The following is a 259640-nucleotide window of genomic DNA, read 5'->3' as shown; positions in this document are numbered from 1 at the left end:
TATAAAGTAGGGCTGCAACTAACAATTACTTTAAAGTTTTAATCTGTCGTTTCTTTCCCGATTTAACCGATTTTAGTTGTTTGGGCTTTAAAACGTCAGAAAATTTCCCGAAGCTCAACGTGACGTCATTTTGTCCTCGACTCAAAAGATGTTCAGTAGAGGATTTAAAAAAAGATATTCACATTTTAAAAAGCTTTAATCAGAGAATCTTGACTTAAACTGAGTACTTTGATTGTTTATCAAAATAGATGGCAATTCATTGAATAGTTGAAAATCAGAATAATCTTTGCAGCTCTTATATCAAGTAATGATGAAAGGTTTGGTTTGTGATGAAATTTATGTAAATTGTCATTGCATGTGGGCCTCACCACACGTGATTATCTGGCACGAATGACATACAATGAAACTTGAAGGGCACTCAGAGCGTAGATGAAAGGGAAAAATTATTCCCGTATCCGCCTTGTGATTCTGAGCCACCTGAAACGTAAGTGGTTTCTTTCTTGGCCCGTGTGCCACCCTTTCACCTAGTTTCACGACAATCAGGCCAGTTCAGCTGACAAAAACATAAAAAGACAAATGTCTTAAAATATGAATACCCATTTTTCTATTTTTAATTGTCAGATTAATAGAATAGTAAAGGGCAAGTAAAACAAATACATTTCCAGTTGTTGTATATGGAAAAAGAGCACTGTAAAATGTTTCACTTGTTCCACAGTGTTCCCCTTTCTTCATTTGTTGTGACGACTTCTAGTTGTATTGACACTTATGCTGCGTCCCAATTTAGGAGCTGCATCTAAAAGGACAACATTTAAACACTCACGCTGTAAAAGTGGTCGATAAGGCTCCTCCAGATTTGGCCTGAGAAATGTTGCTTTCTCAGAGATCACAGCCAGACATCACGGTCAGTAGTTTAGTGGTGCATTCAGGCTCTCTTTGGGAAATATTGCATTACGATGTCGTTATACAGAAGGTCAACAGTCACTGGTAAATTAATCAAATGAACAGGACCAACGGAAAAGAGGTGTGTAGAAAAAAAGGTGTAAATAATGGAAGATGGTGGTGTCCTCGTCTTCAGTTTGGATGTGTTGTAAATCACCGAGTGTTGAAGAGAAATAAACGTTGTGTTTGCCAGTGGACCTTCACGGGTTGTGTGAAGTGAAATGTCACAGTTATACTGTTTACTTAGAATGTTTCTCACCAGTATTAACCACTCTGCTGGCTTTTCTAGGTGATAAACTGTAATGTTCTTTACTTTACCAGTTAACCAGGAGTGCCTGAATGCACCGTTAGTCTTGGTGTCTGTGAAGCCAAAGCTAAAAGCTAATATTAGGACTATTACTAATAGTCCAGGTGGAGTCTTAAAGCATCATTCTGCCTATTTGTTTACTTTTTCAGTCTCATGTTAACCTCAATTTGAGGATTACTATATGATTGTCTTTATTCTTACCATAATATGTCTTCGTCTCATAAAGTTTCAATGTGTAATTTATCACAGATATTGTGTGATTAACTTATTTGAGGTAACGGTCCCCAAAAAACAGTGTTAACGCCATCTTGGATCACTGTTGCTCTCTGTGTGTGATACCGTTTTCTTTCTTTTAATATCACAATTTCAATGTATAGTCTCTCTGCAGCTCCTTAAACATGCTGATTTAAAAAGCAAAAAAAAGCAGTCCAAACTGGTTTACTACTGTAACAGAAAGCCACATACTTGTGTTTTAAACTATGTACATACTAAGTGACTGTGGTGATTCTGGGAACATGCTTAAACTAGAGTTTTTAAAAGCCATCCAAAGGTCACAAACGATGCTTTTACAGATCTGTTTCTCTTCTTACATACATTAAAACACCTGCGTGTTCTTGTTTTTAATGTAACCATGATGTTTGAAGTGCTATACCGATGATTCAACTTATAGGTTTTGGTTGCCCATTTGTGTGTGTGCGCGTGTGTGTGTGTTTGTATATATATATATATATATGTTTTGGTCGCCCACCGAATTTATTGTGTGTACATACCTATAAATATAAAATGTGATAACTGGTGTTCATACTCCGTAGGGAATGGTAACCATTCCACAGCCTCTTCTGCAAAAGTTCTGTTGTGCTTTACTTTCCTTATGCTGCAGTGTCCGATGCTGCCGTGCTGTATTGTTTATTTTATATATATATATATATATATATCATTTTTTATATATATATATATATATATATATATATATATATATATATATATATATATATTTATATAGATATATATTTATATATAGATATATATTTATATACATATATATATTTATATAGATATATATTTATATAGATATATATATCATTATATATATATATCATATATATATCATTATATATATATATATATATATATCATATATATATCATATATATATATCATATATATATAATTATTTTAAAAGTGACAGTTTTCAGTTTTACTTTGCATTTCATACCTCTCATTTGTGTTAGACTCATACTCCTGTTAAAGCTGTTTTTGGTTTTACTACATTTTTTATGTGTATTATCGTATGTCATGCTTTTATAATAACGATTGTGTAACTCTTTTTCTTTTTTTTATTAAAACATGGTAACATAATTTGTATGGCATATTCCCTTTTGTTCAACACAATGCATTACATAGTACAAATACTCTTTAGTAAGTATAAGTACAAAAGTATTAGCATCAAACTTTACTTAAAGTATCAAAAGTAAAAGTACTCAGTTATTACAGTATGCAGTTATTAGCCCATTTAATAATATATTACTGAATTATTAATGCATTAATATGTTCATCACTTTAATGTTGCAGCTGGTTGAGCTAATTTGAATTACTTTATATAATTGTAATTGCATCTATACATTAGTACAGAATATTCTGATGTCTGTAACCAGACCAGCAGAAACTAAAGGCCCTGTCACACATATCTGTATGACAGAAACGTATGCTGGTGTACATGAAATATCAGCAATAGGTTGATATAAATTAAGGGTAAGTTGTGATCGTTTGAAGGACGCAGACGTTACGCCGAACACGCCAGACATACACAGTTCCGTATGGCAGAAACATGCCGGCGTATATGAAAATTAGCTCAAAATTTGTCAGAGTCCAAATACGTCCAACTTTTCCACAGCGGTGTTGTAGCTGACGCATACATAACGAATTATTACACGTATGTCAAACATTGATAGCTTATGTTGTGGAACTTTTCCTGCTTTACTCTGGAGAGATGTATATAAAGTCAAATAAATGGTGATAGAGACAGGGTTGTCTTTGTACATTTATTTGAGATCTCAAAGACACCAGTTCTACAGAGCACAGTGTAGTCTGCAGGAGGGCGCAGATTGAAAGAGTGACTAGGTAATAAACACAACAGGGGACAGGGCCAAACGACACACCCATATTAACATGAAATGGCTGTTGGCCCTGGTTTGATCCAAACGACACACCCATATTAACATGAAATGGCAGTTGGCTTGCTTGACAAAGGGAACTTGTACATTACTTAAACAGTAGACATTTAAATTGCTATTACACTTATCACGTACTTATACAAAACGTATCAGAGCGTCTGGACAACGGAGCTGGAAAAGTGCCATTTGGTTCACGTCATGCTGATGCTGGAGAACGGCTAGAATGCTGAACGCTAGCTGTACTGTAGAAACACGTTTAATAAGTTACTCCGTCGTCAGGCATCATCTTAACATAGGGTAGGAATTATCCACTCGTTATCAATAAATAGGCTGTAGGGTTCACCGTCAACCGACGTAGCCTATATCTAACGTACCTCTAACGTAGTCACGTAGGTATTCACGTAGGTATTTACATACTGTATTTACGTAGGTAAGTATTCACGTAAGTATTGTAATAGCAATTTAAATGTCTACTGTTTAAATAATGTCCAAATAACGTTACAAGTGATGATCTGCCTATTTCTCACTCTATGCATGATTGCACAACTTTACAAGTTCCCTTATCAAGCCAGGGTCAACTGCCGTTTCATCTTATAATGGGGGTGGCATTGTAAGACAGGACACAGACAGTCCTCTCATCAAATTAACATCCTGATTAACTGATTAACTTACTGAGAAAGAATGTTGAGTGTGTCACTTCCTTTAGTGTTTATATAACTGTTAGAAAAGAAACGAAGTTGCTCCGAGAAGCAAATGTCTCTGCATCTACATATATACCCAAAGATCAAAGGATTGAGTTCAAAGGACTGGGTTCTTCAGATTAGAGGGAATGACCTTACAAACATCAGAAGGAACTAATCTAACAGAGAGATCGTCTTTGGTTTATTGCTAGTTTACAGTAAATAACAGATGTGCTGATCATTCACCTGTTGACTGCTGTTTTATTGTTCTATAGCTCATCAGCCGTTTGTCCTTTGTCCCCTGCTGTGTTGATTACTTAGTCACTAGAGTCCAGGGACCAAGTGTGTATAAAACCTCTGTGTATTCTCTTTCTCTTTGCACTCTCCTGCAGACTACACTGTGTTCTGTATGACTTGTGTCTTTGAGGCCTCAAATAAATGTTCAAAGACAACTCTGTCTCTATCACCATTTATTTGACTTTATATACATCTCTCCAGAGTAAAGCAGGAAAACTTCCACAACAGTATTCTGTATTCACGTATGTCTTAACGTAACGTAACTTATGTGTAACGTCTGCATATCTTATGAAGCACACGTCGGGTACGTCCGGTAATTTTGAACATGCTCTAAACATCAGCGTTCAACAACGCACCCCAGCGTAACACAGTGAGCTCTTAACGAATACTACTTATGCCTTCCCTTATATCAACGTACACCAGCGTATTGATATCGGTATCGATATTTTGTATACGTCATATTTTTGTATATCTTATGCATTCCTTGGGCATTCGTCTGATACATTTTGTATTAGTAAGTGATGCGATATCAATAGGCTAGACATGCGTATCTGTATACGTTCACTTTTCCGATCTGATGGAAAGTTGGACGTATTTGGACTCATTTCTGTCATACGGATATGTGTGACAGGGCCTTAAAGGAACAATATTAAGCTACAAACTGCTCAAGTTTACGACCACAACCCCCTTTATGACTGTCACACATCCCTGAGCAGAGATTAGCAGCCGACTCACAGACACGGACCCAACGCCAAATAGAGAAACTGGTGTTGAACGCAAAATAAAATGTACTTTAATTAATATGTTTTGCTGAGCTAATATGTTTTTTTAATAGGAAGTTGGGATTTAACACGACGGCATCTATTTTGTTGTGTACAACTGCTGCATCCCTGCCATGCTGGATCCCCGCTGCACAGCGGCGCTGAAGGCCGGCATCTCATCTGTCCATCAGAACCAGCAGGTGAAACAAAACATCTTCATGTGTTTTCAGGAGTTGATGTTCACTTAATGATGAGATGCTTGATGCTATAACTAATGAGATTAGGAATTAAATTAACATTGATTAGGTTAAGACCCAAAACAAAGATCTCCTTTATATTTGAAATTAACATTTGAATCGCTTCACAATCTTCCCTGGTGCCTCTTAAACTCTCAACTGTTGAACGGTGCATTAATCTGTTAAAGTTCAGTTTAATTTAATTAATAGTTTAGTTTTGTTGATGTTAGTTCAATAAACATTTTATTTATAAAGAACTTGATCCTTTGATTTGTGTGTGTATGAACTAGCAGGTCCGTGTACACCGGGCCACGACTTCAAGTTATGAGACTACATTAATTACAAAAAATACAAATACAAAAATTATTACTATCAATGTTTCCTTTGATGGGTGGTTCTCCAAGGTGTTAAAGTACGTTACTCAATATAAAAGTTGAGTCCCATCACTTCATCTTTTGTTTACGATGCATCATTTTGAGTTATTAGTAATAATTGTATATTTTAGTATTACTTATAAAATCTGCTACAAGCAATTCACGCTACATAATGTTACTTTACCTGTAATATATCATAATGTATGAGTTGATTAATATCTTAAATCTTTACCTGTAAAGTAACTAAAGAGTAAAAGTACAATTGTCAACTATTTTGGTAATAAATCAATAGCCTAAAAGTTGTCAAGCAAAAATGAGAAATATTCTCTGCTTCTAATCTCATATTAGAGTTTGCTGCTTCTCTGTTTGGTATCATTGTGACGTGATTATATAGTTTTTGGACTGTTCGTACAGACTTAGATAAAACATATTTTTTTAATGGTGGTAATTCAAAAAATGAATCACCTTCCGGTAAGAAATGAACAAATATAGAAGTTAGAGCTTTGTTGTTATTTAATGAAGAGTCAGATGTGTTCAACAGAATCAATCGTTTTCAGCTGAAAGGACAGAAAGTGTCTGAGTGAACAGAAACACAAGTCATTCATACAGTAGAATTGAACGGGCAGGATCAGGTTAAACACACTTCTGTCTACCACATGGGAACAAAAGGCACAGAGACATCACACGTGTTAATTACAACCCTTAACATCCGTCAGCTAATCACCTGACAATATGGTCAAAGTGGCGCCTTACTGTCTGTCAAATGGCTCAAGAACTCTTTTGTCCCCCTGGTCATAAGACTGTACAACTCCTCTCGGGGATGGCAGGGGGATTCAAACCAAAAACAGTGATCAATGTTGCAGTGTATTTTTGTATTTATAACAGCCTGTATTTTTTACTTTTGTATTTATATCAGCCTTTATGTCTTATTTTTATTTTTACTTACGTTTTAAATGCTAGCAGAAACAGGGACATCAGACATGTGTATGTATATATAACTGTGAGATAACACAGTGTTAGTGACTGTGAGGCCAAATGTCAAATAAAACAAGAAGACTATGATACATTTCCACAACACACAACTTTTTCCCAACAGCCTCATGCTGAACTTCAGTGGATGTTTTGAGTTACAACCAGACGGGATTGAACAGATTATGAATGGTCCATGTATTATTGCAGCAGCTGGTCAACATGTATTTTTGTTACCGGAAACAGCAGCACACAGTTTTCTGGGAATTTGCTTCCGGTCATATTTCTCCCCCTGATGAGTATGATTGGGAATATGGAGTGAAATTTGATGATGTCTGTCACAGAGTCAAACATCTGAGGAGAAAAATGACGAGAGCTTCAGTAAATATAATGAAGAGAAAGCTTGTTGAACTCTCTTTTTGAATTGTGTCCACTCACATCGTTTGATCGTTGTCCTGTCCCCAGGGCGTACTTGCTGGTGCTCTCCATAAACCGGATTTTTACATTGTAAACCTTCTTCTCGTGATACACGGCCAACACCAACGGCTCGCTGTCGGTGTTGATGGAGCAGTCTCGTACCAAAAAGGCCCCGTCCTAATGTGAGTAACAAAAGAAGTTTAGCTTCAGATGTATTCAGTATTGTATTCATGTCATATTAGAGGAAATGCAATACCTTGTTCACCAGGTGTAAGGCGTGCTCAGCATCTGCTACGAGTACAAGCCCCAACGTACCAGTCTTCTTCACAGCTGGTCTGCCCAATATCAGAGGTGGTGGAAGAAGTATTTAGGTATTTAACTCAAGTAAAGCAGCAATAATACAGGGAAAAAAATCATAGATATACAATATTTTATCATTTTATTTCTATTGTAAAAATACTAAAGTAAAAGTCCTGCATTTAAAATCTTACCCAATCTTAAAAAAAGAATCAAAATATACTTAAAGCACAATAAGTAAAAAAAAAACTAATTTTGCAGAATGGCCCATTTCACAATCATATATATTATATTATTGTATTAGAATTAGTTGCTCATTAACATGTACATCTCTTCTAAAAAGGAAGAAGTACTCAGATCTTTTACTTAAGTAAAAGTAGCAATAATACAGTAAAACAAGATACTTTCTTACAAGTAAAAGTCCTGCATGGAAAAACTTACTTAGCAAAAATACAAAAGCATAAGCATCAAAATATTCTTAAGTAAAAATATCACTTTAATGTTGCGGCTGCTAAAGATGAGGCAACTTTGAATTACTTCATATACTGCCACGTAACTTAAATATAAAATAATATATCATCATTTTTTATTAATAATCTTAATCTATAAACCTCTCTGGGAACCATCACCTTATCGTGGTGGAGAGGTTTGTGTGTCCCTATGAACCTGAGAGCTGTGTTGTCTGGAGCCTAGTGCTCCTGGTAGGGTCTCCCAAGGCAAATTGGTCTCAGGTGAGGGGCCAGACTAAGAATGGTTCAAAAACGACTTCATGAAAGAAAGGGAAAGGAAAGGAGAGACCCTGCCCGGAGGAAGCCCGGGGCCCCCGTCTGGAGCCAGGCCCAGAGGGAGGGCCCGACAGCCTGGTGGCCAGGTTTGCCACGGAGCCCGGTCGGGCACAGCCCGAAGAAGCTACGTGGTGCCTCCCATCCATCCATCCTGTGGGCCCACCACTCATGGGAAAAACCCCTGGGGTCGGGTGCGCTGTCACACGGGTGGCAGTGATGGTCAGGGACCTCGACGGACCAGACCCGGGCAGCAGAGGCTGGCTCTGGGGACGTGGAACGTCACCTCTCTGTGGGGGAAGGAGCCAGAACTAGTGCGGGAGGTGGATCGCTACCAGTTGGATCTGGTGGGGCTTACCTCCACGCACAGTCTTGGCTCTGGAACCGTACTCCTGGATAGGGGTTCGACTCTATTCTTTCACTAGCCCCCGGCTGAGCGCCGCTACGTTGGAGTTTATCCCGGTGGACGAGAGGGTCGCCTCCCTACGCCTTCGGGTTATGGGGGGGAAAACTCTGACTGTTGTTTGTGCCTATGCCCCAAACCGCAGTTCTGAGTATTCGGCCTTCTTGGAGGCCCTGAATGGAGCCCTGCAGGGGGCTCCAGTAGGGGACTCCGTAGTCTTGCTGGGAGACTTCAACGCACACGTGGGAAACGATGGAGACACCTGGAGAGGCGTGATTGGGAGGAAGGGCCTCCCTGATCTAAACCCGAACGGTCGTTTGTTGTTGGACTTCTGTGCTAGTCATGGAATGGCCATAACAAACACCATGTTCGAACATAAGGATGCTCATAAGTGCACGTGGTACCAGAGCACCCTAGGCCAAAGGTCAATGATCGATTTCGTAATCGTATCAGCTGATCTGAGGCCGCATGTTTTGGACACTCGGGTGAAGAGAGGGGCGGAGCTGTCGACTGATCACCATCTGGTGGTGAGCTGGATCAAGGGGTGGGGGAAGACTCTGGACAGACCTGGTAAACCCAAACGGGTAGTGCGGGTGAACTGGGAACGTCTGGAGGAAGCCCCTGTCCTGGGGATCTTTAACTCACACCTCCGGCGGAGCTTTTCAGCTATCCCTGTGGAGGTTGGGGGCATTGAACCTGAGTGGGCGATGTTTAAAACCTCTATTGCTGAAGCTGCGGTGATGAGCTGTGGTCTCAAGGTCTTAGGTGCCTCAAGGGGCGGTAACCCTCGAACACCGTGGTGGACCCCGGTGGTCAGGGAAGCCGTTCGACTGAAGAAGGAGTCCTTCCGGGTTATGTTATCCGGGAGGACTCCGGAAACAGTTGCAGGGTATCGAAGGACTAGAAGGGCGGTAGCTTCTGCCGTGTCAGAGGCAAAGCAGCGGGTGTGGGAGAAGTTCGGAGAAGCTATGGAGAAGGACTTTCGGTCGGCACCAAGGTGCTTCTGGAAAACCATCCGGCACCTCAGGAGGGGGAAGCGAGGAACCATCCAAGCTGTGTACAGCAAGGGTGGGACCCTGCTGACTTCAACTGAGAAGGTTATCGGCCGCTGGAAGGAGCACAAAATGTACTTACGTACAGTACTTGAGTACATGTACTCAGTTACTTTCCACCTCTGAATATTGACTCTACACCTATAGACTTTTTAATTCCTTTATTAAGTAGCAGCGAGTATACCTGTTCACGCTTTTCCATTGGAGCAAATTCATGTTGGTCAAGGTCTTCTTTAGTTTGAGGCCACTCATGGTGAAGACGTTTTGATGGCACCCTTTCTGTAAGTAGACATTAATGTGGACTCATTTCATCAATAACTGTATAATGATACTGATGAACTATAACGTAACTTACCTAGACTTAGTTGTGACCTAAACAAAAGAAGAAGGAATGAATCAAACATGAGAGAATTTGACAAAATTGTCCTGAAAAGCCTGAGAAATTAAAGTCACACCTTGTTTCTATATCATTTTCCAAATTCAGAGAATGTCTTTGATTGGTTTGAAGGGATGGACCTCCTTCAGCACCACGTAGACCTGAAACATATTCAATGTTATTACAATAGTAAAGATGTTTTAAAAAAAAAAGTGTTACATTTACACCTTTGTAGCTCTTACCTTTGGTGTGTGAAGTGAATTCTGCCTATTAAAAGTATTAAATAGACAATTAGACTTAAAAAACAATATTGTAAGATAGTTAAGGCGTCCTTTCTAGTCTGGTTACAAGTTTAGTTTTTTTAGAATAAAATATAATGTACAAAATTATAATGAAAAAGTGCAATTGATTTTAAATAAATAATAACTATCATTTATTTTGCATGAAGTAAAAAAATACTTAAAGACATAGTGTAGGAAATTCAATGATTATTGAAGTCGATAAATAAATAGCAAAGTCAAAAGAAAATCTGACACATTATTCCTTGGCTGTGATAATGCTGCAAGTTTGACAACTTACTTTTTTAGCCGCTCTCTTCCCTCTGAAATGAAAAAGGGGCATTCTTTAATAATAACATCACAATATGCATCAAAGAAAACCTCAAGCCTATTTTATTTAATAAGCATGGTACCGTTTAATATAGATCCAAATACAGAGCAGAGAGTTTATAGCTCACTTTCAACTCTTGTCACTAGTTGGGCTTTGACATGTGCAGTGTAGGAAATACAATAAAATACACATCACACATTACCACAATACATCAATGCATCTTGATAATTAACAATACAATTTACAAAATATTTAACCCTAACCCTAACCCCTAACCCTAGTGTCGTGGATATTTATCGCTCACAACATTGTGGTATGAAACAGAGAGGAATCAATAAAGCACAGACACAGATATAGTTGATTAATTATTATTTCGTTGTACAACAAACAATAATAATGAGAACACTACCTGCTTCCAAGCACAACCGCGTAGTGTCCCCACTCACAAAGAGTATCTACCCCTTATACTTGAGTTCTTAATGAACACACACACCTTGTCTCCCCAGCATACATTGAAGCACATATGATCATGACACCAAAATAATCTAAAACAGATGTGAAGGTCATTTCCTCATGATCATTAAAGGGTTCCCTTAACTTCATTAGAGCATGGAGTCCATGTCAGTCATGTCAAATTATGCACATATGGCATGGGTCATACTCAGGGCTACATAGGTCATACATTGCAAACTTAATAAATAAGACATTGTTCATTAGATTATCTTAACACTAGGGTTACATATTTAGTTAGGGTTTACTCTGGTTTGCTTTTATCCAGCACTTAACCTTTGCTGTAAAGGTGTTTCAGAGTTGACAGTATATGTGGACAAAGCTGATTGTCCAAATGTTTTGATGGTATTTTACAGGTTGTCACCTTTCTGTGATTCCTTTTCTAACCAGCAGATGGTGTTAACACCACACTGTTCAAACTATAAAACTAAGAGGATACAGAGAAACAAGTTACAAAAAGGGTCAAACTCAACATCAGCTGACGGTCTGTCTGTCCTGCTACAACAGTAAGACAGCAGTACTCACTCTCTGCTGCAGGGCTCGTGTAGAGTCAGCCCGGGCAAGTGATTCACTAACTCCGAGGTCAACGCTGGAGGAGGCGGAGAGCATCTGAGAAGTGCACAGACTTTAGTTGTGAGTCCATTCCTAATTTTAACCCAACAGTGAATAACTTGAATAGTAGTAGGAGAAACATTACCTGTGTGAGCGCTGTGATATCAGAAAGAGAGAAAAGTCATCACTTATTTTATGAGTTGCAATCAACATGATTTATTGAGACAAAAAAAAGAAGGTGTTTACCTGTTCTACTGGCTGCACAGGTGCAGACCTCTTATCTGTAAGAGCAACATGTCAATATAATATGACATATAATATGTGGGATGCTTCTGAGGTCTGAGGCTGGTGAAAGTAAAGTTAAATCTTCAAAGTTGTTTTTACCTATTCTGGTCTTTCTCCTGCCGGGCTTCAGGTCTCTATTTATAGCAGGCCCTGTGACTAAAAATCACAAAAGTACAATTTTGATGTTATGATATCTCAAGAGGGAAATTTGACACTTTTTATAAAACAATGTTGGTGATTTTAATTTTAAATACTAAATAAAAAAGGTGTTAAAAAGCATTACGTGTGATTTACAAGAGCTATTGCTAACTTCACTGCCTGCCTCTTGTAGTGTACACGTTAGATCTATTTCTTTGAAAACAGCCGACGTAGGTTTAATGGACTGAACCATGCCGTCCAAAAAATAAATCTCTGCAGAGGTAGTTTTGTGTCTTTGAGTTAGAATTAGAATCCTTTCATATTGCAGAGAGCCATTAAAGTTAATGTTGAATCTTAAATAATGCAGGTTAAGTGACTGTGTGTACATTTTGCTGAGTAGCAAAGTCCTTTGGCCAAGTAAAAAGAAAAAAGTTGACGTCAGCTAACATTAGCCGCCATGATCGACTGGTACCAGGTCAAGTAAGACTTCCCCACGATAATGCAAAATAAGGGGAGGGAGAGTTTTGTCACGTTACCTGAGGTAAGTGGGGTTTTTCTTGGTAGGCTGTTGGAGTTACCCTGATGGAGTGGAGAGCACATGAAGTATAAGCAGACATTTGCATCAGCACAGTTGTAATGCAGCATTCATTTAAAGAAAAGAGAAAGCTTACACTGGAGAGTGATGACGGGCTATGGGCAAATGAAGACCATGGAAGATCCCTGTCTTGAAAGCAAAAGAAGTTGTGATGCCCCCACTTTGATCGGCGACAGTAATGATCGTATTTTCAGTAGCTCCCGTGTTAGTCGACAGTTTAAACACAACATGAGTTTATCATTGTTGTAACCAGTCCCAGCAGCACACTGCAGCAGCAGCAGCAGCAGACTGTATTGATTACAGAGGGAGAACACTCCAAGTGTGAACAAATTTAAAAGGCACATTCAGTATAAAGTTGTAGACGTGCAGCTGTGAGGCTCCTGGCTGTGGGCCACAACCATGCAGGGAGTCTATTCACACTACATGCTTCCCTGTCTCCCCCTTCGGCTCCTAGATAATTGTAATCTCCCGCAGTCTGACTCAGCCAACAGATGGCTCTGGAGACCCACTGGTAGATCATGATCACTCAGCATGAGCCCCCCCTCTCTCAGATACGCACTGCTTTCATACTCACAACAGTTTGCGGTGGAGCTGTTTTATTTTGCACTTCATTCAGCTTCAATTTAATTATGTTCACCAGAGCTTTTCTGTGTAGGGAAAGTGAAACAAACTCACTCCCATTGTGCCAACTGCAATGCAAGTTCTTCTTTAAAAGTTAAACTTTGAGGTTTTTGGATGTAAGTTTTTGAACAATTCATGGATTTTATGTGCTTTATTTTTATGCATTCAAGGCAGACGTGTCATGCCCCGTCAGATTATTTAATGTTATGTCATGTATTTATGTTATAGTTTAGTTAATGTTCAGTGTTTAATGTCTCTCAGGTCACGTTATGTTTAGTTACCGTCACTCTTGTCTAGTGTCGTCTTGCACTTCCTGTTTTGTTTTGAAACTCACCTTTCCCTCTCGTTCCAGGTCACTGAACTTCCTGCCTTTGTGTGTTTTCCCGCTTCTGTGATCGTCTGCCCCGCCCCTTATTCTTGTCACCTGTGTGCCCTTACCTCATGTATAAATAGTCCTATCTCCCCTTGTCTTGTGCCAGTTTGACTTGTAAACTTAATCAAGTGCACCTCGTTACCTTGAATTATTGGAGAAAACTTTGTTTTTCCGCACATGCCTTAACGGTAAACAAAGAATCCAACAATGGAGAAAAGTATTGATGAAGTGAAGTGAAGAGGGGTCGTGTTTGCCAACAGCGAAACTGTATAAAAACATTAATTTTCAGGGTTTATGCAAAATTGCACGTGTTTGGGAAGTAGTGAGTATATGACTTGGATTACACTGATATAGTTTTTGTTAAACGCAGCCCCCCCATTCACATCAAATCATTAAGACTTTTGAAATCTTAGTTTCACCGTTGATACATGCATGCATTTCTAGAATAGTGAGTAATTGATATACAAATGATCAGTTTGTGGTTGAACTATTCCTTTAAAAGGTCAAATTCACTCCTACAGACGGACACAATGAAATATCAGCCCACTGAGCGACCAACTCTGCGGTTTTTGTGTTTTACTGCTGTTCACTCAGCTTTCGATAAACAAGGTTTACAAAACAGAAACAAAACTTAAACTAGACATTTGTGAGGACTAAATGAAACTTAACCAATGCTGAAATCAAAGTAACCTTAACCGGAACTGAAAACACAACATCAAATAAGAGCTGTGTGAATGCGAATGAAAAGTCTTTGTTTTCTTCTCTACCTGCATAGTCTTGCTCATCATCTATGGGCTTTGCAGGAAGTATGCGGATATGCAGCACTTCCTCCTGGTCATCCACCACGTCGTACTCAGACTCCACAACACTGTTAGAGTCACAGGATCTTTGTTTTCTGTTCCTGCCTGTCCTTTTGCGATCCTGTGCAGAGACAATTGCAGATACTGAGAGTACAATAGACAAATTTCATCTTCATGTTTTAACACTGAGCGCTTAGAAATTGTGTGAATGTGTCACTAAGGTTTAGGACAATCTCTTTCTGCAAATATACTAATGAAATCAGTGAATGTGCAAATCACCTCATTACATCAACCATCATAATTAATATAATTATTCTGAGTAGAGAGCTATTGTTGGATCCTTTCATACAACCTTGATAAGCACAGGAAGCTACACTGAGGTGTTGCGACATCACCTGCTGCTTGTCTCTGAGGGATTTCCAGGTTTTACACTTTACTCTCACAAAGACACTAACACGCACACATTTATAGCCAGTCACATAAAAAAAGTCACACAGTATTAAAGTGTTACATAGTAACTATTAAGTATTAATGGAACATGACACAAAGTGCATTGTGACTGTGTATTTTGGTGCTCATGCGGCAAAGCTGAAAAGATGTGTGAGACAAGGATGAATATATTATCAGTGGGAGCATCAATCCTCAAAGCAGCTTCTCTCATTCAATTTGCTGTTAAAGCATTGTGCTTCACAACAGAGGTGGCTCTTTTGTAATGAAGAGGAGAGAAGAGTCCAAATTGGATTTTTCCTGAGAGGAAATTGATGTTTTTGTCCAGCAGGTGCAGTGTTACCACGAATATGTCGCCAAAGGCAGAACACGTCTCTCTTTGGACGCCCAAGGTTTCTTTTTTTTCATGCTTAATGATGAAGCGTAGGAGTTTATTTTAAAAGACAATGACTCATACAATAAGCATATGTTTGGTGGAAATGTCTTTTCTAAATAAAGCACACGCTCAGGGTCTTATATTGCAAGAGGCGGTTGGAGAAGATTGACTCACGCTGAACAATGAACAATGCAACTTAAAAACTGTCACTAAATGGCTGAAAACGTTATAATAAATAAGTCCATTAAAGTGTAATTAAAAGTAAACATTCTCTATTCTTTCAAGTGTGTGAGGTGAATTTATTATTATCTAATATCATAATGTTTAAATTCCAGAAAAGGTAATTTAAAACTTGCTGTCAGGGCCTCTTTCTAACATCAGCATGTTACATCGTCGAATATTCTATTTTAAAAAACATTCCCCAGTATATTGAGCACATTTTAGCTGAAAATATCGAACTCATTTCTCTATTTAGAGGCTGCAGATGGAGCAGGCACACGTGCAGTCTTCTGATGGCTACAGGGATCTAATCAACCAAAAGGGAAAGCTGTCATCATCCTGCAAGCAGATGACAGTTATCAGGAGGGAACCTTCTTCTTCTTCTTTTATCCCAGTGCAGACTCTGCTTTTGCATTTGTGACTTTACATTTCTGATTGGCATGATCCTTGTTAAGGACAGAGAGAGTGAAAGTGCATCACTTGAAAGGAGTTCATGTGATTTTTGGAAAGTCGAAGCTAGAGAGCCTAAAGCCAGAGAAGTGAATTTTATATATTGCATTTCTGAAAAGCATCATGAGACGATGTATATAAAGTACATAATAAAACGCATCTAAAGGTGAAACAATAGTGCAGCTCACACAGTCTGTTACAGTGTGTGTGTGTGTTAAGAGTGTTTCATTAATGCTATTTCACACTCTTTAGTAAATATGCACATATATAACCACAATAAGGCATTTATGTGGACTAAAACAACTACTTTAATGTAATGAATATGATTACATGTCTCCTTATTTTATTGATGTATTCAAATGTCATTCAAATATTATAAATCTAATGAGCTTTCTTGAATTTGAGATGGTTATTGCATAAATCGGACTAAATAAACTAAAATATTAGTTCATAATTTGACCTCAAAAGGAATATTAATGCAACCAAATCCAAATCCTGGTTTGCTCTGTGTTGTTTTTGCGGTGCACTAACAATGGCAGAGCAGAATCTCGCTCTTTCCTCATTTCTGTGCTAAAATGTAATTACAGGAGGGCGCTGCAAGCTCCCGAAGCTCCCCCTGGGGACGTTCATGTATAACCATCGGGGGAACGCTGTGGATACGGGTCGGGCGCCATAACTCACCATTATCACAGCAGACTCATGGCTGTTCCCTCCCTCTCTCTGCAGCTAACGAGGGGCTGCAACAATAATGAAAAACATCATTAGTTTGGTGCTCAGCTAAAGAATGTGGCCTTCCAACACAATTTGTCCTCAGACTTTTCTTCCGTCAACAGTTACACACGCAGAAGAACGAGGTCCTACTAAACAAAGCTGCTCGTGGCCCCTCACTGTTCTCACGGATGTATGAATAAAAAAGAAGATATATTAGATCAATCTTTACAACTTCCCACTAAACCTGCAGGATTAGTCAGTCGTTCTGATGTAATGTGATTAAATTACATATTGTTATGACATTATAATGTCTTTATTTTAAGTAGAACTGCTTCTCAGTGAAATCTGAATTTAAATAAAGATTATGATAAAAAAACAAAATCCTTATGTATTAATATTAAGGAATATATATATATATATATATATTCCTTAATATTATATACATAAGGATATATATATATATATATATATATATATTCCTTAATATTATAGGAATATATATATATATATATATATATATATATATATATATATATATATATATATACACAGTATATATGAAGCTTTTACTTTCACAACTTTGGATAAAATGTTTTAATTAAACTAATAATAATAACAATAATAATAAAAAGAAGAAGAAGAAGAAGAAGAAGAAGAAGAAGAAGAAGAAGAAGAAGAAGAAGAAGAAGAAGAAGAAGAAGAAGAAGAAGAAGAAGAAGAAGAAGAAAGAAAGAAAGAAAGAATATTACAGAGTTCCTCTTTCAAAGTAAAAGCTTTAAACAGTAAAACACATCATTGTTCAGTCCGGTACAGTCAGAGGTTTTGTAACTACAGTCTTATTGGTAGCTTAAAGTTGCTAATGTTAGCTAATGTTTGGAGGGATACAGCTGTCTCACTGACTGACACTATCTCGTAGCCCTCACTTGTGGTCAGAGTGGCTGCCCTTCAGCAAGAGTTACACAGTTTTGCTTTAACAAAGCAGAGCACCCAATTAATATAATTTGTTTTGCTTTGCCAGAAGATAAAAGTCGGGTGTCATCCGCATAGTGTAGACAAAACGATGCCGTGTAAAGATACAAAGTTATCATTCGTCTGAAGGAGTTTTATAAAGTAATAACCTACAACAATAGCAACAGTATCAAATGCACTGAATTTAAGCAGGTGTAGCTCATTATAAATGTCCCAGTATTCTTCTCAGTGCTGGTTTTACCACTTTCTCTTCACATTACTTATCTGAAAATAAATGGCGAAAAGAGGACCGACACTGATACGTGGGTATTTGTAACATGTGTTCTATTTATGAGTTTCTTTAAGACATATTATCCATTTTAAAATCATGTTTCCGGGGTAGAAAAACAAACAAGATCCGGACCAATCAATCACTCTTTGATTGACAGGTTTTTATCTTTGAATCCTTTTGGCTGTGAAGGAAAACAAAACAGGAAGCAGGAAGGACACCTACCCAAAATAGAAGGCCCAGCCCAGGGATTGAGAAAACGCCAGGAGACATTACAGGCGACCAACTCACAGTCCCACAAGGGAGAATCAAACTCAGTATTGGATTTGGCAGTGTGGGGCTGTCTGTCTGCTTTGAAGAGCTTACTGGGCCATGAGAAGTGGCGTTGGATGAGATGTATGGAGAGGAAGGAGATTAGATACATGGAGCTAGCATCTGAGGTTGAGCAGTTAGTCTGGAGAATAAACTTCTGCCCCATGGAAATTGGGTGCAGAGGATTTGTGGCGACTCAAACCACCAGGCTACTTAAGGATTTGTGACCCGGCTTTGCTACGGGCATCAAGAAAGTGCTGTGAACTGCAGACAGCGAGAAAGAGTTCAGTCTGAGGACAGAAACAATATCATCAGGGATCAAACCAAGACATGCTGGAGATTGTTTGTCATAAAATGTTACTCACTGACGTAGATATTTATGTGTTAGATTCGTCCTCTGCTAGTTTGTTTTGTGGCAGTAAAGTATTTATACAGTTCTTTTTAAAGCCAGTACAGATGTGTTTGATATGTGTGCATCTATTCAAGTTCTAACACTAATTAATGATAATAAATGTGTTTCTTGTGATGTTTTTCTTTTGTAGATTTGGTGTGAAGTATACAATGTTATTTATAATGCTGTTTCAAAATGTCTTCCTTGGCCCATGCTACACCCTGTCACCAAGTTTCATGAAAATCGGGTGAAGAGTTTTTCCGTAATCCTGCTGACAAACAGACAAACAAAGCAACAAACAAAGCAACAAACAAAGCGAATACATAACCTACTCGTCGGAGGTAATGAGTTGACTGTACATCGCAGTTCATGTATCGCTCTTAATCTAAAATCTAAGAGCAACTGGAGACTTGTTTTTGAGTTTTAATCAAAGCAGGATTCTCAAGATTCTCCTCTTTCAAAGCTCGTCTCTTCTTTATATTACCATACTTGTCATTTTCATCTATTTTTACAACAGAACCAACTTTTCACAGCTTTTTTAAAAGAATTTTACAAACTCACAAATAAAGCAGTTACTTTACCGTTTCAGAAGTCTTGTACAACAACACCTGCCTCAGTCGGTGTCCGGCAACATCGCCCACTTTGGTAACAATGTATGTGGTCACAGAAATAGTCTGCAGTTTTTATTTCCCCTCACACAGACACACAGAAAACACCTAGGCTGCTTCAACTCTGACTGTCGGAGTTAAGCAGCCCACTGCAGAAACAACTTCCTGTGTGGTGAATAACTGGCCTATAACCTGAGGTCTTCACTGCTGTTAAGACACTAAAGGGTTTGTTAGCGGTGAGATTTTTCTTCTTCTACAGCTGTTCTCTGATTTCAAACTTTTTGTGGAAACCTTGTGATATAAGCATTTGTTTCTATATTTCTGTATCAACCTATTAATATGTATGAAAAGACTTTGAGGGTTTGATCAAGAGCCTCAGCTTTGACGTTTCCTATGTAAGCTTCTGTCATGCAGCGTTGACAACTTTGAGATCATTTTCAACAAAGAGCAAAACTTTAAATGTGCAAGCTCCTGTAAAAATGCACCTGAAAAAAACCAGGCCCAGAAAGTTTGTTTAATAAATCTGTGTCAAATGAATCTGCCATTGCTGGATGTATTTCTCTTAATTTGAGCAGGAACATGGTGACATTTCAACATCTGCTCTGCCGAGTACAAAAGGAAGCCGGCTGACATTTACTCTTTTCATCGGATCATCATCTGGCTTCATTTTTTTTTTTACATCAAACAAGAAGGTGAACCCAAATTACAATTTGTGACAATGTATTCAAGCTTAACCTTTCAAGGTGACATTTAGTCACTTTAGTGTAATATTTTCAGTTTAGAGCATAAACACTTAATGAAGACTACAGTCACTTAGGTTACACTTTAAATATAAACTTTGGTCACATCTTCGGCACTCAGATGGATCAATGTCCAGTTACAACATGGATTAATATCAGCAGGCTGGTTAACACTTAAACCAAAATTAAAGTGATGAGATTCAATAAACTCAAGGTATTAAAATTAGGCAAAAATCTGCTGAGTCATGCTGAGAATAATTTGAACAGAGCACACTGACGGTTAGAGGTGAGCATTACTCTTAGCCTTATCTAGTGCAGGAAATGACATCAGTAATATCCTGCTTTCTAATCATAAGTGAAGAGAATAACCTTTTGGGTCACTCAGGCCGAAGAACTGTAACGGAAGCAAAATGATATTTAATTGGGTTTTTGTGGGAACCCTAATGAAGTTCAATATTTTATCTTAACAATTAAATTACTTTAGAAATACAGAGAAATAAATACAAAATCTACAGTGTTATGAAATCAGTTTTACAGGATGATTTTGCATTATTTTAATACAGCTCTAAGATTAAATTAAAACTCAAATCTACGGAGCGTCTCGGTAGGCGAATGTTCACAGCGCATGACACACACCCGCAATGTTCGGGCTTCAATTCCGGCCTTGCGACCTTTGTTGCTCATCATACATCCCTCTCTCTCTCTCCCTTGTTTCCAATCGGCCTCTATGCTGTCATCTGTATAGTAAAAGTGGGGGAAAATAACCCCCACCCCAGAGAAAAAAACCTATAATCTATACATGTAATATATGTGGTGGAACTTTTTCACAAACTATAGATTGAAAGTGTGGTTATTCCTGCTGCCAGCTGAAAGGTTAGCGACTTCTCTGTGATCAGCACATAAACTCCAGAGCCTTGTTTTTAAACAGAGCTGTGCTATGACAGAGTATCTTCCTGTCTGCAGCGTTTTTGAGGCCTGGCCTCCTCCAAAAAGCGATGCGGCTGAGCACAGGCGCACAAGGTCAGCCTCTCTCCTGTGGTTTTCTTCTGCAATGGTATAGCCTGACTTCCTGTGAAAGATTACCATCTAGCCTCTCATATTCTCGCTGATGCTTATCTGTCGAGCCGCAAACGCAAACTCCCCCAACATCTCTACACCTCGGCCCCCAGCGACAGCCCCATCGGCCTGTCAATCTGGCAGTTCATCCTGTGTCCTCAAAACCCCCCACCCCCCCCCCCCTCGTCCTCCTCCCGGCAGCCAAAAAATGAGTCGACCTCCCCTCCTCTGTCCTGGACCTGTCACTAAGAAATAAGATCCAGAGTCCCAGCCTGGGGGGGCGAGGAACACAGAGGTTGAATATGGGTGAGGTGTGTGCATGGCAGGGTGTGTGAGACTGAAATTTCAGGATGTTTATAGGTTAATACAACCTTAAGTCCTTCATGCATCTCACTGAAGTTAAAGTCATGATGTTGAATTCCTGGCTCGACAGTAAAGATAAGTGCGATCCAGATAAACCACATCAAGTACGAGCTGCAGAGGTAGTCCGTATCAGGAAGCCATCCAATACACAGAAGAACCACAAAGTGATGGTAATTGTGAGCTGATAACTTTTACAAATTGACTTTTAAATACTTATGTAAAACCTTTTACTTTGTAAACGTCAGGGGGGCACCAACTTACCAACTATGGTTAGGGAGTGAATCATCTCTGTCTCAGCAGAAACTCATAACGTTTGTCTCAAACTCCGGGGGAACTTGTTGTGGGTTTGATAATAGCTTGTGTGTCCGTCAAAGTGTGTGGGTGCGTCCCTTACAGTCTATTGGATGGATTGGCCCAAAGGTTTGCACAAAAGTTCCCAGACATACAGAGATAATCAGCCTCAGCTGTGCTTTGTCTTTAATGCTAATTAGCCAATGCTAGCATGCTAATGCAAAACAAACTAAGACGGTAAACTTTACACCTGCTGAACATCAGCATGTCAGCATTGTCATTTTAAGTCGACAGCAGCTCTGTGAGGCCGTCTTGGGATCCGGTATCCAGTTCTTACATTACATGCAAACACAAAGTGCAGCTGAGGCTGATGGGAACGTCTCCTCAAAAACAAGTAGGCTCATAGTTAGGAAAGTTTAAGGACACGACTGACGGCTGAAATAAACCTCTTCTGCATGTCTGTTGGAGAAAAATAAATCATTTTATTAATATTTGTGCTTTAGGCTACAGTTGACCATTTGAAGCTCTAATAGCCTATTCAGGGTGTAATCGGAAAAATACAAAATGTATTAATAAAAATAGTTTCTTCTTGGTGAAGATGCAAATTCAACATTATCAATTAAACAAAAAGTGATTTCTAGTATTTCTAGCTTGTTGGTTTATATACGTAAATGCACCATTTAAAGACAGGAAATAGCCTCAACATCATTTCCTTTCGTCATTATTATCTTTACAACTCTCCACAACTTACACAGCGACTCCCACGTTCGCAGTAGCTCTTCTTGGCTCAGTTACAGACTGTATACTTGGGCACCGGAGAGCCCAGCAGTTGTCTTTTCTAATCTACAGTATATAAGAGAAAGATGAGATAGTGTCATACAGCCAGATAGATACGATCAGAGAGAGGGAGAGGGCAGGCAGTCTGGCCAGTCTGGCTATCTCTGGTGAGAGTGTGATTCAGCAGCGTGAATAATTAAAGCTGGGAGCAGCGATAGAAATCTGTAGACGCCAGGGTCGGATAATACTGGACGGATATCAGGGTCCTTTGGTGCGGGGAGGTGGCGGCTGAGACGACATTAGTCACTCTGCCTGTGCCCCGGGCAGCCGTCAGGGCATAGAGCTGAAGGTCAGGGGATGATGGATGGACAGAGACCGGCGGCGGTGGCTCACCGCTGAAGTTGACTAGAAAACGAGTGTCCTGTACATGAAATATTATCCTCATGGAGGAAGATACCTGATCTGATACTGCAGCAATGTGTCGTGGCTTTGTGAACTTTGTGAAGAGCCGTAGTCCATCAGCTTAAAATGAACAGGTTTGAGAGGAAGAGAACAATAGATTTTCTATGAGCAGAGGAAGCATATAGGTGAAGTTTAGTCACACAAGAACACTTTCAGATGGTCAAAAGTTTCCAAAAGGACTAATTTATCCATCCAGCGTTACATTTAAATTCGAAAGAAAACTTTAATATGCTTGTTTATGCGGAAAGTGTTTTACGCTGTAAAGTTTAATTGTAAATGCAAGTGTTTGGAAAGTAGCGAGCATTTGACAGGATACATGAGACTTGGATTCTACTGCATAGGTTGTGTGAGAGTTTGTAAATGGATGGTTTGATATAGTTTTGCTGTAAACACAGCCCCCATTCACTTCAAGATTTTTCTACATTTTCTTTATTCATTTAATGTGGAGGAATGCCAGAAAAAGAACATTTTCTTGAAGATTTCAAGGTAACACCGGTGAGAGTAATTGATATACAAATGGTCATTTTGTGGATGAAGTATGTCTTCAATCATAAAGTTATATATTATCATCACACCTTGAAGGATGAAAAGTATTCTCTTGAACTCAGTGGTCTGTGTTTGTGTGCTGCAGTTTCTTTCTCCCTCACATCGACATTGTTCTTTCTTTCTCTGAGCCAGAGACTCAGTCAGTCTTGAGTGTTCAGAGGAGGATGTGTTATATTTTGAGAACCATTCCTCTGCAATCAACCACAACTGCCTCCTCACTGACTGTTTTATTCATGGGTTTTAAAAAAAACTCAAATTCATATTATTTGTACGGCAAATGATGCAGCTCCAAATATAGACTGTGGGTAGTCACAGCATGCAAAAGTTGTCAGAAACAAGCTTCCGTATGAACCTAACCACAGAAGAGCAACCTCCTCCTCCCGGAGCATCAGTGTGATCGTAGCGTGGGTCTCTCTCCCAGTCCTCGCCCTACACTGATACGTTCATTATAATGGTACCAGTGTGTCGGCAGAGCCTCCATGACAGCGAGGAGCCTCATATTCAGGCCAACTCGCAGCCAGAACAATTCCTTGATTATTCCTTATTTATCCCAGTCATTCCCCTGCTGTGTTGTGTAGTCTCAGGAAGAGGTTTGTCTGAGCGAGAGGAGCCAGGCCTAATGAGCTGAGAGCTGATTGTTAGCAGGCTATGAGCTGCGCTTCACCCCACTCACATTCTAATCATCAGCAGCCCCGACACCTTATCTAAGCTAATAATGCCAGTGAAGGTAATGTGGAGGCGTTTACTGGCTTTATTACGTTGGTATAATCACCCGATGTGCATCCACTCAAAGACTCACAGGCTGGAGATTGGATAAAAAAATGAAGTAGCAAAAATGTGTTTTGCTTGCACCATTTACTATCCGGCAGATAATAACGTTTTGATTTATTCTCATCTTTATCTCTATTTATTGGTTTGTTTAGTTGTAGGCTGTATGTTTACCTTTTATTTACATTTTTTAATGTCACTGCTTTTAGGTTTTATTATATGTAAATCTCTTTGTAAACATTGTTTTTAGAAAAACGCTACACAAACAAAGTAATAATAATAATAATAATAATAATAATAATAATAATAATAATAATAATAATAATAATAATAATAATAATAATTAATAATTCATCTTCTATAGGCCTATATGAGAAGACAGAGTCCACAGTCATGCTAGCAGCTCTGTGAGGCTGGTGCTTTAAACTAACATGCTCACAATGACGATGCTAGCAGGCTGACGGTAAGCCAGTGTAATGTTTACCATGTTAGTTTAGTGTGTTAGCATGCTAACATTTGTAATTAAGCACTAAACAGAAACTACCGCTGAGATATTTGATCATACACTAAAGCAGGGGTGCCCAAAAGGTCGATAGGGTAGATCGCGCACTGTTAGAAATATATATATATTCCCCCAACGGAACCCCGCGCCCCCTGAAATTCAAGTTTTTTGTTTTTTTCTTGCCTTGCGCCTTCACATTTTCTCCTCCGCTCTGTCTCGCTCCCACACACCCACACACACGTGCGCACACACCTACAGTCAGAGACAGAGCGGAGGAAAGGAGAGGAGTGAACTACGCACCAGCACCCCGTTGCACGAACCCCAGACAGAACCCCCCCCCCCCCGTCGCAGCATTTTTTTAATACCTGGCCATTTTAAAAGTAGCTCATAAGCCAACAATCTGTGGGCAGCCCTGCACTAAAGTATAGGACATAAATATAAAGTAGTTGCATTAACAACAAGGACGACAAGTGTTCAACTTGAAAAAGCAATTCTAAATTTAAAAGGAAAAAAGACAGATCAAAGTGTTGATACAACTTTAATAACATCTGGTGTTCAGGGTTTATTTGTGAATTCATGTATTTATTGAGTTACTTGCAAAATATTTCAGCTGCCTGAAGGCTTCTCTTATGACATCCAGATATACAGCCATTTTTTATTTTATGTCATCACTCTCAAGGAAATTCTGAGATTATTAACGGTACTTTATGAACCATATTGTCAGCTGTAAGGTATGTTACAAAGATATTAGGAATCAACACAATGTCTAGCAGGTAGTTCATTTAGTTTTTCAGATTTAACATCAGAAATAGATTTAAAAAAAACGCAAAAACATCTTAAAATCACTTTGTGAACATTCTGTATTAAACATAAAAAAAAACTGCAATTTTTTTTTCCAAGAATCGTACCTCTTGCACTCATTTCCTATTAATATGGTGCATCCTGGCAAGCAGCCGTACAGCCTTAATCTATGCAGCCATCTGCCTGTGGTGAGAATCACAGATATCATCAGCTTGTGCTTTCTGCTCAAATGAAACTAGTAAACAAAGTATTCTTCACATTTCTATTACCTGGTATTTACAAAGCATCTGCATTTTATTGAATCGTGTTTATGAGCCATTAAACGAGACATTTGTCCGTTCTTCTGTTTTATATTGCATTTACAGTTGTCTGCTGGTATTTAATTATTAGCAGCACAATATCTTACTACATGAATTTTATTAGTTACCCACAATTATATGTTAGTACATTTTCAAGTATTTTGAATGCGACAAATAAAATGTACATAAGAACACGAGAGACTTTAGTTACAGCTTTGCTCCTTTAAGTTTGTAAGTAAAGTAAGAACAAAAGAAAAGAGTCTTCTGCTTTAACTATATTAGTTTTGTCATATTAAAGAATGTATTCAGCAGTAGCATTGATGATTAGGTCATTTTTAACCACATACTCAAAAAACAACACCAGGCATCCAACAACTGGATATTGTTTTATTAAAAACAAACCAACAAACAGGCGTTTCCTGTTTCATGTTTATCTCTCATGAAAGCTGAAATACTTTCATACACCCTCCATTTTGGGATCCATTGTGCTTAAATGATATGAAACATAGCAAAATGTAAAGTTGTCTGTGGCTCAAAAGGGAAAGTGGGTTGTCCACTTATATTCTTTACATCTTTTGGCTCCTCCATATCAAATGCCATATTTCCACTGCATGCACCGCTCCACTCAACTCCACTCAATCTTTTTTTAGTTTTGCAAAAGTTTTTTTGGTACCACCTCTGTCGAGCTTCCAAGCAAGTTGAGCTGATACTTGAAGGTGAGGTTAAAACACTGGAGACCCCTGATTGGTCAGAGAGAATCATCAACAGCGAGACATCCTGCACAAATCTACTGTCAATAGCGACTGCAGTTTTTGATTCACTCAACACAGATTAAAAACAATTGCCAGCCCCCTAAACTACACCGAACAATTGACCAAGTGCAGTGTAGCGCTAATGACACAGCAGTTTTATGTAGTTTCCCGTATCCGTCTACACTGAGGGGGAACTATCTGCAGTGGAAAACGGAAAAGAGAAAAACACCTGCTACTAAACGTGATTCGAGTCGAGCAGGGTGGTACCATGCAGTTAGTTAAAGTGCAAGAACTCAATGCACTCTTCGCTGGACTTTCACCAAGAGTCACTCAAATATTTATTGAAAGCAGGCACACACACACACACACACACACACACACACACACACACACACACACACACACACACACACACACACACTTTACAAAGTGGGAGCAAAGCATTTCTCTAGCAAATCCAAATGAGCAACAGTGGGACCAGGAATAATGGATGAGCAGCAGCATGGTCAAGTCTAATTACTGCAACCTCTCGACCATTGAATCTGGTCCTTACTTTCCGGGCCACCTCTGGTCCGGTCACATATGTAATAGCCTGTTGGGAGAGCAGGCATCAGTCTCCCCGTGCCGCTGTAGTTCAGCAGGCTCACAGTTCAGGTCCTCGCTCCGGCTGCGGCCTCCAGTAAATGTGGCTCTACATCACCCCGGACACAATCCATCCCCATTAACTTCAAACAGGTGCAGCCTATTTCATCCTCATTGCTTACAGTGTCTGAGCTAGACAGCCACTCCATTCATATAATCCATAGATCTCAATGTGTTATTCCCGGCTCACAAGGTTCAAGTGGTTTAAAGGACACGATGGGGCAGAGAATGGAAGTTAATTGACTGTGCGATGGCTGTAATGACTTGATCCCGGCCTGAGAGTGAAAAGCATCATGAGATTCTCTGCAGACATTGAGATCCACGGCTGCAATTATGGAATAATATTAACATTAATAACACTGCTGCTAACAGAGGATGTGCCGTCCATGCAAATAATGTAACGTGTGTCAATGCTCCCACATGAGGATATATAATACTGACAAATAAAATACCGTAAAACCTTCACACTCAGGTTATCACCGGGTCATGTTGAGGCTTTTTCAAACCCTATTCCTATAACATATACTGTATTACTTTTTTTTAATCCTTAATGTACAACATTCATCACAATCTAAGGCCACAATATGTACAATATATGACATCCTTCATCCTTAGACAATTGATTCAGATAAAGAAAAACTCCTTTAAAAGGAAAAAAGTAAGAAACCTCAGACAGACATGCAATAGATGTTGCATGTACAGAGTAGACAATCTACTCATACGGATAGATTAAATGATAATATATGGAAAATAAAGATGTAATGTTTTTGTACAGTTTGTTCAGAAGATGCATTATTTAACAGATAAGGCTGACATTATTCTACATTGTTGCAAATGGTCTAAATGCATACTTTCATTAAAGGCTAGAACAGCTGGGCAATGTAGTGTTTAGCATGAGTAACTTACTGCAGTCAGTAAAAAGTGCACTTCTTGGGGACTATTTCCAGCTGCAGGATATCACACATTCTTCACACTGTTGAGTGTTTACGGCAGCAGGCCGCTGTGGAAACAACTGCAGTGCCCATGTCTGTCGTTATAAAGAAACCTGTCACACAGTGCAACAGTGTGACTCACTGATGTGTTTTTATAGTTGTGGGAGCTCGATGGTACAGAGGAGTTAGATACATAGTCAGTCAGTCGGATCAATCCATTGTTAGTTAATTAAACAATATAGATTATCACCAGAATTTCCAGAATGTGTGTTTCTGAGAAGCTGAGAGCAACATCCTTTCCCCCTTTTTGTTCAAATAAAGATCATTTTCCAAGAACTGCAGTAACAGTATGAAAGAAGCTGTGTTTAATTATCAGACGTGCGGTTTTCTTTCGTAACATGTGGTAGAGGTTATTGCTGTGATCACATGCGTTCTCATCCTGCTCGTGTATCTACATGCTGCACGAAGTGAGACTGTTTGTTGGTTGTTGTAGTTCACAGAGGAAGTCTCAGAGGAAATGTGAAACCGTGCGTAGCGTAGATAACTTGAAACAAACTCAGCTGTGAAAGCTGAATGTGAGTATCTGAGTTATGGATCAGTATGTTTGGCTCCTATATTTTATAATATATAATAGGGGGGGTACAGGAAGGTGTCGTGTCAACTTCACTGACTCCCCTCATAGTAAATGAAATGTTTTCTTTTTCGCAGTCACCACTTGGTGGTGCCAGTAATCACACATCTTTAATTTAGCAGGTTTACTCAGTCAATGTATCCACCAACATTTTATTATTAGATTTTGAGGTGGGATTATCTGATTCTGTTATAAAGAAGGTACTGTGGGATAGTCAAGACAGGAACACATAACTGAAGGATGTTTTGTTTAATACACACTCGTTCAAGAAGACAGAATAAAGTGCACCAAGCCTACTGTTAAAGTCATCTTTAACGGACTCTGTTGTGCTTTAATTGCTGTCTCAGTGTGATAAGACAACAATGCTGGCCCCAGGTGAACCAGTAACCGAAAAATACATTTTTTATTAAGAGAGTTTTGTCCACAAATGTTCTGTAAATCGTCTTTGAAACGGAGCAGCTGTGAGACTCATTCACCTTTAAGTATAGAGACTTTGAACTTGTCTTCTGTGTCCAGATGAGGTTTTCCTTCCCCTGAGTAAAAAACACACACACAACACACACACACACACACACACACACGCGCACGATGACTGGCCTCAAAAGCAGAGAGTATTTGAGGAAGAGTTGGTATTTCAGGTCTAGTGCTTCTAAATTGGAAAGGTTGATGTGTCACAGTTATTTTGTTCACCGAAGCCTCTTGTGGTACAATTTACAAGCTGAGGATGGAAAAAAGCTGTGACTGAGCTGTCTGATAATATTATGGCAGCTAACCACACTCTGAGCATTTATCTATGCAAAGTATTTGGATTAGTTTTTTTTATGCCAGAGACATAAATCTACCTAGAAACAACCTTTCAGTGACACAAAGAGGTGGTCCACTCGGATGCGATCGCTTAATTTTACCCGTGACATTTGCTTTGACTGTGGTCGTATTTTGTTGCCAAAGTGTCTTTCAGTGAATGTACATGTGTGAAAGGTGTCCGTGTGTGTGTGAAAATAGGTGTGTGTGCCAGGATGAGGAGACATTGGTCGGCGGATGACGGATTCCAACATAAAGAGCAAAAATTGCATCGGCTCAGCGGCAGAGGAAAAGCACATCTCCCTCATCTCTCAACCATCCCCATGAGCAACACGCTCCACAACCGCCATTTACAGTAGCAGTTGTCATACACAGATGGTTTCATTATACTGGAGGTAGTAGGGTAGGCTGCCTATTTCGGTTACTTTGTTTTCTCCTTTGTACCTAAGAAGGTTAGGGAAAGGGGACGACATGCAGCAAAGGGCCTCGGGTGGGATTTAAACCCAATCAGCTGATTAAATGGGCGTTATCAGAGGCTCATACTTCAGACCAGGCAAACTGCACCTACTATGTTGTAAAAGTGAAAGTGAAACAACACGTAAAACTGAATGAAGCATAACGGTTTGAACACAAACAAAACAACTTCTTTAGATTTGGGAAAAGATTGTGGTTTGGGTTAAAATAACTGTGTTTGTAAAGTGAAGCTGTGAAAACAAAGTCAACAGATAACCACTGATGACATCCATTTAATTGGCTGATAACATTCGATCCCGGGCAGCTGCGGTTAGGACTCGGCCACAGTTGGAGCTCGCTCTACCCCATCACACACAGGATAACAAGACATACCAAAATATATGTGGGGCTGTGGCCTGTTATTGCCTTTATTTCGTTTATTGCATTTTATTATGGGTATATTTTTGGATTGCTGTGTTTTCAGTTTTATGCATTATATGTTTGCTTATTTAGTTTTGCATGTAATTATCATGATTTATATCATTGTGGGTTGCTTAGTGTGTGGAGTTTCTGTTGTGATTTTTTGACTTGGCCACAGTCATCAGCACAATGGAAAACACCTGTGTGGAGGTAATTAACGGGTGCGGCAACACAGTGACAAGATATAATTGCTGGCCAGAAAATGCAAGAGAAGGGAGCGACGGAGCGAGGCAAAGAGACACAGAGGGAGCGAAGCAGCTGGCTAACACAGCCGCAGAGCCAAATCTGATGGCAGTCCAAGGAACCGGGGGGAAGTTGTAGGCCTACTCACTCAGACAAGCTACACCTGGTCTGGACGGCTGGTGCAAGCTGTCCAGACAAAGTGTATATACAGACTAGTGAGTGCTCCCCACTGGCAGCTGTTCTCTTTTTCTTTCCAGAAAACGGGAGCAGCGCGGGTCAGCAGCGAAAAGGATGTCACTAACGGCTAGCCTACAGAGCTGGAACTGGACTAGAACGGGAGACTCACTGAATCTTTTTTATCGGCAACCAAACAGAGGAAAGTCTGCACTTGTAAGGCGTAGTCTACGACGTAGTTTTGCCTGCTGCCATTTGTTTTAAATCTGAGTTGAGTGAATTTTTTAAAAATATGATCGCTATTCATTGTAGTGCTGGATGTCCCGCTAGTGATGAATCTCTCAGATCAATCAGTGGTCTGCAGTGTTTTAATGTCAACTTTTAGTATCGCTCAACTCTCTTGGAACCTCGGCTAAGGTGGTACTAAAAATAGAAAACTAGATACCAGATACTACCCCTAGTGGAAAACCATAAAAGAGTGATCCGAGTTGAGTCGAAAAGAGCCGTACCATGCAGTTGGAACGATCCATATGGCCCGTATGAACCATAAGCGTATCACAAAATGTTAAACTATTTTCTTAATGTAAAATCTTGAAATATAAAAAAAAAAAAAAAAAAAATATCTATCTATAGAGAGAGAGAGAGAGAGAGTCTATCTATCTCGCTCATATTAAGCGGGAGATGTAAAAAGTCCAAAGTTTTCCAACCATCCACTTTGATTAATGAATGTCTCAAAGCTATTTTGGTCACATACAGTAGAGAGAAAATACAACTTTCTGTCACTGAGGATAGGTAATGCCTTGAGGGCTGCAAACAATGAAATCGATACCTTTAAGCCACCTTTTCCCAGAGGCACATACTTCAGTAGAGAGGAGGAGAAGAGGGAGGGGAAATGTATGGAAAAAACCTGAAAAGGAGCGTTAGTAGATGCTAAATGTACACCACAGATACAGTCTCTTAAAATAAATCTTTTACACATCTGAAGACAGAACTAAATACTTTGTATATTTATTTTGGTGAATGTTAAGAAGCTACAATTAAATTGATGTTTCTTGTTCTGAAAATAACAAATCATGAGAAACATTAACTTCCTGCACCTTTCATCTCTCCTAGGTTAATAATTCATGAGTTCCCCAACTATCCTTATTGGGACTGAAAGAAAAGTGCAGCAGTCATATAAAAAAACATTGTCAGTGCTACAATGGCTTCATCTACACATGACAAGCTAAGGAAGAACACGTTTTTGAAGCTGATTGCATAGTGAAGTTTTCCATGCAAAACTCTGTCCTACATATTTGAAACAGCTCTGAGCAAGGCGATGAAATTATTACATCAAACTGAGACATCTGTGTGCTCCTATTCTTATTTCTGCTTGTAGGCCTATTAGAGGAAAGAAACTTTAACGGAAATTTCAACATTTTGGAAAGTATACTTCTTGCTTTCAGCCAGAGAATCAGATGGGAAGATTGAAATAACTCTCATGTCAGTAGGCTACTCTAAACTAAATATGAAGCTAAAGCTAGCAGATGGTTAGCTTAGCTTAGCAAAATACCTGATCTGAGCTCACTGATTTATAAATGGGTATATAGACCAGCGTTATTATGTGTTTTGTTAGCTAATGCCGCTAGTTTACTATAGCTTTAGAATATTAACTGTGTTGGACGGGGAAGGCACCCAGATCGTATTCGGCTCATTAAAAAGGGCTTAATGCCTGGTTTCGTTAGAGGACTGTGCGGCTACTGACGGACTATTGCTAGAGATAGCATTAGCTTTAGCTGAAGGACACAAGTAAGATGTCAGAAAGGACATATTGTTTTGAGTTTAGTTTAAAGAAGACGACAGTGATTGGTCTTCCTGCCAGGATAATTAGCGAGCATTTCTTTTGGACGAGCCAAGCGAGGTATTTCCTCTTTATGTTAAGCTGAGCTAGCTAGCTGCTAGCGGTAGCTAAATATTTATTGTACAGACATGAGTGGCATATTGAATTTATCATCAAACACTCGGCAAGAAAGCAAATAGGCTATGCTAATTTTCCAAACGTTGTGTTATTGCTTTATAGCCTCAGTAATATCTCAGTCATGTGTAGGCCTACTGTACATGCAAATAAAGGTGGAGCACTACATGATGTAAAACCAAACCTTGCCTCTCCCCCCTCACTGTGAGACCTCACACATTTTCAGGGTCACAGGTGAAACCTTCCTCCAAGCTATGCGAGCACACCGGCATGTGTCACTGCCGCTGCAGTTGTAATATTTCTCAGACAAACAGCAGAAGGTTGTAGCAGCAAGTGTAAGAAACAGTGGAGCACCACTCAGAAAGAAAGAAACCACCAAACCAGCTCTGCCTCTGCCCTCCTAATCCCTCCACCCTTCTCTTTTCATCTCTCTCCATCACTGGAATTCCAAGTGGGTACGAATGTTTTCCTGGCCGCTTTTCTCAAAGCTGCGTATTAACAATTGCATCGTGCGGCAAATGGCATCTCCAAGGTAGGGGCCGACCTTCATTCCTCTGCAGAGGGCACGCCAGTAAATCCATTTCTCCAGAGATGCGGTTCACTGAATAACAAATCACAGGGGCAGACGTGGCTCTTTCTCTTCTGTTGAAGAAGCCTATTGCTAGAAGCTTCCTTCACAGAGACCTGCAACACCAGTAGTTTATTATGAAGAGATGGGAATGGACAAACACCGGGAATGTGCTGCCAAAGCTGTACCTCGAAACACTCTGTTTCCCTTCTCGTGTCCTGAAATCTCTGCTGATAATAGACTCTTTAAATTACACATATTACCATGTGAAAAAAAGTAATGAAGTCCCGCTGTTCACACATCAGCACAATATCGACGACACCCTCGACATCATCAGGGAAAATGCACAGCTCCATTTTGCACTGATATCTCACAGCTTCTGCACGTATTCCCGTATCTCATTTCCTATGTTCTCCTCCCTCGAACCAAATTAACTCCATGGAATATCAGCCACCTGTCAAAATCTGTTAAGGAGGCTCACATTTCCCGTAACACCTTATCTCCCTTCATGACCAGTGTAACGTTATTTACACCCTGCAAACAAAATGGCTCCGGCACTGTCGCTGCTGATAAGAAGCCTTTAGTCGTGGAACAAGGTGACAGCAGCAAGATTACAAGTTGGTGATTTACCTTATTCATTCCTGTGACCTAGAAAAGAAGACCAATTTCAGTGTACGTTGCAGCTCCACTGCTGACAGACCTGGTTTACTGTCTGTGGTGTTTTATTGAATCTTCCTCCCCAGAATTGTTCAAGCAACTTTCCTGTTATTTGAGAAAAGATTAGCTCGCAGATTGAAGGAGATCAAATTAGCAACATTTGAAGAAACCAATTTTTTAAAACATTACGGCTCTGTGATGACCTGTAAAGCAACATCCTTGGAGACTACGTTTTACTTAAGGGACATTCTGGTATTCTTCAACTGGCGTCTTATTGTCATAATGTAACATTTTGGGAACGCAAGTCTTGCAAAACAACTTGTATCTAGAGAAGCAACTAAGGCCTCCTAAAGCTTTCAATTACAAAGTTCAGTTCCACATGAATAATTGAAAATGCTCTTCTGTGAGTGTGACAAGTAAATACAGATAATAGTCCTCTGGATTAACTGTTGTTGTTTAGGGATCTACTTTAGGGGCAACCAAAATAGTTTTCTGTCTCTGCAGACACCGGGTTTGTGGCTGTAGGACACTGATACTTGAGAAGTGGAAGCAAATGAAAGAAGATGTGTTTATGTTATCTTATAATATAAAGATATTAAGGGGGGGGAAGTGAAATGCAATCTGAATTGGAGACATCTGTGGCATTGTGTTGGTTGATAAAACTGCACATTTTGGAGCCTTTTATTGTGACCTGCCCAAGAAACACCTGTGGCATATTAAGATGCTGATTAAACAGCATCGTTATAACACAGGTGTTTCTTGGGTGGGCCAGGTGCATGGAGGAGAAGTGCTCAGTAACATGGATTTTAACAAATTTGTTTCATTTGAGAAATAAGTCTTTTGTGTGCATAGAAAACGTCTTTAATTTCAACAAAAGTGTTGCGTTTATATTTGTGTTTGTTGTAGTTATTGATGGGCTCTTTAGAAGATTCAATGCATGTTTTCTGTCTTGGTTTTGGTTTTGGAAAGGCTAAAAATCAAAAAGACACCACCCTCCGAAACATCAGTCTTTATAGCCCCATGCAGAATCTTTGTACCGGGAAGGTATTCAGAAAGCGGTCAATTTAAAACGCATTTAAATGCACCTAAACAGACATGTTGGCCATTATAGGTTGATCCCTATGCATTTAGCTTTTTGCTACAAAATCTCATCCAGATGGCACATTTCTGTGTTTACTTCAGGTTGGACACAGAAACAAGAATTTGTCTTTTGACAGTCCTTTCCCTTAAAAAAAAGAAAACAGAATTTCCCTTTTAATAATACTGCACAGCTGAACCCATAATGCATCTACCTCATTGAACCTTATCAATCTTAGATTATGAGACTTCTTAGAGCGTTGTGTCTTCTGTGTTCAGGTTTCTCTGCACTGGTCACTTTCTGTGTGAAATCTAAATAGTTTTGGGAACTTGAGGAACAAAGAGAATGAAGGAGCATTGCGTCGAATGCTGAGCACACATGGGATACGAAGGTGCTAAGAGCATTCAGAATACGTGTAAGATCCCCCTCTTCTCGTCTCTCACACAAAGATGTAGTGCGCAGCCTGGCGCCGGATGCCCACAGCTACAACCTGATAAGTGCACCACACACACACACACACACACACTCACACACGCACACACACTCCCATGTAGGAGGCAGGTTACATACCCACGGATGGATGAATGGGCCTTATTAAATAAGTTGAGGTCCTGCATGGTGAAATGGAGCAGTGAGGAGGAGTTATATGCACTGCCTCCTCTGCAGTGTTGGTGGACCGCCAGCATCACCATAAGAAGTCAGTCAATAGGCTGACTCAACAGTGTGTGAAATTAAGAGGGAAATAGAAGTAGACAGACATTAAGCCTCACTCCCACTTCCCCTTCACCCTCTCAGACGCCAGACAGTGGTTAATGCACCCCCTGGAGCCCCCACACACTGCTATCACACACCAGCAGCACCACAGCGCCACTTCTTGTCGTCTGACGTCCTTAAAAAGAAGAAAAAAAAGCCACAGAAATACAACAGTGACCTCCTTCGACAGCATTAACGTAAACACAACGCTGAGTTTTCCGAACGTCTGTTTATGCGAGTTACAGGTTCAACTCAACATGATGGAAGTGTAAACATTTTTTACACGCAGCCACACGGCAAAGCGCTCCAATCTGCTTTTTGCAAGCTGTCTAGTGTTTTTCTATATATATGGAAATTGTGAAGACAAATAACTACAGAAAACAAATTATTGACATCTGAAAGAGAGGAAAAAAGCGGAGAAATATCACAACAATACATCATATTATGATTGAAATCCACATTGCTGAAACACCACTCACCAGACATCTATTGTCAGAAGTCTACTCAGAAGAAGTTTGGAATATAATTTTCTCACCAGCTCCTTGATATGTTAATGCAGGTCTTGTTTTTTGAGTTAGAAACAAAACCCTTTCTGCTGAGAGCCTCATTTTGACAAAGCAGGGAGGAGTCACATTTCCATACCAAATGTCTGGGTTAGAATGAAACTACTATTAAGGAAATTCTGAACAGCAGCCTAATGATAAAAAAAAAAAAGAGTCAGTTGCCAAGGTAATATGCAAAACAGTTTCATTGACTCCAAGTTGAACTCTGAGAACCACCTTCGAAATGAAGGCTGCAAAGTTCAACCAGATCCTTCTCACCGGAATAAACTTTTCTTACTTGTCTTTGCTTTTTTTGAAATTAATTATCCTATAAACTAAAAAGCTGAATATGTTTGATGTATTGCTCTCATGTGGTGCTACCAAATCATTTTCAAATAACCAGAGGTGGAAAGTGACTAAATACATTTACTCAAGTACTGCACTTGTGAGGTACTTCTACTTTACTTCACTGTTTCCATTTCATTCTACTTTATAGTTGTACTCCACTACATTTATATAACAACTATAGTTATTAGAGGTGTTTTCCAGATTAAGATTTTCCAAACAAAACATATCAGTTTACAGTATGAAATAAGGTGCGTTTAAAGAAAGTAGTTACAATGAACGTCACCATGACCAGCTATATTTATGTCAGGACAGGATGGAGGATGACATGGATAGGATTTATAAGAAGGTATACATTAAATTAAGTCCAAAAGGGACTCAAGAAATGTCCGTGAGGATGTCCGGTTTATATCTCTGTGTGTGGTTTACACCTTCAACATAAACAAAAAGCTTGTGTGATCATGGAGGTATTTCAGAATTCAGCCTTACATGTGTAAGAGATTTTTTGTACATTGAAACGAGGAGTAGAGCAGAAGAAATACGCTGTTGTTTGATTCATGTCTCTGGAGCACGCCATGCTCCTCAAGTGTGTTTTTGTTCTTTTCTTAACCTTTCCTGTTGCAATCTGATTCTTTCCTCTCTCTGAAGGTAGCTGGCTAAAGATGAATAAGAGCGGCTGAGGGCTAATAGGGAAGACAATGTCTGCAGCGCCTCTTCAGATGGTTATTGACCAAAGGGGAAGGAGCTGATAGAATCTCATTAACCTAATGGCAAACTGCACCGTGTTCCACAAACAGATCAATGTTCTCTCTCCCTCTTTTCTCCATTCACCTCTCTCGGGGGGACTTTTAATGCTCAGACTTGATCTTGCTGGGGAAGCGGGGAGCACCTGAAAACGTTGACAGATGTGTGAGAAAGTGTTCTGTGAGGCTCCTCAGGATTGTTGGCAAATGCTGTTTGATCTGCGAGAATGAAGGACGGCGAGCCAGGGTTTCAGCTGCTGTTGTATATTCCTGCTCTGACTTCAGAGGGAACGTAAGAAACAGAGATTCTGTGATGTGGATGATCCTGCACAGATGATGCATATGCTTCTCCTGCTTCGAGAGACATTTTGTATTCACGCTGTTGACGTGCTGCCTTTATGTTCTGTGACCGAGGTCAGCGGTTGAGAATATCTGATTAAATCCCTCTGGATGATTTACGATTCTGAGTTTTATAAGGACAACCATGTCGGGTCAAAATCCCAGACTTACAACAGGCACAACAAAGATGATGTCAGTGTTTCATGTCTGCTGGTGAGAAATGTGTCAGGCCTGAAGCTGAGAGCAACAGGAGTTTAGTGAGTCAGATACTCACTTGATAATATGATTATTATGATAATATTCTTATGTTTAGTATATAATTGAGTCTGGACCAAAGTGGCAGAACGACAGAATGAATATAGGATTCAAAAGCTTTATTGGCATTTGCACAAAAGCTACAGGTAGTTGTGCGGTAAGTCCCTCCAACAATGCAACATTCAGTATAGTTAAGACATAGTTATAGACAAGTTATAAAATAGTGCAAGAGAAATAATAGTGCAAGTAAAATGCAAGAATAAGTAGAATATATACACATTAAATATAATAGGATAAAAGCACACTGTACGATTTTATATACTGTACAGTGGAATGAAATACTTAATACTGTAATCATGTGGATATATGGAATAAACAGATGTATGTACTGCAAACATATGTAAGTAGTGACACTTGACAGAGATCAGGAGTTCAGCAGTCTGTGGGATAAAACTGTCCCTGAGTCTGGTGGTCTCGGCCCGGATGCTGCGGTACCGTCTACCACACGGCGGCAGACAGAACAGTTTGTTGCTGAGGTGGTCTTTAACGATCCTGCGTGCCTTCTTCCTGCACCGCTGGGCGTAGAGGTCGTCCATTGGATGGCAGCTCCGTCCTGATGTGCTGAGCAGTTTTCACCACCCTCTGTAGAGTCTTACGGTTAAGGGCGGTGCAATTGCCATACCAGGCATACCATATAACTGAAGGGCTCAAGTTTTTTGAACAGTGTCAACAATAAAGTTACATGTTTATTTAACTGTTCAAAAAGTTTCTTCAGGACCAAAGTATAAAACCAACAAAATGCCAGAAAAACAAAAACAAATTAATTCATGGCAGTGATTTCTCAGCTGTTCACAAAACAAATGAAAACTAAATCTGCTCCACAGAATGAGAAGAGACTTTAAATGGCCATGTTTCAATTAGTGAAAAGATTGCATTATTATTCTCCAGGTGAGACGCAATATATCAGCCGCGCAGGTCATTGGATTTCAAGACTCGCGGGTGAGGGGATTTGGTCTAACATGAAACAGCCAATTGATTTTCCTCTCTTTATTTGCAGAACTTGGCACAAGGCAGAAGGAAATTTCCCTCCCTGGGAACGCTGATTGAATGCAATTTTGTCTTTACGCAGCGAGCGCTCTTACCACCTGTTTTCTATTTTCTTTGGTTGACATTTGGGGATAGGAGATACGTTTGTGAAATGCTTGAGGAAAAAAAACAACAGAGGACTTTACTTTCTGTGATAAGTGTTACTGGACTGTTATGAAGAGATTATAAGGAGAAATGTTTGATGTGTGCTGAATGTCAAATCTAATCAGTTTTACATTTTGAAGCAACTTTTCTTTAAGTCAACCGTATTTCTGTAATTTCCCCCAAACTTCCAGAGGCATGTTTTCAAACTTGTGGATGGGGCGACGTTTGAGAAATGAGATTCACACAATAAGACTCACATTTAAAGCTCTGGATTGGCATTAGTTAACTGTACATTATAAATGGTTAGAATGTATATTCAGTGTAATAAATGAATGCCATTAGATATTCTGATGTGAAATAATAGGTGCTATTTCGATTTTGTCGTTTTGTGTCTCTGTGGACTTCTTGCGTATCTTTGTAAGCATTTATGTCATTTTGTGGTCATGTGTCTCTTAGTATGTGTTTTGTGAATCTTTGTAGGCATTTGCTTCACTATTTGATCATTTTGTGTGTCTTTATAGTTGTTTGCGTCATTTTGTGTTTTTCTGTGTCTCTTTGTAGTTGTTTTGCGTCATTTTAGAGTTGTTATGCATCATCATGTGGTTGAGTTTCCTCTCTGTGGTCATTTGATTGACTTTCCAATAAGAAATGTTAACAGTAATCTCATACAGAGCTCTGTTACTAACGTGCCAACTATCCATTATATTATATATTCTTACACTCGTAGGGGAACACCTCTGATCTCTTCTCTATCAACATCCCTTTAGAAGTACCCACAGTTTAATTAGAATATCATTAACATGTGTTTAGTTTTCCATTGACCTGGAACAGGAGTGCGTTCAGCGGCATCACAACACTGCCAGGGGACGAGCCAACACATGGTTTCAATACGCAGGAGCCCTACTCATTTTAATCAAGACAACACACACACACACACACACACACACACACACACACACACACACTATGTTATGTTGTAAAGTGATACTCCAGTGATCTTGCATGACGCTTAGCTTTAATTTGAACCATGTGCAGTATGTACACAGAGAACATTTGTTGCGTGTCTGGAGAAACCAGAGTTATTATGTTTTTTGCAAGAGAGATGATGTTTTCTTACAAGCAGTGCACTGCAATAAAACTTGAACGTTAGAATCGTCCAAATAAGCTCATCAGTGACGTCAAATGGGACTGTTTGAAAAAATACATTTCCAGTAACATAACACATTTAGAGCTATTCTAGGGTTTCACTCTTTGGGGAGTGTCTGGGTCTGGAGCCCAATGTTTGAAAATCCTACTTTCTATCAAAACCCATATAGTTCACGGCTGCCTATGGAAAGACAGACTCATGTATAATCTCCCACACATGTGTGCTTGCATCGACACTTGCAGATGTGCGCACGTGTGTGCACACACACGAACATGCAAATTCTCATGAGCACAGAAAAACACAAATCAAGTCATAAACCCAGCGTACATGTCAAACACGCTATCTGTGGGCCCAGTCATGCTTCACCCATGCAGAGGTGTCTGTTAGCAGTGGGAGTTATCATTGGCCATGGAGGCTTATTCCTCTGCCAGGGAGACCATGCCAGGAAATGACTGATAACAGAGCACAGCGATGACGGGCTCTCACAGCAGCAGCTCATGTAGACCCGGGCCGAGATGAAGGAATGATGGGAAATATGTGCACATACATCATGAAGTACAGGGCCTTTAGCCTTTTTCACTAATGACATGTATTACGTTCCATTAGCTCAGAAAGGGTAAATAGGAATTGAAGAAGCAGCTCACTCACAAGGTAAAACCACATTTATTTGATCTAATATCTTAAACATTATTTGTTGCAATGTCAAGCTGCAAAAGGAAAACGCAAATAGATATAATAAGCATGGAGGGAAATTGATTATTTGTGTGATCACCCATGAGAGAATCATAACTTTGAGTCATATACTGATGTATTTAATTTAGGTGATTCAATTTACTCACTGTAATGTCGTCATCTATACTGCCAAAATCACTTTCTGTTTGTGCAGGGAAAATACGAAGGGTCGAGGGACAAAGATTTTTAAGGGTTGAGAGTTTTCTTTTTTGAACAGAAATGCTCATGAGGTTACTCCCGAATGTTCTTAAATAGTTCAAGTACTATAGTTTGTTGGGTGGTGTCTCTTTCTTTGCCTTTCCAACTCCAGAAATACAAGTACAGAAGTGTAAGAAAGGGATTTGTGTGCTTATCTTACGTAAGCTGCATTCGTTAGCATGTTCGGCTAACTAGCTAACTAGCTAACTAGCTACTGTATTGAAGCCTAAACAACAAGGAGCAAAACATTACCTCAATACATTAGTGAGGTTACAGATTATGTAAAACTAAACAAATAAGAGCACTCTGTTCATGACAAGACATAGGCCTACAATGTGTTGTATTCCCTACAGTGTGGAAGCCAACCATAAATACTATCAGAGTTTAGGCTAACATTGCATTTGGGGAAGTTTACACTCCAGCAAACACAGCTAACGTTGCCCGAGAAAGTAACGTTTGAAAAACATATACAGGGCTGTCTCAGAAAATTAGAATATTGTGATAAAGTTCTTTATTTTCTGTAATGCAATTAAAAAAACAAAAATGTCATGCATTCTGGATTCATTACAAATCAACATGAAATATTGCAAGCCTTTTATTATTTTAATATTGCTGATTATGGCTTACAGCTTAAGAAAACTCAAAAATCCTATCTCAAAAAATTAGAATAGTTCCTCAGACCAAGTAAAAAAAAAAGATTTATAACAGCAAAACAAAATCAAACATTTGAAAATGTCCATTAATGCACTCAGTACTTGGTTGGGAATCCTTTTGCACGGATTACTGCATCAATGCGGCGTGGCATGGAGGCAATCAGCCTGTGGCATTGCTGAGGTGTTATGGATGCCCAGGATGCTTCAATAGCGGCCTTTAGCTCATTAGCATTGTTGGGTCTGGTGTCTTTCAGCTTCTTCTTCACAATACCCCACATATTCTCTATGGGGTTCAGGTCAGGGGAATTGGCAGGCCAATCGAGGACAGTAATGCCATGGTCAGTACACCAGTTACTGGTGGTTTTGGCACTGTGGGCAGGTGCCAGATCATGCTGGAAAATTAATTCCTCATCTCCATAGAGCTTTTCAGCAGACGGAAGCATGTAGTGCTCTAAAATCTCTTGGTACACAGCTGCATTTACTCTGGGCTTGATGAAACACAGTGGACCAACACCAGCAGCTGACATGGCTCCCCAAACCATCGCTGACTGTGGGAACTTCACACTGGATTTCAAGCAACTTGGATTTTGCTCCTCTCCAGCCTTTCTCCAGACTCTGGCGCCTTGACTTCCAAATGAAATACAAAACTTGCTTTCGTCTGAAAAGAGGACTTTGGACCACTCTGCAACTGTCCAGTGCTTCTTTTCCATAGCCCAAGTCAGACGCTTCTTCCGTTGTCTTGAGTTCAGAAGTGGCTTGACCATGGGAATACGGCTATTGTAGCCCATTTCCCGGACACGTCTGTGAACAGTGGCTTTTGATACCTGGACTCCAGCTTCAGTCCACTGTCTTTGAAGCTCCCCCAAATTCTGGAAGCGACTCTTCTTCACAATGCTGTTAAGGCTGCGGTCATCTCTCTTGGTTGTGCAGCGTTTCCTGCCACATTTCCCCCTTCCAACAGACTTTTTGTGGATGTGCTTTGAAACTGCACTCTGTGAACAGCTTGCTCTTTGAGACATTTCTTTTTGTGTCTTACCCTCCTGATGGAGGGTGTCAATGATGGTCCTCATGGACAGCAGTCAGATCAGCAGTCTTCCCCATACTTGTGATTTAGTTTACTGAACCAAGCTGAGTGTTTTTCAAGGCTCAGGAAACCCTTGCAGGTGTTTCCAGTTAATTAGACGATTCAAGTGATTCGTTGAACACCCTACTAGTATACTTTTTCATGATATTCTAATATTTAGAGATAGGATATTTGAGTTTTCTTAAGCTGTATGCCATAATCAGCAATATTAAAATAATAAAAGGCTTGCAATATTTCAGTTGATTTGTAATGAATCCAGAATGTATGACATTTTTGTTTTTTTAATTGCATTACAGAAAATAAAGAACTTTATCACAATATTCTAATTTTCTGAGACAGTCCTGTAGATGCTCATCCTGAACACCCTTTCTCTTGTAATGTTAAAAATGTGCAAAAAACAAGGCTAAACAGTCAAACAGGGTTAGCCTATGTTGGGCCTATCATGCTTGTAATTCTAGGACTAACTAGACTGTAACATAAGAACAATGCTTTTTCTTTATTTCTATATGAATTTCTACATGGATCATGGTGAGGATGTAACCTTTTTGCCTGGGTAGCTTGCCCTCATTATTTAGCCGTCATATCATGTATGAAGCAATTAAGTTCATATTTGAGACCTCTTTTACAATATTCTCATTTTAAAGTCAGCTTGAGATGGCATTTTTAACTAAATCTTGGAACTAACATTAGTTTAACTAGCTAGCTAGCTAGCTACAGATGTCATTTCAGCTGCTAAAATCAACAGTTTAGAAGTAAGAAGGTTGTTTTTGTCTCATATCACAGATTTATTGTAAACTGCCTTTGTGCTGTGCAAGAATGGAAAGCTAGCTACTACAGTCATAGTAACCGTAACAAAGCTGTTTTCTTTCCAAGTCAGGTTCTCTTTATAAAACAAGTCATATGGCAACAAAGTACGCTTGAGAGGGCATTTTCAACCAACTCATGGAGCTAAAGTTAGCTTAGTTAGCTAACCTAGCTCACTATAGTCGACAGAAAGGGCTGTTTGAAGGCACATCTTCCATTTTGAATGTGTTTAGCACACAGTAAATGGTATGGTGCCATCCTGGATGACTCGTTCATTACAGTTTTGTGCTGAAATGGTAATGATGTCCATTATCAGATAAACCTTTAGTCTGAGTCAAAAGCCTGTCGATGTTCTCATGAATACACCTCATGGTGAAAAGCAGCCAGGACCAAAGCTGCTCACAACCACCTGCAATTCAAACAAGGTCAGTTTGCCTTTTAGTGCTGAATTAAATGTACAGAAAGCAGCACTTTGATTAAATGATAGATTCTTCAAGTCACTTTTTTCTCGTTTAATCAAAGATGTTTGTCAAGGTTGCAGATAAGATGTATACCAACAGGTTTCTGAGGATCTTTTTATTTACCTGGTATGTCCTTGTTTCAAGGTTACCTGGTTCATAAAGAAGCAGCGTTATCTCAGGTTAGAGTGCACGTTGACACTGAATATAAACCTTCCTGCTAATTTCAATGTTTCGTCTTTTGTAGCTCTGGGTGACATCTAGAAGGGCATTCAGTACATGTAAATAAACCACATGCTGACCAGACATACTTCTACTTTTAAACTCTTCTAACCACCTGGATGATAAAACGATCATGAGAAAACTGACATTTCTTAATCATTATTAAATATGTCCTTGCTCTTTTTGTAAATTATTGATAACTTGTTTTAACTTGTAAAACATTGGAAAGGAAAATTCATATATACAAATATTACTGATAACGTACAAATTGAGCAAGCAAATACTTAATTTCGTACAGCGCAACGTTTTTTAATTTATCCAGATGGTCAGAAGAGTCCTTGAGGATTTTGGAAACACCTTCAGAACAGCTGTAACTGTGGGGGTTATTAAAATATCACCGGGTAATTGGGATGCCTAGCTCTGTGACTCAAATGAAAGGCTAACAAGTAAACACTTTGTGTGTGTGCGTGCATGCAATCTTATTCTGAGTTTGTATGCAAAACAAAGAGAGACAGGGTGGGTGCATGTGTTATTTCTACTGGGCTTCACACATTGAGTGGACGGAACAATCTATTCCAATTAAAGCGAGCTGCAGCCCTGGTGACTGCAGAAGGGGCTGTGCTCCATCGGATCACATCATCCTTAGAAAAAAACCCAGATTGGCTGATTGTGGTTTGAAGGGAAACAGAGCCCTTCAGGAACAACTAGTGTGGGCTGGCAGCAGGGAGAGAGGTGGGGGTGTCCGGCTGACTCCAAGTTAGTCCAGAAAGTTCCACAGCAAAGTGTTATCAGCGGGAGGAGGGCAAAGCCATTTATCCTGGTTGTAGCCCCGGTTTACTGCTGTTACTGCATGTGGGGCGCGGAGACACATTAATTATGTGGCTGAGATTAATTAGGTGATGTTAAGGGAAATCTGTGACTGTAAAACTTTAGAGGGCTGCACAGCTGACTAGACTAATGGGGTGTTCATGAACTCTTAATAGATGCAACTCTGATGTTGAGTGGTGTGTTAATAGAGCAGAGAGAGACAGCCAGAGAGCATGCCTCTCTTTGCTCTTGTTGTTTCCTTTGCTGGAAATAATTTCAGCAGAAAGGATTTGGAAAGCTTCATGTAGGAGCACCTGCACAAGCTTCAGCTAAAGCTATTTCCAAGTACGTCTTAATCCCGCCTTGGTCTTCAAGCTGCTATAATCAATATTTTTATATTAACAATGGATCAAATGACAATGTGTACGTGAAAGACACAGAGAATTTCCACCCGACTCTCTCAGAGCTTTTCAGCGTCTTTCACCTTTCAGTTTGGAAGTATTCAGATGTCTTACTTAAAATATATTCATGTAGAAATACTTAATTACAAATAAAAATCCTACATTCAAAATCCTGCTTAAAGGTCCAGTGTTTAGTATTTAGAAAATGTATTTACTTTCCAGCAATAGCGTTAAAGCTGTTTCCTCCTTGTTATTGAATAATGTATTCTCCTGTGAGTGAGTCTCTGTGGCGTTGAAGTGAAAACAGGTTTATCTGGAAATTGCATCAGTGCTTGTTTGACCCAGAGAAACGTGACATGAACGCTTCCTGTTGTATTCTTGATTTGTAGTAAAGAAAAGTGCCCTTCTGTGAGTCCCTCCAGATGTGACTGCTCAAAAGGGCTATCTGGAGACATGACACCTTCAGATCAACACTAAAAGCAGAACATGCAAGTTGTGTGTTATTGCTGCACATGTCAAAAAGCAGCCGTCTGATAATCTTACAGTAGATCAGCCTTCAAACACACCTTCTCTTTACTCCTTTCCTCTATGCCTGCAGCCAAACCTGTCCTGCTGCTAGCCATTGATAGTCTTACTCAACACTGTAACTGTACAAAACACGCGTTAACTGCAGGCAGATCAGGGAATAGTATTCCTGCTCTCTGAGAGCAAAAAGAATAAGAGAGACAGAAATAAAGAAATATTGCTTTGGTCTGCATTTAAGGGGCAATGAGGTTAACATCTTCCCAGTAAGCCCCTGAGTAAAGCTATGCCACTTTCAAAATATGAAACAGCTTCTGTAGGTTTTATGGAGCTTAATGTCTTTGAGACGGTGCTGCTGATGTTTTCAAAGTAGCAATAAGATTTGAATAAATAATCCCTCGCCCCTCTAACGAACTGAGTAAGAAGATTGCCACCTTGGGCATAAACAACTTCATATTTTGATTTCTCATGGTTAGGTTTGTGCTAGAATCTGAGTTTACCTTTCTCCTCACTCTCAAATGTAATATCTTAATTGATCATATTAAAAGTTACTGTAAATATGTGTAAAACTCCTGACAATTAAAGCAAAGGTTTAATGTTTGGAGGATGAGATGCAAAACCAGCTTTCCAACAGCACAACTATTTGTTTTAAAGACGCCACAGCTGACAGAGAGCGACCAAATAGTAAATTCAAGACAGTTTCGCTTATGTGCATTTGTGCATCTGACTGAAAGCACATATGTTCACAACATCCTGTCAGTAAATGTAGACGCGTTCATAACACAGTGTGATCCTGTAATCCACAGAGATGGGTGCATTGTGTACACACACTCATGCTCGTGTCTGATTGAGTGGAAATCTTTACTTGAGTCATCCTCTTTGCTTGTTAAGATCTGAAGACAAACTGCATCAGCAGACAGATACATAATGGATGAATAAAAATAGATGAAGAAGAAGAAAAACATCAGACATGCTAAAAATAAAATACATCTTTATTATGGTATTAATTCTTCACTTTTTGAAAAAACTATTTACAGTACACCGTAATGATCGGCAAATATATGATGTGCGCAGAGCTTTTATACATCTGACTCTTACATAAAGAAACATTTGAGTAACAAAGAGAACGGCTCGTGCCTGAAAGTGACTGAGGAAATCATAGCAGCAGGTAAAGGTCCTTCAGAGCTCTAAATGCAGTGAGACGTTAATAATGTCATATTATATGAAGCGAAACATGAAGGTATGACAATATTAAACTGCCTGGTAATTATCTTTATGTCACACATTAACTGGCACAGTCTAAAGTCTGAATGTCAATAGCAATGTCATTGTAAGACGTCAGCTTTGAGCTGAACAGTAGTGAGCGTTTCTAACAGTACAGAAAGACAGTAAAATGTTTGACAATGAAAAGAAATAAGACATGCACTAACAGAGCATGTCATGAACTGCAGTCTGCCCTGATATTTGGCTCTCGGTCATACTGTAACAAATGTACTAGTATAAAAAAATAGATTTAGTTCATTTACATTAGCTTTGTCTCTTTATCTACATTACAAGTGAGGAAAACAGACTAACCCCAAGTAACTCTACGCCAAACTACTGAGTCTCAGACGCTCATTTCCAGTTGAATGTTCGGCCCACCAGCTCAAAGAACTTCTTGTTGGGTTCGTGAAAGAACTGGTAGAGTTTCTGCAGGATGGCGGGCGCCACATGAGGGTGAGCTCGGCCTTTTGAATCATGTAAACACCGTTCTCGCCCGTGGTCTCTCAAACAGTAAAATCCTTTAGTTTTATTGAAGTAAAAATTTGAGGCATTTATCTGGGGTTCCAGCTTTAAGAATCTTTCCACCTTTTTCATCTCGGGGAACGGGTCCCTGATCAACTCATCCCCGTCCACCACGTGAATGCTCCCCAGTGGGAAGTATTGCAGCCAGTTCTGCATGTGCACATAGTACAGGCTGCGATTGAGAGCCTTGTATCCCAGGTTGATCTCGCCGTCCTTCACCAGAACCGACTCGATGGGCTGATAGCGCTTGTGCTTCTGGAGACGGTTGTAAAAGACCTGGGTGTAGTCCGACAGAACCCGCTCCGTGGGGTCTCTGAGGATGAGCAGCAGCTTGATGTCACGGTTCATGTGATGGATGCGTTTGGGGACTTTGCTGGAGGTGAAGTAGGCCGGCGTCTTCTCTACCGTCAGCTGGTCGGGGAAGGCGTAGGGCATCTGGCTGAGATACCAAGGCAAGCCTTTCTGAAAGTGACTCTCCCAGTCGAAGAAGTGCACCTCGTTCTGCGCCGCCGCCACTGTACTGTGCAGACTGAGCATCTCTATCAGCGCCCGAGTCCCCCCCTTCCTCACGCCAATAATTATAATCTGAGGAAGTTGTTGGAGGGTCCCGTTTGGGTGGCTGGTCGTCCCGTTGTCGGTGGGCGATGAGGTGGAAGGTGGAGGTGGTCCCTCGTCGGCCATGGGCCTGGAGGGGACGAGGGGAGACTGCATTGCAAAGAGCAGCAGCCCAAGGAGCACGGCTGCCATGAGGGAGGTCCTGACCCTGGAGGATTTCAGCCTGGCGAAAGCACCAAAACTGTATCCCTCATTGAAAGAGCAGCTGCCTGAGCACAATGGTCCAATTCAAAAGCAAAAAATCTGCCTCTTCTCTGCCAGCAGCAGTAACTGCAAGAGAAGAAAACAGCTGTGATTAGAAGATACCTGGTGAACATCTGGCAGAGCGACACAACACCTCTGGAAATAAAATACCTTCAAGAACACAATCCACATACAAACACCATGTCTGTCAGCTTTATGACTCAAAGGGAGCAACATAGTTTATGACTATTGAGGTGATTAAACTTGAAGTCAACCCATAAATAATCAAGGTTTTAATAAGATAAATGTTTTATCATCACAGTTTTAGTCTTTCTTTTATGTCCTTAAAACAAACATGCTTCAATGTCATTTATTCAACTCTAGCAATACAATATATTCAATTGATGGCTTAAAAACATCGATTACCTTGAAAAACGGTGTTTTATACGATGTATATTAAATAAAATGTAGATAAACTGAGTTTATGGAAGCTTTACAACTACTGTTTATAATCCATAAAGAAATGTTTTTAAATGTGATACAATACTGTACATGTGTATCTTAATAAATACGTGTTTAAGACTGAATCTGAGCTCGGACATACTGTATTTACAGGCTACAGGGAAGAAGCAGGTGTGGTGAATGTTGTAAATTAACAACTAACACAGTAGAAATGATACGTGTGCGCAGAGAATACCCGGATATTTTACGCCTGCTGTCATGTTTTTGTATTGTGTATTTATTAATATAACAGTCTTGGTGAGTCTACTTCTCGCATTGAACATTACATCCACGAAGTGCCGCCGATCTCTTACCTTTTCAACTATAATCCTCTGGACTCGACACAGATTTCATTTCGTGCCGCTTTGAGCCCTCTGTTCACGCCACCGATACTTCCAAAACAGCGGGGGTATGATCCAGCTGTGCACCGTCTCTCTGGTCTCTCCCGAGCGCACACAAGTCGCCTCCGACGCGGGGACACAACTTCACCGGAGCGTCTCCTCTGTGCTGTGCGTCCGAGCCAGACGGTCCTCCTGGTTTTTGACTGTCAGCTGTTGAAGCCTACGCCTACATTACGGGACCACTCCCCCCACCGTGACTCACGTTGTTGTAATGTTAAGGTATTTGACAGAGATAACGCTGCTGGCATGGGTGATATGAGGGGTGGAGCAGGTGATCCAGGTGTGACACTTCATGGGCACATGGGTAGACATTTAGCCAGAAAGAAAGTGGAGAATAAACCAACAATGTGTTGTTATTATGAGTTTACACAGGCAGAAAATAGCTCCAATCTTGTAGGGAGTTGTTTTGTGGCAATAGCTTAGATTGAAGAGTGTTTACCAAGAAGCTCAACATATTCAAATCAAGCAGTCTGACTTGATCTTTACAGAAATGTGTAGCCCATAGAGAGCCTGCGTTTTCTCAGGATTTGGATTGAAAAGGTCTTTTCAAGGGAGCCTCCAGGAGTCCTCCCTTCGCTCTTTGCTTTCAGGGGAAATCAATGAAGGAGACAGACCAGTTATTCATCCCTGGCATTCTTCTCCTCCTTTGTCCACAGTGCTAATGCATCTGTGGGCAGTCGCCCAGCGCAACTTGCACCACCTGTTGGACTGCATTTTTTTTGGAGGGAGATGTTCAAATCCTTCCAGCAACAACCGTGTCCCAAATATCGCTCCAATAGAGACTGAAGATTTACTGATGTTGAATACAAAGCACGTGTTTCGCAATTTCCACTGAGTCACATTTTGAAAGTACAGTCAGCGTGAGAAAGTTGGAGTGAGTTCACAGAGCCGATGAGTAAGTGGCACGTCACAAATGTCAAATAGCGGTTAGTGAGCTTCCTGTGACGCCCAACATAGGTTTCATAGTGTGCCAAAGTCTACGTGATATGTTCAAGTGAATACTGTTTTCATTTTTTATTTTGTGTTAGCTGTAATTGGGTGTAAAGTATTGCTTGCCTCCCATGCTGATATTAAGCCCTAAGCATGGAAGGCTTAAGGGCTTCGCAATTGAATATGGATGCAGCTGATTTTACCCATGTTTGCAAAAAAGATTCTGCTGTGTAGTTCATTTAAGCGAAGGCCATTACACACATTAAAGCGATGAGCTCTACGTGTACAAGCAGGAGTATTTGGTGCCACAGCGAAAGGTCATCCCCACTTCTTAAATACATCCTTTGCTGTAGAGGGAATGCAAACGCATGTGCTTTACTTATTCAGTGCACAAAGTATAAATGCTGATACGGCCAAGAGTTTCCCCCCACATTGATTTTTTGATGCAGTTTGGTAATCCTCACATTCTGCCCTCGTTTCTCCTGGAGAAATGTGAATTCAGCGGAGTCGTGGAGCCGGCTCGTATAATACAACCCCGCTTTGAGGATCATCAGAAGCGTCCGACCACATTAACATGACAATAGTACATATTCACAGATCATAAATACCCTCAGTGCCACCTCAGCGACTTCCATCACCCTCTGCTCTAAACAGGATGAAATAACAACAATAGCTCCTCTGTGTCACATCTACTGCATATTTCATCTTTTAAATTCCTTACTAAATACTTTAAAGCAGGTTTAAAGAAGTTATAGACACATTAAGTGTTTCACCCAAACAAGTGACTTTTACTTCTGATGTAAGTTAGACTAAATCTTGCAGTGTTGCTACATGATCAGCATGCTTGAAAACATTTTCTTTAACGCTTGTGCCAAACTGTGTACGGTATTAAAAACAGGTTTTATCTGGCAGTGGCAGGCTAAACATTCCACATGCCAAATGGGTACGTAGATTGTTATGGGTAAATAAATGATACGTCTGCTCTGTGCGTGTCATCGCTCTGATGTCTTGTGAAATCTGAAAATGCGTGTTTTACGTACGTTTTACTTACTTACACAACAGTATGTTTAATGCCACTACTCCTTGCAGAGGATACTGTAAACAGCTGTTAATCCCATGCACACTCTTATTAAGCATGTGTCTAACACATCCTTGTACAGAAACAGAGCCATGCACAGAGGACTTTGTGCGTCACATATTTCTATTAAGGAAAGTATCACTGATTATCTTTGTTATGGACACAGAGGTTGAGCTTTGACAATCCTGCAGGCTCTGTGACTGGTGTAACATTATGCTGTTTTCCCGCTTCATATTATTGTTTCCCCATCTACTTTCTTATTATTAGTTTTCCATACAACACGTAGCTACACCCTCAGGCTACAAATGGTAATGTTGTTTGGCTTTTATTCCCCAAATTATTATTCTTGAGTCTCACATTTGAATTTCCTGAAATGCTCATTCGGTTATTTTATATTTTATTCACGAAGGGAAAGTATATTTAATATATTATGCTTCTTTGTCATTCTAAACACCCGAGGAGGAACAACAGTTATTTTTCCACTCAATGGGTATTATTTTCTATCGCCGATATCCACATTTTAATTATAAGCAGTGGAATCATTGCCCGCCACACACCCACCCGTGTCACTCTGCAGGGCAACAAGCCCAAGTCTATAGCTTCGGCTGTTAAATCAAACACTTTACTTTTAAGTGGGTTCACTGTGTGGCTTATAAATGCAATTATTTGTGGTGGTTATAAAAGAAGATGGCATTAGATGCAAATAATGATAATATCTCAAAATGTAGCTGAGGACACGTCGCCACATATTGAAAAAATATCCTCAAATTAGACGGTCTTTGTTGAAGAAAGTTTCTTAAATAGATTTTTTTTACTTGTTTTCAATTATGACAGATACATGGTTTAAAAATAGTGTTTTTCTTTGTTTGTTTTTAGTGCAAAAGTTGGCAGGTGAAGTCAGCATCAGTGCCCAGAGCATAATGGCAGTTGAACACCGCAAACTGTCAAAAGCAATAGTGGAGAAAAACAACATCAGTAAAACAAAAAATGTGTTCCCCTTACTCTGACAGATTCGCCTAAAAGGAAAAAATGAAATCAAGTTTAATATTTATTTACACTTTAAAATGAAGTGTATTTACAATTCTTTGGTTTAATAACAACAACATCTCCTTGAAAACTGACAGCCCATCAACTGATAAAGATCATGTGACACTTGAAAAACCTGTAGTTGAGATTGTTTTTGTCCAAAAACTTGTCTCAAGGTCCATGTTGAAATTTCATGTTCAAGCCAACATGGAAGAAAAGCCACAAAAGTGTTACGGCTGAAATCACAACAGCTGAACTTCAATAAAGTTCCCAAAAAAAAGCCAGTAAGTGAACTTTGAGCCAGGATGGTTTTATCATAAATTGATAAAAGTGTGTATTGATTGTCTTCTCTGGAATTATAAACTGTATATGTATTTAACTTGGCTGTTGTGTAGCAGGAATATAAAACCAGACTTTCTTTGAATTAAAGCTTCAAAGAATTATCACATGGAAAACATCGTATATGTATCGTACAGCGATCCAGAATGATAAACATGGCAGCTGCCGTAAAACACAATGTGTTTCATTTTATACCAAGAATGTCAGTTTTAGAAGTGGATAATGAGATTCAGCATTTTGAAAAAGCTTGATTGATATTGTTATCATCAATACATTTGTGACCAGATTGATTCAACTCTCTGATCCCAGACTTGAATCTGCGATCTTTCGATATGCTCTCTGGGCTTTTTGAAGCCTGTAGGAAACAATGGCGTCGTGACTCTGCAGCTGCTCAGGACTTTGTTGGAAAATATCTTCAAAAGACTTTGGCAATAAATATATTGCAGATATGGTTAGTAGGAATGTTGTGTAATTAAATTTCCCACTAAAATGTATTTTTGTGGTTGCATATAATCAGAAAAAGCAATTAAGATCGTATCATCTGTTTTGGGAAAGCTGCCAAACTAGTTGCAACACGCACACAAACTATAATACAAACGTTTCTGAAATTAACGTTTCAACTAACGAAAGTAACAAGAAAAACATTTTAAAAAGTGAGCACATCTTATTCTCACCACGCTGTGTGACGTTTAATGAATTCAGTTGCCTGTTTATTAATGTATCAGTCTGTCCCAGTTACCCCTCAAATAAAACCTGCCTGTTTGCTGTGCTGGCTGGTGGAACGATCAAGTCAGCAGAAAGTCTTCACACCATCCGCTGCAGACTGAAAATCCATCTGTTTCGACAGCATCTTGGCCAATAATTAAAAAAATAAATTAAAAAAAATCTTATTTCTGCATGAAGCACTGTTTTTAAGCTAATGGTTGGGTTTGTATTCTCTGTTTGCTGCCCTTACATCAGTTTGTCTTATTTCAAGCTGTTGTTCTGCACTTAACATGATGTCACCTATTTGAAGCTAATGTAGGTGCAAGATTCTTATTGTTCTGAGTTGTAGTCGTTTTGGACAAAGGCTTTAGCTAAATGTAATGTAATGTGTATCACAATGTGTAAAAACCCAGCTCTTGTAAGATGAAGCCGGAGGGAGAAGGGGGGGGGGGCGCGGGGCGATGTTTGGGCTCGATCTTCATGCTCGGGCATGCACAGTGACGTAAAGTCATGGGAAAGCAACAATGGTGCTACATGGGAAGCGGGAGTGTTTCATAATGACTCATCAGGACACATACAGGCGACTGCAGCTAACATGCGGTGAACTCTTTTTGCACCTTTACAAGAAAAGTGTTACTGTCGACAGGGGGGACCTGATCGACATAAATATTGTCTAATAAACTATACATTTAGTTTATCTTTGACAAGCATTTTGAACAAACATAATCATATCTTTTCCCCCTCTTCCCTCCACCTGTCACCGCGCTTTGTTTTTAAATAAATTAGGGGATGGCATAAAAGCTTTCATACAAAGTTCTTAGAAGAGAACAGTCTCTTCACTCAGGTTTACTTTATTTATTGGATAACACAGTGCCTGCATTATTATTTCATCTCCTCAGGCAAATCATTACCAATTAAACAAATAAAACATGAAATGAGTTGAAACAAATAAAGAATACGTTTGTCGACATTTATGCACAACGGCAGAGTGGAAGCGCTTGTTCTGTAACAGTAAACATCATTATCAGTCAGGAGCTGAAGAGCTGAAGTGCTGAAGATGCTGCTTTTTCTGCAGGTGTACAGTTCTGCAGAACGACGAGGGATTACTATTTATAACCCGCTGTAAAGGCTAAAGGTAAGAGGAATCTCTGTATCGGTAATTACTGCAGAATTTGGCGTCTGTGCCAGGTGAAAATCCTTGAAAATGGCCTTCATTACGGGGAAGCTCGTAGACTGTGGCTAAGAAGTGAGGATAATGACAGTATGGGATTAACCTTCATACTCTCTTTACTACTCTTCCTCCAAGCCCTCCCTCCACAGCAGCCTCCAGCCAACCTCTTCTCTCCCTATCCCTCGCTTCTCAAAAGAGCCCCATCTTTCAGACATTGCGAAAGCTTTGCCAAAGGGGATTTTGATCTTCCTGTGATGCGGCACTGTGTGACAGGTCTCAGACACAGATATTTAGTTTCCCACTCAAAGAAGCCCAACACAGGAGATTATGGGGAAAAACTTCTGACACAGCTGCAGCTGAAATATTTTTACTACACTGCAAAACAGCCGCTATCTCCACATTAAAAAAGAGAGCTGGATTGCTTGGATGTGTTTGTCTGAGAATGTGAGTGGTGCTTGTGTGTTTGCCTTTTAAAAGAAATGTTTGTCATCTTTTGTTATTTTTTTTTTCGCCAGTACTTATGCTTCCCCTCTCTTCTCAAAGCGTGGCCATGATCTCTGAATCAGCCAGATTTTTCCATTTAAAAGTAAGTTTTCAAGCGTATGAAAAGAAGGATTAGTGGCTATTTGGTGTGAAAAATGTTTTTGAAAATCCATTTGAGTGCATTTGAAAAGTCTCCCCAATCACAAAGAAAGAAATTCAAATAGCAGGTCTGGTGATACTGGAAGCAGTAAAAGCATTTTCTTATTCATATCCAGCTCTGTTTATTGAGCATGGTATGTGTTCATTAAAATAAAACACCTTTGACCTGTGAGAATATGCTGTCGTAATTAAAGGTGTCAGCATGAATGTATTCTACCCACTGCTGCAAAATAACCTTGCAAGACAACATGGGAAATAATAATTTAAATCAAACTAAAACTGACAAGAGTGTAACACTAACAACATGTTGGGAAGGAACCTGAAACAATTTGTAGTCCACTCAAAAGCAAAGTAGATATTAATGATAAGTTAAAGATAGATATAAGGCCTTGTGTTAATGTGTTTACTGGTGTTTTAGTGTACACTGTAAATACCTGCAAACATGAGCTGACCTGTCAGGTTGAACTCAGAGCAGATGTTCAGTTGGCTGTAAAAACACATCTGAACATCAACAACATATGATTATAACATCTGAATGCTTTTTATGTCTCTCCCGAAAGTCTCGGTCAAGAGCAGTCACAACACGGTATCTGAAAACAATTAACACACGAGGTGGCTCCATCAAAATGTCAGATGGCAGCATGGTGAGCGCTCTGACTGCACATTTCTTTAGTGAAATATTTCTGAAATAAAGCCATTGTTACACAGGCGTTGGTTTTGGGGACATGTTCACCTCAACGATACAAATATTAACGTTATTTTGATAATAACGTGACTCAATGCAAAGATTAAATCATGGCTTATTTGTGAGTTGACTCAGCAGGGATAACTTTAAATGAGAAAAGTTGATTTACAGAAGAAGAACTATTTGAAAGCAACACAGAATGCTTTAGAGCCTCAACGCATCATATTCCATTATATTTGAAATTGTCACCTTGCGCCTGAATTTTGTGTTTCCTCTTACGTAAGTAAAGATATTTCAACCGTAAATTGATGCAGAAAAGGAAAATAAAATCAATAAAACTCTCCGGGGACACGGCCCCCGCTTAATATATTTCCCCCTTATGAAACTTCATAACAAGCTGTCAGCGTCTCCGTTCAACGACGGTCTTTGGACTCAGATGTTATTAGCTTCCTCTCATTTTTCTCCGGCCCTCCTCTGACACAGCGGTGAACAAAAAGCAAAAAGCAAAAAGCAAAAAGCAGATTTGATCAAATAAAAGACCAAACTACACATGGAAACACAAACAAGCTGCTATGCATACACTTTAATCAGAAAGAATGAAAACACTAAAGATAACATGTGTTATTTCCAAAGTTAACACCTGCTGGTTGTAACTATTGTTATCACAGCATATTGCCTTCCCTGACATTACATAGGGAAGACTCATCTGCTGTAGAGACACCAGCCTCTATTGAGGTGTGTTATGGTGGAAATACCAGATATGATGTGCAAAGCAGCCAGCGAAGAGACCGAAAAGCTGCAGGCAGAATGAAAAATAAATTAGCCGTGTGCTCTCCCAGCATCTCAGCTACTGATGTCAAGAGGTCATCTAAGGAGAAATACTAAATACTAATATCAAAATAACAATTATCCTGAAAGTGTGCAACTGAAATCTAGCTTTCTGTGGCCAAAAGATGATAAAATGTTGCGTTTATGGACAAGTGCGTCGATGAAACCGATGATTTGTGGGCAGCACTTTGAGAGATCGTGTTTCGAACAAACTATGCTCGCCAAAGAAAAGAGATTCAAAAAGAATTTAAAACTGAACGCAGATGCTGTGCCTACAATACTGCCGAGACCCCAGCCAGCACAAGCCAGCACGCCGACTCAAACACGTCCGCCGGTGCAGAGTCCTCCACCAAAGAGACTGACGAAATGCATTCTCCAGAAGGGAGAGAGCGAAAGGTAAGCCGTGCTACTTGTTTACTGTATTTATTATTACAAGCATAAAGCCATAATCGGTCTAGACCTACTGTATGTAACGAGTTTACACCAGGCCCTATGCCGATATCTGTGTGTTATTATTTGTAGTATTAATAACTTTAGCTCATTACACTTCATTAGCTTAATTAAGTATAGATTCAATGTTTATAACAGATTTCCCCATTTTATTCTGTAGTTTGAGTAAAAGCGTGAGTCTATTTAACTGTTAACTATCACCCTATTATTACATAGGTATTAAAACATTGGTGAATGAAGCCACTGACAGAACTGAGGATACCTGTATGATCAGCGACCATCTATTGGACGTCCACACTGGGGAGGAAGCTGTGTGTACACCAGTAAGTATACAGACTGTACGTCATCTGTACCTTACAGTTGTAGTACCAGTTAAATGACGTGTTAAACATACAATCACCACATGCATGTACATAATTCATATAACTGTTTAATTTGATATCATTGCTCTCTCAATCAATTCAACCACATCTTTTATTATGAATGTTATTAGATGTTTTCTTTACGCAGACATGTATAAACATGCAATACAGGTTCAAGCTGGTTTGAAAGATTTATTAGTAAAGTTGTGTTTTGTACATTTCAGACATGTCAGAAAGGAATTGCTGTGCAGACGGATCCCCCTCCACAGGACACACCACAAGTCCATGCAGGCGACCACGTGTCAGGTCAGCTGGACTGCAAGTTCCATTCCAGGTTGGCTGTTCCAAAGGTCAGCGTCATAATATATATATACACACACACATACATACATACATACATACATACATACATACATACATACATACATACATACAATGCTTGATTATAAAACATGTTTTTTGCAGAGTATGTTACTGAACTCTTGACCGAGACTCTACGCTTTGTGCCAAGACAATGTTGATGAGGAACCTTTCGAAGTCCCAGCTCCACTCAGCAGTCGGTGGAAGAACCAAACAAGAGAGATGCAGCTGTGCTGTATAGAAGCAGATTCAATCACTGAACTGACATTGTGTTTTGTTATTGACTCTAATAAAGTGCTGATGCTTGAATGACGTGTAGTTGTCAGATGGAAACGTAGCACAGATCTTTTGAATGGCACATGATGGCAGTCTGTGGTTCTTACCAAGTATTCCCCGGCAGAATCTCACCGGCGGTATGCCACATAGTGATAGATTCTGTAACATACAAGATAATACATGTCAATGGTAACCACGTCAACCTTATTTGCTTATTTATCTATTTATTCTGTAACTTTGCCAGAGTGACCATTCGACTTCCCAAAAATAAAAAATAAGTGTTCCGGCTACTATAGGCTATAGTGACCGTCTATATATATATATATATATATATATATATATATATATATATATATATATAGACCGTCTCACCTCAGTATACAGACTATACTTTATAAAACAGCGCTGTCCTCCGGTCTGTTTGTTAGCTCATAGCTAGTGCTTTATATACAGCCTCGTAATATATGACGTTTGACATCAGACACAACGATAGAACCTCAACCGCAGAAACTTCGAGAAAGAATCAAGTTATCAAGCTTTACAGACGTCGATGTGTCCAAGTAGAGAAGTAATTGAATATTTAGGGATCGAGCAATTTGCGGACAACTAGTCGGGTTCATAACAATTCAAGGAAACCAAGCTATCGACTCGATATAGGATAGCTTGCATAGATCGAGGATAATGTTACATTTTATTATGATGTATTTACTATATATTGAGAAGTTCTATGAACTATAGTCAAATGTATATACCTGTCTGTGTTCTGTTGTCGCACAGGATATCCGCCAAATCCAGAATCACCGTCACCATCATCCGCATGTTCGCTCCCATCTGTGTCTCCATCTTGAACACTGTGTCTCGAGCTGCTCTGTTTCCACCACGTTAAACTCGCCCGCATGATCTAAATCCACGACACCGGCATCCTCTTCAATAAACTCCTCTTCTTGAAGGTGCAACGAGTCTATTGACGACTCACTGTCACTCGATTCTGTGGAAATATCCGAGCCAGAGTCCGACATCGCCACGTCTGCCGCTTCTGTCGTGCTGTCTCTGTATTCAACTGGTGGACTGTTTTCTACTTGTGACGTCAGAACACGGCGTCGGGTGTTTCCGGTAGCGGCAATGTAAACATCGGTGGTCGACATACTAAGTCATGATTTATTAAATACTGCGATCATTGTGTCATAAATAACACATCATTTTACTTCACAAATAGCATTTACTATCATCAGCAGAATCACGTTTATCATTTCGTAGGCCCTTTAAAGTGATACATTATTATATTATATTATATTATATTATTATATTGTGTCTAATGAGTGGTTCTACTTTTGGTACTTTAAGTAGCCTATAATTGATAGCCTACATTTGTACTTTTACTTATGGTAAGTGCACATATGAACTCACTGTAGTATTGCTTACTTTATCTATAGGTTATACTGTTTACTGTTTTACAACCTGTTTACATCTCTGCATATGTACATACATTATTTAATTTAAATTCATTCATATATATGTTATATTTTATCCTTATATTTGAACTTGCACCATTGTATGTCTTGCTTCTTCCACCTTGTATAACAGTCCAGTCTCCCCTGGACAACAAAGCGGAGAAGGTGGGAAATTAGTGAGGCACACCGGGGCTTCATGAGCACGAGACCCCGCAGGCCGCATCTGTGAACACGCGCTGCTGCTGCTGCGTTATTGGCCGTCACTGTAAGGCGGTGTATTTAAACCACCAACTACAATTAATCAAGCTCACCTTACACCCTCTGAATGTTGCGTCTGGACGATCTCATGGAGGAAATAATCATGTTTTTTCCGCACTCATCTGTAGCGACGGCGGTTAGCCACATTAGCCGTTGACCTCAAACTGCACCTGAAAGTGGAGTGTTCCTGTCCCACTGAGGGAGCTTCAGGGACCGCTCCGACTCACCTGTCCAGCAAGATGCTCCTGAGAGGCTGCCAAGGCTTCACTTCATACAGGTAAGCATTTAGCCTTGACCTTGCATCACAAAATATGTCAAAATATGTCAAAATATGTCAGGTGGCTGGACATAAGTCTATATATGTCTTAAAATGCCCACAGTGATGCGTCATATTTAGGTCTATCAAATCTGAGTGCATGTAAGTTCATATTTCGTATGCATGTCGTATGGAACATGTAAACTATATGATCAAAGAGCTGGAATAGGTTGTTACTTGTAAAAATGTAATCATGCGTAATATTTTTTGCTTGACTAAATGCTATGATGTGCACCAAAGTGTATGTGAGAAGGCTATATGGTACATGCAACAATATAATGAAATACTTTTATTTATTTCTTCGATCTATTTTAGCCAAATAGCCCAGTCCTATTAATGGGAAACTCTGCATTAGTTTTGGCTTCATATACAGCTAACCATTGTAGACATTTTTCTACTCAAGGTAACATTTATGTGACAGCTTGCTTTATTATTCTCTAAATCATAATTACAAGTAAACTACTGAGCTTCTGTTCGACACCCCAGACTGCTGAACCACTTTATACATGTACTGGTAGTCAACGCTTGTCAAAGCTATAACATTTTTACAGAAAAACATTGTTTGCCTGAATTCTTGTGGCTTAAAAAAAGAAAGAATGACGTGTAAGGTATCTCTGCTGCATAGCTGACATGTCTTCGCCTGCTGCTGCATATCAGGTGGATTGCTGTTGTGTAACTCTCTCTTTCTCCGTCATTTGAATGATGATTTTCTGTCATTATGTCCTGTGCAGATATTTAATCAGTCCTTCTTTACATCTATCTATTTATTCATCCTTTCTTTTTATTTGAAGATCATTTCTGCTATTTAAGTCATTATTTGTTTAATTCTGTAGCTGCCACAGTTGACAAGTAACGTGTTGACAATTATGCTGACAAAGAATTAACACAGCGCTGCTGACCTGTATTGATCAGCAAGTCAAACATTCACACAATAAAAGAAGCAGTATTTTTGGCTTGCTTGCTTTTGTTAAAACTCCTACGCTTTATAGTAATGGTATCAAGCTGTTTCACACTGCTTTGTACTAACAGCTTGAGTCGGTTAATGAATGTATTCTCTTGCTGTTTGTTCTCACTCAGTAGCTCACTTGGTAGGAACTGCCAGAGTCGGAGGTTCAGTTCAATGTTGTGCAATTTGTGCTTAAATGCATCGATAAGCAGTGATGGAGGGAGTGGAGATGAGTGGACATGAGAACAACATGTGTCAAATGTCAGGAAAGGATGTCTACTAACCGTTTGCGTAACATGAGTAATAGAGCTTTCGGCTTCCAGCTCCAACACGTACGATGTTCGTATGATGCGTTTTGACTGACTCCACTTCCCTGGCAGCTCGCTGTCAGTTTGAAAAGATAATGCTTAAATGAAACAAAAACACGTTTTCTGTGCATGAAAGCACGATGGCAGACTGTGCAAAGATGAATTATAGCCTTGGATTGTCAAACATATCAGTCAGTGTGGCATTTTGATTTGAATGCTGAAAAGGATCCTGCGAACAGCTGAAGGTGAAGCTACTCTGAATAATTTATGACTTGACGTTCTATCACTTGATGTGATGAGACGTAGGTGGGTTGAAATGTTGGGTATAAGGAAATATGTAAAAAAAACAAAAAACTTGAGTTTTCTAACAAAAAATGCAAATAGAGACATTTTCAGTGCAGTGTGGATAATGTGACGAACAGTTTCTAAGAGCTTTACTGTACACTTTGAGGCGACAGGGCAGCAATAGCGTGTTAAATTGGTCAAGTCTTGAAGCAGATTGTGTGGCCACAGAGGTCAGCAGTCAGGAGTCCAGTGAGGCTACTTACAAAGGCCGGCTGTCATACAGAGGCGCGCTGAGGAGAGGGAGAAAATCAATGGCCGTAATTGCTCAATAACAGTGCGACGATGGAGGTGTGGGGAGAGGGGACGTGGGTCACAGCAGACACGGAGACAGTTTATTTGCTCAGTGTATACTGCAGTTTGCATTTCAGTACTTAGAGAAGTCGAGTACAACACAAAAACACCTCTCCATTAAACGATAGGTTCACAGTCTTAAACAGTAATCATGGACTTATTGAAACTGGTCCTGCGAGCTGTGATCACTCCTTAGTTTCCCGTGGTGGAAAGTACCTAACTACATTTTCTCAAGTACTGTATTTAACTAGAAATATGAGGTACTTGTGTTTGAATGTTTCCATTTTGTGCTACTTTTCTACTTCCAATTTAACTGCATTTAAGAGATTTTTTAAAATTTTCCTACATTTATTTTAAAACTATAGTTCCGAGCAGGCTTGGGTGAAGTGACGAGATTATCGGTGAACATAGTGTCGCAGAAGAACGAGGGAGAACGGGAGCTAATGTAGATAGAACGAGGTTCCATTGAGTTGTATTACGATGCGTTCAAGCTCTATTCAGTAAAAATGTGTATTGGGCAAAGGTAAATGATAACATTATCATGATGTGTTAGTTTTTTGTGTGAAACTTGAATAAATATGTGTCACAGTTAAAGGAAAGCTGTGTGTAAGCTGCATTAAATTCCCCTTTCTATATTATTTTTACATGAGTTTACATGTAAACGTGCTTTGGCCACCACATTACATCAAATATTCAGTCTCTCCCTGCAGCTGGATGGACGTGGTTTACTTTTCATTAAGTTGGAAGTTACTTTCACTTTGTTGTCACCACAGCTTGTGTTAATTTGTCACAGCCGTCTGTGCAACCAGTCACCCTGATTTACTTAGCAGCCAGAAGAACTGGTATCCTAGCAACAAAAGCAGATATTCTTACTTTGTTTGTTCTGTCACACTGTGTGTGTGTGTGTGCACGTGCATGTGCGCATATGGTGTGTGCTTACATAAGCGTGTTTTTGTGTGTGTGTGTGTGTGTGTGTGTGTGTGAGCTCTATAGAAACTTGCTGTTAGCATGCACACTGACGCCTCACTCCCGCCTGTAATGGCTCTGGATTTATTGGCATCTGGGAGAGAAAGCTGTTTACATAGTGCCCTGCACTGTTTCCAATGGCCATGATAATGCTGTCAGACAAGGCTCAGTGAGCCCATTCCTCTGTCACACCTCACTTGATAATGTTTACACTTTGAAATGTGCTCTGCAGTACTGCATGCCAATTCTGATCCAATCCCACAAGAAACATGCCCTCAGTGAGGTCATTGGTGAAAGAATGACTACTGACCTTTTTTACAGAAAATTACAACATTTCCAGTGCGGACGATTTTAAATCCACTGAGCAAGAATCTAATTTCCAACAACTGGATCTAATAAAGTGTAGAAGAACGGATGGAAGGCATCCAGCCGTCCCTCTGAGGGATGCTTTGTGCTTTTCATTGGCTCTAATTGAATTACTGATCTACCCCATGGAACCTCTTCTGATATCTCGGAGCTGCACTCAAGTTATACATGAACTTCCTAACGTGATTTATAGTGCGAGTAGTCGACCTCGTAGGACACATTGTAAAGAGATGCAGCTGAGGTATGTTTTTATTTAAGATGGGGAAGTTGACATGAAATGTTAGTTAAAACTTTAGGATATAATTAAACAGCGCTGTAGTGGTGACCCCCGAATAGTCGACTATTCGGCGCTTTGATCTCAGGAGCGGTGAAATCGTCACACTGGCAGGATGCGTGGTTCTAAAAACAAAGGATTATTCCATTTGCGCTATATGCTATGTGCTAATTTATGAACGATAAATCAAACACAGTAAGGGGAGGCACGTAGAAACCGTTGTTTCCAGCTTGGATTGATGGGTCAACAAAGCATGTGATTATAGGCAGCTGTTAGTTTATCTTGCACTATTCATGCCTTTTTTATTTTAGGGACATCAAGCATTGTTCAAACAAGGGGGAAGGAGTAGATGTGCTTTTAAGAATATGTAAATACTTTATTCCATTTGTTGTGGGTACAACATATTGGAGTATTTATATGTGCCCTGTCTGGACGGCATCTTTATCCACTTGTTACTTTAACCTAAAACATGACTTTTCTTCCATACCACATGCAGAAATACTCAGCTAGTGTAAGCATAGAACAGAAACTATTGTAAGTAAATGGCAACCAATGCGTAACGCTGCAAAACTGTGACATAAAACAAATTCTGTAGATCAAACTGCAGCTATTTCTTTGCGCCTAGTGAAATATTCGTAGGCTGCAACCAAGTAATAATGACTTTGATGAAAAATCAGTGCAACACAAAAAAACATAGATGAAAGATCATCAATCCTCAAACCTAGCGGCGTTCCTCTTTTAAGGAGGATTTTCAGATAAAGATGTTAACACAGCTGGAAAACAGCCAGCAGGCATCTTCATTCACTTGGACCAATCATGTGTTTCTATCCTCAGTGCCACCTTACCCCAACTCCCCACATTTGTTCATTATAATTGAAACTGTGTGAAGAAATGTGATTTCTGATAAGGGTAATCTTCACAGTGATTAAGCTCCTATCATCCCACAAATAGAGGGGATCACATGTTTGATGCCTGAGATAACAGGCTGTGTACAGAAGAAGCATTCCTGAAACACCAGCACACACACACACACACACACACACACACACATATAAACAGTCATGGTTATCTCACTTAAAATGTAGCAGGGCATACCGAGTAGGATTGCTAACATCTGTTCTTGTTAAATTGCAAATAAGTTTTATTGATCTGGTGCTAGGGGCCACATTTCTTTGCAATTTACTGCTGTGCGAGGAAAAGACGGAGGGCGTGGGCTTTTAAGGAGGATCACTAGTTCAGGTAGTTAATGCGCACGGTCTCTTTTTTTCCCCTTAAATCTACCTGGAGGGGTATGCGAAGGGAATTCAAATGAAAAAGGACTTCTCTGCCCCCTTTTTTATAGTCCAGACAGCAAGGTCTTTGTGTGATTTAAGGGACATTGTGCAAGGGCCAAATTGTCTGCAGATGGGTAGGGGGTCTGCAGCTTCATAACCTCACATCTTATGCGTATGGATTATCTGAGGTAAGAGCTTCATAAATTAAGCATGGGAGTTTTCTTATACCCTGACCTGGTAACCCCAACCTGGCTGGTGTAATGGGATAGCTTCAGGAGCTGGTGGTTCCAATTAATGTAGCCTGGCTTAGTGTTATCATTGCTCTCCTACTGGGCTCGTACCTGACTCCTAAACAGGACAAATGCATTCATTTGAGTTCAGTGTTTGGTTGGGGAGGACTGGTTTCTCATTCCTGTGTTGATTGTGTGTTATAAACATCCTTATGGGGATTATTAAATATTAATATAATACATATCCCTTTTTGTGTAAGGAAATAGTCACATTCAAACTACATTTATGGAAACATTGAAGTTTTTGAGCTGCAAGCCTCAGGCCAATGTGAAGGAGACCCAGTGTGGCTCTCAAGATGTGCTGTTAAATTCTGTGTTACGCTTCTGACCGAAGCACATCATACTTGGAATGTTGTTGAGACGTTTTCCCCCATTGTTCAACAAGTCCGCGTAGCGTCGGCTGTGAGCCGTCAGCTGTGAGCGATGTCTGCCCCTTTTTCCATAGAACGCCGCAGTGAAACCCTTTTTTAGATGTTAGGAAACCTCATCAAAAATCACATTGACATTTGTAACGACGCAAATAATTTAAAATCCAGCAATGGAACAAAGCCTTACTCAGCGGTAAGTTGTGTGATTCACTACACATTTCTAGATAATAGGGCCGTACACGAAGGAGTCTGCAATTCAGGCCAATGCTCGTTTTTCTCTAATATGAAAACATACTTCTCCATACAAAGAAATAAAAAGTGTATTTCCTGGTCATAGTTGAGTTATGACCTCCTGTAGCTTTCCTGCAAGGCTGCTGACAACAAGTCTATCATTCGGAAGAGCAGAGGAGACTGTAGCAGCGTTTGGTTCTCAAGTAGTTTCCTAACATTCAGGATATTCGGGAGCTCAGAGCATCGGAGCAGCAAACATACATCCTGCCGCTCTATCTCATGCTGCCCTCACTTTCCAACATCCCTCTCTGTTTCCATCAGATAGTTTTGTAGTCAGGTTTGTAAAAGTTTCCAACGATTTTAGCTTGTTTATCCAATATTTCTGTTTCCAACAGCCTTCAATGAACACCATTTCCCCTAAAGGGCCAGTGTGTCGTATTTACGAGGATCTATTAGTAGAATTGTTTTCATTCGTGTATATTCACATGAAAGTAAGAATAAATAAAAACAAAATGTCTCACTTGAGGATTGGATAAATGGATTTGGAATCGTGGATTTCAATCGTGGTTGTTTTTTTAATCGCACCCAAGATAAAGACGATTGTGGAGCAACATGGGCCTCATTCTGACAAACACTGAATCTTATCAGGGAGTTTAGGAGGCGAGCCAGAAAGCCCATGTTCCTTGAGTGAGCTTGGCACTGGCGATAAATCATTGCGCCCTTCTACCCAGTTGGAGTCTGAGCATGCCAGGAAACAGTTGTTTCCTTAAATTCTCCTCCGTCTGATGCAGAGAGAACAAACTCTCTGTTCTGCCAACAGATACACTTCTGAACACGGCACCAGGAGTTTATCGCAACGATTTTGTCGGAAATAAAAATATTTGCAGGAACGTGATGAAAAGGTTACTGTGAAAGGTTGGTACGCAGGCGAGAGAGAAAAAAACACAATAAATCTAAAAGCTCAGAGCAAACTTTTCACAGGTTATTGCTGTTTTTATAGCAATGTTTGCTTTATTGGAATGTTTCAAGGTTAATTCACAAGAGCTTGTTTACTTCCCCATACCATTTATATCGCACAAATACTTCCAATTTGATTGAAACGTTGAAAAGAAATACCTCACATATTCGGATAATGGCTTCATATGAAAGGACACGAGTTAAGAAACGCAACACAATCTTATCAAAACAGTAAAATAGAAAATAAAATGTAGATATTGGAGAACTGCTCAAGTGACAAACATCTCTGTAAGATCAAAGTGACAGAGTTAAAATGGTATCATACAGAAATTGCTACCACCGCCGAGATGTGATGGCTCTGGGCAAACACGCCGGATCAAAGAGTCATGGTCAGAGAAGTGAAGTCTGAATGCAGCAGCATAAACTGCTCAGGATGTCTCCACCTCCTCACACAGCTGAGGTCTTAAGTCTCATTATGGGAGACTCTAAAAAAAACTATAATAAGAGGGGAAATGTCCAGTTCCAACAACAACAAAGCTCTTCATGTTGTATGTTTGCGGTTATGACTGGTACATTATACTTGTGTAGCAGATGCTAACCTCTGTCTCCATTTTTGACGATGTTTAAAATTATTAATAGATGCTTACAAATTGTGTAGATTACATTACTGTAATTATTCCTGTAATATGCTTCCTGGAGAACACCACTTTTTAAGCCCCTGGAGGTTTGGCAATTCTCCTTTTACATTCCCTTACAAATTATATATTGAATAATGTTAGATATTATATCATATGTATTTTAGGCAGGGGTGTGGGATGCAATAAGATATCCTGGTATATCATTTTCTTTTCACATCAGTATAAATTGTGATGTAAATGTTCAAGAAAACCAGTTGATTAAGTTTTTAATAGATAAAATAACTAGCGATTTATTATTTTAAAAATGATTTTCTAACTTTATTGATTAATCGTTTGGTTTATAAAATGTCATAAAATAGTGGGAAAAAAAGTCACAATTTCAGAAAACCCAAAAATGTGCAGTTAACTATCACATATGACAAAGAAAAGCAGGACATCCTCACAATCAGGAAGGGGAAACTAGGGAATATTTTTACATTTTGGTTGCACAATTAATCATTTGAGTTCATCGACAATCAAAATAGTCTTTAAAAAAAGTATTTTACGGTCATTTGACTAATTGTTTAGCTCTGTAGATAACGACACAGCATTTGAATTCTGCTTTGGAGAAACCTGAATATGCTACATCGATCAAGTTTCTGATTGCTGCCTGCAGTCGGTAGCAGGTGTGTTCTCAATTAAATTTATGTACAACACAAAAACGGATGATAAACGATGTAATGATGGGCAATGAAAGTGAATCCGACACAAACGAGTGCTGTTGTGTTGCTCTAGTCATCCATTACTGGTTGCTCCGATGTACTGTAGAAACCAAATCCAGCAGAGCGGTCAATGCAACCGTGTGCAGCCTGAAGCCATTCATTCTCAACTGTTGAGGTACCAACACAGTGGCTGCCTGAGTGCTTGAAGAGACAAAGACACGCACCTCACAGACGACCCGAAGCTTAGTAATAGATAGAACTTATAAAGAGCTTCTCTCAAAGGACAAACAAAGCTTGTAACAATTTGCGACGGAGTTGCCATGCAAGGCTCTGCCCTGCCCATCAGGAGTGCAGACCACAGAGGAATGTTTGTCTCTTTCATGGCTCAAGGCCGACATTATGATGCAAAGCTTCATAACGCATGCATGCATTATGTATGTGGGGGGGAATTGGATTATGTCACATTCCTTTCTGTAGAAATTCAGATCTGTGAGCTGCAGAAGTTGTGATTACTGCACTACAGAGGAACGCACTGACCTGCCCTCAACCTCTCCTTGTCAGCAGTCAGTCAATTAAAAGAAAACAAAGCTGCATAAGTCTGTCTCCATGACAACCAGTGGCGGTAATACTTACCTGCTTGTTTGACTGATTATAAAAAAAAGGCTTATATCACAGTTGACCTTTATGTTTTCGATGTAGAAAGAGCCAAAGCCCCCACATTACGTGAAGCGTTCCCGGTGTAATGCAATGCTGTTATTGTTACGGAGAATCAAGATTACGTTTCTGTTCAGCACACAGGTGTAACAGTGTGACTCCGCGCTAATCATGTTATTTTTAACAAAGCGAGTAGCTGTGGGCTGTGACATCGCATGTGATTTGATTTGTGAGTTAAAGTGACGGAGCTTACCGGAAAATAAAGGTCAGTTTCCGTCGGGTGGGCCACACGCGCTTTGACAAAACGAAATGACATGCTAGCCAATTGCAATCAGCGTTGAGAAAGTAATCAGTGCTTGATTAGATGTAATGCTCCCCGTATTGATCCCCCCCCCCCCCCCCGTGCACCAGGAGGCCGCTTCTCTGAATGAGGAGCGTTCGATCACCCGGCGAGGTTAAACACAGACTGTGGATTGCCTTGGACAGCAGCAGTGACAGACAGGAATGAGATAACTGCTTGTGATTTCTTGGCTGAATCAACGTTGTCCCGCTTCTGCCAACGTGTTGCTGATATATCCGTTGGAAACGCTGTCAGCTATTTTTCTTTATTCGTGTCAAAATTGATTATTTTTTTCAAGTGCCTGGCAGACAACACTTTGACACCAAAGTCTCGCTGCTGCTATGATTTGACAAGACACCGCAGAATAAAGTCTGGCCGAGACAAATATATATTGCTGTTGTATTGTGATGCCCCTGGATAGAAGGATTTAGAGACAATAATTTACTGCAGCTACTCAGAAATACCACTGTTGTTTTTTTTTCTTTCTGGAAACTCGTCATCGTAATGGCAGGTGTGAAGTTCCAACGTGACAGCTGTGATACAGTGATCTTCATCATCACGTGGAAGGCTCTTTCCACTTGTTTGAAACTAACAAGTTGCTTATCCCAGCTATAAATCCACTTCTTTATTAACAAGTGACAAAATCTGTGAAAGCAGGGTGAGATAATATCGTACATCTGAGACGAAGGTGCCGTGCCTCATTATTTCAGCATATTGCCACATGCTTGAAGAAGATGGATCTGTTTAGGGAAGACGAGCAAATAATGACTTGTTCAGTATATGTTGTGGTGTAAAATCACTTCATTATTGCTCAGTTAATGCAGTGACTTTTGCAAAGTGACACCAGCAACAAACCACGGTTTTGATGAGCACAATGAGCACTATAAAAGATGCATTTAACTTAAATTCCTGAATGTATGCCTTTTAAGTCCTAAAGTGCATTGGAGTGTACAGATGTGCGAGATGGCAGGTAAACCTGAGAGCAACTCTCTCCACTTCTAAGCTGATTCTGTAAAAACTCCTGATCTTGCAATCCTCCGGACCTCGTTCAGACCTCATCAGCCCCGACACACACGGAGCATGACAACTGCTCTGCTTCAAACAGCTCATGTGTCTCCTATAAGGCCAGGCCCGGTCACCTCATCTGAGAGATTAGAGCAGGCTGCAGGGGCAGGATTGGTCTGGGGGAAAAATCCTCACTTTTCTCAGTTTGGGGTTGACTCAGCCAGTTTAAGAAAAAATAAAGGGAAAAACACCCTGTGATGGTCTTTGAGGGGTGTCCACTAGCAGATGGCGGCATCCAGTGGGGTGCCATTTGGTTTATTCCTATCTTTGGCCTGCATAGGTGGGTGGTGGTACAGATCTGTCTTTCTGCTTTCTCCTCTGGGGAATCTTTAGCTGGCTGGGGTTTGATGTGGCAGATCCCCAGCCAAATAATCACAGCCCAGACAGGGGGGAGAGGGGGGGGGGGGGCATGCTTCACCCCAGTATCCAGGGATTTGTGAAAAGTTGTCTCAAGGGAAGGTGGGGGTTTGACGCCTGGCGAGTATCATTTCATAGACAGATGATATGTGGAATAGGATCAAAAGGGAGGATTTTGGCAGATTGGTGATTTTCACAGTGGTGTGCGGCTGAGTGGCTCAGTTTCTCAGCCGGTCTCGGTTTTTGTCATCTTTTATTTTTTTTGTATCTCTTCTTCAAACTCTTAGTCTTTGTGATCTCTTTCTGAATCCACTCTATTCCCCCCTCTGAGTTATTGTTCCTTTACTCTCGCTCCCATTTTGTTCTGCGGCAGAGCCGGGGCTTTCAGGGTGGATGTGCCCGCTAAGGGCTTGTCCACGGGCATCACATCAGCTTTACTCAATTTTGCTGACGGCTCACTCTGAACTGTCAACAGTTGCTTTTCTTCTCATCCGCCAACACCGTCTGTAATTACTTTCATCATCACCCTCACTATTATTATTATTATTATTATTATTATTATTATTATTATCATCAACGCTATCACCATCATCTTCAATTATCAGCCCTGTTTTGACCGTTCAATCCGTCTTTTTTCTCCCAAAACGCTTGGCAAAGTGGCACAGTCATTTCCCCACAGTCACAGACTGATGCTGACTATAACTGCAGACAGAAGAATAGGACGGAGAAATGCATTTCCAGATCTCTAAGCACCACTCCTGAGCAAAACAACAACAAAATGGCTGGCTGTGTGCAAATTGCAGCTTTAGCATGTCTAGGCAAACACTTTAACTACTCCACATGCAGCACGAGCTGCACCTGTAGGAACTGTTTACAGCTTAAACCAGTAGTTGCGATAGCGAGAGGTGAAATGACTTGTGGGGATAAAATGGCATGTGATTTTGCTTAGTGCTGCACTATGCAATGGGTTCCAAAATAACAAATTAGCTATCTATTGTTGCCTCGGGTGTTTTTCTTGCTCATTTACAGCAAAACTTTTTCTATCGTTATATCCTCGATAGGCTTGAGGAGGAAACTGCAAGACATTAGAGGCTGATTTAAGACGCAGCCTCATCCAAAGCTGAACTGGTGCATAATTGCACAGTGGGGAGTGTTGTACACCAAAGAGAAGAGCTATCAGAGCCGCCCAGCAGAGACGGTACACTCTGTTACACACACTGTTACACACACGGTTCAGTATCTATGTAATGTTTTATTTTGCATGTGACTAATGTAGGATTTATGAAATAAACTGCGTCAAATGTGGCTCACAGGTATCCCCAGGTTGCAAGATGACTGCACTATAAAAAGAAAAAGGGTGTAATATAAAGTATTTTCTTATCAATTAATCTGCTGATTATCTTCTTGATTAATCGTTTGGGCTATAAAATGTAAAGAGATAATGAAAAATGTCCGTCCCATTTTGTGTTCTTTAAATAGTCTTTAAAAGAGTCGTGAGACGACTTTGGTGAGCTGTTATCCAGAAAATGATTTTGAGCTAAATGTACTTTTTTGTTTGTTTTGCAAGTTTTAGTTTGAAACATGAATTTGATTTGACAAACGATCCAAACTTAAGGTTCACTTCCATCAGCAGATGGCGTTTGCTCAGTTGTCATGGAGATCTGCACAAGAACTTCTCGTCCGTGTTGTCTTGAAGGTTAAAGTTACCGTGGAGTATTTGATGTTTTTGAGTGGGTCCCTTATTTTGTTTGTGCTATAAAATGGAAACTAGAAGACTGAAGGATTATTTAGTTCCATCGACTCCACAACAGATTGATGCTCTTAAGAGAGCCGTGTCACGTCTCATTCTCACAAACCTTCAAACTTTCACCCATATCATTTCAATGATTTAAAGCTTATGAACCTTCAGTATTTGGATGTGTCAGACACAGACAGGATTTAATCAACATTTATAATTATCTGGTCGAACTCTGTGTCGGAGATGGCTAATATTAAAGGACTCGGATCGGGATCCCGGCCAGAAAAACTTGATCTGGACATCCCTAAATCCAACTCGGGTTCATTTACTAGCTTTCAATCACAGCACACAGTCTTTATCAGCAAATGGAGAGACGCTCTTATATATATTTTTTATTAATTTTATCTAAATATTTGCATTATTACTATAATAATAGTGTATTTTACGATACACAGTTTTTAAAAATATATTCACAACTCACCTTTTACATTGAACAGGTGCTCTTTTATTAAATAAACCAAACGCTTATGTTATTTATGTGCACCTTTCAGTGTTTACTGCGTTGCTTTGCGCATTCACATTCTCTCCTCCGCTCTGTTTTGCAAAGGGTGGGGCTTCACTCCTGACACACACACACACACGTGCGCACACACCTATACACACACACACACACACGTGCGCACACACCTACACACACACACACACACACACACACGTGCGCACACACCTACACACACACACACACGTGCGCACACACCTACAGTCAGAGACAGAGCGGAGGAAAGGTCAGCACCCTCCCAAAGCAGTAAACCCAGAGGAAACACTGATGCACATTATATTATTCACATGTATGTATATATATATATAAATATATATATATAATATATATATATATATATATATATATATATATATATATATATATATATATATATATATATATATATATATATATATATATATATATATATATATATATATATATATTTCAGACATATTCTCTACCCCTAGAATTAATCACATACCTTTTTTTTTTTTTATAGGTATACAAGAAAAAGATGCAGGTGGATACCAGGAAGAGTAGCCTGAAACACTGAATGTATTTTACTCAAACTATTGTTTTCAGAGTAAGAACTCTGATGTATCCACTTGCCTACAAAGAATTACCATAACAATGTGTACATGTGAATGAACGAGATGAAATGCACGAGTTCCCTGAGCAAGATGTCTCCGTGTTAGAACGTATCATGTGTTGTTCAACAAAGACATCTAAAATCCCCAAACTCCCAGCGACAGCAGGGAAACTAACCGTAGAGCAACCAGGTAGCTTGGTCTTCTCTGCAGAGGTAGACATTTCCTCATTTAAAATAAAGGGATGATGGATCATTTGATACGGCCATGTTTTTAGATAGATGTGGTTGCGTGGTTACACAAACACAAGGAAGTAATTTTCCTCCCAGCGGGAGGCTCTTGCTGCAGAGAGACCAGCACTAACCATGTGAATAATACGTCTTCATTAGCTGACATTACCCGCGTTTTATATGGGAGCATGTCACGCTCATAAATGAATGGTGATCGCTTTAAATCAAGTTGTTTATGAATATTGAGGAGGTGTAATAATATATCTGTTTATTTCAGATGTTGATGTATAAAACGGCTCCTTTTTTATGCACAAGAGGACACGCTGTGTTTTTTTACGAGCTGCACCGCTTGTCTCTGTGATTAAAGATGTGTTGGACTATAAACTTTTACAGCTCAGGAATAATAGCCGGCTGTTTTGTTTTTTTTAGGAATATGACATCTCTCCAAAGGCATCTAAAAGAGTAAACTGGACCAGAGATAAACCTGTGATGAACAATGTCACGGCTCGAAGCTTTGTGATTGTTCACTGCATCCATCCAGCCATAAATCACACGGCACATAAAATCATCTTTTAATGTGAACTGCGAAGAGTTTACGACATGCTGTTTATTTGATAGGATATCAAAGACCACTTATTCATTAATTATTTTCATAGTAATTGCTGGTAATTGATGACTGACGCCTGTCGTGCTTCTTAATCCTCTGCATCTGACTGTACGGTGCTGGAAGGATCGTGGGTCACACAGACCTATGAACCACTAAGGCGCGTGCTGATGAAGGTTTGACCATCTTGTGTTGCTGTACTGAGTTGAAAATATTCCCCCGACATTGATGTTGGATCATTCAAGAGTTACAGCTTTTCTAATCACCAAGATTAAAGGAAACAAGTCCTTACAAATTGCATATAATCCTCAAATCCTCAGTACAAACAGTTTACAAAATAAACAATCCGTTCCCCCTCTGAGTTTAAACTAGATGTTTCTGTGCATGTACAATACAAATGTTTTCCACCCGCCAAAACTAAATATTCAGTTTCTGAATCTTTTGAACCTTTTTTTTGAAGCCTTTTGACCAGACATTTCCTCTCAACTAGAGAACTGTTATGACTGCAGAAAGAAACTCTGATTGCTCTCATTGTGGCGTCGAAAGCAAACACTTTAATCCATGACTGTTTAAATCTGCATGAGGGAATACAATGTCCCAAACATGAATTCAGCTGGCTTCAATATCATGTGCATGATTTCTCTTCAGTGTCGGAACACGAACGGGAACTTTGAACTGTTTGACTCATGCGTGAAGAATCTTACCTTGTGAACAGATGTGGACATATCACAACAGAGTTACTGATATCTACAGTGCAAGCAACACAGTGTGAAGTCTTTGCCTATAAACAAAAGTTCTGGCTGTAACATAGGCCTGAGCGAATAAACGATAGCAATATATAGACATATCATCAATAGCAATACGTTTATGAAACAATCTCTCCTCCACGTCCATGTTGGCTTAAATGTTGAGCTAGTTAGTTTCGCTACCACAGATCCCCCGGTGCTGTGATTGGCTTGTTTTCTTATTTCTGCCACTTGAGATTTAATACAATAAACAAACTCTCAAACTCTGCACACAGACCATGTCTTTAAAAATGATGTAGTGTTATGAAATGAATAACGGCAAGAAATGCATAATTTGACACTTCACACATAACCATGGTTCAGACTATTATGCTGGACAAACATAGGAATTAAAACTATTAACAGTAAACTTATGAGATGTTGTTCTCTTACAGAAGAGGCCTTTTTAGATTGAGAGTCTCGCCGGCTGATTTTTCTATTTGAGGTCCGATATTGATATTTGAGAGGGTTTAAAATGTTTCCGTGATTCTTCTCACCTCTTGCGTCCATGTTTGCCTAAATGTTGAGGTTAAAAGTCTTGACAGCAGATGATGATGAAGTCTAAAAATAGTTGAGAGCTCAGGAACAAGCGAGTAAGTCGACCTTTAATTTAGTTTTTTCAACCGCTGTCTTTTGTTGCTTCTTTAAGATTGTGTAGATCTTAGGGAAAGCAGCAGAAAACAAAAAGCCCCAATCCTTTTGGAAGAAGAATGTTTTTATCATTTCTTCCAGCACATTTCCATCACATAACAGCGTATAAATGGCAGAATGTGGCAAACCCTTTCCTTCCCGTTTCCCTCCATCCCGCCCAGCTTTTATCTCGTTACAATAAACACAAATGGGATCGTCACCAGCGTCGACACTAAACAATGTAGCTACAATAAAGCATCCATTTAAATTCCACCGCTGCAACGTGTTGTATTTAAAACTTCAAATGGTCGACTTGTGTTACGGACTAAACACAATGAAGACAATAAACGTGTCGCAGTTCCACAGGAAGAATATTGCATGACACATGCTCGTTTGTCTCCCTATAGAGACGCCACTAAACAGGTTGCAGACAAGCTGCAGTTCTTCTGCAGTGCATCGCCTGGGACGCTGCCATCTGTCTGTGCACACAAGCTTGTATCTCTTTGTTGGAAGACAAACTGCTGGAGCCGCTTTTATTTTGTAACCGAATATACCTTAACAATTAAGTTGGGAAGTAACATTACACAGAAACTTTACCGAACTTGCTTTGCCACTAAGTGTCACCTGCTGCAGAAATTACTCATCAGGAAGTCTTGAGATTACATTTCCAGACCCCAACTGTGATTCAGTGCACAAAAATATGGATTTAATCGGCCTTGATGCTGTGCTCAGCTAACTTCATTAAATGCACCTGGGACACCAAGTTAAATTGAACCTTTTTATTGTGTTTCTGCTAATAATCATGTTCCATATACTCAAGGTGCCCGACCAAACGGTAACTGTTCTATAAACCTGCAATTAAAACATCTACAACTGAAGCTTTTTTTTGTAAATTTAGAAATGTAGGTTTAAACTTGATCCATCGACAGAAATGTTATATCTTCTGATCTCTACTTTAACCAAAGAAGCATTTTACTCGCTTTTAAATGTTTTCAGGAAACGAGCATTTTATTTTAAAGTCCTATTTCTGTTCTTTTACAACGTGAGTGACTATTATCTACTGCGAGTGTGATATCAATAATGAAAAGCTGCAAAATCAAAATCCCAATAATTACCTGCAAGAAGCCGGTTCTATAAAAAGCCTGCTATCATCTTCACCTGTCATGAAGTCGGAGAGGCAAATGCGCCTTCGTTTATGACCAGTTTGGGCTTTTTATATCTGAATTTAGGCTTCACATGTTTCTTCCATTTCCCAAAGTCTGTGACCTTAAACATATTTATCTCATTTAAACACGTGACCTGTCAGAGAGGAAATAGGCTGCTCATGACACAAAGCTTTTTTTGTTAGGTTTGCATGATTGTTCACTGGATTAAGGCTGGACTAGATTAGTAGTATTGCATCGTTGATGGTAGACGCTGATTGTGCTTTCACCCGACGTGTAGATTAACACTTTGCTGTTGGGCTTCTGTTGCCTCTAAGTACCGTGCACACAGCACGCTATAAATGGCAGCTTCATTATATTTTGAACAGAAAACCAGAAAGCAACCAGAAAGCAACCAGCATCTGTACCATGTCAGTTGTTTTGTGGCTATTTGATAAAACGCAACTTTTATTATATGTAGGAAAATGCACCATATCGGCACACTATAATCTAATACAATAGGGCACAGGCTAGATACAGTATAAGATAAACATACAGGGCGCAGTTGATGCAAATTCCCAAACAAATTTGAATTTAATCAAATGACTAAAAAGCAGCTGATGCACGGAGAGTTCCTGAAGAGGCAGATCTTTGCTGTTCAAAGCATTCACTCACTCCCATTTAAAAAAAAAAAAAAAAAAAAAAAAAAATGTTTTTTTATATTGCATTTGTCATTGCAGGAAGAAGGTCTTGGTGTTTATTATGACAGCCTTGGCATTTTTGTAGCTGCATGTGTTTTTTATAGTCTTCTCATAATGTCAAATAAACTAAAAGCTTAGCTGCTTGGACTCACATTCCTGCTCACGGCTGGAAGATAGAAGTATGTCCTTTTCTTCTGCCCTCAAGTGAAATTCAGTTTCAAAGCTTTTACTTATGTATGCAATGCATTTTCATGTTCGAACAAAAACACTACAAACGCTCAGACGACAATACAAAATGCATGTTTTCTATATTGCGGCACAACAGAAATAATCTATTAGATGTCCAATACGATAAATTGATATGAAATTATGCAAAAAAGCATAAACTACATACATGAGACCATAAATAGACCCGACTTGATCAGCCTATAATCAGGTAATTTACATCTAAAACCACCTCGCAATATATTCATCATCATCTCCTCTGTGATCTTTTTATAGTAAACGGGTCAACCCAACAACACCTGCTGTAATTACGGTGTGTGGCTCCTTACCCATTAATGAAAGGCCACAGAGTGAGAGGTGGACATGAAGCGGATGGGGGAAAAACAAGGGGAAGAAGTTTTAAAGCAGCAGAAACACATCATCAGTGCTGCTCTATACCCACTAATGATTGGAAGAAAGATCACACAAACTCATTTCATCCGACATTTCAAAGATTGCTGAGCTTCTTGCGGCTGAAACGGGCATCTTGGTGTGATAATTCACCATTATTCAAAGGACTTTATTTGAAACTGTCATAATGCAACACCTTCTTTTTTTAATGGCAGCCTCATTTTCAAGTCTGTATGCCATTAACTGTCTTTCAGGGGAGAATGGAAACCCTTTTATACACGTTTGATCATTTACACCTTCCTGTACAGACTTCCATCAGTTAAAACTGAATCTGACGGTTCAAGTTGATGCTCCATCGCCTTTTTCACAGAAGCCATGTCACAGCTGTAAAATATTAAAATGAATGCTAGCTGAATTACATTTAGCTGCTTAAGAATCGGGGTCCTGGTATTGTGCATGCTGGCTCATTGTCACAATGTCAGAAGTGAAGTTTTGTTACCTTGTGCTAGTTCTGAAATAATGAAACAATTAATCCATCGACAGAATAAATGCTGCTCATAGTCCATTTAATCCTTTTTTTTTGTCTTTGTAATTATAGTTTATTTACTTTCCAAAGCTTAAAAACATAACACGATACAAGACAAACTATTACAAGTAATTCAAAGAAAAGGTCACAGAAGAAACGGCAAATATATAACACATATATAACAAATAATGTAGCACCTGCACCTTCATAATATAAAATGAAGGAATATTTAGTTCCTATTTATGTTTCTCTATTTATATACATTAAATATTCAGACCAAAATTCATAGAACTTCCTTTTGTAATTATGAGTTCTCAAAATGGGCAATAAATCCTTTTTTGTTAAACATTTCTCATATTTCCTTTTCACAAATACAGCAGTAAACATCATCCCGCTGCTCTTCGTATATGTACCATTAGTAGCTGGCAAAGGTTCTCTGATTGTTCCTCGAAAGTGTTATTTTCCCGTGCTGGCTCGAATCCACCAGAGGATGTTATAGAAGTGAACACCCATCCTGTGCATCGTTGCTTCCTCTCATTTGCCCCACATGAAACGTGTTTTTAAAAAGAAAAACATATTTTCGTACATTTTTCTCCCCCACACAGTCAAACACAACCTTGTTCCTCTCAAATGCTTCAATTCGGATGAAGGATTTGTTCTGATTATTTACTTTCATTTAAAAAAAACAGTTTTTTAACAAACATACACTGAGCGTCTGAATGAAAAGTGAAGGTCACAGACTGCACTCAGGCTGAGCTTTTGAAAAAGTGCGGACTGCATGAGTGATTCTCTTTTGTTTCAGATCTATTTGAGTGATTACATTATATCTTGCACAGTGTCCTTTGATGCGGGGTCAAGGTACCGCACAGACGAAGTAAAGTGGGCTCAGTGTATCAGGCATTTCACCACAGATGCATCTTGACTAATGGAAACACCTTTGGCACATTATTGTATTTCATATCACCATGGTGGCAGACTGTAAACCATTAAAAAGCAGTACCAGTGTTATTTATACTCTGAGCACTAAGAGCAAGCGCCGGGGTGGGAGAGAGTGTTTTTCAAGGTGTCCTTAATGGCCTCAACTCGACAGCAACTTCAAAGCCTGTGGAGGTAAGTTTAGCTGCTAATTGAATTAGTTTGCCTACACCTACGGCAGAAGAAAAAAAACAAGTCAATCTGTGTACAGTTATTGCTCGAGGGTGGGGAAAGGTGATGGAAAAACAAACGCAAAGTTGTCTCTGCACCGTTTCTTCAAAGCCAATATGTGGAGTCCCACCGATGAGGCCGTGTCAGAGGTCACTCAACACATTTCCTTTGGTAAAAGCCTGTATGATCGCAACACACTTGAATCACAAGTAAGATAGCTCCGACGGACAATGGGGAGCATTTCCTCACAGAGAAACTGCAGTAATGACCAAGCTTTCGATCGGCGGTGGTGGAGCGTCGATGAGCAGTCCCTCTCTCGTCTTATCTACCTATTGACCAAACTCGAGGTCGAACAGTATTCACGGTGTTGGGTTTTTATCTTCTTTGGAGAAACGGATGTGTTGTGCCAGCTCAAAGAATATATAAGTTAATTTAAAGCACATTTTTGCTATTTTCTGCCACCTTTTAGTTTCTACTGTCAGCTGTTTTGCTATTCTGGTGGATTAGACTTCTGCTCAGTGTTACAGCCTTTTATCATATTTAATAAATCTCATTAAACCATTTTTTAAGTCAGCCTTGAGTTTGTATGTTTTGACACTGTAGTGAATTTCCACTGTGAGGCCTCGCAGTACATTTCCACGATAACTTTACTTCTTCTTTATTTGTTCTCCGTGTGTGAAACTGTTGTTTTTTCATCTGTGAGAGAGTTTACTTGACCTTGCAGTATATTTCCCCTGTGAATATACTTGCGTCTTCATGTCTGAGAGTGCCTCCTATTTTTATATTTTGACTGTGAAGAAGGGTCGACCTCCCTGCCACCTGTTGAGATAGTGCCATGGGAAGAAGATTCACAGAACTAAGTGTGCCTAGCACTCCCACACTCCTTGTGGTCGGTAATCTCATCGTGTGTGTGTGTGTGTGTGTGTGTGTGTGTAAGTAAAATGTATTTTCTATTGTACCTGGCCGGACTCGGCTGCACTCGTTGCTGTGGGAACTCTGTCCATTTCATTTAAGTCTCTCTTTTCACACTTGATTAGTAAACCATCAAAGACCACTTGGTTGTAACTTCATTATTTACTCATCTCTCACGAGGAGATTCACGTTGAGTTTCCATCACACTCCGGTTGAACCTGTGTGATGATACGCTGGACATCACATGACCAGTGTTCTTCTTCTACTATCTACTAATCAGGTGCAAGAACACAGGAGAATTCAATCAAGCACAGTCTATACAGGCCCCATGCAGTACTGAGAAGAGGTTTATTCAGGCGTAATGAGTTTTTAAAATGTTAATATGAATATATTATTGAGCTTTTCCTGTCTGTCATTGATTAAGGATAATATCCATTTAAGGGAAATAAACAAAATTAGATGTTAATGCCGCTCCACAATAATAAAGTGAAACAATAGTAGAGTCGATGAGTGGATTGACAAAAAATCACAGTTTATCAAATATCAAGTCAACTCAGTTTGAGTTATAAAGCCAATATGACAATATTATGAAGATGGAATACGTTGATTCGCTGTTTTCTATCGTTTTAAACTGCTGACGACGTCACTTTGGGCTGGCGGACATTGTTTGTTATCCACAACAATTGTTCTTAATTGCAGCACTAATTCTAGTAAAAAGTTAACATAGCTGCCTTTTTAGTACCACGATGATATTTTACAAGGCAGATGTCTGATCTGCAGTGTCACACAGTAAATGTATTATCCACACTCGGTGGACCTCTAAAGAGCTTTTAGCGTGAAGAGATGAGTCGATGTTGCCGAATATTTAGAACTGCCAATTCACGCTCGAGCTGCCTTATCTGATCCAACTAAATTACTCTAAACTTGACAGATGTGGTGGCGAGTAAGTCTATTTAATAACTGTTATTCAATTGCAATTTATATCAAACCTGTTTTAACATTATCCAAAACCTCGTAGATGCAACAAAACCAGCAATGCTTTTTGAAAACACTTCCTGTAAATGCTGGTGATTTAACTGTGAGGAGTAACCTAATCTTTCAGAACTGAGATCATGTTATGCACTAATCCTCCCCCGAGGGCAAAGGAAGGAATTGAGGCACCTTTGCCAAAAAACGCAGCTCAATCAGATCCTCTGAGGAAATCCATATCACACTTCTACTTCTCTTCCGGAGAAGAGATGTAACACATTTTCATATTGCAGAATTTAAGCCTTTAAGATGTTTGTATTGACCTTGGATTTAGTGTGTGTGTGAGTGTGTGAGTGTGTGTGTGTGTGTGTGTGTGTACGTGTGTGTGTGTGTGTGTGTGTGTGTGTGTGTGTGTGTGTGTGTGTGTGTGTGTGTGTGTGTGTGTGTGTGTGTGTGTGTGTGTGTGTGTGTGTTTGGCATGCCTTTTTCAAATCTACATGTGATGTCAGTAAATGCTGCGTGATCTTTTTTGCCAGTAAGACTTGATGTCTCATTATAAATTCAAAGTACTGCAGAATATTGGTTGGTGGTGGTTTATTTTTTTTAATCAAATATCATATCAATCAACATATCGATATATAATCAAGTGAACAGTGGATTCTCACTTTTACAGCTTTTTCAATTCATATTAAAATGATGTTTACTGTGGACTAGGAGTATCAGCTGGAACAGCTGTGGAGTGTATGGGTGTGTTTGTTTAGTATGTCGGCATGTCTGTGTGGGTAAATGTCTGTCTGAAATGATGTGCTGCTTTCAACACGTTCCTTATCAGGGACACACACCCGCACACAACAGATCCAATGAGACTCTGAAAGCTGTTGGTTCTCCGATTACCACCCACTGCTCTCGTCACATGTCTGTTTCTTAACGCTGCTTTACAGTTTTTCAAGCAGCTATAAAGTTTGAGCCACAAACTGAACCAGAAAATCAGATTGATTAATAATTTTCAGCTAACGTACAGACCTGCCGATGAAATGATCTGGATGGATGAGATTTAAATAACTTCTGGCGCAGAACTCTTGAACTTGAATTATTCTCATTTCAGCCGATTTATTATTACCTATTGCCTCGGCAGCTAAGATTCTCTCTACAAAAATATCTCTAGTTTTCCTCTTTTGCTCTTCATTACTTAAAAAAAAAAAAAAAACTCTCCGAAAGTGGCACTAAAATGAAACTCCATCTCGTTTGCCATCCTTTTGTCTTCTTGGTTCCATTTTCAGCACACAAGTTCAATCGATGGTCAAAGTGTGCACAGCCTCATCTCATATTCACACAGTGTTCACATTCATAGTGGGAATGGGCTGTTTTCATGGGATTAACCCAAATCACACTTGTCATAAGAAGGGTAAAGAACGAGAACTGCTCATGTAAACAATAACCACTGGGGAATATATATTATTGGCATCATAGGTGTTGCCAGAGCATTGAGTGATTAATACACTGCTGCGTCTAATTAAAAATGTAACAGTGTTTTTGTTTCTTTACACAGAAGATGGAATATTCCCTGGATAGAAAAGGTGAAAATAAACACTTGTGCATCTTGCAAGTAGCTAATGTGTTTTTGCACAATGCTTTTCCAGACTGCGAAGAAAAACAACAGTTTCAGTCATTTCAGAAAATGTTTACTTTAAGTGACAAAGCCCTTTAGCAGCATTCATTTATTAACCCAGAGTAAACACTGACATGTGCACATAAATGTCTTATCAGCGTCGCTTGTATGCAATGACATTGACTTGGGTGAATTGACATCATTTAAATATCTCTCTATTGAGCTCAAAGCAGAACTATCTTTGCTCATCATCACATTGTACAGGCCACCAAAATATTCAGCACTATTTCTACAGGAATTCTCAGAGCTGATTTCACTCAGCATCACTAGATGTGAAAGAATAATCCTGCATGAGACCTAAATATTCACGTGAATAAGAAGAATGATCCCAAGACTATTGAACTTGAAAAATTACTAGACAGCTACGATCTAAAACAAAATATCAGTGAACCCACTCATCAGCATGGTAACACACTAGACTTAGTGATAACGACAAGGCTGGACATCGATAAGGTCTCAGTAATCGAATTACCAATATCTGACCATCACTGTGTGTTTTTTGATGCTAACCTACTCTTAACAAAGACCAAAAGAGACAGTGGTCAAAAGAAGAATACTAGATGACACCGCAGAGGAAACATTCTCTAACATCATGAGCTCATGTGAGCCATGCTCAGACTGCTCCCTAAATCTCATGGTTGAAAATCTAAACAACACCTTGTCATCTACCCTGGATATTGTTGCTCCATTAAAGGTCAAAAAGAAATCCACTGACAGAATCTCCCCATGGTTAAACAACAGCAATGTTACTCAGACTAAGAGGACGTGTAGAGCAGCTGAAAGAAGATGGAAGAAAACTAAGCTCACAGTTAACTATGATATCTACACATGGCTGCCTATGGTAAAGCAATGCAGCTGGCAAGTAAGGATTACTTTTCTAAGATTATCACAGAGAATGTTGGAAATTCTAGAATACTATTCTCGACTATTAACCAACTACTGAACACTGCCCCCACCCCTCCGCAGTCCTCTGCATCAAAGTGTGAAGAACTCTCATTGTTCCTCAATAAATAACTTCAATCAGAGCCAGCATCACTTATGATGCAGACACAGAGAACATCTGCAAACATTGTGATGTAACCATGGGAACATTCACCTGCATCACATTAACTGAGCTTCATAAAACTGTGATGGAATGTAACTCCTCCACCTCTTGTGTTGACCCGATACCTACAGCATTCTTTAAGCGGATCAGGCTTCAGAGCATGCCACAGTACCGAAACTGCTCTGACTAAAATAATTAGTGACCTCAGACTAAACTCTGATACAAACAAAGTCTCAATTCTTATCCTGCTTGACCTGAGCGCAGATATTCGACACGATCGACCATGACATCCTAATTATTCGTCCAGAAAAATTGGTTGGTCTTTCTGACTGTATTAAACTGGTTCAGAACATATATCAAAGGGAGAAAGTATTTTGTGAGGATTGGAGATCATGTGTCAGAGAAGCATGATGCCCACTTTGGAGTTCCACAAGGGAGCTGCCTCGGTCCATTACTGTTCTCCCTATACATGCTACCACTGGGGGACATCATTAGAGAACACAATGTGTGCTTCCATAGCTACGCGGATGACACACAACTGTACATCTCTGCTGAACCAAATGATGCTACAGCTATTAACTCCATCACCACCTGTCTGTCAGTAATAAATAAATGGATGAGCAATCATTTCTTAAAGTTAAATGAGAATAAAACTGAAGTCCTACTAGTAGGTCCTGTAACAAAAAGAGAGATGATGCTGAATAACATGGGGAAACTTACTCCTTTGATTAAACCTGAAGTCGCAAGTCTTGGTGTTATCATAGACTCAGATCTAAGCTTTAAATCCCACATAAACAAGGTGACAAAAACATGATTCTTCCACCTTAGAAATATAGCTAAAATCAGACAATTTATAAATCAAAAGGATGCTGAAAAACTAATCCATGCTTTTATCTCAAGCCGACTCGATTACTGTAATGCACTCTTTACCGGCCTCCCAAAAAAATCAACGGAGAGACTTCAGCTCATCCAAAACGCTGCAGCGAGGCTGCTGACTAGGACCAAGAGGAGAGACCACATCAGTCCAGTGTTAGCCGCTCTACACTGGCTTCCAGTAACTTTTAGAATTGACTTTAAGGTCCTCCTTCTTGTATACAAAGCCCTAAACGGAACCGCACCAAGTTACACTGCCAACTCTCTAATCAACTATGTGCCCCCAAGAACATTACGATCATCCACTACTGGCTTATTAAATGTTCCCAGAAACATCCAAAAGAAAATTGGGGATGCAGCCTTTTGCAATTATGCACCAAAGCTATGGAACACTTTACCTGCAGACATTAGAGAGGCAAGCTCGCTCAATATCTTCAACAGTAAACTAAAAACATATCTCTTCACTTTAGCCTTTTAATGGTGATATTTTATATCTCTTTACTTTAGCCTTTTAATGGTGATATTTTATATCTCTTCACTTTAGCCTTTTAATGGTGATATTTTATATCTCTTTACTTTAGCCTTTTAATAGTGATATTTTATATCTCTTTACTTTAGCCTTTTAATGGTGATATTTTATATCTCTTTACTTTAGCCTTTTAATAGTGATATTTTATATCTCTTTACTTTAGCCTTTTAATGGTGATATTTTATATCTCTTCACTTTAGCCTTTTAATGGTGATATTTTATATCTCTTTACTTTAGCCTTTTAATGGTGATATTTTATATCTCTTTACTTTAGCCTTTTAATAGTGATATTTTATATCTCTTTACTTTAGCCTTTTAATAGTGATATTTTATATCTCTTTACTTTAGTCTTTTAATGGTGATATTTCATATATTTTTATCTTAGCCTTTTAATGGTGAATTATTACTGGTTTAACATTGAATGTGTAAAGGTAACTAGGATACATTTTCAGAGTGTGTATTTTTGAAAAACTTGAGATCAAATAGACTGTGTTACCATGGGAACAAGAGGAAGTTTCTCTGATAAATGTGTTTACATGTTCTTTACACAGTTAGTGGAAAAGTGAAAGATTAAAGAATATATTGGAGAAAAACTGGCTTTAACCGATAGGTTTCATAAAACTTAACAAACAGGGTTTGTTTATGAAGCAGGCTTTAACCAAGATTTTGCCAAAAGAATCTGGACTCACAGAGACATCTGTGTTTTATACGTTGAAAGGTCAATAAAGAGGTTGACGCTGTAAACGTAAATAATGGGTAGCAAAGGGAGTAAACCAGTTGAAGGGCCACATTATTTTATACTATTTTAATGGTACTTCAGACTCATTTACATCAACACTGTGATTATTGTACTGTAAATGCTCTTATTCGGTCTAATCTTGTACTAATTGCTGTGAAGCACTATGGGCTGCAATTCTTGCATGAAAGGTGCTATACAAATAAAGCTTATTATTATTATTATTATTATTATTATTATTAATGTCTGTGCAGACCAGAGATAAAGTAGTTTTTAAAGTATGTGTGTTCAGTTCTTCATATTTGTGTAGCTTGTAACTGAATCTCAGTGGTTTGAAGATGTTTTACTGTTTCATGTTGGCTTTCAGCTGTATTATGAGGAATTTATATACATATATATATATATATTAATGAACAGAGCTTTTTATTAGCGTCTATTCTTCACACAAACAACAAATATTTGGATTTGGAGGTTTATTACCATGGCAACGTTTGAAGCTTTGAAGCACTTGGGTCTGCCCTACAATGTAGTTTTTTCTGTCTGTCGACTAATTGTTGCAGCTCTGGGGAGTAGAAAAGGTGACATAGCTGAAAGAAGATGTAAACTAACCATGACAAAGATGAAATCCTGCAAATCTTTCAGCAGGACTTCAAATCCTGTTAGTGCAGGTTCATAAAGACCGCTGCCGTCCCTATCATGTTGTCAGAATCACTCCATCATCAGGTGTGTGTGTGTGTGTGTGGAGGGGTGGGGTGGATGCTTTCTTAGTAGATACATTTGTGGAAATGACAGATTGTTGATAAGGTTCAGTTTAGAGTCGGAAACCCTCTCAGACTGTAATCTCGTCTGCTCCAGCCCACGTTTTTCACTGCTCCTCAACATACTTGCTGTAACGATTAGCTATAGGGAAGCTGAACACTCCACATGCCCTGTAGACTGATCCAAGTATCTGACTGCTTCTCACTTGATCTCTATCTGCCAGCGCTTTGATCTGAGCATCCTGGGATTGTGTAATCTGCTCATGTCAGGCAATAACAGTTGCTGTCAACTTTTAAGTCTTTCTCAGCTGAGTATTTTTAAATGTTTCCCTTGGATGAACTTTTGATGAGCATTACCCATGAGAATGAATTTTTGGAAAACAGTCCTGATCAGCTTTTTTTTAAAGGCGCCCTGGATAGTGCCTTTAATATAACTGTTAATAGAAAAACACTTACTTGGAGTAATTAAACACAATGTAGAGATTCTGGATGAAATCAGCACAGAGGATCTGTTCCTAGCAGAACTATAAATATGTTACAAGCCGACAAGTTGACAGTGAAAATAACTTCATCACTGTGGAAATACTCTTCAGCCCACCAACAGAACATTTATCTGACAGTCTTATCACAGCAAGTCAAATGTTATCTGACATGCTGTCTGCTCAAAAGTTGCCCCTAAATTTCTCCTGATGGTTTCACTTTCCTGCATGAACAAATGCAGTGTGACACATTTTGTGACCAGGTTTATTTGAGGGTTGGAAAATCTTAATAACTTTAGTTTTTGCATTCGTCAAAACTTTAGATTGATAATGAAACACTGTGTGTTTCAAGAGTTTACTGTTCATCAATGTGCTGGACAAATCATAAAGTTCTTTAAATTCCATCATCAGGAAATATTGGTGTAATTTTTAGTCACGCTACTGGTGTGGTTTTAGAGAAGGCAACGTCTGTCAGTCCATTTGCCATTTTGGTCCCCACTGAAATATCTCAACAGCCACTGTAATGCCATAACATTCAGTGGGAACATTTACAATCCCAAGTGGATAAATCTCAAATTAGATGAATATGTGGATCGTTTTCTAGTTTCTGCCACTTTGGATTTGTTCCAATAAACAAACTCACGTAATGTTAAACGGACTACAGCCCCGGATAACATCAGTGCCCCAGTAAACACAGATGGATCAGCCCCACGGGAAGATTATAAGACAGCAGTGTTTTTTGACTCTGAGTTTCAGCAGTTTGGTCGAATTTTGGTATTCTTTACCACTGACTGACATTACACAGGAGTAAATGCAATACACAATATAAAGAATACTTTAGAGGTGAAATACTGGTGCTTATGTCTTTAGAGAAGGTGGCTTTGAATTACACATTTAACCTTTTAATCCCTTAAACTTGATTGGACCGGATACCTGCAAGACTAATGACGTCCTATCAGTCTCAGCTGTATGTTGTGTTAGGTGCTAATTAGCATAATGTTAGCTTGTTAAAACGCTTAACTAAGAGGATGCACATGGTAAACAATATTTCTGTGAAACATCAGAATGGTGAGCCTTGTTATTGTGAGGGTGTTAGCATGCTAAAGTTAGCATTTAGCTCAAACCAGCGGTGTGGCTGTAAACTGGTGGCGTTGTCGTTTAAAGTAGTGAGGGAAGTTTTTACCATAGTGATTGTGTTCATTCTGTGAGATCATTTTCCACAATATGTGTAAACATTTCTTACGACTTCAGAGTCAATATCATACAGATTGACATCCAAATGATGAAAGTGAAAATAAAAAAAACATGTTGCATGATCCCATCTGTTTGGAAGAGATTGTTTGTTGCAGGGAACTGAAAGCAGCTGAAGGGAGCTGTAAATGAAAAGCGATGTCTCGCTCTGAGGAACACAGTTACACAGTAACAGTTACAGTTTTCATTGTTTCACTGACGAAGGTTACTCCAGTTCATCTGGTTAATCAATTATTTTATAATACTGTGAAACCTGTGTCATGCCAGTTCAGCAAATGTATATTATTGATTCACTCTAATAACTGGAACAGCATTGAGAGAAGCCTTCTCTGCAAATTATGCATTTACATAACAGATAAATAATATAGTGTATCATTGTAAATTGCAACGCTTTAATGACTTATCGATAATGTTTTGCATTCCAGCAAAATTTGACTTGGGCTGAGAAGAAATGATTAGACTTCAGGCGGATGATCGATACCATTTCACATCCATTACATCATTTTAATGAGCCAAGAATTTCTGAGAGCTCATTAAAGTGTTTTGGTTGTAGCTGTAGACTTTGTTCAGTTAGATGTTTCCTCTAAATCAGAGGTCTTCAACGTTTTTCGGGCCAAGGACCCCCAAACTGGTGTAGCGTGATGCAGGAATCCCCTACTGTATATATTGTACACAAGAGGCTTGAAGAGGTCTGTGCGACGGGGGAGGGACAGACACATTTCTTTTAGTTCACCCCTGTCCTTTCCTCCACTCTGTCTCTGACTGCAGGTGTGTGTCGCCGCCCTTCGCGAAGTACAGCGGCGGAGGGAATGAGAATGGCAAAGCAAAATGTCTTTTTTTGTAATAAAAAAAAAGATTGCTTTATCTACAAACAATTTTGCGACACCCCCCCCCCCCCCCTGCAGTACCTCCGCGGACCCCTTGTTGAAGACCTATGCTCTAAATTGTTGTTACTATACTATAGACATTTTTGTCTATAATGTTATTGAGTTTGCGTTCGAAGTAAATCTATTCGAGCTGCTCAATATATTGTTTTTTTATCGTCATTATGTCATCGCGATGTCAACTTGCGTGATAAACTCATCATGTAAGACTGCGATATTGCACTCAGTTACAGGTGCAGTTTACTTCTTCTACTCTATCAACTAACTCAAGAAGCCCCATCATTCTATTTTCATTGATTTTGTGTTCGATTCAGTATTACATTTCTTTAATAAAAGGATTGAGTATACTGAAAGCAGCAGAAAGGCAGCACTAAGTACACTAGTATCTGTTTATTTAAAGTAATGTCTTCATCTCGATATTCAACAAGATTATCGCATACATACAAATCTATCTTTTATGTCTTTTTTTGGATCATATCATTTCATGAAACCTAAACAACTCTTTAAAAAGCAAATCTTTTAAATATTCCATGGAGGAGACATGGTATTGACATGGTAATTATAAGGTAGAAAATTGCCTTCAATTCATGCAGCCTCGGTCTGATTCCAACATGATTTTTATTTCCAGCTGCTGGTTTCTCTTCCACCTCTTCCACTTTTAGCCCCATCTCAGTCGCTCGTGCTCAATAGTTATTGATTGTGAGTGTTTTTGAGCCATTTTGGTCGACTAAGCTTTGATTTATAGATTTGAAAAAGGTGTTTTGAAAGTGCTCGTTGCCTACATGTATTATTGAGATTGTGCTGAGGCTTTCCTACACTCACTCCCCCTTCACTCTGACCAATAACACATTTTAAAATACACATGCTTGTCTATGATTTATGTGGCACATGCACTTACATAAAACATGGCACATTAACATTGAGAGGACATCGTGTTGCTTATATAGTTGCTGTTGGGCCTGAATGAATCTGTTGGACCCAGCTGGACATGAACAGATGTACGTTTGGGATGCTGGGACTTTGGACCTGAGTGGCATGCACTATTTTTACTCGATCCGTGGCAAATCTTTTAGTTAAAATGCAGTTCGGCTTGCGAGTTCAGAGCTGTGTTTATACTGCATAACCTCAGGCAAAAGAAATCAGAACAAAACAAACTCGGGGGGGGGGGGGGGGAAGAAAATCCCCCCGTGGCTGTATACCTGAAACACAAAGCTATAAAGGATTTAATGAAAAATAGAAATAAAGAGCAAAGGCAGTCGGAATCCACCTGAAGTACACAAAGCTCATAGGCTGATTTCAAGCCCCTGGTAAATTTCCAATGACTCCATCAAATACTTACATGACCTTCCTGTGGACTTTGACCTGAACAACTCAGCCTGAATGTTTCAGGACACAAAACAACTTTAATAATTGCTTCAATGAGTCTTCTTCAGAGCTTCTCCAGAGAATGAAAAGACCAGGGGGGTGGATATGTTTCATCTTGTATCCTGGGATTATTGTATATGTTGTGTGACTATTCTGCAGGGATTACAAGCATGGGGAGGAAATTGGTTTTAACTCTGGGAAGAGAATTAGCGACGTATTCAATGTCAAATAAGGATTTGGCAACAGCGACGAGTGAAAGAAGTTTCATGCTGAATACTGAATACATGCTGCTGTGGAAATTAAATATTATTTACATCCATTACTGTTAATACATCGTACCCTAAGGAGATGTTAAATAACGTGTACTACATGTCTAATGCAAGAACAACTGCAGCTTTAAAGCCTCTTCAATAGAATATGTTTGATGTTTTTCCCCTAAAACATGTCACTAATTCTCATGCCAATTTCTCTCACAGCTGCTGTCAGTCATTTGCCACAACACATTAACAGCCTTCACTTCACAAGGCATCAAGGAAGAGGGCTTGCGTTAAACAGACGTAGGTCATGTAACGCATCGCCGTAGACAGTGAAGACTTCAGCTTGAGTTAGATTTTCACTCCTCTTCTTCTCTCAAGAGGTTACCAGAGTGAAGGTCAAACTGAGATCAAAGTACTTTGCAGAAAACAACTGTGCTGGATAACAACAGTTTTTCTTCATCATCCTCAGCTGCAAGAAACAAAACAAGTTAAAGCCCATCTCTTCACCTTCAAAATAAACTGCCAAAAGCCACTCAAATTCTGGTGTGCACTCTGAGGTGAAAGGTAATCTTCAGCTCCATCAACCAATCAGCAAAACAGAGAAACCTCCTCTTATCACCAGCAGTGGTGGGGGGTTGGGAGTGGGGTTCATAAATTGGTTTGAAGCGTCAATTGCACAGAATCTGTCTGCAAAACAGCTTAGTGAATCAATACGGCCCCAGCATTAGAGCAGGTGGAGTGGGTCAGATTGCTGTCTGCATATCTACACTATAGTGCTGAACCAGCATGCCGCTTAACTCGGCATGATGGGGCAACAGAAAGCTTCTCTTATCATTACAAGTAGGGCTGAGTGATATGACGATGTATACCAAGAGACCAAATATACTGTGATAACTATTCCTCTAATATCACTGGGTGTATAAAACCATTGTGGTCAATGAGCAAATACACAAGCAGAATTACTCTTTGGCATCAATGTGATGAAAATACATTTGATTTGATAAGTATTTAATTAGATTGATTAGTCAAATAGAGATAATCCGGTCTGGTTATTCCATCTATAAACAGTTTCTCAATTAACTTGCGCAAATTTGCCATCAGTCAACATTTTTGTTTGTTTAACCTTAAATCTACCCCAGATGTGAGATGTCAGACAGGCTACTGAAACCTTTATTCACCATCACTGTCCTCAGAACAAGCCGTCCATCCAGCAGCACAGCTATACTAGGGTGCTGACTAATGTCCGAAATACCATCAAAACTATTGATCTGTTCTGGAACGTGTGGCTACGTTGAAGAATACAGAAAGACACTTGAGTCCGACAGAACTCTATCTGCCTATAGTGAAAGTGGGACGTTCATAGTGTTTTATTAATTGGGATCCCCACAAAAAATATAATCAACAATGTTTATTACACTACATACAGAGATTATGATTCACCAAATACCCTCATCTTGTTGAGTCTCGGTGGACTGACACATTTGTAGAAACGGAAACATCTGTTTCCTGAAACCGAAGTTTAAAAGGCTCCAGAAATGTAAAAAAACAAAACGCCGGCGGTGTGAATGGCCCATTACCTGATTATAGACCCTAATGATATCTTCTTTATGATATATGAATGCCTCTCATATTCACTGTTTTGTTTTTAATGAAATGTTTTAGTGCTTCACAGTTGTGACTTAAACCAACATCGCACAACTTTCTGAGCTTTTCATCCCACCTCGTACCCTTTGGTTCAGTGTCAGGTGATTGTTAAAAGTTCCTACTGGGAAAACCTGCATAGTGGAAGTTTGTGACTCTTTCACTGTATCGCTAAATAGGAAACGGCAGCACAGTGTCAAAGTGATAATTTAGTAACCCTAAAGAAACCTTCTACTGCCTCCAAAACTGCAAGCATCGCCCTGAATGCACCCAGGGGCGACTATTCTGTAGCTGATCTCTGGACCTACTTGTGTCTGTCGGGATTAGAAGAGTATCACTGGCAGACATTGTGAAAGACTGGAATGAATGTGTGGAACTGAATGAGTTTGAAGCACAATGCTGTTGGCATAAAGCCTCACAAGATTCTTCCTGCCAAAACAGTAAAAAAAGGTCCTGAGAGATGTGTCTTTAAAAGATTTCTCATTCATTCCTTTAGTCTTGTGTTTTCTTCTTTTGACCCCATCAGGCAGGTCAAACGTGTGGACGATGTCCCCGAAGACGCTGACACACTAAGTGCTTTTAATTATTTAGGACCAGAGCAAGAGATACGTGCCAACGCCATAGCTTGAACAAGGTGGATCAGAGTCCTATTGTGGACATAATGCACATAAAAGATGCTCCCCTGCTCATGTTACAGCCTGATGGACTTACACAAATCCAATCTGACAGGGATCTCCAGGGTTTTGCATGGTGGAGTAGCTGTGGTTTATTGCCTCAGGTTTACCGAGGCCAGATCATCTCCACGTCAAGCTGTACTCGGTATGTCTCATGCATTTTACTTCCCAGCGACTAAACCGTACGAAAGAACATTGACTAAAATCTCTCGTAATGTCCAGGACAAAATGCCCCAAAATAATAATGCGGATACACAACATATCTTCATTCCTCTCCAAATGCACTCATCAAGTTTTTAAGGTAAATATGTTGTGCAAAATTTCCACAAGATGTTTGATAATGTCCAGGACATCTCCAACAGTTTGCATGTGATGTAATAGTGCAGCCATCAAAAATGTAGGAGGTGCGTGGCTCTTATCTAAAGCTCCTGAATGCACAAATGAAACAAAGAACATGATTGCGTGTTATTATTCGTCAGTTTCAGTAAATCTTTATTTTAATTTTATATTGCTTTGCTGAAGTTTATTGCTTTATTTTGATCAGGCCGGGTGCTCTGATTGGCCAACGGTCTTCATCAGGTGATTTTATTCTACATGGTTTGCCGATCAGATGATGTATCGACTCTGAATTGAAACGTTTTCAAAACTCATTTGCCTGCTTTTGCCTCAGCTGAACACACACACACACACACACACACACACACACACACACACACACACACACCGGTGCCGCCCAATTGGTTAACATAGGGTAAACTTGTTTAATTAACCTATACACCGACATGCTGTTAACCGATGAACTAGTTTTGATAATTTGTCGGACAAAAAATAAATTGCATCTTGTATTTGAATTGTTCTACTGTATGAAACTGTTCTACTTTAAGATCCCTCCAGACATGTTTTAAAGCGTATAAAAAGAATCTGCTGTGAATAATAATTTGTGTCTGATATGGTTTTTCTGCAACAAAAAAAAGAAGGTAAAATGACCTCGTTAAGAAATCCACATCTACTCCACAATCTGTGAATATGCAAATATTGTTAGCTTCAAAAGTTTAACTGCTGGACACAATATGTCTCTTACGTTACTAAATATATGCACAGAATGTGAGGTGAGCACAGAGTAACCGTCTCCCTTCAGCACATTAATTTGCAAACAGCCTTTCGACTATGAAACTCTGCACAAACATCATTCTGCACAGTGAAGCTCAAAGCTCCAAATGAAATCACAATAAGCAAAACACATTTTTGCTTATTGTAATTTGAGTAGAGAGGGACTCTGATTTAAAGGGATGACTACAGGGGAATATGGCAACTTGAGGTTTAGCTGAGGAAGCATTACGGTTGTAAATTTAAATAAAGTGCTGCACATTATTATGGAGACAGTGAAAGATGCTTCCTCTTCTCTGCCAGATGACACTAATGCAGCATGTTCGTCGGTGTCTGTTGTGGAGCGCAGCCTCTCGCCCTCTGAGTCTGTACAGCAGCGGCAGATGCAGACGCACAGCTGTGAGCTCATCTCACCTGGGCTTAACATCCACACTGCAGCGCTCTGAACGCTTCAGGAGCAAATGGGAGAGAGCAAAGCAGCCTGCGCCTGACATCAGCTCAGCGGTGCAGAATCACACCAGAGGCTGAAAAACAAAAGGTCTGATGGATAGCAAAAAGTATGCAGATTGAAAGTAATAATCTGTTTTAGAATAAAAGGTATTGTAGGTCAGTGGTTTGCAAACTTTTAGAACTCTGACCCCTTGAAACAAAACAATTTGAACTTGCGATCCATTGTCATAGTTTTCAACATTTTAATGGTAGAGCAACTTTCCTCTAATTGTCTCATTCAAAGGATTCTATAGACCCGGAAAGTGTGAAATACTTTGGAGAAACTTATTTTTCTTTCATATTTCTTTAACTATCTTGCTACATTTCCCACGTTGGGAATTGCTGTTCTTAGTTATAGTCTCTTGAGAATACACTTAAATAATACAAGTTCGGTTCAGACTGTTCGGTCTATGCATTTCAAAAGCAGTTCACATTTTCGCTACATTCCCTTTTAAAACTCTTTGTTGTTTGTTTTATTACGAGTTACCATTTTATTTTATCATTTCCTTTGATCAATTTCAAATATATATGATTGAACTGTATCCTTTAACTTGTGCGTTGCTTTGTAATGAACAAAATGCAGTTGAAAAGAAAGAAAGAAAAGAAAGGCGAAGATATAAATGGAGATAGAGACACGGAAACAGCCATTAACTATTATAAAGGTTATTTTATTGTTTAAATATTTACTTTAATTATCCTAAAACAGCATTTTTCCTCACCTGCAAACACACTTGTAGTAATTATTTTTCTTCTAATGATTTGTTTAAAAATGTTCCTCCAGTGATGTTAGACTGCAAGTCAGGATGTCATTAAAGTTACTCAGGTATGACATGACAAATGTTTTATTTTTTTTTAAAGACCAAATCAGCACAACAAAGTGAGGAGAGTCAATTAACATGATGAATGGCTAATAGATGAGCCTTAAACAAAAAAAAACAAAACATTTAGTGTGCCATTCCTGTTTCATACATCAAGAAGCGAGTTTATAATGAGCATCCAGGTACAAAGCCACCATCTTGAGCCTGCGGTGAACAAGCCAGAGTGTGATTAATTGAGTTTGTCACTCCGCCTTGTTCCCATCGTGCTCTGAAGTGATGACAGTCTATCCATTAAAACCAGTTTTCTAAATGGCAATAATTTCCTCAAAGAAGCATCTGCTCTGGTGTCACATAATGGCAGCAATAATGAGATTTTCCTTCTTGAGAAAGTTCCGTTGCTGGGGAGATGCACCGACGGAGCAGCTTTTTAATCGCTTAAGATGAGTGTTAACGCCTGTGATGTGACTCCTGCAGCACTTTGTGTCCCAAAGCTTTTAACATCTTACATTCCCGATGTGTAGTTTTATTATTAATGCGTCTCTTTGGAGTGACGCTCATCCTGCTGCACGTTCATGTTAAACCCTTGGATTTACGCTTCTCTCAAGTGGTTTGATGCTTTTCTTCCCAAACAGGGAAATCTAAATGTTTTATAGTTTTGCAGTTTTTAGTAATTGAATATTTTCACTCAAATATTCAAACTTTCCAAACTCTGTCTTAGCTCCACATGCATTTGTTTATGTCAAAGCACTGCTTTTAATCTCTTGATTAATGATGCTGTGCAGCCGAACGCTGTTAAAACCCTCATTAACCCTCCATTCAAAGTTTCCAAAGATATCATATTTATATTTAATTATGTGTATAATGATGCACACAAGTTGGAACGTTTACAGAATTCATATGTGATCTTGTCAATATTTTTACAAGTGACGGTATAAAAGTGTTGGTTAGTGATGTTTAGTAGCAGAAACATGGTCCATGCAAGGACGCGAACGCAGGTGCTTTCGACTTTCAAGCGTGTCACCTGAAAATACGTAACGCGACCGCGAGCTAGGGGCGCTATAGCACGTGTTCACTTTCGCTCCAAGCGACCACGGCTGACCAGTTTGACGAAGCTCTAGCTGAACATGTCCGTATGTGTCTGCATATTTATGACCTCCTCGTTCAGACACACATCCCATCGTTTATATACTGAGCTAATGTAACATTACATGTGAAAACTGAAAGCGGAACAAAGTTTTCATTTTCTATACACCTATGCGCCTGTTTGTTATGTAGAATCCAACACACCGACGGCTTGTTGATGGACTGCGAGCTGTCCTCTGGAAGTCCAGTGGTCAAGATATATCAGTCTGGCCAAGTAAGAGACCTTAAGACCTGTAAGAAAAACATTTCATCAACCACGTCTGACTGCTATGGAATTAAAACTCTCCCTGAAAACAACATTTTCAAACGGTGAAAGATAATAATGCATCACTCTTCCATATCTGAGGATCCAGCCACTCCAGCGCAGCTCCTGACACTGACCCACTCTGGTGTGGAAGAGTAAACCAGGCAGGATTAAAGATGAACATTGCTTTGCTGCCTCTGAGTGGCACAGGTGCCTTCTCGTGGGAGAGAGGCACATTGGCTGAGGACATCAGCCATCATTTAATCAGCCTGCTGGAGCATCTGCTCTCTGGTTTTTTAAATAGATCATGCGAGGAGGTGAAGAGTACTCCTCTCTTCATGCCGTCCGTTCACAGCAGGTCGCGAAAACAAGCCCCACTGTATGTATGGATTACAGGCGCATGCAGAATTCAGTTGGGATTCTGGGATGAAGGTCGTGATCTGTACAGTGGCCAAGCGGTGGCTAGGAAATTAACGATTTAGCAGATGGCAGCTTGAATAAATGAGAAACTGGATGAACTCGTGCAAAGACTCGCTTGTGGGGAGAAGTTTGTTCCTCCTCGGGTTACTTTGACCAAAGTGTCGTGTCAGTTTTGGAGTCGTGGTGGCGTGATTGAGTGGGAGGAGAGCAGATTTATTGGCAGAATGTAAACCTTTTCTCTAGACAAATAATGTCCATCTCAAACAGAACAGGTGCTGTAAGTCAGTCATGATGGAGCGTTGCCTCCAGGGTTTCTCACAGCTGTTGGTAGAGACCGTGTTCGGTCTACAGAAGACAGTAGATTGATAAATACTGCCAAAAATCTCACAGCACAAGAGGGACATGTAATCCATTTTATTTGTCTTTATACTTGGAGGTAATTTGTGCTTTTTTCTGTTGCAGCTTATTTCCTGAGTTTTAGGGTTAATAAAAAACAAAAAGGTAAAAAGAACATCACACAAATGTAGACTTTAAAGCTAAGAGTTTAACAGAATTCCTTATACAATTACTTGAGGGGACTCTGGTGCATAATCAGCAGCTCATTTGTGTTTTCTTCACTCTTTGCTTTCTATTACCAGAAGATCATTGAAAGATCATTTAGCTAAAACTACAGTGATCAGCAGATCATGCAGCAGAAAACAACTTTTTGGTGTCTTGGGACATAAAGTGCAGATGAAAAGCAACTTGTTCTGTGTGTGTGTGTGTGTGTGTGTGTGTGTGTGTGTGTGTGTGTGTGTGTGTGTGTGTGTGTGTGTGTGTGTGTGTGTGTGTGTGTGTGTGTGAAAATGATATACACGCATTAAAACTGATTATCATATCTTAATGCCGCCGCTTTCATCCGACTACCAATTTAATACGTTATGGAGGCTGGTTGCAAATGAAGGATACGCCACTGTGTTGAGACTGCAGGATGACATTACTTTAAAATGAATGGATGCTTCCTGTGTGTTGGTCACATCGAAGTGTACAGTGAAGAGGGAACAGAGATGACGAGGCAGAACAAATGCTGGGTGTGCACTGAGCTCAGATGTTCTGTCCTTCTGGCGATAATTAACTTTCACTGCAGGAATTTAACTGTGTGACACGGAAACCTCTGGCTCTCCGAGATGGCAAAACGGAGGCTCATGCAGAAGTTTATGCTGCATGCGCATTTTTGTAGAAAAGAACATAAAATTCATCACAAAACAATGTACAGATTATTTATATCCTTTGGGTACAAAAGCTGGAAATTGTGAAAAATCTAAATATTTTTAATTAACTTCCATTTTAAAGCGTCCATAATCTTTAAAAATCCCAAATCTTTTTCAAAATAAAGGGACTGCTAAGTGTGCAACAAAGGTTTGCACTGTAACATGGACCAGAGGGAGTGTGGTGTCCATCTAAGAGGCCTCAGACTTTGTGTTTTTGGCAAATGTTGAATGTGATTTATGAGGTCCTTCGCAACACAGAGAATATATCCATAGATCAGATGTCAGGGGTAGAGCACATTATGAGAGCAGATACATCACCAGTGAGCCTGTTGTGTCCAATATTTCATCATGGCGGCCTTGGATCTGTGTCTGCACATGGGGGAACAAAACACAATCGTATCTCTAACTTCTCAGCACTTCTAGATTATCAACACTGTAATTTACAGTAATTTAAGACCCGTGTGGAAAATGTTCTTAAAAATGACAATGAAAGGGAAAGAAAACATCTATTAGTGTCACACTGTGTTCTTGTGTACTGCCAAAGCGTGTCTGCCGGAGCCTAAATTGTCTATACGCGTCTTGTTTGATGTAATCATCTGCTTTAGTTTCACTTTTGCCACATTTGGAACAATAACATGATGTACTTTGCTGCACAAAGCAGATACTCCCAGGTGTGTCTGTGTGTGTCTGTGTGTGTTCATGCATGTGTGCATGTGCACCTGCTGAAATCTGTAAAACGAGAGGGAATCTATCAAAACCATTTAACTGCACATAATGTTCTCTCCTGACTGCTGGCTGAATCTCCCGTCGAGATCGTCCTAACATGGTTATTACTCTGCCTCATTTGCTCTTTCAAAAGATATTAGTGCACTGCCTAGAAACATCTTCAGATATATTGTACAGCACATTTGCTTCCGTCTGAGCTTAACCTATTTTAAAGGTTAAATGTGCGCTGTGAGGGTTTCTTCCATTAATGCACGTTACTGTCTAATGAAATATTGGTAGTTTGCTCTTAAAGAAATGACCGCTACATTCTCTAGCATATTTATTTATTTATTTCTCCTCCTTCATGATGCTTTTACTTTATCCTCCTGCTCTTTAGAAGAGGTAAATGACAAAAGCAGAATATGACAAAGAGCGCATTCACAGATGTTTTTCTCTCATAAAAGAACTGGCATATATAAATGTTTTATATCATTATAAGACTACTAAAAGTAATGCAATGATAATGGCAATAATACATTCCTGTTGTACTCTCATTTAAAAGCCTCTGAAAGTGTCGTTCTTAGCTTCAAATATAAACGCGACTTCACTAATGCTACTCCTTCTTATTTAACTTAACCAGGGCTGTTTGTACATAAAAGACACTTTCATGCGTTTTCATAGTTGCAGTCATGATGTGTGGGCACGAACAAACGCATACAATGAATTTATGGATGATTTGTACATAAATACAAGTCTGGAGAGCAAAGGTCCGGCACGTTTGGTCTTATAAAGGCCGCTGAGAAAGGCTGAAAAGATTTAAATGTATGCTTGTAAATCAGATTAGTATCTGAAATTCCATTTTAAACCAGGGAATAAATAATCTGTAACAAGCTGTATAGGGATTAGTGGGACAAGAGAAAGGAGGACGTTCATCAACTATATATGAAGAGCAAATGTTCTTACGTTTCTAAGCTACAGTTTAAGTTGAATTCCTGGAGCTTTCGGTCGCACTACTCAATTGCACGCATTTTCCCAGCCTATTACTCCTGCAGTTCATGCCTCCGTTAACTTCTCTCCTGACTGATTCAAGCCAACGATCCTTTCAACCATCAAATCCCAAATCACAGGTTAGTTTACTCAAACAAACCCCCACTCAGAGTCCATCTGTCTCGCCCGCTGACATTAGAGCGTGTGCGCTGTTGGGGTCAATGCTAAATTGATATTCCTGAGCACAAACAAGAGTTCTGGATGGCCTTTGTATTTGTTGTCGGAGCTTTGAGGTATTAAAGTGATGTTAACAAGCGTTTTTCAATTTGGACGTCACTTTTTCTTTAATCGTTTAACCCGAGAACATGAAAGCACTTCCCTTTTTCATCCGTATATATATATATATATATATATATATATATATATATATATATATATATATATATATATATATATATACACACACACACACGGATGAAAACATGAAGTGCTTTCATATATATACATATACTTTATCTATTCTTTACCTTTTATTTGTCCAGCTTTGTGGTCCTTGTTCCTAGCTAGCATGTCTATTTATGTGTAAGTACATTAAGAGCAATGAAAAGTCACATACTTGGCCAATAAAGCAAATTCTGATTAGTAGCTCAAAGGAAATACACTTGATAGTGTTTCACCATTTTGGATTTGCTTAATGATGGCCATTACCAAACTGAAAGCTTAATTCAACGTCTAAAATAAATGACAAGCACACACAGTGGCAGTCCTTGAGACGGGACGGCCACCTTCGGCCTGCGGGAAGACACTTCTCATTAGCTCGCCTCAGCATTTCCACAAGACAAAGGCCACAAGACGCCTCATATCTACAGAGACAATGCAGAGGTGGCAGTTTGCCCGGCCTCTTTTCTCCTTCAAAGTAGATTACATGAAAGAAAAAGCACCCAGTGGACAAAGCTTATCTGCAGGTTAAGGGGGAAATGTTGAACTGTGCAGAAAGTCTTTCCAGAGCCGAAAAAAGCTTTTTAAAAAGAACTTCCATTTTGTGTCCCTTTTTCTGGTTGTCATTAAGACGAAGTTAAAGGACTGAAGCACACAAAGGGTCATTGATTCATTTGAACTAAACTGTTTGCTCATTTAACAGCCGAAACTCAAAGCACTGCAGTCTCTGGCAGATTGTCAGCTGGATTCATTAGCGTTTTAAACTTTTAGACCGGCTGTATTTGCATGAGGAAATGGAGGGTTTGTGACCCACTTATTAATATTTGATCCGTTTGCAATTCATTGCCTGCGTTTTGCCATGAATGTCACGTGACGTGGTTGTGTTGTACACAGGTGCTTTGGGCCTCATGTTTCCCACTGCGTCTCCTCTTGTTACCATTTTGGCGTGTACATTTCTAAACAAACCCAATCTGAAGGCGCAGTGAGTATACTCTCCGATGCTCGCGGTGCCATCATTTGACAGCCTTTGAGTAGAAGCCAAATTCAATTATGTTCAGAGAATACTGCCCGCCTCAAGTAACTAAATCCTCAACTGATCACAAATCAAATCAAATTTCTCTTCCAGAAGACAACAAGCCAAGTTTGAAGTCTGACAGCACACTTATTTGGTCCAATAAACGTTTGGGGACAGAGTCTTTTAAATCCCTTATCAAAGCGGGCAGGTCGACCACTGCACCGCTCTGTGCTGTCGAAGTTGTGAGGCGTCCTGCTGGTGTTCATTAAGGACACAATGTGACCATTTCTTTCCCGGCCTCTGTCTGTCCCTGCAGGTATAGGAGCCCATCATGCAATTACCCACCTCAGGCCTGCAGTGGCCCCCCCAAACAATCAATAACTACAGTTCACCGGCTGGGATTTCAAGAGTTCTGAAAGTACTGCAGCAGGTTGTACATGTGCCAGAGGCCATGCTGGCAGAATCTGACACTTTTATTTAGTACAGATAACAATTTGTATTCTTCTCAGTCACAGATGAGTGAATTTTAGAGTAGTATCCAAGGATATATAGAAAACATTGGGTTTTCATTTTCTAAAAATCGGCACCCTTCCACCTTTTTGGAGCAATATGTGGGTGGTTTATTTGCGATGCACCAAAGACAACCCAGACAAGTAAATATCAACTCCAGCTCACTACTGTTTCTTCTCTAAATCAGTTTGCAGCCACATGAAGTTAGCTTTGTGGCATGCAGTGTTTATCAAAGAGGATTTTGAATTGAGGGAAAATGCATAAGTGTGAAAAGGTAGCATCTGCTCCGAGTCTCCTATGGATTGAATTAAATAACTCAATTCATTACCTGTGCAGAGCCTTGCCTGCTTGACTGCTTAAAAGTGTATGATTTTATATAAGAAAAGAGGATATTACTGATGTAAAGGCTTTGACACGTTGCTCAAGTTTTCATTTAATAAATATTGTTCGTGATTGCAGGAGAATAAGGATAGTTACATATCCTAGCACATTTATTTAATATACCGTTTTGGCTAATTGTTGCAAAATGTAATCATGGTTTCTAAAACTAAATCAAATTTAGGAAAAATATTCTTCTTCCTCCGTCTATATACATCTGCAAATTTTCGCTAGAGCTTTAGTGACCCAGTGACTCACAGGGCATGTTGGCGAACTACAACAGCTGACGAGCTAACGGCTCACGCGCTAACCAGCCGGGAACATGCTCGCGCTGGTCGGCCGCAATTGTTTTTTGTGGTTCCTTCTGGCATCTTGTTGTCACATTACTGGAGGAAAATTGACACGACATTGAGGGCATAACATTGTATCACATCTATGTATCGATACTTGGATATTTTTGACAACTCTACTCAGGATTATACGTCAATTCATACAATACAGTTACTGAGGACTTGGTAAAGAAAAGCTCTCAGAGCAGTTACACCATTGACTCCTGTCTCCGAACTGTCTGCAAACCATTCCTCTTTTGTGGACCGGTTTATACTCACAAGATCGGAGGGTGAATAAAAGTGGAATAAAACGCAGCTACAGTCGGTTCCTTGGAAATTTGTTCCAACAAATTTGTGCTTGATGGAGAAGAATTAGCAAGTGCAAAGTAGAATTTAACCACCAACTTAAAGTATTACAGTAATTAGCACTGCTAGTATTGTCTTATATCACTTTCACAAGAATTGTTAACCAATGGAACAAACATTGCTTCACACATTTGGTATTACAGTCACTAAAAACATCTTCTTTTATTATGAGGGTTATGTTATCGTGTAGTAAGCAAACATTCAGCTCAGTTGTGAGAAGCTGCAGTGCTCGGCCAAAATACAGTAAATAAAGTCACAGAAGTACAGAAGCAATGACACAACATAGGACTATAAAGTGTCTAAGCCATTATTATTTATTACAACTACATCCGCAGGCAGAGTTTCAACCCTGAGTTTAAAAGCAGGATGGCGACCGCAGCAAATCAAAAACGAGGCCGGGGTCGCTCACGGGCGGTCCCCGAACTGGACAAACACACCCCGAATGTTAACACACACACACTGAGATACAGATGATACAGACTGAACTATTCCGGTCATGTGTAACTAATCACATTCCCATTTGGGTTTGGAGAAGTCACGGCGCAGATGTGCCTCGTGATTATTGTCCACTTCATAACACACACATTCATCACTGTAATGCTTACAGATGAGTAGAGCTTAATTAAAACCGATTTGAAGAATTAAATGGATGATCATTATAGATGTGCACAGTCTAGTGTATGTAATGCACAATTCACTGTCACTGCGCTGTGTCCTGGGGAGAACCAGAAGATGTTTATTGTTAAAGATGTGTGCATGTTTCCTGGACCTTGTGTCAGAAGCCCAGTTTTCCTACTGTGTAAAATGCAGTGGAATGTTCCTTTAACTCCACCTTGGGAGTAGTCATCTTAAATCATGACAACACAACAGTTTAATGTAGACACTGCATAGATTTATATGCATTCACTCAGCTTTGATTTATATTCTTGCATTAAATCTATAAATTGTGAAGTTGTGAGTTGCTCAACATCCAACAAGTCCCCGAACCTAAACGATCAAATCGATTCTCGATAAAATAATCTTTTATAACCATCCCTATGGTTAAAATGTGGGTTTGGTTTTTGCACTAAAACCACTTGGTTAACGTTTGACAAATATTACAGTTATGGCTGATTTCAGAAAGCAAGCATGAGTGTGATGGAAAGTGAACCAGTCACACACTTTGTTGAATCAACCTCAGCTTATCCCTACACGGTTTTGTGACTTTGATAACAAGGTCACTCTGCTTCCTCCTTTGTTCCTGTCAGATAAAAGTCGTAATTCACAACCACTTGAGGTCCTTTTAGCAATGTACGTGACACAAAGTTGCATTGACGTATGAACCAATGACGAATGCTGCTGTTTTTTTTGCAAGGACAGTCTTTTAATGTCCCTGCAAATAAGCAAATATTTATATAGCGTCTATTATGTTCGCTAAGCATTATCTGCGCGACACATAAACTGATGCGCTGAAAAGCCAAAGTAATGCAAAGAGTTATTTGTGCCTTCAATTTTCAACCAACAATTTTAAAGCAAGGTATCTACTTCTAGCCACGTTATTTATTCCCTTTTATGAATGATATCCACTTGTCGTGCACCTGACACGAGCAGTGAACAGAGCGTGCGTTAGCGTGTCATTTTAACTGCTAAAGTAATGATGCTGTAGCAAAGGCAAACAAATCAATCACTTTTACTTACAACAAAAGCCGAGTAAAGGTTAAAACAATCTAATGACATACGGCAGGCACATTAGACGTGTCGTATTAAGACAAGACATCTGTACTTTCAGCTCCAGATGCAGTTTTCTCAGATGGCATTGAATTAAACTTCTTCAGCAACAACACAGCAATTTAATTTCTCAAACACCTTGTCCTTTGTCTCATTCCAGCTCCTTACACTCTGCCACACTTCATATCTATTCTTATCTCTTCCGGCAGATGTGTGTTTATAAGGATAGGCTCTTTTAATACTCTCTGAAGATGTCTTCTCGACCCAGGAGAGAGATAACGCACTTTTATTCCTTAAACGCCTCTCACTTATTATTATTATTATGAGAATTACATGCAGTTTAATTAGCTTGGAAGCTAGCAGAGCACGCAGCAGCAGACAGGCAGGACACGACAAACCTCTTCTTTATATCCCCATGGATTTAAACTCCTCCGTCTCCTTCTGCAAACAACCATCCAGAATCCAAATAGCCGGATTCATGCTTCACATATTCATTTTTTTATTTTTATGGTGTGCAACAATGTGTGGGGAGGATCCCCTGATAATCCAGGTGAAGTAAAACTTAAAAGGCCTCGCACTGTGCCCTATTTAGAGCGCCGCTCGTGTAGAAACAGTAGATACCTCATACCTATTCCTTTAAAGAGATACAAGGAAGGCTTAAAGGGTTAAGGCATTCTGTTTCAAGCCCTGATCATTTCATATTTGTAGTAGAGTCGCCTCTCCATTTAGGTTTCAGGCTTGGGGAAGTTCACGTCAATGCAATTTTAAAATATAAGAAGTATGTATTATACTGCCAATAACAGATCTAATACATACAGTACCTTTTTAAGTTGATATGACGAATTTGTCAGTTGCTTATTTACACATCCAGCAGTTTCAGAGCAACAATATGATTTAATTTAATAATCTAGTGTCATTTCTGGCAACTTGTTGAATTCATCCACTCTTCTTTTAGCTTTTTATTTTCTTCTGCCAACTCCTGAGGGAAATATCTGACACTTTAGAAGTTAAATGCTTCACTATGTTCACCAGCTACTTTCTAAATGTGTCAGTCTGCTGTTTGGTGCTGAGCGGGTCGTGTAAAGTGGGTTTTTTAAAAAGCTTATTCTGCCTGCGGTGGTTGATAATGACGCTACGAGAGTAAACCATAACAGTAAAGTTGCAGATAAACAATGAGCTGAAACTGGCTGTAAAGCCGAGGACAGCTGCAGGTTCAGGTGATAATTCTCTGTAGATTCATCCATACAGGAGACTAGCGTAGACGTTGTCATTGTTATCACTTTGCCAGTTGATACATTATATATATATATATATATATTTTTATTATTATTATTATTTTATTTTTTTCGCCGGAATGTGAAATCAACTCAATTAGGGCAGGTCACAAACCAGCATTTACAGCGGCAACATTTGTGGGTTTAAAGATGCGAAATGCATTTGTACCAAGTTCAACTTGGGTAAACTTTAATACACAAATCTGCAGAATTGACCGAAATGGAAGTAATTATATTAGCCGTGTTGTACCTTTCCGGTTCTAGTATGAAACCCTGCTCTGCCAGAGTATTAGCCGCTCCACTAGAGCGCTGTGGCATTGCTGCAGTCGTGACAAAGGAAGTAAACATACAAATACTTTCTGTTAAATTAACTGTTAACTTTTACTGTCTGGTAAGTTTACACGGCAACTTGTCAGTGTATCGCCAAGCTTCAAGCACCACCGATTTACACAAATTAATTTCGCTGCGCTACACTCGAAATAAAAAACTAGCTGTGTGTTTTAGGTGACTTGTGGTAACTATTGTCAGCAGAGACAACCACAGTAATTTAGCAGCCACTGGTTTATGTTCAATAATTTAATATTATACATTTTATGCTTAATTTCTGATCCTCACGCTACTTTCTTTCAAGACACGTCCATAAACAGAAAATACCATGTACGCACTTAATCTGTAACTGAGGAAAATGAAGTGTACAAACAGGATCACACACACACACACACACACACACACACACACACACACACACACACACACACACACACACACACACACACACACACACGCGCACACACACACACACACCGACACCAAAACAACAGAGCAGACGCTGAGCTCAGGAAGCAATTGTCTTTCAGCCTGTGAAAATAAATTAGCTTATTGAGTGGTGGAAACATTCACAGTCTGAAGAGAGAAGCACTTTAGTGACAGAGCGTGTGCATCCTTCTCCCATCAAGTCACATGGAGCAGCTTCAGAAGCAAACATAGATTAACCTCTGGGGTTTGACACTTGACGTGGGTGCGTTGTGGTGCATTAACAAGTCATCTGTCTCCAAAGGTCAGCCAGCAAAAATTAAAACTAACTTGTTTGCTTTTCACGGCTGATTACACAGCTGATGACGTGCGTTAGCTTTCTCCTGCTTTAGCCAACTGCTCTTTTGTGTGTCGCTGCTGCGTTTTGTTTTGTGAGCAACATATTCAACAGAAAAGCAGCCGATGATAAATTACTCCTGGATTAGACGAACAGCTTTGTAAACCTCCTCCACCGCCAGTTGGACTTCCCGTCTTACAAACGTAGTTATTTTCTCACATAGCATTCCTATGATTGACTCACTATAAGTTAAAATATTTGACTCCTCATCTCGTTGAGTTTTCTCAGTAGTCATCTGGTGACCTAAGTGTGGATTGTGGTTTCTTTTATTTTCTATTTTCTATTATTCTATTAGATAGCTAGAAATGTCTTTAATTGTTGTATTTGAATAATCGGATGCGTTTTTCTAAAATAACATTGTATAATGTTCACCATATGATCTGCAGAGAAAACTATACATCGTAATATGAGCAACCTCTGTTGTGCATAAAGTATTCAAGAATAAGAACTGAGGACTTCCTTTTTTAGTTCTTCTTCTTCTTCATCCTTCTTCTTTCTGAAGGGGGGAGGAGGGAGAGAGGGGAGGAGGAGGGGGAGGGAGGGAGGGGGAGGAGGAGGGAGGGAGGGGGAGGGGGGGAGGGGAGGAGGGAGGAGGGGGAGGGAGGGAGGGGAGGAGGTTCTTTTTTCTTCTTTTTTCTTTTTCTTCTTCTTTTTTCCTTCTTTCCTTCTTTTCTTCTTCTTCTTTCCTTCTTTCCTTCTTTCTTCTTCTTCTTTCTTCTTCTTTCTTCTTTCTTCTTCTTTCTTCTTCTTTTTTCTTCTTCTTCCTTCTTCTTCTTTCGGAGGCTTCTTTCTTTCTTCCTGGGGGGGGGGGGGAGGAGGATTTTCTTCCTTCTTTCCTTCTTTCTTCTTCTTCTTTCTTCTTCTTTTCTTCTTCTTTTTTCTTCTTCTTTCCTTCTTTCTTCTTCTTCTTTCTTCTTTCTTCTTCTTTTTTCTTCTTCTTTTTTCTTCTTCTTCTTTCTTCTCCTTCTTTCTTCTTCTTCTTTCTTCTTCCTTCTTCTTCTTTCTTCCTTCTTTTTTCTTCTTTCTTCTTCTTCTTTCTTCTTCTTCTTTCTTCTTCCTTCTTCTTTCTTCTTCTTCTTCTTTCTTCCTTCCTTCTTCTTCTTTCTTCTTCTTTTTTCTTCTCCTTTCTTCTTCTTCTTCTTCTTCTTCTTTCTTCTCTCTTCTTTCTTCTCTTCTTCTTCTTCTTCTTCTTCTTCTTCTTCTCTTCTTTCTTCTTCTTCTTCTTCTTTCTTCTTCTTTTTTCTTCTCCTTCTTTCTTCTTCTTCTTCTTCTTTTTTCTTCTTCTTATTATTTTTTTCTTCTTCTTTCTTCTTTCCTTTTTTTTCTTCTTTTTCTTCTTTTTCTTCTTTTTCTTCTTCTTCTTTCTTCTTCTTCTTCTTCTTTCTTTTCTTCTTCTTTTTTCTTCTTCTTCTTCTTTTTTCTTCTTTTTTTTCTTCTTCTTCTTCTTTTTTCTTCTCCTTCTTCTTATTTTTTCTTCTTCTTCTTCTTTCTTCTTTCTTCTTCTTCTTCTTTCTTCTTCTTCTTGTGACATTTAACAGCAGTTTCAAGACTTTAGACTTTAGGCTTTTCTCCATTTACTTCCCTTTCTCCATATTTCATATCTGTACCTCAGCCAATTTGACAGCTGCTGTATCTCCATCCAGTTTTATTATTTATTTGTTTCACCATTAGTTGCTGCCCAGGTAACAGCTGTTCCTTCTGAAGCCCACAAAGCATTACAATTACAACAATTTGCAACGTATACACAATTCAAATTAGACTCGACAACAAACGGCATTAAAGTTAGCAGCTGACAAATTCAGCTGGAAGATAACCTTTAAAGTTCTGTGATGTTTTCAGTTTTCTCTCTCTTTTTTTTTTAATGTCTTTGAAACGGGGAGGTGAGAAATGCAGATTAGATCTACTTTGATTTATCTGGATTTTAATAAGACAAACTAAACCTGTGCTCAACTGTCGCACACTTATTTTCTAATCCTCCATCCTCTGACTGACAAGCTGTTCAGTCTCCCCCGAGGGAAACCTGTTCTGCTCGATGTCACCATCAGGGCAGATGAATTATTTGTCTCCTTCTTCCATTAGCGGGTTGGGGATAATGAGACATGGCAACCGAGAGTTCGACACAGTGGCATAGACATCTCTTTGAATCAGGAGGGCTGTTAATCATCACACAGCACATTTCCGACGCTGCTGTCGTTTCTCTGACTCTCCTGATTTGTGTGGAGGGGAAGGCTACAAATGCCTTTTTAAATGCCTCTTAAGGTCCATTATCAGTAACTGGAGCAAGCTGCGTCATATTTTTCTTTTTTTCAGATGCATACCGCTGCATATTATTTTGAATACTAAGAATTTCCCTTGCAAAGATGACAAGAAGTAATGCATATTTGCTCCTAAACAGGCAGGTACATGAAATCTGATGACACGTAGCTGATTTATGCAAATCTGACACGCATGACATGTTTGTGTTCACAACTCATTTTCTAGCTATGAAAACAAATTCAAAGGTATTTTACGTTTGAGAATCAGTGTTCATCATCTCTTTAGTGACTTAACTTCTGAGTGTTGCAACATTTTAACCAAAACATACTTCAGTTCAATTCTCTTCTTTCACATTGAATTTACTTTCTGCCAGTTTGCTTTAAATGTTTTACACCTAGCAGCCGGCAAACTTTCACACACGCGCTGTTGTCCAATAAATCTTTTAGCACTGTCCTTCTGTGGCTGCACTCAGCTAGGTGTGGGCACTGGGAATTGAATTGAATTGAACTGGGAATCTTCACATGCCATTAAGTGGAAAAGGTGAGAAAAACAAACCCACCTGCCTAGTTGTTGCTAACACAATATGCACTCCATTAAACAGGTCCAGTCGGGCCAACATTTAGAAGCTAGAGGACACATCTTGTGCAAATCAAGATTGATATTGCAGCGATGTCTCCACTGTTGGGCCTTGATTGCCAATGCATCTTGTGACAATCGAATGTTGTGGCTGCAAAGTGTTCAAATTCATGCTCTAAACCTGCTTTGCATACAGTCGGCATCTTGTTTTCTCTTGTGCAGCTGTTTTCCCCCGACCTGTCCACAGAATTAAGGATTCTAGACATCTGCATCATGCGAGACCGGAATTTATCTCCAATTATTTATTTCCATCCAGAGAATACACGAGGACAAGTTTACTCCTCATATTACGTACTTCATATTGTGTTACCCGTTTCTTATTCATGATTTTAATAAAGGCTTCTCAACAATAATGCAGCCGTATCGTCATGCCAAAGCACTGAAGTGGAAAAATGGGCCCTGCTTGCCAAATATAACTCATCATTTCCAACTTCCTTAAATAAGAAAACAGTCTCATGCAAGTCATCCAGGTCTGTACATTTGCACTGCAATCATTTCAGGATTCTGCACGCAGTCAGAATCATATCCGTCATAATCCTCAGATCCTCATCGCACTAGTTTTGACACCAGATTAATTTACATAACATAGTCAGTGTTTCTACTCAATCAGGACTCAGAGGTCACAATATAAGTTAATTAAGATCCGCTCTTCACACCTTCTCATGGCCACCCTCACATGTCGCGCTGCTGCTCAGAAAAGGTTCAATCAGAGATAAGTGGGAGCATTACGGTAAGCTAATTTGTTGAGTGAATTTAAGTTCCCCTCTAACCCAGTGATGCGGTGTTTGTCGGGCTTTTATTGTGAAAGGTAAGAATGGAAAGGATAAGGCTGTAATGCGTGGAATGGAATCTGCAATTGCCAATGTTTCAATATTAACTATTTTCTCAAACCAATTGTGCTGACGGTGTTTCTTACTGCGCCTGTATCTTCTACTATACGAGTTAAATGGACCAATGCAGACTCGTATGGAGCAGCAGTACGTCAACTCTGCGGTGTCTCTTAGTACAATGTGCTCCATTAATAGTTTTTAAACAGTGTCACTGCCTCATAAATAACTTCGGTGTGAGTAAAATAAAGTTCCAGTCGAGGTTTATTCCAAGCAGAACTTCCAGCCCCATTATATCTAATCCTCTCTCCCCAGACTCACAGATTGACTTCCCACTTTGGTTGAAGAGGACTGACTTTAGTAGCGAGAACAGGTTGAACATTATTTTTATTCCTCCCCAGCCTACAGTGTAAAAGCATAACGAGAATAAGATGTCATGGTTTACTCGACTGTAAATGAGCAATTTACTACAATCGCTTCCTTTCTGTTTCGTGGAAATTAACAATTTAGTCTGAAAACTTCTCATTTTCTCCAATTAGTGGGACGAGGAGATACATGTTTCACTGAGAGACATTCAGCTTGGATTTGTTTAGTGAAACATTTAAAGGTGCAGTCTGCGATTCTTAGAATACACTTTCATATAGTCTCCCCAAACCTCTCCCCACGGTCCACTGGCCACATACAGCCCCAGCTCTGGAAATGGAAAGCAGACAAAGTGGCTCGGACCGAGCAATACAACACTCTCCCCGACAGGACCGGGGAAAGCTTGTGGATGTGTAAAGAGAAAGGCAGCAGGAGCGAGAGGGACGATAAATCTGGCAGATTGCTAACACTCTGAAGAAGCAGTGACGGGAGAGGAAGTTATAGTTTGGGTGTTGAGTTCAAATATCAACAATCTGTCTCCAGAATCTCCATTTTACTACAATATACATATGCTGCAGGACTAAAAACAGTTATACATTATTAATCTTAATCCTTAAAATTAGCAGTTTTCTGCGACTTTAAAAAAATGTAAGCATTTTTAGCACTAACAAAAATGTGCTCAGATACAACTATAGGGGAGGGAATTGAAAACGGGGATTATATTCTTAAAATATTATGATGGATTACATACATACACATTATATACTTCCTGGGCGCCATGGTAGCTCACCAGGTAGCTCACCAGGTAGCTCACCAGGTAGCTCACCAGGTAGCTCACCAGGTAGCTCACCAGGTAGCTCACCCGGTAGCTCACCCGGTAGCTCACCCGGTAGCGCGGGCGACCCATATACAAAGGCTCAGTCCTTGTCACAGCGGGCCGTGGCCATTTGCTGTATGTCTTCCCCTTCTCTCCCCCTGTCCTAACCTCATCTTCACTATTATTAAAGGCATAAAAAGCCAGAAAAAACATTATATACTTACTTACTTGCGTACATTTCAAGTGAAATCCTGTGCGTCTAAAGGCCATTTGAATTGAGCGCAGAAATGGCGTACACCACTAACAACGAGCACGACTATAAAGGTATAATATGCAGGTAATTACAGAATTCAAACACATTGATTTGGGTATTTCTGAAAGATATGATGGCTTTAAATTGTACCAAAAAGAGGATCTGATTTTCTGAGAAAATCTTAAAGAATATGCCCTGAAGCACTTTTTCAGTTTCATCTCAGCTTTTTATTAACTTTGAGGTCAATCTATTACAAACGATTAGTACTGTAATAACTGATCCACACACATCATCTTATCTCTCAAGTCTAACCTTTTTAAAGAAAGCAGTCGGAGGATGAATGACACTCTATGTGAGCTCATCTTTTCTGTTCTGTGTGGAAAAAGGTGAACTTTTGTGTCAAACGCATGAATACCTGCTGCAGCTTTAATAGCAATGCATCTATTCAACCCCCAGGAAATGGAAGAAAATGGCATTTAGATCTTTGTCAAATGACATTTACAATAAAAAAATCTTCAGCACAATTATAAAACACACTTTAGATACTCTGATCGTTCAACTTGAGATAATGAAATGCCTCATTGTGCTATCATGGTACAAGGTAGACAATGAAAGACTGACAGATGGAGAGTCTGGGAGATGGAAAGGAGCAAAAACAAAAAAGGACCGGTGATGTGAGATTTGGTTTTGTTACTTTCCATGTCTGTGTTTGCGGCGGCTAAAATTGGCCTTGCTGAGCACTCCAGGCTGCAGAAATGAAAAAGCTTTAAATCAGACTGAAAGAAACTCATTGATAGCTGACTGAGGACTACAGTCTTACAAAATGAAAAGCCTGAGGGTTATAATGAAGTTGGGTCTTAGGACCGGTTCTGACTCTTAGAAAGTCAATTTATTTTTATAAATTAGGCTGAAGTTTGGTGCCAATGCAGGAATTAGAATGACATTCTTAGAGCGGTGCAATATTTGTGTTGAACATCAGTATCCTGTCTCATGCTGGTTGTCAATGTTGTCAAAAAAAAGGTACATACAGTGTGAATGTTTCCTGTGTGCATATAGCTGCAAATAAAACACATTTAAAATGATACACATGTTGAGTTTAGTTGATTTTCACAGTATTTAAAGCAAAGTTATTCCCAAACTTTATAACGTGAGTGACAATATGAAGGTGCGCCAGGATGTTCCTAAACATATTGTACTTTTTGGAGGCATTGCCCAAGAACGTCTCACTCCTGCCAAGAATGACTCTTTTGAAATTGCATCATCACCATATTGTTTTCCTTTTCGACTCTACCTTCATTTACAATAACAGACGTGGAGTGCAAAAATGGATTTGGTGCATTTCCGAAACGGCAAGTTTCCATTTATATAAGCAAAGGAACCACACAGAGGCCACATTTAACCACATTATCACCATGGTGAGAAATGTGAAGCTGCAAGCTGGAGAGTATTTGAGGTGCAGGACAATGTCTCTTTTCTGGGATGTGGAAGAATAAAATGTGATCTTTCACTGCCACGCTGGGCACCAAAGACGCCCAGCGTGTGGCCACAACCTGTGAACCTCAGCCTCTGTTGAACGAGAGACTGCTTTGAATCCAAATAGGAAGATATAGTGTTGGGGAAGGATGCCCACTACCAATTTGGTGCACACAAAACATAACTAAGATGGATTACACCGTGCTGCTTTGGTAGAGGTATAATAGAATAGACAGTTGCCATAAATTAGGCACGAGTTGACATGTTAATTAGATCCTGAAAAGGTTTCATGCCAGAACATAAGAAAGACATAATCGCAGAGTGAAGAAGATATCAGATATTAAATACTAACTGGTATGACTTGAGGATGTCTTAATCCACTCACAATGTCCACACCATTCCTGTTTCATGGAGCCAAAGTGAATAAAAGAAAATAAAAACACATATTCAAGATGAAATGTCAATTTGTGAATTGGGAATGTTTGTAGATGGGAGTCTTTTCAGAACTGTCAAAAGCAGCTTAAGAAAGAGAATGTCAGGGGTGCATTAAACATTAAAATACTTTTCTTATGACCTTCCCGATTTGTTTTGTTGCCACCGTGCCGCTGTGAGATTTATGTCTTTATCTAAAACAGCTCTACATGAATGATAAGCTAAACAGGCAAACACAACCTCTGCACCACAGAGAAAGAAAAAGCCCGTCCGAGTGCTTTAAATGAAAAATTGAACTCTGCTTTGCCCTCTATCACAGCGAGGTTTGTGCTCTCATCATCACTGAGAGAAAAGAGACACCTAAACACATCCGCAGAGACAAAACAAATCCCTTTTTGACCTTTTGGAAATGGCATCTGAGAGTAAATACTTGAATAAATGCCTGCGCAAGTGCTTTTTGATGAATGCCACAATCTGAGACGTTGGGTAATTTTATTTTCACAAATCTCACGGGAGAGGGCAAAATGGAGGTGTGCACTTTGGCGCCTTTCAAACCGCCGACCTTGACAGCGGTAATATAACCTCGCATATCCCCCTAAAACCCGGTGAAAGCGTGCATTGATCTTGGCTTTTGTGCTCTTTAACCATTTAATCATAGACACCTTGACAAAAGTCACAGACGAGCAACGCCGCTGGTTTTATTCTCCAGGTTTTGACTGCATCTGATAGACTGGGGTTCTATAGGAAATAAAAAGAGGGCAAATCATTTCAGGAGGATGTAATTTACAATCATATGACACACACTATAATAAAATGTGTGTGCTTTTTATCACTGAGCTCCAACAGACCAGACTCTGTTCATAATTATCCCAGAACAAGTAGAGAAATCTTCTCCAGGGACTCTGAACTGGTTAAACCTCTGATGGGGGAGATGAATACAAAACACAACAAACATCTACGATATTAAAAGTCTCAAAATACTAATCTATTCATATATAGTCATATACAGCTTGAATGGGTTGAACACATCACAGACGTACTATGATTTATCATGATGCATGACACACTGGTTATCTGTTAGACTGAAGAGATAACCTGATGGGACACAATAAGTGTAGAACCCTGAAACATGGCAGTGATTTCATATATCATTTTGTCCAAAAGTCTATTTAAAAGTTGATCAATTTGCTGATATTTTGCAGCCGTTCCAATCTGTCAGTGTCGGGATGAATCATGAAATATGTCAGTGTTTCATTTAACATGCCAGAATTGTGAGCATATTAGCTGATGTTAGCCTTTAGCCCAAAGCACGCTTCTTCCAAACAACAGCCTCACACAGTCTTTACCACAGCATCTGGTTTTATCCTCTTTACACCGAATCAATTGGACCTCTTGTGTATTTTCTAGTATCGACGTGAAGTTCAGACTTACTGTAGACGAAGACAAATGCCAACACATACACGAATTTCATATACATTTGCGCAAAACTCCCAAACGTGAAGAATTTGTTTAATGGTTTTCAGCTGATTATATTTGTAAATTTATATATTTTGTATGTAAAATGTAGGTTTTACATCAACATCATTGACAACGGAGTCCTATCCACTCCTTTGTTTTGTCTTTAGTGGCGAAGTGACCGTTTGTGTTTGTGTTTGGATCATAGATTGTGGTTATCAGTAAGACCATTGTGTTTGGATTTTGGAAACGTCTTTTGATGCCAAACCGTCGCTTCTTTGGTGTCTTTGAGATCAGTTCGTCTAGGTTTCCCCCCCCCCCTCGTGTGTGTGTGTGTGTGTGTGGGTGGGTGTGTGTGTGTGCCAAAGACGCAACATGCCGTTTCCTGTTCGCCCTACAGTTTTCCTTAGAAAAAGCGATCAGTCATTGGGCGTCTTCCATGGAACAATAACTGCCTTCAGGTTGAATCATCTTTATTTATACAAGCAGTAAAGAGGACACTGGAAATACTAGATAATTAAACTGTAATTATTCTATTTCCTGAGAACAAAAGTTGCAAATAAATCTCTGCACGCTGTCTAACTTGCAAAGAAATGCATTTAATTGCGACGTTTAGGTGCGAAAACCTTAAACAGGAAGTGGCTGTAAGTCTGCGACCGATCACACATTACATTCCCCACGTGCAATAGGAAGGAATAAATACCAAATATCTATTTACTATCACCAATATCATATATGGAGCTAGAAAAGTGTCTGGCACTGAACAAATGTAAAGTTAGACCGTGTCTGGGAGTCTGTTTGCAACATGAGAACCATCCCATAACATTTTTCCACCATCTCACCCGAAGAAATGTTCCCGGGCCTCTTGCTGTGATGAGGCCCTTTTTCTTCTTTGTCTTTTATGTTGTGCCGTGCCAGCGCCTCCTTTTTATTCTCTCTTATTAAAGATGAAATAGCTGTGATCAGATGAGGTTTGTTTTATTTATAAAGCGCCAACAGGCTGTTCCAGTGTCTTCAGAGTGACTGTATACAGCAGCACATCTGAACTAAAGACGCAGGTAAAGCTGGAAGGTCATTTCTGTGCCCACTCGACCAGGATGCTGTCCTAATGCTTTAATATTTTGAAGCAGCTGTTGCACATTAATCTTAAGATAATATAATATTCCTTTATTTTACTTACACTTCACTCTAATAAAGGGGCTTTGCATGTGCTCCCTGCTCTTCTTCGTAATGTGACTAAATGAATAACTCTGCGTGTTCTCTGTAAATTGACTTTTAATATATAAAAGGCTTCAAGTCCAGAGGAACCCTCAATAATAGAAAGAAGCATTAGGCAAGCAACACACACAAAAACACTGAGATCTAAAAAGAGAGGACTCTGTAAGACACGAGGGACACAATTAACGATGGAAGCAAGCCGCTGCTTTGAAGGAGAGAGGAAAACTAAAAGGCAGCTAACTGCAGAAGTGTTTCAGAGAGGAATAAAAATGATCTGGTAAACCCTCTCTGCCTGCTTCTGTTATTCTAATTGAATTTTGGCCTATTAATTTATAACATGCCAACATACAGAGCATATTTCATACACTTTATATGTGATGATGCCGCCTCCTCGTCTTATTAAAAAGACTGTGCGTGTGTGTGTAACTTTCAATATCATTAGTAATATAAGTCTCTTAAGTAGTTTTTTGTGTTTTATTGTGTAGTCTTTGAGTACTTGCACTTGTACTTGTGTTTGTAGATGGACAGAGCCCGGCTAGAGGTTTCTATCGTCTTCCAGACTCATTACTAAATTAAGCTATTTAACGTAATATCCAACTTCTCCTCTAACTCCCTGAAAGAAAGTTAACAGTACATTAACCACTGATAAAACACTGATAATGTATTCCATTTACTGCCAAAACACACTTTCAAGCCATTACGTGCTCTTGTATGTGACAACTGTGTAACTCCAGTTTTTTCGATGGGGTTGAAGGATTTCTGCACTTTGTTCTCTGCGGGCTGAGAACCTGATTTGATCTCAGGCTGATGAAACCGTTTCAAAGCTCCATTGAAGAAAATATTCTTAGTCCTTTTTTAAAAAGTTGACATTTTGGAGACACGAAAGTTTCTCCGACCCGCAGCTCTGGTGTTAATGTGGCTTTCACAGCAGCGTGATGCGTCTTCCAACTTTCGATATTCCATTGAGTGGAGCTGACAGGCTGTAGAACACCATTGATGTCAGCTGCATCGCACCAGTTCAGTCAATGATCTAAGAGGACGTTACAGTTTCCCAATGGACTATTGATGGGCATGTTGATGAGTTAAGGCCGGTTGTCTCTGGGGTGACACGCTTATGTTTTTGTGTCATTTTTCCAACCTAATTTAAAAAGACAGATGGCTATGCTTATTAAGTAGCAGCTATTAGAGCGAGAAGTGAGCTTTACATGTAGAGGCAACTGTAGTGAGTCCTCCACCTATTGGGAATCAATGACCCCCCCCCACACAATGATTTCAACTTCTTGTAACAAACTGTATTGATTGACGTCCAGCAGGCTTCGTTGTTTTGTTACCTCAAAGCTATTTTCTCTTTCGGAGACATTAAGACGCTTGAGAGTCATAAATCTGAGCTTTAGACTTGTCGTTTTTTTTTTGCCCTCCTGTGAAGCTGGATTTTTTTGATGAGGATCAAGTACATAATGAAAGCCTGGAAAAGTTACTCAGCACTTTTTTTCACCTCAAGGCCGCCACGCCTCGTGCAGCGCGAGCAGCTTCAGCAGAAAGAACTGCTGCGACAATGAGTGATATGTTGAAATACAATACATCAGCTCAATGGAGGCTTTTTATGCTGTGGTGCCATTCAGTTACAATTACAGCTGCATGCTACAGCTTTGAGTTAGTACATCCTGGAAGAAAAGAGCATTGCAGCACCGCTCTGCCACATGTGTTAAACAAAGCCTTTCAGAATTATTGTTTACATTTACTGACAGGATAATTATGAAAGGCTCTGTGGAGCCTCGTTGCTCACCTTCCACACACAGATCGTTACTGTCAGGCAGACGAGAAGACAGCAGTATTAGTATCAAGCCAAAGTCTCTCAGGTGCATTTCAGATCCAGTTAGAGCATCTCACTTTGTCTCCTGGTTTCAATTTCATGTGAGAAGAAGCGTAAAACCCAACAACAGCACACGGTAGGACTCACCTGCTTCAACTACACTGGTTATAATGACCCGCCTCTGTATGGACATTTTCAGTATTTAGAAAATAAAGCAAACAAAGTCAAATAACCGTTGAGAGGTAAATTTGTATGTTGCAACCATTTCCAAAACTTGTTTACAATGTGCAACATCTTGATAGAGACGTGTCAGCTGTGTCTAGCTAACATAACACAAATGACAGCAGCTAGCAGCAGTAATGATGTTAACCCGGACAACACAAAGGAAGTGAGAAACGACATTGTGATTTATTTATGTGAAATATGATCATCCATCATCCCTTCTATCGGCTCTGATGAACGTTTGATATATTGTTATATATTGTTATATATATTGATATATTCATCAACAGTGTGAGCTGTCTCACATGAGCATCAGCGTTTCTTCCTCCCCAGTCTCTGTGCAGAACTGTCCACCACCTTATTAACATCCAGAAGAACTAATTAAGCTTTCTGAGCTATTATGAGCTACTATTTAAACATTTTCCATGGATTGCTTTTGCCATGTGTGCAATGTTTCCACACACCAATCAACAACCATTTGGATAACGTTGTCTGAACCCTGTCTGCAGACATTTCCTGTTTCTCGGTGAAATCATTACTCAACGTGGATCTCTCGGTGCCCATTTGCAGATGAAACGCTCTCATTAAGCACCAGATGGATTTTGTCTCACAGGAGAGGAATAATTAAGTTGAAATCAATACGAGAATTACAGAGGTGAAACTGTAACCTACAGTACATTAGCTGTAACGTATTCCCGCTGCAAAAATCCTTATCTCCACTCTGTGACTACCCTGTAGGGAAATTGGCTTCATCCTCAGAGAGGCGTGATTTCAAATATAAGTCTACACCTTAAATGTGGCGATTACAGCCATTTACAGGCAAGAGCTGGACGCTTCGATAACAGCTGTGAAAATAATTAGATCAAGCCCGAAATAAAACATGTGTACAATGAGGATGATTTAGAGAATCTGACTTTAATTTCAGCTACATCAAGATTTTCTACACTTTCTTATAAGAATTTGACAATTTTGTTATAAGAAAAGTAAGAAATTGAAGTGTTTTTCAGTTTCATATGAATTATACATATACAGCAGTGAAACAAAGGAATCAGCTTTTGGCATTTGCCCGTCACTCGACAGACACCGAACAAAGAGAGCCGAGAGTTTGGAAGAAACAGACAAAGGTCTCACACTGATTTGATCCCTGGAGAGTGAACAATGAGCTTCAGCCTTTTTACCGCACAAGAGAAAATATTATCTTTTATCTAAGAGCAGTCACCTTTTTCAGATTTTCGTCGGATATGATATATAATTAATCTGTTTTTCAGAATTAAAGCAGATGACCTATAGCGTTGAACCTAAAACCCGACTCTGCAGCTCCCCTCGGCTTTCACAGAGCTTTATAGCGACTGTAAGCTCATTGTTTGGCTCTCCAGCTGCCAACTTTGCTGTTTTGGTTCACTCTCATTGCTCACATAGTGTTGTTTTTGGTTGCAGCAGGCAGCTGCTTTCAGTGATAAAGCTCTAAAATCACACTACACTACCTTCTCAGCACCAAACTGCAGACACACACAGTTACAGACTAACCGCTGAACATAGTGGAGCATTTAGCTGCTTGAGTGACAGATTCCTCAAAGAGTATTGTAGTCACAATACCAAAGTTATGACTGTGATACAATACCCGACTAAAGCGTCTCGATCCCGAAACTGAAACAATGCAAAGGCAAAAACCTAAAACTTTAGGAAAAGTAATGGAATAATAAAAGAAAGAAAAATAAAATATTTAGATAATGTCAATGCAACACATTGAAAGATGGGATTATTGTACCATAGTGTGTTACATACCTTTTTAATATCAAACCAGGACTGGAGAAACTCTTAAATGCGTTTCTTCAGTCTCCACCTTCACGCATCACACAGTGCAGAGATAAATCGAGCTGTACTGTAAGTAGGGTTTGGTCTTTGAACGATTCCATCGCCGGTGTCTGGCTGTCATCGACCACTGAGCCCGGCATTGTGACTTAAAGCCCCCTGTCCACACCGATGCTGTCTGCTCTCGCAAGCAATCCCAAAACAATCATTCTCATCAGTTTGAATGGTGGATATAACTCTTGTTGCAAATGTTTTGTGCCATATGATTAAGTTTGTATGACTCACACAGCTCCAATCTGCAGTCTGAGTACTCAGCACAGCAGCAGAGCCACAGGGAGCGAGATGCCTGAATAATAATGAGTTAATATCCATGTTGAATTTGAACACATCATCATAGTTTGATCAGTTAAAATTACAGCACCCCACCCTAACAACGATGTATCATAATATGCCAATTTGGTAGACTTCGCTGTCACTGTAAGCTGCTTTGTTCAGTTGTCTCTTAGCAAAGTGATTTTAAGTAGGGATAAGCAGGGATGCCGTGTATGCCGGGCTTTTATTGTGAAAGATAAGAATGGAAAAAGTGAGGCTGTAATAGGCCGCCACTGGCGTTGACAATGTTGGAGCAATAAAGAGATGGCCGTCTTGTTGTTATTGTATTACCGTCATAAGAAGAAGAAGACGCAGTACTTTAGTGCCATATGTTGCTCTGTGAGTGGACAAGCCGTGAACTACGCAGACCCTAGAAATGGACCAGGACACACAGACCCGCTATTTACAAGTTAACGTTAAGTTGTCCTCCCTAATAAAATGTCTTCTGCCCTGTGACACATAAATACATCGTTGAGTAGAAAGTTTGTAAAATATAATACTTCTCCTGCTGATTGAAACAGCCTAGATAACCCAGTCATTATTTCCCCATAAATGTCCACTTTCCGTCTCGGTGAACGATGTCACTCGTTTAAAAACAGCTTTGCAGTTGTGTGTTGCATCGAGCGTAATAAAGATAGCTTGGACTGTTTGCCCTTTTGAACTATAATAAAGATTGCTCGTTGCCACGCCTGCTTAGCATTCCTAATTTTCCATTATATGGGAGTCTGAACTCTGCCCTCTGAATACACACACACACACACACACACACACACACACACTTCTCCTCAGAACCCATCTGCTATAGTATGACGACGATTTAGCTTTGTATTAGCTTTATTATATGCTCTTTCTTTTAACATATTGACTTAATAAATGGCAGAACAATTAAGGCACCGACCCAGTAAGGGAACTTTTATCTCTCTGCGTCTTTGAAGTCAAGAAAAAAACCCAGTCTTAATGGAAATTCATGAGGTCCCATCCCGACCTGTCATAATTAAGATGCAGTCAAACATATTGAGGCTATAATAACTGATGGACCAAACAGGAGAGCATGTTCACTTCCTACCAGTAATAGGCCTATACAAAGCAAGTGCATCCTGTCCTCAAACTGTGGAACATAATAATAAGACTAATTTAAAGCTGTTTAAATGGCCTGTTCAATCAACCTGCGGCAAAGCGTTAATCGGCCAACAGTTCTCGCAGTGGAATACTCTAATCCTGGTATGCCAAGAAAATGTAAAAGTACCACAAGAGAGAGAACAAAATGCCAGAAACCTTGGCTCACAATACTCGTTCCAGCTGACAGACATGACGTCTGTAGTGCTGTTCATGGGCAAGTCAAAGTTGAGGATGTCGTCCTTGGCAAATAAAGGAGATACTGATTGTGATTCAGCAGTCGCAAACTCCCAAATCCCTTTAGAGCCCCGGCAAGTGGATTCACTGTCAAGGTCCGGCGGTGACAACAAGACTAATTACTCCATAATGGGAATCATCCCTCTCTTTCAACCCGAGACAAGAGTCCTGGATCGCTGAGAACTGGCTGGGTGATTACAACGTGGCCTCACAAGGATCCGCCATACATACAGATTAACTGTGGTCCGAGCCATAAAAACAGAGAGCTGGTTGTTACTGTGAGTTAGCAATGCCCCCTTGGACTATTTTGTCTGGTGTGACTTTCTTGTGGCTCTGTGAAACTGGCGCTTACATATGGTAATGCATATTCAACAGCCTTTAAATCGTCTGGAGTCTGAAAGCCAGTTTTGGGGGAACTTTCCCCCTTTGATGTGTTCATTTACATGTATAGTTGGTTCGTCTGCATTCCTTTTCTCATCCAAAGAAACTTTCTGTTCACCCACATTATAATTTTATGCTTTATTTCATGTGGTTATAATAGAACAAAAGACCTTGTCAATGGAGCTACTTTAATTGCATTGTAGGTGACTTCTAAGGTGTTCCAACCTCATTAAGATCCGCAGATCAATAAAAACATGTGCGTTCTGGTGGAAATTGGATTTCGTTCCGTATAATCAATTAATTTCAGCTTACAGTTCCCAAGATAACAGAAACACCAGACAATAACCCATCTGAATAAATGTACTTTTTGAGGTCCTTTTGAATTTCAGCAAAAAGAGCTGTCAGAATATTATTATATTACTTCATATTTATTCAACAATGAGTGAGTGGCCTCATTTCTCCTGCGCTGGCCTTACAGCCTCACAGTAAACACTTAAATCAATCTCTCCCTGCAATAGATTTCTCTTCGAGAGTTGTCCTCGTCACATTTTTAAAGCCGTTTATGTATTGGTGGGCGTCAGCTGACAGCCGGCATGAGGTGTAGACTGACATTTGAGAGTAGATAGACAGCCTCCGTCCACGGTCGCGAGCACGAGAGACAAATGTGACGAGCAGTGAGGCAGAGAACGAAGCCGGCCCGTGATTGATACAGGTGCCACCGCGAGAGGTCAGAGCCATGCCTCAAAAAATGGGGCCATCGATCCTCCTGCCCTTTAAACAAACAAAGGGACATCTCTGCACCGAGACTCCGTTGTGCTGTTACAGCCTCCGACTTCTGACAGCAACCCCGAAATAACTCTTAACATCAACATCCTGAAGCTGTTATTAAATGTGCTTGAATAAAAAGTACTTTTCTTTCTATATATGTCAGTATTTCTGCATTATCACTGCAGTGTGCTTCATGCAGGGCTGAAACCCAATTTGTGCCTCACTTTGAGAGAGAAACGCTACTCTATTTTTAGTTTCAATGCCTTTCCCTTTATCTCCATTTGCCTCGTGTCTTTTTCCTGATAGAACGCTGTTAAGAGTTGCTCGGGCATCGCCGAACTCTATTCCCCTCCTGCTAAGGCAGCTGTTTAGAGGCCCTCATCAATAAAAGAGGACTGTAAGGAAAGCAGCATGAAGAGCACGCCCGCCTCCCTCCCCTCCCGATCCTGCAATAACACCCACCGCCAAATCTGAGGTGAGAGAAACCACAGTAAACACAAGAACAAGGAAAAAAAAGTCTCCTTATCCACCCGGTGTCTTGGTGGTCTAATAAAGTGAAATGAGGCCTATCATTTATCACACGTGTGCCACTGGTGCGATCCAAAAGAAGCCGTGTGTGGAGGAAGGCCGGACCCACGTTTGTGAGGTGATTATCTCTATAAACACACAGAGAAAACGGGTCTGCATGAAGCAGTTGGTGGGCTGCAGCAAAGGTCAGGCGTTAAGAGTGAGTGCGAGAGGTCTTTGCCACTTCAAACATCCGGCTTCACAGTATGCACATGGTTGTGTCTTACGTCCACATCTCCCTGCTGTTCAGCCAGCAATATGTTAGAGCCAGATAGGCTCCAATATGAAGACCGCAATCATTGTTTTTCTTTAATCTGCTGACCTCTCCAAACATTCTCACATCAGAAATATGCCTCTGCTGTTGCCATAAGACAGTATTTTTTCATGAAAACTGTGTTTGTTCTGGTATGAAAATCTATTGATTTAATTATTGCATTTCCTCCAAGTTATCAGTTTTATAAAAAGTAAAGTTTAAAATGTGCAACAGCTGTTCTGCTCTGCTGCATTTTTGCAGTTTTTATGTATTCCTGTAAATTATAATGCAACAGGATTTACCCGAAGTGGCAAGATATACATTGGCATTTTGTTTTTATGTGGTTACCTAAAGATACCTGCTACTGTTTATTACAGATACTGACTGAGCCAGTGTCGGCTTTTGACAAATACATGAGTATCAGGGTGCACTGCATGTTGTCAGATATACATTGTAATACATTAAGGCTGAAAATAATCATTATTGCTTATCAATTACTTTTCAGTCTTAAAGTCTATATCATGTCAATAAATAATGAAGAAGTCAAAAGCCAATATAACAAGTTCAAGTTGCTTATCTTGTCCAACCAACCCACATGTATTCAGTATAAAACCACAGTAACTAGAGAACAGCAACAGATCCTCTCATTTCAGGAGCAGGATAACAAATGTTTCGTATTTTTGCTTAATAAATCACATAAAACGATTAATTGATTTATCATAACTGCTGGTGATTATCTTCCACTAATGATTAATTGCCTAATTGATTCATTCATGCATCCTTCATACGGTGCAGAGATGCTTTTATTGGCTGCTTTCTTTTGTGTTACAACATTTCCAGGAAGGTTTACTGTGCAAAACCATCTTCTTATCTTTGTCCTGTTTTATTCTCTGTGGAGTTCTGGAGAAAATCTGTTAGCATTCGGTGTCACGCACCAAAACACACTGTGTGTATCCTTGAGGCCTGACCCGCTCGTTGCATTGAGCCACAGCACTAATAGAGGTCAACAACTGAACAACGTTGCTTTAACTCTTACCGTCATTTTAGTCAACTTAGAAAAGATTGTTATTGAAATGTCATATGTGCCGTCTCACTACATGTCACTACTCTTTAAAAAGCAAGTTTCATTGTGTGTGTGTGTGTGTGTGTGTGTGTGTGTGTGTGTGTGTGTGTGTGTGTCAAGAAATAACTATTTTTCTGTTGTTGATATCCTCGGTTTCAAAATCAGTCTGCGTCTAATACTGAGAAAAAAAAGCATTGACAGAAATCCAATCTACAGTATAAACATTCACTCCACATCAAATATAAACGTGCACTGGTGGTTTTAACAGAGAGCGTTTGATGCCATTTAATGAAACAGATTGCAGCATTTCATCCTTATTATCCAGCTGGCTGTGGTGTTTCCGCTGTGGGCAGCAAACATTAATTCCCTGTGATTAATTTTTACAGGACTGGATTGGTTGCAATTTACTAAAGAAATCGAATAAGACCTTTAGAGGGGATGAATGTGCTTTATTTACCTTTTTTTATTTAAATAATTGTGCAGTCAAGAATTCAGTATGTCCCTTGGACACAATATCGTGCTGTGTGTGTGTGTGTGTGTGAGAGTGAATTTAACAGGGTTTGATAAACAGTGCACGTACGATCACATGTGGAAGTTCTGGGATTTAATTGAAGGAGCTGACATGTTTTCCTCCACACAGAAGTTATTTTAAGTGGATTAGCAGGAAAGATTGTTGACTTTTCATTACACATCTTCTTTCTGTGTTACATAATACATTCTTAAATGTGTATGTAAGTGCACACACCCTCTCTCTCTCTCTCTCTCTCTTAGTTTGCACACCTCCAAACCAAAGCAACTGAGCCGTGTAGGCAATAACTGCGCTGTGCTTCTGAGTGCGTTTTTAGAAAATCGAGGCGGGCTCACAGCGGGGAGTCCGACGGAGTGATGTAAGACACGAGTGTAAACAGTGAGTGGAAAGGTCATCGGTGAGAGACTCATAAATCGTTCTGACACTCAAACATTCAGCCACATGTTTCTAATCAGCTTGGGTTCAAATAATATTATGGTTGAAGAATTCACCGTCGCAGTCATTAGCCGTTATCAAAGACTAACTTTAGTGTGTGTGTGTGTGTGTGTGTGTGTGTGTGTGTGTGTGTTGGGTGGTTATGGCTTTAAAACCACTGGGAACTTGGAGCATGAAGAATAATTACATACATTCACGGTGAGTGGTTCAGGATGGTTGAATGCTTTCCGCTTTCTGCTCAAACTTGTATTTTCTACAGGCTGATTTCAGTTAAAACGTCACCTCACAGAGGGAAACATTCTTCCAACATGTTCTTACTCTCTCTCACACACACACACACACACACACACACACACACACACACACACACACACACACACACACACACACACACACATCTAGAGCTCCTCCAGCTGGATCAAGTCTTAACTCGAAGCCAACAACAACTGCGACTCCAAAAACCTTAACAAGTTAGTTTATTTGTTCCCTTTCCTGCCTACTGTGCGACCAGCAATTATTCCACTACATATATCTCACTGAAGACTGTTCTGTACCCATTCTGCACAAGAGGGGGATGAGCTTGGCAGCAGTGTGTTGACAGTCATTTCCACAATGCACTTCCTCTTTTCAAATAACTCCAGCTAATAATTTGCTCATACATCTTTGGGAACAGCTCACCGAGCCGTAAAAAAAACCCAGTTAAATCCTGGAGCTAAAACAAGGATTCAGCGCTAAAGGAGATTTTTAGTTTTTAGTTTTTTTTATTGTGAGATAGAGGAAATGAGGTTGTTTGGAAAGGAACCTGAACTTCTTGTGTGTGCTGGTCTCTGAGGTTAATTATTACAGTACAGACAGTAATTTGCGCTTTGTATTGGTACTTATCTCCCCTCACAGCTGGTGTGTTTTGCCGAATGGACGGCCATTAATCAAACCTTTCTCTTGCAGGAAGTTGGACTATCCATCACCTCTCTCTCCCTCTCCCCCCCCCCCCCCCCCCCCACACTCTCTCTCATCCCCCTGTGCTCCCTCTCCAGGCACTAAACCTTTTCATTTTACATGCCCAACTGCAACCTTGAATATAATTTCTGCATATTCCTACTGTTATAGGTTGAGCAAATCATGTGCGCAAATTGGAGCGTTTTACAGGAAGTGCGTGTGATTGGTTGAAGTGGGCTGTTTGTCAGTAACTCTGGAAGACAGAGCACAGGGAGCGCAATCATTTACGTCCACTCTGCTGACACTGAAATACCTTTTCACCGGCTACACTATTAATCATTGAGCTGTTAAACTTTTCTCCACTCTGCTTGTCAGACCCCTCAAAGGTTGTGAATTAAAACGGGTCAGAAACACAGTTGATGTTACGTAGCGCCACGTTATTATTGATTACCATTCTCGCCTGTATCCTTTTGTTTTGGTACAGTGTGTTTTTAAGAGAGGCCAAAGGGTAGTTTCAGCTGCAGCTGAGATTTGACGAGACTCTGTAGCGGTGTCCCAATTCTGTACTTTATTCCAAGGAGGGATTTGAAAGTGTGGTAATTGCATTTGAGTAAGAAGCTCATCCACTTCCTTTGAGTGTGCTGCTGATAGACACTATTGTCCCACAATGCCATGCACAAAAGGTATGCACACACATTATTATATTTAATTAAGTCACTTTTCCAGTGTGAGCACACTTCATACTCAAAACCAGCTTAGAATAAGTATTTATATATATATATATATATATATATATATATATATATATATATATATATATATATATATATATATATATATATATATATATATATATATATATATATAGTGTATTTTGGATACACCTGTGTCCCACAATGCAATGCAAAGGGGAAATGGAAGAGCTACTCACAGCAGGTAAAATTGTGGAAGGTGGTAATGTGTTAGATGAAGATCTTAGAAAACAAAATATAAGTGGCCTCTTTAAGTGGGAAGTATTAACATGACATGTAACCCAGTTCATATATATGACCTCTTGATGAGTTTCATGAGATTTGAACAGCTGTTGTGAAATCCATGTATCAAAAAAGGGATTTTTTTTTACACTGCCAACCAACCAATGCCATGCACCATGGCAGCACTCCCTATTTTATTCTACAAAATATAAAGTATTACATATTTATGAAATAAGTATTGCATTTTGATTCGTCTTCTTTTGCGTGTCTTGTGTACCGCTTCCAGTTAGTACAAAACATAAAACCTGTTTTTAACTATCTGCAAAAGAAAACTCAACTTAAACTTCTTCCTTTTGGCTTTTACTGTGAAACTCTGAAACGTTGAGTCGCACTGACAGAAGCTCAGCAGCACGCGAACAGAAAGGAAAAGGTTAGTGAATGAAAACAGTATTTCTATTAGTGAGGATAAACTCAGGGTAGCAAAGCGATTGCAGAGTATTACATGACTGGTTGAAATTATGGAGTAAGTGCAAGTGGAATTTACATTATCCCTAATTTATCAAGACAGCAAGTAAACATGGAGGAAGTTTTCAGTTTCCTTCAACAGCAATTGGAACGGGAGCAGAAGAGACAACAAGTCCATTAATGATAAATGAAGGCTTGTCTCTTATGGATAAGGCTCAATTCCTGCACAGCCTTTTTACTTGCTACACACAGAATCTTGTTTCCATCTACTTCATACAGAACGCCATTGGCCTATCCTCACTATCAGCTCTGCTTTGTTCCTCTTTGCTCTGCCACTCTAAAGCAGATCTGTAAAACAGTGGGTGATCTGCCAGCTTGTTCCTCTAAAGACCCTTCCAAGTCTTTTGTCTGGGATGCAGCTCACAGGCAGACACTCGCACACAGACGGTTAAACACACAGAAAAACACAACCCCAGAATCCTCATTAGGTTTATGAGCTGTAACCCTGCTGCATCATAAATAATCCAATTCCCTTAAAACAAAGCAAGAAAAGGGAGCCTCCTAGGTATAATGGTTCCTTGTTTCAGGGTTCAGCCAGATGAAGAAAGCCTCGTTAAAAAAACAACAATGCAAGCGCTAAAATCGAAGCACATTTTGTGGACATGATATGGAGAGGATTTCAGTAACGGAGCTTGTAAACTGAGGAAGAGCCGTTCTGCTGCCTGACTCTGCTCTTGCCTCGAACCAAAAATGCACTTATTCTATTTTTTGCGTGAGCAGAAGCGTAAGGGCTCAAGCTGAGTAAAACAATGATTCAAGGTTGCGGGTGATAAATGAGCGCGTCTGCTCTGATAGCAGAAGGTCATGTGCATCGGCCCCCAGTGTGCGTCTGCCATCTAGCACGCAGCAAGGGTGCACTGTTGGCATGCCACGACACAGCGCTTTTTTTTTCACCCCAAGCTTCAGCGATCGCCACGGGCCAATTTTATTGTTTTGTGCCTCAAGCTCGAGGCACGCTTAGGATGGACTCGGGACACATGCAATTTAGCTTAACTTGTCCAGCAGATGTTGGATTATTTGACTTTTTATGCTTATTGAATGAATGCAGGACCGAGTGTTACTGTAGCGGCAAGGATCAAACCAAATGTACTTGACTGGAAAGACAGGCTGGTCAGAAACTGTTATGGATGTTGTGTACAGAGGGAACTGAAAGGCCACGAATAACCACATTAACGTATTAAAACATTGCATGGACCTAGTTTCCCTTTCTCACTGTTGAAAGTAGCGTTCTTAAATTGTGTCGATGTATGAATAAACAAACAGTTCTCTCTTCTGCAACGGGTTGCAACTATTAGTGGATTAATGCATTAGTTTGATTGGCAGAAAAGGAATCGGCAACAATTTTAATACTCGATTAATAGTTGCAGTTAATAGCTCGGGCTTTTCAAATGTGAAGATTTGAACTGTTTCATGTATTATAGAAAGGTTATTAAACGTTTGTTGAAACTGTTGTAATAAGTCACCTTAGGCTATTTGAATGTATAACGGTTGAACAGTTTTTTTTTTTTTTTTATAAACAAAATTATTAATTAATTAATTAGGAAAATAATCTGAAGATTAATCAAAAATATCTGTTAGTTGTAGCCCTGCCGAGGAACCCGCCTTCATGTTTATTTGTAATCACAATTAAAAAGAAAAGAAAACTTCAATCACACTCAAAGCATAAAACGAAAAGTTTTTTATTTATTTGGTATTAATAGTTCCTCTTTCACACTTGTTTACCTCTCTTTGTCTCTTCTGCATTTTCCTATATACTTCAGCTCTATCTCCACCTCATTTCTCTTGGGTACCGCTCTCTCTGTTTGACAAGTGCTTTACCCTTTCCAGCTTTTCTTCCACAAACAGGTCAGAAGAAGATCAATAATGTGTGTGGATAGGCTCTTATCTTTGTGCAAAGGAGGCCTTATCAGCCCCGCTTAAATGGTGTTTCATGGAAATTCCTTGAAACATAATCCTCCAGGAGACGGAAGACAAAAGAGAAATGGTCCTTTATTAAAAATATCAAGTGTGTTGATGCAAATAAGTTTTGCTTATCTGTTTGCTGCATATCACAGGCTCAGAGACGGGGGGGGGGGGGGGGGACAGCTTGAGGAACGTGCTGATAAGCTTTGTGTATTTTCTGTTGGCGTCCAGCCACAGCAGGTAGTGCAGAGCAGAAAAATACTTATTTTATTGATGAAATGGACGACAAACAGAGAAAATGTATCACAAGTTGCTTCCAAGGAACAGAGACAAGTACCTGTGTTCAGCTTTTTAACAGCAATTACTTTGTTTACGTTGACACCCTGTGTAGACATTGTAGCTGTGTTGCATGTTGGAGCAAATGTCTGTAGTACAGAAGATAAGGCTGTGAAATGTATATCATTTAATGGGCGTAAAAGGTGCTCTCACACACGGCAACAAGGCTGCTCTTGGGCATGCTCGTGCTCTGCAGTACTAAGGCCAGATAATAATTGTGTGTATGGAATGAATGAAAACAGTGTGCCCTGATATTAGTAGTCATGTAAAGTAACAGTCCTTTCATTTTAAAGGACAGAAAACGAAGCAGCTATACGTCTGTAAGTAATCAGAGAGGCTTTGCTTTTTGTTCTCAAAAGTACAAATCTGTGTAGACTGTTTGTTTTCAAGGTTTCCAAAGAACCCATGTTGGTAGAAGAGACACTCTGGTCCACTCCATGTCAAACATCTCTTCACATTAAAATAAACTGAAGTGAGTCACTCCACTACGACTGGGAAGAAATGATTACAGCACAAACTTATGTAGATGTAAGCCAAATATTTAATCAATTAATAGATGCATGTTTTGCTCTAGTGTTAAAAAATAGTGAGAAAAGTAGCAAATCCTCGCATTTGAGAAGCTTAAGCTAATTTGAATCCTAACGCATTAAAAGTATTCATCTGTAATATACCAGTTAAGTATAATTATTCACAAATACATTCATGTCTACTTAAAGGAATAGTTTCACATTTATATGAGACCCATGACAGCACTCTTGTTGTTTCTGTACACTAAATATAAAACAGCCTGTTAGCTTAGCTTAGCGTAACGACTAGCATAAAACAGTTAGCGTAGCTCCATCCAAAGTTCCACAAAATCCACCTAACAGCACCTCTAAAGCTCACTAATTATAAGCTGTTATATGTTGTGTGAGTTTAATACATACAAAAAACAAAGTGTGCCGTTTTAGAGGAGGTTATTCTGTGTGTCGTCAACATGAAGTAGTCAGGCACGTAACACCTTGCTAAATCTGCAAATTACTATTTTCACACTTGGATTTCTGCACAGGTTACACAAATGAGGTGATAACGTGTTAATAAGTGATCTGTAGAGGTGCTGGTTGGTGAAATGTGTTTCCTTTGGATAGAGTCGGCTAGCTGTTTCCCCCCCCCATTTTCAGTCGTTGTGCTAAGCTAAGCTAACTAGCTCCTGGCTATAGCTTCATATTTACTGTACAGATGTGAGCGAGGCATCCGTTTTCTCATCCAACCTTTTGGAAGAAAGTGCTTACTACATTATTGCGCATTATTTATAATGTTTTATTTAATGCTGTTTAAGTGTTAATTACAATGTGAGCAAAGATGAAGATATACAATGATGTATAACATACAGACTCAGTGATTTAATCAGATAATAGATTTATTAAAAAAATTTAAAGCTCCATATTACATTCCACAGTATGGGAATATAATCTGTTATTTTTTTTGTTGCACTTCCCTCTGCTCTTCTCTCGCTTTCAGGAATCTCTTTGCCCGAAGCCTCCTGTGGTGAGGGAGCTTTGTAACGGCCTCATTTGGAGTTTGTTCTAAAACTCTTGTCTGAAACTGCAGATCACTCATTTATGGGATTGCTCGTGTCAGGATCAGATGTACTTTTGCAGAAATAAATGCAGAACATGGATTCCCCCTCTGTCTGTACACTTTGATATCAGTCCTCACGGCAAATGTAGGTTGTTTTTAGATTCTTCTTCTAATGTGTTGCTGGGATTAGAGAGTGTAATAATGGTACAGTGCGGAGTGACGGGAGGGAGGAGGACATGGAGATGACGTGCAACACATTTCATGAATCAGATTTAATCGTCTGTTAAAACAGTCTCCCTCTCATCTCTCGCTTTTCTGATTACCTGATCTCGCTTTTCTGAGCGATAAATAAAGACTGTATTATGTGTGTATTATTAAAATCATCACTACTGTCCAGACTCCTCTGTAATAGCTGTAAGTAGTTTTTATTGTGGATGGAATAAAGTTTTATTTATGAGTATTTGCACCTAATGATCTGTAATCAGCATTGGTTGACTAGTTTAAGGAGCTGGAATTTACATGATTTTATGAATAAATTGAACTTTATATCTTCTAAATTATTCCGTTCAATGAAAGTGGAAGTACAGTAGTTCAATAACTATATAGAGTTGGCAGTCTGTGTTAGTACTGTGCTAATGAATGATAGTACATTAGTAGCAGCTGCAATCGTGCTAGTTACACAATAAAACATGAAGTTGACGTCGTCTTAAATCTCACCTAAATCTAGCTACATTAGTGTCACTAGCTTGGTAATAATATTAATAGTTGTACATTAGCAGTAGCAGTAGTTAAGTGTAGTCTTGTCACGATACTGGAATATCTTTTAAATAAATATCGATATTCAATTACATTTTCGACACCACAGGGAAAAATAACATTTTTTATTTTCTTATTAAAAGATAAATAAATAACAAGACTATAAAATGACACTAATTACTCTAGAATAGCAGAATGACTGCGGGAAACACACATTAATGAATTAATTCCACATTAATTAAACATTTACAAGTGGTTTAATCTCTGTCTGCATTTAGTTTTTCAGTTTTAATGTTGACTTGATCTTGTGCTCTCAGCTCTGCACTGACTGAATCTGCGGTCAGCTGATGTCTCCCTCTACTGTCGGGAAAAGTACCTTTCTACATTAGTGTAGTCAGTAACGGACATTGTTTGTTGAATCATCAAACTTTTGTCTTTATCGTTATAATCTTCTTTTTCCAAGAACATTAAGTAGAAAATGGCCCCAAAACACATCCAGACACTTTTCTACAAATGTAATATTCCAGTTGAATAAAATATAACGAAGTAGAACTAATCTGAATACTTTGGCCCCCTCTTGAGGCTACTTTACATATGTCGGGTACATTAAAGCACAATCTGCTTGTGGGTTTGTATACAGCGTACTGTATGTGCTTTAAACCTTGTATTGCAACATTTCTTCTTAAAACGAATCCCTAAAAGCAAATGTTCTTCACTTGCAGCTTACATAACTGTATAATGTAATTTATTTTAATCCAGAGAGCTGAATTACTTTAAAAATAACCAGCGATGAGCAGCAGGGAGTCCACAGTGCTGTACTCTAAGCAATTATAAAAACCCAATTAGGGAGTAAACCATTAGGACAAACCAACTTGCGCAACTTTTTTAATTTCCTTATTAAAGTAGTAAAAGTTACCGGCCATTAACCCACTCATTTCTGTGCAGTTAATGTTACTATTATTATGTCGTTTTCTAAAATTACATAAACCACGTCATGAAAACACATTAAGACACCTGAAAGCAGTTGGAAGCCTTTCAGCTCCGTATAAGTGTAGCATTTAAACGTCTGCAAAGTGAGACAAGCTCCACTTCTATGTTTTCCTGGCTACTTGTATGTCTTGTATAATGTAGCTTTTGTATATTCATCTTGTGCTTCTCATAAAAGGTCATTTAAAGACTAATTGTAGCGTTTTGTTTAACAAAGTGCTCTCTGTAATGTGTAATAATTGCGTCAATCCAGAGCGACTGGAGGGCTGACGGGTGACATTGTTGAAAGATTTAGCACAGAGGAATGAACAGATAATTACAAACGTTGCTTGAATCAAAGTGATTACAGGAGACAAAGGACATTTTTATAGTTTAAGTTATTTGTGTTTTATCTGCTTCAGAATAGAAGACGACTGTCCAGCCGAGGACGGAAAATCAATGAATACAACCTGTGTACAGCGCACATTTAACGCAGAAGAGTGCAGACTAATGCAGATTAATGCAGTTTGTTCATAGAAGTTATTGCACGAGGAACAAAAGATCCCTTGTAGACTTTTTGCAGAAGCGTTTTGTTTGTGTGTGTCTGAAGCGAGCAACTCAAAACTCAGCATGAGGATGTGTTCAGTGTCACCAATGCTGGACAAAAGCTTTCTATAGCTGTTCTGTGAACGCAAGAGTAGTACTTGTACAAACTTGAGTATCTTCATTTCAGTTCTAATTGTACTCGACTACATTTGTACGTTTTATGTATGAGCTACTCTATAGCTACATGTTACTGATTCATGTCTTACATACAAGAAGCTTAAAGAATATGTTGCTATATAACAATCAAACAGTATATAAGGTGTAAAGTAGTTAACATTAGCTTCACTTCGACCAGCTACAACACAGCTTAAACATAAATGCATTTATTATAATGATGCTTTTATGCAATATTCTAACACCCTGAATGAGGCCATTCTGCAAAACCAGTACTTAAACATCAGCTTGGATACTTTTAGTACATTTGTCTGACAAAACTTACTTTATGTAAGTAAAATGCAGGGCTTTTACTTTAGTACAGTATCTGAACACTTCTTCCACCTCGACCCAAATGTTATTATACTTGATTTCAGCATAAAACAGTAACCTTTGTACGATAAAAGTGTAAATACTCTTTAAAAAAAGCTTTTTGGTTTTCTTTACAAATCAGATATTGTTTAACACTTGAGTTTTCTTTAGTTTACTTAAAGGTTGCGATGCTTATTTTGATCCTTTTATTTTTTAATAATGCGAGCCAGTAAATCCTTGTACCCACCGGGACCTTACGTCCTTTCAATATTTATATAATTTGTACAACTGTTGAGATATTGTTTAGTTTTTTTATCATCAGATAGCAGCTCTAGAATACATGTAAATATCATTACATACTGCAGCTCTTTAGCTGACACTTTTATTCACATGTACAATACGTGCATTCAACCAAACATCATGCAAGTACTTCAACTTCATCAAATAAGCTGAATACTTCAAGTTCTACAATTAGAAACAAAAAGAGATAGTAAAAAATAGTTGTTGTTTTTCCTTTAACATCTATTTTTGATTTATATTATTGTAGGAGAATATAACCTTCTGTAGAACACCTGTAGTAAGATGAAGCAAAGCAAAGGCCATGGGAATATTTCTCTTTTCTATCTTATATTTACCAAAAAGTCGAGGCTTTCTCCAGGACTGCTTTTCACTGAACAACAACGTGCATTCAGTCGATATCTACACAAGCAACAAACTCATTCGGCATTCACCTCAACTTGCTCTGCTAACAAAGCCTTTTGTAAAGAAAACACTGTACGCAGGACTCTCCTCTGCTGCTGCACTATAAGCATTCCACTTTCAAAAGATAATATTTGCTCCTCGAAAAAAAGTGAGGTCATTTGTAAGAGCAGAGTCGATCTGCGAGCGATCACAGCGAAGTTTAACAACATTCATCACTGTATTCATTTATCATGGCGCTCACTAAAGTGATCCATCAACACGCAGATCTGTTTGGCCCTCCACTGTTATTTCAGTTGATTACTAAATCAAGGCCTCCTTCAGTTGGCACATCTCTTCTTCTGTGGTGCCGATGACTGATTCTTTGACATCGCTCAAAACTGTAATCAGAGTGGGAGAGCAGAGAATTTACTGCCAAGAATTACAGCAATGTTTTACTTAAATAGAAGCAGATATATCTGCAATACGATATCACTCAGGAGAAGGTTTTGGTGGTTTATTCAAAGGTGGTTTGAAAGTTTTTAAAAGAATAGTTTGACATTTTGTGAAATTTGCTTCCTTGCTGATAGTTACGGCCGAAATACACGAGGCACGTCCATCGTAGTCAACTTAACGTAAACCAACTGCATTATCAGTGAAGCTAGCAACTCACTTGTATTTCAGCCGTACGGTAAATATGAGGCTGCAGCCAGTGAGTTTATCTCAGCACAAAGACCCCAAAAACACTCAACAAATCCACCTTCTTGCACCTCTCAAGCTCACTAATTAACATGTAATATCTTGTGTGTTAAATTCGTACCAAAAGCAAAGTGTAAAGCAAACAAGTCGGGCTTTTCCCGGAGGTTATGTGTGGGACTATGTCTTGTCTTGAAGCGGTGACCTCCTTCTTTATGATAAGTGACAGTAACTCTCTGCAAGAAAGCAAGTAAGTGTGTGTTGTAAACGTAGATTAAGAGAGTTGTTGGCTGTTTAGTCCTGCTGCATGTGTAGAAAGCAGCTTCATGTGCTGTGATATAGTCACCACATGAAGAGGGGATGAGACCACTTAACATCGCCCTTCTTCCTCTGTGTGAAGGGTTACACGAGTTCAACACCAACGCGTAACACCTCTGGATTAGGAGCGCCGACTCCCGTATCTCCATCTGTTATCACTCTGCTGGCGAAGGCATGTCGGTGCGTCAGCCTCCCCCAGCAGCAGCACAGCTGTGTGTGTGTGTGTGTGTGTGTGTGTGTGTGTGTGTGGTATTTAGTGGGTGGTATTCACTGTTCAGCCCTTAAATTCATGGATCAAGTGCGCTGACTCCTGTCCACTGCGGTATGTTAGTCACCCCTCCACCTCTTAACGTCTCTGCCGTATTCAGCACCCAGCTGCCGAGGCTGTGAACATCTGCTCGCACTGTTTCAGGTTACTTGAAATGCTCTTAATGCTAAATTAACTTGACTGTTCTGTGCTCCACCTCCTTCTCAAGGAACCCTACAGAGGAATCTGAAACGCTCATCGTGTGTCTTTCTGTTTGTGTCCGATCATCAGCTGTTTTTACTACGAGATGAGTCACAAACACCACTAAATGTGTCTCCCAGATGAATTTAGTCATTTCTACGTCAACAGCTTTCTGGCAGCTGGTGTTTCCCTCGATGGCGCAGTGAAGAAACATTTTCTCAGGGTTCCCACATTCACTTTGTTTATTGGTGTATTTAACAGAGACGGTGCACATTGCTATAAATCTGTTTTTCATCTGTAGTCCCTTGACAGATGTTACAAAAACATTCTTAAAACATGAAGAGCATGAAGAGCAATAATAAAAAAAGAAAAGATAATATTAATTATTTGTAAAACTAATTTAAAAAACAGAATACTGGACAACTTTATACTAAATTGTTATTCAAAACATAGGCACATAATACAAATACAAAGCAATGCAATTGTCGATATTGATGTTAATAGATATATGGACTAAATAAGACAACATTATAATGCATAATTAGATACTAATTTAAACAAGCAGACACTTAACAAGCACATACTATATTTAAAATGCTTAAATCCCTCTGGCACAATACAAAAATGCATACATGCAGGTTTGTGAGGGCCGATATCAAGACAGTGATTGGTGACCGCAGAGAGAGCACAGGGGACGGTCAGTGCTGACAGGTGCAATGCTAATGAGCCATTTATTTAAATGAACTCTAAATAAAGATAGAAACAATACATATTTGCGGGATAGACATCTATTCTAGTGCAGCTTTAACAGACTAAAAGCACTTTTGCTGCCATTTGATTGTTGTTCCACTGTTGAGCAAGTCTTATTATACAAAAAGACAATCATCTACATATTAAGTTATATTTGTTCAATATTCTGAAATGATCTGCATCCTAACTGCGTCTGTTGACGGTACATTTGTTGCTTCTTGCTTTATTAACTTTTTAGGTCATGATATGACACAAATGAGGTTTTTACGCCCACCTTATTGTTTTGTTTTTAACCTAGATCCTGGTTTAATATCCGTAACCACCACGAGGCAAGGCGAGTTTATTTGTACAGCACCTTTCAACAATGAGGCATAAAAAAGCAATAAAAAAAACATAAAAGAAACATGGAGATAAAAAAAACCCACCTAAAAATAGGAATTAAAAGGAGTGAAACAAGATGAAATATATGAATTAGCTTAAGTTGAATACAATTAACAGAAGCAAAAGAAAGTTGCAGTGCCGGAATATATGTATGAAAGGTCTCCAGTTTAATTTAGCTAAATATCAGTGACGAACAGAAAAGTTTTAACCCTCGATGTTAAAGAATGAGAGGGAGCACACCTCACGTGGTGCATTAAAACTGCACGTTTCATGATGTATCATCAGAAGTGTATTGTGACCTTTTCCTTTTTAAATTAATAGTAGTAATTCAAACTCAGTATTTTAAAGTATTATTATCAGAGAACTAACGACAAAGTAGAAAGGAAAAAAAAACAACAATAAGTTAGGACACTACTTTCTTCACTTACTACATTTTACTGATATGTTCAGTGTTGACACAGAACATAATCCTTTAAAACATATAAGTATTATTTCTAGGAGACATGGTTGCATCACAGAGTTATTTGTTATTTTAATTTATTTTAATTTAAAACATTAGTTATTTTAATGCCATTCATTATCAAAAACCTTGAATGTCCTTCATTTTACAAGTCCCAAAAGAACCAAAAATGATGCATTAATAATGAAATCAAGGCATTGCATCTACCTTGGTGGTGACTACGGTAGGATCATGCAGGAAGTTCATGCGGGGGAGTTAGCGTATGTTGTATACGAGAGTGTTTTCCTACAGTATAGCTGGGTTAAGTTGCACAGCTGCACTGAAATTGAAAGTAAAAATACGGGTTATGTTACATCCGAGGCTAAACTCTGACCCAGACAGCCGACATCATCAAACCAACACAGCAGCCACTTTACAGGATTCATGACCTTGTTTCTAAAAAAACAAAAAAGAAAACATTGTCTGGACAAGCATCAAAATTTCACCAAGTACTCGAACGACTTTGAGGTGAAACTTTTCCATTGACGCTGCTCGGTGGTTTAAGTAACTTTGTAAGATCACATGCACATTCTTCGCATCTCCCTTTTATCTGTATGAGCCGAGCTGTAATGTAGGACCAGTAAATCACAGCTCGGTCTTTGTCTGTGTGTAGACAGAGCCGTCCACTGAGCCCACAGCCGCCATAGCTGCCTACTTAAAGACCTTATTTATGCTCTATGCCTCGCTGCACACTTTTCCCAACACGGTCCATTAATCTGAAGAAGAGCTGGAAAGAGCTGGCTCATAGGGGCGCATTATATCTCACAAACACTTAATCATCGCTGGAATATGTAAAGGAAAGTTCATAAGCCTTTAAACATAATCTTCTATTTTTTCCTTGTATTACCTTTTTTTACGCATTGATTTCCATCCCAGGGGCTGGGGGGGATAAATGAAAGGACTTGTGGGTCATTTTCTAGCAATGTTACTTAAATGAAACGCACTAATCCTAAACAAAGGATGACCACCAAGTTTAGACATTTGAACAAATAAGCACGCAAAGAAAAACGCAGACGGTGGCCAGTTTGGGGGATTTTATTGGTGAGAAGCAAAGTGTTCGCCCCTCTTTTCCCACTCGGCTTTATTTATTTCCAGATTGTCTTTCTGCACCGTTTTTTTTACGGCTCTCCCAGCTTGTGTCTTTTATGGAGGCATAGGAAAATACACTACGTCTCGCTTAATCATCAGTCAGCCGGTGGAGACGAGCCATCTCTTCTGTGTGGTCCTCGCTGCGGCGTCTTAAAAAACTCCACCAACGCCGCTGGAAAACAGTCATCTCTTTGGCCGTCACACTCGAGTGACGCTCTCCTCGTCACAGTGCTGCGGCACATCACATGTCTGGCTCTGGTGTTGGAAGTGCCGGACTCCAGTTGTGGAGGTGTCCTAAGGAGGAGAGGATGGAGGGGTGTGTGTGTGTGTGTGTGTGTGTGTGTGTGTGTGGGGTCAGCTGAAGGGTCATTGACATCTTCATCGTGTAGCTTCAGTCGGGACACCTGAAACATCTCTTTGTGCTGGAGTTCATAGATTTATTGGTTAAAACATATGCAGGTGTGTTTCAAGTGTCTTTATGCTACAAGTGTAAGAGCCTCTGTACACATACCTCACATGCTCAGCACACATTCAGAACATATGTGTGTGTGCCCTGCGAGAGGGTCAACATTTATCAAACCAGCTACAGTATGTCCGAAGGACGCGTTTGGACTCGAACCTCAAAATAAAACACCGTCCGACCTGCACGTACACCCATAACAAATCAGCCATTTCTTTTTTTTGCAGTGTTAATACGGGCCCTGTATCCAGAACGCATTCATCCCCTGATATATAGATGTTGTTTTAGCAGATGTGATGTGTGCGTAAAGATTGAGAGGGTGCCAGCTCCTAATGGAATGCCTTTAAAATATGATACCCGGGGTGATGAAAGAAGCACTTGCTCTGTTTATGATTTTTAACAACTGAACATTGTCACCCTGTTCCTCCTGACTACTCCTGCACTCACTGCTTTGTAGGGAAGATAAGATGGTACCTTGATATCGGTCTTATGAGAAAAGACGGCAGGAAAGGTCCTTCGTTGACAATCTTATCAGAAAATAGAAGAAAAAAAAGATGCACATCACAATTTTTCCTAAAGCCCGTGTTGACATGTTTAAAGTGGCATTCCTTAACATTTCAGTTGATGATTTAGCAGTTTACTGGTGACAACAGGAAATGTGGTTTAATAGGACACCGCAGGTCCCAGAACACTGGGGGCCGCAAAACAAACTATTGTCATTTTAAGAAAGAAATCAGGCAATAATTGGGCTTTTTCCATCATTCTGTGAACAACTGTGATCTGGTTTTATGCTGCACACGGCATGAGTCTGCGAAACAGTGAAAGTAGTCGGTTGCCTCGTTGGTAAGTTGGAGGTGTGCTGCCTGTCGCCCGCTGCTCTTCATCTAACAGCTCACTGTTGCTGCTCCTGACTCCCTCACACTTACATTACTGTTTCTGTATCCGCCGTCAAAATATGAAACGCTTTCATCTGTGGGCCACAGGCTCATTCACCGTTGTGCTACCACTTTTGACGATATAGAAAGTAACTTAACATAACAATACTTTGAGATTATTACTTTAAATTGCTTTGTCCAACTATCCAAACCCAAATATATTTGGTTTAATGTTAATATTAGGGAACTTTTAGCCTTTTCTACAGCCACAAAGACGATGAATGATGTTTAACATGTATAACGTCCACCATGTTCGGTATCTCAGTTTTGCCTGATAATAGGAAAACATGTGCACAAAACACAAACAGAGGTTACATCTGATGGGACTACTGATGGGGCATTAATTGTGCAGGTGTTTCAGTATCAGTACAGTTAAGAAAACACCAAAGTCTGCACTAAATGTCTTGGTAATCCGTCCAAAACGTTGTTGAGACATTTCACTCAAAGCCTCAAATGTGAACCTCGCGATGGAGCTTTAGAAAAAGTCAGGAAGATCGCCAAAGTGATAGGATTCCTCCACTAAAGGCCAGTTGTTTAAACGTTTCAGTCTGGACCGACCGACAGATGGAGATTGCAAAGAGCAACGGCGCTATGTTTAAAAATGATTCATTGTCTGCTCAGCATCATTTTTCTTTTTCGTGTTTGTTGTTGAGACAAAGTGTCCACTGTGTATAAACTATGCACTTTTTTTCTATTCTACTTTTTTCCATTTCGTAAATTAGAAATAAAACGATAGTTGTGGAATTATTTTCTTATAAGATGAGACATAAACGAAGAAAACACCTAGAATAATCAAAAAAGGGAAAGTTAATCATAAGAGAGTGATTAACATCCATAAAGCTCTATAAAAAATGTTTTAGTTGTTATATACATCTGCATGTGTGGCGTAGACCTGACCATGCGGAAAAGCAGTAAACGGCGTGCAACTGGGATCCAGTGCTGATGCTGCGCCGCAGCCAGAGAGCAGCTGAGTACATAAAAACCTTCCTGAAGATCTCCAAAACAATGACATTCCCCTCTGCGAGTGTTTAGTCTCTCCCTGCACCAGCCCAAACTTATCTGAACCCTCCCATCACTTGACCCAGAAGCAGGGGGGAGCTCATCAGGGTGGCGGTGTGGGGCGGTCGGTGTAGGTTGAGAACAACCCGGCCAAGAATTAATGCAGCTGATCATGAAATATTATACTTGCAGTCAAAGGAATCATCTGGGCTTTAGTTCATTTACTAGAAATCATATAAACTTTATATTATTGCTGAGTATTTTCCAAAGAATTTGAATGTGCTTCTTCTACTTTCCAGGCAAGCCATTGGCTTCTATTAATTTCTGTGCTTTTGAATATCAACTTGCAAAGAGTTTTATTCCCAGAATAGTTTCCGACGTTGTTTTTGTCTTGAAAACGAAGCAATGTGTTCTCGTGACCCCTCGTGTTAGGGGGTAAGGCAAGCGACTCTATCACTGCGTGGGGAAGATTGACATGTTTTGTTTCTTTACTTACCCATCTCGCCTTTCTTATGTTCAAAACAAAGATTAGGCAGTCAAATTAAAAACTGCTGACATAAGCAGAGTGCAGCAGCACGCTGCCGTTGTCTCGCCATGAGCTGAGGCGGCGAGACCCGCAGACTGCACCGGCAGGGGGGAAGATCTCCTTCTGCTCCACGGCAGCGATATGCCACCGCGAGTTAATCGATCACAGATGGCGTCTTTCTCTCAGACGGATAAAAACAAATGCTGAAATGGGTCCTCAGATCCTGAGCGGCCGTTAATATATAGATAGGGTTTACACAAATCACAATGAAGCCATTTTGTTTCGCATCGTACTTAAATTTGAATGCACTTTTTCTCTTTTCCACTTGTCAGACCTGAAATGTGTTGCCAGTTTGGACTTTCAGTTTCAGACTTTGCCTTGATATTGAAATTTCACAGCTCCTCGAAGCCGGTCGGCCGACATCTTGTGCGGCATGATGCTTGTTTATATCAGCTCACGTTGTTTATAAGGCCTGACACTTTGATAGGAGCCCTGTGGTGGGTTACAACTGTGTGTGTGTGTGTGTGTGTGTGTGTGTGTGTGTGTGTGTGTGTGTGTGTGTGTGTGTGTTTATACAACAACTACACTGTTGTGTCTATGCATACTCTGTATCCACTCAGGTCAAGTGTGTGTTTCCTTGAGTGCATAAAATGTATCTGCAGATATTCATGTATTACCTGTGTTTACGTGTTTCTGATATTACGTGATGGAGTTCCTGTCATGTTCATAAACAATTCAAAGTGAAGTACTAAGGTGTGTCATTCCCCATCTCTCTCCCGCCTCACTTCCTGTCATCTGTCCTGTGTGGACTATCAAATAAAGGCGTAAAATGTCCCAAAATAAAAGGTTAAAGCGACTGTTGTGAGAACGATGTGGCAATGTGAAAGGAGACTTTACAGCGATTTTCTGCTCATTGTTTAGCCACAACCTTCCTGTTCTGGTCCACTCTCACCCTTCTTGTCTCGCAGGCTTGTGTTTTCAGTGATAACACCCGATTGTTCACTACCTGCTCACCAAACGGCACACAGACACAGTCAGGGAGCAGCTGGTGAACATTGTGGAGCTAAAGAGCCACATGTTTCCCTCAGGAGTTGGGAGAGACCAAAAACAGAGCTAAAAGAGAGAATATTGGACTTGCATTCATCTCTCTCTTTTACATGTTTGATTTCAATTTTGTTCAGTTGAGATCCACAATAAACATTTAAGTATGAACACGAAACAATTCATCTAGACATGTCAGTAGATGAGTGCATTTCTATGTGTAAGGCTTTAACATGGCTCTCCTGACTCTGCAAAATGTAACAAGTAAATGCTTATATTTACACATGACGTAGTACTCGACGTGTGTACACGTTCACATCTATTAGCGTGTAATTAAATAGATTGGCCCCACTGTCACTGACACCTCATCCATCTATTTGAGTCAGAGTTTACTGTCAGTATCGACCCGATCGGATCCACAGCTGAACCGATGAAGCTTGTGCTGCTTGTGTTTTACTTTATCCTGGATTTCAAAAGGTTGACATTTAGCAGTGGGTTACGGCTAAGATTTAGATCTAGTCAGAGGAAATGAGATCACTATCTATCTATCTTTAGTTCTGTTCCTCTGGTCTTTCGCTAGGCGTCTCTGTCTCCATCTCTTGTCTCTCTCTGTGATTTGGAGGCATTGTGCTGATGTGAAAAGGCAGTTGTTGTTTCTTGCTGGCCAGCCTGGCGTCCCCCCTGCCTCTCCCATACATCCCGAAGCTTTTCCAGGAGGCTGTTTATGTGTTGAGTGCAGCACTCCGTGGAGCTTAGGGCCTAATGGAGTGTGAGAGAGGGGCCTGGGCTTCTTCAGCTTGTGTTCAGCTGTACAAACATGCTGCCACACCGCGGCTCTCGCTCTCTCTTTCTCTGCCTCAATCTCTATTTCACCTTTATTTCTGTCTGTCTGCTCCATTCACTATTTGTCCCATCTCTGTCTGTCCTTACCTTCCTTAACACATCCTATTGTGTTTGTTTCTATCTGTCACTCAAGCAACATGATGTCAAGGAAGGTACAAGCAAAGAAGTGGAATAAAAGGAAAGCTAGTCTGGCTTTTCTCTTGTCGTGCACCTTTTATGAGCGCAATAAATTTAGGCTATGGAGGAGTGTATGTGTTTGTTCGTTTGTATGTGTTTATACCAGATGAATAAATGAAAGGGGAAATGATAAAAGTACGGCTGCTATCTGTTATCTGGTATCTTGATGACCGATTTAGTCATTTGTCTGTTAATGGTTAGTATTTGTGTTGCGCAGCGCCACCTGCACTTAAGACAAAGAGTTGCCCCTGTAATTAATAGTTTTATATTGATAATGTATCAAATGGCAATATGTCACTAACTTGCTGATTCTGGTGATGCGATGAAGTCGGATAGTACAAGTGTTTGACTTAAACACCAGACTCAAGTCTCATCTCCTAGCAATCGCCAGTGTTGGCACTCTTTCACTACATTTACCCAAGTGGTATTAGTTGCCTAAATGTAATAATACATCTACCTTTCAGCGGTCATTCCTATATTCACAGGGTCCTATGAACCCCAGCTCTCTATAAAACATTTAGAAAAGTTTACTGAAAACTCTTATTGCGGCAGAAAGCGGCATGTACCTTTTTGCTTTTGTGGGTCAAATATTAATTTTTTTACCCGATATAGTGTTTTACCCAAGTGGCAAACTCCAGGGCAGAGCAGTGAAGCCCATGCAGAAGTGCCAAAAACTGCAATTCCTTCATTGGCCACATGAGGCTGGCTCCAAAAGGGTGCAATCTCCATAAACCCCCATGTTTTGAAGCCTTATTCCAATAATAAAGAATTAAAAAAGGTCAAATTTAACGCAGAAACTAAATCAGATTTATTTTTAAAAGCACTTCCTTTAGCCACACACAAAACAAAATATATATATATATATATATATATACTACTGGTAGCTTCATAAATATCAAAATCGTTTGTATTGTGGCGTGCTCCCTAAAGGAGCTTGTGACTTGTATTCTTGTTTATTTGTTTATATTCTGAGTATATTTTGTAGCGCATATTGCCAGTTGTTTGATTAAGAGCCGGGCATCCTGTCAAAGTAGTAGTCGAAATCGAAGCCCGCCACAATGTGATTAACTCGTCACTTGATGACCTCACAGGTGTTAACGGGCTGCTGTAACTTAGCGGTCCGTATGTGTCCATGTTTATATGAATACTGCCATCGTTCATGTCCTGCACTCTCTCCTGCCCTGCAGCATTAACAGACCATGTCATGATTAATTGTTGCATCATTATCCGCCTCCCATCGCCAAAACTCTGCTGACACACACACACACACACACACACACACACACACACACACACACACACACACACCACACACTGCCTTCCCAGAAGTCTGTGCTCTGGAGTGAGCAGCGGCTCTGCGGAGTGGAAATCTCCAAGGTTGTGGCTCACCGTTCTCCAAAGTACAAGCACCTGAAAAAATAAGCTAGTCTCCGGCGTCTTGTCCAAGTGGAGGCACCACTGAGTTAAATATAGACGTAATATCCCTCCCTTTCAGCTGAATCCAAACAAATTAAAGATGTCTTTCTTACAGGATGGTTACCACAGAGAGTGATCGTAAAAAAAAAAAGAGGGAGGGGGGGGGAATATGCAGAGTGTGGAATGACTGTGACATTTGAAACAAAGCCCTTAAAGCTGCTTTTATGAGAGATTAATGCCGTCATTAATTAGTTTGGGCACATTGAGCGCTGCTGCTGTGATTGGCAGTTTAAAAGCTGCTGGACAAGCAGAGCAGGTTTCTTTAAGCACTTAGTGGGTAACAGAGGGAGCCGGGCTCAGATGTGGCAAAAATGGGCAGAGGTGGAGTGCTGGTGAGTTCAGGAAAATCCCACAGTGGCTCAATAAACGAACAGAAAACAGAAGCAGATGGACAGATTTCTGAATAATCTGACCTTCTCTAAATACAGAGACGTTTTAGCGTGCACTGTGGTTGTGCAAAAAGCTGGATCTGTGCAGAATTCAAAAGAGGCTGCTTCATCCTCAACAGTCAAACTACTGTAATTATCCGTACAAGTGAAGAGAAAAGTTTGACATTTTGGGAAATACGCTTAGTTTAATGACAAAATCAATAAGTACTCACGTCTGTATTCTAAATATGAAGCTACAGTCAGTTAAATCATCAGCTTAGCATCAAGACTGGAAAAAGCTTTGAAATGCACTTCAACCACACGTTTCATTGATTCATGTTTCATTGTGACTGTTGGCAGCTCAGCAAACTGCAGTGATTACATTTACTTTACACGTGAGGAACAACTGGAGTTCAGATCAAACAACTCTTGACAATATAACTACACATTGTTGCTTAAAAGTTCCATTTAGTAAAAAAGTGAGATTTCCATGTCTTTCTTCTAGCAGGTTAGGTGAAATATAAATACTGTGAAAGTATTAAAACGCTCAAATGCAAACAGACTCGAAAACACCGACCAATCAGAGCACACTGGGCTTTTTCAGGAGACATATGCGCTAAAAAGGAACGTTTCAGACAGAGGGTTGACACAGGTGTATTCAGACATAGTATGAGAATAATATTGTGTTTTTTGAACAGAAAAGTAATATTCGAGAGACCCTCTCGCTCTTAAACTGTTGACACAACTAGCCGACACTTAACCTGAGTAATCTCCAAAATAATCTTTTCAGCTTCTTTTTTTCTTAACTTCTTCATTTTTGACAGTGAAGAGGAAACAGTAAGCCTAACCTCTGTCCGAAGGTAACAAGTGTGCCCACCAGCGCCTCTAAAACACACTGAATAACATGTTATTTGTTGATGTTGAGTGTTAAAATGTGAAGTTGCAAACTCCAGGAAGTTACTGGTCCCAGCCAAGAGATAATCAACACATCTGTAAAACGTATATAGTTATATAGATCGAGACACAACATGTTAATGAATGAGCTTTGGATGTTTTTTCCCCTTTGCACAGAAACAGGCTAACTGTTTTCTCCTGTCTCTTTACGCTCAGCTAAACTAAGCTAGCTGTAGCTTCATACAGACCTGAAAGTGGTATCGATCTCCTCATCAAGCGCATGTTTCCCCAAATGTTAAATTGTTCCTTTAAAGTCATTGGTATTGTGGAGCTGAAAGCTCAGGGTTAGCAATTATGGTGCATGAAACACTAAGCTAAAACAAATCTATTAATTTGGTATTTTCGACACGGTAACCAACGATTCATCAAAACTAACCAAAAAACTTCAACAAGCCAAAAGTGCCTGTAAATCAGTCAAAAAACGGCAGTGAAACACCTGTTCCCTGAGTTTTATTTGGTCGATCTTTGCTCCATATGTCCCTCCACCCACAGTAAAAAAAGAACTTCTGTAATAATTGCAGGACCAGCCCGGTGACCAAAGCGCACAGATTCCCCTCGCTGACAGATTCACTGCTCATAATGATGCATTACAAAGAAAAACACGTTTGAAGTTCCATTAATCGTGTGTGTGTGTGTGTGTGTGTGTGTGTGTGTGTGTGTGTGTGTGTGTGTGTGTGTGTGCGCACGTCATTTAGAGAAACCCCCATCTAGAAATGTATTTTACTCCCATTATAGCTCACAACGGAGCAGTTTCATGCTACTTTGTTACATATTTTACATTTTACATGTCCCGTCCGTTTCTCAAACTTCATTACATCTTCATCGACATGTTTTTCTGGGGCTGCAAATGAAACAGCGGGAGCTGAGAGTAATGATTTGTGAAATGAAATTTGATTCAGCATATGACTGTTTTAACAGTTTTATGAACTCGTATAAACACTGTGTTACTAAATGAGGTAGCAGTCGTAAAAACAAGGCTGATTGTGACAGATTTGAATATTAATAAATGTAATAACTTACATTTATGAATGCAGCAAACAGTAAAAGTCGTTGACGCACTTAACATACATAAAGTCGTTTTGCTGTTCAGTGAAAACCATGCATCTCCAGATTTAGTGATTTCCTTCAGGTGTAAAGTGTTTGTGGGTTGAGAACACTGTTTTATTTCTTGTGTTCTCACATTAAAAACACATTAGGTTATCTGAAAATGGATTCGCACAGAGCTGTTTTTGTAAACTCCTAAAACAAGTTGGCAAACAAGTTTAACACAGATATTTTTTTAACAATAAAAAAAATACAGTCATTTCAAAACTGATACACGGATGCTTATTTCTAACTTTCCCTCCAAAAGCTTCTCCTTTGTTCCTCTTCACCATCACAATGCTTTGGCACATGTGTGAAAGAGACGGAGACCGAATGTGTGAAACTAGAGCCTGAAAGTTGAAGAATGTGTGAAACGCTTAACACATAATGTGTAAAACGCTTCACAGGATGTAAGGGTCATCAGTGTCTCCAAGACAACAGGACCTCTGTCTGTCCGCAGCAGCAGCAGCGTTTGTTTAAAATCAGATCTGGGAACACACACTTAGAGAATCTTTTTTTTTTTACTTGGTCACAGTTTAAATAACTTATGTAGTTACAGTCAAAGCTAAATTATCCACATCTTTGTTTTGAAGTCAAATACAGACAAAAGAAATTGGTAATATATCAGCAGTTAACCTTAAAAGGTTAGTTCACCCAAAATACTTAACCAATGTCACTGTCAACAGTTTTCATTGCAACTACTTTCTTTAAATGTAAAGCTGAAACATTTTATCAACAATTTTCAAGGAATTTTTTAAGCACAAATGCCAAAAAAAATCAGCTTCTTAGATGTAAAGATTTTCTGTTTTTCTTCGTCTTCAAGATAATAAACTGAATATCTTTAGCTTTTGAACTGTTGGTTAAACAAAACGAGTCATTTTCTAACATGTCAACTTGGGATTTGTCAAATTGTGATGAGCATTTTTAAACCCTTTTCTGAGTTTATAGTTACAGTCATGCAACCAAATGATTCCCATACTATTATTATGTTAACATGTATAATTACATTATATACAGTGCTATATTATATTTCTGTTAGATTTCCCTATTATTACAGACAAACACAAGGATCATTACCTAATCATATTAAACATTATAAATCATATTATATACATGTTGTTGACATTTAGACTTACTGACTGTTGCAAATAACCATATTCCACCACTGTCACTTTTATTTTGTCTCCATTGTTTCTATTTTTACTTCTATTTTAGTTATATATACCTCTTGATATATATTTTACTTTCTCTATTTGTATTTATTTATATCATTGTGCTGCTGCAACAACCTTTGGGGATCAATAACGGCTTATCTTATTAATTGAGAAAATAACAATCGGCTCGATATTGTCACAAATGTCTGTTTTCTCCACATCTTTAACACTGACGTGCTTCTTTTAACACTCACAGGAATTTTCAAAATGTCGACCTCATTAAAATCCCTCCCGAACAAGATCAATGGCTGCTGTGATGTACAATCATCCACAGTGTAAAATGTAAAAGCCTCCAGAAGAGGGCACTCCATCTCTGTTTATACTCCTGTGGGTTTAACAGAGCTCTCCTTCTCTCCTTCACCGCCCGACAAGAGCCCCTCAGTGTGACAAGTTTACATAGACCATCTGCAGACCTCCCTACCGCCATAAAAACACTAATCACAAGGTCATAAAATGTGACTCCATAACGACACCCAGAATGCAGCGTCTTAAAATGTTGGCCCAAGTGTAGCAGTGCGCCAGCAAGTGACTGCAGTTATACATGAATGTGCTTATTGATTTAGTTATTATGATCAGTTTTAAACATAATAACTTTTTAGAAAAGGTCGACCTTGAATACCTACAGGTCAGGTTGCAACAGCTATTTGTAAATCTATTATTAATTTTGAATGTAATTCATTCCCAAGTGCTTAGTAACTGCAAGCTAGTTTCCAACTTGTGGTTTCACTATTGAAACTTAAGGAATGTCCTCGCTGGTAAAGACTTTAGAAATGTATAAATGTGTAGCTGGAAAACGTCAGTATCACCATCATGTAAACACATAGTTACTGTAGCGTCACAAGCTTTAAGATAACAAAAAAAACAAAAACAAATACCAATCCTTTGAGTGTAGACATGTTGTTTTATTCACATATGCATAAACAGAGAAATATGTTTGTTTCAGAGATAAAAGTATTAGTTCAGTTCAAAATGAGAGGGAAATATCCATTTATGCTAACCTAAGCAACATTAGCAAAATATGATCAGCATAATGTTTTGTGGGAAAGTTTTTATGGTAAATGTTTTCAACTTACATCAGTATAAAACAATATTTAGATTGAGTCAGACATGTCAGAAATATTCTGTCACCTCTTTAACTCCTCACTCTAAGAGCTAAAAGCTAATATATTAGCAGGCTAACGTTAGCTTTGTCAGATAGTTCTGTTAGCTTAACGCAACAGTTACACCTGTCAGTTAGTGATTGTAAATATTCAGCAACAAGTCATTTCTATGTAAGAACTAGTTTATGTGGTGCAACCCTTATCATTTATTGAATGTATGAATCTCCACTTAGTAAAGACTTAATTTTTTACTTTGAACAGCTCCCTCACAGAGGTCAGGTTTCGGTTTGTTGGTTTGTTTGTTTGTTTGTTTGTCTGTCTGCGCTATCCAAGTGCAATTCTAGCTATAAGTTTAATTTGGATAAAAAAGACATGGGTTCTTTAGGAGAAAAGTGATGACTGGCTGATAATATAATAAGTATTTTTACATGCATATTTCCCTTTTTGTTGCTAGTGAAGCCTTAATGCTAACCTTTAGCCTTCAGCTTGGCCACAAGTGACTATGGGAACTTCTAAAGCAGAGTGTAACAGTAACACATGGAGAGATGAGACATAAATACAGCAAACTGACTCAACATCTATCCAAAGTCTGCTAACATTAGTCATCATGCTAGTCATAAACAGACTAATTGAATGAGTGTAGCCTGAATAAGGTGGTGATGGTAATACTTGCTCCAAATTTGCCCACAATACACTTTACTGTAGTGTAACAGTAGCACAAGCGCAGACAAGTCATAAAGTCGGAACACTGACTCATCAATGTCAGTAAAACAGATATGTTTACAGTGTCTAAAGTGTGCTAACATTAGCCACCATAAGCTAACAGTCACACTATACACATTTGAAGGTTTGTTGGTTTGTTTGTCTACAGGGTTACGAAAAAACTACTGGCCCGATTTTCATGAAACTTGTTGGAAGGGTGTAGCATGGGCCAATGGCGCAGATCTGAATCACAGGGAAGATACATTTATTATTTTTCACTTATGGAAATAGCCTTGGAGGAGGTCTGCGCTTTCCGAGTGAAATTTTAGTTGCTAATGGATTTGTTAAAGGAATAATCAGTTCTTTTTTTTAACAATAGGCCTATGTTGAATTTGTGAAAGTTAAAAGAAATATTTCTTGGAAATTTCTAAAAGCGTGACCTCAACATCTGCCTGTATGGCCGACCTCTTTCTCTCTTTTCCTCAATCTTTCAGAAGAGAAAAACCACGGGAGAGCGGTTGACGGACAACCACCGCAGAGCCAAACTTTATTTCAACAACAAGCTGACACATTATGGGAAATCAAACACTTTGGGATGTTATCGCGGTGAAATCACTTTATACCACCCACTTTGTTCCCATGCTCAGCAGGAGAAAAGTGAAAGAGAGAAGGAGACAGAAAGAGGAGAGGCTTTCTGATTGATTGTTTGGAAGAAAGGGTGTTCGGCTCATCGGCAGGCCCCGAAACTCAGCAGGACCGGTGAACGGGCACTTGTCATCTGGAGTGTGAGGCAGCTGGGGTTATCCTCAGAGACACGGTGAGGTGAAGTGGGTGACCATGTTTGAGGTCCGCCCAGCTGTTATTGCCCCTAATATTCAACAGATGTCTGGGAGCTCGGCCGCTAAGTCCCCGCACATGCCGGAGCAGAGAAATCAAAGCAAAGACCTCAGCAGCCGGCTGAGCACCACGCACACAGCTGTTAGAGGTTGCACACACTCAAACCGCTCTGTGTGTATTAAATCACTGTCATTAACCATTTAGTGAAATGATAGAGGCAATTAAGATCAGTCTTGATTTTTGGAAGGAGGATAAGTAAGCAGCGGCGCTCTGACTTTTAGAAAACACAAGTTCATGTCGTCTCTACATATTTCTTGGTGTAAGATTCATTTATTTATTCACTATAGCTGCTTGTATTTAATAGTAAATCATGTACATTTTTTCCACATCCATAGGAACTAATTCTTTGATGCTCTGTTTTAACAACATTTATTGAGATCATGCTTAATTTCAAGAGCGGCTTTGTAAAAAATGTTCAATCATCACTTTAAAATTGTTTATGATGGTGTCCCTTATAAACATATGTGTTACACTTTGCCTGTTTATCATCTCAAAAATATTACCCCTGTTGTAATCATGTCAAGCCCCTTTCTCAGCGAGCGAAACCCCTACGCTTTCAAACATGTGAGCGAAAAAATTGAGTAAAATAAAAAGCACCAGTGTTCAAACACATAATCCATGCAGAGGCTCTCGTTTTGAGAAAGTGGAGAGTTGCTTTGCTCCAAGTGGTCACAAGGGGGTTGAGCGTTTCGAGCCCCGGCTCACGCAGCTCGCTTACTTTGGAGAGCGCTTCAGGGAAGGCAACATTAGATATAATGAAACATTCACTGACCGGCCCTCTTTCCAGCCTCCTCTCTCGTTCGCTTCCATGGAGAATATTCTGACTGAAACCTTTCTACAAGTTGTTATAATAGTCCAGCTTAGACCATGCCAGAACAACATGGCAAGATATGAGAAGAAAAACACTTGATCACTCCTTCTCTTTGTTTTTGTATTCCATGCAGAGGAGTGTTTGTCCAAGTTTTCGCGAAATGCTGGATTTGAGGGAAAACTTTGTGGAGAAAAATCCTGTAGATTTGGCCTTTGTTTCCTCGAAGTATGGTGACACTAACCATGTATACTACAATAAAGAGAACACTGCTCTTTACGTATGAGTTACCACCATCCATCCTGCTGAGATGGTTATTTTGTATGTGTTTAGACATCACATATGTATAGATTATAACCTTTTTTTGGCATTACTGAGACAAATAATAAACCTTAAAGTTGATCAGAAACGCGATTGAATGTTCCATATTTTGCTTTTGTGGCCTCCAAGTTGGTTAGCACTTCCTTCGACATATTTTTGCATGGAAAGAGGAAGTATAGAATTTCATGATGCTGAATTACTGCAGAAGAAGAAGTTCATATGTGATGTTTTCCTTTTTTCCCCCCCCCCTCCTCAATTAATGCTGTTTCCCTGGTTTCCGTTGTGGTGCTGCATGTGTCCCATACTTGGCCACAGTGTTGGCCGTGGAGACACTCCCAAGTATATAAATTCACTTACTCGCTCTGAGACACATTGATTCGGACCCAAATATCCAGTCAACTGTGAAAAAGATAGAATCCACAAATCAAGCCTCTGCTCATAACGAGCATTTCTTGCCATCTAAAGAATATATTCATGATTTGGGGACCTTTTATGAGGAAGGTGATGGCAGATTGACACCAGATGTGTCATAAATTATCAGCAGAGAGATGCCAAGCTAAACAGTCCAGCATAAATATACAGTAACTCCAAATATACTGGTCGCTTCAAATTCAAATACTGCTCGTCTGTGCAAGTCCATTCCAAACTACTGTGACGTCTTTGAATATGTTTAGACGACACATATACATTTTGGACTTAAAACTAATACTTCATTTATTAGAAATTTTAATTGACAAAATGACTAGATCTGAATCAATTTACCAATTAGTCAACGGATGTCAAATTATTCTGCAACTAATTTGATAATCGATTTATCACTTTAATCTCTTTTTAAGCAAATATGCCAAACATGTTCTGCCTCCAGCTTCTCAAGTGTGAGAATGTGTTGCTTTTCTTTCGTCTTTTATTAAATCAAACTAAATATCTTTGTGTTTTTTGACATTTGGCCGGGCAAACAAAACAATTTGAAGACGTCACTTTGGAAATTGTGATTTTTCTTTACATTTTATAGAAGGTAATCAATCAAGAAAATAATCTGCAGATTAATCAATAATTACATTTAATGGAGTTACTTTTAAGGCTGCAACTCTTGATTTACTTTTTTAAATATTCAAAATTGTCACTTATGACATGCAATCTGTATAAAAACAATATATAATAATGTATGTAAGAAAGAAGAGAAAAAAAAAGCAGAAAATAAATTAAGGGCATAAATTATTTACAAATATGTTTTCAAGCCTCTTTCAAATTTAACTAAGTGACTAAATTCACTCACATTTAATTTCTGTCTTTGTGTATAAAGTGTAACCTGATGTGTTTTCACTTCATGATTTTAATATAACCTGTTGATGATGAAGGTTATATATAAAGTGACATGCTGTGCTGACTGAATGCATACAGATCCAAGCTACTTGCTGCTACATATAAAGTAGGTAAACCGTTTCGAAGCGAGGTTGTTCATTTTGTGATGTCCATATCTGAACTGCAGTCTCACAAGACCTGGTCATTCAATTTGAATAATCCCTCTGACTGACCCCGCGGCTCCTGAACAGTTTCTATGTGCAGCGGCACCAATGACGTCTCTCAGCAAGAATGTGTCCCCCTGGTTAGAGTGCCAGACACTGGGCAGTGTAAGTGAGTGTGAACGTAAATAAACCCCATTATGCCAGCCATCTCCTCGGCTCCTGTCACACACTCGAGGTAAACACAGAGCTTCCTGCAAAAATACTTCTGGTGCTCTTGCAATTAGATCAGCCACAACAGCTCTAAATCTTACCGGCTCCGTAGCAAATGGCGATGAAAACAAAGATGTCCGATCCCACGACGTTGAGTGATCTACCGTGAAAAGGTCGCTTAATAACGTGTCTGTAATATTTGTCTCGGAGCCACGCCGAGTAGATGTAACCTGGGTGAGCACCTTGCAAAGTGGTTGACGTGAACTAATGAAATGTGACAAACTGTTTCCACACAAACACAGAGGTGTTCCCACCAACGCACGCATGTTATTGACGTGACCATTAGGTCATCCAGCACGCCAGTCTGGAGCTGAGTAGATTTCTGTGAGGCGGAAAAACCTTAAATACCAAAAATAACGCCTTTCCAAACAAACGTTTACCTCTGCAACTCCTGCAGATCATGTTTATATACAACCAATTTGCAACAGTAAAAACATTTTGAAGGAAACGTAATGCCACCCGGGTTATCGTGATCTTTTATCAACGTAATGAGGAAACATTGCTCATTAATGTATTTGGCTAGTCGCACAATGATAATACTGAATGTATCAGCGAGATGCACTGATAATGTATTACATTTGTTTTCTGTACAATATCCGCCCGCAGTAACTCGAGCGTGGTTTAGGGTAATTATCATGGTCTTGGTTTATTATTGGAACAAGTCAACAGTGACTTGCAGCATGAGGCACGATGAGTTTACTTTATACGTAAACTCTGATCTTTCCCTAAACTCAGCCAACATGCTTTTCTTGCCTCGGCAGGATGCGATCTCTGGTCTCCAGTGTCAAATTCTAGCATTTTGAACGCCGACCATCCACCCTGAGCACTTCCAAACACCTTGTATATACTACAAGAACATAGCACTTAGTTCCCTGGGAAAAAAATGTTATTCCAACTAACATATTCCAAGCAGCAATTACGTTTCCCTTGTAAATAAAGCTGGACTACCAACCAGGCAAAAACGGGCAGCTGCCCTGACGCCTCAGACCCTCTGGAGCCCCAGAGTCCTGCGGTTCATGGTGTGGCAATTAGTGAAATTGTTTAATTGATATATATTAGGGCTGTCACAACAAACGGATATAATCACAATATCTATAAAAAATGTGGAGAAAAACAAATTCTGTCTTTTAAAGTTGATGATATGCTTACATGAAGCATATCCTTAAATGTGTATTTAATCGCTTAAGAGGATTAAGTTTAGAGCAAAGGCGGCTCAATAGGGGCCCGCAGCTCACTTTTTGCCCCGGGGCCGACATGCGGGTTAATTCAGCCCTGCTTGTAACAGAACTGGTAAAACAAAGCAGAATATTGACTTCCCTTATACGAGACTGGGCTGAATTATATGTGCCTAACAATTAATACTGAGTAAGAAGTGTATCGTCATCAAATGTCTGCACTAAATCCAATTCGCAGTCATCAGCGCTGCGACATTTGCGACCAAACAATCTAAGGAGGTTTTGACAATAGAGTACACGGCGAGAGTGCAGGCCGTCTGCAGAGTGCGGAGGAGGAGATTCTTGTGGTAGCTGGTTATTCTATGAAGACAGCAGCTCTGACAGGACCACCTAGGCCCTCTGTTTATTGTTTGAGAAAGTGTTTTGCTGGACAGAAGCCGGGCACTGCTCTTAAAGATGTCCTAGGTAACCAATTGAGGCAGATCTAGAGCGAGGGACAGTGCAAGAGAGAGATGTAAGAGTGTGTGACGAGAGAAGAATGACTTTTAGGGGGTTTCAGGGGTTGGGGGGGTCGGTGGTGATTCAGGCCAAGAGGGCACATGGGAGCCGTGGCCTGAGGATGGATCCCAGCCGACCCCCTCCTAGGTGTCAATGTTATGACATGTGTACCGCTCTACTGTTTTCTCTCACAACAAGGGCACTTCATCTTCCAGGGTGGCCGGGACTCATAAAAAAAGAGCTTGATTTACATGCTGGGGATCAGACCGTCCACCTTCTCCTCTTCCTGTTGCACTTACGCTTCACTTCCTGTGGGCCAGAGCCCGACCGTCAGGGGTGATAAATAACCGCAGAATGGAGTGGGGAAAAGTTGAATTCCCCCTCCGATGTACACCCGAAAGAGGAATGCCTTTTTTTCCTTTTAAGTTTCAGTGTTACACGGAGGGTTAAAGTCTGAGATGATCGGCCCTTTTAGATTCGTCAGTTCTGCTTTTGTTATATCTACCATGACCGTTGCTCGGACGAATCATGATGACTACATCGTGTCTATAATGACGTCTCGTGCTAAAAACGGCCTCGCCTGATGTGGATTCACGGAGTTGAACGCTGCATATGGAAAACATGATGTGGGTTAATAAATATCATACGCCGTCTTCAGACTGAAGACTACCGCGGTTGTCAGCAGGGTTTTAGAACATCATATTTATTGTCATGTGGAATGAGTCATCAAGATTAATTCAGATTCATAAAACTCGGCACAATGTCAGAATGTTTTACATTTTTCTAAATGTGTCCTGCATTTGTCTTGATTGAAATCATAACTTCTCGGAGGATGAATGTGACGTCTTTTTGAAGATTTACCCCGCACTAAATGACTCGCATGAGAGTTTTCGAACCTGCCACTCATATGGTTAGGGTTTAGTTAAGTTAAGGCGATAAATTCTACTAAAGGTTGAGGAAAACGATCACCCTCACGGATAAAAGAAACCACTGTTGGCTGTTGGTATAACCACAGTCTCCAGTGTCGTAGTCACGCGCTTTCTACGCCCCAATTATCTGCCTCAACCTCGTCCCGACGTTTAATGGCAACATATTAACGTCACGCTGCTACTGAGAGACGACAGTCACTATTTGCTAAATTACAAGCAGAACAGAACACAGAAATACAAGGAAATGGACCTTGTGGTGACATTACTTTGTCAACTGCTGTTTCCGACGTCCAGTTTGAGCTTTGAAACTCGGACAAGAAGTCCTGTAAAGCTTTAAATTTAAACATCTACAATTACACAACAACTGAAATAAGGTTTGGTCTCCTTCTAAATCAACATTGTGATGTTACTTTACATTAAAGAGTCAACGCTTTGTATTGGGAATACTTTCTGCATCATTTTTGATCCGCCAGATGCTTATCTGGGACGATCCTGAGCTCGTAAGGCATTGGCCAGACGTGATCACATGATGCTCATTAAATACTGATTCTGCATCGATGTAATTATAATTCTGTCTTGCCGTTATCAGTGACTTTTATTCATTCATGACAGGCCGCTGACTCCACAGCGATCTCTGGCTTCATGCTCCCTTACATAAAAGTCATTCCAATGCGTTTACATTTGTTTTATTTGGGAAAAGGAGAGAACTGGTATCAAATATATACGATTAGTGTAAGTAGAAAGGTATTTTAATCTGAACCAGGAGAGAAAACATTGATTGTTGCATCCCTAAAAGAAAATAGTCCCAATTAAAGTGTACTGTGGATCATCCAGAGTAACAGGATCACTGTTTCTTGACTGAACTGTTGTTTTTAACATCATTTGTTATTGCTCTGAGCTCTGACACTGTATTCACCTTCATTGTTTTATGTCAGAGGCAGAACTCTCAGAGACTGTCTGCATGGCTAGAAACAGCTAGAAGTTATTTGATTGAACTGACCCTTTAGAGATTACTCCGCCGTGTGCCAGTTACATGCTCAGAGTAAGGCTTTTGACATACGTACACACTCCTACTTACTCCACACACCCCGAACAAACGCCTCATCCTTTCCTCTCACTGAATCCAACCACCTATCATTGTCTCCGTCACTGAGAGCTTCATTCAAACACGACCGCTGTCCGCACGAACACGAGGACGCCCATTCAATCAGCTCATGGTTCACAGGGCCTCTGGCGCCAGAGAAAAAAAACACCCTCTCATGTGGCACAAATAGGGAAACCCTTATGCCCTGTTGCCATTGCCAATATATCCGAACCATGATGATGTTCCCACACAAATATTTCACGTTGTATGAAGCATCCAAGACTCACAGTGAATGAATGGAGGAGGAAACCTGCGTTCTATCACTCTTACCAGCTAAGAGTAAAGGAGAAAAACTCTCCCCACCACGAAGGGTAATGCTCTTAACGCCCTTTCATGTTGGTGGAGTATTTCTTCAGCAGGCTGTCCACTTCTTCTTTTTTCCCCAAGACACAAGCCCACGTTTAAGCGGTTGAACTTGACCCACATGAGGCGGGCCCTGTTTCCAAAGATAATTGAAGTGTTAATTTTAATAGCCATTTCCATTTAATTAATTAAAGCAAACATTGCCTCAAGTGGCTCTTGAAGCAGTCCCACAACATCCACGAGTGTTTCTTAAATATGTGTAATATATGCACTGAAGCGTGTTATAAATGAGGTTTTCTTTGCTAAGTGTCCCGGGTCTATTTTTGTATGTCAAAGCACATGATTGACTGCGCAGAAAAAGAAAACATCTTAATGCGTGTGATGGTCAAGAGTAAATGTATTTATTCCAATTTGCCAATAAATTAAAAAAAAGGCTTTTATCTTGTGAACTTTTCGTGCAAATATGTAAATGCATAAGTGCATAATTAGAGTGTAAGAGAAATATAAACAACTTCAATAATTTAAATTATCTCCGCTGCTGCAGCTACATTAATCAGACGTTTATTACTACAGGAGAAGAGAACTTGTTTTCTCAAATAAAAACATGATTGAAGCCAAAGAACAAGAAGCTCACTCTGTCTAACATGTATTTGTATTTATTATAGAGATAACTAATATATCATTTAATGTTTAGCGTGACCATTTGACTTCCTCGCAGCAGGTGCAGGTCACTTAATAAAGCAGAACCTTGTTCAATTCATCGCCTACATCAAATCAAACCTACAATATTTTAAGAGCCATCACTTCTTATTATCATTAAGTCGGATATCTCGAGATCTACGAGGAAATTCTAATTTGAAATTAAATCTCCCATTTAGCCGGTGGTTTGTTGAAAACCTGGCATGAGATATAAGTTTATTTATACATCACATGTGTGGAGTCCAGCTCACAGCTGGGTGCATTTCTTTCTATCAAAAGCTCCCTTTTCAGTCCCCCCCCCCCCGCCCCCTTCTTATTTTTCAAGTTCATTTTCACATCTACAGTATGTACACTCAGCAATGCACATTGGAAGAAAACATTACTGTAAATGACCATCGGATCGGGTTTTCGTTTCACCCGAAAACAGAAACACTCAATGAGGTTCACATTTGTCTTGTCAAAATATATGATTGGCCGATATTTCAAAACATTAACTTCAAATGTCAATATGTACTGTAACACAAACCGTGAAGTGACTACATGTAGCTGCTGGACAACGGCCCACTTTGAGAAAGTGGTCAAGCAGGAAAGGAGCATTTCCAAGTTTTCATTTTTAAGTTCAACATCAAATTCTTGCGAAACCAAGTTGCCCTGTGGCGATAATGAGATAACTTTCTTCTCAGGATTTAGCACCTACAGCTCGTGTAAACTGTAAACTGAACACACACACAAACTTAAAGCTAATCTGATGTTTAAAATATCACGTTCTTAACAGCTTATGTGAAGATATTTAAACCAAACAATGCAGTCACATTCAATAAATGCTAACAAGTGAAGGCTAGAAAATGACCTCATGTCTGTTGGCTTATTGGAGCGGAGCAGTGTGGGACTCCATGGTGAAGAATCATGGTTTCCCTCTCTGTTTTGACAGGGAGAGTTATGCCTCACAGGCACCAGATTCACCACCAAACCTCATAAGCTTGTGGAGAGCATTTAGGGCGCCGCAGGGGCCTCTTGACCTGAGAGGAAGTCAGGAGTATAAAATTTGACAAATTGGTTTGTAACCAAACAAAGACATATGCAGGCACCCCCATGCTGGAACATAACTGATTACACAAATACCAGTTTGGCGAGAAACTGTCAGGAAATAATTCATTTTTGCTACTTTCTTTTAATATTAATGCCAACCTTTGGAGCTCTGCCACTCCAATTACAGGAAATGTAAGAGCAGTAGGTCTCCGTACACCCGCCTATGATGAATGGAGCACTATGTGGGGGGAAAAGCAGCGTGCTCGCTTTAGAGATGCAAAAACTGACCAAAAGTCTTTTTATAAGGCAATAAATAAGAGAGGGGGGGGAGGTGGTGTATTCAGATTTGTGTCTTCTTTGGTGTGAGGCAGTGAGAAGGGCTTGATTATGAGATAGTTCGCGGCACGTGGAGCGAGCAATTGTACCTGATAGAAGGAGTCGAGGCGGCTTGGGCGCTGTGGTTGGCAAAGGTGCCACTTCTGGTCCATCCCTTAACTCCTCACCACACTATTCAATTCATGAGGCCGAGGCTCTGAGAGCCCCCCTTGGGATGAATAACCGTGTGCCTCCCTTCTCGTAATTAGAAGTTTCCCCCCACCCCAGATACTTATTTCTCTATCATCCATCATGGAGGTTGTTTCCCAACTTCTCGTACTTAACAAGTATGCCTTTATAGAACATGTAGCACCCCGACGCCGACCTCTCAGTTCAGTACAGTAGGCGTATTGAATGAAGTGCATGAAGATGTCTCCACACACCTTCACACAGACAAACAGAACGGACTCCAAAATAAAGTGAAACATGTCACTTATATCCTCCTTCACCCAGCACCCTCTCTGGTTCTTCGCCCTCGGGGAGCGAGGATAAGAATGTCGTTTCATCTACCGATCACCTCGGTGGTCTTTGGCAAAGCCGCTGTCAGGGAATCCCCGGTGTGCGGCTGACCTCTTCCCCAAACCTCTCCACTCATCTGCTAGAAGTGAACCAGGCCGAGCTGCCCCGGCTGGTCCTCCTGTCTGGTGAAACCTGAGCAGGTTGCTCACTTTGATCTGAGGGCAGACGGGAAGAAGTGCCTTGTGGTTAATTCATTACTGTGGAAAAGCGGCTTCGTCACGCTGCTGCTGGTGTAGAGTTTGCTGATTCAAATGTTGTTAAGATAAACAACTTCATCTTTAAATGATGACTTTGTTATGGTTTATTTCTACTTTGGTCTTTCATAGTTTTACCATCATGATAATATCGTACTCGGAGCTGCAAATAACAGGAAACTCTATTATTGATTTCTTTGCAGATCATTTTCTTGATGACACAAAGCACAATGTGATCTCAAGTGGGCCGGACCAGTAACATCACAGCATGATAACCTGTAAATAACAACAACTCCACATCTTTCCCTTCGTTTTAGTTCAAGAAAGTACATTCTGAAAATGTTCAAATATAATGAACTATCTTTTTTACTAAACATTATGAACAACCTGACATTTCTTAAGAAAAGAAGGTTTAATTTCAACAACAGTATGCCTCAGTTTATCATTTACACATGTGTGTTACAACTTACAGATCACAGTGTATCTACAAAGGCACACAACATTTCGTCACAGGCATCTGGAACAGTATTTTACTTTATGATCAAAACAACTCATTTTTACACTTTGCAAAGTCCTCCCGCGGGCCGGATTGGACCCTCTGGCGGGCCGGTTTTGGCCCCCGGGCCGCATGTTTGACACCCCTGACTTAAACCATCAAATAATGGCCAAAGGTTTTTCTCGTAAACAAACCCAAACATTGTTTTTATCCTTCAAACAATCAACTGGAACTGTAGCGATGATGCTGCTGTTCTCTGTCTGATGTCTTATAAGCGGTCGGACTATTGTACGGGGTTTAAACACACTGGAAGAGAAAATCATGGAGGAAAGTCAAACTATTACCCAAACTGTTTATTGTAAACATCCATCAGGAATTTAGATAATGTGGCGAAACAGCCGGCTTGTTTACAATCTGTGTGATGCAGCGATGTGGCTGCGTTTCCTTTGATCACAGAAATGTGATCATAACTAATGATGGCCAAGAGTGCCTTATTCACTGCGACACGGGTCCTGATGTAACCACCTCTGAGTGCTGGAACTTGGCTTCACAAGAAGCAGAGAAACATTTCTTACCACGACTCTCACATTGACTTTAATATATTTCTACTTAGACCACATTTTAGGTCACCGGAGCACCTCAGGGTACTAATTATTCTTTGTCATTTTATTACTCATTTTTAAATTCAATCTTGCCTGCGATGTTATTTTCTTTGTCGTGCGCTGCAGAGGGAACCTTACCCTCGGAGTACAATTTGTATTCGATTAGTGTAATATGTAATTTATGAGGGAATAAGAAATAACGTGTTCAGTTGATTCAGGGGACACGGCTATCTCTGAGGGCCGAGGTGTGAATCCAAGTCTTTGTAATGTGCCCTCAAATGTCCCCACAGAAACCAATTTAATAATAAGGAAATGACCAAAAAAAGAATACGTTGAAGTCTTTTCAAACTTCAATGTGGTGGGTTTGGGCACGGATCAAACATCAGTTGGTGTATTTGCTGCAAAAGTAGTTTATTTCTCTTTCGTAAAAGGCTCCAGATAGCTGTTACACTTTAAACTTTAATCCTATTTAGTGTTTATGTACTTTCTCATTGGGCTAGAAACTATCCGTGTGTGTTTGTGCGTGTGTGTGTGTGTGTGCGCGTGTGTTTGTGTGTGTATGTGTGTGTGTTGGAGAGAGAGAGAGAGAGAGAGCAGGGCAGAGTAGCCAAGGGTCTGGCAGGTCACAAAGGCGGCTTTGTAAAGGAAGTTAATGAGTGTTTTATGAAAGTCTCTCGATGCTCTGCAGCTCTGAAACACCTCCGCAGCGCATCAGCTTTAAGTGTGTGTCTGCGACTGCGCACGTGTGTGTGTGTGTGTGTACAGTATGCGTGTGTGGTGTTTGTGAGTATTTATAACTATTTATATCTTCTTTTAAGCAGTGATTTATCATGTTTGTTCACTGTTTAAGTTTTTGTGGTTTCGAGGGATGGTGGGTGGTGGGTTTTCAAGTTGATTTTCTTTTTCAATATATACGCCGAGGGTGAAATACTATGGAAAGTTTAACAACGCCGATTCAACCAAAGAGCACACAGTTCCTTTCATGCTGCACATCTCCTCTACTCCTGTGGTCAAGTACCTTGCCGTTATTAGAGCTTATTTGTTCAAGTGGTGAGGAAATATTAAATATCACAAGTTCTCTGCTGAGACTGAGCAATGATTATCAACAGATGTCTGCCAGTTTGGCATTTAAGTGTGTGTACGTGCATGTGTGTGTGTGTGTGTGTGTGTGTGTGTGTGTGTGTGTGTGTGTGTGTGTGTGTGTGTGTGTGTGTGTGTGTGTGTGTGTGTAGTGGCACATTGGACAGAGAGCATGAAAACGGAGAGGTTGTGTCATCATGAAGCTGATTTGAAGGTTCCCACTACATCTGTACTTTGAGAAGAGAGAGGAGAGGAGGAATTAATGAGAGGGAACGTTTGAGTGGCAGCCATCGGACGCCGCAGGTGACCAATAGTTGGCCTTCCAGTTTAAGATCAGTCTGAAGTTAATGGCTCAATTTTTTCCACTTTGGACATTATCTTAACCTTTTCCTGCGTACCTCGGATGACTAATACGAACCGTCTGTTGGGGTGACGTTGATTCTTCAACTGCAGGAAAGAGAGACAAACATTTCTGGACACAAAAAGATCAAATGGTGTCATTTTATATCTGCTCCTAAAATATAGGACATATTACCGGACAAAATCCACAAATGAAATGCAATTATGACGGCGTATTATTGCCATTGTAGGTAAAAAGTAAATAATAATAATTACAGAGCTGGGTCATTTTCTGAGGAAACACTCTGAATTTCTCATATTAAAGTCATAAAATTGCGATTCTTTCGCTTCACTTTGCAATGTTGGATGAAGCTCATCACACCACAGACGCCGCCGGTAGACAGGTAACGCCACACATGGTGATATTCTTGCATCTGTCTGTTGTGTTGTTGGATAGTTCCTGATGCACAAAAGATATCACAAAACCAAACCAGCCTAAAGCTATTGATAACAGAAAATGTTACATAATTATGACTCTATAATCTCAGAGAATATTCAGGTCTTTTCTTATAAATGTGTGATTTTATTTCTTGTAAATTTACTACTTTAATCTCAGAATATCCTCTAAAGAGTTCTCCTACATTTATGACTTGAATCTAAGGAGATTTCTTGCAATATTACAATATTACCCCCCTCAACAGGCCACGTCATTTTATTTTTTACACTATTATACATATTTCTGATGACATTGTAACACTGGTTAACTATTAGCTAAATAGTAACTACATTACAATAACTTTCAGGGTTTGGGTACTCTCACTCCTCATTTCAAAAGTTATGAAAAATAAATCTAATTTTACAATATCTTGATCAATCACCAAGAATCATATCTTTCTTCTTTTTTTCACCACTATTTTGAAATAAAAAGTTGACTCCACCAGCAGATAACATCCAACGCTGCTGCTCTGCTCCGTCGATGAGGTTGGGGTTGTTGGCGTGTCTGCACGGGGGGTCAAAGGTCAGCAGGGCTCAGAGGAATGAGCGGTGAATGACAGGAAGATCCCCCACACCTTCTCCACACGTTCCACCCAAAACACTGACCTCTCTTGTCCCCCGTGGGTGCTCACCCACCACAGGCATTAGCCACTTAAAAGAAACTCTACACCAGAAGAAGCACATAGCACCATGTGCCAAATTACATTAAGAGGTGACACCGGCCCAAACATGTGTCGATCCTCCGCTCTCGGTCTTTCACTCTCTCCCCTCCTCTTTTATCTCCTCCAGACTCATAGAAGGACTGTTATGCATGCTAATCCTGGCTAACTCAATTAGAGGTTCAAAGATGGACAAATTGGCACCAGACACTCTGGCCTTTACTGAAACAGATATAACAACATCAGTGTAAGTGCAGAGAAGAGCTGCAACCTGCATCCAAAGACAGGAACCACTTTCTAATTAGCAATGCTTTAAGGAGCGCATGTTTAAGTTGCAACTAATGGCTTTGTTAATGCTTAATAAAACATTTTTAACTTGTTTAATTATAATGAATAAGCATTTTGTTAGATCCGTATAATAAGGCATCTGGTTTGTGGCTTTAGTTTTTAGTAAGTCATTCATTAAAGCTGCTCTAATCAATTATTTTATTAACAATGCATGAATTTTGTGTAATATGTTGGTGTTGCTCGTAGGACATACCCATAAAATATAAAGAAATATCACTTGATTGCAGGTCCTTTCAGCATTATGGAGCATTTTAGCATCTTTTATCTCATTGTTTTGGTTTTATGGCACATTGCTGGTATAATTCCCTCTTGCAGATCTCGTCAGTGTCATTACCAGCCACACATTGATTTTGATATGAGCTCTAAAATCTTTGCAGACAGACAAAGTAACAATGTTTGTTGCAGCTAAAAAAATATATATTTCAGGAGTTGATGGAGAGCAAAACAGAGCAAAAAGGCGAGCGAACATTAGACGTACATTCATCCGGTGGACAGAAACACGATTCAAAATAAATGCTAATGTTGCTCCATGTCTTCTGGATGTGTAGCTGTTTGCTAACACGTTAGCCATGTTGTGTTTACAGCTTGCTGCGCTGCCTCCATGTGGCCAGACACATCAGTTAATGCAGATTTAAGTATTTTACAACTATGATCCATCACGTTTGGATTTCTGAAAGTTAATTAGGTTAAATAAATATAATATTATCTGCAGGGCCAATGGGAAATAAGGATATACATATAACAATACAAATGTTTGTTACAGTATATAAGCTGTTTGAGCTTTCTGTACCTCTCACCTTTACCTGAGGTAGAAAACATGGTCCATGTAGAATACAATAGGATTTGAGAATGAAATAGATGTGTGCTGGTAGTTTTTTGTATTTCAACACATTCTGCAAATAATCCAACGTCAGCCCTTACTATGGTTTTACTACAAAGCTGCAGACTCCTTCACTGTCCCTGTTCACATCCCTCCTGCTCATCTCTGAGCTCCTCCACTCTCGCCTGTATGGATGCAGCACAAAGCACGCTGTGTTGAACTGCTGCCTGTCCTCCGAGAGCCAGCCTTGCTTTCTTAGCTGGAGAACATAAGTGTTGACCCCAAGACAGAACCCTTTCTCCCCTACTGTGAGTGACAGCCCTGCTTGAATTGTGGACACAGGACCTTGTTGCCCCCAATGGGAGGTAAGGGGCACGCTTCCCTCACAACACTGCAGTCTGGGTGGGCTCAATCACGGAGGACATCTTCCGCTGGTGGTACAGTACATGCAAACATCTCAAATGTGAATCAGTGTATTATGTTACGGTGAAAGCGCCTATCATTCAGCCTGCAGGTTTTCTTTGTGAAAAAAAATCCATCCTACTCTAAGTTCTTTAAATTAGCCGTGCCAATTGAATTTCTTGTTTCTTTGCTCTGCAGATTAAACCCGTTTTGTAAAACAAGAACATTAAATAATCGAGTGTCGATTTTGGCCGTTGAAGAAGAGCTCCACACACAACTCCGCCAATCCATAACATCGTATGAAACTCAAACTGACTCACCCAATGTCTGCCTTTTAAAACAAGCTCACTCTCCGGCCAAAATCATTAGTAAAGTAATCCATCAGCCTAACCCTGACTCACTGACCCAAACCACAATGTCAGCCAATACAGACGGAGCTTTTCACCATTCAGAAGGTAACACAGAGCTTATCTGTCAGGATCAGGAGAGGATGTGCTCGCAGATAGCAGAAAATGACTGACAACCAATGGAGTCTCAAGAGAAACAAAGTCTCATACCTTCATATTTCTCATACAAAGACATGTGGTACATGAACACAAAGCAATACACTGGAATGACAACATCTTGCAAAACTCTCGAACCCTTTCTCCTGCTTCTCTTCGGGCTACTCGAGGAAACGACGGTTACACTAAACCGGGTTTTCTTTGGCCTGAACAGAAGAGGCTCGCTACACACCAACCACTTATTGCACCAGATGCCAGTCATGGTCCGCTGATGTTTTTGTAGAAAGGTTTGGTGAAATGTCAGTCTTCTTCGTTCCCCCCTCAGTTTACTGTGTGTGTATATATATATATATGCTCAAAAATTAGCCACTTTGTTAGCCCTTGAACCTCACACGTTTACTGAATGTATGTGATTCATCGGTGGGTAAGTCCGGCCTGGGCTGCTTTCACAGCCTAGGTCGGCGTTGCCAAAATATGGCATGGAAAAACGTTCATGAAATGGAGTTTAATGGACTCTTTGATGACACTATTGTTGGCGAAAATAACAGAAAACCATAATGTATAAGATTTAATGATGGAAATAAGTTGTTTTATAACCCGGCATCAACAAGTTGCATACTGTAGGTATTTAAAGTGGGAGGAAAAACTGTGCTCTGCATCTTGCCAAGTATGAAGCTGTGTGGTGTACAAACAAATAAGCCCAAACAAGTCCAAATAAAGCAAAGTACTTTGGCTCCATTTATATAACTGGGCCTCTTACAGTTGGACTGGCCTCCTCTCTTTGACTTCCTTTGATGCGTCCAGCTCTGTGGTGCAGTCAGATCCCATCAGACAGGCAGACATAACTTAGATACAGTGCACCTGAGCAGCTAAAGCCACCACAGAGAGCAAGTGGGGAGATGTTCTGGTATGCAGGAAAAACCAGCTCTATTTCAAGCCCTTCAAAATTGCAGAGAGGGTTTCCTTGTAATCCCATCCGTCATATTTACTCCACGCCACGAGAGCCAGAGCCCACCCCCTCTTCAAACAAGCCCTCTGGATCGGGACCAAACATCTCAAAAAAAAAAAAAAAGTGCTGATCAGTGCTCAGAGATCAACAGAGGGCAAGTACTCCCTCACTAAGCATGTGATGTTGCTCTGCAGATTTTGGTGAATCACTTTGTTCAGAGCAGGAGGCCTGCCTCTTCGTCCTCTGGGTCCAGCCAGCTCGGCAGCCTGTCAGCCAGTCAGACTCTTAAAGAGGTATTTAAATGTGCGCCTGCAGCAATGCGCTCACTCAATGACCTCTTTATTTGTTAAAATAGATTATTTTAAATAAATTACAGAGCACTTTCACTGAATAAACAGAGACTTTGAGGCTGCGGCCTGCGTTACATACTTACCACAGCCACAGAGATCCTAAATGACTAGTGAGCTGTGTAATCGCCTTTGATTTCACTGATAGGACTCTGATTCTTTGGGTAAAAGAGATGGAGCCATTGAGGAATCTGAAAGGCAACACCGCTAAATGGGGTATAGGCAAAAAAAAAAAAAAAAAAAGTCATGTGGGGAATATGAACGTATGATGTTTCTAACCCCGCCATGTCGACGGAGGAGTCCATTAGAAGAACAGAGGGGAGCTTGAGGGAGTCCTGTCATTTCTTCTTCCCACAGCCTGAGAGCTTTAACACTCCTTCAGCCTGGCTCTGTGCCATGCCAGAGACGCCACCCCGAGAGGAAAAGACTCAGACCTCACTCCTTCTTCCTCTCTTGACCTTTCATTTCTTTTGTTCTGACCAGTCAATCACATCAGAGGCTAGAGTTTGCTCTGGAGGTTTCTCCGCCACCACACCGACCACAGAAACACGGCATGAGGAGAAAAGCATTTTGTGTAATTCGAAGCCAGTCTAAAACCGCCGCCCCTCCATTTTCTAATTAGTTAATTTCCCCACGCGTTGCTGGTATGCAGAAGTGTTATGCAAAAGGTGAGAAATGCACACTCTCACTCTGCTCTACGTCCGTTTGCAGCTAATTTAGTGTGGCAGGGCCTAGTTATGCCTGGATTACTGTTGCCCAGAAAGAAATCTAGAATAATAAAATGACAGGGAATATGCTGGCGGAACCAAAGCAGAGAAAGCATGAAGAAATTAGTTTTGATTAACCTTATGAGTGCTTGTTTCAATTCTCACCGGTCTATTTATTTTTGAACATGTGGTTGACATTCTTTCAGCGGCACATTTCCCGGCACGTCTATTACATCTAATCTATAAGTGGTTCCAAAAAGAAAAAAAAGATCTGCATGAATGTGCACATACGTCATACAGGCAATTTTTAAAATCGACATTTGAAATGGTAATATGGCTCTGACTGTTTTCATTCCTTAGGGGTGCACAGATTAATAATAGTGTAAAGTCAGCAGAGAAATGATTCAACATTTCTTTATACTAGATGCAATATATCATCGTGTCACGGTCAGTGTTATTCATTTGTAATTTATCATAAATAGAGCTGCAACTAACGACTGTCATTATTGATTCATCTGCAATTTATTTCCTCAAATAATCATTTTGTCTATCAAGTGCTAGAAAATTGTGAAAAAACTATAGAATTATTATTTCCTCAAGTCCAAAGTGATATATTAAAACAGCTAGTTTTATCCGCCCATGCTGCAGTCCAAACCCCAAGATAACAGTTAAAATTCATATATGAGAAGGAAAACTATCAAATCCATTAAAAGCATTTGAGAAGCTGGCACCGGCAAATACTTTTGGCATATACTGCTTTTAAAAATGAAAACACTGACGGTTAATTGCTTCTCAAATTTATTGTCAATTTATTTTCTATTTCTGAAGAATATGTCTTCATCGCCTTCAACTGTGAGCCTTTAAAACAAAGCAGTGTCTAATTGTGACCATTATTATTACTCATTATTAAAGGGAAAATGTGCAGGAATTCATAAGTAAAAGAGTAGAACAGCCGCCTCCGTCAGACGGAGCCCCAGTCAGCGGCCGACTTGAGCTCAGCCAGAACAAGCGGACTGCTGGACCTGTGTGACGGCAACAGTTCCCCGGTGTTGTGGCTGAACTCGAGCTAAATGCTAACTGAAGCTACGTACACTCAGAGAAACAGCCTCCTGGCAGCTGTGAGGACGAAGCGAGGTGGTGCGGGTGGTTTTCTTGTTTCTGCCACAGTGAATGTAATAAACCAACAATAAACAGACATGGAACATGGTTTAATATTTACAGGAGAGTCAGGTACAATACATCCATGATCAGGCAGCTGTACTTCTTCTTGAGGGCAGACTGGAGCTGCAGTGACTCACTATCGCCTCTAGAGGAACAAGTGGTATTACACACTGGACGGAGCGCAGCTAGCTGTTAGCATGCTAACTTCAGGAGATATCTCTGCAACACACAGATGTCTTTGATATAACGTCAACACTGTTACCTCTTCACATTCTGTTGATAATGTTACTTAATTGTGTTAATGGTTTAAGTTTAAATTCTGGCAGAAATTACACTTTGAACCTTTAAACAATGTAAACATTTTACACATCTTGAAAAACCAAACATTATTATTTAATTTATTTAGTGCATCACCCCTCCTTATAATATTGTGACCCCTTTGGGGGTCCCGACCCTCGTATAGGGAACCACTGAACTCGATTAATCAACCAGTTTCAGCTCCAGTGAAGAGTAATAAACAATATCTCTGATTGTTATTTGTAGGTGCTATCAAAGTTTAAGTCGACCACGTTTACGTCCCAAAGACAAATATGTGATCGCCTTTCTGAATAGTTAGAGGGAAAACTTAATTCATAAGCCATTAAGTGTTATGAATAGCAATTTCTGTGACTCTCAGTGGCTCTTTAAGGCCACTCTGAATGCAGCGCACAGAGCCAGCTCAGTTCTCTCTCTTTCTGGCAGCTATAATTGAGCCTAATAGCCGCAGCACAGACATAGGGAACCTCTTTGACACCTAGACCAAATTTTCTAATGAAACGATCAAATAAGCATCATCCAGCCCCGCCATATCAAAGCCGCCGGCAGCTGGCAGCATGTCATAGTCTGACATTTGGGCTTTTTAAGCGCTGCCAGGCCTGTTTCCCTCCATGTCCTCTGGCCTTGTATTAACACTAATAATAGGGAAAGGTCTACAAGTAGAAGAGATGTAGTGATGAATGGAGGAGACTTTTGCCAGCTGCTGAGGAGGAGACATTGGCTGATTGCATCTGTAATGAAGTATGACAAGTCGCAGGGTTGACGCCTGCGCGTTTGTGTGTGTGTGTGTGTGTGTGTGTGTGTGTGTGTGTGTGTGTGTGTGCGTGTGTGTGTGAGAGAGGAAAATTAAAGTCCATCAGAATTCTCTTTTTGTGAGCGATGTACAGTGAATTTTAGATCTGAAACAATCAGTCGATCGTCAGCAACTGTTTTAGTAATCGGTTAATTGTTTTTAGTGGCAATAATTCTCTAGTGCCAGTTTCTGAATCGCATGTCGGATGTTCTGATCTTCTTTGTCTGATGATAAAATGTGGTGTCTTTATACTTTGGGCTGTTGCTCAGACAAACAAAGCAACTTGACGACGTCACCCGATGCTTAAGGAAATTGTGATGGGCATCATGACTACTTTCTGACATTTAATTGACCTAACATTGACTGATAAAGATAATAAAGTGGATTAATACCGTATATTACAGGTGTGTTTTCTTACAAGTCTTTTTTACACAATGAGTGCAATTTCATTACAAAGAAAGATAAGAATTCAGATTATAAAGGACAAGAATGAGTTTATTTGTTCCTGCTGAAGATGTAAATATTTAAATACAAATCACAAATGCTAGTTTCATTCTTTAAAATAATTTCATTTATTAAACTTTACTCAAACAGGAGTAGAGTGTTAGGGACTACTTTCAGCTGCGGATGAATACACATTTGGTGCTTTAGTGAGTAATTACAGCAGCAGGATGATGTGTGTGTTCATGGTAATAAAGAAACATGACGTGGGGCTTTTGTTATTTGTCTGCCTTTATTATAGTACAGGCCAAAGAGAGACAGGAAATGGGAGAGACAGGGAATGGCGTGCGTCAAAGGGCCGCGGGTCAGATTCAAAGCCGGGTTTGATGATTAGTAAAATAGAGTAATGTTGAATTCATTCATATCAATGTGCACTTTAAGGTTCTGTAAAGTACAGTAGAGAAGCGAGGACTAAAATGTCTCTAGCAGAACTTTGTATTATTTAGAATAGGCCATAAAACATAAATGTTTAGTTACAAACAGCTTGCAGAATAATCCTAAATGGCTGTTTGCTCGCCAATAAAGGAAAATCAGAGTGAAAGGCAAAGCTGATTAATGTGCTTTGTCAGTTTCTTTTCATGGAGGTTGACCTGGTTGAATTCAGACCAAGTAAAAGAAAGCAAATTGATTTCTCAAAGCTCGCCGTCTTCCTAAGTTTGACACCGCAGCCCCAGCAGGAGTGGTTAGACCTTTTCAGGAGTCCCCAGTGGAGCTCAGGATGTCGTCAGGCCGCCGACTGCTTATTGTTCATGCTTCTACAGGGACTGAACACGTGCAGACCGGTGCCCACTTTTTTCCCCCTGCACTTGTTTGGTTACATTTGACTTTCTGCGAGATAAGAACCAGATTGACCTCTTATAGCGGCGAGCGGGTGAGAGGACGCTGACTGAGAGAAATGCAGAAAAACGTCTTACGATGTAGTCTGCTCTATCTCCGCGAGCTCGCCCCTATTATGTTACCTTTCAAGTGCTTTGTCACAGGAGAGAGGCCGAGCTATTCTGGTTTGCTTCTCCTGTGGGTCGACTCAAACAGCCTCAGTGTTGTTTTAAGAGCCTTATTTTAACGACTTTGAGTGTGTGTGGAGAATGTTTCCAGTTAGCCGCACACTGTTTATTTATGGAATATTTTCTGACACCTACTTACACCATTATCATCCCCTTTCTTGTAAAGTCCCCAAGTGCTGCATGGGAAGGTGCCTGCTTCATGATAAGCATACCTGGGTTATCCAGTGCAGTCAGGACAGACAAACTAATAACACACGGGAGAATCAGCCTCTTACAACAAAAGGATATTCCACAATTTAATCCACTGGTCTAATGTAGGCTACTAATACAACTAATACAGCTGGTTATTCTTAATTGCACGCAGCCTGACATAACAATGCATCATTTGACAGTTGCCTGTATTGTTTAGCAGAATGTATTCCAAATATAATTGAATATTTGTTCAACACTGAGCAGCTTGAATACATTACGAGGGAGGATTTGTACTGATATTTCCCCAACGGTGGCTGCAGTAGTGACGTCTGCAGCGTCACACGAGAGATGGAGGTTTGGCTCTTGTCTTGTCTTCACATCGTATAGCTTCAAATGAATCGGTTAATAAATGATGAATGAAAACAAAGTCTCATGTGTAGCCATTAACTCTCAGTATCATGATAAAGCTGCAGCTCTAGTCGGATGCTGTATACTCTAATATACATATTTAGTACTGTTTCATACAAATATCAAGATTTAACTCCATCAGAGATCAAAGCATTTTATATCCTGACGTAAAAAGACACAAGAGTGTGAATGAATCTCATTCAATCTAATTCAAGCCACACTGCTCTGTTACTGTATGATAATGTAATATTCAGATTCTTTACATATGGATACATACAGGTGGCTTATCAAAGAATTACTATACTATAGCAACTAGGGGTAGCGATATACCGATATTAACGATAACTGTGACATACATTTTATTTAATATTAATATCATGTTAATAATGCACATATTGTGTAAGTAATCCAGCGCCTCTTAAATCTCTCTCCACCTCCCTACACTCGTATTTTGAGTGTTATTAATTTGACAAAGAATTGCCAAAATGCACAATAAACAAAGTAACTGCAGTCTAATACAACAGTCCTGTAATAAATCATCATCCTTTATGAAGGTTATAATGTTATGAACTGTTTGAGAGAGTTGTTCATTCAATCTGGAGAATGCAGTTTGTGCTGTTTTGCATGGAAAAATTAAATGCGCCAAATAACGAGTAACTACAGCCGTCAGTTAGAGATGTATACAAACATGAAGAAAAAGTGAAAGAGATTCCCATAAACTCCCATAAACTCTAGTATACTTTATTAAAGAACAAGTACAACAAAAGTTCAATACATACTTACTTTGCACCGATGTTTATTACACACGAAATACAGGAATTGAGTATAAAGTTAAAGACTTCTGTTACTTCAATCCAATGTACTTTATTCAACCAGGATAATGTCTTCTGCTAGTCATGAAGACAAACAATAAAACCGTACGGTGTCTGGTTTCACAGTAGCTTGTTCCCTAAAATGACCTTAAAAGTGTCAGTCCACTTTGCAGATGCAGCTGTTCACACCGAGCCTTCCCGCTTGTTTGAAAGTATTGTCTCGGCACACAGCATACGTGTAAGTGTGTGAGTGACACAATGTTCTAGTCAAAGCTAAATCTCATCTTGTTTAGTGTCAATGAAGGACACACTAGAGCAAACACAGCTCCCTCTGTGCACCTTTCATCAATCTCTTCATCGCTGTTATTTGTCTTGACTCGCGTTCTTGCAAAGCCAGCGAGGATAGTCGTCTTATTCTTCTCTGTTTGGACAAGGCCTCCTCACTAGCACCCCTTGATTTGCTATGAGCTCTGCACAATTAGGAGTTCAAACAATTCTTTAACAGGTAGGGATTTTTACAGCCCTTCACCGGGCCTCCGCTGCTGACTTTTATTGCCCTGAGGGTATCAGCTTGTCATTCTGGGGGCAGTGGACAGGTAAAGCCCACTCAAAAGGCAGGGAAATAACTTGACAGAAGTCCTCGATTCTCTCTCTCTCTCTCTCTCTCTCTCTCTCTCTCTCTCTCTCTCTCTCTCTCTCTCGTTTCTCTCTTCACCATCTGGCCCAGATGCCGGGAGAGGACTCGGCTGTGACCCCGTTGTCAAGGACGCAGATGGGAATTAGGAAAAGTGGACTTGTTTCAAACAATTATAGAAATTACTTTAATATCTTAAAACAAAAAGACGGAGAAATATATTTATTTGAGATGTTGACTGTCAGCTTGAATTTCCACTCTTGTGTGTGTGTGTGTGTGTGTGTGTGTGTGTGTGTGTGTGTGTATGACGGACACACTCCAGTAGAGGATGATGTGGAGATTGTGTCACCAGGTGTGTTTTGTATTGGACTTAATCTTTCTGTTTGGACGTACTTTTTTAAAATCGAGTCTAACATAAGCACCTGTCTGAGACTTACAGAGGAGCAGGTCGTGACCTCACGCCTACAACCCTGAAATGGACACCGACTAATAGGGACCCGTCTGTTAAATTGTAATTGAATGTTACATGGCACTCTGAACTCAGAATGCTCTTTTTTTTTCTTCTTCCCGTAAGCGTGCAGGATTTAGGCAGACGCTCCAATGACAACTTAATTCCATCACTGAGGAGCAGCGCCGAGTGTTTTTGTTTGAGCCCCTCCCTCAAAATACGGCTCTTATTAATGGTAATTGGTAAAAAGGTGACACATGTCTGACTTTTGTTTATCTTACATTTTAGATAATTGGAGGCGGACTTTCTTTACACAAGGACAACTTAAAATTGGAGAAACTCCCGACACAATGTCTTTTTTCATGCGGAAAAATAACCGGTGCTTTGTCGTGTTCACACCAGAGTTTGATTTCACTCTCAAGTCAAAATTGAGGAACTTTTAATATATATGTATATATATATATATATATATATATATATATATATATATATATATATATATATGTATATATATATATATATATATATATATATATATGTCAAAGAAAGAAAGACATTATTCCAGTTTGCGTTTCTGAAAAATCAAAGCCCTAAGCATAATTCAAAGCCACTAGTTCTTTCAAATGATGCATTGATTCTCTCAGGCTTCGTGCAGCTTTGAACATTTGCAGATATCATTAATGAGGATGCATTTTTACAAAACTTCAGTTCAGATCCTTTTCAAGTAAAAGTCCTACCAATATGAGTATTATGCAGAAAATGTACTTTGATAGTACTCATTATGCAGAATGGTGCTTTCAGAGTGATATAAAGGATTGATGCATTAACCTGTAAGCAGCATGTTACCGTTGGTTACTTCAAACGAGTAACTACTACACACACACTAATTACATTTAGTGCTGGTACTGGATCATGACTCAAATTGAAACAGTTCTTATTTTATTGAATGATTGTTTGTGTTTTCTTAGGGCCCATCTCGCAAAACAGCTATTAATGCTGTGGCACGATACGTGGCATCGGTTCATGCTATACACTTGTCCCTATACAAATAAACATCAAATAAATAAATCAGCATTAGAAGTAGTACTTAATACTTTAACATACATTAAACCGCTGAGCCAGCAGGAAGATCAGAAAAAGAAAGAACAAACTGTAAATATAAAACTAAAAGGATTTGATTTATTAAGTTATTAACTTATTAAGGATTAATGTTTTCTCTTATCGCTGATTTACATAATTTATTGTTTGATTAAAGAATGAGGTTCATAATTGCTAGTTCATGTCTTGACTTTTATTTTGAGAAAATATGGATAGATTTAGAACTAGATTTAGATTTAGTTGTCCACTATCAGTTATTAGTCTAAACGTCCAGTCGTAGATTTATTGTGACTTAAATTAGTGTTGCATTAATTACGGCTTCGATGGATTTAAAATCTGAACTTGTTGTTTGTACAACGATGTGAAAAGCAGGCAGGAGGAGCTGTGTTTACAGAGGAGGGGCAGCAGAGGGAGTATAGCACTGTCTGCACGGTGTGTGTGTGTGTGTGTGTGTGTGTGTGTGCCATCTCTTATTCAATAAGTGCATCTTTTTCCCATCATCCTTTGCTTTCTCATGAAACCTAATTTCTAGGGTTGCCTTCACTGACTAGTAGAAAAGAAAGAAATCCCCTTTAAGTCTTCCTAAAGACGGCACAGCCTGATTTCTAAGCCGAAGTCACGCACAAAGGCAGCGAAGGGCAAACCTGGGATTGAGCTTGTCTAATATTTCCAAAACGGCAAACTGTGAAAGGCCCCATAATTGATACGCAGGACGCCAGAGGGCACGACTCCTGTCAGATCAGCCACGGAGAAGAACTGCCAGAGCCACGTACGGCAGGGAATAACGGCTAATTAGCCCCGTTTAAACATTTCCTGGTTTGAAGCACTTAAAGAGCGGGGGCCACAATCACACGAACAATAGCTCACTTAGTAAAGAAACCTGCGTGTGGATCAGACGGTTGGTAACATTTAGGGAAACAGATCAAAACTGAACCAGATGACCTGCAGATCACCTGTGAACCTCTGAGAGTGAAGTCATCAGCTGAATGAGAAATGAACTGCTTCTTTTATCTTGTGTGGATAATGTGAGAAATATATCATAAATACCTGTCGCTACAGTGTTCAGCCACCCCAACAAAAACTAAATGTTCAGTTTCACACGAGAGACAGAAAACAAGGAAATGCTCGTAATTGAGAAGCTGGAACAACAGAATAATAATAATAATTCTAAATAATAATAATAAAACATTAATACAATAATAAAAGCATGTTTTAAACCAAACCAAAATACAATAAATACATTTAAAATAGATTTTATTTTTAACAAAGCAGCTGATCCTAATGCAACACAAGTACCACAAGGGCTATAATATAATAAATATGGACATGATAAGATCCACAAAGATGTTTATTGCATTTTATAAAACAACTGCAACATATTACAATATGACACACTCTGTCCACTCTTTGTATTTGCTCCTTCAAAACAAACAATATTAAATCCCCAGGTGCACATGCAGAGAACCTGCCCGTCTGGTACCTAAAGACTTAAAAACAATAACGCACATAAAAGTGTTTGCTCATATCATTTGACCCGCTGTCGCTGTCAGAAGGGTTTTTAATTAGAGACTCAACCAACTGGTTTTCTGAGCTGTGCGTGTATAAGTGTATAAATGTATAAGTGTATAAATGTATAAGTGTATAAATGTATAAATGTATAAGTGTATAAATGTAACTTCTGTGGATTCATTTTGAGTATTTTGAACAGTTTTTTCCGTTTCTCTTTAAAGTTTGGAAGACAGGTTGGCATTTTCTCTTTGTACTTAAGCTCTTCACGCTCACGCAGCTCCAGACTTGGACTGAAGTTTTAGCTTCTCACCTCGTGTGTGTGTGTGTGTGTGTGTGTGTGTGTGTTTCCATGCTGTGCCCACACAGGACAATAGACGTCATGAATAGACATTAATAAATAATAGACAGCTGAATGCCAGCTCCACATAATGCTCACCTCACTGAAGAGGACTGCCCCCCCCCCCCCCCTCCTCCTCTGTCACAGATCATCATTAGCATCGTCTCGCTGTGTCCCTCGGCTTACAGAGACACACAGCACTAAAGCAAATAAGCCTTTTCATCAGCCAGATTCTCTCTTATCAACGTCCCAGTACAGCAGGTTGTAGGACCAGGACGGTATCACGCTGTGGTCGTCTACATTCAAATTAAATTGGACCCAGACTGTTTGCTCAGATGATCGCACGTCACTGACGCTGCGGATTAGTTTAACCTTTGAATGTAATGCCTTTGTGATTTAAACTCTCGCTGCTCAGAGGACATCATGTACAAGAGTGACCTCTCTCCCACATGAGACTTACTGCGTCATTTTTAAAGATGTTTTCTAAAGGTTTGGCTTCATTTTATGTCCATTTGGTGCATTTTTGGCCTTTTTTCAGTTTGATTTTAAGAAAATAAGGAAGAAAAGGTTTTATTTTGCAACAAAGGTCCAGAGCTGGACTCAAACCAGGGTTAACGTCATCGACCTCTGTAGGCCACCAGGACGCAAGGTTGATTTTTGCCAAAATAATCCAACAGAAATCAAGTTTAGAACAAAACAGATACAACGTCATAATTCATGATTTGTCCGTACTTAGTATTTGTACTTAAGTACTTGAATACTTAGTTACATAACTCTTTGGTTTTCTATGGTAAAAGACAATGACAAGAAGAATATCTTCATATCTATGAAGCTGGAATCTGCAAATGTTTGGCATCTTAGTCTTGAAAAACGTGTCATTTCTTAATAACATCTTTCAGCATATCAGGTTATGTCTTCTCTGATCTCCATCCTGTTTGGGTGATCTTGTACTAAAGCCGGTGCTTTGTGTTCCCACCTGGCCGCAGGTTAGCAGGTCTCCAGGTAAGTATTTAACAAGCCCTCCATTGGCTTGTCTGCTCCACTTAACACCTGACATGCCCCCTCCGTGCCGACCTTTGACCCCTGACCCCAGACTGACAACCCGGGAGACGTCTCTCGGATACTTTCCTTTCTCCACTGCACAGCTCTTTTCTTCTCGGCCCATCGCTGAGTGCCGCAGAGTGAGACAAGGTGAAAGGTATCCAGGCGTTTTCATGAGAGGGGGGGGCCGCAGGTGTTCATGCCTCCACACCTCTCAAGTTCAAAAGCCATTGAGTCCTTAGCAACCAGGTAACAGTCAAACAATATGTCACCCACCCCCACCCTGAGGCGACAGTGTCTTCTGTTTTACTGTCAGAGCGCTGGGCTTTAAAGAGCCTAATCCTGCGTCTTATATTCACGTCACCCTCTGACAATGAAAATATACATATTAACCCCCCCGCCAACACGCATGTCTGACATCATGTGATAATATTCAGTCACGCCAAAGTGACAAAAACAGCCAGACTCAAACATTCATGAAGCTAGAAAACAAAAACACAGGAGAGACGGGCTTGTGCTTATCTAACAGACCGCCCCCCCTCTATCATGTCTGAATCTGTCACCTTTTTCTCCCCCACCAACATGTCCAATATTTCCCGGCTCCTGCAGGTTTATGAGTTCAAAAGTGGGAGCCGGTCCAAGCATTACTAGTAACATTAGTGTCAGTAATTTAATGCGCAGGTGTGAATGGATTCTCAAACAAGCCGGGGAGGCCCCCGGCGAGGCCTGCGCAGGACTGCCAGTCCCAGCGGCAGGTTTAAATAAATACGCTGCTGAGCAGACGTGTCGGCAGCTGGGGCCCGATATGGCCGCTGCTGTTTGTGTTGTGGCTTTGCGAGGGCGCTGAGGAGAAAGCAGGCGGACTGTGGCATGTTTCCTGGGAGAAAGAAGAGGGGGGGGAAATCTTCATGAGGAAAATAAGGCACCTGAAGAGGTGCTGTGAGCTGCTGTGTGTGTGGGGAGCTCATGAATACTGATGGTTTCTGTGTGTGCAGCTGTCATGAACTCACCTTCCACCCCAGTGCGTTGTTATTGTTAAAGAAAGCGTGTATATTTCATTTACCATTCAACACAGTATTAGTACATTCATTATCAGATTACATTACTTTTATACATAAAAACATAAACAAAACATTTGGATAACTATACTTGAAATGTGGTTATTAAAGACAATATTTTGTACATTTTACAGTTAAAATAAACTTGTCAGTGCTCTCTAATAGAGAAGCGATGTAACGGTTACTAAACTACTTCAGACATGTCTTTTGGCAGCACTTCCTTGTTACTTAAGGGTCGACATACAAGCTGATATTGATATATGTGCTATGAGCTAATGTCATCTCAGCTGATTGTTTTGGTATACCTCTAATTACCAGCCGGAGAAACAAGCAATTATTTTCATTATTCATTCATTCATTATTAATCTTTTCAATAAATCAATTAATTGCTCCATAAAATGTCACAACATAGAGAAATATGTACGTTATGAATTCCCAGAGCCCAATCAGGAGATGTATTCAAATGTCCAGTAAAGCTAAAGCCCAAAAGAGATTCAGTTTACTCTCATATATGAGAAATGAGAAAATTACTTTTCATAAGATATCAGTATGAACCGTCGTATGAGGATACGTTGGATGACAAAGAAACAAAGATGAGGAAACGAAGAGAAAAAGCTCTAAAAATAACAGGCAGAGTGAAATCACAGACACGGCGAGGGAAAGGAGTTTGTTTGCAGCCCGTCCTGAGTCGACGAGGAGGCCGCCCGATGCCAGATGTTCAGGGATGTTTTATGGATTAAGAGCTGAGCAGAAAAGGGCAAAAAGAGGAGGATCGGTTTCAATGTTTCTTTCCAACCTGCCAAACTTCCCTCATGGAAGTCCTGACAGTCATTAAAAAAAAAGCTGGAGCTGTTGATTCCTTCAGGCACGCTGCCAGAGGAGGCATGAAGAGAGTGCACCTCTAAATCCCACGGATTCACGCTGAGCCGCAGACAGACACCTGCAGGACATACGATACTGTATATTTCATCTCCAGTCTTTGACCTCAGGTGCATCACCATCACTACGCATTAGCTCGGCTTTAACTCACAGAGAGACTTTATCATCGCTCTGTAATGTTACTACTTATATCTGCATCTGCCTTGTTTTATTGCTCCAAAATATCTAGTTTCCTCCGATACATCTTCAAGTTCTGATGATTATTGCAGGATTTACTTCCTGACAAAATCTTCCTAACTTTCCCATTTTCTCCTAAACTTTCCTCATTTATTTCCAGTCCTGTCCGACTTTTTCCAAATTGTCTTTCGACAACCTTTAAAGACGAGCGTGACGTTGTTACATTGAGCTGTGAGTTGTACATGCGGCGGCTGAGAGTGATGGTGGTATTGTTAGCACCGGGTCAGAGGTCAGCGGTCCCCGAGGTGGGTGGTGCTGGTTAAAAGGGGGTTGAGATAACACCATGAAGGTGGTGTAACAAATCTGGAATTAACAGAATTCTAGTTGGAGACAAGACACATGTCAAAAAAAACAAATGGACTCTACAATACCAGGAATTAAGATCGTCTGCTGTTTCAGGCAGGAAGTTACATCCTATAGTCTCAATTTATACAAAATATTAAAATATCCATGTGATCTGTTAGTGCAGTAGTCCCAAAATAATGTGTACAGATGTATTTACGAGCTATAATGTAATTAATTAAAGTACTCAATATACAGAAAGTGTTATATTGTTATAGATTATTATATTATTAGTTTGTATCACTGACAAATACTGAACATGTACAGTAAGAGCATTATACTCATCAGACAGTTTTAGATACTTTGTATACTTCTGGATAAATTAGTAGTATAGTACCGCATCATGTTTTATAAGCGTATCATTATAACTATGAGTGTCAAAGAAATGTAGTGGATTAAAAGGTACAATATTTCCCTCTGAAATGTAATGTAGGAGCAGCGTAAAGTAGCCCAAGATGGAAATACTCAAGTAAAGTACAAGTACTGCAAAATTGTACTTAAGTACAGTACGTGAGTAATTGTACTTAGTTACATTCCAACACTCGAAATGACGCAATGTGGTCAAAGTTGCAGTTGACCTTTAACCCTTTTAGGCAACATATGTTACTTTATTTTATCCTCGTGCAGCTTGCGTTCTGTCAGCAGTGGTTTCATTCTTAGCACAAAGAGAAACACATCTTTTAAGATTGCTTCTAAAGACCTTTCAAGTGTAAAGTGTGTGTGCTTCAATGTAAATCGCAGCTGTATCAGGAGTGTAAGATCTGCAGGAAACCCTTTCCACCATTTAAACTGTCCATCACTCTGCAAGCAGCTCACATGATAGTGATGAGAAGGGCACAGCGAGCTTTGTTACTCTGACTTCATTGTGTTTCTCTCTGCGGTGAAACTCTCAGAGTGGGAGAACCCTATCCTCCGCTCTATGAATAGCAGGGCAGGACGGAGGGGGAGGAACAATACCGGAGCTTTGGGTGTTTCCTACACACTCTGAGAGACCAACCTTTGGTTCATCTCGAGTCCCTCATCAAATTTTAAACCTGCTGTCAGTCAGCAGCAGCAGCAGTCCGGACCTGGACGGGTAACACTTTTCACAGCTGGTGGGTTACTGCTGTTGGATCGGCTGTTTGTGCACGCTTCACACGGGACAAGGTGTTCCACATATTGTGCTACCCGCCAAAACAAAAGTAGATAAAAAATGTTATGAATAGTCTTAAATCTAGCTGAACAATATCCAGTCTGCATAAATGACTATTTGCAGTTTGTCAAATAGCCTCTGTGTTTCATGTAGTCCGTCTGAACTGTTTGTGCACTTTGCTGATTAACTGAAACACATCATGTGATCTCAACGTCGCTGGTTTGTGGAGAACTTTGTGCAACTGTCTTCATTTCCTGGTAGTTCTCATCTTTCTGACCTCTAATATCGGCATTAACTGCTCAAAAAGTACTTTAAAAAGTACAATAATCTACTATATACTGTATGTGTTCGGTTCCGTCCTTGCTGCTGGTTGTTAACACTGCATCATCTTTCAAATACTCATCCTAGATGTTTGAAACAAGCTGTTTAGATTCAGATTAGAAGTATCACGTGCGGTCGTAGTGCTCTGCGTCACGGAGCAGCAGTAGAGGTCGAGATGTCTCACATTGTTGTGGCAGTACTGGGAAACTATTTCACCATTGTGGTGGAAGTATATAGAGTTTACAGTGACGGTAAATCAGTGCTCATCTGCCAGAGCAAACAAAAGCATTTCTAAACCTATAAAAATGAAATTTGTGTCAGACCGTGGACTTGTTTTACTAGACTTTGTTCACATTCCTCCCAGTGGGGATTAATTCCTTTCAGATGTCTGTCTCGTGAATGTGTTCTGGCAAAGGAAGATACAGAAACCTTCCCGTACGACTCCCCTCCTCCCCGCTTCTTTGTGCCATTCGTTTTGGGATTAGTCACAGGATACCGCAGATATTGATGACTCCTGTTAAAATGAATATTACGTGTCTTTAAATCCCCTGTTGCATGATTTAATTTCCTCACCGCTGAACATAACGCTGGAAAGTATAACTGGAGCGTCAGAAAGCCTGTAAGTGGTGTTAAGTCCTGTCAAACAAACAAAAAGGAAGAAAATATTTTTCGCAGGGTCCATCGCGGCGATAAAGTTTCAGCTGACATTCTCCCTCGATACACCTGAGACAGGTGACTTTTGCGGTGAGAGGATTATCTGTTATGGAGTTTGAAGAGGTTCCTATTGTCCGAGGCCAGCAATATGAATAACCAAAGAGCTGGCGTCGCTGAGGGGGGAAGACGTTGGCAGTGAGCTGACGCGAAGACGAGATTAGCTCATCAAAATATATGAATTAGTAACGCAGTGAGGACACTTTGGATGGTACTCTGCAGCTTCTTCATCAGAGGCACCTTTGACTATGAAACACAGCTATTGGTGCGGTTATGAAAAGGTGATTGGGTTTCTAAATTTGACTGAATAATTCAGAAGATAATTGGCGCAGCTTAATTGGCGGTGGAGCATAAAAGATTCAAGGTGCCTCTTAAGTGCAGCACATCAGGCGGCACTTATTATGATGACAGATGGCTGTTTGTTGGGTTGGGTGTCAGATGGGAAGGCTTTGTCGTATTCACACTTCCCCCTTGTTAGGAGACGGATCAGGTTTTTCCTCCCAGAGCGCTACATAGTTTCTCTTTTTCATACGCCAACTGTGACTGTGGTGAATTATTGAGACACAGCAAGCTGATGAAGTGCCAACCAGCGGTCCTCTGTCAGCGTGAACGTCAAATGTTTTGTTTGTTTTTCTTTGAACTAAATCAGCTTGATGAAGTACTTTACGGAACGGACGAAGGTAGTGAGCAGATACCAAAAGAGTTTCAAATGAAATGAATAAATAGGACCGCAGATGAAAACCTTTAAAGTTTAGTACAGGTCCTTTTTGAAATTAATTCCAAGAGTAATTTTTACAAATGTCCATTTTGAGTGATCTGTTATGTGATTGGCTCTTACTTTCATCTTGATGAGCCAATCACATACCACGCTCTGTCCTGTCTGTTTCAATTCACAGTTGATGTCATCAAAAGTTGCGACGTTGTGAAGTTAAATCAGATTATACAAATGACCTGCAATAAGCTTTGTTATTGTGAAACAAGACTACAAATGCTAGAATCTTTGTGAGGCTATACTTTTGAGCCGAATGCTGATGTTAGCATGTTAATATGCTCACAGTGTCGATGCTAACGTGCTGATGTTAAGCAGGTATAATGTTTACCATGATCACCATGTTAGCATTTATAGCATCGATAGTCTTTTGTTTTCCAGGTTTTATAGGTCATCGACCAAAGTATTGGGCAAAATGAAATGTCTGACCTGATGATGGCGTCGGATGTAAAAATCTGTGATCAAAGTCATTGTGAATCCTCCTAAAGGTACCATGAATGTGTTTACATGAGTATACGCCTATTCATACTGTAGTTGTTGAGGTATTTTAGTCTGGATCAAAGTGGTGGACCGTTCCTCGAGCTACAGCGCCAGCCTGGATAAAAGGTGTTGATCTAAAACATCTATGAACACTAAAACAAGGTTACTCTCAAACTGGTTTCTAATACAGACCATATCTATACTAGTAGAAGTATAATATGTACATAATAAGTTACACAGCAGCCTATTTATAACATCATTGCAACAATAATCCTCTGTGGCTCCAAACTCCATTGACAAACGGCCGTATTTAACCTAAAGACCAAACTAATTAAGTTACCCACAAATGTGTTTATTTTTCCTTTAACTTTTGCCCCACAAATGACCAAACCCATCGCAGAGGGCACCCACCAGCTTGTTTTTATTCATTAGCTCCACATTAATGCAGGGGTTAATGAACATGAATGAGGCTGCAGTCGATTTAGAGCAGAACAAACATCATTTTCTACTTTGCCATTTCTCACAAGTGTATAATCGCTAATGATACATTCAGTATTCAAAACACACAAAAAAAGCCTGCTGATTTCCTCCTGAATCACCCATGAAAACTCCACATTGCATGAGTTAGCCTTGCGTGTACACACACCTAATGTCTTCCTCTGTTCAGCGTTCTCCACGTTTCCCGTCCCTAATTGCCTAATAATTTAAACACACTTAAGTTGGCTCATTAGCTGTGTATGAAGACTTAAAGGGGGGAAACACCTGTTCATTCACTTAATGAACTCCAAAAAAACACCGCGCTGTGTTCAGGGGCATGAAAATATCAGCATCCGATCTTTTGTTAATCTACCTGTAGAGACGGGCTGGAGCTGCTTTCTGGGACTGTAAATCAAGTGTTTCCTCCCTTTGGCCTTCCACTGGAAAAATAATGAAGGGATTCAAGAGGCCGGGGGCAGAAATAAGGAATAAAGTAAATATCCAAAAGAAACCATTTGGATTGTATTAATGATATTTCCGTGTGTGCACGCGTGCGAGACGCAGAGCTGGTGAGGAAAATGACAATTTGTGGAGCAAAAGCTGACAAATTGAAAGGAGTGCTGCCTCAGTGCACGTGAAGTCGAAGCAAAAATACATTTACAAACACATGAGTTCCTATCAACTGTCAACCCCATGAGGTGGAGCTTATTTTTAATCACCTACTGAAGTCACTTGAGCCACAACTTTACTGTTTCACTCTCACAGCTCTGTGCACCAAACAGCAGACAGAGAAAGTTAGAGACTAGCTGGTGAACATAGTGGAGCTTATAGTAGCTGATTTCCTCTTAGGAGTTATGGTGGAGACCAAACACTGAGCTGATCTTGAAGGAAGTTGTATCTGTATGGGATTAAAATACTATCCTCAAGCAGAAACGGCAGTTCAGTCTGATTCTCAGGCTACCATTGCCATGTTCTGAGTGTATTCGATGTGCCCACACATGGTGTAACAGGACGACTGAGAGTGTTTTTCACACGGGACTCGCAGTTCTTGTCACCGATGATCGATGTGCAGGATGGACTTGGTCCGTGCGTTGCGCCCTTTGCCATCCTCCCCAGCAACTCTCTGTGTTGGAAACCCAAGACCACAGGCTACAGAGGGCTCTGTAAAGCATCTCCCTCTCAGTATAGTAATTAACCTGCCTCTCACCTCCCTGTCCAGCAGCGTCCTCAGAACAGCCTGGCAATCACCAGACACTTCACACAACAGCCTGCACACGGGAACTTGACCCTCATGGGTCCCTTTCTTTTTTTTCGTGACACTTTTCTCTGCGGCACTTCTCTCTCCTGAAATGATGGCGGCCTGCCATGCCTCGTATACACGCGATGTCATCGCATTCTGTAATGACTCCGTGTCTCGATTAAAACGGTTTGGCAGACCGCTGTGAATTAGTAGCTACTTGTAAGTCATTTCATATGTTATAATATGGGATAGGAAATATGCTCTTGATGTGCAGCTCAGTAAATCACAGGCTCCACTCTGTCCATAGGTAATTTTCAAAGTAAGAAAACATTAAAGACTTATTAACTTTTAGTGGACCTTCAATGCGGGTCAAGAAATGGAAACAGACTAAACAGCCAATAAAAGCACGAAGCCCATCTTTGGCTTAAGTCAAGACAAAAGCAGCCCTTAAATCAGATGTGAACAGCTCTGCCTTGTTCGTAGAAACTCAACATCTTGCATGGGTAAAGCTTTGGGGCAGTCCAGCACCTTTATTTCCATCAATAATTTCCTCTCCATGGCTGATGACCTTCGAGCCCCCAGAACAGGCTGGTTTTGATTAACAGTACTGTGCACCATATAAGTGAGACCTGCAGGGTTTGTGACACCGTGATGGATACTCTGAAGAAAATCACACCATCCAGGTTTTCCACACTGCCCACATTGTGTTGGACAGAGAAAGGAATTCTAACGTCGCCTCGCATTATATCGATGCTTTCTTGCTTCTCAATAGTTTTTCCAGCATACAATTTGTGTTACTGGCAATCCAGTGAGAGAACATTGTCTGTTACCACCGAGAAAGGACCCAGGCACTGTCTCTGCATATTTCTTTCAAACATTTCAAGAGAAATCCCTTGATTTCAACTTTGCGCTGCTGTTCTGTGTCGTGCCAGTCCCCCATTTGACTATATATTGTTGTTGGCTGGACCAGCAGGGTGGTGTTGTGATTGGTGTCACGGTCCTTCAGCATGAGGGCCTGGGCTCAATTCCCCTTGACAGCCAAAATCCACCCTGCTGAGGTGCCCTTCAGCAAGATATGGAATTCCTACCAGCTGCAGGAATGTAGCTCTGCAGCCCCCTCATTCATTTTTATGTAACGCTCCATCCAGCGGCGGCAGGTTTTTGCCTGTACGTGCACATCCAACGTTTCTAACCACGGGAGAAAATGGAGAACTTTGGGGAGCTTTGAGAATGTCGGTTTGCCGCAAGTTGGCCAAAGAAATATGTACAACGCACAATCCTGGTTGTTATCTTTGTAACATCTTATTTCTACTGTTTACTTCACAAACGAAGATAAAATGATCGCCGCCATGATAACTTTCTAGAATTGTACAAACTTGTCTCAGAGTATTATATGATAAACCTTTAAACTAAAAAATCTATATCTCCAACTGGAGATAATTCCTTGTCTCACTGGTACCTGAAGCAACACCACCAGTGCATTTCTTCCAATGCACGGATCTTTTCAGTCTGAACGGCGTCTCAGACTACAAGATGTCAGCGCGATAATGTCCTGTCCCAACGGACGTGGGGAGAGACATGAGCGCTGGGTTCCACGATTGCTTATTTAATCTCGTTTAGTGTCACAACATCCCAACTGTGATGTCAAATAAAATCCTCAATCTCACCTATTTAACAACCTCTGTTTAAAGACACTGAACATAGCACTATAGGCTGTGGGTGCAGAGTGCAAGGACGGGAAAATGAAGATTGGTTCCAGGTTAACTTTCATTCATCAAGCCATGATTGAATACGTAAACGTCCGTTGTCGGTGCCGTGAAGTTGATCCCTGGCACCTCGATCACTTATGTACATGCAGCTCGTGACAGACCACAAGCTGATTGGTCGTGTCCAGCAGTTCTGCCAAGCTATACTTTGCCAAATAAAACGTATTCTTTTGTTTCCTTAATCCGTCAAATATTGAGCAAAGAACTCATTACCTTGCACTTTTGGTCATTTTCATGTTCACTTCAGATAAATGTAGCGTTTCATTGTTGTGCTGAGAGAACCATTTATAATCCCTTTGGATGACATGACAAATGAATGGCCGTCAAGCTAAAAATAAAAGTCATTTTTCTTGATTCCTGAAAAGTTGACGTTGTGGAGGTTCACTGATGACATGTGCCCTCGGTGCACATGAAGCGCGCAATTTTCCAAACGACACCTGGTGGAAAAATGAATGTTTCCTGACTTCTTTTGTTCTTTGCAAAGCGACAGGACATTCTGTATTTTTAACACATTTCAACAGACTTTTTCTTTTTGAGCGGTCGTCTCTGGAGAGAAATGAACACCTGAAGCAGTCACTCATGGATGTCATTAAACATGGACTTGTACTCTATAACGTGCCATCTTCACACACTATTGTTTCTCCACCGAGGCCTGACTCAGTTTTGAGGCTCCACACTAAATGAATTTTCCAGTCGAATATGAAGTGAAAGTTCCACTCTGTCGCACGTTAAATGGGACATCATTTGAGGTTCGGATCATCATGGTATTAGCATACTTCCACAAATCCAGATGGGATATGCCCTCTGCAATTAGCAATAATGCTCAATTCATTTTGGCTATGAGCATTCTTTTCCCCACAGAGGTACCTACTCAATCCCAGAGCCGTACTTTCCCACCTCAAAAAATGCTGCAGTGGAACGTCTGCATCTACGTTCACGCTTTTCAGTGTCTCAAAGCGCTGCAGCATCTCCTAAGTAGTCTTTTGAAAAGCCTCAAAGTGTCATCTCTGGATAAATGCTATTTTCAGTGGGCTGTAATGAATAGCACTTAAAGATCTGAATGGCTCTCGTATCAGGTTTTATATCCAAAGTATTTTGGGGAACAATGAGCGAGGAACCACAAAGCAAAAGAGACAGAGAGGACCTGAGTTGAGTAATGACCTTTGTAATCTGCCTCCCTGCTTATATCTTTACTGTGTTATTAACACTTTTATGTATATTTATCTTCCAACAGACGTGGGGAAGAAGTGACACCCAACGCTGGCCCCACCCAGTAACCGTGTCTTTGTTGAAGGATGGCGCAGGCTGAATTCAGGTGGTGAGAAGAGGCTAAGTGTTGGATCTTTACTGCCATTTTTACATGATGATATCATTGTGTCTTCTTCTAACGGAGCAGATCCTTTATCAAACACATGATCCACACGGGGGCCTGCAAGCCAGAGGACGTCTCAATTATCAGCTCTGAAAAGGCCGAGTTCAGGACTGAGACAGCTTAGACGATATATACACAACATAGCACGTCTGCGTTTTATCGTGTTAGCAGTTGCAGGACTATTGTAGGTTCACTAGCGAGATCAAACCCTGCAGGCAAAGAGGGGGGGGGGGGGGGGGGGGGTCATAAAACATAGAAAAGCTAATTTGAGTATCAAATACTCAGCACCTGTAGGAGCTCTGACATGTTTGCTCCTGCACAGAGGACAGCACATGTAGTAAACTTGCAGCACTTGAATTACAAATTGTGTCAAAATATAGAAACTTATTAAATCACTTCTGAGCAAAACTTTGTTTGTCTTACACGTTTACTATCACGTATGAAAAGCAGAAGATCCTCAGATTTAAGTTCAGCTCTGTTCCAACCAGTCCAGTAGTATTTCTGATTGTTTTCCATCAACACTGATGCACATGCTCGTACCTCAAAGGGCTGCTCCAGATGAAACGTAGTGCCCTGATTGAAAGAATATCACATGCCCTGTAAAGAGGCTCCTGCGTTGTTATTGCTCTCTCACTGCTTCTCCCCCGTCTGCATCTAAAATATGATACAGGAGCTTTTCAGTTTTAAGTACTATTCATTACAGCCCGCTGAAAATAGCATTCATCCGTGCCCTCTGAAGAGAGAAAGACTTTTCAGTTTTATGTCCCCGTGCCTCTTTTTCAGAATCTGTGCTTTTACTGGCATGTCTTCTCACCAGACCAGCAGACTATAAATATGACCCCTCTGAATGCCCACATCCTTGCCCCTAAAATAAATCATGTGCCGTTCAGCCGGAGCAGACACACGGCACCTACCAGGACAGTCCCGTCTGTCTACACAAGCTGCAAAACGAGACTCTCCGATCGCAATCTACCAACACACACACACACACACACACACTTAGGGACACCCACAGACAACAGAGGAGAGCAATCCTCTGAAGTACCCTGGGAACGGAGCACTGCTGGCACTGAATAACTGCAGGCCAACGCAGGCCCTGCCTTGCCTTGCTCTGCCTGTCACTCCTCCCAGAGCGCTGTAACAGAGAATAGGAGCCAGTGTAGGGACCAGGGGGACTGGAGCTCATCACAGGGTTGACTCAGTCCTGCCTACTCCCTCAACGCTGTGGGTCTGGCACTCTGCACAGGTGGAAAACGGAAGAGGGTGAGTGGGCAATCACGAGGGTGTTGGCCCCGTTCTGCCCACACAAAAAAAAAGCACAACCCACAACTATGGGCCCTCTTACCAGCCTGTCGTGTGTGTGTGTGGTTCTTTTCAGACTGTCATCACAAACCTTCAGCAATGAGAAACACAGCCGGGGAGGAAGAGGAAAGAGAAATATAAAAAAGCAGGATGTGTGCCCACTGAATTCAAAGTAAATACAGAAGAAGAGGCAAAAAAACCTTCAAGGGGAAGAAGTGTTTTGGTTTCATGGTGGACCGAAACTTATTCTGAGACTACAAAGTCGTGAGCAAACGTAATGTGTCAGTGTGGTCAACTCAAATATGAACAAATACGTCGTACTGTTTGTCTGTTTACTTCTGCATCTTCGCTGGTGTGTGTACCCAAATGGAGAGTGAGCAAACACCAAAACCGACTAACACACAAACCGACTCGCATGGAGGAAACAGGTAGACAAATTAATTTGGACGCAAATCGCCCTTGACTTTTGCCAATCTGTCAAAAAGCCTCACCCTTCCCAGGCATTATCCGCACCGTGATATTCTTTCCTTCCGTCTTTTGAGGAACGTCAGTGTGATGAGCGCCTAAGCTGGAAACGGGCTGCAGTTGTTTTCTTTGCAGAAACACCTGTCCAAACAGCAGCAGAGCCAAGGGCAAGTCTCGGCTGTCAGCGTCAGTGACAAGCTCTTGACAAAAATTCAGCGGAGACAATTCCTAAGACGTCCACTCAAGCGAAACAATGCACGTGTGCTAGAATGACCCCAGCTGTGCTGCCTCACTCGCCTTTACGTTTCAGTGTTGTTCGTAGGAGCTCTGCCACAGACATTTTAAAAACACCTGGAAGAAGGTCAAATGAGAGACATTCCCATAAAGTTACAGTCTTTGTTTTGTTTGGTTTCAAATGCACTTAATCCTCCTGAATACACCGGCGGTTTCAGTGACATTAACTCAGCAAAACAAAACACTCTTACAGTTGTGTGACAGCAACAAAAGGCTGGACTATTTAAGTGATTCATTAATACAGTTTACAAGCATTTATAAAGCCGTTTGTATCATCTGTCCAGAGTGGATTTAGAGGCTGTTTCAGTGAAGATTTACTGAACAAAGACCAGGTGGCTCATTAGCTACCAGAGACTTAGGTTGGTTTGTATAGAAGGGGATCTCGGGGGTGGTCAAGTTTCAGTCCTTATGCTTAAATTTCAACACATGGGTCCTTAATCTGTAATGCCTTCATCAGCTATAGTCCAGTTCCCATCACCGGCCGCTCGTATGATCTCCTCCGGGGGCTGTTCCTGTAGGTTTGTGTTCGCAACGTGGAGGGAAAAATTGCATTGAACCTAAGACTCGAATGTGGCAACAAGCTGACAAAGAGTGATGAGACGGCCTCACACGTTCATACCATCTTCATTTGCTAATTCAGGGTTTTGCAGGGTTCATCAAATTACATTTTAATCCCACATAAGAGTCAAGTTTAAGTTTATTTATTTAGAAAAAGGCAAAGATCATTCATGATAAGAGTAAGTTTGAACGTCTGATGGGAATAATTTGACTTTTTCACGAGATTGTTCAGTGCTTGGCAGCAGTATAGAACAATAATCCCCTGATGATGAAGTTAACGCCACCTGGACCTGTATCAGTGATGGATGGATTGAAAATGATTATTTTATTTAGGTTTTGGTTAAATCAAAACTTGCCTATTCACATTTCAATTATTCATCCCCTTCCTGTCCAGTGACAAACACGTATCTAAGGATTTAAGTGTTGAGTCGTGGTAAATTAGAACAACATTAAACATCTGGAGCAGTAAAATGCAACATGCACATTAATGCAGACATCATGTATAATATTAAAACACTGACAGGGAACATTTTCCTGCAGAATGAGTGCTTTTCCTTTTGACACTTTGAATGCAGGACTTTTACTTGTAGTATTTTCACAGTGCAGTATTAGTATCTGAACACTCCCACATGTTTCTGTCGATGGTCTGACAGTGTTTGGTCTGAAACTCCACAGAAAAGGATTAAACAGCCTCCTGCACAAATCCACTTCTAGCTGTATAAAGTCTCTGATACAACATTACTGCCAAGTGTAAGAAGAAAATCTATATTTGTAAAACTTTTCTTGAAGAAACTAATTGCAGTGCTTTTAAATAAATAAAATAATCCATGTAGCATTTTTATTTAGAAACACAAAACGCTGTCGCAGTTTAACTAAACATTCACTTTAAACTGTTCGTTCTTAATTGTGTACATTTTGTTTTGCATGATCACGATTTACAGGATGATTTCTGATCATTTCTAAATCAATGAAAGCAGCTTTGAAATGGAGCTTTTATTTTACAAATACATATTTTACACAGATGGCGGACAATTTCCACACACATTAAACCATGCCAACATGTACTAGCATGTAGAAACTACTTTGACAAAACTGGTTAAACGTACAATATCTCAGTTGTCTCTAACAATACACACATTGTCAAACAGGCTAATGGAGCTCTATGAAGCATTTCATGCATCATAACCATTCTTCAATGCAAACTTTCTGTTCTATAACGGACAGCTGAATAAGGCTATGTAGAGACTTCTAATAAAATGTCGTACATTTCAGCTCAGCGTGACACTTCCTGAGTCATATTGCCCCGCAGTCATCAACATTTTATCAACACAGCATCTGGATTGTCCTCATAACAGGACGAACCCGGGAAAAAAGTAAAGCTAAATGCCGCGTAGACTCTACAAGAAACATCTGGAGAAGGGAGTTACTATTCAATCAGTTGGATATAATCTGAAGAATAAAGAATATAAAAGTTAAATATTGATTTAAGATTGTACAATTGTAACATTTCTATGTAAAATAAGAGTACACAGTTCACGTCACAGCACCGCTAGTGCAAGCCCCTAATTGGCAAATTGAAAACAGATTAGTTTCAGTCCACTACAGCGCTTTCTTAACGCCTATTTCCTTTTTCTGTTGGACCGAGAAGCACCGCAGACATAAAAGAGCATTTGGTTTCACCTCCGTGTTGAACTCTTACAACAAATCTACTTTGCAGTCACAGGGAGGAGGATTACATTTTAGGTGTTGATGGTTTCATCTTTAGAAATACACCGCAGCATCTCTAATCGGTCAAACCAAAGTCTCTAAAGCAATGGCTGAGGAAAATATACTTGTGTATAAAAATATTTCCACTAACCAGAATGATTACAGTATTTCTCCTTTTAAACAACCAGCTTCACACTAACACACAAATCAAGTCTTATTTTTATATTTATTTTAAGGTGAATCATAGAAATAAAAATGATAGCTGCGTGTAAACTTGAAGAAAACGGTCGTCTCGTTTCCTTTTTGGTAAACCACCCACGAAATCGTTCCTGCTAAATATTCGAACTACAGGCCAAGGCCTCGAAAACCAAACAGTCTGTTCTTTATCTCACCCGCACAAGTGACACACGGGAAAGCAGAGAACGCACTCTGAACACATTTCATCCAGTCACCCCACAAATCCTGAAAGAGGAATACTGACTGAAGGCAATTTTACGTGTGTGTGTGTTGTGTGTGAGAGAAGGAGGAGGGAGGACCAGACAGCGAGGAGTTTATGTTGGTGTGATGAGGGCCCGGCGCTGGGCTGGAGCGGCGATGGGGAGCAGAGCGTACTCTGTGGACACGGCTGGACGACTCAACCCCTTCATAAGTCCCCTTTTTAAAGCGAAGGAAGGAAACGCTGAGGTTCACAGTCACTACATCCAGACTATACAGTGTCAATGTAAAGCTACATTGAGGAGTGCGATGAATAACGGTTCCTTGGTGTTATAGAGAGCCATCCCCACCCATCCACCATGCCTGGACACAAGCTTTATTTATGTTTCAAAGAGTCACGCTGACTCAACACTGCTGACATTTTTCTGCTTAAGCTTTGCACTTTTATACCTTTTATATCATAATTAATATAAGTGGATTTATTGTTTATTCTGTCTCAGTAAGATCACATGTGCTTTATCATGAGGGTGTTGTGGTCTTATTGTGTCTGTCACTCTCTTGTTTTTACTGTGGACTTTATAGTGTCCTCATGTCTGAACCACAGGACCACATTCCCCCTTCTGAAGAAGTAGAAACTGTGATTGTGAGCTCAATAAATGAAGCTTAAAACAGATAACAAGGTCAGGAAAGAAAGAAAACAACACGTTGATTATTAATTGTCCTGTTAATGTGACGAGAAATGGACACGGACAAAGCAGCGTCAGAAAGTTAGAGAATTTATAAAGTAAACTTCACCTCTACTCAATCCCCTTCACCGCCTGTACCTCATTGGTTTGGCAGACACATCTGGAAGAGGTATTGTTATAAAAGCACACACACAGAGGAGGCTGTTGTGTGCCAGTCGGCCTCACCTCACCTCTCCCTGCGTTGGAAAATGTACATTAAGTTTGACAAGCTGGGCCTTCATGGTGAGAGGGGCCAACCCTGGCTAAAGGCTACTTTCCCCCCTGCTGCAAGAGACCCTTACAGGCCCATAGAGACCCGGAGAGCCACACAACCTCTCCAATACAAGGCAGGGTGGAGGTCCTAACGAACGTTTGGGACCACCCAGCTCGCAGAGCCACCCTCCTCTTCATCAGCTCATCAACACCCAATTCCCCAGAAAATGGGCCATTTAACAACTCCGGTGTTGGACCCAGTGTTGTTTGAGATCCGTACACTATATTTAAACAAAGGTTACAGTTTAACACTGTCAGTAAAGCACTTTCAGGAATGAAACTTAGTGGAAAGAGAAGTCAAGACGATTAACAGCGTTTGTTCGAGTTCGCATTAAGACGTTTTGAGCCCAGTCTGTGCTTATGGTTGGCTCTTTTCATCCCGACTCCACCACAACATTTTTGGGGGTTTAGTTCTCCTAAGTCTCATAAGCTGAAACTGACACAAAATCAAAATACAATCTTTCAGCCAACTCACAAATCAGCATAACTTTAACTTTTAGCACTTAATTTGCCCTTGCTTAATGCTGTTTTATTAGTAATGAAAGAATGGAGGCACTTTGCAGATTTCTGGAGCTTAGGGCCTTGGCAGAGTTTTAGAAAATGCCATTTAAAATGCTGAAAATCCCCATTTCACATGGTAGGAAGTTAAAATGGAGTGCTTTCGTCTAAATATAGCATTAGTCAATAAACATTTATTTTACAGATCTAAGGGGGATACAGAGTGTGGCTTTATTTCTGCGGGTTCAACGTAAACAAATAAGAACATGAATGTTTTATGTGGTGCAGGACAAAGATCAGTTGAACTTGGGGGATCAGCGATATGGGTATAAAATGTTAATGTATTTACTCTGTACGGTGCCCACAGAATTATGAGCACGGCTCGCCCGTTTGGACATAAGCTGTCCATTGGCCATGTGCTGTTTGCTCTGGAGAGAAGAGCTTTCAGAGTGAATAAGCCTGAGAAGTGGCAGACACTCTACAATGAGGAGCTACCAGAAAAGACACATTCAGCTCCTGAGTTAACCCGAGGAACAAACTCTGCCTTGAAATGGTCGGACAAATAAATATGAGCGGTGCCAGAAAATATGAAAAAAATCCAACATAAGACAGAAAGTGATGGTGGAACAACAGGCCTCTTTGTTGAGACTTTACATTAACATGCTGGTACTTTTTAACACATGATCATGTGACGTGCACAAAGGCATCCAAACCTTAAGGATGATTTTACAGTATTAAAAGTATATGAAGTCTGCCACTACGTGCTTGTGCAACACGCGTGTCTGTGCTGAGTCTCCGAACGGGCGAGCACTCCCAAAAGATTATGAAGGTGTCTCACCTGGAAGGCTTATTCTTTTCAGAAAGAAATCCAGGCCGATGGTTTGTTTGTACTGCTTCCCAAAAGCCTCCTGTGCAAACCTGGTGGCGAGTGATGTCTGAAACAGAGAGACAAAGCGAGAGACGCGGTGATCGAGTGCCAGAACAACTCTGCGGCAATCAACAGGGCTGAAAATATCAGTTAAGTGTTTTTAAAACACAAAATGCTTAGGAGAAAAGGAGAAACGTCGATTCAGTGCATAACAAATAGTATTCACACATATACGCACAGAGTAAAAACTAAGTCAAAATCACAGCACGGGCCGGAGCAGATACTGCAAAACTGCTTCCAGAGAAAATATACAGTGTATTAAAGAACTTCCTGAAAAAGTGATATTTGGGTGGTGAGCAGAAGTAGAAAAACTTTGATTTCATTCACACGGACCAAACGCCAAAGTAAGCTTTTTACAATATTTCTAAAAATACAAGAGTATTCTTTTCCACAAGTGTGTGCAGCCGTAATCCTTAGGCCATGCGACCTTGACGTACGACCTGTAGGACATTTTCATTAATACAGATCCATTTTAAGCACCTTCAAAAAAAAAAAACCGTCTGTGATTGACTGAATGGTCCGCTGATGTAATTGTCTGCCTCCTCCCTGCTGTCTCACTACTCCGCCACGGTTGCGACGGTGAAAATCAACGTGAATTACAAAAACAGGTGTCGGAGTATGTCATGTCTACAGACTGCAGACCTAATAATTGCCACAAATTATAAAGCCTCCATCACTGTCACTGTTGTGTTTGAGGAGGGGGGGGGGAAATAGCATGTTAGGGGCTCTCCTGAAATCCATGGGAATTCATAGCGCAGGCTTGACATGCCAAGTTTAATTCATTTTGATGGATGAGGATAGGGGAAAAAATGAAGTGCTGAATGTCTATTAGCTATCTTTAGAGCAGTATGCTTACATAAACACAACAGAGAAGTGAAGCAATGGGATTCCCTGAGTGTTCATGTGGCAGCAAATGCTTTTTAATGTGGTACTTGCCACTCACTGAGGGTTAAAGGATTCAAAAGTAAATTCTTTCTTTCAATCCACTAAGCTTTCACTTGAGATTTGGTCCTTATCTGCCTCCGTTCAGGCTCAGAAAGTTTAAGTTTATCCAAATAAAGTTGCATATAAAACTGGATTTCTTTCAATATACTCGAGACACGATCTAATGCAAGTAGGAAAACCCGTATCATCGTTTACCCAAATCCTCTTCAAGTAAACGAGTCTATTTGGCTTTCTTAAGGTACTGATTTGTCTTTGTGGATGCCACCTTTGTTATCAAACCTTTATGTTAATCCCAGCATGGATTTTTTAAAATGACATATTTTAATTAAACCTATTGAATGTGTAATCCTGGCTTTTACCAGTGGCTTTACATTTCCTGCAGTACATAGTTTTATCCAACTAATTATTTTAAATGTCCACTAACCTACAGACTTTTTTTTATCTCAGCCTGCGGAGCATGTCAGAGTGACTGAAAAATGACTAGAGGTGACTGACGCAACAAGGAGAAAATCGGCCATTTAAGTAGCCCAAACGATCACTGGCAACACAGGAATAACAAGTTCGGACAGCAAAAATGTATTCCACATGCTCGCGTTGGCCTAGTCGGCCATTTGTCTTGGCATTCCAGTAGCTTGGCTCTCCTCCCTCAACGTAGAACTTTTTTTCCAACGTACAATTGGAACTAACCAGCGAATGTAAAAGCTGGCGTAATCCTGACACTCCAACAGAGAACAGCACAGGGTCACCAATGATACCAATGCCGGGAAATGAGGGAAGTTCTGCTGAAACAAGAAACTGGAAGAGAGGGGAAAAAAATATGGCACGCTGACTATGTCCATGTGATGCAACTCAGATGAGAGATCCGGTGCATTTGTGCAGCGTCGCACCAAAACTGGCTCTTTATTCTCCTTAAACTGTTAAGACAGATATAAATGTTGGTATTCCGATGAAGAGTTTGACTATAAATAACATTGCTTGGAAGCAGCATCCATCAATGTACAGGACATGCAGCTAAAGCGCCTTTTTAAAGATCAAATATTCAGAAAAACTCAGTGACTTTTAACTCGGGTTGAAAAATAGAGCTGTGTTTAAGTTCACCACAGCACGTTACGAGCCTGGCTAAATGTGAGACTCCATATTTTAAAAAAAATCTTGCTCAGGTGGACAAGCGTTCCCACATCTCCCTATATTTCTGAATGGACAACCAACCACAAGCAAAAATACCACCGAAACTGCTGTCCAAGAAAAACTGATCCGATTGCAATTTGCTCAGCAAATTGACATTAATAAGGGGGGAAACGGCATTCAAGATGTCAGTCAGTGGTGCCTACTCAAAATGGGGGGCAGGGCTGCTGTTTTCTGCCCAAAACAGACAAGCAGGTAAGTCATTCAGACAGTGACGAGCTGACACCTGGCAGCAGTGTGAGGAGGGTTATTAATGTAGCGTATCTACTGGGAACTGAGTTGTGTGTGTTCTCCGCACCCCCCCTTCCCCCAAAAGAAAATGTCGACTCTCCAGAATGAGAACATTCATTTTTCTCATTGGGTCTCACCATTACTGCTACATTCATTTTCTTTCTCCCAGAGGAAGGAGAGATTAGTTACGAAAAGGGGATGTGTAGCTGAAAAGCACTTGACGTCCCTGCCTGACATTCACACTCATTCATTCGAGGATTCGAGATGCAGTGAAGAAGAACCAGAGCTGAATTGTCATGACAACCTCCGTGCTTTGCTGCAAATGATTGTTTGGTGCGACTAGGAAAATATTCCACTGTTGTGGATGTAAGTAAGGCCTTTTTAATCTACATCTTTCTCATCTTACTGAACGATTCAGTCCAGTAGTTATGAAAGGGAACGGTGCGCACATTTAGCAAAGAGAGAGACAATGCACTGAAGGTGTATGTGTTCACAGTTCAGACATTCATAAAACTAAGTCTTCACACTTGGCACGTTGTTGTTTTATTCTATCGAATGTGAAAACAGAAACATTTCACGTACGAGCCGTCCAGAAATAATTTTCTTAAATGGGGCTTCACTCTGGAGCCAAATGCATACGGGGGTCCTTGGCCAGGAGAAGAGAAGGACACTGATGGAAAACAACCACCAGCTGCAAGAGCCTGGCTAAGAAACTGCCATACTCTGTGTAATACTGCACAGTGCACTGTTTTACCCCGAGTTCACTGAGCATTAGCTTCAGCCCCAACGTGTACGACAAACAGCTATACTTCCTGTTCAAAAACAATTAAAAGATGCATTTTGTTTTAATAATCTACTCTGAAAGGGAATGTTGTTGTCATATGTTTTTCCTCCAAGCGTACCTTGTTATAATATAACGTCTCATACATTTTAAAAGCAGGCTACACATTGAGTACGTTTGATGAGAATGGCACATGAAAGATGTAAGCATGTAAGCCAATGTTTTCAGTTACTTTAAAACCAGCACCACCGGCACGTAGCCTACAACTGTGTTCAATATGCAAAGTGGATTAAGGGCTGGGTAGAGGTCGGGATTCAGAACAAGGGATTTGTGCCAGATTTAAATCCATAATGCTATCTTTGAGACAAAACTACACAAGTTTGTCCATCAAATGTGTAAAATAGGAGTGAGAAAATGTTTTCTACAGAAGTACTTTAATTTTGACTAAGAGCAGTTCTTGCGCTGGATGATTTGTTTGTCTACTTATCCAAACATTTATCTTTACTTCATCATGCAGTCAGTCGTTACAATGTATGATTAACACCGAGTTACTTTAGTTGTTGTTGTTTTTAGTCCACGGTGTCATTTTGGAAACATTAATCCTCCATGTCCATTATCTAGCTTTCGATTTGTTTCTGTATTTTCTCATACATACTTTCACAATAAGTTCTCAATAATTCAACTAGGGCTGCAACTAACGACTATTTTTTATTTTTTTATTAATCTGCCTATTATTTTCTGGGTGATCAAATAATCATTTGTCCAAGGGGATGTCTATAAATGTCTCGTTCTGTCAGTCTAAAACCTAAAGATATTCAGATATAAAACAGAGAAATCTCCTGAAAACAGCCTTTTCTGCCATTTCTGCATTAAAAACAATAAAAAGTTGTTGCCCATTATTTTTCTGTCGATCAGATAATTGATAAGTTGACTTAACATTGAAGCTCTAAAATATGTTACATACATACGTACATCAATTGGTTTTAGGACACTAGCAACTCAAGCGTGTGCTCAGGCAGATTTCTCTGTACTATGTTGTGAGTAACACTGTTGCCAAAGATTCGCTAATGTAGTTATTAACTCATTTTGTTACATTCCTTAATCTTGTATAAAGAAAATGGCTACTTGTCTTCAGTAAAGGTAAAGTTAGGCTGTGGTTTGCTGCCCACTTTTAGCATCTCTCCCCTTCCATGTCTGAAATAACCAAGCAACCAATTACATAAGCTCAACCACTGAGGAAGTCCTTGAAACTATTGTTTACATTTTCTGTATAACAATAGGGTTTATGTAGGACAGTGCACTAAGAATTACTTTAATCATCAGTAGCTGAGCATTTTGACAAGAGGCTCTGTCATTACTTCTCAACCTTTTCTTTTTTTACAATATGGTAATAAGAAATACTATTAACCTCTCAATGCCTGTCCCTAGCACTATTAACAAATGTTATATTATTCTACATAAGGTTTCCAATGCTAATAAGTAACTTTTGAAGAAGGAGCAAAATGCTAAGGCAAATGTTTAGTTTTAATGTAATTTAATTTAATTTAATTTAATTTAATAAATATAGTGTTTGTGTGTTAGACAAGTATCACAATTCATGTATGTTGAACTGCTGATAATGATTAACTTGGAATACTAAAAAGGAAAATGTTCTATAATGTTCTATGGCCTATGCGTTTTGACAGTCAGTATTTACAAGCATATGGACAAGTGTCTCCCAAGGAAAGATATATATTGTTTGTTATGTTTTATGCTTCCTTCTGCACACATGGCACCATCGGGACAAATAATACATTGACTTGGCTTGATATTGTCATCGAGTGATATGTTTTGTCCATAGAGTCATGGGGCATTTGAGATGATATATTGTATAAAATGTTGTAAATATTTTTAGAAACAACGTACATAACACGTCTATAACACGAGACCAAGCAAAAACGTTTCACTGTGTCGTAAATTGTAAGAAATATCTCAAGTGTTATCGCATTATGTTGTCTTTAGCCTTGGATGTTGTTAGCAATTAGCCAGCTAAGCTACATTAGCGTCGGTCGCCATGGTGACTGGGAAGACAGTGCAGCGTCAGGAGGAGCAACGTAAACATCAGCATACTGTCGTGGAACAGACAATAACACACTAGTTTCAGCGTTGAATCTTCAGTAACTTTGAGTGTGTGTGTGTGTACGTTGTATGCGTCTGTGATTGTCTCACCTTCCCACAAGCACCGTCTCCAATCACTACGATTTTAAGCTGCCTGTCCTGGCTGTCCTCCTCTGAGTCCGACATGACGCTGAAATATTCTCCGACTGTATCAGCGTGCAAAACAGAAAACCACTAGGAAAAAACTCTCTGTCACACTCACAGTTTGTCTGTCTAGTTATGAGGCTAATGCAATCACAGATGGATTAAACGAGTGTTGAGTGGGCAAGCTGCAGACGCCATTTTGACTCTACTAACATAACACTGCTGCTCTACTCGGCATGATCCACTCACGCGCACACGCTGTGCTGCCTCCACGGACACGGATTGTCCGTTAAAATGGGAGGAAAATAAATGCAGGGAATCAGACCGGAGGCCACTTTTAGTTTGTAAATATTTTTAGTATCGCCGTGAATCCCTTTGCTTTCACGAGAAACGATCAGAACCGGAAACCCAAATTCACCCACCGGTGGCGTGGTTGCGTCCTGAGTGACGCGTTGCCGTTGCCGTGGTAACAAAGGTCAAAGTGTGAGTATATAAAAAAAAAAAAAGGTAACAACAAAAAATATTATACTCTAAGTACAGATGTGGAGTTCATTACTTATTTATACTTTCACTTCCAGGGGAAATATTGTACTTTTGATTCCACAACGTTACTTTGAATATTCACAAAACATATGACCAGTTTATTAAATATGATGCGTTGCCAAACAATGAACCAGTGATTGTTGCAGGTACGTGAATAGTTTTAAAAGATAGACGATTAATATCTTAATGTTCAAACCTATAACAGTACAGATTATGATCTAATCTAACACATATCTAACTGTTGTTCTTTCACATGATATAAGAAGTGTAAAAAATATGCTACGTCAAATTATTCATGCATGAGGGTGCTGTACTTTGGGGGTCCTTGGCTGAAAACAAATTGAAATCCAATTAAAAGCACCGCCTCGACCACACACAACATTAAAATGCTGTTTACATGTCCATGCATCAGTAATATTAATCTAATAATGAAGGCTATATGAATTAACATATGTTATGCACTTTACTATATCATTTTGTCTCCAAATATTCTTGTATAGTTAAAATGTAAATGTATGTACCTCTTATTATTTATGTATGTTACTCTCTACACTTATTAGTATTTAGTTCTGTCAATAAAGGTAGTATCAATCAGAATCTATTTTTATAGACTAGTGTGGCATTGATACTTTTAGTTGAATAAAGAATCGTATTGCTTCCACGACACACGTCTTATTTAAGATTTAACAAAAGGTTTTTTATAATTAATTATTTCTGTCTCCCTCTCACACACATACATACACACAGACACAGATATACACACAGGGTGCCCTTTAAATTGAATTGAACATAGATAGATAGATAGATAGTATATGTTCAGTCCATTATCTAGAATCTCATTTACTTTAGTAGTAATACAGTTTTTCCACAAATAGACATAAATCTATTTAATAAAAAAATATTATGATAAAATATTCATATTAACATACAGAAGATTTATAATGTGCTTCCAACGCCAAATTGTCATATTTCACCCCCACCCACCCACACACACACACACACAATGCTTGATCATACGTTCACCTGAATGAAAACACAGATCTAAAGTCTGAAGAGGGCCAACACACACTTAAAGCCACCTTTAAAGGTTTCCATTATAGACTCTGCAGTGTTAATCAACTATTCAAAGGTTAACGTTATTCCTGAGGCATCCTATTAGATAGACAGACATATTTAATTTTTCCACTGCTAAACAGACAGCTGAACAGTCTCACCACCGTTTTGAAGAATACCTTAGCAGCTGTGTAATGTGATGACACACTGATGTATTTACCAAATGAAGTTTGACTATTGCCAACTTTAACTCGTCTTGGACAAAATGCCAAAACAGAACATTTAAATAATTATTTTTGGGACATTTCTCTCTAGTATAATGTCATAATGTCAAGGCAATTATACCCAATTAGTTCAAGACATAAACAATCATGATTCAAGGTTGAATTAGTTTTCTGAATGACCTGTTGCCAAAATGTATTCTTATTTTTTTTTTATCACAGTGCATGTTTTTAGCTTTATTTCCAGTTGGGGTCCAGAAGTTTCTTAAAAAAAGAAACCAAAACTTCTATTCAGTGAAGTAAAAAATGGAAAATAAAATAATTAATTTGGAATTACAAGGATAAAAAATGTTTTATTAAATGTTTTTTTATTGACAATACATAAAAAAATTAATATGACATATATATATATATAAATTAATAAATATATGCACAGCCTCTTTATATACATTGTGGTCCTTAATGAGCTTGAACTCTTTCCTACTCACAGTCCTAATAATCATGAATCAAAAATGAGGATTAGGATTCAATCCTTTTAACATTAAAAGCTGTAATTAACTGTAATTAATGTATTCGGGATTCCTTCAGTTTACTGTATGTGTTTTCTTCTCCTTGTTCTCTACTTTATCACTAATACATATCCTCACGTTATGTTTTGTAACATGTCCGTTAAAATGTGAGCTGCAGGTGTTTTACAAGCCAAAGGTTGAATCACGGTCCTCGTCTTTCACACTCGCTTTTCTCTGCAGGGGGAAGGATGTCGCTGCAGCATGAGGGATGCAGAGGAATTTGCACCTGGGCCACTTTGAAGCAGGTGGCAGTGACTGTCAGGTCAGTGTACTCCAACGTGCTCATGAGGGTGTGATTGACAGCAAAACCCCGAGCGCACAGAAAGCTTGGGAGGGAAATTAAACCTAATTGTTTCTTTTAAAAAGAGGTTGAAGGCAGAAACGCTCGAGGCGAAGACAGAGACAGCAGTTTGAAAAAGTCTGTCAATGACTTCTTTTCATTTCAGTTGTTTAGTGTAACTTTAACGCCTAAATGGAGAATGTATTAAACCAAGTAGATTAAACACAAATGAATGAAGGACGGACAGGACTGTATTCTAAGGCTGAATTGTTCCACGAAAAAGTCACCGAAGCAATGAAATTGCCTACAAAAATCATATTTCTGATAAACTTTAAGGTAAAATGATCAGTATTTTAGATAATGCCACTGAAACACTCGATGTTGTTGACCTGAGATTTTCATTTGACCCACACTGCTTCTTCATTTGCATTCATCCTCGGAATATTGATGAATAACATAAGTATTCACTTGTGCTGCAAAATAAAAATATTGGTTAAACATGTGAAAACGGCACGAATTTAAACATATTTTAATATATTTGTCTATTTCTATTTTATAACTTTAAATGTTTTGTTTGATTTTATGTTTGTTTTTTTTACACACGCTCAGGTGATAAGGCGATTTCAGGTGATTTCAGACTGGGTGTTATCGCAAGTGTGAATATCATCATTAGGCTACCACAATACAACATTTAAAAACAGTTTTAACAAAAGTAAATTCAGAAATAATTAGAAAAGTAATAAATAAATTACTAAAAAAAAAAGTAAATTATTAAAAAACCAACTCCATATATTTGAGGATATAAGATTTAACGTTTGTGAAATGGATTTTTTTTTTGCAGTGTAGTTTGGTGGTAAACCGTCAGTGACCTTTAAAGGAGCATCAGTGCATTTTACAATCTGTGCTCGCTCTGCAATAAAAAGCAGCAGATATATTCAATTATGTAAAAAGGAGGACCCGGGCGATAAACTGTGCATGGATGTTAAATCGGCTTTGTATAACGCATCAAATAATATCTATTAAACTCCACTTTCTATCATCAATAACTGTGGAGACTCTCTGTAAATGAAAATAATTACTGTTGAGTGAAAGTGAAGCGCAGGAGGCTGAATTGTCCGTTTAGGCCAGAAAAGAAGAGCTCGTGTGTGTGTCATTTTCGACAGAAATCAAATTACAAAGGAAACATGAAGATGTGTTGTGATGATGAACAACATTTCTGTTGGGAAAATCATCATTTCAGCAACTGCAATTCCTGGGTTTCTTTTTTTTTTCTTCAAAATTACAATTCACAAACTCCATGCTCATGCTTCAAGCAAAAAAAGACTTAAAATATTATGGAAATTGCTATTTTCTTTAACAATATGAACACAAATAAGTTACTTGTAAACTTCTTTAACGTGCGTAATTGATTTAGGAGATGTAATAAAATACATATTCTGGGTTTCCCTTTGAATTTGATCTTTTTGGGTGATTGCTCTCTATATATGGTTTACAGTCACAGCCTAAGTATTTATACAATAGGTATATTTCCAACGCACTACACGTTACGGGAGAAAAAACAACGGGGGGACGCTGTAAATGCACACCGATGGGGGTGTTTGCATTTCAACGATCGCAGGTTGAAAAGAAAAACAACTGCGAAATTGTCTCTATATCAGATATCTCCACATGCAGGTATGAAAAGAAGTTATGTGGGACGGTCCACGTCTCCTCAGTATCCCTCTCTGTCCTTCAAGCCTCAGCGCAGCATCACTGCCGCTGGAGATGGCCTCGGGTATGTACCTGCATCAAGGAGATCAGATGTTAAGACATATATAGGCGCCGTTCGTGAGACTGTTTTTAACATATAGGGTTAGAGGAGATAGGGCTCTGATCAACCAAAAACTACATACCCGGGCGTTGGTGCGTAAAAGCGCTGCGACATTGCGCAGTATAATGTTCCCATGTTGTGTTCACATAAATGACACTACTGTTCATTTAGATCTTTGGTGCTTGTATAAGGGACACATGGGCCGTAACACTCGATAGTTCTTGGACATCTGTCTTCTTTATTCTCCCTGACCTTACACATTAATAGCTTTTTATATTCCCGATACAGCATCCCGCAGACTGTGCAAGATGTAGATATTCTTTAAGCGAAGAGATGGATGGCTGAAGTGCGGCAGCTCCCCACTGACCCCGACTTAACATGCAGGCTGTTAGTGAAGACAGAATAAAAGATACTCCCGTAATGCTTCAATTCCCGTATTAAGCCTAAAAGTAAAAACGTACAACCTGTTTGACAAAAAGATATTGTTTGTGATCCGCCAACTCTTCCTTCTTTGACTTCAATTCAGGCGCAGTGACATGGGCCTCCTTAACCCCGGAATACTCCTCTCCTTGTGTTGACATGCAGCCCTAAAGGTAGCTGTCACTTTGCCCTGTCCGGGAATCACACAGCTATTCATCATTGCTTGACAGGTGTGTTTGGGAAGAAAGTCATAGTAGCTCAGATGACATCCACAATAGTACAGCATCATGTGGAAGTATAGGTCTTTGTGGAGAAAATCTAAAGTTTCGAGGATAATAATAATAATAATAATAATAATAATAATAATAAACCGGTTTTACCCGCGAAAAAGCGCAGGATAAAAGTTATAGAAAATGAGGATTGATAAACGCATATTTGGCCATTGTGCTCCCAAAACACAAAAAGCTGTCCTAAAGCCACCTGCTAATGATAATATGACAATTAAGGAAGCATTTATAAGCTATTTCACTCTTATATGTAGGTGTTGAGGTGGCTTTTTGTTTGTATCCGTTTGTACAATAAAGCGAGGCTTGTAAAAACCCGAGTAGTAGCAGAGTTATCATTTTAGGCACAGAGCTAGTTGATGTGCATTTTTGTTTTCTTTTTCCCCCATTCGCTGAGATGTCCAAGTATAGTTAATTTGTAAACCAGTGAATCCAAATGTGTTGATAATTCTTATAAGTATTGGTCAAATCTGACAGAATTACACTTTGTAATAAAACCTTTAGAATAAAATTGCATCCAAATGAAAGTAATGCCTGATATGTTTTAATGTTTTTTTCGATCTAAACACAAATGACACATGTACATTTCAATTAGAAGTCGGTCTGTTTTATAGCCTGCTTCCTGCCACGAGATCACTTTCAGGCCAATAACACAAGTGACCGCCTCCTCACTGTACATGCCCACACTAAAACGCATTTTACATTGAAGTAATGTATATAGCTCAAAAGTGCTGAAATATCTTACCTTTACAAACACAGCAAGAAAAAAAAAACACAACCTGTAACAGAGACAGTTATATGAAAAGTCAATGGAATATGCCTATTTCCAATCACTGCAGAGGTAGGAAGGCGCATGTAAAATATAAACCAACATAAGATGACATTTACAGTCTATTAAGGCCGCTGGTTCCCGAAGTGGGGTCCGTGGGGCTTCAGAGGTCCTTGAGGGGCTCCCGAGCAAAGAGAGGAATACTTTAATGTTATTATGCGTCACTCCTCAGAGGTTAACGTTTAATAAGGAGGTCCAGTCTCCCCGCTTTACACTTCAGACAGTTATGGTTTTATAGCCTAAATCATGAGAAATGTCTTCTTTTTGCAGAGTTCCTCGGGACAGACTCTTAAATGAAAGACTGAGTCGTGTTTATGTATTTGAGAATGTGAAAAAAGTAGTTAGGGAACCCCTGCCTGGGCAACACGATGAGGCAGATGAGCAGATTAACAAAAGTCCCCTCAGGTGTCATCCTCTTGTCAGAAAAATAAGTATAGTTAGTTTGATTTCCTGGGAGCAAAGTCATCAAACAAAACAAAAACAAAAAAGAATAAATACAGTCACCGACTTCTCACTGATTCCCTGCACATGCAGAGAGTGTCCATGCAGGGAGGCAGTAAGCGTAGGGGTAATAGTATGACGGCTGCAGGGAGAGCAGCGGGGGCCGCAGGATTTCTCCCGGGCTGTACTGTCTCTGGTCGTCCCGCACCAAAACTTTCACCGCAACCTTCTTGGCTGCCGGAGTCGACGCCATGAGGTCAGCGGCCATCTGGCGGCGTTTCGTCTTGTACCGGCGGTTCTGGAACCAGATCTTGACCTGAGTCTCTGTGAGCTTCAGGGAGGCCGCCAGGTCCGCCCGCTCCGGCCCGGACAGGTACCGCTGGTGGTTGAAGCGACGCTCCAGCTCGAAGACCTGCGCGTGAGAGAAGGCGGCCCTGGAGCGCTTTTTCCTCTGTTTGGGCTGATCCAGGCTCTTCTCGTCCAGGGTGCTGGAGTCTGGCAGAGGGAGACACGCAGATGCAACATGTAAGTGAATTCCTGGATTTGTATTTGTAATTTTAATACAACTGAACTCTCACGTGCTAATTTCAAATGAGATTGCTGCGTGTTCTCGGATGTGACTGATTAAAACAAAAAGGGAACATCTAAATTCAAAAAAAGTGTTCAAACTTATACATAAGTGTGTTTCAATCTTCTGTTTTTGAAAGTTGTTAGAGATGAGCTGCCATGCATTTATTAAAATGTCACTGGATCTTGTAGTTTTCAAATTAAAGTGGAACATGTCTGATCCGAGTTTTGGTTCAGGCCTAAACATCACAGCTAGTGTGCAGATGTTTATACGAGTTGGAGTTATATTTCCCGAAAACAGGCTCCATTTAACAGTGTGCCTGTGGTAATTCTTAACCTTTGTCCAAAGTTAAGTCGAGACATTGCAGAATAAATAAACTTAAAGCCCCGATGACTGTAATAAATCCATAACAGTGCTTTAATGACACAGTTTGACTATGCGCCAGGGTTAATAATCATGCGTAAAACTAGGACAATTCGTGCGTAAAAGTTGCAGGATGTGGGGAGATTATGCAAAGATTCTATGCTAATAGGCCTGATAGCCTACAATAACAAAATCAGATCACTCGTTGTGATTCTACAAAACTGCACCAGTAGTATTAAACTGCACTATTAAAAGGGCACTAGGCTCTTTAGGTAAAACGTGTCTGTTTGAAAGACAGAAGTTTCATTAAGTCATTATAGTTTTTATTCAAATCAGAGAGCCACACTTTATTTATGTGTACTGTTGCATGGGAGTCTTTCAGCCCTACTTACCCGTAGCATTATTGGGCTCGCTGTCACTCTTTGCGTTTTCTGCTGCTGCAGACTCGTGGTCCGTCTCCTCTTGCAAACTTTCCTCCGGCACATCCGAGGCAGGGTCTCCGTCTTTCTCCGACTTGCACACGACCGGAATCTTGCTGTCGTTGTCATCGCTGAGTCCCGAGTCCGAGTCGTAGCTTTTCTGGTCCGTCGGCTCACAAGCCTCCCCATCATCTCTCCGAGACCCGCCTTTCATCTCCCCAAATATTTTCCAGCAAGCCGTCTTGGAGAAGCACATGTCCAAATCTGGCAAGTGTCGGCTCTCGTCCTTTTTGTTCAGGATGGCTTGGATTGAGAAAGGCATCAGAGAGTTGCCACGAACGGCCATTTTCAAAGAAGCGGAGTTTCCTTGGTACTTCAACTTTGCGTATAATTAACCGGCCCGGATAGAGGAGTAAATGTCAGTTCATCCACATTTTAGACTACTCCCTCCGTGGAGCACTGCTGTCGCTTAACCTTTTCCCTCCAGTGATGGTTCCTGGTCGCATCCCCGCGGGATAAGCCGTGGAAAGTTTCTGCTACATCCGCAGGCACGATGCTGCTCCTCCGCATAGCTCTGCCATCAGCTCGGGCTCGCTCCAGTCTCCGGCCCTTTTCACCCAATTTCTTTTACCATCCACCCTCACCTGTGACTGACAGGCACTCATAGTCGCCTCCTATTGGCCCGGAGAGGAGGAAAGCCGTTTCACGATTGGCCACTGTAAACTACGTCATGCTGCTTTCAACCGGGTGGGAAAACAGTTCAAGAAACATTTGGAGGCTGAACTGACATTCAGGCTGCAACCACTCAAACTATTTCACCTGAACGTTCTTCTAAAGCAGGAGAGCAGAATGTATCTCTGCATGGCTTGTGATAACTACATGTCTTGTTGATTTAAATGATTTAGGATTAATTTGGCTAACGTGCAGAATATCCTATGCTGGTAATGTTCAAAGTTTGTGCAGTCAGAAAAAAAGCAAAAACCCCGTGCGTAAAAGTCTGAGACCAAGAAGCAGAAAATCAGCAGCAACACAAGTCAGAAAAATAAAACGGAAAAGTCTTGTATTCCACTCTCGGTGCATCACTTGAATGCAGCACCAGGACAATAAATCTGCAGGATATGTCTTTTTTTTTTTTTTTTTTTACTTAACCCCTCATCATCCAAACACGTCTGCTGGGAGTCCGGTGCGTAATGTGACGGTTTTCTTCCCCTTTGGTAACAATCTGGGCACTTACCAATGTGTGTCAGGTTGTTACTAATTAACTCTGTCTAAGCTTTATTAAACATTTTAAATAATCAAATGGCTCATTTGTGTCACCTCCTTGACAGCCTGCATCATGGATCACCATGGCCAGGTAGGCCTCAGCCTGTGCGCGCAAACCAAATTCTTGTTTTATATAAATATGAGTAAAACAGGTAGCTTGACCTCCTGTATTAGAATGTAAAATGGTTTCATTAAACGAGGCAAAATATCTGATAATAGGATACAGGCTACTTATATATTCGTTTAAACGTCCCATGAATACTGATTTATATTTCTGTTAAAGTATGAAACACAGGAAACAACTTAAAGGATTTATTCTACTATATATATATATACTAAAAAAGTAAATATGTTGACTTTATATTAATTAATTGTCAGACTGTTGCAGCGTAAAAGAAAAACGTGTTTGTTTTCTTTTACCTGATAGTTGATCCTCTGTTCATAAATCTCTAAACGTCACAAATGGCGTACATGAGCATAATTAAGTATTAGTATTGTTTCATTAAATGTAAAAGGGGAACCAGTTCTGTCTCGCGCGTTTAAGTGGACCAACATCTGTCGCTGCGGATCCGGATCGTGACCTTTGCCGTTTTTCACGTCGCCAGCCTACAGAACACATCTCACAGCTTTTCTACTGTTTCCACTCAAACATTAAACATTCAAATGCTTCTTCAGATTATATTTGGGGAAAATAACGTATAAAAAGGATTTTACTCTGCTAAACACTCAAGGGGAGATATTTTAAGTATATTTAATATTTAGCTTATACGTTGTTTCTGTTTTAGTCTGTGTATATAAAAAAGAGTTTGGGTATATCTTCTGAAGGCTGATCACTTTCCTCTTCTTATAATTAAGGTTTTTCTGTGGCATTGTCCATCTGCTTTATCATTCCTCATTCATTAAAGCTTTAATAAATAATCCTGTAATATTCAAAGTTAATAATTTAATGTGTGAAATAAGTGTGAAGTGAAATTGATGACGCTGTTAGTCTATAATAAATAATATGAATTAAAGTGGCCTGATGACCTCAGTGCTATGTCGCTAAGTGTTTAATAACATTCAATAATACATTAATGACATAATATAAATATAATATTGTGATAATAGGCCTAATGATTCTTTCTAAGTGATAATTATAATAATAATCTTATTACTTACTTGTCGCTACTTGATTTTTATAAAGTAAAAACCTTACAGCTGATAAGGAAATATATTCAGATCGAAAACTAAAGAGAAAGTTCATTCAGTGCAGAAAATGTCATCAGATCAGCTGCTAACAAGAGTGAAATTGATTTGTATTTTTTATGTTTCTGCTCATTTTAATTTGCGTCAGTCTTTTAAGTCTTGTTTTATTTTATTCACGCGAACCGCCTGCGAGTAAACCATTAGACTGAGCGCGTAACGACAGATTTTGAGAGACAAACCACTCTGATTTGAACTTCAATTACTTTTTTAAAGATTCATTTTTTAATCTCTGAGTCTGCCATCATCCCTGGTCAGTTGAAGCCAAATGCACGTGGTGTTTGCAGGTAAAAGTCTATAATAAAGCGGATTATTGACCCGTAAAATAAATGATGGAATGATTTCTGTCCTTCATTTCACTTTACCTGTAACATTTACACCCCAAAAACACGTGGTGTATAAACAATTACGCTCATTAAGATCTTTGCTGTCCTCAACATTATAAGAATAATAAGGACAATAAATATAAATCATAATATTAATCTAACTTCAGTGCTGCTGTCACCTTGTGCAAACCCGTTGCTGCATATATTATACCATCTAGTGGCCACTGGAAATACCTCCTCCTCTTGACTTTATGACATCTTGTACCATTGGGGTCAAAACAGACTGAACTTCATTGTGTGCGATAGATCCTGCACTATTATTATTATTATTATTATTATTATTATTATTATTATTATTATTATTATTATTATTATTATTATTATTATTATTATTATTATTATTATTATTATTATTATTATAAGATATTAGGACATTATTTCAATTCTTTACCGCTGCAGAAACAGATGCCTCTTATTTATTTGTAATTCTGCAAATCTCCTAAACACTTTAACTTGGTTTAAGTCCTGCTCTGTGAAAATGAGTTGAATGGAACTATGTGGCATTGTCTCGGGGCTGGATGAAAGCCTGAATCACCACAAGAAATGAAAACACAACTGGGAAAAGGGAAAAGCACAAACCACTGACACAGTCTGGATATTTTCACACACCCTGCCCTTTAGAAACTACTCCTTCCACCCAAGGCCACTACACAAGTGGTACATCACATAGTTTTTAAATCATCTCGTGTTTGTTTTTCTCGTGTCCTTCGTGCATTTTTTTTTCTTCCCCTTCTTTTGTCCTAAAACCAGCCTCACTGACCTCGTACACAGTCGGCTTTACTCTCAGAAAAAAATGGAAAATAAATACAACTCTCTGCCAATTCTCCAACAAAGTGAGTCAGTGTGCACCTATCAATGTGATGTCGAGCAGAGCTCCACGGGTTACTCTGTGTTTTGGTAACCACACTGTGAGGAAGAGTAATAAGCAGTAAGTAGCTGTAAGTGGCAGGAAATGTAAACAGCAGCTTGGTTTTCATTCAAGACAACTGGACGGGCATTTAAAAGAGACACACTGCTGGTTTAATGTGATGCACACTTAAAGTACAGTGCAGGTGATCATCTGAGCAACTGATTGTTTATTTATTTGAAAAAGCATATGAGGAAACCTTTACTGTTGTTACTTTACTGAGTAGCTTGTACCCAATATTCTATTAATTCTGTAATTATGACATGTATGATTGAATGGTCAATACATTGAAATGTAACAATTAGTGGCGTATTTCAGGTCAGCAGGTTGTCAGCGCCATTAAGAGGGGAAGACAGTAATAAAAGCCAATTCATGTATTTTAACTTACTTAAGTAAAAGTAGCCACACAGTAAATAATACTCCATAACAAGCACATGTGCTGCATTTAAAGTGTTCCTTAAGTGCAGAAGTATCAGCAACAACATGCACTTAATGTATCAAAAGTACTCATAATGCAAGATGTCCCCCCCCCGGTCCGTGTACTATTATATTATTTCAGAGCTATTACAGTAATATATAAACAATATGAGGTGGAAATCATTTGAACTACTTCATAATATGCTGTTAGTTTAATCTGTAAGGATGCCTCATGTTTAATAAATGTGGCGTAGAAGTGAAGAAGCAAGTAAAGGAAAAAGTATGTAAAACTTGTGCTTAAGTACAGTACTTGACGTATTCCACCCTTGCTGCAGACTATTACATGAGCTGTCGCATTCTGGATATATTGCATCTTTATTATTATGAATTATTCATAATTAGTCGCAGTAGAAGTAATAGCAGTACTTTTAAAAGTAGAAAATGGTTATTTTATTGCAGCATTGTTAGCTGTCTGACAGTCGAAGTCAAAATTTGGAAAATAATATAATACAGTCGATAAATAAAAGGAAAGATACATAAGGTAGGGCTACGACTAATGATTATTTTCATTAATGATTAATCCGTCGATTATTTTTGTAATTAATTCTTATTTAGTCTATAAACATGTCAGAAAATAGAAGAAATAATGGACATTATATGATCCCAGAGCCTTCAGTCGGTTTAAATGTGTTGTTTTGTGAAGAAAAAAATCTAAATTCTCAATTTAAAATGATGTAAAACAGAGAAAAGCAGCAAATCCTTCTATTTGAGAAACTAGAACCGGTGAATGTTTGGGTATTTCTTGATAAATAAACTTAAATGTATAACCGTGTAGGAACATTCTTGAGGACTAATCTAATTGTACAGCATTGATATTGGGTAAATGAAAAATGAACACTAAAAAGACACTTTTCTGTTTATATAAAACCCCCTTTAGTGTGTTTACAGTCATCATAAAGCTGAAAGTGTTGTTTTTTGGGCAGGAGGTCTCCCTCTGCTGGTGAGGACGACGACCTGCAGTCATGGAAAGATGAGACGATCACTACATAATAGCCATGCCGGGAAAAAGGTCAATTTTCTCTTTTTTTTCAGTCTAAATGACACGATTCCCTTAATATCCCCAGACTCTTTGTCTGCTCTCCTCCAGTTTTACACCAGGGTGAAATTCCCACCACCTTTCCAGTAAAGAAATCCACTTTAATGGCATATTAGTCTATTACGTTGTGCCCCTCCACCCTCCACCCACCACCCACCACCTCCTTTTGCTGCCTCTTCTTGTAACTTTAATCTGGTGTTTTAAACAGAAATCACGGCTGATGCAGCAACACGCCAGTCTCCGTGGTAACATCTCTGTTTCCCCTCCTCTCTCCTGGGTGTGTTTATGACAGGTCTTGAAGTTTTTTCTTGCGTGCTGGTATGAAGAAGGAGGCTCACATCACGCCATACTACTACCCCCCCCCCCCTCCCTTCTTCTTCTTATGTGAGAATAGCTGCCATGGGAGGGCACTGCCAAGAGTCATTTGCAGTAAACGCTCCCAAAATGTACTCTAGATTTCTCACCAAATATCAGATCCACCATGATAGCACCCTCAATCAACCTCAACATTGGAAAGTGGAAGGAAAAGGAAGGGACGTGGGGGTTTGCTGCCAGCTTTAAGTATGCTTTTAGTCGCCTAAGTTACAATTGAACCCTCTTTCCCAAAGAAGAATTACCCTTGCATGCGATGGAGCACTAAATGGAAGTTCCCCTTGGGACAGAACACTTAATACAGTAAATGGAAGCGAGAGACAAGCAGAGAGAAGTTCCTGCGACTCTTGGAAGCTATTCAAAACATCTCAGCAATGGTTGCATTACTGCAGACACAGGAGCACGAAGTGGAGGGGGGGGGGGGGGGGGGGGGGGGGATAGCTCGCTGTTACAGTCCAATTAATGTGTGTAGATAGTGCAGACGTGATTTATAGTTTACTTTTCGGCTCTGCTGTGCTGACAAACGAGCTTCCAGCCGCCTCTGGCACGCAACAGATAATGCATGCAGCTCAAGCACATCATGAAAGGCTTCTCTGGTCGTGAAGAGGCTCTGGCTGCCTGCTCAGGTCTCTGTGACCGGCTCCTTTTCTCCTCACGCCTCACGCCTAAATAAAGACGTCCTTCAAAGCAGCGGAGCCCTTTCAGTGGTTTCAGTGTGACACGTGAAATAGCACTTTTGAGCATGCGAGTTGATGTAGTTATGAAGACTTCAAGGATCATTTAGACATTCTTGAGATATTACGGGGCCTTTTGTTTTGTGCAGCTGCAGCAGACGTTTTGGATATTTGCAGAAAACAGATTTACCTCTCTGACAGGTGCAGTGGTGGAAGAAGTATTCAGATCTTTGAGCATTCAAGTAGCAATACCACAGTGTAGACATACTCTGCGTCATGCAGAATGGCACATTTCAGATTCATGTATATGTTTGAACTAGATTATAATTAATGATGCATTAATGTGTTCATCACGTTAATGTTGCAGCTGGTAAAGGTGTGGCTCATTTTAACTACTTTATACAGGCCTTCTGCCGGGCAGCTTAACCTGTAATTATACATCAGAATGAACTAAAGTTATCAAATAAATCTAGTGAACGAAAAAAAAAAAGTACAATATTTGCCTCTAAAATATAGTGGAGTAGAAATAAAGTAGCATACAATGGAAATATTCAAGTAAAGTACTTGAGTAAATGTACTTAGTTACTTTCCACCATCTTTGAATATCTTGTTTTGTCCGACCAGCCGTCCAAAACACAAAGACAATACATGTAGACGATATAAAACAGACAAGGGGAGAAAATCCTCACATGTAAGAATCCAGAACCAGCTAATGTTTGACCTTGTTGCCCGATGATTAATGTCAGCGATTAGTCCATTTTCAAAACTGTTGGTGATTTGCATTGTCCGTTGAATCGATTAATTGTCTAATCTTTAAGTCTTCTGTATGAATCAAATGATGAAATGATAAAACATGTTATTAATCCTACATTGTCTGTTGAAAACATAGATCTAGTGCAGGGGTCGGGAACCTATGGCAGACCATTTTGAGCTCTGTTTCGCGAAAACACAAGTACATTTACAAATATTTTGGCTCTCACGGTCAAAAAGGTTCCCGACCCCTGATCTAGTGACGCATATAAAGTTTCATTTTTAAAAACAATATAGAATTAAGTAGTGCATTTGTTTGGGACTATTTTCAGCTGCGGATTAATACACATTTTGTGCACCATGGATGTTTATAGTTTTAAAAAGGTGATGTCACACACTTGCCTTGCAGAAATCAGAGTTTGGCAACATTTGAATCAAAATCAATGAGTTGTGTGTTCGTCATTCAAATCTGATCAACACACAACTGCAACTAACGATTACTGTCATCAATGAATCTGCTGCTTAATGTCCCAATGTATCCCAAGTGACATATTCAACCATCAGCCTAAAGCCCAAACATATTCAGCGTAGCATCATAGATTACATAGATTCTGTATTACAGCCCAAACACAGGATGCTTTTTTTAAAAAGGTCACACAATGCTGACATACGGCAACAACTCCAAAATGTTGCTCAGTGAACACGTATTTTTCAGAACTGATCCTGCACTCTGGTGCGTTTGCTGCAGCCTCAGATGCCAGCCGTCGATCCAAATCTGGACTCAACTGCAGAACTATTTCAATACTGCTAAAAATGAGAGGAAAAAAAACACTTTTAAGACTCCAGGCAACCACCCCTCCCTGCTGCCTGTCGCTGGCCATTTCTACGACTCTCATATGAAACACTTCTGACGTTAAACACCTGTTAACTTTTATGTCTTGTGAGAGGAGTGGCTGAATGGGGGAGCATTATGTTCAGCGCTGGCCAAATCCCCAGTAGAGGAAAGACCACTCCCAGTGCAGAGAGGAGGCAGCAGCAGCAGCAGCCACTGAGCCCCCTTATCCCCCGCAGCCTGCGAGGATCCCCGCAGCACTGACCTCTATTCCAGTTGACAGCTGTGTGAAACCGCCATCTTTCCACAGCTCTCTGCTGGATAAAGTGCAGCAGCAGACCTGCTTAAGAGCTGAAGTGAGGAGATGTGAGGCAGCTTATGTTGTTGGTGTCTTGTATCACGGTCCGTGTTTTTCTCTTTCACGTTTGAGATGCTGAAGTGAGGCCGGTGCCGCGCGTCCTGCCAGAATACACATGAACTGTAACCATAATGAAGAGTCCCAAACTGTACTGTCATTTTAAAGTACTTGTACTTTACTTGAGTATTTCCATTTCATTCCACTTTATACTTCTACTCCACTACATCTCAGAGGCAAATATTAAACTTTGTACTCCACTACATTTATCTGACAGCTTTAGTTACTTAGTCAGATTATTGTAAATAAATAAATGTATATTAATATGGATTAAGCTACCAGCAGTATATAAAGTACTTCAGATTAGCCCCCACCTTTACCAGCTGCAGCATCAGTGATGCTAACACGCTCTGCATCAATATCTAGAAACCAGTAATATGATATACGATTCTGAAATGGGCCATTCTGCATAATACTTTAGTACTTTGAGTATGTTTTGATGTTAATACTTATGTACTTTTACTTAAATATCCGAGTCTTTTATAAATCTCCATCGATACTACATTTACAGAACATTTTATTATATTTTTTAGTGGATACAAAGATTTTTCTATCCACTAACATGAACTAATAAGCCATTCCAAAAACATGATGGTATATTTTTTGTATAGTTGATCTATAAGTAACGTAACTGGTCGATGAATTGTATAAAAGGAAACTACAGACGACCTCTGAAACAACCTGATGGAGAGTAAAGAGTAAAAGTTTGTGATCGAGAGCCGACACTTCTTACAGAATGTGTAAAAAAAAGCACTTAAAAAGCAGCTTTGCATTTGTGCAGCAGTTAAACAGATATATTATTATTATTATCTTGTGTTGCTGCCTTTCTAAATTCCTGCTGTGAGGAAACCTCACACATAAAACATGGAGCCTGTAAATCAGCGTAATGCGCCTCAAACTGCTGATACTCGGCAGCAGAAACTCGCTTTGGACTACAATGCAAACGACGTATAATAAAAATGACGTCTCAAGTCGTTCCAACGGCACGAGTGAGTGAAAGGAGCGCTGTTAGTCTGCCAGAGCTGGTGGCTACATGAAACCAAACCTTTTAAAACGAGAGCTAATATTTCAAGGCTTGGATTGCAGCACCAGGAAATACCTGGGAGAGGTTCACCTTTAAGGAATCAGATTTAGCAATCCACAGGAATGGTTGGAAAGCTTCACCAAGAGAACTCTGTTTCCGTAACCTCTCTCCGGGCTGTTCAGGTTCAGGTGCAGCGATTAAAGCCTCCGAACGTGTTAATGATGGTGGAATATTTCATTCCCAGTTTGTCAGTTTTATCCCCCATTAGCAGGCAGGAATGTCCTCGCCTCTTCTCCGCTCGGAGGCCATTGGTTCATGTCTTTGGCTATTTACACGTTTACAGACAGCACATCCATTTAGGAAGCTGAGGAGATAACGTTTGAGACATAATAAGGGTGAATTAATGAAAATTATTTCATAAACAAATATTTTAAATTCTCTGACTTGATATGTTTTGAAAAATAGAAGCAGTTTAGGGTTTATTTTATTTATGGAAAAGTGAAATCTTTAACTACATTCTGAACATTAACATTCGTAAATGTTTAATCCACCAGATCCAGGAATTTACAAGCGAGAGTAGAAAAATGAAAAAGTGAAACCTCACTTAAAAATAATAAGAGAGCAGTTTGCTTTCATTGGTTTCTATTTTAGAAAAAGTTTTGTTGAAAAAAAAAAGAAGTGTGAAGTTGCTTGAAACAATAAAAAGGGAAACAATATTAAGTCTTTTTACATTTATGAAAACAAAGTCTTTACATTGACAGGTCGGCAACACACCATCGTATTGATATACAGTTAACTATAAGACGATACAAATAATCAGTTCAGACAGTAAGAAAAAGATATTTGTTGTTACAAATGTCATGAAGAAGACATTAAGTAACGGTTTAATACTGTTTAATACTGCTGATATAAAAAAAAAAAAAAAAAAAGACCCTTACCTTCTGAGTATTAAGTATAAAAACAAAAACTTAAAAAAAGTGGGAGGGAAAATTCTCCCTTCATTCACAGAATGAATATTAAAAAATAAAATTCACAATGAGCGCTAAGACGCCTCACAGTGATTTCTATGTACAAGTGTTTGGATGTACAAACAGTCTCAGCGGGAACTGAGACGCACTCTGATTTTAATTCGCCCTCTTTATGTGAAAGCTGGACTCGGCTGCACGTTAGGCCTTTGATTGGGCTGAAACGCTCTGATTCTCGGGGCATTACTGAATAAACGGCGGGATGATGAAGTCTGATCCAAACCATATGGGCGTAGTGCAGTAGAAGGTATTCCGGGGGGATTCCTGCACAGATCCTCAGGTTTACACTCGACTATCAGAGGAGAGAGTGTAATACTATCCAGAGCTTCTTCATATCTACGGTCAATGAAGCAGAAAGGGCTTTACATGCTAACTGACCGTAGACGCTCGCTGGCAACAAAACTGACTTTAATATGGAGTGCAGAGAAAGCGCTGCTGGGGCGAAGCTGTGAGGTTTTAGCGTTTGGCTCTCTTGGAAGGGGGCTCCTCTGATTTCTGTCCTCCCCGCGTTCGCACCGCAGGGGGGCTAGCCTCCCGTTTACGGCCCCCCTTCGACACCGCCGCTGCCGCCTGGCCCCTCGTCCCGCTGCAGGAGGGAAAACAAGGAGCAAGTGTCAGTCCGTTTGTCTAAAGTGTCATATTTAGGAGCTGTAAAAATGTGTCTTAGTGCACTTGTATGTAGCAAAGGAATACTTGTTATTGCAACACTTTTCATGAATAACTCTCGACGGAGTGGAACTTGGCGTGTCCACATTCCTCTTAAATAGAGAAAAGAAAAGTGAGACAGATTTCTGAAAAGACCCATTTAGACTTTAATTTAATCCGAGATCAAAAACTAAATAAAGGAACATTTCTGACAGTATCTCTTTAGAAACTACAAATGAACAGAATTAAAAACAAATAAAACAAACCCCCCCCCCCCAGAAAAACATTAAGAGAGTAAAATACATTCTCACACATGATTTAAAAACACCTTGCATACTGTAGTAATGGAAACTAATCATCTACACTCTGACCTGAGGATATAGGAATTGATAAGGTGAGTGCATAAGAAGCATGATGGGAGAAGTGAGACTATTTATTAATTGTAATAAGTTTTGATCATTAATTATAATTTAGTTAGTTTTTCAGACTATATGAGGACATGTAGATATCTTTACAACGTATCTGCACCTTTAAGTAACTCTCTCAGAGGAACATGGATCATTGTCTAAACGCTGTAATGCAACATAACACACACATTTAAATGATTGTTTCTTCATTGTGTCCTAGTTAGACTGTAGTAGTGGATTTGTAATGAAGTTAAGACACAAAGGATATTAAATAGACAAAGCCTGCAACCGAAAATACTGCTAAAAGTAAAGAAAAACATTATTAATATGATCAAATCAAATTATTAACACGTTTACATATTCTTTTATAGACAGTAATCCTGTACATGTAGTAATAATTCCACATGTTTAATACACAATTCAGGCTATTCAAAGTTATTTCTTATTTCGGGACTTAAATAACTCCAAAACTATTTGGAAATTCCGGGAAAGCTTTCGGTAAAATGTCGTCTTTCACAGAGCAACAACCTCGCGGTCACCGTTGGTCAGATTCCCCTTTAAACCTTGAATGAGACAAACTCACCGTGTGCCAGCTGCGGTCTCCTCTTTGCCGTTCTGTCGGTTTGCCCGGGTGGACGGTTTACTTGGCTTGTTCCTGAGGAGCAATAAAAACAAATCTGAAACAACAGCTGGTGCTGTAGAGCTCAATCTTTCCCCTCGCTTTAATTTAATAGGATGTGACAGTGATGATGCCTGCTGGGCGCTTCAGAGTGCAAACATTCTGCACTGAAATAACCCGAAGCTCCTTCATCCCCACAGAGGACGTGTGATCACTGGGATATCAAAGAGAAATGATTGTCTGGTTTTATCTGCAGGTGTGATCAGACATGTTGTTTTATGTACGTTATACAGGATCAACGCTATTTGGTAGATTTGTAGTAATGTTGTTATCAAGGTGCGTTTGTTTCCGTCACCTTTCAGCCTCCAGGCGAGCTGCTGACCGTGTCTTCGCTCTGGTTGCGGTTCCTTTTCCCCCCTCTTCTTTCTCACCATCATCGTCCTCCTCTTCATCATTTTGCTCGCTTTCTTCTGCCTTCCTGGCCTTTTTATCTGCAGGGTAAGATGATACAAATGTAAGATTCTGTACGTGATTGATAGGGATAGAAAACAGACAAGAAGGTAGTTTGTGCTCGCTCATAAAGCACACAACGCATTAAACACAGTATAAAACAGACGATATAATAATGTTTTAACTTGGATCGACATCAATACAATGAACTGTGCTCAAGCTCTCTTCTTTGTAACAAAACGTTTGAGTTGAATCGAGCTTTAAATCCTCTCACCTGGATCCTCGGTGGCTGCCGCTGACTTGGACGGCCGCCCCCTCCGACCGGCTCTCTTTGGAGGCGCATCTTGGTCCTCTTCCTCAACCTGGAGAGAGAGAATATTTAATATTTAAGTCCCAAAGTCTGACGAGAGTTTGAAAAAGAGTAATTGAGTGATCTACAGAGTCGGTTAAACGTGTTCATGTTTGTACACAGACGATAGAGACGGTGCAGCGACAGTGACGGACGCACATGCATCGTTTACAACATGCAGATACAGATTTTTAATGAGCGCTCGTGCTGCCAACATACATCGTCTGCTTTCTTCTCGCAGCAGATCTCTTCTTCACTCTCTGCCTGGCTCGCTGAAGGGGAGCAACCTGGAAAAAGATGAACAACAATAGAGACTGTAAGGATTCAGTTTCAGTTTCCTCCTAACTCAGAAAATGTTATTTTGTTTCTACAATAGAACAAGGAAAGCTTATATATATATATATATATATATATATATATATATATATATATATATATTTATTCACAGTTCAGTAACAAGGCCATTCAAAAGTGCAAAAGCACTGAGAGAAAGTGAAAAATAAATGTAACTACAATTATTACTGATATATGGTGCTTCCAGGACATGTGTGTGTGTGTGTGTGTGTGTGTGTGTGTGTGTGTGTGTGTGTGTTTTCTCTCACCACTGTCTTCTTCAGGCTGTTGCTCACTGTGTTCCTGTTGACTGTTGTCCTTCTTCGCCTCCTCTTCAGCCGGAGTTTCCTGTAAATTTACAATTTGAATAAACATCAAGACACACAAACGCTGAAGACGTGAATACAGATTGAAATGGAGGAAATTGCAGGATGCAGCGACTTCTTTTAATCCGCAAAGACGTTCAAATCTCACCTCCACGGATTCCTCCATTTCCTCTGACCTCTTCCTCTTCACTGCTGGTTTACCTGGGATGGAAAGAAGATGGAAACATGTATCTCATCACATGCAAGGACCACCCAGAAAATATTTAGTAAAAGTAGAAGTCACAGCAAAGCTGCCAGCCTTCCCTCGTGTCGACCATCATTTGCCGAATTACTCATTCCTACTCTGTTAGAGGCGACGACAGCAAAATAATTTAATGCTGTGAAATTCACCAATTAGCTGTTGAGGTTTGGCTCATTCATTGAGTTGGTAATGTGACGTACCCACACCTCTCAATAATGTTATTCGCCATTTATAGTCCGCACAGTTCTGTCAGCCATTCGACCAAAGAGGAGAGAAATAAGCGTACGTGTGTCGGTGGTCTCCGTGGAGTCGGAGCTTCCTGCAGCTTCTGGAACATGACACGGCAGAATTGACTTCACTTTCTCGCCGTGTCATTTCCTTTGGTCCACTTTCCTCTTCAGCTCTCTACAGAAAAGTATTGTGAAAAACAGTTAGAGTGAAATATTATTCATTGTGTCGGGGGTCATGTGTGGGGACTCTTGTTACACAGCTTACTCACAATGTCACAGTTATATAACATTTATCTTATATCAGAGAGCTCTTTGTTCTCTTTTATCCCTGTGTGCTTTCAGTCACTTCTTCATTCATTTATTATTTTATTTATATGCAAAGGCAGTCTCTTAACTTTTATTTTATTGATTATTATATATTGTTTTATTCATTATTTTCCTCATTACTGTATGCAGCTCCTTTTTGCTTAATGTTGTATAACGTTTGGACGGTGTTAAAATAGTTTTTATTATTGTTTGTCTACCATTTTAATGTTTGTCTTTGCAACTTGGTAAAGAAAAAGTTATTATTATTATTATTATTATTATTATTATTATTATTATTATTAATGCACATGTTGCACTTTTTTAACGTACCTCTTCTCTCTCGGTGTTTTCCTCGTCTTTATTCTCATCCTTCTTCTGATCATCTGAGGTAAAAACAAAACATCATAGAAAACAATCAATACTCTATTATTCCATAATATGCGACAGGTATTAGCTTCAGTCGTAGAAGGACAACTAATTTATTATAAAGTAGAATAAAACTGAAACCTTTATCGACTTTGTTATAATAAAGTCTTTCAATCAACATTGGGAAACAATTTTCAAACATTAAATTCCATTTTTTCTTAATATCTTGACTTAATGTTGATATTTTGGCTGGTGCACAATATAATATGACTGACAGGGCAATATGACGAAAAGTGCACTATAAAATAAAATGATCGTGACATCTTACCAGCTGTGGCTTCTGTAGCAGCAGCTCCTGAACGCCCCCCCCCGCGGCTCGGTGTCTCCTCTAATTTCTCAGGTTCTTGAGGTTGGTCCTTCTCTCCCTCCTCGCTGGTTTTGGATGATCGACCCCTGCGTGGTGTTCTGACCTCCACAAGCTTCTGCTGATCCGTTTCCTGAAGGTAAAAAAATAATCCATAAGCAAATCAGTGTGGACTTAACTTAACTTATACAGATGTCAAATACAAACATGTGACGCAAAAAGAGATAGAAACACAGAGCACACTATTTTATCTTATGGAAAGGGGAGTACTTACTTCAGCAGACAGTTGCTCTTTGCTTTCCTGTTCTTCCCTCTCGTCATCTGATCAGTGACAGAAACACATTATTTCATAAAATACATTCATTTCTAGATTAATTATTTGGTCTATAAAATGTGATAAAGTACTGAAAAATGTCCAACGTGAAGTTTTTAAATGTTTTCTGTTGGCAGTACAAAACTCAAAGATATTTAGTTTATTATGTTTATTATGATATAAAGCAGAGAGAAGCCAGAAAGTTTAGAAACTCTTAAAAATGTGTCGATTATTTTTTTTTAAATCTTTGAATCTTGAAAATCTCACCAGATTCTTTCACTGCTGTAATAGTGGACAGCTTTCGTTTACGTCTTCCTCGTCCCTCTGTCTTCTCCTCCTGCATAAAATAAAGTGTTAGCACCGAGGGTGGTGTACTGCATCGACACCTACATTTATCAAATATGCAAGAGCTGAGTTTCAGTTACCGATGTGACCGACAGGTCTGATCCCTTCTCTTCGTCCTGGCTGTCTGTACTGGAGACGTTACCTGAAAAATAATTGCAATGACAGTTAAACTGCGAAGGGGCGGACGTCTACAGAGGAGGACAAGGAAACGACGCAACATGAATATGACTTTTCAGTTGCAGGTGCAGTGAGCTCTTAATGACACACACACACACACAAGCAATCCTCTGGAGGGCAGTGACACACTTTCAATCAAACAGTAAAAATATCAGTTTACGGCAACAATTGAGGAAAATAGTAACATGACATGACAGTCACATGACTCACTGAGTTGTTTGACCAGTTTGGACTGACTCTCCGATCCACTTTCTCTGATCTCCTCAGTTTTCTCAGGGACATCGTGCGCCGTCTGGACATCATTTACACACACACACACACACACACACACGATGTAGATCAGATAAAATGATAGGGTACAGATGCTACAGGTGGTTTACATCTGAAAGTGTAAGTGAGCATGACTTACAGTTTGTGGATCACTCTTCTCTGTTGCAACATCTTCCTCCGCTCTCTTACTCTCTGCTTCACCTAGAGGTGAAAACAAATAAGTAGGGTTAAAAATATTGCCGAAAGTTTATAATCGAAGTTAGACAAGAGGAAATCTTACTGTTGTCTACGTCCATCTTGGCCTGCTCGTCCTCAGCCACCACTTCTTCTGCCTGTTGTTTAACAGAGATGACTTTGAGTTTTAGTTTTGCAAGAACATTTGAAGAAAGTGAACAATTTAAATGAAGGTGAAAAGTCACCTTTACCTTCGTCTCTGTGTCTGCAACATGTGGCTCACTTTGCTCTAAAGTAACAATAAGATGCAACGTTAACAGTCAGCAGAAGAAAACCCATATTGTTCTTTTCAACAAGAAGGTTTCCAAACTCTCACCTTGTTCGGTGGCATCAAGTGCACTCGTGCTTTCATCCGAGGTTCCTCTGACCTCCTCTGACACAACGGTACTAGCAGCTGAAAACATCATGAGGTGAATGCACATTTGATGCCTGGTCAATAAAAATGTCTTTCATCGAACCACGAACAGATTGGAAATTACAGGACAATATAATGGCACAGTTCCAAACACGAGAAACAAGATCTGAAGTCGAGCTAAAATAGTGAAGCAGAAAGTTTACCTTCTTGGTCAGCTGATGCTGATGCTGATGCTGATGCTGTTGGTGGTGGTGCTGCTGCTGTTGGTGGTGGTGCTGCTGTTGTTGTTGTTGTTGGTGGTGGTGGTGCTGCTGCTGCTGCTGCTGCTGCTGCTGCTGCTGTTGGTGGTGCTGCTGCTGCTGCTGCTGCTGCTGCTGTTGTTGGTGGTGCTGCTGCTGCTGCTGCTGTTGGTGGTGGTGGTAGTGCTGCTGCTGCTGCTGCTGCTGCTGTTGGTGGTGGTGCTGCTGCTGCTGTTGGTGGTGCTGCTGCTGCTGCTGCTGCTGTTGTTGGTGGTGCTGCTGCTGTTGGTGGTGGTGGTAGTGCTGCTGCTGCTGCTGGTGCTGTTGGTGCTGCTGTTGCTGCTGCTGCTGTTGGTGCTGCTGCTGTTGGTGGTGGTGCTGCTGCTGCTGCTGGTGCTGCTGCTGCTGCTGCCGCCATGTTTCCACCTGGCTGTGTTTTGGGAGCCATTTCTGCACCTTTGGCTTCAGTCTCATTTAAAGGAGCTTGACATTCATTTGAGGTCGCGTCATCCTTCTATGTAGAAGAGAGAAGAATGATTTTCCACAGCAAAAACAACACCTTAGAAAATGCTACTTCCAAGAATGAAATGTTATCCAAAAGAAGGTTACACGGGAGCAGTGGAAAAGTCCAAGAAAGGCAAATAAAAGCCAACAGAATGTTTTTATCCATAAACAAGACAAAAGGGAATTTAATTGCACAAATCTGGCATTAGTTTTACCTGTGGAGCAGGAGATTCAGACATTTCAACCTTTGCCAACTCCATTTCTTTGTCTGAATTTTCAGACAGATCTGTAAGAGAGATACATATTTGTATTTAGGGAAACATTCTGACATGTTCATGTAGCATATAATACACATATTCTTCTATCACGGTTTTGTATTTACCTGCAGCGTTGGGTTTTTCCTCGACAGTTTGTTGAGATGAAGCGGGTGTCGGCTCAGCTTCAGCAGGTGTTTGCAGCTCCAGTTGCTCCTCTTGTTTAGCTGCAGTGGCATCCATCGGTTGCGGGGCAGTCTGATTCGCCTCTGGTTCTTTCCCGGCATCGTGGCAAATTAAGGTGGAGGACCTGATACTCTCCATGGAGAGCAGAGTCAGAGCTGCCTCTTTCATCTTCATATCGACGTCCTGCAGAGTCATCTCGGGCACCTCAGGTGGAAGCCTCGCCTCGGCTGAAGTGCAAACGTCCACGAGAGCCAGCAGAGCGTCGGCCTCGGCCGGCACAGCTGGCATCTCACGTGACTCAGTTTCGCCCTCGGGTGGCTCCGGGGTGATGTCGCTCAGTGCGTCGCAAGTATCGTCTGAGAACGAGGTGGTGACGGTGGTGGTGGTGACGGGGTCGGAGTCTGTGCTCGTGTCTTGGAGAAGAGGACGTTTCTTCGGCTGCTCCTCTGCGTCGAGTGAGGAAACTGAAGACTTTGCAGATTTGTCAGACTTTTCCAGTTTGTCTTCTTTGGGTGTTTTCTTCTCCTCTTGGCCTTCATCTTTCTTTTCTGGGACTTTATCCTTCTTCTCCGTTTTCTTCTTTGCACTTTTCATTTCGGATTTCTCGTGGAGAGGTTCCTCGGAGGCTTTCCGCTGCTCCTTTGAGTTTCCCTCTTTTTTCTTGTCCTTTGTCGTCTCAGGTTTGCCGACGGGTGCACTTCCTGTACTTTTCACTTCTGAACTCTGAACTTTATTATCGGCCTTCGATAACGAAAGATTCTTTGTTTCCTCTTTGGATTTGGATTTAGATTTCTCCGGGATTCTAACTTTTTCTGTCGCCTTGACCCTTTTAGGATCTTTGTCCACGTCAGAGCTGGACTTGTTTGATTTCTGGCTGTCTTGATCCGCTTTGCTCTTTTCTTTCTCGCCGTCTTTATTATCCGTTTTAGATTTGGCTTTGTCTCCTGGCCTCTCCTCAGTGTGGCTCTTTGACCTTTTCAGGACTTCCTTGGAGTGTTTATCTTTCTTCTTGCTGCCGTCGGACCCGGGCTCCATGTCTGACCGATCCTCAGAAGAGCCGGCAGAATCGTGGCGGAGCAGCTGCTTGAAATCACTTTTCGCTGAAGTTTTCTCTCCTTTGACCTTTTCTTTGCCCTTATCCTTATCTTTCTCCTTTTCCCTAATTCTGTCCTTCTCTCCTTTGACAGTTTCCATAGATGGAGCTTTTGCCTTTTTGACAGCAGCATCTTTAGGACCCTCGTCCACCGCACCTTCTGACGACTTTCCTTCTCTTGTGGTTCCGGCCATTTTCTTTTCACTTTTAATCTTAGGCTTCTTCTCGCCTTTCTCTTCAGAGGACGCTTTGACAGCAGCACCTTCCTTCTGCTGAGATTCATCTGCCTGATGTTCACATTTCTTCTCCTGCTTTTGTTTGAGTTTGGCGCATTCATCTGACGAGCTGCGTTCCTTCTCTTTGCGTTCTTTAGAGTGAAATTCTTTACGGGACAACCTATCAAATTTACCAACTGAGCGTTGTTTGAGAGCCTCTTGGGAACCTTGCTCCAGCTCCAGGATGAAGGAGTGTGTGCGCCCTTTGTCGGAGAGCTTTTTGGTTTCACTGGAGTCTTCTGAGACGCTGCCGCTCATCCTTCTGTGCCTCTCGTCAGACGACGCCGATTCTGACAAATTCCTTATCAGTTTTGGTTGCGGAGGCTTTGAGGCTGTAGATTTCACTTCCTGGTTGTGAAACAACAAAAACACAGAAACGCTCGTTACAACTCACCAATCCTGTTTCACGAGGATGAAATCTGAGTCATGATTTCACGTACCACTTTCTTGGATCCTTCTGTATCTCCTCTCTTTTTACTTGAAACACCTTCCTCTTTCCTGAAGGGGGAAATTGACGAATGCATTTATATTAATATTCTTATTATTTTCTCTTTCCCTTTCTTCCCTCGTACTAACCCCTCCCCCCACTTCCCCCCACTATTGTAAAGCGGCTTTGAGGTCTTGAAAAGCGCTATATAAATTCAATTTATTATTATTATTATTAATATGTTTTTGTATATCCAAAACACAGCTGCGCGAGTTTGCGTCCAAGCTTTTGATTACCTACCTTGAGTCTAGCTTCCTCTTCCTGTTGAGAGCCATTTTCTTCTCCAGAACTTTCCTCTCTTTGCGAGCCTCTTTGGCTCTGGGGCCGTCCTGTTTTTTGTGATCTGTGTAGGAAACAAAACCTGGTAAATCATGTGACAGTCATGCGTCAACAAAGCTATTTTGAGGACAGATTTTAAAGATATGAGAGAGTGACTTAACAAACTGGACGTCCCACAATGCAATTCACAGATTGCGTGATGTACCGCGGCAACACATTTAAAGAGAACATTTAGAAACAATGGAGTAAGAAACGGGAATACGTATTGCTCTAGTTCTCACACCATGCCACCCAAACATCTTATAAAAGCTCCAGCTATTGTGCAAAACAATCAAACATGTTTGAAATAATGTGCAACATGTCCCCCCCCCCCCCCTCTTATGCACAGTGGGGATGAAAATACCTTGTTCTTCCGCCTGCGCTGCTTTCTGTTTACGCTTCTCTTCCATTCGCTCTCTGTTCTGTTGTCTCTTCAGCAGCCTTTCCTCTTTGTCCTTTGCCTGCGAGAACACAGTTGAGAGACGGCAATTAAAAGAAGCCAATCATTCTTTAAAGAGTACCATAAAAGTCTGGTGTTGGAAGTTTGTGATCAACTCATTTACCAAGTGAAGTCTTTGATTGAGCTATAAATAGAATCCAAGCAAAGCTGCTCTGCTAATGCTGTACCTTTAAACGCCAACATTAGTGCAACTCACCGCAGACCTCCGACGTTCTTCCACAGTGATTTCATCATCTGAGTCGCTATAGTAACGAGAGTAAAGGAAAGGCTTGTGAACGTAGGCCTTGCGGCGAGGTTTGCGCTCTTCTTGTTCTGCGTCTCCATCGGCTTGTTTCTTTTCTTCGCTCTCATCTTGATCTGGTGAGAGATAAACGCACACACAGGAAACGCATAAGAAACGCACATAGAGAGCGGAGTTAAAAACATATTTAACACTTTACGATAAAGAAGATAAAGATGAAATAAAAAGGTTGAGACCGTCGGATGGCAGCTCCCCCTCTTCAGAAGAATCAGACAACAGCTCGTCGTCATCACTTTGTTCCTCGAATGACGACAAGTCGCTGGTGTGGACGGAGCTCACTGTGATGTCGCTCAGGCCGTCCAGGTCGGAGTCCTCCAAAAAGTATTCTGCAGGGCAAAGACACGTCTGTATTTAAACTCAATTTTTCCACCACTTAAAAAGTTATTCCCACTAACATATGATAGTGAGCATTGCAGTTTTCATATATTTATGTCATGTCATATCATATGTGTCATGTATTGTAACTGCTGTAAAAACCAAGATTCATTAAAAAGATGCAACAGCATAAATTAATTCATATCAAATAAGAGAATGTAGTATTAAACCACCTGTAATAGAAATGTAACTCATACCAATATTTGCAGCAAATCTGGATGAGTTCAGAATCTATTGCATTAATAATTTTTTATCTATTAATCTGTCAGTTATTTTTTTAGATTAATGATTGAATTGTTTATTCTATAAAATCATAAAATCATCACAATTTCCCACGATGACCAACCAATGATCCAAACCCCAAAGACATAACATTTTAAATTATATAAAACTAAAAGAAGCTCAGCAAATCCTCACATTTTCACTTCAGCAATTTTGTTTTCTGTCGCTGGACTACTGTTCAACTAATCACTTCTGCATGATCTTTATATCTACCATGAGAAAATGCATATAAAACCCTGAACCGTCACATTTTGTGCTTTTGTCAAGATTATTTTCATGCATGCACTGGAAGCGCATACAGAGAAAGCAACAGCTCACCTTCCTTTATCCTCTCTCTGGCTTTCTGCTTATCCTGACTCGTAGACTTCAGCAGATCATCTTCCTGCTTCTCCTCTGTGGGTTTCCCAGTTGTTTTGCTGGCAGCTTTATCTCCCTCCTCCTCTGTCTGCTCCTGAGCTCTTGACTCCTCCTCTTCCATCTTCACCTCCTCTATTAACCCCTCTTTTCCCAGATCCACCTGTTCCTGAGTGTCCTCTGTCTTCACTTCTAGCGCCTGGACCTCTGATGCCAGCTCCTCCACCTCTTCCAGTGTCCTCCCATCGTGGCGGCTGTCTCCTTCGTCAATACTCATGTCCTGCTCGCCGTCCTCCACCAGCTGCATGGGCTCATCTTTACGTCCTTTATCTGAGCTCGCCCTGACGCTGGCCTCCTGGTTGAGAGAGGTTATGGTGTCCAGGATGGACATGGCGTCGCTGGCTGCAGTGGTAGCTGGAGCAGACGACGAGGCTGGAAAATTGTAATGTTGCCTGTTAAGTGTGAGCCAGACACTTTTCTTTCTAACTTTTAGGAGAAATATATCGTTCTGTTTGTCATGGCTGATAAAGGGATCAAAAGCTGTGTACCTTGTTCAGGAATGAAGCTGTCTGGTTTGGTCTCTGTTGAAGGCATTGGCAGCGGCGGCTCCTCGGAGCAGCTGCCAGGTGACAGAAATTCACGGACCACCCTCTCCACCTGCGGCCTGAAGATATGGTTGATTTTGGGATCCACCACCTGGGCCACGATCCTGTCCACTCCCTGCTCCAGCATCCCAGATCTAAGAGGAACAGGATTTTTAAGAAGTAAAACTAGTTAAACAATATCCCAACTTTTGAATAAGTATAGAATACTTTCCAATGCCGGACTATAAGCGTGAGCAGAGATGAAGAACAGAAGGTGGAAAGCAGATATTGCTCCATTCTCACTTACTGCAGCACAAGTTGTCTGATGTTGTTTCTCAGCTGGTTCTTGTTCAAATGAGGGCTCCATGTGTGGTTAGAAAGGTGATTGGAGACAAAGTTGTCCACTCTTTGTTTCAGGTTCAAGTAAGCCTGGCTGCAAGAGAAAAAACAATAAAACAAATGACAGTTGAGGTTATTTTTGGCTGTTTTAGCATGTTTATTAAAAACGTACCTCTCCTTTAGAACATATACTGTCAGTTTAAGTGGTTAGCTTATCTTCTGAAGTAGCCACTGGTTTAATTGTAGGATGAAAATAGTTAGTTTTGGGTCTATGTTGTTGTAACAGCAAACTTTAATGTCAGCTGCCAAATTGAAAACTTTCAAATACAATTAGCAACTAAAATCATATTGTTCTTTTTGTTTGTGCAAAATGTAATCAGTTGTCAAAAACATCAGCCTGTCTCGTATAACCCCCCCGAATAACAGAAATCCAGTTTGTTTATAAGAAAGGTCTAACAGGACCTCAAATATGAGTCATATCAATATGAAGGATTTATTTCTCTTCGTTTGTGAATTACTTTTTGGCAAACTAAAGGAATTTGTTAATGCATAGTCCATATAGAACATCAATATTTAATATTTCCTTACTTGGTGTAATAACAACGTTAGGAGCACATTTAGGAGCACAGTTTGTAGAAGAGGCAATACATTTCTACATTTTGGTTGTTTTACATACAGAAATACATTGGTTGGTTGATTTAAATCAATAACACAGGCAGCACAAAGACACTAAAAGTGATTACATGTACAAATGTGATGGGTTAGCATCACCTGTCCCTATTTACCAAGTCTCTACATTGGATTTAATGCTGTAAAACGTAACGTTGCATGAATGAAACGTTATGGGATGTGTTTACAGTGGGACGTAGCTTTTGTAGCCTAATGCCGACCTCTACTTTCAATGTTCCCTTGAAAAGTCTCACACATTAAAGTTACATTATCAGTGACATAAAACACTAAACACTCAAATATTATTATGAATGTTTTCAACCGTTACCTTTGTGTCAACGTCTGCCAGGCAGTCCCTCCTGAACTGGTCGAAGAGACCCTGTGTTTTTAAGTGATTGACGATCATTGAGACCAGTTGTGGGTCTCCGGGTGGTAAACCAGCCATGACGGACTCTAGTGAGCGTTAGCTTGAATTCGGTTAATTAAAAGGATTAAATACTGACAACACATCGGACAATATGCGACTTGATCGCACCAGGCTTCTGTTGTGTTTTGTTGAGTTCAATGCAGGTTTGAACCGGAAGAAGAAAAAACGGTTGCGTTCCAATGACCCGGAGTAGATTTGAAAGCGAAGAATTCGGTACCAAAATAAAAGGTTTAGTAACACTATTAAATTACACGTATAACTAGTTAGTTGCCGCTTTATTAGGTGGACTTGTCTATAACTGATTTTCATGAAGGTTTATAACAATGTTATTGCTGTTGATTCAACATTATGGTAATATTTTGTCCACCCTATTTGATACGAAATGTGGTTGACTGAAGGGAAACTCATGTAACGTTGTTAATTTAGCGACCTCCAGCGGCTTGAATGCGGCAAGGAACATCCACACTGATTTTTAATTTAAGTAGCGACTGAAAACATTAATGGCGTTACTATCTACTTAATAACAGTTACATTGTTCAAGAAGCCAACGGTTACATTAGCCGTTTGTATACTGTCGCGTGCTTTGTCAGCTTGCGATTCCTATAACCATATCAGATATTAACCAACCCCTCAGTTGAATATAGCTGATGTTCGGCATAGAACACAAAATATTTGGCAGCGGTGGGATTTGAACCCACGCCTCCGAAGAGACTGGAGCCTTAATCCAGCGCCTTAGACCGCTCGGCCACGCTACCTAGCCCTACACATCCGGTCAATAAATACTAGCTTAATAAGAAGTTAACGCTGATCAGCTTTTCTTTAAACTAAATATTTAGTCTACCCTCATTGATGTAAACAGGTGGATACAATATAAAAAACAACTATATAACTATTATAACTTTTATGTAATTGTATACAGTAGAGTTTGCAAGTTGGTCACAGCATTTACATAATCAATTATTAATTAAATGTCCAAAAATCATTTAATAATATTTATTAGAAATTTAAAGTATAACTTGAGGGAAAATAAAACATGCTTTCCACCCCAACCCTCAAACGCCTCATCTTAAACTATTTGAGAATATAGTAAGCTTTAATCAGTCTAACAGTAGTACTTTGGTGTCAACACCGTCAGATAGAGAAATTCAAAATAGAGCTGTGTACATTTAAAAAAAGGTTTCAGGGAAGGAATGACAATAAAAACACAAAACACCTCTAAGTAACATACTAGATAGACATAGATAAAGACATCACACTGTACAATATAAAAAAAAGTGGGTACACATTTATACCCAACATAAAATGTGCCCGAATAATGGCAGTTAGAAGCCCATGGAAGTGAAACCAAAACATGCTGGCCCAGTCTCTTGTGGAGGACAGATAAAACACCCCTCAGTGGGAGGTAAGCAGGCAGGCCAGTTGGTCTCAGGATTTCTTGGCAGGGCAGATGGGAGGTAGGACTCGGCGAGAGTTGGCGCGCACCCAGGGATGATCAATGACATTCTGTAGTGAGAGACGATCGACAGGGCTATGGCGGAGCAGCTTGCCGATCAGGTCCCGTGCACCGTCTGAGATATCTTTGGGGAACTTCAAATCCACCTGCAAACAGTAAGATAGCATTTATGAATGAACAATGACTGATATTTATTAAGATTTGAAAAAAAGGGACAGTTTACCCCAACATCAAAATACATATTTTTCCTATATTCCTAGAGCTATTTATTAATCTAGATTGTTTTGGTGAGAGTTGCCCAGTGTTGGAGATATCGGCCGTAGAGATGTTCTGCCTTCCCTCGAATATAATGGAACGAGATGGTATTTAGCTTGTAATGCTCAAAGTGCCAAAACTATATTTGAAAAACTTCCAGAAATTGTTAATTGCAACCTTATTACTCAAATAATCCACATACTTTGTTGTGAGCAGTCTCATGTAGGAACCATTTTCTTTCTACCAAACTACACCCGCCAACGAGTGAGCACAAGGCTCTCGATGAGTAGATGCCCACATCTGTGTGGTGAAATAGCGGGTGTTGTTTGGTAGAAAGAAAATTGTTCCAGCATAAAAATGCTCACAACAAGGTCTAGATTATCTTAAATAACTGGGTCATGATTTCTGGAAAGACACATTGCTATACAAATACAGTTATGGCCGATATCACCAACATTCAGCAATTTACACCAAATCAATCTAGATTGATCGTACTACAAGTGGTTTAGGGATGAACTGTCCCTTTAAGACCTTCCTCAGCAGAATATTTCCTGCTAGTTGTTGCAGAGATGTAAGGCACAATGTGGTCATGCTTCTAGTCTTCAGGGATGCACAACCTTGAAGTTAATCTGTAGATGTTTTAATACCTTTGGATTGACTCATTGATGACTTTTAAACAATTATTGCCAGATACCAGTAGCACAATATACAGCACATAGTTTGGTATGCTACAAGGTTCATGATTTGAATCACTTAATTTAACAAAGGTTTCCTGAAATCAGTGAAAAATAATGTCTAGAAAAAAATATCAGGAAGACCAAATGTTTGAAACATCTGCATTCAGACATAAACCACTTTGTTGGAATCAAAGTGGGTTCTGCCAGATGTTTCTCCCAAACTTTCCTTAACTTACATAATCATATTAGTCCAACACCAACCTTCATAATTCTTTTGTACGTTTCTGAATGGTTGTCTGTTTCAAAAGGTGGTTTGCCGACCAAGCATTCGAAGCAGAGGACCCCGATGCACCACAGATCCACCTTCTCGCTGTGGGTGTGGCCCTCAATCATCTCTGGAGGGAGGTAGTCCAGTGTCCCGCACATTGTACGACGTCTGCATTGGTTTGAAACAAAGAGGTGAGCAAGGAACGCAGAGAAGCAGCAACAAGTGGATTTATGCGATATGAACCAGGAGCAGTTTCTGACAGAACACAGTGGAACATTAATGTGGTTCCTCACCTCAGAGAGGGTGCATGGACGGACCAACCAAAATCGGCAATTTTGAGCTCTCCGCGATAACCGAGAAGCAGATTCTCTGGCTTGATGTCACGATGAATCACTTTCTTCTCATGGCAATACAGCAGTGCATCGGATATCTCCTCCATGTACTGGAAATGTAAAGAGGTTGGCATCGGATCACAACAAGACTTTAACAAGAGTTTAAATAATGCTTCTTATTCAAGATAGTTCAAACAAGATTGTAGATCTAATGAAAGTCCAGCGGTCAAACTGCTCCTCAAACACAGGATACAGTGAGGATTTGCAAATTAGGTTCACTTACTAAACAAGAAAAGCAAAAATAAAATGCATTTTAAAAGCAGCCACAACTCTTACCGTGGCAGTACGCTGGTCATCAAATCTTTTACATCTCTGCAGCTCCTTGTACAGTTCACCACGTGGGGCGTACTCAAGCACCAAGAACACCCTCGTGCGGTCATGGAAATAATTGTAGAAACGCAAAATGTTGGGGTGCCTGAGGAGAAAACAGATTATGTTTTTTATTAGACTTTGTTTCCAAAACAGATTGAAGAAGCCAAATACATTGTTGAGATTGTGAAAATGTTTTACAGGATACTCACTTGAGATGGGCCTGAATCTCAATCTCCCTCCTGAGTTGATGCTCCACGCCCTCCTTCTCCATCTGCGACTTGAACATCACCTTCAGCGCCACGATGGACTGCAGCTGCTTCACCCGCGCAAGGTAGACATTACCAAATTTGCCCTTCCCTAGTGGTCGACCGATGTCAAAGTCATCAATGGAGACTTTCCTGGTGGAAGGTACACAGATGGATAATCTCATGTTAATCACTTAGCTGCAGGAAAGTATTACAAAAGAAACAGAACTGGAGATGTACTCTGGGATGTACTTACTTTGAGGCTGCACTAGAGGATGAGCCAACACACTCTCTTCCTGGGCCTGAAATGATAATACAATCAAAACAGGCACATTTCTTGAGATGTCTGACAGTTGTCTGTATGCGAGACGGGTAATGTTACCTGTGATGGCCATTTTGTCCATCTCAGTTCGCTTCACCTGAACACGCTGTGGGCCTGCCATCATGCTTGGGGTTGTGAACTGCTATTGAGAAGCACACACACACAGAATTTGAAACGCATTGTTATGTTTTTGTTTAGCTTATAGTTCAATATTATTTGATACTCATATCAGCCAATGGCTGCATTCCGATTCGTCAATGGTAGTACAATTTGCTGGTAACCAAATGTTGCTAAAACACAGCGGACAAATCAACACAATTTCTTTAATACTAATATTACATCTTACCGGTCGAGGGAAACCCCTGGGCTCATAATTTTCCTTATTCTGTAAAGGAATAAATACATACAGCTCAGATTCATTTACAATACATTTAAGATTCATGTGTCTTTTCTTGTCAAGTTAAGTCTTATTTTTTAGCTTTGAGTTGGGTTTTTATGCTCAAAGAATGCACAGAAAGCAGGATTTTGCATTAAGTTTCCACCAATGAATCCTGAAAAGACTCAACATTGCACACATTCTCTGGACACAGATTTGTAGGTGCAGCTGCTTTGCTCAATTTCTGCACCACCTCAATTATCCAGATTGAAGACTCAAAAGTTGAGTCAGCAGTTTTCGGGCTCAACGGGTTTCCCTGTTTAATGTGACTTTTACCTGAATGTACAAGTAGTTGCTTGCAATAACAGGTTGTGCTTGTCAGAGAAGCCATTTTGGATTTCTTTGTAGTGTCTCTTATTTTTTCTGATAATTTGCCCACCTTGGACAAAGTAGTAGACATCTTTCTAATAACACATCTTCTAAAGACTGCGAAAGAAAGACATACAATTAAATCAACAGTCCCCAAAAACACATGATCTGTACTGGATTACAGACTGTACAAGCGCTCCTTCTACATTTTCAGCACGACATTGTGAACAGATCTATGTATGGTATTAATGTAAAATGTGTCGTTGTTGAACATTGTTTTACTACCTTGTAATAAAAAAAGGTAACAAAAGAGCATTTATTATTTAAATAAAACATGCAACAACACGCCAGATGATTGTCAGATTTTCAGTTACTTCTCGTGTTATCTAAATATCTTCAAGTGCTTCCCTATGGGTTCACTAAGTACCTTTAGATTATAACGTTTACGTGACTACATTTAAAAATGATGATAGGTTCAGTAGGCCACTGTTTGGGTAACGTTAGGCTAACTTTGGCACCCTTGTCTCGTGTTGGGTGTAATGCAGTGAGTGACGTTACCTACTCCTCCACGGGTTCATTTAGTTTTAATACACCTGCCTGATAACGTATACAATTTGATGTGTACGTACGTAATATACGGCTTGTTATTATTTTAACACAAGATAAAGTAGCGTCATGCTAAGTTAGCTTAGCAAACCCAACGCTAACGTATGCTACCTTATTTAGCTAAAATCCTACTTAAGCAATTATAATTGACGAGTATACGAATCGTTCGTTGTATTTGTTGCTCAGTCTTATTTCTTTATAACAAAATGTTTTAAACTAAAGTTACCTGCATCGTAGTGAAGGATTGTAGTATGAACGTTTTAGTAAAGAAAGCCCAGTGTCACTATTTTGAACTTCCTCGGCCGCCAACGTTTTCAAAAAGCTACCCTTCACGAACCTGATTGGTCGGTGCGATACACACAGAAGGCTCCCATTGGCCAGAATTGTTGCCAGAGAAAGCATTTGATTGGTGTACACCGACGTCAGTCAGACGTCAACCCGCCCTAGTTTCCTCTATCTATTTTTAGAGTAATGTCTACTATCTTCTCGGGAGACTACTGTTGTTTTCTTCATAAACTTAATAATATTGCCATTTAATATAACTGAATAAATATGTGTATGCCTGTGATGTCATCAACTATTATTAAAGCCTTATAGAACATCAGACAGGTTCCCAAGTCTCACTCAAATATGAGCTCCTCCTCCATGACCCCTTTCTCTTAGTAAGCGTTGATGCATACATGTTAGTAATATGTGGTGTTTTGATTAGTGACACCATCTAGAGCTGCACTTTACAGTTAACATCAGTTAAGTGACACTATATATTTGATATTTTATCATTTATATATATTTTTCACTGTTAAATACAACCCTAAGCGTCTGTATATATACTGTAAACTTAAATGTATGCATCCATATACGGTAAGTAGCCACCTGTTACATTCAATATTTATTTACAGCATATTTGCACCATCACACTACTGTTTTACTGTTTACAATTTACAGAAACAGTCTGACTTATAGACATTGTATGTTATGGTTCATTGTTGTATTGTCTATATGTATATACTTTTGATATATATGTATCTTCTTTCATCTACTAGTATGTATAATAGCTAAATGTTTAGCTATGTTGTCTTTGTTTTTAGCTGTGTGTTTATTTTCTTCGTAAGTAAATTGCTGGCAACAAAAACAACAAGTCAAATCCCTCTTATGTGTGCTCATACCTGGCCAATAAAGCTAATTTAGATTCTGAAATATCTGCCAGTTATATTCACAATTTATCAATTGTCGTCTAGTCATTCAACAATATCCTCCTCATCAACTATTTGATTAATCAACTAATTATTTATATACTAAAATGAGTCTTCATAACAGCGTCACATTGTTAAATATACCACATTTCCCCGTTCAGACGCAGCGCATGCTGTTAAGCTGTTTTTTTTAATGAGTTAAATCGATATGTGCGGGCTTGTTGATCAATCACTGTATTTCATGAGAAGTCAATAATTTAGAGTTTTTTTTACAGAATGATGGAATTAACTAATAAAATACAAATGATACCTAAAGATGATTTTGTTCAAAATAGGTTTATTCAGAACAATTTTCTTATTCGTAATCTAAAGACTGTTAAAAATGAAAATGGTTTGTTTGAATGCAACACAATTCATGTCAATGACACAGATCTTCCATGTTTCTCCTCATTAAACACAATAAACAGACATTTACTATTACCATTTCTTATTTAATAATCTCTAAAAATCATATAGGGAAAAAAAAAAGAGAGAATAGAGACTTCATAAAGATTATTTTAAATATGTTATGCTGTTTTTCAGTAACAACAAAACCAAACACCTGCTTGTCTTTTTTTCTGAATGTATACATTGTGGAGTAAAGGAACAGGAAACAGGTGGATTATTATACTCTTCAGTTCTACACCTGCTTGTGGCTTCACAGTCTAGCTGCTGTAACAGTTTCATATTCTGTTGTATATCGTGACTTAGTTTAAAATAGTATGCATGCTAAAAACATTATTTACCTTAAAGACAGTGGCTAACGTAGTAGAGTTAAACAGTATAAATGTGTCCACCTTCAGAGATGTTTCCAAACTGTTTATCATGTGGTAGCTCTATTAACATGTATGGGTCTCTGAGGCAAAGAGCACAGAAACAAAGAGCAAGACTGCTTCGTGGCAAGAGGATTGTTTTCATCAATGTGATGAAATACCGAAGGTTAGCAAACACAGTACCTTCTTGCAAATCATTTCTCAAAACGTTTTTACAGTAAATTGGTTGTTTGTCTAGTTTTTATCCCTCTTATTTTTTTTAACTGCTTTTTATTATACACTCGGTTTTATTTTGTCATATGTTCTTATTTATGTTGGGGTTTTTTTTCATATCTTGACTGTGTATAAAAGTTTATCTTGTTCTGTAAAGCACTTTGTAACCGTGTTTCGAAAAGTGTAATATTATTATTTTTAATTTGCCAAATTTGCCAACAGATATTCCTGCCTGGATATTTTATACATACATTTTTACACAGTTTCTTATTTGATTCCCCATAAAAATGTATCATATCACAATTTTAAAAAGTAAGCTTTTATTCAGGTTTGAAAAAAAAAAAAAAAAAAAAAAAGTATATATATATATATATATATATATATATATATATTAAACAACAGTATGGCCTTGAATCATATGATACATTTTGCTTATCGAGAAGTCAAACATGGTTTTCCTCCTCTGGCTATTGAGGTTGGCAGATTAAAAAATAATTACGGGGGAAAACGTCTTAAAAGCCTGGAAAAGAAGGCAAGGTGGACTATTTAATTAAAGAGTTTACTCTGATTTCTCTAGTATTATACAGTAGATGTTTTGCAGTGTTTTTAAAATGTTGTTGACATGAATATCTGATTCATATCCGGAGCCGGCTCTGATGATTTAGTTACATCTTGTCGACTCATAGTTTTACGCACGACACAATGATAACAACTTTAAGTCGTTTGTTATACCCATAACGCTACAGAAAATGACATATGCCTGTGTGAAAGAGAATTGTATCTATAATTGGCCACTTCTTGTATACAGCAGGAGAAGAGATTTAGTCTGCGTTGATCTGAACAGAGCAGTTGGTGAAAACTAGAGTGCAGGATGGCAGCAGGACAGCCAGTGAGCGACGCAAACTTGGAATGGGATCGTTCGTGTCTAGTGTCTTGTTCTCTTCATTGCTGTTATCTCCACCTGCAGCTTCCTCATTTTCCTGCTCTTCTCCACCACCAGCACCAGCACCAGCACCAGCTCCAGCACCAGCTCCAGCACCAGCGCCAGCGCCAACGCCAGCACCCTCCCCCTCTACTACAGGTGGACACTGTGGAGGCTGGAAGGTCACGTCCAAAAACTCCAGCCGGCGAAGCCCACGGAGCATCCTGCAGCTCCGCACTATCTGCATCTTGCTGAGCGTGCAGGCCCACAGGCACAGACATTTCAGGTCCTTCAGGCGGCTGGCACAGAGCAAGCCCGGCCCCACCTCCTTACCCCCAAGACTCAGCTCCTCCAGGCCGAGCCATCCTGCCCCCAGCCCGAGGGAGGCCATCTGTAACTGGTAGCCTTGCCGCCCAGTGATGCCTATTTCTAAAAACTTGAGCCTGGAAAGCCCTTCCACACCACAGGGGACGTCCTTGGCAGCACAGCTCCTGAGCCCGTTAGCTGTCACACGAAAGGTGTCGCGCAGCTCCAGCCGACTGAGCTTCTCCCATGTTGTCAGACTCTGCAGATGCTGGTCTGTGAAAGAGGGCACGTTGTTAAGGACTAACCTCCCAATGCCAATCCCTGATGGAGAGCCCTGACCTTTTCCTTTCCGATCCCTTCCTTTCTGTTGAGCACCAACGCTGGATGTGGCTTCTGCTCTTTCTTGGGAACAAGCAGGTGAAGTCTGGTTGAAAAATTCACGAGGCAGCTCACAGCCACGCAGCTCCAGCACCTGCAAAGACGTAGGTAGGAGCTGGCAACTGGGCAGGCCTCGCAGGTCTGCGTGCAGAAGATAGAGCTTACTCAGGCGAGGGCACTTTGTGGACAAAGCTTTGAGCCAAGACTCAGAGAGAAAGGTGCCCCCTCGAGCAGAAAGCAGCAAACCACGCAAACGTAGGCACCTTAGTCCACAACCAAGGTACTGACGAAGCAGGAGCCAGAGTATGCGGGATGTCACCTAACACACAAGGGACAGTCCATGTATGCGTTGAGGGTGGGGGATGGGAGGCAAAAGAGAGAGTTTTTTTCAATAATTGTATACACAGAATCCATATGTAATAGCATTCACTTCAACAGGGGCTTATGGCAAGACACGTTTATTTGTGGAGCAAATTTCATACACAAAGGCCATTTAAAGCGTTTCACATAACAAACACATTGAAAAGGAAATACAGCAGAACACGTTAAGATGCAAACTTAAAATGTTAAAATAAATCAATTCAAAAGAGGAAATAGAGAAACAAATAGTGGATAGGTAAAGATAGATGTGCAATAATTAGGAGTGCTAAAGATTAAAGGTCTTGTTTCTTCTGGAGGGTTTTTTCTCCCAGCTTTGTTGAGCATTGTAACTAAAAGTACTTTAATTTGTATTCTATGACACACTGGAAGCCAGTGCAGATCCTTGAGTATTGGAACAATGTGTCCAGTACTTCTGTATTGTACTGTACATACTATGATAATTCTCAATTAAATATCTTCACATTATTTTAGCATTCTGAATGAGCAAAGGTATTTTTAAAGACCTGAGAAATTAAGATGTTTATACAGATTTCTAAATCATACCTGGACATGAATCCTCTGTTTTTTAAGATGGTAGCATTCAGACATGATCATTTCTGTTTTATGTGGCTGTCAAAATGTAACACTGAGTTCCCGATGACACCAAGTTTCTTTACTTGGTTGCTAGTTTTCAAAGACAGCGAGTAGAGCCTTTCTTCTTTATCACGAGAGAAATTTGTGAAGTCATTGCTACTGGTTCAAGTGTCATTAGTATGTGTGATTTTCATTTATTATTTATTTAATTTTTATTAAAGTATGTAGCTTAAATCAATGCCACACACCACAGCATTTATAGTCTAAGCTATGTTGCAATGCCCGTCCTTAGATGGGATTTAAAATACATAAATCTGAATAACAAATACAGAAGAGACAGTACAAAGCAAAAACTCAACAAGACAATACAGACACACCAAATAAGACAGGAAGCATCAGATCATTCATGACTACGTGACTGATCCCCTGATGAGGCTATGATGCCCAAATAAAATAAACACCACACTGCATGATACAAGATACAACGAAAGAAAATGGGAGAAGCCACATCGTCAGCAACACCCTTACCCCTTTCCATGCAGTCAGATCGACAAGTCTCCACAGTCTTTGGTCTTTAACAAGGCGTTTCCATCTCTTACACACTCTAAAAAAACAACAACAACGCAAAATACAACAAATAACTTCATCATGTGACATGATCAGTTACAACAAAAGGCACTGAGTTTTGTTTCACAAGACGAATAACTGGTCAAACACTGTCAGCAAAGTTAATGTACCTTACCTTCCGGCTTTGACGAGCTCTCGTACGCTCAAAAACGACAACACGTCAATTAAAATGTTTTCTGGAAAGTAGTCCAGGTTACAGGCTTTATATTCATCCATTTTGTAAACAAAACTATTAAAACCTTGAACACGGGCTGATATCCCGGCGCACACAGGTTGCGCCTACATTAGCGGTCCCCCGGAAACAACTGCCGACGACTGAAGGAACTAGCGACAGTTAGCCGAATAAATAAAATATGTTTCTTTACATGTTTAGACATTAAAGAAACAGAAGATCTCGCACAGAATACATTCAAATAATATAATTTTATATAATATAAACATTATGAAAATACTTTAAAAAACAAAATAAGGTGGATTTATATTAAATTATATATAGACAGTGGTGGAAAGTGACTATGGACATTTAGTACTGTACTTTTGACATACTTTCATTTTATGCTACATTAACTAATTTATCTGACAGCTTTAGTTACTTTTAAAATTAAGATAGTTGCATACAAAACATTGCTAAGTACAGCTAAAATAAATGAGTCAATTAATCAATTTGTCGATTTGCAGAAAATCTATTGGCAACCATTTTGATGATTAGTCATTTTTAATACAAAGATGCAACACATTTCATGGTTCCAGCTTCACAAATGTGAAGATTTTCTGCTTTTTCTTTTGAATCTTTAACATTTTATTTTCCTAATAATTTAAATCCGTTCTGAAAATAATCATCAGTGGTTGTCCTATACAAAATAATAACAAATTAACTCCACCTCAACCAACCTCAACAGTAGAATCCTGCTTTTATATTAAAGCAAAAATGATAATAATCTGTTGATAGCCTATAATACAATAGTATAACAGTCACAGGGGCCATTTTTCTGCATTGATTACTTTTACTTGAGATACTAAGCAGATTTTCCTGATTATACTTAAATACTTTTACTTAGGTAACATTATTAATGCAGGACTTTTACTTGTAACAGAGTATTTTGTACAGTATTTTTACTCCACTGCTGGAGTACAATATTGCCACCTAACGTTCGTTTAGATGAACAGTCCACTGCGCCTGCGCGGTATACCGGACAAGATGGCGACCAGCAATGGTGGAGGAATGGAAGTGGATGGGGCAGGCAAGTATTTCTCACTTATCCCATAATTTATGCCTAATATTAACATGAACCTGTGTGCAGATTGTCGCATGTGTCGTATATTTGTGTTATGGATGTGTGTAAGTTATGAATTAGTGGTGTTAAAGGCGGTAGTTGGCGAGCTTGCTGACATAAGCGGGTTAACGTACACGGCTGTGCTATAAAGCTGTCAACAAATTCATCACTCTGTGGTGTTTGAGTCAGTATTTTTATATATTTTACTGCTTTATTACTGGAGTTAGCATCAGGAATGTAAACATAAGTCTGTCAGCTCATGCGGGTTTGATGAAAACCATACTGACTAGTTATAACAACAAGCCAGTCTGTATTTAGAGCTGGTCCGCTGTCCATGTGATGAACCGGCCTGTTTCTATCTTTCACTAATTCTATTTCAAATATTTGTTTTGAGCCAAAAAAGATAATACACACAATATATTGTTGTGTCAACGCTTATTTCCATTTATGTGAAATAATTATAAAATGATATTCATGTACATGCATACATTCACAGATATAAAAGCAGATTGAAACAGTGTCAAAAATAAGCACATTTAAAAGAAAACAATAAACCCATTCGAAATAAATAATAAAATAATTGTATGTACTAAATAAAAGAGACGTACAATAATTCTAAATCTAAGAATAGGAACATAAATCGGATAAGAAACATTGGTTTCTACCGTTACCTTCCCTCTAGTCTTCCTTATAGGATGCACGATACGATGAATATCGATATTACTTGCGATAAACAAACAGAAATGGACGTGTAGTCAGTTTGGCCTTTTCTGCTACTTTATACTGCACATAAAGTACACATTGCTTGTTGAATTGAAAAAAATGAGCAGAAAGAAAATGATTTTCTAATTGGAAAAAAAGAAAGGAATGATTTAAAGTGCTGATACTCTCTTTCAACCAACTCAAAAGATCCATGTGCATCTTTACTTTGGTGTTGAGGACACGCTGAAACTTAAACTACATTTACTACAACTTAACAACTTAACTGCTCATTTTTGTCTCGGTCCTGATCACCTACACCGGTCTGCTCTGACCGCATCCACCGCCGCTCTCTCTCGCTCAACTACACACTCGCCGTACGCACACTATGCACACTATGCACACTATGCACACTATGCACCGTACACACTGCGCTGTTCCCCAAAGGATGCTACTCTTATAACACGAGTCATCATTCTCAACTTGGTTGTATGTTTTTCTCCATTTAATGTTCTTTTGTGTTTCAACTCGTATGTTGTTTTAGGATTGACAAAATAGTATACATAACACAGGTCCGTGTGGTAAACAGCTCTTCAGGTGACACTAACTATAAGAACATTAGCGGGTCAAGGGGAATGTCTCCAGCATTGTCTCCATTTCTTCTTTGATATTTTTCCAAAATGTTAATATTTGTTTGTTAACATAGTTTTTGATAATGTCGATTTAAGATATATTGGCAATAAGCTCTGTTGTGGTTGTATCAGACTGGCTTCACACACACTGAATACCTACTCGCCGTATTGGCAGTGTCCAACACGTCCCAGAACCCAAGGTGACGTCCTTAAATAGACTTTCTTGTTCGGACAAATGTCCCGTTACTTTCTGTAGATGTTAAAGCCTCTTTTGTGTCTCTGTGTGCCTCTAGTCAGCCCCAGCGTTATGGCCGCAGGGGTCACTGGAAGCGTCTCTGTGGCCTTACACCCTCTGGTTATCCTCAACATATCCGACCACTGGATTCGCATTCGCTCACAAGAGGGACGACCGATGCAGGGTATGTATGACGACGCTATGTGTCCCTCGTCTCGAAGGCCAACAGATTTATTTGAATGGGTTTTTTGTTTGGACGCCTGAAATAAAGTCGGTGTTTAACACAAGCTTTAAAGATTTTTGCCCTGCGACATAAATTACGTCAGTATTACCCCCACCTGTAATATTTTAAGCTTTTACGTGTCTTAGAAAGGTTACTAGTAAATGGCTAAATGGGGCTACAGAGGTTGTCGGGGGGACATAAGATCCGTCATTCCCTGCAGCACTGTATTATATATTGTTTTGTTGTTTTCTCCTGATCAGTGATTGGCGCCCTGATCGGGAAGCAGGAGGGGAGAAACATCGAGGTGATGAACTCCTTTGAGTTGCTGTCTAACACCATAGATGAACGGGTGCATATTGACAAGGAGTATTACTACACCAAGGAGGAGCAATGTGAGTGTGGAAGACGAGAATACATCTCTATTCATGTTTCTCTTTTTTAAAGAAATGCAGTGCAGCCAGTTCATGTTATAAAACAAATGTCATAGTCACATAACATGTCATAGTTACTCTCTGGCTGTGTTGGAGTAAGAATACAGAAGGGGAAGTACTCACCTCAAGATTGCTTTACTAAGGGATTGCAACATTAACTTTAGTTATTAATAAATGTTTATTCAGTAGTCAAAGTTGGTTACTGCACAAAGTCGTGTGCTTGTGCAGCAGCAGTTCAGTGTGTGGACTGGTACTTGGAGGGTTGCTAGTTCGCCTCCTGGGCACTGCAGAGGTGCCCTTGACCCCCCCCACACAGCTGTATGCCGGGTGCTATTTATATAATAGCTGCCCACTGCTCCTAATATTAGGATGGGTAAAATGCAGAGTCTTAATGTCACTGTGTGCTGTGCTATGTGTACGTGTGTGACCATAAAAAGAGGATTCAAATCCTCCGTTTCTATTGCTGTAGGTTTTATATTTTCTTTTGTCTCTCAGTCAAACAGGTCTTTAAAGAGATGGAGTTTTTGGGCTGGTACACCACAGGCGGCCCCCCTGACGCATCAGACATCCACATTCACAAGCAGGTATGCAAAAGGGGGCAATATGTGCAGCGAATGTAAATGACAGCAGAAGATGAACATCCTTAACTTCTCTCAGACCCCGCCTCACTGAGGCAGCGGCAGGTGGCACACAGCTAGTTTAAAACTCAACGTTCACTTTGGAAGAACAAAGCAGAAGCATTAATATTGCAGAGACGTTTAGTTAATTATTGATATTGAAGAAATACTGCATTTTGATCGTAATATCAGATTGCGTGCGGCACATTTCCTCTACTGTGATTTCCCTCTTGTCCGTCAGGTGTGTGAGATTATTGAGAGCCCTCTCTTCCTGAAGCTCAACCCACTGACCAAACACACCGATGTGAGTTCTTCTGCATTTTCACCTCAACAGTGAGAAAAACATCACAGTTGTGCATTTCCGTACATCTTCTCTGAACACGTTTTGTTTTCTCCTTCAGCTTCCTGTTAGTGTTTATGAATCTGTGATTGACATCATCAATGGCGAGGTAATCTTTATGTTTCATATCCTCTACGTGTCCTCTCCTGGAGCAGTGGCCCAGTTTCCCACAGAGAGTTGTTTTAAGTTCAATCTGATGTGTTTTTTGTTTTTGATGCAGGCCACCATGTTGTTTGCTGAGCTGACGTACACTCTGGCCACAGAGGAAGCAGAGAGGATCGGTGTTGACCACGTAGCTCGAATGACAGCCACCGGCACAGGAGAAAACTCAACAGGTAAGAGTTAATGTTCTTCTTCTTCGCTTTGAAGGTCAAACACGGTGAGCGAGTGTAGCCTGCACCCCAATGTCAAGTCAGCTGTAAACCATCGACTCGTGTATCGTTTTTAAAGGTTGCTTTTATAAACATTGGTTATTTATCAGCCGCTATCGCATCGCAGTTCTTATCTCTTAGCTAATTAAGTCGTTTTCAGTGTTGTGTGATGTATCTTACCTGTTGTTATATGAAGTATTACTCTTCAATGCATGCTCAATGTTCTGCCATATACTGTTATCAGTTATCTATACTTTAATGTATATACACACACAAAACAATTTAATTTTAAACTAAACTAAATGTCTTTCATTTAGTCTTAAAAGTTTAAGTTTATTTTCACAATTAAGGTTACAATTTTACAATTTAATAGAGAACATAATAATAATAATAATAATAATAATAATAATAATAATAATAATAATAATAAAGAGAAAATAATATGACTACATAAAATTGATAGCAAACTATAAAAAAGTATATATATATATATATATATATATATATATATATATATATATATATATATATATATATGTATTATATTAATATATATATATATATATATAGTATATATTATATAATATATATATAGATAGTATCTATATATATATTATATAATATAATATCTATATGCATATTATATCGATATATATCTCTATGATTATATAATATATATAATCTTATTGTATCTAATATCTATATCTATATATATATATATATATTTATATATATATAATATAATATAATAATATAACATCTGGGATTTTTAGTGTGCTTGTATTTGAGGGGATATTGGTTTAAACACCTGCAACAGTAATGTTACATGTCATTATGAGTGAAACAGTAAAAGAATATGTTTAAGGTGGAAACTTCCAAACAGGCTATATTCTCTGTCGCCAGATTTTAAAGAAGTCTAGACATTTGCAGGAAACTGCCGTCCTGTGACCCGACTAACATGAAACCCTTTCATTAAAATACATTCTGTCTGAACAGGTTATAACTAATGTTTTCTGTCTTCTCTTAGTTGCTGAGCACCTTATAGCCCAGCACAGTGCGATAAAGATGCTCCACAGCCGGGTGAGGATCATTCTAGAGTACGTCAAAGCCGTGGAATCAGGTGAGCGGACAACAGGGTCTTTTTAATGAGGCCGTTAGAGCAAAGAATGTAGAAATATGTCTGGAAAACAGCTGTTCTGAGATGAGATGTTTCTTTTCCTCACTTTTACACCACGAAGGGAGGCCCCTCGAACACACCTCTTTAACTACAAGCCTCCGTTTGATCTCGACGGCGTCGTCTCACCTCTCAGTTTTAATATACTGAGTTTTAACTTGTTTTGTTTTTTTGTATTTCCTCTCTTAATGTTCCGCAGGAGAGGTGCCATTTAACCACGAGATCCTTCGAGAAGTGAACGCTCTGTGTCACAGATTGCCGGTCCTCAGCACCATAAAATTCAAAACGGACTTCTATGATGTAAGCAAGCTCTGTGTACCTTCTTGTACAAAATAGTTCTTTCACCCCTAATGCTAAATGTTAACGTTTAAGGATAAGATCTTTGTTTTTCTTAACATTTTGCCTTTCTTTCCCCCCCCCCTGCAGCAATGTAATGACGTGGGGCTCATGGCCTACTTAGGCACCATCACCAAGACCTGCAACAGTATGAACCAGTTCATCAACAAGTTCAACGTCCTGTACGACAGACAGGGCATCGGCCGGAGGATGAGAGGACTCTTCTTTTGAGCCGACAGAGAGACAAACGAGCACTGCAGTTTCTTTTTCTCTGTTTTGTTCTTTTTTTTTGGTTTGTTTGCATTATTTTTTGTTAGCTAAAACAATTCTACAGAAACTTTTCAAACCAGTTTACCATTCTCAACCACAAGTGTGTCGAAAAGCACTTAATTACACCGATCAGTAAGAGAGAACGATGTGTTGGTTCTGCACAGGAATGAATCCACTGTACATGAACGTTATATTATTTTACCCCGTTTGTTATATTGTTTCATTTTTCTGTATGTAATAAATGATCCGCTGATTTTTTTCATGGGACTTTGACTCCTCTTCTTTATAAGCTAATCTTGAAAATGTTTATTTTCATTTAAGTACACGTGACTCCAGGAACAAAATACAGAACCTCCTTAAATCAATTCACTTATTATTCTATCTGAAAACTTCCCATCTCTACCGCTAAAATGTCATAAAAATGTTACATTTTATATAAATATGTCATTCAAATATATTTAAAACGTTATAGTACAGTATGCCACTAAAATGAACGTATATTAGGCTTTGGATACTCATAGATTCATTGTTGCTTTTGGTCTTTTCAAGACTGAACAATGCAGATTTATTTTTTGAGCTGACATTTTCTTTGTTAGCTACAGAAACTTTTCAAACCAGTTAATCGAAAAGCACTTAATTACACTGACCAGTAAGAGAGAACGATGTGTTGGTTCTGCACAGGAAGGAATCCACTGTACATGAACGTTATATTATTTATATTTCTGTATGTATGTGGAGCTGCAGGTTTACCGTCAGGAGTGTTTGCAGTTTGTTCGTCTTTTGAAGTTGACTTCCTGCTGTTCGATTGCCTTTGGAGGTTTGTACACACAGGCACACGCAGCAGGAGGGGGGGGGGGGGGGGTTATAGCTCCAGAGTCGGAGGTCTAACAGGAGTCAGCATTTTTATGGGCATTAAATGTACAGCGGAACCAGACATAATGACCCCCCAGCCTGCACGTTGGCACTTCAGCTTTACTAGTCTGCTTCTACCTGCCATGTGGCATTTTCTTCTTGCACTTTTAAAAAAAAGTATATTCAACAAGGTTCCCACAGCTCCTTCAAACCCTTGAATGTTTGTGAACTAGATGAAAAAAGGCCTTGAAAGTTTTTGAAAACAGTCATAAATATAATAATGAGTCATTGAAAGTGCTTGAATTTATATATATTTTGTGCAAGAATATAAATAGCTCTTCAACTCTAATAATAAGTCTATCGCTCAACTTATACAATATATTGTTTTGCTAAACTCTCTGTGTTGTATCAGTAATTAACCTTTGAAACTTGAATCTTGAGTATCCATGTTTGATCCCTGAATTTAAGGGAATTGGGCCTGAAAAGTCCTTGAGTGTGTTGTTTGAGAAGGTGTGGGAACCCTGGGAAACATTTTCTTTCCTTTCTATTTGTATCCTATCAAAGTATATTCAAAGCCAGAAATACTACTCATTCACTGAGGAGAAACTGTTTGGTGACACTTTATTATCTCATTCGTCAAAAACAATTTGCATTACATGCTTGTGTTGTCTTGTTTAGTGGCTGACAGTGATGGTAAACACATGAACAGTTGTCAATGTAAAAGGTTTAAACAAATACTGCAGCTTTGCAATGCTTGTGTACAGGTTGTGTTCCATGACAGCACATTTGCAAGATGTTAAAATCCCTCAAAATATGAAAATGTTCAACTTCAATCAAAGTCTGTTTCATTTCCTTTCCTCCAACACATCCTGGATGTTTCACTGACTGTGGCCTGACTCTGCGGGCTCATCGGCGGCAGCAGCGGGCTGCGGGTACTGGAAGCGTGCCGGGTCGTACAGATCATCCATGGGGTTGTAGGGCTTGGGGTAGAAGTAAGGGTAAGGGTACATGTTTACTTTCTTCTCGATGAGAGCAGGGGGGGCCTTCTCCTCCACTGGTTCCTCTTTCTTTTCCTCCTCCACAGGAGGACGTGGCGGCGGCGGCGGTGCAACCACGATCTTCCCCTTCATGGTCCTGGGTGGGTGGTCAATCAGGCAGTCGGGGTCCCAGTAGGGGTCACAGTCGTACTCCATGCCCTTGAAGGTGCGGATGGGGGCCGGGAGAGACTTCTTGACGAGGACTGGAGGTGGAGGTGGGGCGGACTTCTTTGGTGGAGGTGGTGGAGGAGGTGGAGGAGGTGGGGGCACTTCGACGGAAGCTTTCTGGGGGGTGCAGTGGGGGTGGTAGCGAGGGTCGCAGAGCACAGGCACGGAGCCGGTGGGCATGTAGACGATGTGGGGCTTACAGAGGGGGTCCCTCTTGTTGCACAGGTACAGGACGTCAGCCTGGGAAATGAGTGGAGCATGAGGGAGAGGGGGGGGGGGTTGGCGGGGGATCTGTGGGCTTTCCTTTCATTGGGGGTGGAGGAGGAAGAGCGACTTTGCACTTCTTGTCTGTAACCGGGTCACACATGATCATCGGCACGCCCAGTTTGTTCTGGAAGTAGGAAGCGTCGGGGCCGTAGGTTTGCTCCAGGTACCTCATCTGCTGGTAGAGCATCCGCAGCTTGTCGATCTCATAGATCTGAGAGGGGGGGGAGAACAACTCAAGAGTAAAGGGAAGACACACACTTTACAGAGGCCTTTAATATATATGAATCAATGTGGAACATACATATTATGTTTTATTTTACATCTTAAGTGTGTAAGTTTGTGCACTAAAGATCTCACCAGCCTCGTCAGACATGTGACATGTTATATTAATCATTTTCATTCGAGACCAGAAGTGAAGTGATCGGGTTATTGAGACAAAAGATTTGCTGAATCATTTGGTGAATAACACACATATAATAAAAGATTTGTTTGGCTTCGCAGCAGAAATCCCACATTAAGTAATTTTTCTTTTGAATGCATTTCACAATTTTGGCACCAAGTCGTCCGTCAGTAGATATTGACTGTGCAGAATCACTGGATCAACACCGGGTGGATTCTGTTGGCGGATGAATTTCTGCTTCTGTAATTGAAGTCGAAGTCATACTACCAGAGTTAAGCATTTGATGGTCACGGTGTAATATAATGCGTACCCCCTCAGTGTGTCCGATGCTGCTGTAGTAGCGGTAGTAAGACTGGAAGTCTGGGTTTCCTCTGTACCACCTGGGGTCCGCGTTACGCTTCGGTCTGGAGTGACTCAGAAAGCTGTTTGCTTTCTGTGAGTTGATCCCGACGTTACTGACGGGAACCATCTCTGTTAGCAGAGGAGATGAAGCTCAGTCTCTTTAAAAGATAAAATACTTCTCAACAGTTTGAACTGAAGTAATTTAAGATTACTGCTTACCTTCCTGCTGCATGTCGTTCAACAAAGATTTGGCCTCCAGCAGGCCTGGAAGAGGAGATCATCATGTTTTTATCACATTTCTGTTTAACCCTTGTGCCTCACTTCAAAAACGTTGCTCTGATGTCAAAAAACTGCCACAGAATTATGCATTAATATCATTTTCCACTTCCACGGATCCTTTAACCAACTCCAGTCCTGATCAGAACTACCACATATTCATCCTTTTCAGAATTCTAACCCATTAAATGAGTTTGTATACAAATGTTTATAAAAAAACAAACAAAAAAAACATAAACATTTAATTTTTTTTACAGTCTGGGATATGTAAATGATTTGCAACAACATATAGTTTAATACATTTCTTTTTGTAAGATGCCTTATAGAGCAAATATGTTTTTAATGTTTCAATGGGGACATTTTGGACTAAATTAAAACCTAAAAAAGATAAACCTCACACTCTTGCTACCATGTTTTCCATATGCATTCACACAGCCACAAGGATCATACATTAAAAAATGTAAAACCCAAAATGTCCCGAGTGAGGCACAAGTGTTACGCAGTACAATAAAGAATCAACACTTACCTGAGAGCAGCATCAGACAGCAGAGCGCCCCCAACGACCATAATGTAGAAATCATCTTGAACCCCTGTGTTGCAAAAGTAGATTTGTAACATTGAGGTAAAAACAGACACGTCATTGCTAAGTGATAAATAAAGTATGAAATATAGTTTGTAATAAAAAGAGAAAAACTAATTTCACCACGACACATTTTAAAGTTTTAAACTTTTTGGTCCTTTTCACATTTGATTTTTGATTTTTCCGCCAGAAGCAAACATTTCTTAAGACTAATGTTTCAAAGTATTAGAAGAAAGACTACACATCTCAAGTTAAACTTAGTGTCCTACTTTGATTCTAAATACACACTGATTTGTATGAAATATAACATAAAGTTACAGGAGATGAAGTATTAAATGCAGTGTTTAGGTCAAATAAGCAGCACTTTGGATGCCTAATGACAAAGATGTTTTCCTCACCTGGCTCAGGAAGCTGTCTTCGCTGCACTCACAGGGCCGAGTGGGTTAAATACAGATCCGAGTGTCAAACCTCCTGCAACATAATCTCCTGTCCAATAGGACTCCACCAATTTTGACACAGAAATCTCGTCTCCACCTCTCTTTTAATAACGTTTAATATGGAGCCTTTGGCGCCAATTAAGAATGAAAAAGCCCCTGCAGCTTTAGCAGCAGAGCCATAAAGAGAACAGACTTCAAATGGAAACTCCCCATTAAGTCTGGAAGGAAAGCATCACCTGCTGGGACAACTGCAACTGTGGGGGAAAATGCTGCCTACTAACACAATATCTCAGCCAAAAGGACAGTAAAAAAAATCATAGATGGCGACCCGCTCGGCCTTAAATGTACTTTTTTAATGAGTTGTTAAGAGATTTCTGAAACTGTCGGCTCCATAAGGCTGTTATTTTACCCAGAGAACACCTGCTTTAACATTTCCACTCACTGAGCAACGAGGAGGCGTCTTTTTGTCTCCGCATGTTCACTATTACATTTGAAACATTTACATTTAAAGTTAGACTGAAG

General features: G+C 39.9%; 8 protein-coding genes, 1 long non-coding RNA gene and 1 other non-coding gene across 12 annotated transcripts; 2 read left to right on the top strand and 8 right to left on the bottom strand.

Annotated features, from left to right (window-relative positions):
• Positions 1–6263: 6263 nt before the first annotated feature.
• On the bottom strand, positions 6264–19383 carry clnk (cytokine dependent hematopoietic cell linker). Its single transcript, XM_029441851.1, is given in 18 exon segments — positions 6264–7091; positions 7176–7331; positions 7411–7446; positions 7448–7489; positions 9873–9967; positions 10044–10060; positions 10144–10225; positions 10307–10331; positions 10644–10665; positions 11709–11792; positions 11881–11891; positions 11982–12016; positions 12120–12176; positions 12695–12737; positions 12830–12882; positions 14515–14668; positions 16721–16776; positions 19272–19383. Coding segments are annotated over 17 exon segments (1068 nt in total). The 5' UTR covers positions 16724–16776; positions 19272–19383; the 3' UTR covers positions 6264–6938.
• Positions 19384–47378: 27995 nt separating this feature from the next.
• On the bottom strand, positions 47379–50019 carry hs3st1 (heparan sulfate (glucosamine) 3-O-sulfotransferase 1). The gene is made up of 2 exons (XM_029440891.1): positions 49803–50019; positions 47379–49074 (listed from the first exon to the last, which is right to left on the bottom strand). Exon 2 carries the CDS (start codon positions 48934–48936, stop codon positions 48019–48021), a length of 918 nt encoding a protein of 305 aa, XP_029296751.1. The 5' UTR covers positions 48937–49074; positions 49803–50019; the 3' UTR covers positions 47379–48018.
• Positions 50020–60359: 10340 nt separating this feature from the next.
• On the top strand, positions 60360–193435 carry LOC115014815 (uncharacterized). The gene is made up of 4 exons (XR_003832941.1): positions 60360–60457; positions 60579–60727; positions 125515–125683; positions 193092–193435. It is a non-coding gene; the product is annotated as an uncharacterized LOC115014815 (long non-coding RNA).
• An 18132-nt stretch (positions 193436–211567) lies between these two features.
• nkx3-2 (NK3 homeobox 2) lies at positions 211568–214162 on the bottom strand. The gene is made up of 2 exons (XM_029441879.1): positions 213571–214162; positions 211568–212742 (listed from the first exon to the last, which is right to left on the bottom strand). Exons 1-2 carry the CDS (start codon positions 213941–213943, stop codon positions 212318–212320), a joined length of 798 nt encoding a protein of 265 aa, XP_029297739.1. The 5' UTR covers positions 213944–214162; the 3' UTR covers positions 211568–212317.
• A 12908-nt stretch (positions 214163–227070) lies between these two features.
• LOC115014809 (nucleolar protein 58-like) lies at positions 227071–230582 on the bottom strand. Its single transcript, XM_029441880.1, has 14 exons — positions 230534–230582; positions 230292–230369; positions 230167–230204; positions 230022–230073; positions 229881–229942; positions 229682–229763; positions 229375–229436; positions 229217–229286; positions 228911–228957; positions 228601–228769; positions 228237–228289; positions 227657–227775; positions 227278–227330; positions 227071–227151 (listed from the first exon to the last, which is right to left on the bottom strand). The coding sequence occupies exons 4-13, from the start codon at positions 230035–230037 to the stop codon at positions 227327–227329; spliced, it is 684 nt and encodes a 227-aa protein (XP_029297740.1). The 5' UTR covers positions 230038–230073; positions 230167–230204; positions 230292–230369; positions 230534–230582; the 3' UTR covers positions 227071–227151; positions 227278–227326.
• Positions 230583–238150: 7568 nt separating this feature from the next.
• Positions 238151–238232, bottom strand: trnal-aag (transfer RNA leucine (anticodon AAG)). Its single transcript has one exon. It is a non-coding gene; the product is annotated as a tRNA-Leu (tRNA).
• Positions 238233–238308: 76 nt separating this feature from the next.
• aurkb (aurora kinase B) lies at positions 238309–243105 on the bottom strand. Of its 2 annotated transcripts, none has more exons than XM_029441906.1 (9): positions 242979–243105; positions 241748–241786; positions 241462–241543; positions 241336–241381; positions 241044–241232; positions 240799–240937; positions 240424–240572; positions 240124–240298; positions 238309–239076 (listed from the first exon to the last, which is right to left on the bottom strand). In XM_029441906.1, exons 1-9 carry the CDS (start codon positions 242982–242984, stop codon positions 238903–238905), a joined length of 999 nt encoding a protein of 332 aa, XP_029297766.1. In that variant the 5' UTR covers positions 242985–243105; the 3' UTR covers positions 238309–238902. The 2 variants fall into 2 exon arrangements, with proteins under 2 accessions (XP_029297766.1, XP_029297767.1); XM_029441907.1 differs by having other exon boundaries at positions 238903–239076; positions 241462–241540; positions 242979–243090.
• Positions 243106–245372: 2267 nt separating this feature from the next.
• Positions 245373–248457, bottom strand: LOC115014239 (F-box/LRR-repeat protein 12). Of its 2 annotated transcripts, XM_029440944.1 has the most exons (4): positions 248273–248457; positions 248059–248134; positions 246538–246895; positions 245373–246471 (listed from the first exon to the last, which is right to left on the bottom strand). In XM_029440944.1, the coding sequence occupies exons 1-4, from the start codon at positions 248371–248373 to the stop codon at positions 245792–245794; spliced, it is 1215 nt and encodes a 404-aa protein (XP_029296804.1). In that variant the 5' UTR covers positions 248374–248457; the 3' UTR covers positions 245373–245791. The 2 variants fall into 2 exon arrangements, with proteins under 2 accessions (XP_029296804.1, XP_029296803.1); XM_029440943.1 differs by having other exon boundaries at positions 245373–246895.
• An 864-nt stretch (positions 248458–249321) lies between these two features.
• On the top strand, positions 249322–255026 carry cops6 (COP9 signalosome subunit 6). Its single transcript, XM_029441636.1, has 10 exons — positions 249322–249398; positions 251056–251181; positions 251481–251612; positions 252147–252235; positions 252510–252572; positions 252670–252717; positions 252829–252943; positions 254007–254099; positions 254353–254453; positions 254580–255026. Exons 1-10 carry the CDS (start codon positions 249356–249358, stop codon positions 254718–254720), a joined length of 951 nt encoding a protein of 316 aa, XP_029297496.1. The 5' UTR covers positions 249322–249355; the 3' UTR covers positions 254721–255026.
• Positions 255027–256243: 1217 nt separating this feature from the next.
• Positions 256244–259087, bottom strand: and4 (actinodin4). The gene is given in 6 exon segments (XM_029441946.1): positions 256244–257074; positions 257076–257294; positions 257794–257954; positions 258045–258089; positions 258628–258691; positions 259080–259087. Coding segments are annotated over 5 exon segments (1065 nt in total). The 5' UTR covers positions 258683–258691; positions 259080–259087; the 3' UTR covers positions 256244–256489.
• Positions 259088–259640: the final 553 nt, after the last annotated feature.

This window comes from Cottoperca gobio, chromosome 10 (genome assembly GCF_900634415.1).
Source record: "Cottoperca gobio chromosome 10, fCotGob3.1, whole genome shotgun sequence".
NCBI classification, from domain to species: Eukaryota; Metazoa; Chordata; class Actinopteri; order Perciformes; family Bovichtidae; genus Cottoperca; species Cottoperca gobio.
The sequence above is the reverse complement of the archived record's forward strand: the minus strand, read 5'-3'. Positions and strand labels throughout refer to the sequence as shown.

Excerpts from the sequence above, each read along its gene's own strand:
- hs3st1 (XM_029440891.1), bottom strand. The coding sequence starts at position 48,936 with ATGGCAGCCGTGCTCCTTGGGCTGCTGCTCTTTGCAATGCAGTCTCCC.
- nkx3-2 (XM_029441879.1), bottom strand. The coding sequence starts at position 213,943 with ATGGCCGTTCGTGGCAACTCTCTGATGCCTTTCTCAATCCAAGCCATC. Across the intron at positions 212,743-213,570 it reads CGAGCCCAATAATGCTACGG|ACTCCAGCACCCTGGACGAG; the intron begins GTAAGTAGGGCT and ends TCCCTCTGCCAG.
- LOC115014809 (XM_029441880.1), bottom strand. Across the intron at positions 229,437-229,681 it reads CAAACTGGTCAAACAACTCA|GTAACGTCTCCAGTACAGAC; the intron begins GTGAGTCATGTG and ends ATTATTTTTCAG. Across the intron at positions 227,776-228,236 it reads AAAACACCGAGAGAGAAGAG|AGAGCTGAAGAGGAAAGTGG; the intron begins GTACGTTAAAAA and ends ACTTTTCTGTAG.
- aurkb (XM_029441906.1), bottom strand. Across the intron at positions 241,544-241,747 it reads CCAGGGGTTTCCCTCGACCG|CAGTTCACAACCCCAAGCAT; the intron begins GTAAGATGTAAT and ends GCTTCTCAATAG. Across the intron at positions 241,382-241,461 it reads GGACAAAATGGCCATCACAG|GCCCAGGAAGAGAGTGTGTT; the intron begins GTAACATTACCC and ends TTATCATTTCAG.
- LOC115014239 (XM_029440943.1), bottom strand. The coding sequence starts at position 248,373 with ATGGATGAATATAAAGCCTGTAACCTGGACTACTTTCCAGAAAACATT. Across the intron at positions 248,135-248,272 it reads GAGCTCGTCAAAGCCGGAAG|AGTGTGTAAGAGATGGAAAC; the intron begins GTAAGGTACATT and ends TTGTTTTTTTAG. Across the intron at positions 246,896-248,058 it reads ATCTGACTGCATGGAAAGGG|GTGACATCCCGCATACTCTG; the intron begins GTAAGGGTGTTG and ends CTTGTGTGTTAG.
- cops6 (XM_029441636.1), top strand. The coding sequence starts at position 249,356 with ATGGCGACCAGCAATGGTGGAGGAATGGAAGTGGATGGGGCAG. Across the intron at positions 252,944-254,006 it reads CACAGGAGAAAACTCAACAG|TTGCTGAGCACCTTATAGCC; the intron begins GTAAGAGTTAAT and ends GTCTTCTCTTAG. Across the intron at positions 254,454-254,579 it reads TCAAAACGGACTTCTATGAT|CAATGTAATGACGTGGGGCT; the intron begins GTAAGCAAGCTC and ends CCCCCCCTGCAG.